Below are 252,934 nucleotides of genomic sequence, written 5' to 3' on the forward strand. Positions count from 1 at the left end.
TGTCAATAAAGACCAACACTTAAGAAACGCAAGGCACGCGGACACTTTACATGCACACTTTATAATGCATTCTTCCAGTCCTCTAAGAGAGAGAGGTTGTGTGTAGGGGGGTGGGGTGGGGGGGAGCTTAAAACTTTATTTCTCATTTTTCCCGACCTGTAGCATGCGTTTAGCCTTTAGGTTGTGTTTTTGTAAGACCAAGGCCCACTCTTTAATGGCTGAAAGCATACGTTTAACAGTACATGGTGGATCAGCTGCTCTGAGAAATGCCCTTTAAAAAAAAGTAAAGTGGAAAATAGACAAAGAAATCTATCACCTTAGCAGTCTTTCATATTTGTTTTGATTGTTCTGGAACCAGCTCTGAGCTGGTGACAAGGGTATTGAAAAGATGCACCTGAAACAGGATCTGCGGGCTGCTGCATTTGCCAACCGGCTTTAATGCTGCTTTCCAGCGGCGAAGGCGCAGCAGCATTAACAGGGAAGCCAGCGCGAGCCTCCCCGGCAGCGGCGGCGGCACGGCGGCACCGGCACCAGCGCAGTTTCCCCTCTCCCCAGCCCTGACTCTACGCGCACATGCGCACTGCGCCCGCAGCCCTGGACCATTTGTCAGGACTACTCGTGAGACGGAGAAAAAAAAAAGAGAAAATTTGGGGGTAAGAAGCGGTTGATCGGATCTAATCTCTAATTAATCTGAAGATTTGTCCGTGCCAAAGCCCATTCATTTATTTTCCTAGGTGAGGATGAAAGTTAAGAGACCTCTACAGAGAAGGAAGCGCACCCTCGTCTTGTGAAACAGATCAGGGGAGGGGAAAGGACAGAAGGGGTTTCTCCCCCAGTTCTCTGCGCCTCTGGGAAAGAGAAGAAAACTTAATCCTGGGGGAAAAAAGTGGGCAAGTGACTCGGAAACGGCTGGAGGGGGAGTCTCTGGGCATCTCACTCTGAAGTAGTGAGTGCGAGTGTGAAAGAGGAACAAAAGAGAGAGAAAAGAGAAAGGAAAAAATGGGGGGAGGAGAGACTTGTATTTTTTTCTTTGCGCGCACACGGGGAAGGGTGTGGGGGGCCGTGCGGAAGGGAGCCGGGGCGAGGCGGCCGCGTCGGGCTCTCGCCCGCGCGCAGGCGGCGGGATGCGTGTGGGCCCCCTCCCCCGCGCCCCCCGAGCTTGTCACTTTGGTCGCTTTCATGACACCGGGCGCGGGGTGGGGAGCGCGGCGGCGCCGGGCTCCGCCGGGGTGCGTGCCCGAGTGGGCGCCGCGGAGCCGCAGCCCGGGCGGCGAGCGCGGCGGCCGAGGCGGGGGGCGCCGGCGGCGGGGGTTGGGGGGGGCGCGCGGGGGTGGCCGGGGCCGCGTATCGGTGCGGCGGGAGGCGCAAGCCCCGCGCGCCGCCCCTGCGGCCCCCTCCGCCCGTGTGGCCTTTGTGCCGGGCGCGCACCGGAGAGCGAGCGAGCGAGCGCGAGAAGTACAAGTACGGGAGACCGAGGCAGTGGGAAAAGAGGCCGGGCCACTTTCTCCCCGCTCGGGCTGCGGAGAATGGACTGGTTGAATGTGCAGGCGCGTCTCCCCGGCGTGTGCTCTGTGTGTGTGCGCGGCGGAAAGGCCTCCCCGACTCCCACCGCGCACACGCACACTCACACGCACGCACACACTCACGGACCCGCGGCGGGCTCGGCGGCCGAGAGTTTGCGTTTTCTTCCTCGCCGCCTCCCACTTCCCGACCGACTGTGTGAGAATTTCATATAGATCAGCTCCAATTTCCGCCATTTTGGGAAAGTTGCACAAAAATAAACCCTCCGGTTTATTTCTGCCCGAGGCAGGAAAGTGCTTCGGGAAGCGAGGCGGCGCGGGCCCGCGGCGGCCGTCCGCGCGGGGGAGGGCGCAGGGCGCGGGCCGGGCCGGGAGCCCGCGCCGTCGCGGCGTTCGCCCCGCGCCGTGCCGCGCCGCGCCGGGCCGGGTGCGGGCGCGGGCGTGTGTCGGGAGGCAGCGGCCGCGGCCGCGCCGGGGCGGCGGGCGCGGGTTGGGGTGGTGGGAGGGGGAGGCGCGGGGCTGCTTTTCCTGCAACTTGTTTACGCCGTCCTTATATTGGGGAGGCAGAGAGGGGTCCGAGGCGGGGCCGCCGCCCGCCTCACGCCGCGTGCGTGTGCCATTCCGGAATAATGGGTTTTGCACACTAGCGTCCTGGGCCCGGCCGGCCGTCCTCGCGCCGCGGCGGCCCGGTGGGGGGAAGTAGAGGCCGGCGGGGGTGGAGATCGGGGAAGCGCAGGAGCCGAGGCATCCGCCGCGCGCCCCGCGAGCTGGTGGCGGGGGCGGGGGGGGGAGAGGGAGGAAAACTTGGGAGCCCTGGAGGCGGGGGAGGGGGGTACGGTGGCACGGGCTGGGGGAGGGCGCAACTTTCGTGCTGGTGGTAAAACTTTAATTACCTTGAAAGAAAAAGGCCCTCCTGTCTCCCCCACCCTCTCTGGGCGAAGCCCGGCCCCAGCGCGACCGTGAGAGAAAGTTTAAAAGCGGGCACTTTGCTCCCCGCCTTCCCCGCGGAGGGGTAGGGGTATCTGTTTGTCCGTCTGCGCTTGGAGAGACGTGGGGGTGACGAGCCGCCCTCAGGGGTCGCGAAGATTGCGGCTCTCACCCCACCCTTCCACGGGGAGACGAAGGTAAACGTCGCTTCAGTTTCCCTCCTACCTCCTCCCCCCGCCCCCCGCTTCCTTTTCCTCCCCCTCCCCGCCGATTTTTTGAGGGGACCCAAAAAACGGAGTCTCTTTCCTTATGCAACTTCCTCGGGCGCTGCGAGCACGGCCCTTCCCCCCCTCCCTGCATCCCTCGGCCGGCTCCTTGACCACCTCGGGTCTACTGCCACAAAAAAAATGCGTTAGAGATCATTCACAGTGCACCGAAACAAAAATAGATTTTTGATTGTTCTAAGTTTAAGTTAAGGGAAACTGAGATGAGAAATAAGAATGGGGGGGGGAGCAGCTGGAGCGAGTGCGTCGAATTTTAATTTTCCTAGAATGTTGTTTGTGATAGCTTTATTGCTGTGGGGAGCCCGAGAGTCTCCGTACTGGCTAGCTCGGTCGCGTGGATTTTTGCGCAAGTTTTTAGAAAAACACTGACTCGAGTAGAGCATTTCTCCGGAAAGTTTCAAGTGCAGCAAAATAGCGAACGTGCAAAACTGGCCAAGGGGAGACCTCTAGTGGTTAGACGCGTCTTTAAGTTCGGAAGGCCGAGAGCAAACTTTGGCCTTTACTTTTTAGCTACGTAGTCCGTTCAGACGTGGAAGTGATTAGACGACCTGAGCCAGGGGCCAGATGTTGTATGAGAGGATGCTGATCAGAAATAGAAAGTTTAGTAAATCGGAGAGCAAATGAAATCTAAGGACCCAGCCTTCCAATTGGGGTACTTCTATGGGAAAGTAGAACCTTCCGATCTTCATGACTTCTATGGGAAAAACACTTGGCTTTTATTCTGGGATTTGAGATCGGGTCACTCTCTGGATTAGACGCAGTTGTTTGATTTTTTTTTTTTTTTTAATATTTGTCATTGTCTATACATTTGATCAGCCTTTAATCAGGAGTGACAGTGGATAATTTCATTTGAGTGTTAATAAAAATACGAAGTGCAATACATATTTAAAACAAAAAATGAAAAACACTTGTGTTTGAAAAGACTCAGATAAAATCATTTTATATGAGCTAATCATTTTATTCTCTAGTAAATATAATTTAAGGCCTTATTTCGTTTCTTAAGCACATAGTCATATATAGTTATAAAATAAATGACCCCATTTAGCTCCAAGAGTGTAATTTTGTTTCACTGATTAAGACTTATTTCTGAATACTTTGTATAATTTGGGATTTAAACACTTAAATATATGGACAAAACTTGCTTACATAGTATCTATTCTTCTGCTTGGTGTGTTCTGTATGGTAACTTTAAATAAGAGAAGCAGTGAGAGAAATTAAAATTGAATCAAATGATCCTGGTAACTTTCATTTGCTTGTCATACAAGGGAAGAGACTTGAACAGGGGAATTTAGGGTAAGGCAGTGATATAAATGTAAAATCAATTTCACCTCATCCAAAACTAGTTTATTTATTTGTGTGTGTGTTGTAACATATTAAGTGGTAGTGTACAAAATTATGCAACGTCAGTAATTCAGAATTTGAACTTATTATCTATGAGTTTCAAGGCTTCTTTTTTAAAATGACAATACTTTGATTTTCTTTCTTTTCTCTTTAAATTGATGATAGACCTCCAGGAGAAGTCTTGAGGGTGAACTACAGTCTTAAAGACCATCAGATAATTATTTCTTCACTGCCACTAGGTAAGAGCTGTGTGTTGAAACAAATTGCTTGATATACTTGCAAATATTAAAAGCTGCATTTGGGGTTAAGGAAGGAGACTGTGGAACAGGGTTGGCAGAAAAACATCATTTTGAAAGGGATGCTTTGAATTCATGAAAGTCTTGACGCTGAGTGTGACTGAAGCTCCAATTAAAACATTATGAAAAATTAAGAGATTGTTCTGGATAATCTTTGGACTGGCTTTTTACTGGATTCTTAATTCACACTTCAATTGTACCTGTTCTTTACTGAAAGTAAATAGTTTTATTCTTTGGAGTTGAGAAAGTGGGAAATCTAGAATAAAGCAATTGTGAATTAATATAGCTGTTGTATAAGTACACTGTGATGTGAAAAGTTCTGGAACTTGGTAAAATTTTGTAGGTGATACTTCCAATAAGATGTTTGGACACATTTAAGTAACTTATCTTCTATGGCTCAAATCCTACGGTGGGAGGACGTGTGCCAAATATCATGTCATAGTGTGACAGTGAATTTCCAGTGTGTTAGCATAAACTTGTCAACTTTTAAGCGTATCACTACAAGCAATACAGCTGCTGCCCAATAAAGATCTCTTTGGTAATTTTGGAGGGTGCTGGTTAGTCTCCAGTAATCCAAGGCCTACTCTCAGGCAAAAGGGAACCCTGTCTGGGTAGAACGTGAAAGTACATTTGTGTGACTGTAGTGTTTTTCTGCTATTGATGATGATGATGTTTAGTCAATAAGTCATGTCTGACTCTCTTGCGACCCCGTGGACTGGAGCCCACCAGGCTCCTCTGTCCCAGGGACTGTGGGTTGCCATTGCCTTCTCCAGGGGATATTCCCAACCCAGGGATGGAACCCGAGTCCCCGGCATTGACAGGTGAATTCTTTACCACTGAGCCACGAGGGAAGGAAGCCTCTTCTACTTTTTAGAACTGTTTTTTTTTTAATCGTTCCCTTTCTTTTTCTGCTTCATTTCATTTTCCTTCTCTGTCTCAGGTATTAAAGGAGTTGCTAATTCTTGTTTGGCAAAACAAAAGAAAACAAAAATTAGCAGGACTAATAATCCTTTTTAAAAAATTTTTGAATTTTATATGGGAGTGTCGTTGATTAACAATGTTGTGAATAATTTCAGTTTCACAGTAAAGCGACTCAGCCATACATATACATCTATGCATTCTCTCCCAGAGTCCCCTCCCATCCAGGCCACCACATAATATCGAGCAGAGTCCCTGTGCTGTACAGTAGGTCCTTGCTGGTTATCCATTTTGAATACAGCAGTGTGTACATGTCCATCCCGAACTCCCTAACCATCATTTCCCACCACTCTCTGCCGCTGGTAACGGAAGTTTGTTCTCTTAAGTCTGTGAGGACTAACAGTCCTTACTGAGCCACAGTATAACCATGGTAGATGTGGTCTAGATGTCAAAACTGAATAAATACCACTATAAAAATGATTGTCAAAAAGGAATTTATTGTCATTTTCTGCTTGTGGATCACCTTGAGAAGTATAAATAGCAAAATAAATAGATGTCCATCTAGGTGATGCAGCAGAAACTGCAGACAAGAAGATCACGCAGATGGAAGTAGAGTTCAGAGAGAGTGAAGTGTGTTTCCTAGGATGGTTAGTTTCATGTTCAGATACGCTGAGTGGAAGACAGTGGTTATTTTTCTTCATTTAGGGAATCATTGTGATTGTAGGTAGAGTGCTAGAATAAGAATCAGAGGACAGTTTAGCCACTAAATATACCACTTTGTGTAAATCACTTTAACTCTTTTAGCCTAGATTTTCCCTTCTGGAAAATGGGAGTGACAATGCTTGCCTTGGTGTCTTTGTTGAAAGGATCAAATAAGGTTTTGAGAACTATGAAGAATTATTCAAATATTTGGTAGTCATATTATCATTTTACCTTAGCCAGGTTTTGTGAAAAGGGCAGAACAGAAGGTAGGTTTTTAAAAGCTGAACAGAGTGATTTAATTCTTGGCTAAAATAATTGATTTAGTTTTTGGTATACATATTATATGGACTTGCCACAATGCTTTCAGGGGATATTTCATTTCTTTAGGAAAATAGTAGTTTCTCTTTTATGGCTTTCTTGAGGGAGGAGACCACTTTTTAAAATGGTGCTGAATACAAATTGTGTTTTGTTTATCTCAAGGTAGTCATTTAATAGGTAGGAGTTGGTGAAACAAATACTTAAATATAAAATAATACCAAATTGTGGAAATTGTAGGGTGGTGAAAGTTGAGGGGTTGGTGTGAGGGAAATTTATGTACTGTAATTAATATTTTAGTTGCATGAGTCTGTTGGGAAATGAAGATGACAAAATAGGTAACTGGAGTAGTAAGAATTTAAACTATAGGGACTAGAAACTGGGCCCTGCAAATGACTGTGAATTTCGGGGGTGCTCCCTGTTGGGCTTTTTCCTCTCTATGTTTTCTAGAACTCTTGGCTGCTTTATTCTAATCCTAATCAACTATATATTATCTAGATACAAAAAGGAAAATTATAAATCATTGCTTTCAGTTTAATAATACTGAATTTGTCAAACTCGCACAAGTTTTAGCTTATCTCTCTTATCTTGTAAATTATCCAGTCAATATTCTAAGAACCTAGAAACCCAATAGTGAAAGAAAGAAGAATTATAGGTCTTGTTTAATTAGTCCCTGCGTAATTGAAGGTTGGTTCTTAAATAATTCCACTGTTTTGTTTGATAGTTTATTTCTAAGAAATACATATATCAACCAAGGCTATTTATAATAGATGCAGTTAGGACAGGAAATTTACAAAAGAAATTATTGGGTTGGCCAAAAAGTTCATTTGGATTTTTCCATAGGATGGTACAGAAAAGCCTGAATGAACTTTTTGGCCAACCCAATATTTTAGGTAGTGTGGACAAGGGTACCCTTGGTGTACCAAAGTCAGGTAACCTGAATAATTCCTCTAGTGATAGTTCTACTAGTTAACTGATTTTTATTGAACTCTTACAGTGCTGAACACTGAAAGACTAGGTCTTTGCTCTTGAGGAGTTCCCTACACCCTTACCCTGGGAGTTTGATTTATGAAGTCAAACTGAAAAGCCTTGAAGTCCTTTTTTAAAAGACAGGGTGGTTTGCAGGAAAGAATAAGGACTTTTGAGAGGCACTTGTGTAAAGTTGACTGATTCTGGATGCACCTCCAGTTTCTTCCTCAGAAGTGGACTTATAGTTAATGACTAGGGTAGTGATTGAAAGAATTACATGTGTATTAGACTGAGTTGGCCAAAAAGTTCATTTGGGTTTTTATGTACCAGCATACGGATAAATCTGAATGAACTTTTTGGCCAACCCAGTAATAAAGCTTTATTATTATTATTTACTATTCTTTCTGCAAGTCAGTGTTTTATGTCAGTCAATAGATATTTATTGGGTATCTTTGTAACTCTGTTGGAAAGTGCTTTCCATAATTAATGCATAGAATAGGATGAAATAAATGACTTTGTTGGGGCTACGAAGAAAGCAACAATCTTTGGCCTCAGTGTGTTTATAGTCTATTGAGGAGATAATCCATACACATACAATGATAATTACCAAAACAAAGTTGTGGTTCAGTGCTAGTAGTGAAAGGTAGTGGTAAATGCAGTGGGTACTATGGTTGTACTGCTGGCTGTGGCAGTAAGTGTGTCCCTGACGTAGGGACCTGGAACATGGGGTGCCCTTTGCAAAATACTGTGAAGTGTTAATATAGTCAAAGTAATTGTATATTGAGCACCTTCTGAATGTCAAGCGTTAAGCTGGATATTTTGCTTTCATTCATTCATTCACTCATTCATCTAACAGAAACTTATTGAGTGCATTCTGTATGCCCAGGTACTGTTTTAACAGCGTTATCCCTAATACTTTCAGTAACCTTGAGTGTTTGGTATTATTAATTCTCTTTTAGAGGAAACTGGTGCTCAGAGATACTTAGTAACTTGTGTAAGTTCATATCGTGCAGTTTGGAAGGGCTGGGACAAGGGAAAATGACACTGGCTTTTGTTTTGTTATGTCTTTAACTTTCTAATTTTTGAAATAGTAATTCTTACAATATTTCCAAGAAAACACATTTCCAGATTTTGAGGAATATATTTGCTTTTACACGGTGGTTCACTAAGATGAGCAATAGCATACAGGTGTAAGAAAAAAATGATGGGAAGAAAACACCATTTCTTCACTTTCATCTTTCTTCCTCCCTTTTTAAAAGTTGAGAAAAGACTTAGTTGTACTGACAAGAACACCTTGCTCTAGTTCATGGCCTTGAAATGATCATTAGCTGTTAACAAAACATTACTGAGATTAAGTTTGGTAATTACTGGGCTTATGTATAAAAAGGTTTCATCTGTTCTTTGCAGGAAGAGACCTGATAAGGCAGTAGGGTTTGTTATCAATTAATTTAAATTAATTGATAAATTAAGTTTAAATCAATTAATCATCAATCAAAAGAATGGGACCTAAGCTTACCATTTTGTGAACTCAAAACATGATAGAAGTTATTGATCATAAAAAAAATTAGAAATGAGGGATAGAGATAATAATGTTGAGAAGCTGGAGACAGGGACGAATGTAGAGTGTGAGAATCAAAGTTTAAAAAAAGATACCAGGGAATATGACTAAGAATATATTCACCAAAATGGGATAATTACTGATATTATGCTCTAACCAGAAGAGTAGGCCCATTTACAAAATAAAGTGAAGAGTCTTTGATTCATTAGGTGGTTCTGGTTTATAGTGGGAGTCATATGACATTTCTTTTATCTGAGTCATGGTCCATCAAGCAGAGCTTTAGTCTTAACTTTGAAGGGTGCTGTTGCAGGCGTTGGTTATAGGGTGATGGACTGTTTCTTCTGTGTTGAAGCTCTATCATCCAACAAACTTTTTTAAGCACCTGCTGTATGTTGGAGCCTTTCAAGATTGGGCCACGGCTTGATGTTATGTATGCTTTTATAGAATTAAACTAGTTCAGTTACTGGAACACTTTGAGTAGGATGGTTGAGGCACCAAAATCAGTTGATTACTTTTCCCCCATCTGTTAAACTGACTGAACACTGAACTGTGAATTGAAGTCCCTGGTCTGGTTGTTAAATGATCTAAATAATTTCACCCCATTGCTTTGTGGTCTTATTTGGAAGATTTGAAGCCTGGCTGTTCAATCTGTTGATAAGGAGTTTAGCTGCAAAGGGTTATCAAGATAAGCCTGTAGACATGACTTCTGTGACAGAAATAAAATCTGGACAAATCTAATTTATTATAGGCAAAAGAAATCAAGTGTAAATCTTTTAATTTTAGCTCTGTGTTCTATAAAAATATGAAGCAGAATAAGAAAAAAGAATGTACTACATTTAGCATTTAAAAATTATGAAGTGAAGTAAGAAAAAAGAACAAGATACTACTTTTAGTTTTCTTTTAAAATTTAAGCTCGTGCATATTTTGCATAAGCATGGAAATATCTCTGTGAGACAGGTTCTTGCTCTTTTTATGCCCTTGAATCCCTCTAATGGGTGTAAAATTTCTATTATTACCCTACTAGTGTAAGTGTATGGATGACATTATACCACTTTTCAGGATATTTCTGCCTCAAATTGAGTATCTCATAGTCTGTACATTGAAAATGAACTTCAAATAAAAGCATTCAAAGAGAGTGTGTTAAATATGCCACAAGACTGTTAATGTCAGTTTGTGATTTCATTTTCTATATACATTTTTTTTTTCTTGAAAGGCATTTTTCATTTTCTGTTCCTCCTTTAGAGGAAGTAAGTAGGTTAAGGCCACAGATTCTCAAACAATTCATCCTTCTTACAGTAACAAACGGAAGGGCAGGAAGTTGAGATTTTGTAAAGGTTGCCTTTGGTGACTACCCCTTTGCGTGTAATCTTCATAGCAGAAAAGGTAGGAAATCAGATAAGCCATCGATATGTTATAAATAGAGTCATTTTCATTAAAACATGACTAGTAGTAGATACAGGGGCGGGAGGTGTTTCATGAAAAAATATCAACAAGAAGGAACCGTCCTAATAACTGATTTCATATATAAAGGAAGCCTAGGTTAGCTGCCACTTAGACATCTACTATATGAACATAGATAGGGACAGAAAACCCAGATTCTCAAGAATTTGTTCTTGATGCTATTGAGATTTCAGTTTTAACATTGAAGTCATCTACAGTTCTACCTGCCTAAAAAAAATCTATGAACTTGGGCCCTCAGGGCAGAATTCACATCTCTCCACAACAGATCTCAATTCCAGTATGTGTGCGATTCAGAGTTCTTATCAGTCAGGGTTACTGGAATATCAAAGCTGGTATCTGTCATGCTTGATTTGAAAGGAAAATATTTCTTTGTAGCAAAATATTTGTTGAGAGATGCTTCAAGAGTGAGTTTAGATTTTTCTCTTATCCTTATTGAATAAGCCTGTTTAAGAGGCTTGAATTTAACTTCTTTTGATGTGTTCTTCTCTGACACTTAAATAAGGAGGGTTTCTTGGACCTGGAGAGTTATCCTCTTGCCAAAGAGGTAAATAAATAGTTAGCAGCCTTCTTGTTAGAATTTTCTTTGGAGAATATGAGATAGATGGACAAATGAAGATCTGTTTCTGATTTTCCCTCTCCCCAGTCCTTGCCCACAATTAGTCTGTTACATTTTCCCCTTCTCTTTTGTTCGATCATGTGATAAATTTTTATTGATGCCTACTGTGGATATTCACATGAGGGTAATGAAATGAATAAATCAAAGTCTCTTTCCTCCAAAACCTCCTGTAAGAAAGGATCATGATATGATGTAGCAAGTACTGTTATTGGAATACAGAGTCTCCCTTCAGCCCCTGTTCTTCTGGCATCTTACATACCCGTGTTCCAGTACTTGTACAGAGAAAGACTCACTGTAGTCATTTGAGTCCCCTTTGGAGAGGATCCATAGCTTTCATCTCTCCTTTTGCTATAGGCCTCTTACTGGGATCTCTCAACAGTGCTTTCTGTTTGCCTCTGTGTTAGCTTTCTTGAAAGCAGGTCCTGGAACCAGAGTTGATATGCGAGGATGCTTTTATGCCTCCTCAGCAAAAATGTCACAGTAAGGTTGCCAGTGGCTTAGTCTTAGGTCGTTGTTCAGAGATTATGTCCTTCATACTTTTCTCATTGTTAGAGTGTTCTTTTCTTTATAAGAGCTTGGAAAAACCAATACTTGCTGACTTTTCATCAGTTTCCTAAATTCATTTTGAAATTTTACTTGTTTGTGAAATCCCAGAGTCCTACCATAGTTCTTAACTCCCACTTTTCTCCACCTTTACCTCTAGACTCTGGAGAAATCTAATAGAACTTTGTGGTGCAAAGGTATTAGCTTTTGTACAGTTATCATTCCTCTGCCCTGAGATATTCAGACATCTGGTAAACTCATGCTTGCAGGGAATGTGGACACTGGAGAGCAACTTGTTTCTTTTCTTCAAAATAACTGTAGCTGTTGTGGACTGAGTGTCCACAAAGTACAAAGCACTTTAACATGCACAATTAAAAAATTAAATCCCTATGAAGTAGATATTCCTATTCATTTTTTAGATGAAGGAGCCAAGGCTCAAGAGAGGTTGGGTACCATGCTCAAGATTATTCAGCTAGTAAATTGTGCAGCAAGGATTCAACCCAGGATAGAATTCATTCATCTCCAGGTTAGAAAATCAACTACAGAGATGCTATGTTCTGGTTGAGCTCCCAGTCTGCATCCACGTGTTGAAATCTGTAGTATCTAACACTGGGGGGAAAGTCCTGGGGACCGAGAGTCCAGGCCCAAGAAAGTGATCCTGAGAAAGACATGGCCCCGCCTTTTAAGGTCTATCTACGGTTTTCTGATTTATTCTCTGATGCCTTCCTATGCACTTTTCACCTTTACATTAGATTGGCTTCTTTATCGACTAAAATACATTGTGTTGGGCACTGTGCTATAGTCTGAGGGTCTCTGTTTGGGGAGGTGAAAGTCTGTTTATTGGTTTGGTAAAAGATCACCACAGATCTGTAAAATGAGGCCAACAATTCTTGGCCAACTTAAAAGATAGCTGTTAGGGTCAAATAGGCTAGTGTTGGTAAGACCCTTTAAAATGACAAAGTGTAGAAGACACCCTCCAACCCCACTATGTCTGTATCTCTAGAGTGGCTTAGGCGTACTGACTTTGTCTGACTCCCCTTACGTGGCCGTGTATTTATAAATATGTGAGTTCCCCCTTTACAGCCTGTGTACCTCTCAGGTGTCATGAAAGTGCATAGGAAGGCATCAGAGAATAAATCAGAAAACCGTAGATAGACCTTAAAAGGCGGGGCCATGTCTTTCTCAGGATCACTTTCTTGGGCCTGGACTCTCGGTCCCCAGGACTTTCCCCCCAGTGTTAGATACTACAGATTTCAACACGTGGATGCAGACTGGGAGCTCAACCAGAACATAGCATCTCTGTAGTTGATTTTCTAACCTGGAGATGAATGACTTCTATCCTGTAAAATACTGCCTGTTCTCATGTTATTTCTTGAATTTATTTTCCATAGTTCAGCATTTTCTGAAAAGGGGTTCCATGGGACTTGCTAGACTGTGATGACAGAGCTATAAGGCAAAGTGACTGTGGGAAACTTGGATTCAGTGCTTCACAGGTAGCTGCATTGCTGCTGATGTGTGCCATCCATCTCCCAAAGACCCAGAGGTTACATTTCTCCATCACCTCAAAACTTGGGTCACAGGACACGCAGAAATGGTCTCCTATAAGTTCTGAGGAGCAGTCTCTGGGACAGGTTGCCCTAGCCTTTCATCTTAGTCTTGTCAGCCTGCTTTAGCCTGGTCCACAGTGTGCTGCCAGCCCAGCGTGATGGTGAAGAGACCCCTGCCCTCGGGTCCAGCTCCCTCCCTACGTGGCAAATCCTTCTCCATTACTTTAGAGGAATTGTTCCTTGAAGAAAGCTAGTCATTTCTAGAGACATGTAAATATGAGGGATTATTGTTATTAACAACACAACATCTATTTCTATGTTGTAATGTTGACATCTTCTAATGGAGCTTTGAACACAAGTGGCTTACCATAAGAGACGCCCCTGAAATAAAATGAAGGGAAAGGGGGAAAAAAATGCCAGTGACTTAATTTTTTAAGGTCACTGAGCAATTCTCATGAACTCAAATAATTGTTAAACCAGGTAACTATAACAGACAGCTAAGATTTTATTGACTGCCTAACTTTGGAGTAGGCACTTTGTTACCTGACTCATGTCATTCAATCCTCACCATGTGCAACGAAGAAAAGTTCTGTTATCACCCACATTTTATAGATGGGGAAATTGAGGCTTCAAGGGGTTAGTTGGTCTGAAGTCACAGAACAGGGCATTGTCAAGCCTTGGAAAGTGAACTGAAGAGGAGGAAAGGAAGGTCATGGCTCGTTTAGGAAAGGGCAGGGGATGGAGAGAGGAACTTGAGAGAGTGTGGCAAGTTTTGAGGATGATGCATGAAGTGTTTGATTTGCGTCTGTGAAAGGATGACAAGGAGCAGGGTGGGTGGGGAGAGGGAGGCTCAGCAATTTTATACACCATTTTTATATGGGTTTAGCAGTGGGCAGAGGCCCTTTCGATGATATTACTAAAGATGATGCTTAAGACTTATTTTTTGAGAATGTCACAATGTGCCAGAGACAGCTTTTGGTGAGTGGTTGATGATTTCTACAAAGTGAACCAAAAGCCAGCTTCAGTTGATGGTATTCATGTGGGCATTGTAGCAACAGAGCATTGAATCCCCGCCGTGGAGGTTGACTTTTCTTATTATTGTCTCACTCTTCTGCAGAGCTGTCATTTTTATTTCTTTCATGGTCATGATTTAAGGGTTAGCATTCCTGACTTACTCTTCACAAAAGACACATTGCCCTGTTAAACCAAAAACTGATGTGTTTAGTTCATTGACACCAGGCACTGAGATCTCACTTAGTCCCATTATCTCTCTGAGTGATAGAATTAAATCTGATTCTCAGATGCTGCTTCTGGGGTAATGCCTACCCCCATTTTACAACTACTCCCAGCTCTTGGCCTTGTTATCTCTGTAACTTACTTTTGAAAACTGTACCTGTTAATAGTAGCTATAAAATGGAATTCTAAAAAAACAACTCTATTTAAAAATATTAAAACTGTTTAACTGGCGTTAGTGAACATTAGCTGTTCTTGTAAATACTCTACTATTTTGAAAACAATGGTTTGAGCAGGAATGGCCAGGCTGCAGTTAGTACCCTTTCTTAGTAATCTTTAATACTGACCTTATCTGCAGATCCAGACTTTTAGTTTCTAGGCAAGGCCCACTCTCTCACTTTGTGTTGCAGCTACCGGATTGGGTTGCTTATCTTCCAAGAGACTGTTATCTTCTCTTCATCTCAGCCCCAGGCAGCCTCTTCACCTTGAATGTGCTACACAAGTGCAGGCATGGGGAGTCTCTGCCCCCAACTCTGAGCCGCCATTTTATCCTCTCCTGGCAGATGTGAGCAAAGGAATCATATAAAGAGAGGATTATGAAGGACTCTGTTTATCTCCAGTCAAAATAAGATAGAGTAGATTCTTGACATTTATGATGGATATAGCCCACAACCATCGCCAGCCCACAACCTGAAAAAAATCATTGTAGCACATAATTCTTCCCTTCAGATTGCTAAAGTATAACTGGGTAATGTAAATGATCTCTCTAGACCTTAACTACTTATCTTACTTGATGAGCAATTTTTGTACTGTCTAGAGCACTTATTGAAACAAATTCACACATCTTTTCTACTTATTTCCTTTTGGAGCATTCGGTAGTTTTGTTCACACAGTGTGTCTGAGTCATCATTGCATTTGACATTTCAGTGTTTAATTTATCTGAAACTTCTGTTTTGTGGCTGGGACCTATCACTTTCATAAACATTTCCATGTTCTCCTTGTTCTATCATCAACACTAGAATCAACTAGCAGTTCATTTTGTTTGTTTCATTTCTTCACTAGAAGCAGTTGTTATCACTTTATTTACAGTGGCTGGAGCACTCAGACAAAGCACGGTGACTCAGAGCACACCTGGACCGTGGCCGGGCCCCTCAGTTCATGGTGTGTGTGATTCAGAATCTTGTCTCTGCAAAATGGCAAATTACTAAATGTCGTCGGAGCTTCAGCTGTCGCTCATGAGTGGTAGAAATCAAGATAGTCTGCAAATGCCAGGGATCTACTGTTTGTTTGTGATAACCTGAGTTGTGGAGAAGTGAACCCTCAATCAACCCTTTCTCTTTCCATCCATCTGTGGAGCTGATACATTTGTGTATGTAGTTAAATACCTACTAGTTAAATTACACAAGAGCTTTGGGGAAGTCAGTTTTCCTTAGTGCCTTCCAGGCTATGGCTTCAATTGTTGACATCAATAAGAAGCTAAATATTTTTGTAAGGAGAAACACCTTTCATAACATAGCGTATTTTAAATAAATATGAAATAGAATTTTAAAATGCATTTGTTTATGTAATTTTTTTCTTAAAAAAAAAATACACATTTAAATATTCAACAGGTGCTAAAGGGGCCACAGAGAGTAGGTTCCCACCCTTTGACTGTCTTTCAACCAACCATTGCCCCTTCCTGGAGGCACGCAGTGTTAACCAGCTTTTGACAAATCCATGTAAAGATAGTCTATGCATATATAAGCATTACCCATATTGATATATGCCCCATTTGTCTTACACAAATTGTATCACACTGTTTTTATAACTTATGTAAAATTAGTAGTATTGATTGTATCTTGGAGCTTAATCTGTATCGGAATGTGAAGAGTTTCCTCATGGTTTTCTACAGTGGCATTTTATACTATTGTATGGATGTACCACAGTTTTCCTTTACTGATGGACAGTCGGGTTGTTTCCAGTTTTTTGCCATTACAGGCAGTGCTATAGTCCATGAATCACCTTTTACGTTTTTTATACATATGTGCAAGTATCTGTGGGATAAATTTCTAGAGGTAGAAGGGCTGAATTGGAGGATATGTTCTTGAAAATTGGTTTCCATAGAGTGGAGGTTGTTTCAATCAATAATGTCACCATAGTGTATGAGAGGGCCCGCATCTCCATACTCTTACAGGATTTTCTTTAATACAAGATAATTAACTAATTTCATTACCACCTAATGTTTCTAGATTCCTGGTGGTACATGGTAAGCCAGGGCTTCCAGGAATTTCTTTGCATGAGAGATTGGGGAAGTGTATCCATTTGATACGTGATTCTAAGGGAGAGTCAAGTTGCACTGCTTTGGTTTAGAGGCAGGGGGTGGAGCAGGAGAGAAAAAGGAAGTAATTTTTTAAAATTTATTTGTTTATTTTAATTGGAGGATAATTTCTTTACAATATTGTGGTGGGTTTTGCCATACATCGACATGAATCACCCATGGGTGCACATGTGTCCCCCCATCCTGAACCCCACTCCCACCTCCCTCCCCACCCCATCCCCCTGGGTTGTCCCAGAGCCCTGGCTTTGAGGCTTTGAGTGCCCTGCTTCATGCATCGAACTTGCACTGGTCATCTATTTTACATGTGGTAATATACATGTTTCAGTGCTGTTCAGAGGAGGTAATTCTGTGTTAAATGTCGTTTAGTCTGTCAGCCAGCCCTATTGTAGATTCTTACGCAAGGAAATCGTAATAAAAAGAGTAAAAACTAAAGTGAACTGTTTCACACAGGAGGAACTTTGAGAGTATCATACATTTGCATGGTGCCAGCAGTAATGGTCTCCACCTACAGTATTGATGAGGCACTGTAGGCACTGGAGGGAACACGCTGAGTGTCAGTACCCTTGATATTAGCCACCGTCAGGTATAGTATAAGTGAGTGGAAATCAGAAGCTGCATTGGTGCATTTCCTGGAAATCTGATCTCCAAAGCTGTCCCTTTTGATATCAGCAATGGCTGGAGTGGTAAAGAACCCGCCTGCCAATGTGGGAAATACAAGAGACATGGATTTGATCCCTGGGTTGGGAAGATCCCCTGGAGGAGGGCATGGCAACCCACTCCAGTATCCTTGCCTGGGGAATCCTATGGACAGAGGGGTCTGGCAGGCTACAGTCCACGGGATCGCAAAGAGTAGGAAATGACTGAAGCAACTTAACATGCATGCACTGGAGAAAAATGGTAGATCTTGGCTGATAAAACAGAGGACCCATTATGGTACACATTTAAGGTACTGCCTTAGGAAATCTCAGCAGACTTAACAAGAGATTTGGAGTGTGCTTTTCTGCACAATGAGAAATACTGCTTGTGACTTACATGGTGAGTGACTTAACCTACCTGGTTTTTAGGCCTGTGGAATACAGGTTACACATGAGATGATGGGATAGTGCCAGATGATAATTAAAGAAAATATAAAGGATAGCATTTCTAAGTACTAAAAAAATTTGCTTAACTCTTAGAAGCATAATTTGTTGGCGTGAAAAGACTGTGTATGTTTGTATACAAGATCACACACTTACAGAAGACAGAAAAAGAGGAAAAAGGTGTCATAAAAACAGCTTCTGTTAAAATAATATTGGATTCTGGTTGTTCTACCTGATTAGGAGATGGTGGAAAAAATGCCTAATCTATACTAGCCGTTCATAATTTATGTGATAGTGAAAGTAGCCAGTGACTTCAAAATTAGATAAAAGAAAGGAAGGTATTGAATATTTTTATGCTAGAATATTTTATACAAAATGTCCATAAACCTAAGAATGAGACAGTGGATGAAAACAATTTTTATAAATGTTAGATATGTGCTTATAGGCAGAATATACTATGTAACATTACCAGTGTTTTGTATGCTAATTATTTCCTAAAATATATAACAAACATTTATTGCAGCCTTTGTACAGTGATAGCTTTTAGATTTCTCTTATTTTTCTATTCCTCCTCCTAGTCACAGACAGGATTTTGCTGTTGTAAATTTCATACATTTATGGTTTTTAGGTAGGAAAAGACCAGAAATCTATGTGTTGGATATGTGTCTCAGTGACATTTTGTTAATAAGCATGTATTTGATGGCATTTTATTAAAAGGATACATGTTGTACTAATCTGTATACATCAAGAGCTTTAGACCTAGTAAGCTGGTTTCTGGATTTTCTTGTTCCAGAAAGTAAAATAAGGAAAAATAGCCTTAGCCAGATTCTCAGAGGGGATAAGACTTTGAGACAGGAAAAGACAGTGGTTGAAGAAAAACACCAGGGTCGGAATCAGGCTGATCTGGGTTCAATCCTGACTGTGTCACCAAATATGATTCTGGGTGTGTTACTGAACTCTGCAACTCACTTTCTCCAACATCAACTAGAGGGATAATAGAACCCATCTTTCTGTGAGAAAGAAAGAAATGAAATAATTTTTGTAAATTATCTAATGCTTTGAATCCTTTTTTGAAAGAAGGTGAGATTGAATTAATAAATTTAAAATGTTTCTTTTTGAAGGATCACTCAGGTTTTACCTCGTTTATCCACCAGGGGGAAAATTATACTATCACTCTATCAGGAAAAAGTTGCCACTCCTACATTATTTAATAGGGATGTCAGGTTTGTTGCTGTTGTTTATTTAGTGAGGTAGAAGTCATAGAGAACATCAGTATTAGTCTTGATTTATTTCTTATTTTTATTGCTTTTTAGATAGATTCTTCTCAGGCCTTTACAGCTTGCATACGTGAATGCTAAGTCTTTATAGCTCACATTATAACTCAGAGAAATACAGGGTTTTTTGTTTTTTTTCTATTGAGTGTTTAAGATGTATAGGATGTTGTATAATAACTACTCTGGACCCTTCACTCCTCTTCGCAGTTTTCCAGCATGTTGCCAGTCTTGTTTCACCACTTTACCGCTTAATTAATTTGTAGCAACTTCCTCACCTTGTAGCATTTCATTTCACAATTTTGATTTGTATCTCTAAAAATACATGGAAGGCCTCCTCTCTTTGAAGTATGTATCATCATCTCTCTAAAAAAAGCAACGGTATTTCCCTGATATCATCAAATAGTTGGTATTCATATTTCCCCTCCTACCTAATAATCTTTTTTAAAAAATAATTTAAATCAGGGTTGAAACAAGATCTATGAAATGCAGAATATGATTGATTAATATGTCTCAATCTAAATTTCAGATTTCCTCTTTCGTTTGCTTATTTATCATTCCTTAAAAAATTTTTTTTGTGTATGTGCAGAAAACAACTTTTTAATCTTGTCTAGCAATGGCTTTCAGACTTTTGGGTCTCAAGTCTCCTTTATGCTCTAAAAAATGAAAAACCCAAAGACCTATTGTTTGTATGTATTACACTTATCAATATTTACTGCATTAGAAATTAAAATATATTGGTTATTTATTACTTATAGCAATAGTAAATTGATTACCTAAATATACAAGCACACTTTTTATGAAATATAATGATAGTTTCCAAAATTTAAAAGAAAAGGTGAGAAAAGTTAACACTGTATTACATTTTTGCAAATGTCTGTAACGTCTGCTTAATAGAAGACAGCTGAATTCTCCCATCAGTTTCTGCATTCAGTCAGTTGCAATATATTGTTTTGACTGAAGCATGTGAAGAAAGTCTCCTTCACACTGGTATGGAGTTGGAAAAGGGAGGAATATTTTAAGTTTTTCATTTAATGATGGATATTCTTTAATATTATACCAAAACTTGACATGTGGTAGTTTCTTAAAGGTTAGTTGCAGTGTGTGATTTGAAATCTTATCAATGAGGTTTCTGTACTCTGTTACATTAAAATCACATTGGCCTGTCCTACATTCTGAATGGACACTTTAACCATGCATAATTTTGTAACTTTAAGCATTGGTTGTTTGGAAAATATTGCCTGAGTTATGACATATTTCATTATTAAGTATCTTTAAAGGTCATATTCATGAATATCACTATCCATCTCCTTGGAAAAGTCTATAGCTGTTGGGAAGCTGTCAGGTTCATGGTGGTTCATACAGGTTTTCCAAAATGTTCAAGTTGTATCATTAGTAACATGCTGTCAGTGTTTTCCTTCACATGACAAACTCTTTTCATTTATTTTTGACAATGTATTTTCCAGATATCCAAACTTGAATAAACCTAATTTTTAAAGTAAAAGTGGGATTCAAAAACAAAAACAGCTTGTTCAGCTTGCATCTCAAACAGTTCACAAGTACTCTCCCTGGAGACAGCCATGGTACTGTGGCATGCCTGAGCTCTGTGTGCATAGTCCTCTTTCATCAGACAGAATATTAAAAAGATGTATATTCAAATATCAAGACTTAATACAATTTATTATTTTACTTCATCAGAGATGGTCTTTAGTGAATCTGGCATTTGTTGACTGTGAATGTGTGGTGGTGAAGAATGAAATGACTCCTACTGTAGCTGGTGCTTCTGCTCCAGCGGGTTTATCCACTATTGCTTTGGCCCATCAGTGTAAATATCAGCATAGTCAAAAAGGCAAATAATGTGCTAGTATTTTTATGAAAATAATTCTGACTTCTTGGACCTCTTGGAGTTCCCAGAACAACTCGTATCTTGCTTCTTATATCTTTTTTGGTGTGATTTCACATGTTCTTTTGTCTATGGTATTTCCTGTGAATAGACTTGATCACATCAGATTTGATGTAAGTTTTTCCTGGCAAGACTTTATAGATGGTGTTGGCTTGGTAGGTATTCTTAGAAGGCATTGATGGTCATTGTCTAGAGCCATTATTTTAAAAGTTGCAAATGGTTATGTTTCAGTTTTATCATTCCTTCTTATTACCAAGAATTTTTTTTTCTAAAAGGAAGCTTCCTTTCACCAATGATTTGATTTCCCTAAGATATAGTTCTTATTGGTCTCGTGATATAGTCGGGATAAATCCTTGTTTCTTTTTCCCCATAATGAATTAGTGGTTCCCTGTATTCTCAAAAGGAGATCAATGGGGTGTTCTTGATTGGTTGGTTTTGAATATCGTTGTGAACTCATGATAATTTAAACTTATTTGATGTGTTTCAAGTCACTGCAGCTAATATCCTTACTTTGGCCAACAGAAGCCTTTTCAGATTGGTCTCTGAATCCTTTTGGTGTGAACTCTGCTGTCTTTGATAGCTTCCTTGCTTTTTAATTTGATAAGATGTTCCTGATTCATCTTGCACATCTCCTGCTGCCAGTTAGCTCCTTCTCTGGGAAGACCTGGGATAAATGGCATTTAGAGACTACAGTCTGAACACTAGGCGATTAGTTTTGACTGGTGGTTGTTTCCAGAGTTTGTCTGGGCAAAGCTAGAAAATATGCATATTTCTAAAACAAAGCGCATCATGAAATCATAATGATACTTCCATTCAGATTTAGGACCCATTGATCTTTGACCACTTGTCAGTGACACCAGTGTAATTACTTACTTGTTTTATCCCAAACCACACAGACAGCAGCCTCAGAATAACAGTATCAAGACTACTACCAGTGGGTATATGATTATGAAAAAGTTTGTTTTTGAATTTTTTTTAAAAATGAAAGTTAAAATTATTATCACAGTGTAGCTACCCAAACTGGTTATCTTAACATAGCCCTATTATGTTTGCTCTACATTTTGAGACTGTGTTCCTATTTCTAAGAACATCAGTTTGGCAGCTGTTTCAACTAAATTAAATAAATTTATTGACTCAATCATACTGTGTATTTGTTGTGTTGCTAGAACAGACTTAATTGACAAATTTAGTGTAGATGGCATTCAATAATAGACTGAATTTTCTTTTTCTTTTCGTCTTCTTTTTTTTTTAATCTAAATGGCCTGTCTTTTCTTTTTCAACATTTTATATTGGGTACTCTCCTTTATGCACATCTACTCTCTTTTCAAAGTCTTAGAGGGGGAAGAAAAAACTTAGAGGGTGAAGAATTCTATCCATATGTGATCAAGATTTTTTGTTTTAAGTGACTATGCCATGAAACAGTGAATTCCTTTTCTAACAATGGCAAAGGTTTACCATGGTACTTTTTGTTTAAACTAGAACTTATTTTCTCCTGTAATATACTTTTAGATTGCACTCGAAAAAATGTTTCTGAAGCAGTTATTTCTAAATCTCTGGATGTGGGACATTGTGACCAAGAAAATTATGTAGTTAAGGGAAACTGAAGGAATGACCACTGAAATAAAAACTGATTTGTATGTAGACTATGTGGTACTATGCCCTTTTTTCCTTTTCCAGGTTAAAAAATAAATCATGACTGAATCTGCCTCTAGCACAAGTGGTCAAGAATTTGATGTATTCAGTGTTATGGATTGGAAGGATGGAGTAGGTACATTACCAGGAAGTGACTTAAAGGTAAGCTGTCTGTATTGCATACGATTGTATATCTGTTTGTATTTATTATTAAAATGAATTTGAGCACATATGTGACATAAGGATTAAAAGAGTTAAGCAAAAGTGTGTGTAGGTGTGCTCAGTTGCTTCAGTCGTGCCTGACTCTTTGTGACCCTATGAACTGTAGCCTTCTAGGCTCTGTCCATGGGATTTTCCCAGCAAGATTACTGGAGTGCATTGACATGCCTTCCTCCAGGGGATCTTCTGACCCAGGGATTGAATCTGCATCTCTGGTGTCTCCTGCATTGCAGTCAAATTCTTCACTGAAGCACAGTGGCTGTAGTTTTATATGATACTTGTTCCTCTGCCTCTCAAGACAATACACTGCCGGTGGATTGGCAGACGCCTTTGTCATTTGGGGTCGGGGATTAAGAAATCCTTCTGCAATCTGTACTCATTTGTAGAAACTAATGTATAATTTCAAAGCAGATCGTTTCAGGATTTCTATGGCTAATAAATTTTAAGAGTGATAGACTTAGAAGGCCTAGCTTTGTATATGTTTTGTAGTGATGGGCTTTGTAATTGAAGTGAAAAGCTACACTCCCTGTGTCCTAGTTTTTTTATGTAAAAACTGGATAAAGCTAAAATACTGAATAAACAGGACTGTTCACCTCCCTTAAATTATTTATGCTGTAAACTGTGAATATGGAATTTTGTATAATCACTTGTTCGGAAGCTGGTGCTTCCTGTAAATGAGACTGCTTTTGTAAAAATGAGAACTCTCTTCAGAGAGCAGTGCTTCAGTCTGCTCCTCTTCTAGGTGCTCACCCTGCCCCCTTTCCCCAGCACCCGCTACCCCCGCCTGAGCCACTCCAGGACCACACCTGCTGCCCCATGGAACAGGGTTGTGCAAGCACCCACCTCTCATTTCTAATTTGCTTTTGCTCTGATCCTATCTCTGGGACCTTGAACCTGTCTGTGGCCCTTTAGACTTTGTGTTTGTACTTGGTCACTTAGGTGTTTGAACTTCTGATCTCCCTGACTGTCTCTTGGCTTACCTCACTAATGCTTGTCTTTCTTGCCTGTCTTGACTAGAAATTCATGCACCCTAATATTGACTTCTTGGAATCTGCTCCCTTTTAGTGGCTACTTGACAAGTACCTGAGCCAAAACTTTTCTAGTTGATCCTCAGTGGTGAGATTTGGACAGTCTGCTTGTTGTTGGAAAAATACTTAGATTTTAGTTGGTTTAGGTTTAATTCAGTGCTGTGTGCCAACATATCTATCTGAGTTTAGTTTAACAAAAATATTGCAGTGAGGCTTACTGAAATCTGGAAAGAAGATCTGGTTTTTAGTGTTAGTTTTCTGTGACCTTGAACAAGTCAGTTAATCTCTTTGGGGCCAATTTTCTCTTTGGTAAAATAAGGCATTAAATGAATACTGAGGATTTTATCTGCTCTAACATTCTCCAAATGTTCATCTGGATTAGATATGGAAATAGAGTGCTGAAATTTTTGAGAAAGAACAACTGTTTGAGATTCTGATAGTGTCAACCACAATTAGCTAAATGAGCTTTGTTTAAATTGAACTTCAGAATCTTTATCTGTAAAATGGGGATATAGGATCTATGTCATAAGCTGGTTATAAGAATTTAAAAAAAAAATACGTGTAAAAAAAATTAACAAATTCTATCTTTTCTTGCTTTATGGTGTATTATGTAAACTACCTTTTTTATTGTTTCAGAGTCTTATATGTCTTGTACATTTTTATCCTTTTTCTTCTGAATGGCTTTTTGTGTGTGTGTGTCAGGTGGATGATGAAATTTATAATTTTTTTTCAGTTAGATTTTGATAATAGAGTGACGTCTTCATCTCTGAGAAATTTAGATTGCCTGAAGGTTTTTTAAGCAATGGATTTTAGGAATTAACCTATTACTTTTATAAAGGTAATCAGGTAATTAAGCCACTTAGTGGGTATTATAAACTAGGTTATTTGATTTGACTTTTAGACTCATCTAATTACCTGGGTAATTGCCATGTACCCAGTTTACTTTATGTGCTGTTGACAGTTTGAAACCCCACTTAAAAAAATAATTTAAAAAACATTTTCTACTTTAGAACTCCTTTTATCCATAGAGAGTCAGAGACTCAGCAGTTGATTATATTGCTTAGGAGTCACTTGCTCTTCATATTAAAATTTGAGTTGCTTAGGAGATCTGATGGAGAAATTTATTTTTCACAATTAAGTTATTGGAAAGAACTTTAAATAAATCATGAAATTTACTCTCCCACGTCATACTTTGCCTATTTGACTCTAGAAGCTTCTCTTTTTTTTAATGGGCGAAGGCATGTGGCTTTCCTAATGCACGATCACTAAGACAACCAGCTGAAGTTAATTCAGGAAATACATAGAGGTCAGTTTCTTTTCATGGGAACAGGTTTTTATATGCTTCAGTTTATTGCCGTTTTGAAAGAACTTTTCTCTGTAAAAGCCTCATGATTGCTGGCCAATCAAGTTATATCACTCTTCTGTTAAAATCCTTAGCAGCTTCCTGTATCTTTCGTGATAAAGTTCAAACCCCTTAAGTTCACCACAAAAGGTTTTTGGTGGTCTGACCATTACTTTGCTCTCCAGCTGCATCTCGTTTCACATCTCCATGCCACCCTGTTTCCTTTCCAGCCCAGTCAGTTCGTTCACACCTTGGTCCCTTTTTACTGGTCCCTGTTGCTGGAGTCCCCATTCCCCACTCCCCACTGGGTTAACTAACCCTTATAGGAAGCAGAATGCAAAAGCTCCTTTTTTGGGTGCAGTGGCAGAAAGAATAGAGAACTTATTCTCTGGTGAGCACTTTGTTTCTTGTGCGTAGTTGCTCAGCTGTGTCCAACTCTTTGCGACCCCATTGGCTGTGTAGCCCGCTAGGCTTCTCTGTCCATGGGATTTTCCAGGCAAGAATACTGGAGTGGGTTGCCTTTTCCTTCTCCAGAGGATCTTCCTGACCCAGAGATTGAACCTGTGTCTCCTGTGTTTCCTGAATTGCAGGTGGATTCTTTACCTCCTGAGACATCAGGGATTGGCCCTACGCCTTTTACTTTAAGTCACTTATTTAACCCATTTGAGGCAGTTTATGTCACTGATGTTAGTTTATAGATGAGGTAAACAGAGGCCTGGGGTGGTTAATGTCACTTGCTCAAGGTCAGACAGTTAGTTATTGGTAGAACTGGGTCTTAAAACCAGGCTTTTCTGGTTTCAAAATGGATTCTCTTACACTCCTATTCTACAGTCTAACAAGAGAAATGTTTTCATATCAAAAGAGATGAAAGGAAAATGTTAACAGCAGTTTAGAGGCGGTATTATGTTAGCTGGAGGGATCCGGAGGGTTTTGGAAACAGATGTCATGTGAGCTTTTAGGTGCCTGAAAATAGGTAGGAGTCTGTGAGGACTTTTGGGGACGGGGATAGGAGAAGGGAGAGAGAGGGACATTCAGAAAGGGGGCCAGCATCAGCAAGTCCAGTGTTAGGGGAGACCAGGAAGTGTCCGCTGGTCCTCTTGTAGTCATTAACAAGACATTTTCACTTAAACAAGCTTTGGAAACTTTACTGTTGTCTAATTTGTTCCTTTAAAATGCACATCAGTGTTTGTAGATTAATATCTCAAGGCCAGCTGTAAGAGCAGGCAGGCAACTCAAGTGGTGAGGCTAGTGGAAAGATGCACGGTAGGGTTTGCTGTCCCTAAGCAGTTCTCTACCTAAACTTCTTATACGATTTCCGAAATTGATCCACAGAGAATTATTCCTCTGTGTCATAAGGATTTAGCCTTCCAGCATCCCTCAGTAAAATGTCGGTACACTCCCAATAGTGATAGCATCTTATCTCGAAAGAATAGTTGCCACTTAAACGGGGGCAAGACCCAGCAGCATTGATGCAGAAACCCAACTGGAAAATTCACTGCACTCTTTGTGCAGGGTTTTGCCTTGTCTTGATTGGCGTTCAGAACAGTTTAGTTACTAAATATCTTTGCCCTTAAAACAGACTGGTAAGTAGAACTCACATTTATTTCAACGTTGTAAGTAATAAAATCAGTAATCTCAGCAGTGTCTTTTAATGATCTATTATTAAAGACAGACACAAATAGGCTAAAGATCCTTTGTCTCTATGAGCAAAAATAAAGAAGAGAATGAATCAAATGTAGCTTAAGCCAAGACAAACAAGTAAAACCTTCTCAACTCCTTAAATATTTCAGGCCTAATTGTTTTCTGATTGACCTATATGTACCCACTAACAGAAAAAGTTAGTCTCAACTGATATGCTTGATTTGCTTTATAAAGCCTTTTTATAAAGTTTGTAATTTTTACATTCTTGATTGTAGAATGGAGTCAGTTGCTAATTTTTTTATACTGCTTTTAAGGTGTGTAGGTTAAAAGAACTAATAACCTGAAAAAAAGTGATTTTATCAAGTTTCTATGGTTCCAGCACCATTCATAAAATGTTACCAATTTCAGACTTTGAGCATATCATAGGATACTTTAAAAACACTTTGAGGTTAATGTTTTATTATAAGTTACAGGTGTACAATTTAGTGATTTGCAATTTTCAAAGGTTATAGTCTTAAAATTATTAATATTGGTTATATTTCCCCATGTTGTACAATATATCCTTATAGCTTATATTGTACCTAATAGTGTATAACTCTTAATGCCCTGCCCCCATGTTGCCTTGTCCCCTTTCCCTCTCCCCACTGGTAACCAATAGTTTGTTCTCTATATCTGTAAGTATGTTTCTTTTTGTTATATTCTCTAGTTTGTTGTTTTTTTAGATTCGGTATATGAGTGATACCATAAAATATTTGTGTTTCTCTGTCTGACTTGTATCACTTATCATAATGTCCTCCAAGTCTTATCCACGTTGCTGTATATGGCAAAATTTCATTCTTTTTGTGGCTGCATAGTATTCCATTGCGGAGAAGGCAATAGCACCCCACTCCAGTACTCTTCCTGGAAAATCCCATGGACGGAGGAGCCTGGTAGGCTGCAGTCCATGGGGTCGCTGAGAGTTGGACACGACCGAGCGACTTCACTTTCACTTTTCCCTTTCATGCACTGCAGAAGGAAACGGCAACCCACTCCAGTGTTCTTGCCTGGAGAATCCCAGGGACGGCAGAGCCTGGTGGGCTGCCATCTATGGGGTCGCACAGAGTCGGACACGACTGAAGCGACTTAGCAGCAGCAGCAGCAGTATTCCATTGTGTGTGTGTATCACATTTTCTTTATCCATTCATCTGTTGGTGGACACTTAGGTTATAAAATTAGTGTTTTGGTTTTTTTGATATATTCTTAGGAATGAAATTGTTGGCTCATATGGTAGTTCGGTTTTTAGGTCTTTGACAAACTTCCATAGTGTTCTCCACAATGAGTACACCAAGTTCCAGTCCCACCAAAGTATAGGAGGGTTTCCTTTTCTCCACATCCTCACCAACATTTGTTATTTGTATACAGCTTCATGATGGCCGTTCCAACAGTTGTGAGGTGATGATACATAAAATGACAGTGGTTTTGATTTGCATTTCCCTAATGATTAGCAATGTTGAGCATCTTTTCATGTGTCTATTGGCCATTCATATGTCTTTTTTGGGAAAATGTCTATTATGTTCTTCTGCTTATTTTTTAATTGGGCTATTTGTTTTTTGGTATTGAGTTGCATGAGCTGTTTAGATACATGGATGTTAACCCCTGTTGGTTATATCATTTGCAGATATTTTCTCCCATTCAGTTGGTTATCTTTTCCTTTTGTTGATGATTACTTTTGCTGTGTAAGGCTTTTACGTTTAAATAAGTGCCCCCTTTGGAGCTTTTATTTCCTTTGTGTTAGGAGATAGATTCCCCCCAAATATTCCTATAATTTATGTGAGATAGTGTTCTGCATATGTTTTCCTTTAGGAGTTCTGTTTTTTTTTTCCCCCAGTGTTATAAGATGCCTTTGAGAATATGTTAAAAACTTAATGAACCCTATCCACAGATAAATCATTGTCTGCCCTTAACCATAATTTTGCATTTATTTCATGTGATTTATCAACCCCTGAAGTCCATTCATGGGTCCCCGGCTTACAGGAGTTATCTGTGTTCCTAAGTGCATTGCATCTTTAACTTTGTGCTTAGACTGTAGGTCAGTTCCACACAGTGACTATTAGGAGAAGGAAAAGATAACTGGAATTAAATGTTGTTCTGTGGGAATATTACCTTTTAACTTTAAAAGTGAGCCTAAAACGCCCAGGTGTCATAGGTCTGAATTTTGATTTGAAGATTCAAATCAGCTGTGCTCTCTTTCTCAGTGTTTGAAATGCCAGGGTGTACTTTAGCAGCAGTCTGGAAATTTGAACCACGGAAGACTTGCTGTGCAATGTAAATGTTTTGTACTGTTTCCCAGATTTTGTATTAATATTTGTCAAAAAAGCTTAAATTAACATCAGCATGTACTAAAAGTAAACTTACTTACCTGGGCTAATGCCAGTTTTTTAAAAATTCCATTCAGAATTGATTTTCTACCATCATTTTTAACTTCATTAATTAATAATCATGATGGCTTGACTTTTCTACTCTTGCCCAGTAGATGGTACTATCAGCTTTATTTTCAAATATTCTGGTTTCAGAGTTGATCATTTAAAACTTTATTTTTTCCCAACAAGTGAAGTTATTTTTAGCTCTTTCCTTCCCAATTGACTTTTTACCACCTCTTAAACTGACATTTTTAGGTGAATCCACAGGTTTAGTATATGCATGCTACCTGGGAACTTGTATCTGGAATATATAATAGGGAGAAAACATTTTCACTTTCCATAACAATGTCACTTGTTCTGACTAGAAAGCTTCTAATAATTGTGGACCATGTGCAGAAAATTGTTTAAGGTGCTATTTTTACCTGGTGGAAAGAATAATTAGTTGTAAATTTGGCTGAAGATTTTTCTGACTTGTAGCCTGAATCTAGTTTGGTAAAATTAATCATTCTGTTGGCATGTTGACCAAATAGATTTTTAGATTGGAAAATACAAGGCCTCATTTTAAATACTGCATATTTGCATGTTCATATATATTTCTGGGAGTGATCTAAAAACTTTAAGCCAATGTTTTATGATCCTTTTGAATTTTGAACTTTCTAGCTGTTTGTCCCCTGGTAAAATTAGTGAATGTCCTATGTCATTCTGTTTTATGGAAAAACAGAAGGAATACAGAATAACTTTGGCTCTCATGAATGTGAGAGTCAACCTAGCTGCTTCAAAGAGGATGGGGCCCCTGCACACAGGTAGTGGTTAAAGCCTTCAACACATTATGCCCAATATGATTCAACATAGTATGCCCAGGAGATTGCAGAAGAATATTTGGCTTGAGGCTTGCCATGAGATGAGGTGAGAGGAAATTTTCAATATTTGGGGTCCAGAATACCCATGAAATCAAAATGCCCTTACTTTTTAGTGGTAAACTTGGCCTGAGGCTAGTAGGCTTGTTCAGATCTCTCAGATATTACCAGTTGTTTGGGCAGACTGGACGTGAATGACTATAATGGAGAATTCTAAAGAGCAGTGAAAGAAAGAGGAAATATGGAGCCTGGGTGGGGGGTGGGTCCCATGACTCATGCTTCAGCCTTCCTTCTTCACATTTTGGAATATGGGGATTGGATGTGCAAATCTGAATTTCTAGAATGGTAATTTTCCCTGCTCTTTGAACTAGGTGAACTTGGGTGAGACAAGTTGATTCTCGGAAAACAGTAATTCTGCTTCTACTAACTTTAATCATTAAACAGTAATATGAAATATGAGAAAAAAGCCTTAGCAAAAAAATAGTATTTGAAATTACGAGCCATATAAGTGAGCTGGCAACTCCATGGGACAGTGCAAAGGTGGTGGTTTGTGTCCTTAAGAAGTGCTTTGCCATGTTCTTCTGTTCCCTCTTCCCGAAATTCCAGATTTGTTAAATGCAAAGGTCTTCATAGTGGTGGTGAGCTTATCTGGATATAATTGGGGCTTATCTGGATATAATTGTTGTAATTAACTCTTAGTAGACTCTTATGTGCCAGCCTTTAAATGGTGGCAGTATTGAGCACTTTTATAAATTTTGCCTCTTTCTTCTGTTGCTGCTAGTTCCGTGTAAATGAGTTTGGAGCCCTGGAAGTTATTACAGATGAGAGTGAGATGGAAAATGTTAAAAAAGCAACAGCAACTACAACTTGGATGGTACCAACTGCTCAAGAAGGTAAGAACGGGTCATCTGCATTGTCTTTTCTTATTTTTTTTGGAGAGTTTTTAATGTGAGACTATCTAAGGTTTTATAATAGGCTGGAACTTTGAAAATCCTGGGTGATCGTCATGTCACATATTCTTAGGTAAATTTCTATGATGAAACTGATATGGAACCAGCTTTAATATTTTTGAAATAACTGTAAAGTGTCTTCTTTCCTCAAGCCAGATCTGTCATAGCACAAGGTTAATTGAAAATTACCAAGTAAATTCATGTTATAATAGCCTACCCAGGTGATTTAGCCAAAAGCCTGCCACTTTTTTCTCATCTGCTCCGATGGTTGTAACTAACACCTATATGCTGATGACTCCTAAATCTATTATCTCCAGCCCCGACCTCTCCCCTGAGCTCCAGGCCCGTATTTCCACCTGCCTACTGGACATCTCCACCTGGATGTCCCACAGGTACCTCAAACTCCACATGTCTAAAATGCGATTCATTTTCTATTTCTTTCTCCCCTCCCCCAACCTGCTTTTTCTTCTGTAGCCCGTAATATCAGTTGATGATAGCACCATCCATCCAGTGGACAAGCAAGAAATCTAGGAGTCATCCTGAATTTGGTCTCTCCCAGCCCCATAGCCTGTTACTGAATCCTCTTGGTTTTTGTTTCCTAAATATGTCTCAGGTCTGGCCTTTTCTGCCTATTATCACTGCCGCTGTCTTAATTTAGGCCCTTATCACCTCTCACCTGAACCACTGCAGATATCTCTTAAAGAATCCCTCTGCTTCTGATCTCCCCCAATTTATCCAGCACACTGAAGTCAGAGAAACTGATGTAGATTGCTTATCTGACACTTCACCAACTTCTTATTGTCTCTTTAGCAAAACATACAAAGATCTGGGTGACCCGCACCCACCTGCTTGCTTTTGTCTCTGCTCTCTGTTCTGTTCTTTGTACGCTGTGTTCTGGCAGGGCCAGCAACACTGAATTACATAGAATTCTCCCAGGACTATGTGGTTTCATGCTTCCTTGCCTTTGCTCACACTGTTTCTTCTAGCCAGGATGCTGTTTCTCTCTTTGTCCAGTTGGTAAATTCCTCTTTGGCCTTCAAAACCCTATTGAGGCTTTCTATCAGAAAATCTTTTCTCGAACTACCCACTGCCCACCCCCCGCCCTCCACACCACCCCGGGCTGGATGAGTCACTTCTTCCTCTGCACTGCTTCTGGAACTTGTTCATGCTTCAATTATTGCATGTATCACATTTTATTATAAATATTGATTTTCTTGCCTGTCTTCTCTTCTAGACTGTGAGCTCTCTTGGGCAAGGTCTGTACTGTCATTATCAGTGTCTAGCATAAATCAGTGCCTAATAAGTGTTTGCTGAATGAATGATTAGCCTAATGATTCAGACAAAAGGAAATGTGGACTCCTAGACAATATGGATAATTATGATTCAGGAGATCTCCTACGTTAAAAGTAAAATAGAAAGATGTTGATTCAGCCCATTAACTAAAAGAGTCACTCATCAAAAACATAATATAACGTAGATAACTCTTTTTAAATTTGTCAAAAAGATAACAGCTGTAAAGGATTCTATCGATGGACAATTTGATCTTCTGAATTTAGTGACTAATGAAATTTTCTTCATTTTACTTTGAACTCTGTAGAAAAGGCATTAGACAAGCTTTTGTTTGTCAGACGTTTTTGTTATGTAGATGATTTGAGTGATCCCTGTCATAGCCCATCCTCCTCTCCTTCCCAAAGGAATGATCAGTGTTCATTCATTCATTCAACAAACATTATCCTTTTTATTGTGTTGCTAACAAAATTATTAGAGGAAAAAGTTTAAATGTATTTTGCCACGATTTTTGTCATGGTTTTAAGTTTTTTTTTTTTCTTCTTTTCATCTTCTAGTCTTTTCTGAGAAGACTGGAATGCCTTTCAGGTTGAAGGATCCAGTGAAAGTAGAAGGGCTTCAATTCTGTGAGAACTGTTGTCAGTATGGCAATGTAGATGAGTGTCTTTCTGGAGGAAACTACTGCAGCCAGAATTGTGCTCGACATATCAAAGACAAGTAGGTTTTTGCCCACATTCCATTTATAAAATGAGTTTTAGAGTCCAAAGGCCTGGTGCTTAGGAATAGAGAAGCTTAGCGTTCTCTGATGTCTGTCATCCAAACGCCTTCCCCCGCTCCCCACCCCACACCCCAAAACTTTCCCTTTGGAGGCACTTGGACCCTAATCCCACTACTGGACCAGGTGGTTTCGGTCTGAATTCAGTTACGCTACTCATGTCCTACCTGCAATACAATCATGGCCTCTTTCTTTAGTCTTTTGTTTACATTAATTTGCTCTCCAGCCAAGAGTGTTTAGATCTCTTTGGGCTACATACACATTTTAGTGATACTGATGTTTGTGAAAATGTACTTGGGTTTATATTTTGGAAGTTCTTAGGTAATTCAGCTAAAACCCCATGAATGAAATACAGCTTCCCGTGACCGAGCATCCACTGAATGGCCATAGTGAGGAGTCTTGTAATTGTGTCTCTGTGGTTCTCAGGACAGACTGAGGATTCTGAGACAGGGCCATCAGCTGTGACTGATGGTGGTGTGATTGCCTTGGGGGACTGTGATGAGGTCAACTTATCACTAACAAGGTGTATTTCCTGCATATACTTGTGTACTTCAAATAAATGACTTGGTATTTATGTTCTAGTGGAGTTTCTCATGTATTTTAATCAGCATAGGCTGGGGAGTTGTCTGTTTTTGTTGGCCACCTCGTATTTTACCAAATTACATTTGGCCTTTTTTGATTGAACTTGGCATCCTCAGTAATTGCTAGATTGTTGCTTTAAAATTGCCACCAAAGACTAGGATAGCTCCAAATAATCAATTGGAGAAGGAAATGGCAACCCACTCCAGTGCTATTGCCTGGAAAATCCCATGGACAGAGGAGCCTGGTGGGCTACATACAGTCCATGGGGTCACAAAGAGTCAGACACGACTGAGCGACTTCACCTTCACCATATAATCAATTCTTTCATTAGTATGGATGGTAGCTGTGAAAAACCAATAATTTTAAACTTGTTAGAACCTGTTTCACCTATAGGGCTGGTGCACTTTTAAAATTTTATCATTAATTACATAATTATAATAAATAATTATGTAAATTAATATATAAGCTAATTTCTACTTTCTATCTTGACAGTGTCATTCATGATTTTGGTCTGAAGTGTCTCTTATCTATGATATTCTAATACATACACATTTCTCCTCCTGGTTAATATTTTTAAAAGGTTTTTGCATTGCTAACCAACATGTAGATATTTGATGGGTATTGTTTCCTGTCACTCTTTTGGGTTTATAAATTCAGCAGAGATCAGAAGGAAGAAAGGGACACGGGAGAAGACAACGAGGAAGAAGATTCTAAGTGTAGTAGGAAGAAAAAGCCAAAGTTAACTCTGAAAGCTGACTCCAAGGAGGAAGAAGAGCGAGATGATGAGATGGTCAGTACCCACAGGGCTGCTCCTTCTGCAGGTAGCACCTGGGTTTCAGTGCTGGTTCTGTGATCTTGTTTTACCATCAGCAGAGTGCCCACCTACCCTCTCTGTGTGTCACTGTCCTCATCCCAAGACGAGAATAATAAGTAGTATAGTACCCCTCCCTCAGGGTGAAGTAGGAAGTCCTGAAATTTATTGTTGGAGCGAGAGAGGCAATGGCAGAACCTTCAGTTCTGCAAATTAATTTTAAATTCTTCTTGACAGCAAAATGCCAATCTCACTTTAGTAAATTCCAGACAGATCTTATAAAACTATGTGAGTAGGTAGAAAATGGCAGATAAATGTCACATATATTTAGGGAAAACTAATTCAAAATATGCTAATTAAAACATAAACATCTCATCTCTAAAGTATTTATTAGTAACTCTATATGAAAAGACAACTTTGAAGTCTCAAAGCATTTTCCTTAAGATCAATATTGAGCAATGATTATTGGTTAGTCACTGTTTTAGGAGCTGGGAATGCAGGGATGGATAAGATAGCAGAAGGACAGGATCTTTTTTCTCAGGGACATGTAGTAAACCACTGGGGGAAATATCAGACTGTGATAAGCGCTATGATGAAAGTACAATAGAGCATTGAGATAATCGGACTGCTTTAAGCTGGGTTATCAGAATGCCTCCCAGGGAGGGTGGCTTGGACAGTATGATCTGAATAAGGAGGCTGATGTAAAGTTGGGAGTTAGGAGCTCTGCAGGGCAATGGAATTGTTTGGGGAAAAGACCATAAGGTAAAAACATGTGTAGCATGCTTTGTTTAAGGAAATAAGACAAGGTTGCTGAGCCTTGAAGGCTAGAGAAGAGTGGAGTAAGATGAGGCTGAAGAGTTCTGTGCAGTCCAGGGCTTTATGGTAAACCAGAGTCATGGGTTGTCACTTTACTCCAAGTGTGCTGGGAAGCCATTGGAAAGTAGAGGGCAAGGGGAATACTTTGATATGATGAATGTTTTAAAATGATCTCTTTAGGTTTGACATGTGAGAACAGAGTAGAATCAGGGAAACCAGCTGGAAGCTTATTGTATTAAACTAAATAAGAGGGCTGTTTAAGATAGAAGGCAGTGGTTTTGAGACAGATGCTAAAGGCAGAGTTGGCAGAGTATATGAGGGAGAGAGAAGAATGAGAGATAACTCCTAGCTTTTTGGCTTGAACTGCTGACTGGGTAATCATACCGTTTCTTGAGAATGGGAAGGCCAGAGTGGAGTATAGAGCTTAGAGTACTTTGGCCACCATGCGTTTGAGATGCTTATTAGATGTCCAAGTGAAAATCCCAGGTAGGCATCTGGATATATGAATATGGAGTCAGGGCTGGAGATATAAACAGGGGATATTTAGCAGACAGATGATCTTTCAAACCTAAAGAGAGTGATTGGATAAAGAAGAGAAGGGGATTAGATGGCAGGAGATGTCAGCAAAGGGAGCCAGAAAGAGGGGCAGTGAGATACCAGGGGAACCAGACCAGAGTGGTCAAAGAGCTGAAAGAAGAAAGCATTTCAAGGAGGTGGGAACAGTATCTGTGCTATAACAGAGTGTAATTCTTGGAAATGTTCTTATTTTGTAAGGACCTCAGGCCAAGAGCAACAGAGTTCTCAAGTGACCTATATTCTTACTTTCTTTCAAAGTTATGAAGTGAAACTGAAGAACAGTGCAAAAAAATGCTTTCTGACAGCTCTCTAACTTTTCATTGATGCCAATTGCATGAACTTTTAAGAATCATAAACTTTTCTGCCTTATTATAGGAAAACAAACAAGATGGGAGGATCCTGAGGGGTTCGCAGAGAGCCCGAAGGAAAAGACGAGGTGATTCGGCTGTATTAAAGCAGGGTGAGTTGATGAAAGGAAGGTTTTACTTGTAATTTTATGAAGTTGAAAATATTTCACACAGGCAGACATTTTAGTCTTAATTGTAATGCACACTATGGCAGTTAAAGGATCATTTGGGGATTGTCTTTGATTAAATTGTGTCAATAAAAATTGGAGTTTTGAAGAAGAAAAGGGTGAGGGGAAAGTGGAAATTAGCAAGTTTCAAGCAGTGTCAGGGAAAACTTGAGATCATTTGCTGTTATTTATTTTTCCATTAAGTAGGTTTCTTTTACTTCTGCACTTTGATTAAAACCTCTGGTCTTACTCATTTCATAAAATTTTAAATGTTTTTTTTTTAACGTTTTCTCTCAACCATAACTTCCTGACGTGGTACCCTTTTTTCTTTTCTTTGTTCCTCAAGGAACACTTTATTCTCTGAGGAATGTAGACCTTAGGCCCCGCCCCTCAGCACTTGGTGGGTTAACTCGCTGCCTTATTCATCCCAGACCTTGGGTTGTCTCCTCAGAAGCTTCTGTGTGCCCCGCTAGGCTGTGTTGAAGGACATGCCGCGTCTGCCCGGCCGGTCTTCCATGTTAGGTCACTGTATTTTGCAGAGTCCCATCCTGACCTGCCAGTCACATTGTCCCTGTGAATCAGGGCCTGAACCCAGTGCTTCTCTTCAGGGCTTAACCACATTCCTCCCTTGTTTGTCTCTTAAAAATGCTTTGAGATGTTTCTACCTGCATCAAGCACACAGCCTAACTTTTACATTTGGATGGCCTTCTGTATTTCATCGCTGACATTAAAGGGAGTAAATTCTCAGTTACTCTGCACTCTGCCTCAAAAATGTCTTTGTCAAAAAAAAATGTCTTTGTCCTCTCTGTCCCTTCCCCTTCATTTCTACTCTCAGGGCTCTGGCCCTTCAGTGGCCTTGTTGCTTCAGTCATTTCCCTCTCTTAGGTCTTCCATTTTCTTCCTCTTCATGAGCGTTATCATTGCCTGTTCTAAGCTCATCTCCAAATATCTTTCCCTCAATTTTAAAACCCATCAAGCCTAACATTATATATCCTTTCTTCATTTTCATTTTTCGTTCAATTAACCCCAAATAAAATTGCTGTAGACTGACTCCATATCTTTATCATTTATGTGTTCTTTTGCAACTTAAAATTTGGCCTTGGATGCATTGATTTTTTTTTTCCCCCTTTCTCCAAGTTAGCAACCAGTCCCTAAGTTACTCAGTGCACTGACCTTTCCTCAGTTCTCAGCTTCTTGATTCATTAGGAAAAAACTTTGGAGCATCCTGCTTCTAGACACTCTCACTTGCTGAGCTTCCATGATTCTGGTCTATCTTGGCTTCCTACTGCGTCTCCTGCATTTACTTTAAGTTCTTAAAGTAAATGGACTTTAAGTAAAGTACTTTAAGTTCTTAAAAGTACTTTAAGTTCTTCTGTTCCTTTCTTCTACACTCATTCCTGGATATACACATAGTTTATTTTTTAGCTCTCATTTCTTCAGAAGAGGAGTCAGGAAAAGAAATTGAGAAATATCAGTCGTGGAAGTAAGAGAAGAGCCAGGCCTGGGGGTAGTTAGGGAAGTGAGAGTTCAGAGTATACTGCTCTGATTTCCTAGATTTGGAAATTCTGTCAGTTTAGTCTCACTTGCCTTTCAGGTTTGCCTCCTAAAGGAAAGAAAGCTTGGTGCTGGGCCTCCTACCTGGAAGAGGAGAAAGCTGTGGCCGTGCCGGCAAAGCTGTTCAAGGAGGTACAGACCCTTCTAGAAGGCATTGTGAATAAGGGCAAAGGAGCTGGAATGCTGGTCTGGAATTAGTATTGCTGTTTCTACTGTCTAGGAAATGTGACTTGGGATAATTTTTCAAACATACTGTTTTTCATATGTGGAGGGGGACCTTTGAGGGTAACTATCATCATATATGCACACCTTCCCTAGGCCCACATGCATAGGCACACAACACACATGAAAATACACACAGACGCTGTTTTCTGTCAACATTTGTTAGGCTTTCATGCATTGATTTGAAGAAAGATGCTTCTATTACTACTGAAAAACTAGTAGATAAAGAAAAACTAGCATAAAATGTCATGGCTTTGGGAGAATAAAAATGAGTTACTGAGGTTTGCATAATATAACAGAACATCAAAAAACGGATTGTTATATTAACTATAGTAAAAGTATTTTATCAGAAGTGAGTTAGGATCAGTAAAAGTAGTTGTGAGTAGAAACTGCTGTCACTGGGCTAAACCAGGGATCAGCAAACTTTTTCCATAAAGGGCAATAGAAAATCTTGTAGGCTTTATGGAGTATATGGTCTCATTTGTAACAGCTTAACTCTGTTCTTGTAATGAAAGCAGCCATAGGCAATGTATAAATGAATGAACATGGCTAATATTCCAATAAAGTTCAATTCACAAAACCAGTGGTTGGCTGGATGTGTCCCATAGATCGTAGTTCACTGACCCTTGATTTAAATGATTTAATTATATGTCACATGGTATATAATAAATCTGCCATCAATACTTTGTTACATACATATTAACAAACCATTTTTAAGAAGTGGTGAATAGTCAATAACAATTTTTTTTGAAAAGTGGTGAATAGTAAATGTTGGGATGATTATGTTTACGTTAAGACTATTTAATTCAAATATAATAGCAATTGCATGTGACTTGTTCTGTATAATTATTTTCCACAACTTTGGTCCTTTGCATAATAGTCTTTTTTACACTTTAAACAGTTTAAATACAGTTAATTATTTGAATCAGCAATACATTCATAGGATCAAAAATATGAAAGTGCTATAAGAAAATTACATGTACATAAAAGCAATATATAGGCAAATCTTACCCCTACATTAAACCACTTGATGACATATGTCACATACTGTTTTGAACTTTGCTTTTTTGTCTAACTGAGTTTGGAGATTATTCCATCTCAGTTCATTTACCCACTTCATCAGTCCTTTATACTCATACATAGTATTTCATCTTATGTTTGTTCCGTAATAATGTAAACTGGTCCATACTGTTGTTGACATAAATGTCATATATGTATGTCATATATATATATATCACATGAGCATGAGTGTTACACACATACATGTGTCAGTCAGTAGAGACCGGCTTAAGTTATTATGGAACAGACATAAGATGAAATACTATATGTATATGTGGACTGTGAACGTGCTCAGTCGTGTCCAACTCTTTGCAACCCCATAGACTGTAGCCCTCCAGGCTCCTCTGTCCATGGAATTTTCCAGGCAAAAATATTGGAGTGGGTTGTCATTTCCTTCTCCACTATGTGGAATATATAATATATATACATGAATCTTTTGCTAAGTAAATGCTTTAGTGAATAGCCTCATACATTGCTCATTTTGCACATATGTGGCTATCTCTGTTGGATAATTTCCTAGGATTAAAATTGCTGAGTCAAAGAGAATGTTCTTTTTTATAGATCTCAGGAGATCGCTAGAGATTGTACAAATTTATATCCCTATTAGCAATGTATTTATACATCTCTTTCCCTAGAGCTTTGCTAGCATACTGTAACCAAACTTTTTGTTCTTTATCAGTCTGATAGGTGGAATCTATTTTACTGTAATTTTGCTTTGTATGACTCTTATGGGGGAGGTTGATCATCTTTTCAAATATGTAAAACATTTGAATTTCCTTTTCTGTCACCTCTTTGCTGTCTTTGTCCATTTTCACATGAGATGATTCGGTGATCCTTTTTTTTTTTCCTGCGTTTTTAGGAGCTGTTTATGATTTGGTTGTATAGTCTTTACTTAAGAATGATTATCACTCACTAAAACTGCTGTCATTTTACATTTTAGTATCAATCTTTTCCATATAACAAAAATGGGTTTAAAGTTGGCATGAAACTAGAAGGTGTGGACCCCGAACATCAGTCTGTGTATTGCGTCCTCACTGTGGCTGAGGTAAGCTTTGCCTCATCTTTACTTTTAAAATAAAATAGCGATTATAGGGCTTTAATAATGGGAAAAGATACCATTTGTTGAACACTTCCTTTATGCCAGGCACAGTACTTAGTGTTTTGTAAACATTACCTCATTTAATCTTTGTAAGAACCCTTGTTCATCCCTATTCTACAGATGGAGGAACTGAGGCTCAGAGAGGTTAAGTGAGGTATACAAGGTCACACAGCTTCAAAGTAGTAGAACCATGATTTGACCTTGATCCATTTGACACCATAGCCTTTGCCATACCACGTTCCTTAACATAAGAGACAGACCAACAGATTTAGTATTTCAAGGTATCTCTGAAGTTTTTCAGGAAAAAATGTCCAAGTCAATTATATGTATCTTAGTACAGTACATTACTGAGAACTCTTAAGAACTTTTTTTTCCTTTACACGCTTGACTCCTTGTTCTCTCCCTTGAGACGAGGGAGGTATCTTTTAAAATTTTCCTCAAAGAATCAGATGATCTTGTGTGTTAGTTTTACTTATAGTTTTCCTTCAGTGACTTAGTGGTCTTGTAAAAAGTTTGGCTCCTTCAGAACATAGAACCCATCTGCTGTGCTAATGGGAAGAAGATTGAGAGGCTAAACTTTAGTGAGCTTGGTGCCAAGCGTGACCTGGCAGAGGCTCCATAAACCCACGTGACCTTTTAACTTAGAACTCCCCCAAGTGCCGCCCTAATTTAAGCAGATGTGTGGCCTCAGTGTTGGGCATGGGTTGCATAGAGTGAGTTCTCACCACATTCCAGGGATCCTGTTTCATCTAAGTATGAACTGGGGAGGCTCTTCTTTCTCCCAACTCTGCTATTGGTGGAAAGGAGACTGTTGACTTCTCCCCGTGTCTGCACCAGCCTTGGTCTGGCCAGGTATCGCTGTGTGTGGAACTTTGTAAAGGACAGAGAGCTAGCACTGAGCCAGTGCACAATAGGGCACCCACGCTGGGCCCCTGCGGGAGCTGTGCACCCTGTGCTTCTACAGTGCAGGGGATGAGGAGGGGGACTTGTCTACATGGGAGAATTATTCTTCACCCAGATCCGTGTGCTTCTAATGGAACTAGGGATGAGGCCAGAACCCCCTATCTCAGCTCTTCCCAACGAAATAGCGTTTGCCTTTAGATTTTTGTTATTTTTTCACTTGTTTTTGTGGCTGTTTAACAATGGTGCTTTAACATAATCCATATCATACTTGAGATCCATGTTAATTTATTTTTGTACATGTACACAAGTATTCTGTTCTTTACCTATTACAGGTTTGTGGATACCGGATAAAGCTGCACTTTGATGGATACCCTGATTGTTACGACTTCTGGGTAAATGCTGATGCTCTGGATATCCACCCAGTTGGGTGGTGTGAGAAAACTGGCCATAAACTCCATCCTCCAAAAGGTATTGTCACTTTTTAATTTCATATTTTATATTCTGAAAATACTTAATTTCTTATATTGTAATTTAGATTTTTTAGAATTCAGACTTTGTGGTTATTCAGGTGGGCCCAAATTTAAGCTTATTGTTCATGACGAGAAATGTTTATTAATCAGGTGGGCCCAAACTTAAGCTTCTTGTTCATGATGAAAAATGTTTTTTAAAGTGAAAGAAATTTAAAAAATAGAACCCTACTTAAGAGAATAAACTATATCCATGTACTTATTTGCATGTCACATAACATTTGTTTGATACTTTGACTAGATTTTAGCTATAAATTTCTGTCTCATACATACACACACACACACACACAACACATACATGCATACCTTCTTGAAATAACTGGTTGCAGATTATTTCTAACCTGTTTACATAACTAAGTGTGTTCATTGACATTTCAGTAAATAAAAAACCTTGAGAAATTATGCATTGAACTTATCTTAATATTTAAGAGATTGGAAAGGAGACTATAACACTGAAAAGCAGTTTGGCTGAGGGTTGAACTAATAGTGATTACTCTTTTATTATTAAATTTTTATATTACAGTCTGCCAATAATTTTGCCTGTTTCATGTTTACAAAAGATCCAGGAATAACAGATTGTATCTTTTTCAGTTCATCCCTAGGGTATTTAATAATATCTTACTTCCTTTCTTTTCATGTTGCATTCAGTATTGTTTGCTTGATATGAAAGAACCGGGTTATCAGTCTGATATTTTTCGTCTGTCTCAGAATTATTGGGGCTTCCCTGGTAGCTTAGACAGTAAAGCATCTGCCTGCAATGCGGAAGACCTGGGTTTGATCCCTGGGTTGGGAAGATCCCCTGGAGAAGGAAATGGCAACCCACTCCAGTACTCTTGCCTGGAAAATTCCATGGATGGAGGAGCCTGGCAAGCTACAGTCCATGGGATCGCAAAAAATTGGACACGACTGAGCAACTTCACTGGCTACTACATCAGGATTATTGAGTTTTTTTTTCTGGGGGGAGGTGGGTTATTGAGTTTTAATGGATAAGCCATCTTTTGGTTTTAAGTGAAAAATTAATGACAGAATGGTATTTTCAGATAACTGAAGGATTGAACAAAAATACCTAGAAAAGAGAAGGATGAAAAAGAAAATCTGTAAGCCTTTATATAAATTGGTCTCATATGTAGTGAATTGTTTTTCTTTTCACACCACCTTCTGGACTTTGATGGAAGTAGAAAAGAGAACCTGAGTAGATAAAATTAAATGCCCAATTTCCTTTTTAAAGGAAATGTTGGCTTTACCAGTGTTGAACATGAAATGGTGAAAACTAAGGAAAGGACATTTCCATTATTGTAGTTGGCCAACATGCTCACTTCATGAATCTTGAATTGTCATTCTTGTGGTGACAGGCCAGAAAGATTTTATCTCTTGTAGTACCATTTTTTCCAGCTTCCCACTGTTCCTGCAAGTTAGTCTCCCAAAATAGAATGAGTGAGGGAAAAACAGAGAACTCAACTACTGCAGCTCACTGCTAATGAATTCTACCTAAATACTATAGAAATGGTCTGGTAATGAAAAGAAGTCCATCTGAGAACAATGTGTATTTGCTTCCTCATTCATACCTTTTCCTTTCATCCATTGCTATTCATTTGGAATTCAAAAAATACTACAATTTGTTGGAAATAAATACCCTGTGTATAAAAATCTCTAGATACTAATTATGAGTTAAATACTATGCATTTAAAAAGTCATTTGATGGCTTGATTTTGGCATGTTGGACTTACAGATAAAAGTAAGAATGGAAAGCTAAGTATGAAATATTTTGATATTTTACTCTTTATATGTGCGGACCTTAGGATATAAAGAAGAAGAATTTAATTGGCAGACTTATCTCAAGACATGCAAAGCTCAGGCTGCTCCCAAGTCATTATTTGAAAATCAGAATATAGTAAGTACCTCCAAGATACTTTTTCTTTCACAGGAAGTGGCTTTTGAGTATTTCCTTGGATAAATTACAAGTGATAATAAGAAACTATAATAAATGTTATTGCTTTGCTAAATAAGGTGCTCTTAAGCTTTAAAATTAACTAAAAATTATCATGAATAAATATCTGTTTTTAACCATATCATGGCTGTCTTGTTTTTAAAATTAAACAGTAAAAGGCAACATAGTATAAAACCTAGGTATACTTTACAATTAAGGTGCCTAAGCAAATTAAATTGACTGGGACATTTTATGGTTATGGTCACTTGATTTTAAGAGTGCTGTTCAGATAGGATTCCTGTAGTGAGATGAATGTAACCCTATTTGAATTTGCATACTAGAGACTATCATTTAAATCTTCCCTCCAGATTCTAGCTCTGTTTTGCAGTGTTAACAGAAGCAAAGTCTGGATGTGTTTGTATTTTCTACTTCTTAAGCTATGGGCATCTCTGAGGAGGCCTGATATGGTACAGTGTTCTATCCTGATCAAGTTCTGATCTAACTAGAAAGAATAGAGGACAAAATCTCACCTTTACAGTTGATGAGAGCTCAGTTGGAGTATATGCGTGGCCTGTATTTGCTGACAAATGAGTCTCTGGATTCTGAGCCCTGGAGTTAGAGATTTACTGGCCCTTCCAGCCTCACCACTCTAGCCCATGAGCACTGGACCAGGGCAGACTATCATCTTGCAGGACAGAGCTTGCTCCTAAGGAGCAGAGTGGAAACTATATGCCCTATAGGCCAACTTAACGGTGTGATCACTTCTTCCTTCAGATTCACCAGTTAGACGACAGTGAGAGTGTGGAGAGAGGCCATCATATTTCACTAGGGATTCCCTCCAGATATCAGAAATGAGAAGAACCTTCTCACCCACCCCACATACTCTCCACTTGGGAAATGACATTATCCAGGTGTTTTGAGGGCAACAAGTCTAATGGCTGAAACATTGTCTAATCAAATTGAACATAGGCCAGCTTGAGTTAGAGAACTGGAGAGGGTGTGTGTGTGTGCGGGCACATGCACGCATTTAGGTAATTAATAGAAATAATGAGCCAGATTATTATTTTTAAATATCTTAATTGAGAAGATAGCATAATTGCTGAGATGTACATGCTTCATAGTCAGTCGGCATTCTCCTTCAAGATGGGGGAGGACAGTCAGGTGGAAAACTCAGCAACCTGCTTGCTGTCACGGCTCCTCCTAATCCTTGTCTGGTTCTCTGATGATGAGTTCAGTCAGGTATTTGAGCCACTGACCATCATCTTAAATTCTATGCATTGCTAGCACAAAACTGAATCTTGGGCCATGTGTTTGGTATCTAATTAATTTTTGTATTTCTAGATTTCTCTACCTCAGAAGACTCAAATATTTATGGTCTGATACAGAAGTCCAGAGCTTAAATATGTAGTAACAGTATCTTTGTAGCATTAGTGCCTGATCCTTCGACTCAGACACGACTTCACTCTAACATATTCAGATACATGCCTGTCCGCATTTTTGTAATGATAGCTGTATAATTATAGTAAAAAGAGATAACATCTATTTTGCTTAAAGTAATGGGAAGAGTGTCTGTATGCTTCAGTCTGGACAGAAAGATTTTTTCTGAAGGGCAGAAATGACTTGTAGTTTGTTGTGATTGATACTACTGATAAATCCAAGTACTTCCCTGAGATTAGGATATTTTTCTTCATGAAATATTGTGAGGAATGTTTCTGTCCACAGCATTTCAAGTACTAAGTCTGACTGAATTTTTATTGTTTTCGTTTCATGTCCCAGATGGCCAATAATCTGTGGATTTCCTTATATTACAAGCTATTTTGAATGGCTCTGTGTATTAACAGCCAGCTATCTGGGTGCTGTTGTGAATAACATCTGTATTGTTGAATCAAAGTTGTAATCATTTCCAGCCTTTCATATAGGAAGATGGCCTACCTTTAGTAGAGTACCCTTTTGAAAGATTTTTCAAAAGTGGGAGTGAATTTGTACTGACTTACACACATTTTTAACTTGATTATGTGCATATTTTATATGAGATAATTTTCATTGTTAAGTCTGTAATAAAGGAAGAGAGAAACTGAAAGTAAACTATACAGTACATAAAACTTGCCTAACTAGCATAGTCATCTAAAGTACCAAGACACATGTTAAGATTAAGTAAACTTTTAAAGGTTGTGGGTGTGTTAGCTTTAAAGGTCCAGATAATTAATTGGGTGTAGCAATGGGGCATTTTTCTTATTGCTGCTTCTTGGAAAGCAACTCTGCTGCGGAACTGGTCCATGATTTTTAAATAATGTGAATACAGCTGATGGATGCCAGGCTTTCAAGCAGGGGTGCAGAGAGGGTACAGGTCCTTGTTGTTAAGTGTGTGCTTATCTCTAATTAAATCTGTATATTTCATAGACAGTGATCCCATCAGGCTTTCGAGTTGGAATGAAGCTTGAAGCTGTAGACAAAAAGAACCCTGCATTCATCTGTGTTGCTACGGTAACAGATATGGTGGACAATCGTTTCCTCGTACATTTTGACAACTGGGATGAGAGCTATGACTATTGGTGAGACATTTTTCATTGCTCTGTGCATTTTCTAATTGGTGTTTATTCAAGTACTTATTTAAAACCAGTAATAATGCAAAGCTGATAACACAAATAACAGTATTCTGTCCTGCTCTTTCTCATTTCAGATTTTTAACGTTTTACCTGTTCCATATGGCACATGTTTCTAAATAACCTCCTTTAGTTCTACTTTGTGATTTGTATTTTAGTTGACTACCTCCTATGGAAGCACAATTCGTACCACACTCCCAAGAGACACTCACATGTGAGTGCACACACAGACTCACACTTCCCCCCTCATCTGGGATGTCTTCTCTCATTTCTTAGGAAAATGTTTTAATATTTCCTTTCATATTTTCATGCCCAGTAGCTAATTTAACTATTTCTAATGACAATACAAATTATTAATTGAGGAATATTGTTTTTAACCCTGAAGGGTTTTGGCTATACTACATAAAGTGGTAGGAGCAACATAATTATAAAATGATATAATCATGAAAGGATTATAGTAAAGCCATAAGATTTTGATTGGGCAGTTGAAATAATGATTTTTCATACCTAATTCAAGTTCACTAATGAAACTATAGTTTGCTGGTGAAAGGCATTTCTGCACGGTTTAGTTCCTTCTGGACGATACTTGCATTGAGAAGTGACAGTTATCTTTATAAAATATGGCTAATGTTACAGTAGCAAATGGATATTAATTTATATAAATGTAGCTCAGTTTTAGGAAAACTTGTTTCCTGACCTTTTTAGTGTGTGTATGGTTAAATATTCAGTAGAATCGTTAATAGTTTCCATTACTTCTCAGATTGGATTCTTAAACAGTCATCAGTTTTACTTGCGTTGTTTTAAAAAAGGAGAGACATTGAAAGCCATTTGCTATTTAGACTTTTAAAAGATGAATTATAAAAATCTGAATTATATTTTACATATGGTTTTCATAGAATTTTTTAAAGTAGTTCCATGATCACATCACATAGAATCAAGTACTTTTGAATATGATAGTAAGTTTTACCCAGCTTTTTTCTACAAAGCATAATTTTCCTCATAGGGTATCTTTTTATTCAGTTTTCAATCAGATTTGTTACTGAAATACAAACCATTTCAGGTGTATACAAAATTTAGAACAGTAGAGTGACCTCCTGCAGGCATTACCTACTACTAGCAATTATAAGTATATACCAGTCTTGTTTCTGATGTTTTCCTGCTCCAAAATCCCAACTCCAGGACTGTTTTGAAGAAGAATCCAGATTCCACAGCATTTCATGTCTGAATATGTCTCTTCGAAAGATAGAACTTCTTTTTCTTTTTTCAAATATATAAAGTTATAAATATCGTCATGTCACTAACATACTAAAACATTATCCCCCAACTGTCTTGGTTTATTAGCTTTTGGTCCAAATAGGATGCACATTTTATGATTGCTTTGATGTTTCTCTTGATCTCTTTTAATTTATAGTTTCCTATTCCTTCATCGTTTTCTTCCGCCTGTAACTTTTATTTAAGAAACCAGGTGTTTGTCCTGTTGACTCTCCCACAGTCTGGATTTGCTGATTGAACCCTCATTGTATTGCTTACTGTGTTCTTCTCTTTCTCATATTTTCTGCAAACTGGTGGTTTTTGTTTCATTTAAAATTATCCGTACTTGTCTTGAATGAGTGAGTAGATGAGAAAACTATGAATTTAGAAATACTGGAATCTGTCCTGGGTGGAACATATTTCTCTCCCTCCTGTGTTTGATGTGCTGTGTTGATGGCAGTACCAACATGACAGTTGGGATCCAGTCCTTTTATTAATAAATGATACTTTGTTTATTAGAATCTGTTGAAATGAGAGCTTCTTGCTTTTAAAGTTCAGATTGCTTCAGGGAGAATTTTTTAAAAACAGCTTTTGCCTGAGTTAAACACAGTGGGTGAACGTTTCAGTTATTTTTGTGGTCCTATAAGTATTATAGGGTTTTAAAAGTGTAGGTTCCTTATTGACATAATATGTATTTCCTTTAAAAGCATTCATTCTTCTGGGGAAAAAAAAGTAATGAGAAAGTCTAGCAGAATGTATCACATTTTTCTTTGATGCCAAATGCCTAGGGAATAGGAAGCATCCTGGTTTCTTATTAGAAAGAGCAGGGGGAAAAATTGATCTCTTTCAAAAATGATTTTGCACTTTTATGAGCACAACCAAATTATTTTTAGAATGGAATGTACTTTAAGGATAGACTTATACTTCTAACTATTGAAGTTATATTTTGTTAATTGTCAGAAAAAGAATAACAGTGTGTTCTCTTCCTCGATATGCAATTAAGGCATATTGAAAATTACTTAAGTGCACTGGAATTTCTCCAACCTTATTAAATATTATGTTCTTTGATCTTTGAATTTTGGAATGGTTTTTATCTGCATAAGTTAGTACTTAGGTATATAATTGAAGTTACAAATTGGATTGCTTTCCCAATTTAAAATAGTTTGAAAATGAGATTTTTTTTTTCCTTTGAATTGGACAGTGATCTTATCTCTTTTTACCTTAGTGGGAATTTGAAATTGTGCTTGAATGCGCACGTGCATGCACGCACTCACACACACACACACACACACATTTGAGGTACTGCATGTTAAACTGCAGTAAAACATTTCTTCCTTTCAAAGAGAAATGCTATGCGGGATTTAAATTTATGTAGGGTTGTAGTAGTTTTTAATGAGAGCAAATAGTATACATATATTAGAATAAAAATTGGTTTACCTCTGGATTTTCTTTATGCTTTTGTTACTAATAGTTTGGTTCTTTTACATGTATACATTAAGAGTAATAGTAATTTTATGTGTCTCCCCAAATAATGTTGAAAAGTTTGCATCATGTTGTCAGTTTCTCAGAGCAGTGTGTGTGTCATCAACCATTATATTCGAGAAACACCCCGTGATGGTGGTGGTGAGTTACAGAGATGGCAAGGACCTAGGGACCTCTGCACTTTAGTCTTGAGAGGCTCAGCATCTGGGAACAGAGAGAAACACAACATCTCTGTCTTGGCTGCAGAGTCCATGGTGGTTAGTGCTTAATTATTAGAACCTTGCTGTCTGTGGTGGCACGTGGAAGGAAGGACTGACTGACTCACTGGAGGTTTCTCAGAAAGATCTTCCTGGGGACATGGAATTTGAACTGGATCATAAAGAATGATAGGAGTTAGTACTTAGAAGCTGGGATGAAATACTCCTGGCCAAGGAAAGCACTTACTTATGTTTAAATCCATGGGGCAAACAGGGATATGTTTGAGGTGTGGCAGCCTTGGCATTCAGTAAGTGACTTAGTCCTTCTAAGCTTTAGGTGCCCCCTTTGCAAAAAGGGTTAATAGTCCCTATCTCACAAGATGTTGTGAGGATTAAAGTAAGAATTTCAGAAACAGAAACCAGTTTGCAAAATTGTTAGAGATGGCCATTATGCGAAGAATTGACTTCTTTGGAAAAGACCCTGATGCTGGGTAAGATTGAAGGCAGGAGGAGAAGGAAACAACAGAGGATGAGATGGTTGGATGGCGTCACCGACTCAGTGGACATAAGTTTGAGTAAACTCCGGGAGTTGGTGATGGATAGGGAAGCCTGGAGTGTTGCAGTCCATGGGGTTGCAAAAAAGAGTTGGGCATGACTGAGCAACTGAACTGAACTGACTGAAAGAGAATCTGTAAGGCACTTCGGGCAGAGAAGTTTAGCCCTGAAGGTGGAAGTGGATTATTGTCTCAGAGGGAGTAAGCTCCTCAGGTGTTGAGCTTGGTTTTAGGCTGAAGGAAAGAAGCCACTGTTGAGGGACAGTGGAGACATCTGAGACTGGATAATTGAGGACCCCAGTCCTGTAGGAGAAGGGCTAGCCTTGGGGAGAAACGAGCTTTCTTCTTTCTCAGTGTGGAGAAAATGAAGACATGAAAGGAACATTGATGTTAGGGTGATGAGATGGCACCTCCTTTGCCTCTTCCTGGTAGTCACCTTGTTAGTGAAAATCAGGTTTTATGCTTGAAGCAAATTATGAATATTGAAAAGAGCCTCTGTAGGGAATGGGCTTGGAAATGAATTAAGGATGAAAAGGAGAACGAGATGACTCGGTGGGATGAGGCCTGGGGCTTAGTAAAACAGAGTGAAGGAAGCCCTGAAGAGTTAGCACAGGGTGGGAGCCAGGAAAGTAGACACCATGAAAGAAATTGGCAGTCATCATGCTCTGGATTTAGGGAGTGGGAGAGACCAAGTGTGCTGTATTTCTTCAAAGAATCTAAACCATTATTGCTTGAAATGAAGACTTTGATGTGTTCCTTAAGTGAGCATCTTGAAATGTTCTTGTTTGACTCTCTGCCGAGATCTGGGGAGCCCAGTGTGTGCGCATTAGTTTTGTTTAGCTTTTGGCTGTGACTGATGAAACCAGGGCCCTTTTCTTTCAACCTGAAATCACTTAACCTCTCAGTGTTTCCATAAAATGAGGGTCTTAATGTTTGTTCACTTTATATGACAAGTGTGGGTTCTTCATGAATTCTTATTTCTATTATTATCTACCAGTCTAGGTCTGATTTGGGTCTTAGCAGCCTTCATAAATAATTTGTACTTACCTGTGAAATTTACTTTCTTAACAATACACATAAAAACCCCAAAGAAAGAAAGGAAAGGCACAGGGAGCAACAGTTTGCCAAACATTTCACCATTAGTTGTTCTTCATTATATTTCTTGTTACATTTCTGCTTTTGAACACTAGATGGGACTAAGAGATGACTTGTGTTTCAATAGTAACAAATAATTTCACAGCCTTCCCACTTCTGAAGGAAGTATTGTTTGTTTATAGAGGGGCTGTAAGTCAACTAGACAAAAATGAAGCTATTTTTATTTTCATAATTGAGACAGCTTCTTCGTTTATTTTAAATGGTGACTTTGATCAATATTTAAATAATATTAAAACCTTATATGAGATTCTGGCTGTACAGGAACAAGTGGCCAAAATATGCTACACTGTTTTCTTTACTTGTAATGTATAGAGAAATCCAATAAACAGAATTGTGTCTAATACTTTTACTTTAATCATCATGAACCTGACATAATTAGCAGTACTTGATAGTTGTCTTAAATTGAAAAAAATTAAAGAAGTATCACATACTTGTTAGTTTTTCATTTTTAAGGAGCTGTTAAGAGTTATCCCTAGAATAATATAAAAATTTCCCTAAATTAAAGGCTGCATCATTACTAATAATCCATAGCCAAATGATTATCCAGGAAAGAATAGTATAACTGGAAAATCAAGATCCATAGTTTTGCTTATACAGTTTAAAACAATGCTTCTGAAGGGATTGGGCATTAAAGTGTACTGAGGTTTCCATATATGCCTCACCCAACTTAAATATTTCCCAGCTTAAAAAAAAAAAAAGTTTTCTTTTTTCTATCTAATGTCTCATTTCTCTGCTTCTTTTTAAAACAGAACTCCTTAAATGTGTTTTCTGAGCTAGCTATGCTCATTTCGTAACATTTTCTCCTAAACCCACTCTATTCAGGCTTTTGCCCTTTCCCATACCCAGCTCCACCACAGCAGCTCTTGTCAAGTATACCAGTGACCTTTATGTTGGTAAATCCAGTGATCAGTTCTTGCTTTTTCTCTTCTTTGACTGAGCAGCAGCATTTGACCCAATTGATTTCCTCTTTCTCTCTCCCTCCTCTCTCTTACTTTACCAGTCATTGTTTCTTGGACTTCTTCGCCTTTTCTCTTTTCTGTCCTCTGTACTCATTTTCTGGATGGTCACATCTCTGCTCATGGCTTTAAACACATCCTATTTGCCGATGACTCCTAAATATGTGTTTTTAGCCTTGATCTTGCCCTTAAATTCCGAATTTTTGTGCTCATGATCTACTTCTTTACCTGCTTGTTAAACATGTTAATATCAGATCTCTTCATTCACTGTTTGGAATGTCAGGCTGTGCTTGCAGTTTTCCTATCTCAAAAAATGGTAACATCCATCTTCTAGTGGCCATGCCCAAAGCCTTGGAATGTTCTGGACTTCCCTTCACTCCCACTCTGCGTCAACTCTATCAGCTTATCCAGTGGATTCTTCCTTTAGAACATTGACCTAAATATATAATCACTTCCTATTATCTTCACCACCAGCACTCTGGTTCATGTTACCCTCACAACTCTGGCAAAAACCTTCCAGCAGTCTTTTGTCTCCTTCCCAAATGTGGTTTATTATCTGCAAAGCAGTCAGAATAATTACTTTAAAACATAAATCAGATTATGCCACTCTTCTGCCTAAAACCTTTCACAAAATGTTCTAGTAAACATCGTTTTACTCTAAGATTCCAAGACCTTACTGTGGCCTAACGGCTCCTCTTGATGTTTCCTGTTCTCTGCTTCTCTCAGTCCATTCCTAACACAGTTCTGCTTGATATCTCCTCTTAACATGGCATCTGTACTTGCTGTCCCCTCAGCATGGAAGGCTTTCCTTTATAAATTTGAGTGGCTCAGTCCTCTCTTCCCTCTTTTTAGATGTCATCTTATTTAAGAAGTCATCTTGACTATGTGTTTTGAAGGAGTATCTTACCACTGTTATGCTCTGCTTTTTTATTCCAGTTCTTTGCATAGCATTTTGCCCCCAGAATATACATTTTGTGTATTAATTAATTTCCTCTCTTCCCTCTATGGAGAAGGCAGTGGCACCCCACTCCAGTACTCTTGCCTGGAAAATCCCATGGACGGAGGAGCCTGGTAGGCTACAGTCCCTGGGGTCGCTAAGAGTCGGACACGACTGAGCGACTTCACTTTCACTTTTCCCTTTCATGCACTGGAGAAGGCAATGGCAACCCACTCCAGTATTCTTGCCTGGAGAAGCCTAGGGTCGGCGGAGCATTGTGGGCTGCTGTCTATGGGATCACAGAGTCGGACACGACTGAAGCGACTTAGCAGCAGCAGCAGCTTCCCTCTATACTGTAGGCTCTAAGAGGCTGAAAGTTGGTATATATTGTATTTGCTACTGTATGCTCAGCGTCTATCCCAGTGTCTGGCACATGATAGACACTCAACCTTTCAATGAATGGGTGAGTGAGTGAATGAAAGAAGCGTGTTGCATGTTGGGATGAGGACTGTATGGAACAAGGTTGATTAGGAGCGAGGAATTAGATGTACATACTGGTAAAGGGGCCTTGGCAAAGCATATACTTGACTGAAGTAAAGATGACAAAGAGAAGAGATGAGGAAAAGAAACACCCCATCTTAATACCTGGTCTCTGCCATTCTGATGGGCAATAGAGAGAGCGTGTTTGCTTTTTGAGGGCGATTTGGCTTCCTGCTTTTGTATATTGTCCTTAGAAATACTGAAATAATTTTAGCTTGCCTGTGTATATGCTATTTATATACATGTTTATTTTTCCAAATGATTTTCCTAAATGGAAATTCCAAATTTTAATGACATTATCTTTACATTTGCTGTTTTTGCAGTTGTGGAATATAACACCACTTGTGTGGGAACAAAACCTATTTGCCTGGTGTCAGTTTTGTATGTTATGTATCTTATAGAACTCTCCTTGGTACGAATACGTTGGAAGAGTGAAAAATTCTTTGGTTTAGCCATTTCTTCTTAAATAAGATAGATTGTGAAAAGGTAGAACTCGGTGTAAAATGTTCACAATCACTAACTTTTTTTAACTTTTACTGGTATTTGAGAATTTTTCCTAATTACCATTTTCAAATTTATGTAACTTACAGGTGTGAAGCCTCTAGTCCACACATTCATCCAGTTGGTTGGTGTAAAGAACATCGAAGAACCCTCATTACTCCTCCAGGTTTGTGTTGATCGTGTGTCTGCTGTTTGTTATTTATGTCAATTTGAGTTTATTTTCATGTGTTAAAGAACAGATTCTGTGACTTCATCATAAGACAGTGAATTTTTGAGCGTGTCACTGTTTGACGTGCCATGGCTACTGCTGGTATGAAATGATAGAGTGGTCAGCTCACACAGAGCATCACTGTGGTGTATGTGGCTTCTTGTGGATACTCCTGTGAGTAATGAAAACTGTCATTGTCATAGGGAAAGAATGCCTCCTTGGTTTGTTAGGAGCTGTTGTGTGGATGTTGCCCACAGCATGTAAGCAACAAAGACTTAGCTTGGAGCTTCAAATACTTGTCTCATTCTATTCTGCCCGCTAGTGTCGTTTTTAGGCTTGTCCCTGGTTCCTTGATACTGCTTCTCAGCTAGCGCCTGATCATTTACTCACTCGGGACCAACCGTTCCTATGATGGGCAAGCAAGTCCCTTCTACCTTCTGCATTTCCTTCTATGTTCAGGGATGAAAGCTCCTGTCCTTTACTGATTTGCAGAGCTGTTTTGAAGGTGAAAGAATATTTGCATAAACCATGTAGTGTTAAAGTAAGATATTAAATGGTTTGGTAGCTCAAATGTGCTGCTGCCTGGAAGACCCCACGCAGCCCTCCTAGGTTCTGGGATTTACATAATATTAGGAGCCAGTGAATAGTGACTGCCACTGTCACCATCTGAATTATATTATATCTGCCACTGTCACAGATTCTTTTGGACTTCACAATTTGATATTGATCTTTTTATTTTTTTCCTTACCATCCTTTTGGTCATCATTGGCAAGCCACTCCAGTATTCTTGCCTGGAGAATTCCTTGGACAGAGGAGCCTGGTGGGCCACAGTCCATGGGGTCGCAAAGAGTCGGACAAGACTGAAGCGACTTAGCATGCATGCAGGAATCTGTTAAATTAACAGGACCAGTGAACAGCAGGTTCCTGGCTATGTCTTCACACCCTGGGAAGGGGTGTGTGAGGTATCATTACTGACTTCTGATGTGAGGCAGATTACCAAGTCTTCTGCCTCTTTTCATGGACTTTTACAATTCAGTAGCAGAGAAAGTATATAGCTTTTTGGCAAAATTAAAAAATACAAAATTGCATGTGAAAAAGTACACTACAAACACACAGCAGTGTGAATATAGTTGATGCCACTAACTGTAACACATGAAGATGGTTAAACTGGTAAATTTTGTGTGATACATATGTTATCACACCAATTAAAAAAGTTAAAAAAACAAAAGTAAAAACATGCCAAATAAAAAGACTGGTGTGCAAGGCCTGTGCTGATGTTACTCTGCTCTTTGGAGCCATGGCAAACAAGAGGCGCTTTCTCGGGACCCTTTTCTCTAAGGGCAGGTTCCTGGCTTGTGTCTCACATCTCCTCTATGAAAAGAAAGGATGTTAATCACCTGTCTCCTTAGGCAGCTGCTCTTCTGCTTTGCAGATCAGTCTCATGAGCAGCCCTGCCAGCTACTCCATATTCATGTTCTTTTTTAACCTGTAGTACACCTACTGTTCTTTTTCCAAAATTAAAGTCTCCATGTCTTTTAAAATGATTTTTATTTTTGAATTACCAAATTATCCACTTAGATGTGCTTATTTTTAAGAGTTTAGAGTGAAACTAGAGATAACCACTGTTCTCTCTCGTAATGGCTTAATAGGTGATTATTATATCTTTGCAGAGAAACCTTTTTTGCCTCTGTATACACATACATGCAGGGCTTCCCAAGTGGCGCAGTGGTAAAGAACCCACCTGCCAATGCAGGAAATGCAAGAGTCGCAGGTTCGACCCCTGGGTCGGGAAGATCCCCTGGAGGAGGAAATGGCAGTCCACTCCGGTATTATTGCCTTGGAAATCCCATGGACAAAGGAGCCTGGTGGGTTACAGTCCATGAGGTCACAAAGAGCTGGACACGACTAAGGGACTGAGCGCACACATACATGCATGCATTCACAGTCAGCTTTAATGTTATTTAAATTCTACAAGGTGTATACCTTAAAAATGTGCTGTAAAATGTTGACTGCTTGGGAATGTTTGCATATTTGCTCTTTCAAACTTTTATTTCAAAACATCTTCAAATGTACAGAGAAGTTGTAAGAACAGTAAATAGCTCATTTATATAACCTTGAATCAAGAGACCCATCCAAGTTTGTCAGTTGTATCAAAGATGTCATTTATAGCAGAACAATGGCATATTACTCAGTTGTCATATTTCTCTGGTCTCCTTCAATATGCTGTTCTTGACTTTTATAACTTCCGTATGTTTAAGAATTACAAATTGGTAATTTTGTAGAATATTACTTAATTTGAACATGATGGGTACTTTCTGGTAATTAGATCCACGGTGTGCATTTTTGGCAGAAATATCACAGAAACAGTGCTGTGTTCTCATTGGATCATCTCCTGTGCCACTTGATGTTCGTTTATCTCATTGTTGGTTGATTTTTACCAGTGATTGATCAAGATGGTAGTTACCAGGCTTATTCATGGATGTAGGGGTTTTTTTTGTCTGTAATTATTAAGTATTTTGAGAAGACACTTGAAATTGCATAAATATCCTGCATTTCAGTCCCCTGTCACTTCCTAGTTTTAGCATCTGTTGATATTTCTAGTGTGAATTAATATTCTGATATTTGCTAAATGGTAATTTTTCTTATTCAGTCTTTCGTTATGCATAATTAGTTGGCATTCTGCAAAAATAGCTTTCTTGTCTTCCTATTTATGCATTCAATTAATTTATTTATATCAACACGGATCCAAATATTACTATTATCATCAGTGGCTTATATTCCATTACTAACATTATTTATTTTCATGTTCAGATTTTCTCACATTTGGCCAGTGGGAGACCCTTTAAGCTGGTTTCTGTGTCCTTTTGACATGTTTTTTATTATTTTTTGGAGAAATTTCCTATTTTCTGGCACAGCTAGGCTTATCTTGTGCTTTTCCTGATCCAACCTTGACGTCACCCATTTTTCCAAGACTCTGTGGTTTATTTTTGTAGAGAATGATTTGTAGACACTAAGATCTGGACACTCAATGTGCTCACTGCTCCTGAGCTAATGCTGCTGTTGGCCTTTCAGGGGACATATGGTTAAGTAAATATATAAAAATTTGTTTATTTCTATGTCCATTTATAGATATTGAAAACCATGAATGTATACCATTAGCTGCAGTTCATATCTAACACCAGCGAATTCATTCTAGTTTTTCACTTTTCATATTTATAGTCAGTGAGAAATCCGGCTTCTATTTTCTCCAGTATATTTACTTACTTTTTCAGTAAGTAAGGACTACATAAAGTAGCTATAAGCTTCCTCCCCTACTGGGCCAACACTAATTCCTAGTCATGTCTACCTAAGGCGCTTTGGACTCCGGAGGAAACAGAGGAGAGGGAGACGGAGGAAGGATGTTGTTTTTATACATTCTATTAATACTGTTCCATGGTTTATTTTAACTTATTTGTTTGACCTAATAATATGATTGTCTGGAATATTTCACATATTGGTGTATATATAAACCTGCCTCATTCTTTTTAATAAATGCTTTCTGTTTTACATTTATGATATTTATGTGTCTGTGTGTGTGTATATATATATATATTTGCACATTTCTTTATTGATGGTCATGTAACTGATTTTTACATTTTCACATTTACAAATGATGCATTTTCTTTGTACACACATATGAGATTCTTCCTAGATTAACAGAAGTAAAATTTCTAGATTAAAGGGTATTTGTGTGTTTGTGTATATCTTGTGTTATAAGACTATCCTAACTTGAGAATGCAAATTATATATATTCTCATTTAAAAGTTAATAGAGAAATCATGATCTAATGAAAACTGCTTCATTATTACATGTGGTTCCAAATGTGTAATCAGTTTAAAGTTGTTTGTGTAATATGAGCATGCTTTTCTTCATTATAATGATAACAATGTCTCATAGTTTTATAGGCCTGCTTGTGGTTGTCACACTATCATTTTGGTTAAGCCTGATAAGATTTACTGTTTTCATTTTTAGGTTATCCAAATGTGAAGCATTTTTCTTGGGATAAATACTTAGAAGAAACCAATTCTTTACCTGCTCCTGCAAGAGCTTTCAAAGTGGTGAGATATTATACTTTATAATATTTGATTCATTAATGTTGGTAATAGTGTTGTCATTGAAATTTAAGAACAGAAAAAGTATTGGTAAACAAAAATGAGAGAGAAGCAGAAGATGAAAGAAGATGTTTTTGAATTTTTACAATTTTGAAAGGGAAAATGATGACTGGGGCGGGAAGAGGGGAGTTTGTTGTTGCCAACTAAAGAATACTTCCATTTTGGACTTTAAAGTCTCCTTGGAAAATAATTATGGTTGAATTGGTTTGCAGTGAGTTGATTGTACAGCAAACTTCTGTTTTTCCAGCTAGATATTCTGAAAGACCAAACAGCACAAGATATCTATTGTTTTATAATGAAAATTTTATTTCTTCATTCCTTTGGGTTTGTTTATGGCAAGCTGAGATGTTGTGTTTTTTTTTTTTAATGTTATTGCTATAAATCAGCATGCTTGACTACCGTAATACAAGGTCATCTGTTTTGATTGTAGTGTTTTTCTAACCTAGGTATTTGCTTCTTGCATATTAAGATTCAAAGTTAACATCATTTGTGTGCAAGGGAAGAATACAAAAATGAATGTATTTAAAATTTTTTAAAATCTCAAACAACTTGCTTTATAATTTGCATTTTAAAAGAAAAGATACGTTAAATACTTGATTTTTTTAAAAAAGTGACAGTATTATAAGCAACATTTTTAATAGATCCTTTTGTGTGTAAATTTATAGGATTTTTAATGATAAAATTAATTAGTAGGTATGGATCCAAATACATCAGAAAAGAACATCAAAATTTTTGAGAGAAAAATTGTTACATGAAGAAAAGCCATAAATTCAGGATTATACATGAGTAATGTTTAGAGTCATGAAATTTTATGGATTTTTATCTGACCCTCTTAACAGCCTCATACAGAGAAGAGCTGCTTTGCAGTTTTGCTTTGAACTGGATAAAATCATGTCAAACTCAGTCTGCATATCTAGTGTCACAGTGATATCAGAGAGAAAATCAGAATTTCTCTAGCTTGGCCTTTAGGTGCCTTGAATTAATTGTTCTGCATCCTTTGCGTAATTTTCACGCTTGATTTTCACAGCAACACTTTTATTACACCTGTTAGCCATCACTTTTCCTTCTGCCCATAAATTTTTCAGAGGCTTATGGATTTCTGCTGAGTTTTGAGATGTAGGTAGCCCCATTCCTGTTCTTAGTAGAGCAGTTCCACCTTGTGTGTCTTGGTTGCTAATTTTCTTCTTAGATTTCTGTTACTTTTTTGTGTCACGCTAATTTCTGTGTCTCCTCTCTACAACTTGAATGTTCTTCCCTCTCTTTTAAAAATAACTTTCATGTTTGTTGACTTTTGCCAAGACAGCTCCAAGTAATGAGAAAAAATTCTTGTCTTCCCTATGACTAATCAAAAAAACCACAGTATTCTGAATTTCAGCTTAAGATCTTTGGCTTCCTGTTTGTTCCTGTGGCTAGTTGCTCAGGCTGTTTCTGTTGCCTGCAAACTTGGCTGTGTGATTTGGGATTTTTTTTTTTTTTTGGTAAGGAGAATGAAGTCCAAAGCCATTCTAGGAACTTGAGTTTGAGAGGCTGGTTCTCTTATAATAGTTCAATTTAAAAAAAAAAAAAAATTTATCTTTGTGACATAGAGCTCACCTTCCCTTCTTCTGTATCTCACTATAAAATTTTCTATTACGGCAGAAGCCGCCACATGGATTCCAGAAAAAAATGAAGCTTGAGGTCATAGACAAAAGAAATCCCATGTTTATTAGAGTAGCAACAGTTGCAGACACAGATGATCACCGAATAAAAGTAAGTATTCTCTGTTGTGGCTTTGTTTTTCTTTTTTTTTTTTTAACAAGACATCTTGGATGAAAACTTCAGCAGACATTTAATTTGTAAAGTCCTAAAATTACATTAGTAAAACCATAGGAATATGCAAAGTAAGTGATCATGTATCTTTGTAAGTATTTTTCTACTTTTCTTACTTTAATCTACATAAGTTTTCACTTTATTTATGACTGACTTTTAATATTTTGAGTATGTATTTGGAAGCAAAAGTAGATACAGTGTATAAGGTAATCTTCTGTTCAGAAGGCAATATAATACTTCATTTTCCAATAGTATATATATGTATATATTTTTTAATTAAGTTCAGTGTTTTTTTATGGGATGTTGGTTTTTGAGACGTCCAAGGCCATTGGGTTCCTTCTCTCTGACAATTTCTCTCTGGAAACTCTCAAGATTATCTTTGTCCCTAATATTTTGATGTTTTGTGATAACATACTTTCGTATGAGGGTTTTTTTCATTATCTTGCATAAATCTCCATATTCAGACTTTGAGCCAGTCCTGTCATTTTCCAGACTTCCTGACATACTTGCTGCCTCCAAATTGAATCCTTCTGGATTCTACATGGTGAGCCTGTTCACCCTGGCCCTGCTCTCCCTCTCTCGGTGTCTGGGTTGCAACCCAGCCACTCTCTTCCAGGGGGTCAGCTCTCCCTTACCCACTTGTGCCCTCTGCACTCATCATTGCCATGTCTGTCAGCTACTTTCCTTCTCTGTTTGTCCTTCTGGGTTTATACATTGTCAAACATAACTTTCATTTCAGAAGAGAGTGGAAATAAGCACCTGAGTCTAAAATGTGATTTGTTGAGTTGCCTTTCGCCTGAACAGAAAATCCAACCAAATCAGTTTTTTTTAAAGAAAATGAAATAGTGTGCCCTCAAAAACTGTTATCTGTCTTAATCTTGAAATTGTCAATAATGAATATTAAGTTTTTATAAAAGGTCCAAATTACACTTCTAGGTAAAAAATGTATCTGATTTCCTAAGCTGTGATTTAAAATATGTTAAATTATCTGTACTATGCTTTGAAATCTAGTAGTCTTATTTTCTTTAGAATTTTCATCCGGCCTCATTGCTGAGTTGCTTTTATGTTAATTGTCTTTATAGTAGAACATTTCTATTGTAAATATTTTTGGATATTTCTTAGGCTTCCCTTATGGCTCAGCTGGTAAAGACTCGGCCTGCAATATGGGAAACCTGGGTTCAATACCTGGGTTGGGAACATCCCCTGGAGAAGGGAAAGGCTACCCACTCCAGTATTCTGGCCTGGAGAATTCCATGGACTGTGTAGTCCCTGGGATCGCAGAGTTGGACACGACTGAGCAACTTTCACTTTCACTTGTGTCTTGTACAATGCTTAAATATTTCGTGTTGTATGTTTATGTATCTTTCTCTCTTACTCTTTGTTAGATAATTTTATTTCATTTCAAAGTAGGACCCAGCAAGAGAACAACTATCACTTAGCATTACGAGAAAGTCTGATTTTTTTTTGTTCATGAAAACCTCTTAATTTGCCAGTGACTCAAGTAGTAAAGCTGAAATGAAGCTGTCCAAACTATAGTAAATTTATTTCATCTGGGATTCCATAGTAAGAGTATTAATTAGGTTTAATTTTTTTTATATATTATGTTTGCATAATTTCTGATAGCAATCTTTAGTTGAAGTATTGGTGGCTAAGATGGTTAAGAATCTGCCTGCAATGCAGAAAACCCAGGTTCAATCCCTGGGTTGGGAAGATCCCCTGGAGAAGGGAATGGCAACCCACTCCAGTATTCTTGCCTGGAGAATTCCATGGACAAAGGAGCCTGGCCAGCTGCAGTCCATGGGGTCTCAAGAGTTGGACATGACTGAGCAACTAACACAGACATATTTCTGATAGCAATTTTTAATTAACGTATACTTGACTTATTTTATTCGTTTCAAATGTACAGTGTGATTCAGTATCTTTGCAGATTATACTCTATTAAAAGTTATTACAAGATGATGGCTATAATTCCCTTTGCTGTACAGTATATCCTTGTTGCTGATCTGTTTTATACACAGTAGTTTGTATCTATTAATCCCATACTGCTAATTTGTTCTTTCTCCCCTCTCTCTCCCCTTTGATAACCACTAGTTTGCTTTCTGTATCTGTGAATCTTTCTGTTTTGCATATACATTCACTTGTATGATTTTTTAGATTCCACATATAAGGGATTAAATAGCAGTTTTTAAGTGCATTTGCTCCTTATCAGAGAATTGTATTGTTCCTCTGTTCATAATATTTAAATTAAATTTCAACTCTGAAATTTAACCTTAAACTGCTAAAATTCTCCCAGTTGCCAGCCAGCCTAGTTTGTAGATGAGATTCAGCTTATTTATAGTAACTAAAGTTTTGTCTTCTTTTTGTTACATATTGTCATATATTGTCAATATATCTGTCATCTTTGATAGATGACTTTTCATTGCCAAACTGGGATATCAGTTTTAATGAAAACTAGGAAGGGGTTTATGGTATCATTAGATATATTATCTTCAACATATTCTTAAAGGTATTTGGGAGGAAATTATTTAAAAAACCCTTTTATTTATGGTGATACCAAGATTTTTGGAGTCTATATTGCAGTACAATAGTGTCCTTTTTAGTATCATTAGAAATTCTCAGCACACAGTAGAGTTACTTAGAAATTAAGTAAATGACATGTTAGGTGCACAGAACCCTAGTTATACCTCTAAGTTCAGAACCTCCTTGGTGGGCTCAGCCATTTTTTTTTCTTATTTTCAATTATCACAAGTAATTCTAGTGTGTATCCAGGTTGGAGAACCATTTACTTATTAGGATTGAGTTTGTTTGCTATAGGAAGATAGCTAAATTTTGTAGAATTTAACAAATGTCACATGAGTTACATGAACATTGTTTCCAGTGTAGAAGAAATGAAATTTGGGAATAGAAATATCAGAAAACAGAATTTCATGTATCTAGTAAAATAGAGCACTATCACTTGATTAGCTGAGAATTAGAATGCTTAAAACTTACTTCAGTGCTATGAATTATGTATAACTTCTTATTTATTGGTAGTTTTGACAGCATAAGCTGATATTCTTAATTTTCAGTGTTATTTGAACATTACTTTTTGATCAGAGGAAGGAAAAGTGTTGTTTCAAGTTAAACAGCTTTAAGTGTTGCTTTTATATGCAATGTATGTGAACGATGAGCAAGTTTATTTTGGATCCGTGAATCTTAAGCTGGTTACTCCTCCTGACTAACTTTGTGATTTTTTTCTCCATTTTAAAATTTTATCCATGATTTCCTCCAGATTTGGAATTCTATGGGATTTAATTCTAAGATTAATTGATTTCTAAGCTTGAGAAAGCAGATTCATTGCAAAGGACATTATTTTGAACCCATATATACACGCCTTAGTAACTCTGTACTTCTCCATTACATAAATATACCATAAGTTATATAACTAGTCTCGTAGATGGTAGGCATTCTGGTTTTTTTCTGGCACAGCAATGAATTGAGTTATTTAGATTATCAAGTCAAAGATGATATATTTGAAGTGTTAATCATGTTGCCAAATACCTCTCCATAAATATCTCACCAGTCAAGACTCGTGTCAGTGGTCTATGAGAGTGTCCATTAATCTCATGTTCACTAGCTCTAGGAATCCCAAAAATGGAACATTCTGGCAGATTGAAAGGAAAAGAATTGCATCTTGTGATTTTAATTTGTAGCTTTTTAGTTATAAGTGAAATAGTCTTTTCATATGTTTACCATTTACTTTTACTTTTCTGTTAATAAGTTGTTTGTCGCTTTTCCACCTTTCTATTAGGTTTTTCATCTTTTTATACTGATATATGATTTTTTTGCTTATTGAGGAACAAAGTACATTGTCACACATTAACAAATATGTTTTTCAGGTTTCTCTTGGGTTTTTCATCTTGCTAGCAGTAGTATTTGCCATTGTGAAGATTTGAACTTTGATGTAGTCAAATTGATCCATCTTTCATTTATGGCTTTTGAGTTTGGCATTTTGCTTGCGAAGGCTACCTAACTCTCAAGATGAATACATTAATTCATGCTTTCTTCTAGAACTTCTATTGTTCATTTTTCAATATTTGAATTTTTATCCATCTGACATCTATTGTGTTTAATTTATTTGTATATTCAGTGTACTATTTATAAGTTAGAATGAAGATGGTTACCATTGGCAGAGTTTTTACTGTAGGGATTTTTGTGACCTGAATTAGACTGTTGATCTCTTTTTGTTACCCAGGTTCACTTTGATGGCTGGAATAGTTGCTATGATTACTGGATAGATGCAGATTCTCCTGACATTCACCCTGTCGGTTGGTGTTCAAAAACCGGGCATCCTCTTCAACCTCCTTTGAGTAAGATATACAAGGATTACTTAAAGAAATGTTTCCACTGTTGCATAGTGTGCTTAATGTTCTCTTTTCCTTCTCATTCTACTTCTCTCCTGTACATTTTTTTTCTATGTAATCGTTTTTCCTCTTACTGCATTTTTAGTTAACCCGATAGTCTAAAGTACATAAAAGAAAAAATTTAATATCTGAAAAAGTAGTGTGTGCCTAGACTTGCTTTTATTTAGAAGTATCATCATCTTTTAAAACTAGTACTAAATTTTGGAAGACAATTTGTCAGACTATCAAAATTTAATGTATCAATGTCAATATCCTAATAGTGACTTGATACGATAGTTTTGCAAAGTAGTACCATCAGGAGAAACTGGGCAAAGTGTACAAGGAATCTCCCTCTGTGCTATTACAAATGCATATGATCTACCATCACCTCAATAAAAATTTCAGTTAAATTCAGTTTTTTGAAAAAGGTACACCAAGAGCTTAACCTGTGTGCTGTCTCTCCCGTCCTGTCTGACTCTGTGCAACCCTATGGACCGTAGCCCGCCAGGCTGCTCTGTCCATGGGATCCTCCAGGCAAGAATACTGGAGTGGGTTGCCATGCCCTCCTCCAGGGAATCTTCCCCACCCAGGGATTGAACCTGTGTCTCCTTCGGCTCCTGCATTGCAGGCAGATTCTTTACTGCTAAGCCACCGGGGAAGCCTTGAACTTAACGTATTGGATTTCAACTGTGAAGGAAGATAAATACATTGTAGGAAGAAAAATGTGGCAAATACAATACATTATTATGGGGTTTCTTAAAAATTTAGCATGGCCTTCCCAACTAGTGGCTTCATTGCTGGATGTCACCTAGAAACTGCACAAGGCCACCAGAATGCACTGCGTGATGTTGGTCACAATATGTTTAAAATAATAAACCTTGGGAACAAATATTGCTTAAATAAATTTTGATGCACTCATAGTACAACTACTGTGCAAATCATGAAAATATTGCTATTGAGTTGAAGCTAAAGACCAAAGAAGACTGCTTCAGAATAGTATATACCCATGTTGTCCCTAATTTATGTGGCAGAAGTAAACCAAAGATTTGATACATGTACATATACAAATGTAGGTACATTTGGGAATGCTTGGAACATCTAGGAAGGTCACGTTAACATGGTTAGTCAGGACTAAGGAGGGTATGAAATATGAAGAGAGTCGCTTAAAGGGGATCTGTAGCTGTTCTTCTGTATCCTGGTGTGTTGTTTGAAGTTTTCACAGCATGCGAGTGTTCATATATTAATTATATTATTTACTTGATCAAGCTGTTTAGTATCATCTCATTATTTCAGATTTAGGTATCTCTGGAATTTGTGACATTTTGAAAGAGGGTTGGATCAAAGTTAACCGTTTCACTATTAAAGAAAGACATTGTGAACAAAGTACTAGGGAAAACCTTTACAAGTAGAGACTTTAAACATAGTTTTAATTTTGTAGGGCCTTCTTTTTCTGTGTATAAGTGTTGATTGAAAAATTGTGTTTTTTTTTTCTTATTCTGTTCCAAGGCATTTGCCTCTTACAGCCTTAACTTTTTGCTTTTTTCTTTTGGCTTTATAATAGGCCCCTTAGAACTGATGGAAGCCTCAGAACACGGTGGCTGCACAACCCCAGGATGTAAAGGGATTGGCCATTTTAAGAGAGCGAGACACCTGGGCCCTCACAGGTATTTGGTGCTTCCACTCACATGGAGATTCCTTCTGTGGTCAGATAGAGGGTGCCTGTCCCTTGTAGGTGGACAATAATGATTTCTGTGTATACTTAATAGATATGAACTAATTCTACATTCAGATCCATATGAACTGTGGTTGCTATGGTGACCATGTAAAAATGAAGAGTGTATTTGTAGTTAAATATTCCTGGGAGAGAATGCATTCATGAATTAAAATAGATTTACGGTAGCTTCTTGGCAACCTGACTAGTTTTATAGATACTTTACGTCTTAAAGTCATTTTGGGTTGACCATTAATAGTGAGAAGAGGGTGGGCCTTGTTGAAAGTATTTGTTTGGTAAAATATTCTGATTGGGTGACTCAACAATTTGAGTAGTGAGAGGTGAGATTATTGTAGATTAGCAGCAAAGATCACAAAAAGCACAAATATAAATAGACACATTTCAGTATACACTGGTCAAAATTAAGTGGTTTTCAATATTTTTCTCTTACTTCTAAGTGACTTAAAAGAGAAACCAAAATTATACATTTGAAATTTGATGTGTTACTTGGGTGATTTGGGGTATTTGTAGACATGTTCAAATATTACTGGAATAGTAAGAATTTCTGTGATTTTAACTGGGATTTTTAGAGAACAGAGGCATCACCTATTCTGGTATATATTAAAATAATAATTTGTCAGTGTAAAGTGTTCTAACTGCGTGTTAATTGGATTGCCCAGTAAGAAAAATGATTCCTTGTTTATCTAGTTTATATAGGTTGTGAATCTTGGTCCTTAAAACATCTGAAGATTGCCCTGCCTGTTTCTCTAAGAATTAATAGGAATTGTAAAATTGACATGGTTGTTTTATCTTCATATAGGTTTCTTCTTCCTTAAATTTCTGTAATCTCAAAGCCTTTTGCAACACTGCTGCCAAGTTTGTTTTATGGGGTTCAGTGTGTTCCAGAGTAAAACTCTGCATGTAGACAGGATCATGATTCCATTTGCAAATATCCATTTAAAAATCCTTTTTGTGGCTTGTATGACTCCAAGCCAAAAGCAGTATGATTAAGGGGAGATAAAAATACTGTATCCTAGGAGTGATTCAGTATTGTCCAGTGAAGGCAGCTGGATTACTTTCAGGCATTACAGTAGTATCTCTCCTACCCTCCCCATCCCTGTGTGGGTATGTTCCAAGATCCCCAGTGCATGCCTGAAACCTGGGATAGTACTGAACCCTATATATATTATGTTTTTTCCTATTCATACATACCTGTGATAAACTTTGACTTATAAATCAAGCACAGTAAGAGATTGGCAACAATAATATTAAAATAGAACAGTTATAAATAATGTACTGTAATATAAGTTATGTGAATGTTGTCTCTCTAAATTGCCTTTGAATGCCTTTTCCATTTTAACTATGTATCTATTACACACTGTGGCCCTCACTTTTGCAGTTTGAGGTACGACAGGAGAACTAGGACAGATTTCTTTTTCCTCACAATTTGACAGATAGAAGATTCATTTTTACTGTAGAGATTATTTCTCCATGAAGTTGAGAGTTGTCACCTGTTCACCTAAAGGAAGCACTTTATGGATTCTCTTTGGCATATCTGAAGTGCCAGCATCACCTCTGTTGTGCTTTGGGGCTGTTATTAAGTACAGCAAGGATGACTTAACACAAGCACTGTGATACCTTGCCAGTGGGTCTGGTAACCGAGGAGGCTACTGGGTCACTAATGGGCTGGATGCACTGGACTGAAGGGTGATTTGCTTCTCACAGGGTCAGAGTGGGACACCGTGAGATTTCATCATGCTTCTCAGAATGGTGCACAGTTTAAAATTTATTGTTTATTTCTGGAATTTTTCATTTAACATTTTCATACTTAGATTGACCTCAGATAAGTGAAACCATAGAAAGGGAAACCACGGATAAGGAATGACTATGGTATATAAATCCAAATAACTCATTAGTATGCCAGACTTCTTTATATATCTATAAATTCTTTCATTCAGTAAATATTTTTGAGCAGCAGTTTTTTTTTCCTAATAGCATGTATTGGATAACCTTCAAGTGACCCTATAATTTTGGGTTATTACTTTCTTCATTTTTTTGGTGAAGCCATCATGACACTGTAGAGGTTTCTCAAACTTGCCCAATTGACAGCTGGTGAGGAGGGAGCCAGGAATAGCACCCAGTCTAACTGCGCCCTTGACCACTCCCCTGTCACTGAGAATCAGGACATGGCTTTCCAAATAAGTGACAGATCTAGCCTTCAGAGAACTCAGGGACTAGTGGAACTATAAAAACTTGATTTAATTAAAATAGGAGATACAAAGTAGTAACTAATATTGAAACTTTGACACATGTACCCTTCTGCTTTACAACCCTAAGATGTTCATTGAACCAAAGGCAGTTTGCTCAAATTATGAAGGAAAAGAGCAAAGAAATCTTAAAAATGGGTGAATACTGACATCATGTTGTGTGGTACAATCAAAAATTTACAAAGAATTTTTCTTTTTGGTCTTCTGGGAAGAAAATCCACCTTATAGCAATGTCTATAATCTCTTTAGGAAATCTGCTGTAGGTCTGGGCAGAGAGGTTTGCCTGTCACAGCAAGGTCTGTGGCAACAGTCCTGTCCCCTGCTTGATGGCACCAGCCACTCATTAAGACCACCTTTCCACAGATGGGTTATGGACCTCAGAGGTGGTCCACTCCCATTTCACAAAGTTTCAGTGATTGTCTCTGCAGTGTTTTTCCAAAGATGCAGTGTTGTATTTGCTAAGTGAAGGGAGAAATTATGAGGAGAATCATATAAGATGTTATGGAGAAATGTGGTTAAAAAAAAAATCTTTCAGTGTAATTGAAGCCATGACATATTGTTTTGGGGAATGAAAGAGGAAGAAGTAGACATCATGGCTTGTAAGACATGCATTGATACAGAAGTGTTCATTTCCTTGTCACCTATCAGACATAGCTGGCAGATCTGTGCATAGTTTGGGGCAGGAATGCAATCCAGAGGACTAGCAGACAGTGTCAACTCCTGCCTGTGTCGTGGCTTCCCATTTTCTCAGCTCACTCCACGGCTTTTCTTGGTCTTCCTGAATATGCTGTTCTCTTCATAGCACTTAACGCTCTTTATCTGGTGGAACATTAACCCTTAGTAGCCACAGTCTGTTTACCATTTCCTTACTAGACTTGTGGAAGAGCTGCTGCATCACAAATGTTCTTTGACAGGTTCATCTCACTGGTGCCTATTTTTGTCCTTGCCAAGAATACTGTGTTTAGGAAAACGTAATGAGGAAATTCTCTTTAGATTAATCTGAGAAACTGCATAAATCAAAACATGCATTCTTTGCTTAGATAACAAAAAAAGTTACTCTTTGGGCAAGAATTACCAATTTTATGAACATGTAAGCACAAGCCTATGTTTTGACTAGGATGTGTTGTTAGCGTCTCCAAAACTTACAATAGTTGAATTTTATCTAAGAAGTGTTGGGAATAGAAATATGTTCTCAACAATGAAATTTAAGAATGTGCTGTTTATAAATGTGGAGATATAAACGATCAGTGAGCGAGTTGGATGTGGATACGGTGTTCCCATTTCTAGAGATGCTCAGCAGCCAGATGACAATTCTGTCTCTAGCAAGGCAGTATTAATATTGGCTGTGTCATGGTGTATCCCTTTCTTGATTCACTCATTTGGCTTACTGAGAGGTCATAATGAGGAGAGATTAAAGGAGAAATAAAGTTATATAAAACTGAATATTTTACATATCTAATGTCTTCAGAAGTGAAGTAAATCTTCCCTATGTAAGATTTTATCTCAGTAAAATTAAACGGGAAAAGAAAAAAAAATAGAAAGTACTTCCTACAACCTCTAAAGAATATTTATAAAGTCCATGGAGAGTTTTTAAAAATTAATAACTCTGGACATACACCTGCAAACCACAGTCATCATTTTAATTCAAGATTCAGTCCACTCTTTGAACAAACATTTGTTGAGTGCCTGCTGTGTTCAGATAATGGGCTAAGTGATGGGCTATACAGAGGAGAAGGCCTCACTTCTAAGGAGGCCAGCATGGTATAAACAGGGATTTGGAGACGCATGAATGAGTAGTGCTCAGAATCATCACCTTTTCCTGAGGGAAGCAGTGAGCCTCCATAACAAGGCATGTTACAGAGTTTTTAATGCAGTTGTTTATTTTTGCTGATGGCCTTTTACCCAGTAGGGGTTAAGTGTTCCCCTTCTTCTCCTTTTAAAATAATAATCCTAGGCAGGCTTTTTTGTGTGTGTGACTTCCTAGGTGCCAGGCTCTGTTTTAAGACTTAGATCTGTTATCTCATTTTATTCTCTCAGCAGCTTTATAAAGCTGGCACTGCTCTAATCTCTGTTTCACAGAAGTGGAAACAGAGATTTAGAATGCTTGAGAAAAGTACCCAAGATCAGAGAGTGGCAGACCGAGGATTCAGCCTAGGCTCTTAAGGCACTAAAGCCCCTACTCTTAACCACTAGACTCGCATGCAAACCACAGTAGCTGGATAGAACTTGTATTTTATAGATTCCTGTCTTGACAGAGAGTGAGAATGAGCATGTGAGCACTTAGGAAACGGAAGACATTGTCCAGTTGTTTAAATAAATGTATTTACAACTAAAAAGGTTGTAAAGGGGGCAGTGGGAGGCAGTGAACAAGGCCATTTTTCCACCTTTCCTAATACACAGGACAGTCTTTCCAAGGAAAAACTGCCTCCTTACAGGGGCCAGTGGGACAAGGATTTGTGTATATAGCAGGTATGGAATGATTTGCTACTAGAGCATAGTGCACCCTAATAAAGTCCTCATAGTAAAGAGCTGTGTAATCCTGTGTGAACCTGTTCCCGTGATGTCTGGGGAACTGTGTAACAGCAGAGTTGTGTGTACATGTATACTTACACATGCCCATGATTGTTTGTAAGTGTACTTGTTGTGCCACAAGCCTTACTTGTGTTTTGTTATTAGAAACTTAATAGACGAGAAAAATGGAAATGATTATAAGCCTAGTGAAACCCACTTTTCCCAGAGAAGTTTGATCAGCACTTCTGTGTTTATAAAGTCATTAAATCTGCATATGAATTTTATAAACTTAAAAATGAGGAAATGGGCCCAGAAAGGTTAAGTACTGCCTCAGTTCATATTTAACCTTTCTGGGCTTCCTTGGCGGCACAGTAATAAAGAATCTGCCTGCCATTGGAGGAGATGCAAGAGATGTAGGTTTGATCTCTAGGTCTGGAAGATCCCCTGGAGGAGGAAATGGCAACCCATTCCAGTATTCTTACCTGGGAAATCCTATGGACAGAGAAGCCTGGTGGGCTACAGTCCACGGAGTTGCAAAGAGTTGTCATGACTGAGCATGCACACATAGTTCATAGCTATATGACAGCATCATCTTGCTAAGAGGTGGTACTCTCTGGTTTAATTGTCATGGATTAGGGATAAAGAAATAATTCAATATTGCAAGGTACTTTTTGCTCCTGTAGGAGACAGCTGGAGTTATACACTAATGGGATGATACTAAGCAAGTTCCCTTTTTTAAAGCTTCAATCTCTGCATGTATAAAATGAGCATTAGAATAGGAATGATTTTCCAGGTTTGTGGGAGTTAGATGAGGTCATGCAAGTAAAGCAACGTACCCTGGGTAACACACTCCCATCTGTGTAATGTTTGTTGTCATTCTCTTCATTTTACAAGTGTCTTGTAAAACAAAGTCTTCCAAGTTGTGTTTGCTCATTGTGGACAGAGCTGCAGAGCACATTTAGAGCCAGGTTCTTGATTTCCATCTGGGGCATTGCCCATCCCTCTGTGCACACTTCATTTGCATTCTGTGCTTTTTTTCTTTTTCTTTTTTTTTTTAATCACCTCCCACTATGGGAACCAGCTGGCTTCTCTTTCTGTCCCAGAGTAGTTGTAAGAACTGGAGATGTTTAAACCCATTTGATTTTTCTCAGGGTTCAGAAGAAGAGAAGGCTTAGCACAATATGTATAGCCGATCAGCACAGGGTTGTGCTGGTTGATCATCCTGGCCCAGTAGTATATCTTTGCTCGGAAGGCTGTGATTGTTTCCCTGCTTCAAAATGAGAGTTTGAAATTTCCCTCTGGCCCTAGCAACTGAGATAAGGTAGATATTTAGATGCCAAGTCTCATTCTTCATTCTTGCCTCTCTGAGCTACCCATGTTTACATATGGTGGTCTAGAGAGACATTCTCTTCCTTCACTTAATCAACAAACAGAGGAAGGGGCTGCCCTTGGGGAGCTTATAAAACTTCTAAACTACAGCTATTCACTGTAGTGTGTAGGTGGGGACCCAGCCCATCTAAAAATCCAGGAATCTTCCCTGTGTTAGAGTGGGGTTAAGATCAGCACCCTCATTTTCTTTTCTTTCTTCATATCTGATGAATTTCAAAATTAACATACAGTTATTCAATAATTGTAAAGCCAGGTGTTTAACAATGAGCCAAACATTTGATGGTTGTGATATTCTAGGAAGAGCAACATATTATGTGTCAAAAGAAATTAATAAAAAAAATTATATTTGTATTTTTTTCCTGCCACTTTTTTCCTGAGTGATAGTCACTCAATTGTGTTCGACTCTTTGTGACCCACGGACTGTAGCCCATCAGGCTCCTCTGTCCATGGGATTCTCCAGGCAAGAGTAGTGGAGTGGGTAGCCATTTACTTCTCCAGGGATCTTCCCAACCCAGGGATCGAACCCAGGTCTCCTGCATGGCAGGCAAATCCTTTACCGTCTGAGCCACCAAGTAGATGATTTGCAATAGGGTACATACGCAATATGAGGAAGAAAGAACAAAGTCAAAGTTGACTGTGATCTGAGAATTGGTTAATGTATTTCCTTTATCAGAAACAAAAAATCAAGAACAAGAAGAGATGGTTGTGTTTTTCATCCTTTATGTTTTCAGGGGAAGGGAGTTCATTAAAGGTGAATTTGGTTTTAACCGTGTTTATTATAAGACATAGCAGTATAAAGTAACGTGTAAGTAAGAAAATAAAGATGTACTTTTGCTTACAAGTTATCTGTGATAAATTTTGTAGACCATTATCAGAATCACTTTGGGAGCCTTTGCACACTCTTTCTCCTCCCAGGAGGTTGTGTCAGATTCTCTTGGTAGAGGGCAGAAAGGCAGCGTTTAAAAATTTTCCCCAAATATTACCTCATCTGAAGAAAAGAATATGAAGGACACGAATATAATTTACCTAACTCCACCTCATTTCCAGATTTCAGTAGGTTTCCTAAAAACCAAGGACCAAGATAGGGAGTTAGTCAGAGCAGTTGATTCTGTATCAAGATACAGAAGCTGCCAGTTGTTCTGGAGTTGGAAGGTTGAGGCCCAGGCACAGAAGTGTGCTGACTTCATGCTGAATGAACAGTTAGTGGTCCAGATTCCCTTTGCTTGGATGACAGGAATGATCCCCAGATGGAATCTGAGAGACCAACCCAGTGGTCACCAATGGAAGGGAAGGGAGCTAGATGGGTCGTTATCCAAGTTGCCTTCTTGTCCTTTTTCATATGAGGGACAGGATTAGCTACAGAATGATGTTTTTAACTGAGCAATCAGGAATGCATATGGGCCTGGAGACAGGAAATGGGGGAACCTCCTTCCTTTAGAGGGCAGCAGCTGTTACAAAGGAAATTAAACACTTTGTGATGGCCCAGGGCCTGGAGATCACTTTAGGAAGCAGGTCTGCTCTGTCTGCTAATCATCTGTCTTTGTCCCACCTCTGTCTCCAACCCTCCTGGGTGGAGCATTTCTCTCTTGGGCTGATTATTCCCAGAGTTACACACAGGCCCTGCCCTTGGACAACACAAGAGGGAATCCTTTGTTGACCATTACTCACTTCCAGAGATTGCAGGAGACTGTATTTAAAAATTTAGGGCAAAGACATATTTTCTATCAGAATATACTTAAATTATGTTTTAAAGGTAAAATATTTTATGCTGTGTGTTTAATCTATGTAACTATATATTCAGTTAAATTTTTGCATTTTACATTTTGTAGCTTGTCATCTTAATTGGAAGAAGTAATTATGGTCTAATAGGAATCTTCTTTCTTTTTTTGATTTGTAATGTTTTAGTGCTGCCAACTGTCCCTATTCAGAAATCAATTTGAATAAAGACCGAATTTTCCCAGATCGTTTAAGTGGTGAAATGCCTCCAGCTAGTCCATCATTTCCAAGAAGTAAAAGGGCAGACACAAATGAAATCTCTTCGTCTCCTGAAACCAGGTAATTAAAATGGTAATATTAGTGTTATTCAGAGGTACTGTGGTTGAAAGACATTTTTCTCTTTAGGTGTTTTATGTTCTATGGTGATGTCTTCTAGTACATTATTGAAAATGCCCCTGACTTAATGTGAAATAATGGTGGGGGTCAATACTTGGATTTAAAAAAATTTAGGCGAATTTTTTATAAAAGTATATGCACATCAGGCAAGATTTTTCTTGTTCATGTTTTAGCTGAACTTGCTTGATATTAGAAGTTTGGAAATCCTAGTCATTTTATTTCCTGCTAATTCATATTTCTCAATGAACTGATCCGTATTTATATAAGATCATCCTCTGTAAAGAAGATGATTAGATACCCTGTGAAGAATGGAGTTTCTTTTTGGTGCTCATTATACACCATGTGCTTATATCTACGTTGTTTAATTTAATTATTAGGGTATTTGTTGTATAATATGCTCAGTCATTTGGTTTTGATTTCACTTGTGGAGTTAAGTTGGAACGTTTTAACCTCTGTGGATTATTCACTAAAGAACCAAGTTTTGTTTGATGTATCTTTAAGTAAATGTCCTCTGTCCTTGCACTGACTGAAGAGACTACAAAAAGAAAACAGAGTAATAGAAAGATGATCCTTTGCACTTATGTTTGGGGACATTTCTTTTATGGAGAGTTTTTAAAATCTAAGGCAATGTAGTTCTTTGATTGTTTTAATATTTGGTAGCTTCTATTCTCACAGATGTACCGAGTGAACATTTAAATAAGTCTGATTCTCAGTTCACAGCAATGTTGTTGAAGCAAGGGCATTTAAAATATCAGTATCCTCATAGAAAAGCAGTTTTGCCCTATGGATGAAGGAGAGTTATAACCTCTTTAATTAGAAACAACAGTGATGATTTATTCTTAATCTTTAAAACCATGACTAATGTAACCTAAACTCATTCTCCTAACTCAGAACCCTATAATGAGGGCATATCACTTGAAGAAATTTACTTTAAGACAAATGAAGTACTAATTCACATAGTAGTGATTATAGCAACAGAGTTCATTGACTCACAAGGAGGTAAGGATCCCTAAAGTTTCGATTTCAAAAGCCAAGATATTGTATAAAATTTTAAAAGAATACTCTGAAGTGCTGGCAGTTTGATCTTACAGGCTTTTCACTAACTTTCTGGGCTCTGGGCTGGATATCTGGGCTCAGTTTCCTCACAGCAGCAAGGAAGAAGTTAACAAATGAAAGGTTGTTAATAAAGTCTAATCTCATGGCTTGAGAATGGTTGCTTTAAGGTAGAATTAACAGAGTTGAAGTTAGCTGGCTTCTTTGCTGTAAGTGAACCTGTATGAAAGTATTTAATATTTTTAAAAATTTAATTTTTAAAAGATTTTTATTAGAGTATAGTTGATTTAAAATGTTGTGTTAGTTTCAGGTGTACAGCAAAGTGAATCAGCTATGTCCACTCTTTTTTAGATTCTTTTCTCATATCAGCCATTATAGAGTATTGAGTAGAGTTCCCCATGTTATACCGTAGATCCTTCTTAGTTATTTGTTTTATACATAGTTGTGTGTATAGCAAACATGAAATTTTTTGATCACTTATTCTTTTACCTGGTCTTAAGAATGGTAAGGTGTACAAAGCTCTGAGAAAGTGAGTAATAAATAATAAGTCCTCAATAAATGTTCGTTTTTATTAGTTTTGTTGCAAGAGGAATAGTTTGCTCATTTGTTTCTTTTATTCCAGAGAAGCAAAGTAAGGCCGGCACATTTTTTAAATATGTATGTATTCCTAGGTTAAACTTCGAATAGAGCACTCAAACAAGATGATTCTTATGATGTCAGATAATGTTCTCTCCTCTTTTCCCATAATCATTACACATGTGGATGGAATTTCCAAGTCAGGTTTTAACACATTTTATTTGCGTCCTTCATAATAATTTGCAAAACATTGGCCCACCAGGCTGTATTTTTTTTTAAAGGCATTTGGCACAGCAAAAGACAGCTAGCATCCCGAGACAGCTAGCATCCCGAGACAGCTAGCATCCTGAGAAGCAGACCTTGAGACAAAGATTTGATTGCAGGTGGTTTATTTAAGAGGTGAGGAAAGCGCCAGTGGGGGAGTAAGGAGGTGAGGCCAGGAAGGGAAGACAGCTGGTAAAAGCTTCACTGTTACACCAGCTACCACTGTGGACAGTGGGAACACAGTCCTGCTGAGGCCTCTCTGGGAGGCTGTGTAAAACACACATCTCAGATTTTCCCACCATAGGGATGAACGCGCTCGGCTCTTTTAAACACTTGTAAAGCAGTTATCCTTCAATTAAAAAAATAAATTAAGTGGAAAAAGCAACAACAACAAAAAAACACCAGAGTTCCCTTCAGTCACAGAGCAAGGCTGCCAGGGTGGAAGGATGAGCGGATGCCCTAGCACGTCCCCTGCCGCACAGCAGGCAGAACTGCCAGACCCCGGGTAATCCTTGGGAAGGCAGAGCAGGTGAGACAGGTGGGCACAGTGGGCGGCCAGGGGACATAGGCCAGGCACGGCTGACAGTGTCTGCACCGGCCTAGGCACCCATTTCCAGTGCCAGCCGGGTAACAGAATGAAGTATGCTGGAATTGCTTTTGATCCAGGAGCAGAAATAATAGGGCTAGATAAAGGAACAATTTGAGGAATACATATGTCCTTTTCATACCAGAAAAGGTATTTTAAGGGCCAGTTCATAGGCCACCGGCTCGGAATAGACCCGTGGACGACAGGTGTTCTTTATCTGTGCTTCCCAGGCCTGACTCCATATCTGATCCCCTGACATCTCTAATATTCAGATTAGGGGCCCAGCCACCCAGAACCTTTCAGTCTGGAGCCCCGGAGCCTACATTTTAAAAGTTCATATGGGACTATATCTCCCTGCTTAAAATCTTCAGTGACATCTCATTACTCTTGGAATTAAAGGCCTAATTCTGAACATAGCCTGCAAAACCCATGTTATCTGGCATCTGCTGAACTCTCCAGCTTTTTTCCTATCAGGTTGTTTTTAAACTTAATGCTTCAGCTGCCTTGGTCCTCAAACCTTTTCTTTCTGCCTTGAACCCCCATCTCTACCCTGTCCTAGTGAGTCTCTGCCAGTCAGTGGAGATTTCTGGGGACCAATAACCTTACATCTCTATATGTCTGCAGCTGAGTAAAAGAACGTGTTTCTCTATATATCTGAATAAAACCTTTGAAAGGTTCAAACTTTGTTTTGCATCAGAAATATCAGATGCTTGTTAAAATGCAAAGAGATACTGACTCAGAAAATGTAAGCTGCATCCCATTTCATTTTTAACGAGCACCCCCAGATGATGGAAGCAAATGATCTATAACCCAGGCCTTGAGAATCATTACTGAATATAAAGACCCTTCTTTGGAGTAATAATAGTTCATGATGTGTTACCAAACAAAGAACATCAGCATCTGTCCGATGTAGCCTTATTCTCATAAATATATTCTATACCTGCTTGTCATTGTGTTTCTTAATTAGGTGCTATCTCTGTTTAAAATCACATAATGTTTTAAGGTCCCGCGTTGTTTAAGCCTGCTTGGGGATAACCACAGAAACATAATAAAACATTTTAAAAATACCTGCAAATGCTTATATTAACTTGCAAGGCAAATGCCCAGTACTAACCTATATCCAAAGAAAAAATTCAAATCAGTCTTATATAGGCCATTAAAACAGCTTTTCAAGTTGTAGATCCAGTGTTTCTACTCTGAGAATTATGTGGAGTGGTTACAGGAGTTGCAGCTTCAATCTGATTTACATAGTTAGGATGAATCAGATTTGCCCATCTGTACCCAAAAGAAGGGCTTTATGACATAAACAGATGGGAATACCAACTAACATAAAATATGAAACTGTAAGCATATATACATCTCTTTACTTTGCAAAACTGTAAAATCAAGTAGAGTAAAATTAGAGCCAAAAGTTCTAAAAGATGGCAAAAGTTAATTAGAAATCTTCAGAAGCTTTGTTTTGCTTCCTAAGGTACTCTGGTCATGAGGACTTGGTATTGATGACTCAGAAAGTCCCTTTAATCCGTGGGCATCCCCTGCCTATTGTAAAGCCTCTTCCCCCTGCCCCTTTAGTTGATATGCTGCCAGATATGGATTAGGAACTGTGAAAGTTTTCAAATATTCCAGTTCTTGGGAATCTGCATCAAATCTATGCAGTTGTTTGTGCATGCTAGGGAAGAGCTGGGTTATTAAAACACTTACAATCAGATGCCAACTGCTGTGACACCAAGGCACCCATTCAGAGTATAAGGAAAAGATGACTGTGTTATTGTTGATGCATGGGAAGTTGTTAGAACAATATTGTAACAGGGTCTTATTTTATCTCCTTGAATAGCACTTATTTTTGACTCGGGAGATGCTTTTATATACGCTAGAAAGTGACATCTGTTTTCTTTTTCTATAACAGCAGCATGAGAGCAATGCAGTCCTGATCTTCTTATGACATGATCTTTATTTCCCAAATCTCACCTTGTTGGTTAGGGCTTTTCATTTTATACAAGAATTGATAAATTAATTGAGGAATTCATTTTACTGGGGAGTTTCCTTGGCATTTTGATAACATCCACTATGTTTACTTACTCATTATATTCCTTTCTTCACTAACATGTTCCTTATGATAATTATAATTTAGTAGCCTTGTTAATTAGGGCTTCCCAGGTGGCACTAGCGGTAAACACTTATCTGCCAATGCAGGAGAGGCAAGAAGCATGGGTTCAAGCCCTGGGTTGGGCAGATCCCTTGGAAGATGGCATGGCATCCCATTCCAGTGTTCTTTCTTGGAGAATTACGTGGACAGAGGAACCTGGCAGGCTACAGTCCATAGGATCGCAAAGAGTTGGACACAACTTGGAAGTGACTTAGCATGCACACAGCCTTATTAATCAAAATTTTTTATTTGTAGTCATTAGGTAAATAGTAAACTGTGTTGACCATTCCTGAGCTGTGTTTAGGAAAATTGCTGTTAAAACTATTGTTTGTGTATTTTCTCAAAAGTAATTTAATTTTTAAATATCTTTATTTGAATGTTAACTGTAGACATGAAAGTTTTATTTGCCATTGGTTTTATTTGCCATCTTTTTCAAATCCCTTTGAACGTGGCGACCCCCTTGTTTGGACCCAATCAGCACAATTTTCTCTTCATTTGTAGGAGGCATTTTGGAGACAATTCAGGTTCTCTAATTTTAAAGTTCCTCTAACATATTACTCTAAGATTTCCATTTGATTTTTTACCTGTTAGTGACCTCAGCCCAGAAACTTTTTTTTTTCAAAGTGCTGGGTGTATGCAGAGACATCCTTTTAGTATTCAAATTAGGAAACTACATTTTTTACAGCTCTCACAACATTCACTGTGTCCCCACTTGTTCCTGGAAGTACAGGTAATTTACAGTTCTAACAAAGCCCCAGTGAGGCTAGAGTAAGCTATTCTGGAAGGAGAAGGATGGAGTGGTTTTAAGGTATGAGCCAAGCCAAATTCATGCTGGAGTTAGAGAGCTGGCTGAAATCCCTGAATTGAAACAGAATGATTGTTTCATATTTTTTCAGTATTATTTTTAACAGACTGATGACTAATTGAAACATAACTGGCTAGGGATTGTTTTTAAATGAAAAATAAACAAGCTTGAAGAAATCCAGCTGTTTGCATTCAAATGCTATGCTGTTGCTATGTATTTACTCTTCTAATGTTTGTTTCACTAATATTTACCACAAAGTCTAATTTGAGTAAGATAGAAAGACATCTAAAGCATGACACATAATTACAGAGGAAAAAAAAAAAAAGGACGCTCAGAAAGAAAACATTTTTTCCATTTGAGTGGATTCCACTGTCTTAATTAAAAGCCTACAGAGTATTTTTCACTAAGATTTTGTGCTTAGTCGCTCAGTTGTGTCCGACTCTTTGCGACCCCCATATACAAGAGTCCACCAGGCTCCTCTGGTCCATGGGTATTCTGACAAGCGTACGGAAGTGGGTTGCCATGCCCTCCTCCAGAGGATCTTCCCGATCCAGGGATCGAACCAGGTCTCCCACTTTGCAGGTGGATTCTTTACTGAGCCACTGGGAAAGCCCTTGAGTAAGATATAAGTAGGAGCATGGTAAATGGTAACTTAATATTTAAGAATTACTTACATTTTAGGATAAAATTGTTTACTGACATCTATTTTCTTTATGTAACCTGGTTTTTCTCAGGTTTTAAAACAACCTTTGAGAAATTGTTATGAACCAGACTACAGTCAGACTTCCTAGGCTGCTACTTACTAGCTGCATAAACATGTAACCAAGAGGGGTTTGTCTCTAGAATGGGAATGTAATAACAGCATCTGCCTCACATAGATATTATGAGGATTAAATGATCTAACACAGGTAAAAGCACTTAGGAAAGTGCCTGGAATACAGTAGTCTCCCTTGGGATTTAGGAATTTTTAAGAACCAATTTATTTCAACATTTCTTTAGCCTGAATTGAAATATAATCATAGCTAAATATATATGATTATATAGCTAAATATAATATGATTATATTTCAGTTCAGGCTAAAGAAATGTTGAAATAAATTGGTTCTTAAAAATTCTCAAATCCCAAGGGAAACATTTATCATGCTCCTACTTATGTATCTGGCTGTGTGTTAAGCACTTATACATTATTTTGTTGAGTCCTCCAAAATGCTTGTGAGTTAAAGGATTTATTATCCTTGTTTTACAGAAGATGCAACTGAGGGTTAGGGAAGTTCACTAACTTGCTGAGGGTCATATAGAACTAGTAAGTAGCAGAGCTGAAAGTTGAACCAGGTCTATTCACCTTCAGAGACCATACATGTCACCACTGCTGGGCTGCTTTCTCCACGTTATAATACACACCCTGGGCCTAATCAGCTTGTACTCCTTTCCTAGTAGAAACTGTTGGTAATGAAAAATGGTGATCCAGAGGAGAAGATAAGGATTTTAAAGTAGAGCAAAATCATAATATTAAAGTACAACATAAAAATATTTTTGGTTGTCATTTAAAAAAAATCTTTAATAAGCATATCTTGTATTATGTTCCAGAGAGTGTAATAATATTATCACAGAGTTTTGACATTCTGATATAAACATGTCTTGTTTATAATTGGAAGACAGTATAGCTAGAATAACTTTTTGCTTGGAAAGTTAATATCCTTGATAAAGCATTTCATTTTTGCATAGAGAAAGAAATTCATAACAATACCTATTCAACCAGAATTAACGATGAAATTTCTAAACTTATGAGTGAGAGAAATAATGGTTGTCCAATTCAGAAAGTGATTTTTAAGTAAAATATAAAACAAGAAAGGATATTAATGAGTCAGATTCTTCATTCCTAACCTTATCAAAAAAGACAGTTGAAAATTTTAATAAGATTATGATATAAGAAGGCAGGTTTCCTTTAAGTGTATATAGTAGGGATGTGTACTGTATTCTGTAAAAACACAAGGGTAAAAAGCAAATAATAATTATTTCTAAGTATAGATTTTGGTGTGTTAAGACCTGGTTCTATACTAGTTCTGAAAATTTGGGATTAACCTTCAAGTTTCAGCGAATGTAACAACAGAACCTTCTTCCAGTGATTGTTATGAAATATCAGACATGTAAAGAACTCAGCCAATCTCTGGTGCATAGTATGTTCTTAAGTATATTAACTTTTTTCTCCTTAGTAATACTTCTCATTAATACTATTTCCACATTTCTGTATGTGCTTGATCAGGAGTCTATTCCCTTCAGAGGCTCTGTTCATCCATCTATTTCATAATACCTGTTCTAATAGACTATTCAGAGAGACCCCACACCACCAACCATCTCACTAAAGGAAACATCAGAACCCTAGGGGACTTTAAGTTTAAGGAGTTAGCAGGCTCAATATATTAATTGGAAGTAAAACATTCAGTAAACCGTTCTTGTAGTGTTCTGTTTTGGTGCAAATAAATATCCATATTTATATATTCCCAAGTTTATATGGGTTAAATTTAATGAAATATCATGAGTTTAAAGTAAGGAAAATGAGAACTGAATATGGTTCTATATTTAAGCAATGTGAATAAGGGCAGAAAGTTTCTTTTTTGCTTCTCTTTGGGAATAGATCATGGCAGATTCAGGCACAAAGAAACTTTTGGGGTCAAACATATTATTTTCCTTTTCTATTTCTGTTCCCTCCTAGAAAATGATTCTTTTCCTACATTTCATAAATCATCAGTATTGTATTTGGGCATAAGAATACAAAAGAACTTTCCTCATACTTCGGTCTTATAGCTTTATTTTAACAAAGTTTATTTTAAAGGAATATATAATATACTGAAACTACAAAAATAAGCATTAATTATCAGTGGACAATTTCAGTCATAAAAACTGAAATATACAGAAAAACCTAAGACTTAATTTTAGTCTTTGGACTCAGTTTGGGCTTTGGTTTTTGTTTTCTTTTTGGGTTTTTTTTTTTATTTGGGTTTTTTTTTAGCCATTCATTAAAGCTTTTAGGTAATTATGCTAATTAATTGGGAATTTATTTCCTTTGACTCAGAAAAATGCCAGTTTTAAGATATATCACTCTAATGTGTGATTGTTTATAACAAGCATTAAGATTAGCTATCCACAGACCACTTTTTTCAGTGGCCATAGTACTTACTGGGATAAATTTGTAAACTCAAAAACTATTATTTCCAGTTTAATATGAAACAAGTGCAGAAGATCACATAAGCTAATTTTAGCATAATGTGATTTTAACGTGTAATTATCAATTCTAACTTCAACACTATTTTTACATAGAAGACAGTTTTCTATTATCACAATGTCCTTTTTCCAGTTATCATTAATTTTCCTACTTGTTTTCACTGTACCTCTATCTCCCCGCTTTCCATGGAGTAAGAGCCTCCATAGTCATTAATTGATTTTTCTTAGAAAAGAATTTTATTGCATAATAAAAGTGACTCTTTCCATTCTCAAATAAGCAAGTATCCTTCAGCTGTTGTAAAGATTGTTTTTAGTATAAACTAAGCCAGGGAGCTCAGATTCCAATGAAATTTCACCCATCTCTGGAATTAATCTTTCTAAGAAAAGAAATAGTGAATATTTTATTTATCACATGCTTACTGTGTTGGCATCGTTATATTAAGTTACTGTTGTTACAAATAGGGAATAAATAAGTGCCTCAGTAATTAAGATTATAAAACTCTTTTATATTTTGTTGGGATATTTGGCTTCAAAGGTATTTTCCCTTTTCTTAACACTGAACAAAAGTGTGGTCTGAGTCTTCAAGAAACTAAGGATATATTTGTAAAGGTAACAGCATATGAAACAACAGAACATAAGTACAGAGGATTATAAAATATTATGAAGTATTCATTTTGAACCCTGACTATGTAATAGATTAGGTTAAAATTTTTAAATCCCTGAAATTTAGCTTTAAAGAAATATACGTAGCCTGGGCCTGGTTTCATTTAAAGCCATTTTTGTCCCTGACTTCAGGGTAAAGCTGTGAATTAGGATTGTAATGGGTCCATTCCATTTTAGAGCATTCTTGGCATGGTTCGGTTAGTGTTAGGTCATTCCTGGTCAGAAAGAGATGGAATCAGTTCAGCCTATGAATTTAACCTAAGCCAGGAAAAGCTTCCTAGAATTGAGTTTGATTCTCCTGAGCAATCTCAATGTCAAATCCCAGAGCTGAGTAGTATATGGTGACTTGATTAAATGATGTGGACTTTAAAACCCTTTTCTTCCTTAAAATTGTAGTCTTACCAAACAGTGCAAGTAATGTTCCTCATGAATATGTGTCCCAATTTGAAGTTGAACTATTCAGTAGCCACATTTTTCAGAATAGTTAACCTTAATAAAACATTCTTAGCTTTCTGAACAGTGAATGGAAATTGATAATGAAGGAAATGAACATTCATAGGTGTTATTAGTAATAATTGCTTCTTATAAAACTAAAAATTCTTTCTAACATTTTAATGATGTCATTGGTTTTTAAAATTTTAAAAAACAGTTGCTGAGGTGTAGTGTTGAACCATTTCTTTAAACACTTCTATTTTTCTCAGAGACCAGCGTGCTGAGGATGTCAAAGAAGACTTTGAAGAGAGAACAGAGAGTGAGCTGAGGACACCACATGAAGCCAGAGGTATCTATAATATTCTCATATTATTGATAGGTATTACGATTAATACTCAACAATCAAAACTGGAATGTAGAAGTTCCTTTTATATTAAAGACAAACTTCATTTGGTTGGTTCTGTTACTACAAGAAATAAAAGTTTATTGTTCAGGATAATTTTGGTATATAATTCATAATGATATGGATCCATCTGTGACCTGTGTTTATAGTCTCATTCACATATGTGTAGAATATTGTGTATAGAGTTTGAATAAGGCCTTCTATTTGCTCCATGTAGTGTATTTTTTAACATTGTTGATATCATTTGCTTCCTATGTTTCAGACTCATCTCAGAACATGTTGACATACAAATAGAAGTAATATAGTCTTAATCTAATACCACAAAATGAAAAGAAAATCACTTGAGCAAATGTTTTAAGTTGTACTGGAGAAAGTAACTTGTCTTACATCTTTGCTGAATAGATATTACAGTAGTTTAACTGAGCCATGAAGTTGTAATGACTGTTGTTCATAGTATAACTTGTATTTATAATTTACACATGGCTTTATAATTACTATTTATTTTTATAGGAAAATGTTGGCTGGATTATGATTTTAATGATTGCCTCTGGGGACTTTGCTTGTTATATGCTTTTTGGGGTTTAGATTATTTGTCAGATTATAGAATGACACCTAAGGACTGTTTGCCTGTAATGACCTATTCTGTAAGTGATGCTTTGATTTCCATATCTGATGTTCATAAAGCAGTAATTTATGGTTAATTTAAAAGCTGTATCCTCTGCTGTCCTCAGTATATTTTATAGTGTTCAATCTTGCACCATATACAAACCCCTGCAGATGGCCAGGGTTTCATCTGTGATCTCCCACCTGTTCACTGTGTAATGTTAGACATTTCACTGAATACTTTTCAGTGCTTGTTTCCTTATCTGCCCAAAAGGTTGATGGAGGTACTCACGCCCACAGTTGTTATGGGGATTGAGTACAGTAACATTTGTAACTTGCTTAGAACAGTGCCTGGTACATAATAAGTGCTATGCAAGTATTTGATTATTTAAAATGTTTCCAGTCACTTAGAAAGGAAAAGAAAAACAATTTACAAAGGTTTTGTCGTCAAGGTATTGTGCTGTTGTGCTCAGTCGTGTCTGACTCTTTGTGACCCCATGGACTGTAGCCTGCCAAGCTCCTCTGTCCATGGCATTTTCTGGGCAAGAAACCTGGAGTGAGTTGCCATTTCCTACTCCAGGGGATTGTCCTGACCTAGGGATTGAATTCATGTCTCCTACATTGGCAGGCAAATTCTGTACCACTTGGGTTCTTAATCCAAAGCATCAGCCTTTCTTTGTGAATGGTAGTTAGGAGCACGGCCTTCATTCTTGTCTCAGCTCCACCAGTACCAGCTGTGCGGCTGGCTCTGGGGAAAGCATTTAATGTCTCTATGTCTCAGCTTCTCAGTAGTGCCCACATCAGTGGATTATTATGAGAAATGAATGCATCAGTGGCTGCAGGATTAGCTGTAACAGCAGTGGTAGTAGCAGGAGTGGTAGCATTGTGAAAGAAAGTGAAAGTGAAGTCGCTCAGTCATGTCTGACTCTTTGTGACCCCATGGACTGTAGCCTACCAGGCTCTTCAGTCCATGGGCTTTTCCAGGCAAGAGTACTGGAGTGGGTTGCCATTTCCTTTTCCAGGGGATCTTCCCGACCCAGGGATCGAACCTGGGTCCTCCCGCATTGTAGGCAGATGCTTTACCATCTGAGCTAGAGTAAATGTGTGTTGTGTGCAATTATCTGATCACTGGAAGTTTAGATAGGACTAAACTAAACTTTTTAAACTAAACTAAACTTTTTCCTATGGTAAAATCTTCTGGGCTCTGAACTTTTTGAGGGAGTAGTGATTTTCAGCCTTTCAGTTTCTTCCTAACTTGGTGATGTAATTCACTTTTCACTTGATTTGCTGAGCTGATTTTGATCCTTTCCCCCACCACTGGAAATAGTCTATTTAAAGGAGAATTTTAGGTTTGTTAATGTGACTTCCCTGGTGGCTCAGAGGTTAAAGCATCTGCCTCCAATGCGGGAGACTGGGTTCGATCCCTGGGTCGGGAAGATCCCCTGGAGAAGGAAATGGCAAACCACTCCAGTATTCTTGCCTGGAGAATCCCATGGACGGAGGAGCCTGGTAGGCTACAGTCCACGGGGTCGCAAAGAGTCGGACACGACTGAGCAACTTCCCTTAGTAATGTGATATGCATGGTGTTCTTTCTTTTTCATGGCAGTTTTGTTTATTCAAACTTCGTATATTTTTATCCTATTTTTCTTGATTTGAATTATCTGAGTTTTTCTGTTTTATTATTCTTTCCAAACATTGCTAGGATTCATATATAACCCTTCAGTGTTTTCCTCACCTACAAAACCTGTAGTTTATTATGCATATTATACTGTCTTATTTTTCATTAGTGAAAGGGAGCCTTATAAAGACAAGCTGCTTTGACAATTTTTGCACATATGTGCAAAGAAAGTAAGATTCGCCTATTAATATCTCATCCAGTTTTAGCCTCCTAACATGAGTTTGATAACTTCCCTTCATTTCCAAATTTTTGAAACATTTTATATAAAACTTTCATAAAATTATTTTTTTCTGTAGCAAAATCATGTTATCATTATTAGCTTTTATTTAACTGCTTTCTTAGCTTTGGATTATAATTTTTTTGAAATTTTTTCCAGATTCATTCTGTTTGGAAAAGGTTTGAATTTCCCCTGCTGACCTTATCATATAAGAGTTTGTTGGTTGTCTTTCCCTGGACCCCATGAACTTTCAGTACAAAATGAGCTCTTATGGTATTTGAGAGCTCCTGTATCTTGGTGATGTTGGAGATATCTCAGATTCTAGTCGGTGTGTGGATGTGTTTAGTTCTTTCTGTCCTTCTGGCTCTCAGGTATAGAGCCATGACCTAGTGTGTCAGATGGGGCTCTCTGTTAGCAGACATTGAGAGTGTTGTGTGCAGGAGTTTTGTTAGTGGGTGCTCGGGAGCAATACCAATGGGAGAGTCAGAGAAGCAACAGTGGGCAGAATGAGAAGTTGAGTTGTGATACAGTTACAGCAGAAGCCTCAGTTGATCCCATAAGGAATTCTGGATGAATCTTCAGAGTTATCCCAAATTTAGGCAGGAGAATCCTACCTTTGTATCTTTGCATTGACCACTCCTTGGATATTGGCTGAGAGGGGCAGGAACCTCCCTTTGAACAAGGAACCTCCCTTTGGCTTAGGGCAGTTTCTGGAGAGGGAGAGAGCTGTGAGGCATCAGCAGTCAGAAGGTTCTGAAGGGTGATTTGGGTGGCACACTGCAGTGTCGGCTACACCTGGCTCATACTACACGTCTGCTACACTTGGTCTCTGCCTTTCCTATAAGAAAAATCAACCAAAAATGAACAACAGAGTATCCTTTCACATTATGTGGGGTTAGGCCAGCCAAATTAAATCTAATCTTTTGGTTTTGAACAAGGGATCTGACTCCTAAATTCAATCTTCTTTCATTATTTTGCCTGAGATGTCATGAGCTTTCTTTTCTTTTTTTAAATCCAGAGAACTTCCTTCCATTATCATTTTTATTATTTGGTATTGTTGTTATTCAGTTGCTAAGTCATGTCAGACTCTTTGCAGCCTCACAAACTGCAAGCATGCCAGGCTCCCCTGTCCTTCACTATCTCCCAGAGTTTGCTCATATTAACATCCATTGAGTCAGTGATGCTCTCAAACCATCTCATCCTTTGCCACCCCCTTCTCCTTTTGCCTTCAATCTTTCCCTGCATCAGGGTGTTTACCAGTGAGTCGGCTCTTTGCCGAAGTATTTGCAAAGTATTGGAGCTTCAGCTTTAGCATCAGTCCTTCCAATGAATATTCAGGGATGATTTCCTTTAGGATTGACTGGTTTGATCTCCTTGCAGTTCAAGGGACTCTCAAAAGTCTTCTCTAGTATCACAATTTGAAAGCATTAATTCAGTGGTGCTTAGCCTTCTTTCGGAGAAGGCAATGGCAACCCACTCCAGTACTGTTGCCTGGGATTTCCATGGATGGAGGAGCCTGGTAGGCTGCAGTCCATGGGGTCACACAGAGTCATACACGACTGAAGCAACTTAGTAGCAGCAGCAGTAGCCTTCTTTATGGTCCAGTTCTCATATCCGTACATGACTACCTGAGAAAGCATAGCTTTGACTATATAGACCTTGTTCGGCAAACTGATGGCTCTGCTTTTTGACTGGTAATACCTATTTTTCTTGGGTTAGATCCAAAGGATGATATTCAAAATATTTAACAGTTGGTTTGACAGGAACATTGCACAGGACAGTTAAAACAAACACCAGCTTTAGTGCTGTAGCAGTTTGGAGGCTCCATGCTGTACTTTGTTGCAGCATCTTAGGGAAGTCCCTCAAGTGCCTGACTTCTGAGGTGGAGGGGCCTGTTACCATCCAACATGGAAGCATTGTAATATTTCAACAACTTATACATTTTTTGATATTCTAAACATATGTCTCAAGTTGGAATATCTTACTCTTGCTCTGTCAAGTCTGCTATTTACTGCCTTTAACATGAATTTTAATAGTGGTTTTATTTTCCTTTAATTTCCTGCACTAGCTTTTTTTTTTTATCTTTTCATAGCCTGTTTTTGTTTTGTAGAGGTCATGTTCCCTTGTGCCTTACTAAAAATCATGAAACTCTTCTGTTGATAATTTAATGCTCCTTTCCCGATGTTTTGTGTAACTTTTTATCAAAGGCCTCATAGTGATTTTTTTTTTTAATAATCATTTTTGAGTGCAGAGAAGTTTCCCCAGGTTTTTTGTGAAGAAACTTACCTCTCAGTGCTCCCATTGGGTATGGTAGAATTCCTCTTTCACACCTGAACTTGAGGGTCAGGTAGGTACGCTGAGCTTAATAGGTGCTCTCTAGACTTCACTTTCGCTTTTCACTTTCATGCATTGGAGAAGGAAATGGCAACCCACTCCAGTGTTCTTGCCTGGAGAATCCCAGGGACGGTGGAGCCTGCTGGGCTGCCATCTATGGGGTCGCACAGAGTTGGACACGACTGAGGTGACTTTGCAGTAGCAGTGTTCATTCACAATGCCCTTCCCCAGGGTGGAGGCAGCTCTTCCCAGATCTAGCCTGGTTAGAGGGTAGCATAGAAGACAGGAGAGAAATCCTCTTGCAGTTTGTTCACTATTTAGTATAGAGGAGACTGAAAAGATCCGTCTAGTCACAGCTATGGTTTCTCTACTAGTCATGTACGGGTGTGAGAGTTGGACCATAAAGAAGGCTGAGGGCCAAAGAATTGATGCTTTCGAGTTGTGGTGCTGGAGAAGACTTTTGAGAGTCCCTTAGACAACAGAGATCAAACCAGTCAATCCTAAAGGAAATCAATTCTGAATATTCATTGGAAGGACTGATGCTGAAGATGAAGCTCCAATACTTTGTCCCCCTGATGGGATGAGCCGACTCATTGGAAAAGACCCTGATGCTGGGAAAGATTGAAGGCAGAAGAAGAGGGCAACAAAGGGTGAAATGGTTGGATGGCATTACTGACTCAATAACATGAGTTTGAGCAAACTCTGAGAGATGGTGAAGGACAGGGAAGCCTGGCATGCTGCAGCCCATGGAGTTGCAAAGAGTCGGATACGATTTAGCGACTGAACAACGTCAAGACTGAAAACAAGCCACCCTATATTCCTTATAGCCAGTAGGATTTAAGACTCAATAAGCCCATGAGAGTTATTTTATTTGGAGTCTTAGAGCAAATTGATTTTTAAAAACACTTCCCCTAAGAAAAAGCTTCCTACCTTGTTTCTTCCGTTAATTCAGTTTAATTCCATACAATATGTGTGATTATGAACCTTTTCAACTTTTTGATGATTCCCACTGTGTTACTGAATTTGACCTTTGGAGACCTTTACTGAATACAATTCATTACATTTTTCTTCTTTCTCTATTTGCTGACTTCTATTTCCTTTACCTAAAAGGTAAAATAACTCAGTTCGCCATTGTAGGAAGGCCCATTAATAAAGGATCCTATAAATTGACCTTCAAATTTAAACTCTTGTATTCCTGGGAAAGGTGTAATTTTCTTTCCCTTGTGCAAATGTTCTTTCTCATGGATGCTGATGGGCAGCGAGAGTTGAATTTTATTTTGTAATGTGCTAGATTCTTACTTGAAAAATCAGGCTTGCTTTTTGCTTCCATAGCAGTTGGTTTTTATTTTGGTTGTTAACCTTGAAATGATCCTCAAATATTTTTAATGCTTGAGTTTAGGATCTTGGAGCTAAGTTTATCCACATTCCTTGATGTTGTGATCCATTTATTCTACCTAATCACTGTTATTGTTCATCCTTTTTATATTTAGTCACCAGTGTGTAACTCCATTAAAAAAATTGGTTGAGAGATGTATCCCATTTCCTCTGGCTTTTTTCCTTTCACATTAAGAGCATTTTTTTATAGACTCATGGAATATTAACTTAGAAGGGCCATTGACTCCTTTTCATTTTTGCCTTTTTATATTCAATATAGTCCCAGTTATATGTCTTTCTTTCAAGATAGGAATAATTTCTCCCTTTTGCTGAGCCTTTACTATATGTCAGATAGTGGAATAAGCATTTTTAAAAATATCATGTAATCCTTGCAACAATCCAGTTACATTGATAGCCAAATTAAGAGCTGATTAATGGAAGAATAGGGATTTAAATCCAGGTTTGGGTGCATGCTAAGTCACTTCAGTCACGTCCAACTCTTTGCGACCCCATGGATTGTAACCCGCTAGGCTCCTCTGTCCATGGAATTCTCCAGGTAAGAATACTGGAGTGGGTTGCCGTGCCCTCCACCAGGGGATCTTCCCCACCCAGGGATCAAACCTGTATCTCATGTCTCCTGCATTGACAGGCGAGTTCTTTACCACTAGCGCCACCCGGGAAGCCAGTTTTATGACTCTTAAACTCACCCCCTTGACCATGACCCAAAAGATCCAGGGCTACTTTCTGATGCTTCCACTAGCTCACAGGGAGGCTTTGGGCTTTGCCCTGACAGTGTGTTTTTCTTGTCTTCGGGATAGCTACCTCCTAGTGCTGTTTTGAAAATAAAATGAAACAAAGCATTTGAAGATTCTGGTCTCACTTCTGTCACTGGCTTAAAGGGATGAGAATGAGTCAGGACAAGTGGCAAGTCATGCTGATTTAGCAGTATTCAGGCTTGGAAATATGAAGCAGAATGGAATCTGAGTCTGAAAGCAGTGGGGAGTGTGAAGAGTACTTTTCCTTTTCTTTGGGACTTGGGCTGCCTGTGGTTCTGCTGGAGTTCTCCAGGCCCCTGACGGGAACAGTCCTGTAGGATGCAGGTTCTCATGTTCCGTGGTAGTGAGGACATCTTTTTCTACTAGGAGATTACATGTTTAGTTTAGATGGTAGACTCTATTTTGAAGATTTATTGTCTTGATTCTACGTGAAACATTGGAGGATATATTTCTTTCAGGATCACCTTTATAAGATCTGTCTTCTCACAAGAATTAATCTTCTACTTCACTTTTTCCTACCCTAAAGTTAAATCAAGAATTTTAATACCTATATTTGCAGCCAGAATTGACAGACATTTGTATTTGCAAATTTCTACTTTGGATAACCACATTATTTATCTATTAAACTTCATTTCAAGGAAGTCTACAAAGATATGCTGTATTAATGTATCCTTCCAAATTGCATTGTAAGTGCTGAGTAAATTATTGCTCTGTGAATGATTTTTCACGTAAGTAGTTGTAAGTGATAGAGGCAGGCCTTTACTACCCATTCATGAAGTATCAACAAAAGAAAATAGTCCTCATTTGATCGTCTAGAGAGGTGAAGTAGCAGTAAAACCATACAAAGATCCACAAAGTTATTTCTCTAACACTATTCCCATCTAATATTTTCTTGCTTCTAATATTAAGGAAGCCCAGCAATTGATGTTTTAATACTGTATTTCCAAAAATGCATTAAATTGCTTTCCAAGTCATGGAAGTAACAGTTTCATTTTTTTTTTGGTATGATTTTTTAGTAATAATAAATAGCTTATTCAATATTAGTCTCTGGCTTTATATAATTATTGTCAAGATAACATTTATTGTAGAATAATTAGAAAATACAGGGAATCAAATAGCAGAAAATCAAAATTACCTGTGATTTTATCTTCTAACACACCATTTTGTAAATTTTGGGAAACATTTTGGATTTTTTAATATTTGAAATATTGTACTAGCTATTTTGTAGCCTGCAGTGTTTTAACTATGTAGTATTACAGCCATTTTCATATAAATATTTATACTAATTATAAAATAATATCAAATATTCCCTCTTTGGATTGATGCAGCATTATTTAATGAAGCAATCCTGATGGTATCTAAGCTAGTTATTCCCTGTCTCTCACTATTATAAATGCTATTGCAGTACACCTTAGTAGTGATTAGGATTAGGGGGTGTGTGTGTATGTGACATAAAATACATACAAATGGCTTATACAGCAGTTTATTTCTCTCTCACATGGAGGAAGTTCAAAGGTGGGTGCTCCAGGATTTAATGGTGATCAATAGGACCAAGAAATCAGGTTCCACCTATCTTGTTGCTCTGCTTTGCAGAATGTCTGTTCCCAAAGTCTTATCTTGGTCAGAGGTGTTCTAGAGGGCTGGTTACTCAATTAGTGTTCTTCCTCAGAAGGAAGCGGAGAAGGCATTGGCACCCCACTCCAGTACTCTTGCCTGGAAAATCCCATGGACGGAGGAGCCTGGTAGGCTACGGTCCATGGGGTCACTAAGAGTCGGACACGACTGAGCAACTTCACTTTCACTTTTCCCCTTCATGCACTGGAGAAGGAAATGGCAACCCACTCCAGTGTTCTTGCCTGGAGAATCCCAGGGATGGCGGAGCCTGGTGGGCTGCTGTCTATGGGGCCACACAGAGTCGGACACAACTGAAGCGACTTAGCAGCAGCAGCAGCAGCCAGGAGGAAGGAGGGTTAGGGTGAGAGAGTGGGGAGAAAAAGTTTGACCATATACCTTTAGTAAATTTTCATCTAGGGAAATGTCAAGAAATACAGAAAACTCCTTTAAAAGTACTACTTTTCATGCAGGTAAATATTTTCAGAGGAAGGCGATAAGAAATCTGACCCTTATAAAATGATGGTAGCAGAAATGTCTTCCAGAATTAAAAGCTTTGTTCTCTGAAGCATGTTGTACACATTCAGACCTACTCTTCCCTACTGTTCTCACTGAGCCAGCTACTTGAGCCAAAGTCTGTGCGCATTTATTTGAGTGTATATCACATGTTAAAATAAAAATCTGGAGTCATGTTCTGTGCATTTCAAGGAATTTGGCTTATAATAGATTTTCAATAGAACAGGATGAGGACCTAAAACCTTAAAACCAGTTAGGTGAGATGTGCTGGATGAAATGTGGAAAGAGGGACCATGAAGGGTTTTTTATAAAATATTTGAAGAATTGAAATGTTTCATAGGGAAACAGTTTTCTATATGAGCTCACTCAGGTAGAACCAGAGCTAGTGGATGTTAGCTCTAGTAAGACAGATTTTTTTTTTTTTCAAATTCAGCATAGTGACTATTCTAACATTTAGAGCAATTCAAATTTAGATTAGGCTAGTTTAAGAGAAAAGTTATTCAAGATCATCAGTAGAACAGTAGGAAATAGGTTTAAGAAAAACTGTACCACTCGGCTTCCGTGGTGGGTCAGTGGTAAAGAATCCGCCTTCCAAATCAGGAGACATGGGTTTGATCCCTGATCCAGGAAGATCCCACATGCTGTGGAGCACCTAAGCCTGTGTGCCACAACCACTGAGCCTATGCTCTGGAGCTCCTGAGCCACAACTACTGAAGCTCACCTGCTGTAGAGCCCATGATCTGAAACAAGAGAAGCCACTGCAGTGAAGCCCACACGCTGCACCTACAGAGTAGCCCTGCTCACGGCAACTAGAGAAAAGCCCATGCAGCAAAGAAAACCCAGTGCAGCCCCCCAAAATAAGATAAATAAAAATAAAATTTCTAGGCAGGTTCAGTGGCTCAGATGGTAAAGAATCTACCTGCAATGCAGGAGACCCTGGTTCAATGCCTGGGTCGGGAAGATCCCCTGGAGGAGGGAATGACAACTCACTCCAGTATTCTTGCCTGGAGAATCCCATGGGTGCACTGCAACTTCAGAGCAGCCCTGTATACCGCAGCTAGAACAAGCCCATGCAGCGAAGAAGACCCAGCACAGACCAAGAAAATAGATAAATAAAAAAAGATTTAAAATTGTACCACTTAAAATAGCAACAGAAAGCCTCACATACATGAGAATAAATTTAACGAAAGAGATGCAAGACCTCTACATGACAATGATAGAACATTGAAGAAGGATATTAAAGAAGATCCAGAGAAACGAAGAGAGATACTTTGTTCTTGGGTTGGAAGACTTGATAGCGTGAAGATGTTGTCTCTCACCAAATTGATGTATATTCAGTGATAATTCTAGTCTAAATCCTAGCATTTTTTTTTTTTTTAACAAGCCCATCCTAAAAGTGGCAATGCAAAGGGATAAGGATAGTCAAGGCGATCTTGAAGATCTAGATCACAGACATCAGTACACTTATAAAGTGGGGGTTATTAAAATCCGTGGATTGGTATAAAGAGACCAGTGGAACAGAATCAGAAATCTTTAGTAGCACATTTATATTTATTTTTAAGTTGGAACTGTAGTGCAACAGGGAAAGGATTTCTTTTCATTCAGTCATGGTTGGGCAATTAGAAATCCATGTGGAAGAAAACCAGGAATATTGATCTTTACCATACACAATAATGCCATTTGCAGCAACATAGATGGACCTAGAGATACTGTGTGAAGGAAATCAGACAGGGAAAGAAAAATACCATATGACATCCCTTATATGCGTAATCTAAAAAGAAATGATACAAATGAACTTACTTAAAAAATAAAAAACGGACTCACAGACTTAGAGAACAGCCTCATGTTAATCAGCAGGGAAGGAGGAAAGGAAAGGATAGTTAGGGAGTTTGGGATCAACATGTACACACTGCCATATTTAAAATGGATAACCAATGAACCTACTGTATAGCTTAGGGAACTCTGCTCAATGTCATGTGGCAGCTTGGATGGGAGGGGAGTTGGCGGGGAGAATGGATACATGTATATGTATAAAAAAATTTAATATATAAACTCATAATAACTAAAAAAAAGATTGTCAACTTTGTTATCAGACAATTACAGTTGTAACCACACGTGTACCATAACACACTCACTAAAATGGATACAACAAGAAAGTACCGCATGTCAATGAGAGTATGGAACATGTGGAACACTTTTACACTATTAGTAGATGTGTACTGTACAGCTGTTTTGGAAAACTGGCAGAATTTGCTGAGGCTTAAAGTACACAAATGCTATATCCACAAAGCCCCACTCTTCAGTATTTATGCAACAGAAAGGTATACGTATATTCAAAAAAAGATGCATACAGGCGTGTTCACAGCAGCACTGTTGGTCATAGCCAAAACTTAGAGACAACTCAAATGTTCATCAGCTCCAAATGTAATTGTGAAATAGTCATAACAATGAAAAGCCATACAGCAAAGAGCAGGGCAGCTACAACTACATACAGCAATGTGGATGAATTGCACAAACTGTTGAGAGAAGAAAGCCAGATACCGAATGGAATTTTCATCAAACTGCAGTTCAGAACCAGGGCAAAAAAAAAAAGCAGTGGTGTCAGAAGTTGGGGAAGTGGTTTCTCTGCGGCATGGGGTATGATTGCAGGGGATTCTAGGTGTGCTGCCCGCTTCTGTTTCTAGCTGAGCTGGTGGGTAGAGGGGAGAATTAAGTGTGAGGGAGGTGCCTTTCTTCTGAAGGGCTTTGGGTTAAGTAGTTTTCAGGGAAGATTTCTTTGCTAAAGGATCTTAGGAGATAATGATTAACAAACTCTGTCAAGAGTCCCAGGGACAAATAATCATTATTAAAAAGGCTGTTTTAGAAGAATAGGAGAAAACTAGGTTTGGATCAAGGCATTTGCATTTCTGCTCTTTTATTTTTATTGCAATAATTTCATATCCATTTTCAAAAAAGATAAGGTGGCTATTTAAAAAGTGAGTCTAATTAGCAAATGGAAATTGGAAGAACAAAGCAGAGACGAGATAAAAGGAGAGAATGGGTATGGTATCTACAGGGTAATCTCAGTAGATGGACTTGAGCATTCATCTTTCCTGTTACTTCCAGGACTTCCAGAGGCAAAAGAGAACCAACTATAATTTCCTAGGTTGAGAGTTATTTTCTTTGTCACTAAAGCTCAGGTGCAGATTTCATCCCTGAAGCATTAAAAAGGCAACACTGAATGATGTAATGGCACATGTCTTCAGTAATAATGATATGACAAATGTGTCAATTGAGTTTTAGGTTGTTTCTTATGATGACCTTTGGTAAAAACGAAGAGAGTGAAATTACTCAGGGAATGTAATGTTGAACCAATGATTTTACCTAGTATTCCTGCCACTTGTGGTTTGGGGGTGACATATAGCATTTGGGGATTTTTTTCTTTTTGGGGGGGCTACTTTTCAGAGAGTGAGTTCACATTGTTTCTGTCAATCAGGTGCCCGGGAAGAAAGCAGCGTACAGCAGGCACAGCGTCGGTCAGCCGTCTTTCTGTCCTTTAAGTCCCCAATTCCATGTCTGCCCCTGCGCTGGGAGCAGCAGAGCAAACTTCTCCCCACGGTGGCCGGCATTCCTGCCAGTAAAGTTTCTAAATGGAGTACGGATGAGGTAGGTTTTGCTTTGTTTGTCTGCCAGGGACCTGACGTAGGAGAACCGGCTTAAGGAGTGGGCAACATGAATGCGTATGGGGCTTAGTCTTTTTTTCTAAAAGAGAAGAAATTATTCTGAGAGAAACAATGAAAACACAGGTTGGATATTTAAAACCTGTACCAGTTAGATTCTGGCTTCTATTTCAGAACTGGAATTTTGATCTTATATTTTAACAGGTGTCAGAATTCATACAGAGCTTACCTGGATGTGAAGAGCATGGAAAGGTATTTAAAGATGAAGTAAGTGTTCAACTGAACTGCAGTATGTTTCTTAATGGGGGACACAGCACTGAAATGCAGTGAAGAGTGAAATATTCTAAACTGGCAGAGGAGGGAAGAGATGGGTTATGTTGAAATTGACAAAGTGATCCTGAGTTGTCTAACAAGCAGCGTTAATCAGTTGTATAAAAACATGTAAGATGAGGAGTAAAGGAAATGTATGTACCATTTTATGATGCCCCACAGCAGTAGCACTAAACTCATTTAAAAAAACAAACACAAAACTTACTAGCATACATTTATATAGTATATATCACAGAAAGAAACCAAAGCAAGGAATAAGCAATGTTTCATTTTTAATAAAGTAAAATTAGCTCCCATTATTTAATTATCAAGTGTCATTTTAACACTAAGATTAACTTCATTTGATGCTTGTAATTAATATTACCTTATTGCTAAAACAATCCCTTAGATATTACACATTTCTCGTGTTGTTTATACTAACTGACATGCATTACATTTATTACCATCTGCCGTTGGAAGATTATTTTATTAGTTGTTTTCATCTGCCTGTCCAAAACTTCAATGTAAGGGATGATTAATAATGATACCACCTCTAGTGAGCATTAGGACAAAAAGGAATTCGACCTCTAACTACACTAGAAGCCGGAGACTCTTTTCACTAGAGACCTTTAAAAATAAGCCGCTTGCCTGTCAGCTGCTCCAAGCAGAACAGTCCATTATCGCGTGATCTTGGCTCCCAGAAGGTACAGTGAGGACTAAGTTATCCCAGAAGTCTTTGTCCCACATCTGCTGTCTGCGGTAATAAGTTATCTTGTTTGTGCCTGTGTTTAGCCTCCACTGTTCAAAATAGCACATTTTCTGTTAAGAACATTGCAACAGAGTAAGAGTGTCAGGAATGCCAAGAATTCAGCCACCAGTCGCCAGTGTCAATATACTATTAGCTATCATTTATGCTTTATGTGATGCCTGTGAAAATGCACAAGGATCTGATTTTCATCAGCCTTTTTCTGACTTACGTTCTTATTTCAGAAATGTTCTGCCTTCTTTCTAGTGGATCTTGAATTTGCAGTTACTCAGATTTTGAGCTGCTTAAGGCCCAAGTCTTAAGTGTCTTTGTGTTACTCAGTCGATTTTCCATCCCTAAGCAGACTTATATACCTGTAGGGAGCCATTGTTTTTCTTTGAAAGAACCTTTGAAAATGATGGCAACAGTTTTAAAAATTAATTTCTAGTACATATATTTTATAAACACTACTTTTGTTTCTGTTGATATCTAGACAGTCCATATAGATTGCTCTGTTATTTAGGTAAAGTAAGATTCAAATTCACATGATAGGTTATTTCTTTGAATAACTTCTTTCCTCATATTATCTTTGGAGATACTCCTCAGGCACCAACCAGGTAGCCTCAGAGGCAGAGCCTTCTTTTGAAGAATGAGGCAGTGAATGGTCTCTGTCCACGTGTCATTCATACATTCATTCCACTCTTCATTCATCCTGTGAACTCTTGTTACTTCCTCCCATGTGTATGTTACTACATGTGATGCTCTGGTGAGAGGGTTTATTCAGAAGTAATAGGACATGATCCCTGCTCTCAAATGTCTCACCAGGTCAGCAGGCATGGGGTTCGAGTCCTAGACAAAAACCAGAAAGCAAATCTAAAGTCTTGTGATTCATCTCTGAAAAGCAAAAGAGTGCAGGTGTGGGCTCTTATCTGAAACCATCCTTGACTTCTGTTTCTCTTATACACTCCACATTTAATCAGTTGAAAAACCCTATTGGGTGTATTTTAAAAGCATGAGGATTCCAGCTCTCTCTCCACCACGACCTCTATGGTCAGAGTCACTGTCATCTGCCACTTGGATTACAACAGTAACTTCTAGCCAGCCACCTTGCTTCTACTTCTGCCCTTCTGTAATTTATTTCCAGCATAGCTGGGCTGATTTTGCTAGAGTGTTAAGTCAGATCACGTCTCTCCTCAGTTCAGATCCTTCTGGTAGTTAAATCAGAGTAAAAGCCAAGATCCTCACCAGGGCTACAGTCTGACACTCCATCGCCTCTCTCACCATCTGACCTCTTTGTCCTCTGCCCACTGCTGACACTGTTCCACACACAGACCTCCTTGCCGTTCCTCACATTATCCAGACACACTCCGGCTTTCCTGTCTGTCTGGCATGCTCTTCCTGTAGGTGTTCACATGGCTCACTCCGCTTCTCAGTGTCCCATCCTAACTGTCCTCCTTCAGACTGCCACCTCCCACCCCAGACCCCACTGCCCACGTACATCCTCAACCAGCAGTTTTCTCATAGCACTAATCACCTTTTAGAATTAGTAATTCTAATTAATTTGCTTGTTATGGTTTTTCTTATAGTCTACCTCCTACTCCTAAAATGTAAACTGTACAAGGAGTTTTTGTTTGCTTAGTTTTGTTTTTATCTGTTTTAGTCTCTGCTATATGCCCAGGCCCAAGGGTAATACTGAGAATACGTGCTCGGTCATGTCTGACGATTGGTGACCACAGGGACTGTAGCCCTCCAGGCTCCTCTGTCCATATATTGCAGTAATTACTGTTTTTAGAAAGTCATTTCTTAATTTACTTCTTTCCAACTGAGGTTATCCTTATGGCTACACATCAGAGCAGCTTGTGAGAAACCCACTTTCCTGTGAGTTGATTTTTAGATGAATAAATTTGACTTTGCTCACAGTCCCCATTTGGGGGTGTTATTATGTATAAGAAAGATCTACTTATCAGGAAATGTTTGTACACCTGAATCCCTGTATGTGCTGTTCTAGTGTTGCATGTAGAAAACAGCTGATAATTTAACCTTGAATATGTCCCATGACCCTGTGTCCAATCAATTCACAATCTTTTGTCTTTTTTCCTCCCCTTTCAGCAAATTGATGGAGAGGCATTTCTGCTTATGACCCAAACAGACATTGTGAAAATTATGAGCATTAAGTTGGGCCCGGCGCTCAAAATTTTCAATTCTATCTTGATGTTCAAAGCTGCAGAGAAGAACTCTCACAATGAACTTTGAAGGTGGTGAATTTTGAATACCATCAGCTTTCTGCTTTAAAGCTCATATTTTACTCAAAGCACAAAGACAGTTGTAACTTCTAAGTGAGAAGTCTCCAAAAATCTAAAGAGCAATGCTATCAGATTATTTATATTCCTCAAGAGACAGTATATATGAATTCTTACAAAAGTGCTTGAGCTTTTAACTAGGTACTGTCTAACAACAGTCATCTTTCGGTTCTGTTCACTGAGCTAAATTTATCTTTGTAAATCTTTTTGAGGCTGGGGGGGGTGGGGGGAAGGGGGACTTCATTAATTATTTATGGAAAATGGGGGGCAGAGAAAGAACTTTTGGCATTTTGTAAACATTGTTGAATTCTCTTTCATGTACACTGTTTCTTTTTCAATACTTTCAGGAACCTTTTTTATATAATCAAACTTCAACTTAAACCAAATTAGTCAAAACCGGGCTAAGTTTAGCCAGTGGGACTGTTATTTGTATTGTTAATTCTGTGCCATATTTTGAATTGCAACATTATGCTAAGTATAACTTTGCAAGTCATGATATTGCCTAACTGCTTGTCCTGATTCATTGAGGCTTAATAGTTGTAAAAATTACCTTCCTTTAAATCAGTGTTTTTACTTTTGCACGCAATTATGAAATGTTAAACAAATTACTTTCACCAGCATCTTGACTATAATTACCAAAAACGTGTATATAAATAATGGAATTAAAAAATAAAATATATAAACATAAATAAGGTGATGTATTTGAATGGCATCAGTCTCATACATTGTGGTGCCCTGTGTGTTTACAGGACTCCAGTGATATCGAAGGAATATACAGTTATATTTGAAGGGGGCGCTGTTTGTATGATCTTGAACTATTTATGAGATTATATTGAGCTTTTCTCTAATTGTCGTTGAAATAACTGTGGTGCTTTGCAGAGGTGAAGGGATCGTTCTGTCGATGTAAACACTAATCCCAAAAGAGCTCTGTCTTAGACCTTGCAGTGTCCTCCAAACCCAAAGGTTTTCTTCAACATTGGCTAGAGAGAGTGTCTAGATTTTACTGAAGAGGCAAGATTTGAGGGAGCAACCCCAGTTGAGGCAAACATTCTAAATGCTCATAGATCAGGGAAGTGACTTCCTAAAGCTCCATTTTGGAGAGACCCTTTTCTCCACAGAAGTGTTTGCCTCAGTATAGAAGCGTACAGATGCACTTTAATTGAAAGCCCTTAATTCCCTATAAACAGAGCTGGTAGTGTTTCTTTTGCAAGAATGCATTTCCAACGCAAAAGGTAAATTATTTTATCAGCCTATGTATGTAACTTCTATTTCCAGGATTGGATATTTATCCAAGGACTATTTTAAAAGTAGAAAGTAAGTTTGTAGCATGTTTTCTGAATTCTGGGGAAAGCTTCACCTTTCTCTGTAGTTGCTCTCATTTTTTCTCATGTAGGATTCCCTTGGTATCTGCCCTGCCCCACACCCTGTTGGAAGTCTGTAGTGGTCCTTTGCTTTTGTCGTAATTCAAGGTAAAACAGGGCCCATGACATCTGCCATGGCCTCTTCTTTTCTTTGCATGAGTCTGCTTAAAGAAGTTTTTCGTTGTTAGTTTTTATTTTCTTTATGTTTTGTTCAGAGTTTGTACATTCAAGTTGCACTTGTTATACCTGACATGAATAAAATAAAATCTTAATTGCAGATACCTTTTTTTACATATGTATGATTCTTAAAAATAGAAGGGGTGAATGAAAGCAGGAGTAATATCAAACATATGGCATTAGATAGCTGTGTAATGGAGATGTAGGATTCAGAGCTGTTTGTCAAGCTATGTCCTAGATGATGTGAAAAGTGACAAAAAGGAAGAAAAAAATTAAAATATGTTATTGTTAGGTCAAGTAGGGTTCACACACATTGAAGACTTCTTTTTTAAAGCATATGTTTGTAAAAAAAAAAAAGAGAGAGAGCCTTTAAATCTTACTGAAAACATCCACTCGTTCTGAGAAGCACGTTGTTTGTGTTCGAGACAAGATATTAAGCATCCCTCTTAGGGTGGAACAGTCTACCAAAAGAAGTGGAAAGCTTTCACCATTCCATCCCTGGGATATGCTCTAAGAATGGACTGAGTTCTAACAGAGGAAATAGGGAGCCCATGGTGACAGAGAGGTCCCTGAAATGAGAGAAGCAGGTTTGAGGTAAGACAGAAGGGAGAGATGAGAAATGTGGAACTTGACAGGACCTTCCCATCAAAACGCATTTTAAAAAACTTACAAATAGTCTTATGAGCCAAAGGGGTCCTGCCTGGAGATTAACATATTATCCCAGGCTGCCATTTTGCAACTTTTGGGTTCAGTGGATTCAACCTCCAAAGAAAAGAGGGTTAGGTTGGTCAGGAATATTGAATATTTGCCAAGTGGCATTGTCATGCTGGGCATTGGAAATAGATACACCACTGAAAGAATGAATTTTATGGGACTCTGCCCTCATGGTCAGCTCATGTCTGTCATGTTCAAAGCCAAACTTCACTGCAGTTTACCTGTGCTAGCTCCACCTCTCTCTCTCCACCCCCAGCCCAAAAGACCAAAGAGAGGCTTTCATTCAAGGCTAACTCTTAAAAAAAAAAAGGTAATACACGGAATTGAAAGAGACACGTGTACCCCAGCACTGTTTACAGTAGCTAGGACATGGAAGCCACCTAGATGTCCATCAGCTGTGGTACGTACACAATGGAATATTACTCAGCTATTAAAAAGAATCCATTTGAATCAGTTCTAACGAGGTGGATAAAACTGGAGCCTATTATACAGAGTGAAGTAAATATCAGAAAGAAAAACACCAATACAGTGTATGGAATTTAGAAAGATGGTAATGATGACCTATATGTGAGACAGCAAAAGAGACACAGATGTAAAGGACAGACTTTTGGACTCTGTGGGAGAAGGTGAGGGTGGGATGATTTGAGAGAATAACATTGAAACATGTATATTACCATATATGAAATAGATCGCCAGTCCAGGTTCGATGCATGAGACAGGGTGCTCAGGGCTGGTGCACTGGGATGACCTTGAGGGATGGGATGGGGAGGGGGGCTCAGGATGGGGAACACATGTACACTTATGGCTGATTCATGTCAATGTATGGCAAAAACCACTACAATATTGTAAAGTAATTAGCCTCCAATTAAATTAATTTACAAAAAAACAAGGTAATACAAATGAAACATATTTACAAAACAAACACTCATAGACTTAGAAAGCAAATTTATGGTTACCAAAGGAGAAAAGTGAGGGGAGAGATAAATTGGGAGTTCAGAACTGATGTGTACACAGTGCTATATTTAAAATAGTTAACCAACAAGGTCCTACTGTATAGCGCAGGGAACTCTGCTCAATATTCTATAATAACCTAAGTGGGAAAATAATTTGAAAACGAATAGATACATGTATATGTATAACTGAATCATTTGGCTGTACACTTGAAACTAACACATTATTAATCAACTATACTCCAATACAAAGTAAAAGAAGAAAAACTAAAAAAGGCCAGCCATAGAGATTGTGGACCTCCAAAGGAAAGGACTCTTTTAGAACTTGGTAAATTCATTCTGGAGAAGAGGAATAAGATTGTGAAACTTAAAAAATTGGAGTGGGGAGGGAATAATTGGGAGAAATAAACTTTATAAGGAACTAAAGGCACATTGTAGTGAAAGGGAAGAAATGGAAACTGTAGAATAGGGACTAGTTATGCAGAAATGTACCAAACTGTTCTTACCTGTCCATTCTCATATAAGCAGTGAATAATCATTGGAGAGGTCACAGCGGAGCTCAAATTTTCTCTTTTCCCACTGACTTCAGCATTTTAATGAACAGTCAGAGATAAAGACACTAGTATTTTGCAGTATTTCTAGAGATGTGTTATAAAAATTTCTTCAATAATATGAACCCTTCTTAAACTTAAATAATTGGATGCAATAACCCAGAAAAATGTCCATTGCACTGTGAGGCCATATTAGCACACTTAAATTCTTCAGTCTTTTAAACCAATTAGTTCTTTCAAAACTAAGTAACATCAAGATTGTGGTAACAGCAAAGGGCACCTTAAAACCATAATGTTAGATAAATTACAATGTGGGACTCTGGGCTGGATGAGGCAGAGGACTAGGGCTCCTGAGAGAGGCTGGAGAGCTGATCCAGGAAGGGCCTAACTTGGAAACTGGAAGCTGAGGCCCTGGGAGTGAAAAGCCAGGTTCTTATTACAGATCCAAATTAGCCCACGGGGCAGCCAAGGCATATGAGAACACTGGAGGTCAAAACGAGGGAAAACCAGAAACTTTGTGGGGAGACAAGAACCAGCCAAATCACCGTATCTCAAGGGAGGGAAGCAGAGGAAGAGGAACATGGGTCACCAGTGGTCAAAACCTGTGCCAGCGAGACCATCCAGCAGTGAAGAGACCTCAGGCACAGCCACAGTTCTCAACAGATAGGGTGGAAGGAAACCTAAACACCCTGGGGTGCAGGGCAGCAGGCGGAAAGAGGAACTGGGGAGTTGTATGCTGTGCTAAGTCGGTTCAGTCGTGTCTGACTCTTTGCCACCCTGTGGACTGTAGCCCACCAGGCTCCTCTGTCCATGGGGATTCTCAAGAATACTGGAGTGGGTTGCCATTCCCTTCTCCAGGGGATCTTCCTGACCCAGGAATTGAACCTGTGTCTCTTAGCTATGTCTCCTGCATTGGCAGGTGGGGTGGGGTTTACCACTTTCACCACCTGTACATCTTAAAATGCTCAAGTTCAAAATGTTTCCAAATAATGCTCAAACCAAAGAGACAGAACCACAGGCCACAAACGTGCAGCTCCTGGGCATTCAGTTCAGTTCAGTCGCTCAGTTGTGTCTGACTCTTTGCGACCCCATGGATGGCAGCACGCTAGGTTTCCCTGTCCATCACCAACTCCCAGAGCTTACTCAAACTCATGTCCATCGAGTCAGTGATGCGATCCAACCATCTCATTCTCTGTCATTCCCTTCTCCTCCGGCCTTCAGTCTTTCCCAGCATTAGGGTCTTTTTCAATGAGTTGGCTCTTCGTGTCAGGTAGCCTAAGTATTGGAGCTTCAGCTTCAGCATCAGCATTTCAAATGAACACCCAGGACTGATCTCCTTTAGGATGGACTGGTTGGATCTCCTTGCAGTCCAAGGGACTCTCAAGAGTCTTCTCCAGCCCCACAGTTCACAAGCATCAATCCTTTGGCACTCCTAGGCATTAAGTCTTTCAAAAGTGGACATAATGCCTTAAGTGCAAGTTATACCCTAATTTGAAGGATTTTAAGAAAATGTGAAGCATAGTGTCTTTTAAAAACTAATGCCCCCTTGAAAGTGTTAACTTGGATTGGAATTTCTTAAAACTCGAAATAAACAGCTCTTTAAGTCGTATTTTATTACAGAATTTCAATAAAGAATTTGTGTCAAAGTGTAAAGGTAGAAGGCATTAATATCCATTTGAATCTCAGTGACAACATGATTTTCTAATATTAATACCTACCTCTACTAAATCAAAGCAATAGTTAATAGTTTCAGCCATCCCAGAGATCCATTCTGCTTAAATATCTGGCATGCTCTTAAGTGACTGGATGTTGAAATCCTAATTCCTTTTCCTTTTCTTTCTTAGAAGGAAAATATGGACTGTGCACATCAAAAATCAGTGTCTCTAGGAAGTTGAGGGTTTGAGACAGTCTTCTTGGACACTCAATCCCAAACACATGGAAGGAAGCTATGAGAGCAGCCAAGGCTGTAATACAGTCATCCACCTTTGCGAGTCTCTCTTTTTCTAAATACAAAGAAAATTCACAGACATCCATGTTGAAAGGGTTCTTAACTTCTAACACAGGCGTGGCCACTTGCACCTGAATAAAAAAGATTGGAGTCACCAGCCTGTGGTACGTAAAATAGCTAAATAATACAATGGGCCTCAGTTTGGCCATGATATTACAATAAATGCACTTGTTGCAATTTAGCATATTTGTAAATATGACAAAACATAACTTCAAAACAGGCCACCATCCTGCTTCAATTTATTGTATTAAATATCAAACCAATGATCATTGACATACTGCATACCTTGTCATTCACAATGACAAAAAGGCTGGAATCCTCTCCAAAAACATCTGGCAGGAGTAAACAAGTGGCTGTCATCTTCATATCTGTCAAAGCAAACATACTTACAGTCCAAGTAAATGTTGTAAGTAAAGCCAGTATTAAAATGTGTGGATTTTTTTTGTTGCTGTTACCTTCTAAAGAACAAATAAGCTTTCTTAGATCTTAGTTCCCCTAGCATTTTGTTTTAAACAACATCCCCTTGTAGTAAACATTCAAGATCTCCTGTTCTGCCCTCCATGTCACTGCCAAGAGGAGGTAAGATTTCTACTCTCTGTCCATCTGCCAGAATGATTTCATTGTACTTAACCTGTGGTCTGTAAATTACCTTCTATATGAAATTAACAGGTTACTAGTTTCCTAAATATTACAGTATCAAGTGTACTTTTAAAATCTATTCTTAAGCTCCTTCTACTTGAGAAATTATTTTTTCTTCCTCATGTATTTTTTCACTAAATTCTACAAAATATAGCTTTCCTAATTACCCTGAATTATACAGGTAACTGAGACCAGATCACCCTATCTCCCAGGTTTACTAACGTTTCAATGTGTCTTCATCTGTATGCTGTTTCATCTTTTCTTGGAATGCAATATTGATTGGGTTGTCCACCAAAGAAAGAGAAGCCAGTATATTTTCTGAATAGGATTCCAAAATGTGCCTTGTTTTCTTATAAATATCTGTTCTTGTAAGAAGTTGGAATTCTCTGAAGAGCTGAAAAAAGAAAAAGATCACAAGAGAAGCTAACCTATGGACTACAAGGAATTAAATTACTCTGTAGAATTACATTAAGCTTTGAATGCTAGTTTATATACTAGATATTTGATTCGTTTTAGTGGAGAAGTAGACTTAAGGAGGAGAAAAGACGAGGAGAAAAGAGTGGAAGCCTGAAGTGAACAGAAGAAGATAAATAGTGGACAAGACAAACATCTAAGCCTGCAGAACTAAAACTGGATGCTGCTGCTGCTAAGTCGCTTCAGTCGTGTCCGACTCTGTGCGACCCCATAGACGGCAGCCCACCAGGCTCCCCCGTCCCTGGGATTCTCCAGGCAAGAACACTGGAGTGGGTAGCCGTTTCCTTCTCCATGGATGCAGACTCAAGCAACTGGATGCAGACTCAAGCAAATGAGGGTAACAAAGTTAACTGGGGGAAAAAGCAAACAAAAAAGAAATCCCTCCACAAAGAATACAATGACTATTTTGGCTGGCTGTGTTACCCAGCCGAGATTCCAGGATATTACACTTCTTTACTACATTGTTATTTTGGCACTCTCCAGGAAGAGGCACAAGAAGAAATCTATCTGATTTTAGGAAGCAAACCTTGAAAAAATCCCTAACCCTATTATCCTGAAGGGAAGAGAGCTTTAGAGACACTGTAACATCAGACAGAAATAAAGGATGAAAAACAATCTAAATGTATGAGATTCGACTATGAGATGAAAGCAAAACCGGTTAACCTGTATGGGAAGCCCTTGACTCAGAATCACTTTTTCTTGCTACCGCGTAAGTTCTTCTCTTGGGAGAATTCCATCACCGCTCTCTCCCAAACTTTTTTTTTTTGGACAGAGTGACATTATAAAACTCTTCATCACCCACACTAAAAGGAATTATGTAGTCATCACTTTCCCTGAAACTCTGTAAAAAACAGTTATATACTACCCACTGGGTCTCTGCTTCTTGAATGTTTTGGTGGATCATAAATTGCCCAAAGATTAGGTCTGGAAGTTATCAGAAAACTGGAATGCACATCCTCATAAAGGCATAGCAGCTCTGCTATCAGGCAATCCTCTGTGGGCACTAATCTGTATTAATACCCTAAAAAGAAACTCTCTCAGAGAGGAGGGAGATGTGAAGTGAAACACAAGGAAGGTAGAGAGTCCACTTCCTTGGGTGCAGAACCTAGGAATTTCTTTAACTTTAAAAAAAAGAAGAATTTCAGGTTGACATTAAAGTTGCAGAAAGAGTGAATAGAGGTCACAAAGGGACTTCATGCAACTTTGCCCAAGGCTAACATTTCTGACTGATTTCAAAGTAAGCTGTAGACAGGATTTCCTCTTAACCCTTAATTCTTCATTGCATATTATTATTCCTTGTACTTAAGAATTATAAGGACACTATCTTACATAGGCACAGCATAACCATCAAAATCAGGAAAATCTAATCCACAGACCCTGTTTAAACTTTCCAGTTGTTGCAATCATGCTCTTTACAAATCTCGGATCTAATCCAGGAACACGTGAGATTTAGATATGTTTCTTTGGTCTCTTTCAGTCTGAAACAGCATCTCAGTTTTCCTTAAGTTCCTTAACATATTTGAAAAGTAGAAGCTAATTACTTGGGAGAACACCCCCTCATTCCAGGTTCATATGATGTTTCTTCATGATTTACATATTTTTTAGCAAGAATGCTGCCACTTCTCCATCAGGAGGATGGTCATTGGTCCCATTATTGAAGATGGTAACTGAACGCTCGGTTAAAATGGAATCTCCCAGGTTAATTCATATATATGTAATAATTATTAATTAAAATATAGTTGTATGTATTTTATGGGGCGATCCCTTGAGCTGATGTAAATATCTTGTTCCTACTGTAATTTTCATCTGCAATATTTAGCATTCACCAATGATTCTTGCCTGAATCAACCATCTACTGACTCATTTAGCATTTAAAAAGATCAGTATTTCACTTGTATTTCACACACAGTACTCTGCTAGGTACTCTGGGAGCTACCACAATGTTTAGAACATGCTTAGCTCAGTTGGTAAAGAATCTGCCTGCAATGCAGGAGATCCTGGTTCAATTCCTGGGTCAGGGAAGATCCACCAGAGAAGGGATAGGCTACCCATTCCAGTATTCCTGGGCTTCCCTTGTGGCTCAGCTGGTAAAGAATCCACCCGCAATGCGTGAGACCTGGAAGACCTGGGTTCAATCCTTGGGTTGGGAAGATCCCCTGGAGAAGGGAAGGGCTACCCACTCCAGTATTCTGGTCTGGAAAATTCCATGGTCTGTATAGTCCATGAGGTCACCAAGAGTTAGATACGACTGAGCGACTTTCACTTTCACTTTCTAACATTTTAGACTATTGGTTTAACGATTTTTGCTTTAAAAGCATATTTTATACATGTGTCAATCTGTCATACTCTTCTAACAGTTAGAGGCTACCAGATATTGCTGTCTAGCAACTGAAAGAGAATCCAAGCGATAAATAAGATAGGGTTGCTGAAAATGAATTAACTAAAATTATCCATGTAAAGCACTGAGAACATGCCTGCTATGTAATAAACACTCAGATGTTCTCTATAGACATTATTATTAAAATAAAACATACAGGCAAATTCTTATTTCAGTTTTTTTCTGGGGGGGAGGGGAGAGAAGAAAAGCCTGTAAAATTTTTCGTTTCATTTGGTTTCTTGCACCCATAGCATTCCTTCATGAAATCCATTCTCAGATAAAACTCTGATGAATCTTTCATTATATACTACAGCCAAAATTACAGTAAAATTATAATAGGACCTTTAATGGCCATCTTAAATAAACTAAATGGAAGGATATTTGATTTACCCATAAAAACTTCATATATTTTAAGACCACTTAAAGAATCTATCTGCAATGTGGGAGAACTGGGTTCAATTCCTGTATTGGGAAGATCCCCTGGAAAAGAGAACCGCTACCCACTCCAGGATTCTTGCCTGGAGAATTCCATGGACAGAGGAGCCTGGTAGGCTACAGTCCATGGGATCGCAAAGAGTCGGACACAACTGAATGACTTTCACTTTCACTTTATGAAATAATTTGGGATGATAAAGGAAATAGATTGTGAGTAATGCTGCAGGCTAACAGCACCCTAATAAACTACCTTGATTGTCTAAATGCGTGCAAAGGGAAAATGTTTCCCACTGTCAAAGTCCCCCAAAGCAGTGATGCCTTGGGGCACCACTCGCGACTCTTCAAATCTGATGACAGCCAGTGTGTGTTATCAGAATATGATTCCAGAAATTCTTACCAAATGCTCCTCATTGTAGCCCCACCCATTCTACTGAGATTCACACTCATCATCTTGCTACACAGTCCTGTTACCACTCCAAGACGAAAGAGAGAAAAGTCCATTTGAACACACTAATCAGAGTATTATAGGTAAATAAAGATACCTGACAAGGGCACTGCAGGAAAGGAAACATTTTAAGAATGTCCTTCAGAGGTGTTCTGCCGCCAATCAACTTTCTTCTTATTTCCAAAGTCTGGCTCATCCTCTTATCAATTTCTCTCCAGTCCTTTTCTGTTTTCACATATTCTTGCTGGAACCAGTCAATATGTTCATCTACCTCAGAATCTAAACAAACAGCTTCCTCCTGCAAAATATTTTCAAAATATCATATGTTCCATGTTTCAGGTGGCAGTTTAACACTCCATGAAGACTTGAATTATGAGCTGTTGTTACATACTCAGTAATGCCCTCATATGTAGAATTATGTTTGGCCTTGACTAACAAATACTGTGAACAAATCTTTGATGCTGTGAACAAATCAAATAGTTAATTACCAACCATGGAGTTATAATCTGTTCTCTTGACATATTTAAGAGCTATTCATTTCCTACACACCCTTTTACATGGATATCTAGATTATCCAGAAGTTTAACGTGTAATAAGAATGTCATTTATTCCTGTACATTTTAATTTTAGAAGGCAAGATATTAAAAAGAGATAAAAAGGTTTTTAATGAAGGTTTTGTTATTGTTTGTATTTTTCCTTTTTAAATGCCTATTTCGAGTTGTAGTACCATGCCATATAATCCAACTTCAAAATAAAAACAGTGGGTATATTGTGATACTAAATCATGAAGTTGTCAATTATATTCCCTATACACTTGGGTAACTTGGATCAGGTGGGGTGGCTAAAAGGTACCCTACATATTCTCATTAAAAATCTAAAGCAAGAAAAAGAAAATCTAAGGCAGGCGGAACAAGATGGCAGAGGACTAGGTGGACATGTAGTGCATCTCTCTCCACGGATACATCAGGAATACAACTTCAGACACAGACGTGCATGCAGCACCAGCTGAGAGCAGACAGGAGTACCTGACCAATGGAAAAGAATATGTAGAACCACGCAAAACTTGGTAGGACAAAGGAACTAGGGGGAAAAATAGGAATGTTTCTAGGATGGACCTGCCCTTGGTGGGTGGGGGAACTGAAGCAGGGGTCCAATCCCCACATCCGGGCAATTGTCTGAGTCAGAGGAGAAACATTTAAGGCTGAGAGTGAAATAGCTGATCTGTGGCAGCCTAAACGGAATAAGAATCAGACAGTCCTTGCTGCAGCCATACATACCCTGGACAGGGAGGCAGGTTCCCTGGAGGGAGCAGCGGCTGGAGGCTGGAGTTTAGGGATTGTGGAGCAATCCCAGGGCGAGGGCTGCTGTTGACTGTGGAGAGACAGATCGAGGGGAGGGGAGGGAGGAGACTGTGGTGAGAAACGCCTGTGGAGGAAAGCGAGGCAGCCATGGAAGCAAGGTGAAACTGCTGAGCCACACGTAGGGGATGGAGCCATCACCATAGCCTCTCTCTCCCCACACACCAGCATCCGCCGCTGAACAATAGAGAGGCTGGCCCATCAAACGCCTGATGCATTGAACAACAGGGTAGGACCCCACCCAGGGTGCTCCTTTCAGTGACTAATCTGCCAAGCTACAGAGTAGGACCCCACCCAGGGTGCCTCTGTAAGTGCCTGATGCGCCGATCTACAGCATAGGACCCCACCCAGGGTGCCCCTGTAAGTGCCTGATGCACCGATCCTCAGCATAGGACCACAGCCAGGGGGACCCCTCTATGTACCTGATGCGTGGAACAGCAGAGAAGGATCCCAGGCCAGGGAGCCTCTAAGTGCCTGAACAGGCAAAACTACAGGAAAAAACAAAACACAAAAAAACTGGCCAAAGAGGCCTTCTGATCATCAGCTACAAGAGGCTCGAAAAAAGACTCTGATAGAGCCATAACTCCTGCAGTGGAGACATTCCACGTCCCTGCACACTTTGTGCCGCCAGGATCCCCCCCAAGCCAAGCACCTGCGCCACTTTCACCCTCAACCCTCACTGGGGCAGAGCTGCTACAGGAAAAAAATGTCTTGTGTCTATGCACGCAGGGTTACTTCAGTCGTGTCCAACTCTTTGCAACCCTGTGGACTGTGGCCTGCCAGGATTCTCTGTCAGGGGGGTTCTCCAGGTAAGAATACTGGAGTGTATTCGCCAATACTGGTTGCCATACCCTTCTAGAGCACTATATTGCCTGCTTCCCTAACCGCCAACTCCCCTGAGTAACTGGTGCTGCCAGAACCCCTGCGACCCAAGCAGCTTCAACCCAAGCAGCTGCACCACCTCCACACCTGGCCCTCACTGGAGCAGACCCAAGTCCTCCAGGGCAGCCTCAGGAGCAAACCCTAGTAGACGACCCACATGCAGAGGTGGAAATAAAACCACAATTGAAACCCAGGGGCAGTGTGGCTAAGGAAGAAGACCCAAAACCTTCCCACTAGCTGTACAAGCTGCAGATTAAATCCACACGATCAACTAGGCAGACTCTGTGTCTATGGAATATATAAAAGGACATTGAGAGCTTCTACAAAAGAAAATGCACTAGTTTTGACAGCTGTGGACATTGGAGGTAAGGACACACAAGAGTAGGACAAATTAGAATCTGAGCTGCCCCCACAATAGGTCCAGAAACCAGCACAGAGTTGGAAGGCATCCTAGGGAGGTGAGGTGGACTGTGATTCCCAGAGAGGGAAAGCACTCTGACAGCAGTGACTCAAGAAAAACATTTATTATTCTTATGTTTTGACTTGTTCTGTAGACTCTTTTGGATTTCTTTTACTTTTTTCTTTTTTTCCCCTTTGTCCCCTGCTCTGTTGTAGTTGTCAATTTTATTGGCACCATGAAATCTAATTAAGCTCTTGAGTTTTTTTTTTCTTTTCTCAGTCACATTTTTTATTGTTGTTATAAACCTCTGCCTCTACATTGGGCTTTTGCAGTTCTATGGAGTTTTCCTTTTTTTTCTCTTTTTTTTAATTTTAATTTTTAGTTTTTTAAGCCTATTATTATTTTTTCTACATTTATTCCTTTGTTTGCTTTTCCTACTGTTCTTTTCCCCCTTGCAACTAATCTTTAACGTATATAAAGCTTCTTCATCTACCTTTATTTAACTTTGCATTTATATTCTTTCTTTCCTTTCCTCTCAGCATATTTGTTGGTTTTGTTTTCATTGCTTTATTCCTCACTTGGCACCTTGCTTTAGTTTTGTTTTCCAGTTTGTGCTTTAGTTAGTGTTGTTCTTAACTGGTAGATATAATTTTTGATTTCCTTTGTTTTCTGGGTCAATCTACTATGTACTTTATTGGACTGTTTTGATTTTGCTTATTTTACAGTCATCAAGACAGTATAGTACTGGCACAAAAACAGAAATATAGACCAATAGAACAAGATAGAAAGACCAGAAATAAACCCATGCACCTATGGGTACCTTATTTTTGACAGAGGAGGCAAGAATATACAATGGGGCAAAAACAGCCTCTTCAATAAATGGTGCTCGGAAAACTGGACAGCTACATGTAAAAGAATGAAATTAGAACACTTCTTAACACCATACATAAAGATAAACTCAAAATGGATAAAACCCTAAATGTAATAAGACAAGAAACTATAAAACTCTTAGAGGAAAACATAGGCAGAACACTGGATGACATAAATCAAAAAGATCCTCTATGACCCACCGCCTTAAGTGATGGAAATAGAAACAAAGTAAACAAGTGGGACCTGATTAAACTTAAAAGCTTTTGCACAGCAAAGGAAACTGTAAGCAAAGTGAAAAGACAACCCTCAGAATGGGAGAAAATAATAGCAAATGAAACAACTGACAAAGAATTAATCTCCAAAACATACAAGCAGCTCATACAACTCAATACCAGAAAAACAAACAACCCAATCAAAAAGTGGGAAAAGGACATAAACAGACATTTCTCCAAAGAAGATATACAGATGGTTAACAAACACGTGAAAAGATGCTCAACATCGCTCATTATTAGAGAAATGCAAACCAAAACTACAATGAGATATCACCTCACACCAGTCAGAATGGCCATCATCAAAAAGTCTACAAACAATAAATGCTGGAGAGGGTGTGGAGAAAAGGGAACACTCTTGCACTGTTGGTGGTAATGTATATTGATACAGCTACTATGGAAGATGGTATGGAGATTCCTTAAAAAGCTAGGAATAAAACCACCATATGACCCAGCAATCCCACTCCTAGGCATATACTCTGAGGAAACCGAAATTGAAAAAGACATATGTTCATTGCAGCACTATTTACAATAGCTGGAACATGGAAGCAACCTAGATGTTCATCTACAGATGAATGGATCAAGAAGTTGTGGTACATATACAAAATGGAATATTACACGCCATAAAAATAAATGCATTTAAGTCAGTTCAAATGAGGTGGATGAAACTAGAACCTATTATACAGAGTGAAGTAAGTCAGAAAGAGAAAGATAAATATTGTATTCTAACACATACATACGGAATCAAGAAAAATGGTATTGAAGAATTTATTTACAGGGCAGCAATGGAGAAACAGATATAGAGAATAGACTTATGCACGTGGGGAGAGGGGAGGAGAGGGTGAGATGTATGGAAAGCGTAACATGGAAGCTTACATTACCATATGTAAAATAGATAGCCAATGGGAATTTGTTGAATGGCTCAGGAAACTCAAACAGGGGCTCTGTATCAACCTGGAGGGGTGGGATGGGGAGGGAGATGGGAGGGAGGTTCAAAAGGGAGTGGATGTATGTATACCTATGGCTGATTCATGTTGCAGTTTGACAGAAAACAACAAAATTCTGTAAAGCAATTATCCTTCAATTAAAAAATAAATAAATTAACAACAACAACAAAAATCTAAGACAATCAGGGAATTCTCTGGTAGTCCAGTGGTGAGGACTCTTTCACTGTTGAGGCCCAAAGTTTAATCTCTGTTTGGGGAAATATGATCCTGCAAGCTTCACAGCTCAGCCAGAGAAACAAACAAACAAACGAAAAACCCTAAGGCAATCAACAGGCTTTGAGGAGACAACAAAAAAACTCTTTCTCAAAAAATTAGTTGAGAGGACACCTGGCTGAACTGCACTTGAATCAACAAGTTGACATACTGTCTGTCATCTGACCAGAATGTGAACAGATGTTACCTGTAAAAGATGGGAAAAATTAGGACTTCTACAAGTATATTAGGAAAGTGTCAGGCAGATCCACTATCTGTGAACATAAGATGATTAGCAAGACATAGAACAAGTGAACAAATTTCTAGAAAAAAATGTAACATACCAGCAAACCGAAAAGAAATTCCTACAACCTTATATAAATTTAGTTAGAAGATAAAAGTCTTTCCACAAAGAAAATACCAAGACCTGAAGGTTTCACAGTCAAATTCTGCTAAACTTTCAAAACAGAGTGTGTACCAAATTTACATAAATTCTTTCAAGGAGTCAAAGAAAAGAATTCTATGAAGTATTCCAATCCATTCTACAAAGGCCTCTATGAAGCCTCTGTCTATGACATTGATTCCTAAACCTAAAAGAACTGTATGAGAGAAGAGAATTACAGGTCAATCTCATTCCTGGACAAACTTGCACATATTAGGAACAAGGACAAACTAACTTGGATTTACCCCAGAAATGCAACAAGGGTTTGACATTAGTAACTGGTCATGCTTCCTGCTAACTATGGTGTATAATGGAGAGGGTCGTTTAACCCTCTAATTCCTCTAAGGTAGTCGTCCGCTCTAGAAGTCACTGGCCACATGTGGCTATAGACTGCTTGAATTGGGGCTAGACCAAATTAATACACGCACTGGAAACACTGGATTTCAAAGACTTAGTATGCAAAAAAAGAATACAAAACATCTCATTAACAAATTTTCATAATGATTACATGCTGAAATGACAATATTGGGTTAAGTAAAATATAGTTTTAATATTATCATTCCACCTGCTTTGTTTCACTTTTCTTGAATGTGACTACTAGAAAATGTTACATTATATCTTTGGTGCATATTATATTTCTATTGGAGAGTGCTATGTTAGATGGTAGGGTTTTTTTCATACCAAATTCCAATCATCCCTGTTTTTACTTCTATTGTCATCAAATTGACTTTGAAAATGATGCTTCCTTGTGTAACTTGAGCAGTTTTTTTCCTTAACATACAGTCATGTGTCTTAGTCAGCAGGGAAAGGGCTGTGACTCTGCCCCATGTTTCCAAGTGCACAGCTGACTTGTAAACCTTCACAGTATTAGCAAATGTGCCACCTGCTGATGGCCGTAATTGCATTATATCCAGAATGCAATTAACTGTCAACGTTTTTCTTCAACTTTTGCTATCTTGTTCAGTTTTGCACCATGAGAGAATCAACTGTGGAAAAGGCTATAAAAACGATTAGAATATTATACAATAAATTATCATGTGTCAGGTGCAGTAAGAAGCAAACAGTAAATGCCCTAAAAGAAATTCAAAGGAACCTAGTAGATGTCCTTAGCATTTGACTATCCAAGCAGTTTTTTTCATGGCTTTCAAATCCATTTGATTTCTAAGCCAAAGAAAGCTAACACACAGAACTACTTCATGACTTTCAAAGTTATGGGGTACATATATTCCCAAATAAGTAGAAAAATAAAATGTTTTAAGATAAATGAATTAGAGTAGCCCCCCCCCCCTTATCTGCAGGGGATATGTTTAAAGAACCCCACAGGAAGCCTGAAACTGCAGATGGTATTGAACCCTACCTACAGACTGTTTTTCCCTTAACATAGACCTATGATAAAATTTAATTTATAAATTAGGCACAGTTAGTAACTAACAACAATAACTAAAAATAAAATTAAAAAATTATAACAATATACTGTAATAAAATTTATGTGAATGTGGTCTTTCTCTCTCAATTTAAAACTTATGAATTGTTTATTTCTAGAATTTTCCATTTAATATTTTCAGAACACAGTCCACCATGGGTAAGTGAAATCTCAGACAACTCAGCCAATGAAAATGAATAAGTATAGTGCTAGTAATTTAACACCTGGCAGTTAGTTAGTTAGCTAGCTAGCTTGTTTATCTATTTAACTAATGTTTGGAGGACTTTGTATGCAAGGACACCCTACAATCCTTGTTTTGCTTTCCTAGATACAGCAAAAGTTTTTTTTAAAAAAGCACAAATTAACCTCTCTATAGAAACTTCTGTGACATTCCAGTATATTTTTATATTGCAAATCAGAATTGGGCAAAATATTAGTTTTGTATTTTTCATGTTTCAGACTCTGAGAAAAGTCCTTAGAACTCCATCACTTGATGAAGCTCGCCAGGAGCAGAAGAATCACTGAGCCGTGGATCCAAAGCCTGCCATGCCAAGCTTGGAGCTGCTGGTATTATTCAGGATAGGCAAGGTGCTGCTACTCTGCCTAGCAACCCCCAGACGTTAGAGCAACAGAAGTTTATCTCTCATGGGACAGACCATCTCTTCATTCTCCTCATCCAAAAAAACTGGCTTTATCATCTAGAAAGTCAGTCACCACTGCCAAAGAAAGGGAGAAGATGGGGCACCACATACTGGATCTTCAACGCCCTTGACACTCCTTCTCACATTTCCTTGGTCAGAGTCAGTCTCATGGCCACATCTCACTTCAAGGGAGTGGAGAAGTACAGTCCTGCTGATTGGCTGGAGGAGCCGAGCTGAGTAACTTGGTGAGCAGAAATCATATCCACACTCATCTACCTCTGGGTTTCTTATTATGTGACACCACAGCTCTCCCTATCATTTTAGCCAATTTCAGGCAGTGTTGTCTGCTATCTATGGCCAAAACCATAATAACTGAATGCTAGAACACCCAAATCTCAAACCAGAAAAAAATCCCCTAAATAAATTCTATATCCAGCAAAACATCCTTCAGATATTAAGGAGAGATTTAAGACATTCTCAGATAAATAAAAAGTGAGAGAATTGGTCACCAGCAGATCTGCCCTACCAGAAATTCTAAAGGTGGTCTTTCAAGCTAAAATGAAAGAACATGGACTGTTACTCAAATCAACATGAAAAAACAGAGCACTGGTAAAGGTCACGACATCAGTTCAGTTCAGTTCAGTCGCTCAGTCGTGTCCGACTCCCTGTGACCCCATGAACTGCAGCACGCCAGGCCTCCCTGTCCATCACCAACTCCTGGAGTCCACCCAAACCCATATCCATTGAGCCGGTGATGCCATCCAACCATCTCATCCTCTGTCGTCCCTTTCTCCTCCTGCCCTCAATCTTTCCCAGCATCAGGGTCTTTTCAATGAGTCAGCTCTTCGCATCAGGTGGCAACATAGGTAAATATAAAAGACAGTGTAAATCCATTTTCTGGTTGTAACTCTCCCATCTTGTTTGAAAAACAGTTGCGTGAAGCAACAGTTATAAATTCTGTGTTGAGGGACATACAATGTATAAAATTTAACTAACAGCACAAAAGGGACAAAGGGTATTGTTATACAGGGGCAAAGTTTTTATATGCTATTACAATTAAAGGGGTATGAATCCAAACTAGATAAATCAAGGTATTAGTTGTAATCTCCAGGGCAACCACTAAGGAAATAACTAAAAATGTTTATTTACTAAGCAAAACAAAAAGGGGAATTACATTAATACACTAGAAAATATCTACGTTAACACAACGGAAGGCAGTAATTAAGGAATAAGGGATAAAGTAAGAAGAGATGACATATATTAATAGAAAACAAATAGTAGACATAATTCCTACATTATCAGTAATCATATTAGGTAATTGACAGAATGAATCTGAAAAAAAGTATCCAACTATATACTGTCTACTAGAGACATACTTTAGATTCAAAGTCATAAGTAGGTTGAAGGTAAAAAGATGGGAAAAGATATATTATGCTAGCAGTAACCAAAAGAGAGATAGAATAGCTATACTAATATGAGATAAAATAAGCACCACAAAAATTGTTCCTATAGACAAAGGAGGATATTTTATAATGGGAAGAGGGCCAATCTGTTAAGTAGATATAAAAATTATCAACTTATACACACTTAACAACAGTCCAAATGTCATGTGGCAAAAACTGACAGAAAGAAGCAAGAGACAGTAATAGCAGCTGGAGATTTTAATGTCACTCTCAAGAATGAATAGAACCATTAAACTTGTGATAAACAAGCAGTTGGAAGACTAGAGTGACTGCTATTTCTGGAGAAGACAACAGGGATTGTAGGAATTTGGAGCCGGATAAGGGCTTCTTGGGTGGCAATAGTGGTAAAGAATCTGCCTGACAATGCAGGAGACATAAGAGATGCAGGTTCAGTCCCTGGGTCGGAAGATCCCCTGGAGGAGGGAACGGCAAACCAGTCCAGTACTCTTGCCTAGAAAATTCAATGGACAGAGGAGCCTGGCAGGCTACAGTCCATAGGGTCATACAGAGTTGAACATGACTGAAGTGACTTAGCATGCACAGAAATCATGCATAAAATGAAAACCTCCGAGAAAATGTCATCAAAAGGACTTTTGAAAAAACAGATAGGATTAAGTTACTTAAAATTCTAAAAAAATAAAAGTATAGATTAAATTAGCTGATAAAGATAAAATAATCTGTGCATTTAAAGATCACATTAATAGCCTCCAAACTGAGAGAAGGTCATTGCAACTAGGAAAAAAAAACAGAGAGAAAAGCAAAAGCCTTTGTGGGAAATTCAAAGTCATTCCTGTACTGCTTCAAGAAACCAAAATAAATTTTCACCAAATATCCAATTCAGAGTTCATTTACTCCATAAAGACAGAAGAGAATTTTTTCAAAGTGGATGAAAGTATCAGGTGCAGATATGAAGAACTGGATACATGAAAGATTCAAGCCAAGTTTTTTCAGAACAACTTTAAAGAAACAATGACTATTATCAAAGTCAGCTTATATCCTATGAGTAACAAGTTTATGGTAATAAGTTGAAGGCTTTACTGGCTGAAATAAATTTCAATAATTTAAGAAAAGAAAATGTGTACTTTAGCCAAAAAAGCATTTCAAAAGTATATTTAGATCCTGATGTTTCAAATGGGGCATTTGGCAGAAACCCAAGAGGACCACCAAGGAATCCTCTGGATGAAGAGATTCCCAGGAAAGGATGTGCATCAGGCTATGTCAGTGTGAAATGCAGGATTCTTCCATACACCATCTTCATCTTGTCACAGCAGGCTCTTCATGAGAGCAAGACAGAACTTATCCTGGTGCTCCTTGCTCTGGCAGATGCTCAAAACCTTTCTTTGGTCCTACATCCACCTGCCCTCTCACTTCAGTACCCCTAGTCCAGGCTTTACTTCTCTGTAAGAAGTCAAATGCTACAGAGGAGTCCCAGGGACAAGTTCTTGAGAAAAAGACCCACTGTCTTTCTCCATATTCCAGAAAATGAGGGTGACCTGCCCCAGAAATGTCTATACACTAAGTGCTAAGTGATACTAAGTAATCAACAGTAAGTAATCAAATGAATTATGGAAATGGCATTAAGAATAGACTGATAGACCAATGGAGTAAGAGTGAATGCCCAGAACACACTCAAGTCTTTTGGGAGGAAGTTAACATACAATTAAAGTGCCACCATAAGTGGATGAAAAAAAATTATTGGTTGTAAGAGCAATAATTCTATGGAGATCTTTACTTAATGGCATATACAAAAATGGACTCCAGATGACTTAAAGATCTAATCATGAAAGTGCAAACTGTAAACTTAATAAAAGAAGAATAGGAGAATATCTTTGTGACTTAGAGTATGGGAAGGACTGCTTCCTACAAATTAAGAAAAAGATGCCAACCCATTAAAAACGGGGCAATGGAACTAAAGGGGTAATTTTCTAAAAGAAGGAATTCAAAACTCTAACAAACACATGGAGAGATGCTCAGACTCATTAGTTATCCAGGGAAATGCAAATCACAAGACTGAGATTACACTTTATACCTATTAGCCTTGGCAAAACTCACAAGGCTGGCTAATGCCAAGCACTGGCAGGAAAATAAAGATATGTAGTACTATGGGACTGAGACTAACAAAATCATTCTAGAAAGCAATTAGTCAAATTAGGCACCTCCATGCTCATCCCATCAGTTCCACTTCTGGGTGGACAAGCCAAAGAAATAACACACAGCTGCATCCGTAACCAGCCAGGTGTAATGGTGTTCTCTGTAGTACCGTTCATTGTGGGAAGGAAGGGGCTTGAAGCAAGGACTTGCAAAAATTGCTACAAACATGGGGTAGAAATACACATGGTAACATAAATGAGACTTAAAAAGTGTCAGTGAAAAAGTGAAATACAAATGAGGTATAGAACAGCATTTGTGTGAGTGCTCAGTCATGTCTGATTCTCTGCGACCCCATAGCCCATCAGGCTCCTCTGTCCATGGAATTTTTTAGGCAAGAATACTGGAATGGATTGCCATTTCCTCCTCCAGAGGATATTCCTCATCCAGGGATTGAATCCCCATGTCTTGTATCCCCTGCATTGGCAGGCAGGTTCTTTACCTCTGCACCACTTGGGAAGCCCAGAATATCATTTACATTGAGTCAAATATATATAAACCCAAAATTATAGTACACATTTTAGAACACTTCACAAACAAAAAGATACAGATGAAACACATTACAAGGGCTGCCCAAGAGCAGAAGTGGGGAAAAGGGCATAGAAGAATGAGCACAGGGGAATTCCTTGGTTGCCCAGTGGTTAGCACTCCGTGGGCTCACTCCCGAGGGCCCAGGTTCAATCACTGGTTGGGGAACTAAGATCCCACAAGCCACGTAGCATGGCAAAAAATAAACTAAAAATGAAAAATAAAAGGACTCTCATACTTAAAAACAAGGAATGAGCACAAAAAGAAATGAATAGAACAAGAGAGAGGCATGGCACAGAATAATGATGATAATGTGCCATGAGGTGAGAGTTTGAGTCACTCAACTTTATCACCTCAGCTTTTTCACAAGAAAATAATCCAGTATAAAGTTAATTCCACTACACCGCACACATACAATTCCTATAAACTTTTAATACCAATATGTCTTCATCATTTAAACAGGATAATATTGTCAGCAACTTAAGTAATTACTCAGTTAAAACACAGACAGAAATAGACTCACAAACATAGAAAACAAACTCAAGGTTATCAAAGGGGCAAAGGGGTGAAGGAGGGATAAATAAGGAGTTTAAGATTAACATATACATACTACTGTGTATAAAATGGACAACCAATAAGGACCTACCATATACACAGAGAACTATATTCAATAGCTTGTAACAACCTATAATGGAAAAGAATCTGACAAAGAATATATATATACATATATATGTATATTATGTACATGTATGTTATGTATATGTATAACTGAATCACTTTGCTAAAACCTGAAACATTGTAAATCAACTGTGAAGGTGAAAGTCGCTTAGTCATGTCCGATTCTGTGTGACCCCATGGACTGTACAGCCCATGGAATTTTCCAGGCCAGAATACTGGAGTGGGTAGCTTTTCCCTTCTCCAGGGGATCTTCCCAACCCAGGGATCAAACCCAGCTCTCCAGCATTGCAGGCAGATTCCTTACCAGCTGAGCCAGAAGAGAAGCCCAAGAATACTGGAGTGGGTAGCCTATCCCTTCTTCAGCAGATCTTCCCAACACAGGAATCGAACCGGGGTCTCCTGCATTGCAGGTGGATTCTCTACCAACTGAGCTATCAAGGAAGCCCTAAATCAACTATACTTCAGTGAAAAAAGATATTGCTCAGTTAATTCTACTGTTTTGAGAATCTATTTGTGTCTCTGTTTATAAGTACTCTAAGAAGTATAATAAAAGGCAATTAAGCAAATGAAACAGATTTATCAATTCACAGGGCTACAAGATGCTTGGACCTAAAGCTAAAACTCAGATGCCTAAGAAGCAATGTTGCTTATGTTGCATTTGATTGAATGTACTACCAGCAGTGACATGGGGTCATGAGGTTGGCAAAGGATTTTTAAACATCACATTTAAATCCAGTATTTTTGGAGGATTGATCTAGAAACATAGGCTGGGATTCTGACAAGTATAGCTCTGAATACCATGGTTATAATTCCTTTTAGTAGCAGAATATAAGGAATCCAGGCATTTTTAAGACTCACGGGTGGATGCCTGATGCTGCTGAAGCTTTGAGTTTTATAGGGGCTTCCCCAGTGGTTCATTTGGTAAAGAATCTGCCTGCCAATGCAGGAGATACAAGAGCTGTGTTGGATCCGTGGGTTGGGAGATCCCCTGGAGGAGGAACTGGAAACTCACCCCAGTATTCTTGTCTGGAGAATCCCATGGACAGAGGAGCCTGGCAAGCTACGGTTCGTGGAGTTGCAAAGAGTTGGACACGACTGAGTATGTGTGCATGTGCACCTGCATGCACGCGCGCGCGCACACACACAGAGCATAGTTTAAGCAGTGCCACGCTGACCTCAGAGATTGAGGGGGAAGGGAGAGGGTTGCAGACAAAAGATCTGTGACCTCAGACTTACACAAATTCTGCAGCTGCTTGGTCATCTTCAGAAGCCCACATGACGGGAATAAGAAATGCAATGTCCTTCACTGAGGCATCTACCATCAATATTTTGGTAAATTCCTTCCAACCACCGAAGATAAACAACAGAAACAAAACAACTGAAAAACTCTTTCCCTTCCTTACTTATTCCCAAAACTTTTCTCCAGTTTAGCAAAACCCACCTCCCTGCCTTTGAGGGGATGGTCTGCCTTCTGGCTTGTTGCCTACATCAGCATTTTCCATCTCTCCAGCACAAGGAATAACTTTTTTTCTATATTATGGAAATGCGGTGCTCAGTCAAGAAATTTTAAAAGATGGGAAAGTTGCCAAAATATATCTTAATCTAACTATCTTTAATTTTCAGAAATCATAAAGACATTTAAAAAGAGCTATAAGAAATTCAAAATGCAGACTGGAAATAATTTAGGCAACTCATCTGAAGTCTAAAATCCCATGAGATAAATGGTGTATTCAGTGAACTTGTCCCTCCACTCTTCCTAGTGTTTTTCCATTTGCTTAGTAACTACGGAGGGTACAAAACACAGAAATACATTGTTTCTGTAATATTCTAGTGTAAAATTTTTTTCATCCTTTGAAGCATTTGGCTTTACAGAACATTAGGTCATAAACAGAGACATTACAGTGTTTAAAGAACCAGCAATGTGTAGCTCCATTTGTAAGAGGGAGAAAAGTAAATCCTTACCAATTAGATCTGCTTGGCAGGAAAAATGTTGCTGCCTCTTCAGGTGCTAACAATGACCTCTTTTTTGCCCCAGCTGGCAGGAAGGTCAAAACTAGATTCTGTTGCAACTTAACTCATCTTAGGCCCTGATACATTCAATCCCTCTTCTTTTTGTAGCAAAGACCCCTGCATGGGCCTTAGTAGGATTCAATTTAAGATGCAGGCATGTCTAGGAGACCCCAAGATAGGAACCACAAAGGGCACAGTTACAAGATGAACTGAGGTGGTTCTAAGAAAGAATAGAAAGATGACTGTACAAACTGGGTCAATGATGCTGGCTCAACACAAGAGAGGAGCTGCCATTTAGCCTGTGTCCGTCAGGGTGACCTCTGACCCTGTGTGCTTACCCTTGCTGGGGACAATGACTGCTTTTTCAATTTTACCTTTCATCCCACTCCAGTGAATTTTGGTGGAACACACATCAAAGGGAAAGAAAGAAAACTGAATTTGTAAAATATTAATTCATTTATAAAGGAACTCCATTTGTAGTATGAGGAAAATCACATATTTTGAGAATACTTATGCATGATGTAATTATGTTCCTTTACAAAGTGGCTCTTTATTTTAAGAATATAAAATATATTTTTAAACAAATCTAATCCTATCTTATGATTTTAGTTTAAAATTAGAATACTGCAGTTAAAGTTTCTATAAAATCACATCTCTTAATTTAGGGACCTTTCATATGTCTTGGCTTTTCATCAAAGAGCAGATATAAAATTGTATTACCTTAACTGGACTGTCATTTTGAAAACACTTTGAAAGTTGCATAATAAGATATTTAAAAAAACATCTTGATCTAAAATTTTTCTTATGTATAATGCTAGAATGAATAGTTTACAAAATATGTTTAAAAAATACTCCCATCCCCTGGCACTTATAAGTAGTGACAATAAAATTGAGATAATCTGATAGGCTGCTCTATTAATATCAAATAATTATACCAGCTGAAAAAGAAAACAGAATATTTACACCAAGTACATTCACTAGCATAAATGTGCTTATAGTGAAAAGTTAGATCTACATATTCATGTCGCGCTGCGTGAGTGCTAGGTTGCTTCAGTCATGTCCGACTCTGCAACCCTGTAGACTGTAGCCTGCCAGGCTTCTCTGTCCATGGGATTCTCCAGGCAAGAATACTGGAGTGGGTTGCCATGCTCTCCTCCAAGAGATCTGCCCAACTCAGGGATCAAACCTGAGGCTCTTGCAGCTCCTGCGCTGTAGGTGGATTCTCTACCACTGAGCCACCAGGGAAGCCCACCCATTCATATTGGATTGAGGGAAAAACAGTATTTCGGGGGACATGAGATTTAGCTTCTTGAACTTGATAATTAGGACATCCTTCCTCAGGAGCTCAGTCTATTTTATTAGCAGGGGATATTTTTGTTTCTGAGAGCATCTGGGGGCCATGAAGTAGATAATATCTATAGAACCTCAGATAATTAGGACCCACATCAACATTATGGTACAGCAAACCCACTGCAGAGTGGGGAACCTCCAGACCCTGCCAGGGACCCTTGGCCTGAAGTTCCTCACAGCCGCCTCTGTACAAAGCAAGAACACTATGGAGTTTTGTACCCATGTGTGTGGATTATCTTCCTCCCCAATCTTGAAACCAGAGGCTACTTGATCCCTACAATATGAGTATTAAAAACTTTCTGTAGTATTAAGAACAGCAAGAGCATAGGACACATTTTAGGATGAGAGGTAAAGAAATTATTCAAAGATCCAGAACTTAAGAGTTTTTCCAGGTCTTTTGAAGATTGTGAAAGAATAAACTTGAGATGTTCAATAAACCCTCTGCTCATGTTTTTGGAAACCCTCTTCTGGAAATATTCTCATTCACAAAAGCAAAACAGATTTTTCTTGGTTTCTGACCCACATGTTAAATTTTCAAAAGGATATTTTGTTTTGCTTTAATTATTTTAAATGCTAGTATTTGTTATTCCTTAATCAGTCAACCAATAAGCTGTCAGAACAATTAAAGAGTCAATCTTACTTTTATCTGGACAATTTTAATTTCATCAAATCTTATATCAGCAAGAGACTTCCTTGTCTGGCCTCTTCGGTGTCCAAATTTACATTTATTTCTCATCACTTGCTCATCATCTTCTATGGGTCTTCGAACATATTTAAAGCGATCTTTGAGGGCTCGTTTCCATAAAAACTGTGTAAAATTATAAAACAGGGCAGTTAATCTTCAGAGAGGTTTGAATAAGCCTATATAAACAATAGAATTGTTGTCTATCATTTTTGGGCTTGAAAATATCTTCCCATCACAAATACTGGCCAGACTGAGAAGCCTTGATCTAGTTAAAGGTGTATGGGTGTTCACTGTAGCAGTCTTTCAACTTCTGTTGTAGATTTGAAATGTTTTGAAATAAAAAACTGTGACTATCAAAATCTTATAACAATCTATAATAGAAAATAATCTGAAAAATTATATATTTATATATATATATATATCTATGTATAATCGAATCATTTTGTTGTACACCTAAAACTAACACAGTATTGTAAATCAATTATATTTAAATTTTTTAAAGTTAAGAATAAAATTAGTCCTAAAAACAACCAAATGCTTCCTTGTTTGTGTGCTCTCTCTCTCACATTAATATTCTAAGAAATTTTCTACATCTTCTACTGTTACATTAGAAACACAACCTCACATACACTTGTGGGGAGAGTTTGAGTAAACACCTGCCATGCCCCAAAGTTTCCCCTTTCACTGTATGTGTACAAACCTGGAGCATAATGTGCTAAGCAGTTTTGCAGGTCTCTAAACAGTGAACCATCTTTAGTTAACATCACTGGGAAAAGATGTGGGTAAAATGCACACAAGATCTAAGTAAGCATTATTCATAACTTTCTGTTTGTCTCATTTGATAACCACAAAACTAACGGTCAAAATGTAATTAGATAGACATGTATTTGCTTATATATATGCAAAGATTCTCTGGGAGGAATCGTTAATAGTACTGGTTACTTCTGGGAAGGAAGATTGGATGACTGGAGGATAGAGGTGAAGGGAGATGTTTCTATTTATATCCTTTCATAGCTTTTGAACCCCATGAAAGTATAACTTATTGAAACAGCAAATTTAGCTTGTTCCTTTAAAACACAACTAACTCTATAAACAGTAACACTAATTTTTGGCAAATATTATATCTTAGGTATAGAAGGAATTCATGTCATGTCGGATAATTATCAATACTAGGACCCCAGGTTTATTTGTATTTTTTTTTTTTTTTGAGAAAATTTGGTTTACTTTATAGTGTGCTTTTGTATACGATAGAATATTTTTTTTTTTTTTTACAATATTGTAATAGTTTTTGCCATACATTGACATGAATCAGCCATGGGTTTATATGTGTTCCCCTTCCTGGACCCCCCACCCACCTCCCTCCCCATCCCATCCCTCTGGGTCTTCCCATTGCCCCGGCCCTGAGCCCTTGTCACATGCATCGAACATGGAATGGTGTTCTGTTTCACATATGATAATATACATGTTTCAATGCTATTCTCCCAGAACGTCCCACCCTCACCTTCTCCCTCAGAGTCCATAAAATTGTTCTATGCATCTGTGTCTCTTATTCTGTCTCGCATATAGGGTTATCGTTGCCATCTTTCAAATTCCATATATATGCATTAGTATACTATATTGTTGTTTTTCTTTCTGGCTTACTTCACTCTGTATAATGGGCTCCAGTTTCATCCATCTCAGTAGAACCGATTCAAATGTATTTTTTTTAAAAATACACGACAGAATATTTTAGAAAGGATATCATACTAGAAGCTGAATACCAGTCTTACTTCAAAGTTACTGGTTCTAGATATGTCTTTTCTGAGTCTGGGTGGTGAAAAATAATGTTTAAGGCCCTCTCCCACTCAGAAAATTCTATGATTCTATCCATATATAGTGAACTTTTTCCAAGAAACAAAGAAAGAGAGAAAGAAAGAAAAAAGCAAAGAAAGGGAGGGAAGAAAGAAAATAGAGGCCTTAAATGTTATGTTCACAGACAGTGACATTTATTATTTGTTATTCAGATTGGAACTGCTTAAATTCCACATCTTCAAGAAAGTACAGCAAAAAATTTTTCTCACAGATGTCTGTGAAAATAAAGTACAAAGGACATGTATCTTATTTAGATACAACTACCAATGTATGCATATACGTCACCTAGAGATATAAGAACTAGTAGACATTATCGCTTTAGGTATAAAAGCTATAATTCTCCACAATTGTCCCTTAAATCATACAGTTTCAGTGCCACAATGCACTCAAATTTTTTTAACCGCCTTGACTTTTTTAAGTGTACAGTTCAGTAGAGTTAAGTATGTTTATATTGTTGGGCAATGGAGATCCCCGGCTTTTAAAGCCAAGGGACTTGCAGATCCAGAGAGCAAAGCTTATACCTAAACCTCTAGAACAGTGTTTCTCAGCCCTGGTTGCACATTAGAATCATCTGGGGTACTTTTAAAGATGCAAAGGTTTCTTCTTCAGATCAACTAAATCAGCATCTCCGGGGATCCTGATGTGCAGCCAAAGTTGAGAACTGCTGCCCCGAACACCGCCAGCATCTTTTTTTGTCAGAACAGCAGAGCCGTGGGAGAATCAGGTGAGGCTGCGGGTCAAGACCTCAAAACTACACAATTTCTCCATGGGTCTAAACAAAGGCAAGAACCACTCTAGTGATGAAAGCATGGATGTAAGTGCAGTCACAGGTTCTCTTTAGGTCATCTTTTGAAGATCCTTCCTACAGACTCACGGTTAAACATGAGCTTCCAGATAGCTTTGAGAGAGAGATTCTGATCATCTTTCTGGAGGATAACATAGAGAAGGAAAGAAGACCAAGGAGGAAGATGAGGAGGGATGAACAGGTGGAGTACAGAGGATGTTTAGCACAGTGAAAATACTATATATGATACAATAATCATGGACACATCTGTCTAAACACACAAAGAATGTACAACGCCAGGAGTGAAACTTAATATAACCTATAGACTTTGGGTGATTATGATGTGTCAATGTAGGTTCATCAGTTGTAATGAATTACCTCTCTGTGGGGGATGTTGATAAAGAGGGATGATAGGGATGTGTAGGGGCAAGGGCTATTTGGGAAATCTCTGTATCTTCTTCTCAATTTTGCTGTGAACTTAAAACTGCTCTAAAAAAATAAAGGTGTTTTTTTTTTTTTAAAGAAGACATAGGAACACATAGAAATCATCAAAAGGAAAAAAAAACAGAGCAGAGAAAGACCAAAACTAAGAACAAGATGGGGACTGAGAGCAAGAGACAGAAGAGATGGTCAAGGGAATGGAATTAGAGAGAGACCAGGCAGAAAATGACAGAGAAAGAGAAACAGATAGACCTAGATAAACAGGGAGACAGAGAGACTGAGGAAAAGGGAATGAGGCCTGAAATTAGTGGACAACACAAGGCTCTTATTTTAAGGAGGGTTGAGAGTAACCAAATGGTGCCATGTGGTCACTTACAAAGCCAGAGCCGTCCTCATCCAGGAAAGGGTGGGCCTGCAGTAGGGCATTGACCACGTCGTTATACTGCTGGGTGGTGGGGTACCTGTTCAGTGTGACAGGGAGGACATTTTTCAGTTCAAGAAGCCCGTGTTCCTCCCTATGAGTCCAAATTACATTCACTTTCCTTCAAATCTGTCTATGTGATAATGTCGAGACTCAAATAAGGGCTTTCCTGATGGCTCAGCAGTAAAGAATCCGTCTGTTATGCAGGAGACACAGGAGACCTGGGTTCGATCCCTGGATCGGGCAGATCCCCTGGAGGAGGAAATGGCAACCCACTCCAGTATTCTCGCCTGGAGAATCCCACAGACAGAGGAGCCTGGTGGGCTACAGTCCATGGGGTAACCGGAGTCAGACACGACTGAACATGGCACACACATTCAAATATTGGGCAATGTTGGACTTATTACCAATCTGTCATGCAAAATCTGAACAGAATGGGTTCCAAATGATTTCAAGTCTATTATGAAAACACCCGCTCTCCCAAGGCAGCAAGTCTGCCCTGTTATTACTCACAGTGAGCCTTCCAGATATTTGGTCATGTCCGCCTGGAGGAACTCAATGATTCTTATCCTCGTGCTGTGATCAGGACACCTCTGTTCTGCTAGAATGCACTTGACATCATAAGGAAACTCTGGTAAGACGTAGGACTTAGTCCATTGTAAGGCTTTATTCCTTGCTAGAATGTGTCTCACATTCCTTCTGTGAAATAAAAAAACACAAAGAGTGGAATTCTATTTCAAACATATGCAACTTGCTAATTCTCTATACCCTGCGAGAATGGTTGGATGGCATCACTGACTCAATGGAAATGAGTTTGAGTAAACTCCAGGAGTTGGTGATGGACAAGGGAGGCCTGGTGTGCTGCAGTCCATGGGGTCGCAAAGAGTCGGACACAGTTGAATGACTGAACTGAACTGATACCCTGAGAACTGATGATAGAAACCACATTCTTGAGATCTAAATATATGGACATCATCAACTCATCTTCCATGCAGTCATCTATGTGCAAATGTTTGAAGGTTCATCAAGTATCTCTTGTTTTCTTTCCCTTTGCACACACATAAATACTTGTCATTCTGGAAAAAATATCATAACAACATAGTCTATAGAAGACAGTCTGAAGTTGGGAAGAATGTTGATCCATGTAAACGAGGCAATAGGTAATGCATAGCTTAAAACTGAACAAGATATCTAACTAAAAGAGAGTAAATTGCAATTCAGCAAAGCAAATGAGGCATGTAATAAAGTCTTACTTAGCATCTGATTCAGAAAATTCTTCTAATTATTTTTTGGGGCTGCAAATAAAATTAATTTATTAATTCTAATTAATGTATTACTTATTTCACTACAATAAATAATATTGTAGTGAAGTACAAGAGTCACTTAATGAGTCACCTTAGTTGTTCTTGGCTATTTTAATAAAGTAAACTTGGTCTCTAAATTTAAAGTAAGTATTAGATATTCTGATCCTCTCAAATGTAGTTTCTACAAAAGCCTACAGAAAATGATAGCTACAGAAAGCAGATCAGTGGTTGCCTGGGCCTTGGGGTGGGAGAGAAAACTGACAGAAAAATGGACACCAGGGAATTTTTCAGGGTGATGAAAGCGTTCCAAAACGGATTGTGACAATGACTGCACACCGGCATAAATTTGCTAAAATTGACTGAGCTGTATACTTTAAATAAGTGAATTTTATGTTATGAAAGTTAGATCTCAGTAAGTTTGTTTATAAAATTAAATATCAGAACCACTTTAAAACCTTAAAATCAGTGATAGATCCAGTGTGTAAAAACTAAAATTTTCAAGCAAGTTACCAGGGGCAAGAGGTAGCGTTCAGTCCATTTCACTAATAGGATTGATTGGGAAGGAAGTGAAATAATAGAAGCAAGTCAAGCAGAAGACAAAGACAGAAAGATTTCCTAAATTAACCTAAGTAGGTTAATCTTCTGGCACAAGCATGGACTCCTTAGTAGCCCAAACAAAATTCAGATTAGCTTTGAAAGACCAGGCTTCCTCGAGAATTTTAGGTCATATTTTGTAAGAATGCAAGAGATATAACAAAACATGAGGAATAAAAGAAATTGGAGAAAGAATTCTGCTCTCTTTTCATGGTAAGATCTTTCTCCTTTTTTCCCCTTTGGCAATAACTATATTGGTGGTGAAAACACATCCTGGCTAAAACAAGCACACTGATAATTCAACACTTGATTCAATACAGCAACAGGCAATTCCCAGAAGAAATTTGTGCCTCAGCCTAAATTATTTTCCAATATGTTCCCCTCTTATTTTATTCATTCATTCAAGCAATATTTATTAGGAAGGTACTAGGGTGCAATTACTCCTCTACAACCCCTATTTCCTTTCTTATTCTCTTATTTCTTTCTCCCATGATCTCTCCTTTATCTACTTAAGCCAAGATTCTAAAGTAATGGCAAGTTCCTTGGTTGTATTTTGTGCCTTCCCAAGAATTTTGAAAGGTGCTGTAACTGTGCAGGCATTAAATTTGGTTTCAGTACAACATTTTAACATCTATCTCCTTTCCCTATGAGTTTCAAGTCTATTTAACTGCATGACCCCTTTAGACTTTTGAGTTTGCTAGTCTTATTTAGTATCTCATCAATGAACAACTTCTACATTCCAATGCTATAAAATAGGTCTTGAGGCAATTTTTATCTTCTTGCTCTATCTATGTCTTTTTTCTTCAACATCAGAGTAAGGACTATATATATAGCATGTTCTTATTTCTGTCAAATGCCTAGAATATATAGGCTCAATCAAAGCCAGACAGTCCATCTTGCTCCTAATTAGACAAAATCAGAGGCAACAAATTTTCCTTTTATTTACATTAAAACAACTTAACAAGATATTTTGGAAGTGAACAGAATACAAAGTATGCTAACTAACACAAGTCAAAACTAATATTATACAGAATACTAGAATCAGAAATTAAAAACACACTCTAATTGAGTGCAGATAACTGCTGGCAGAATTCACCACCCATTCATAAAAATATTAAAATTCAATATTTACATTGGATTTTAAAAATCTTTACTCTGAGGTTATGATTATTCATATCATTATTGAGGTAGAGTTGAGCAGAACACCGTAAGAAGTCAGCTCCAAGTAAGAACATGGAGCAGAAAACAATCCCAAACTAAGAGGATGTTGATATTTCTGTTTCCACTTCAGAGTCAGCGCCCTTTAACAAGATAATATCAGAAAACAAAGATCTTTAATTCAATGGGTCGCAACCCTGGGTTCACAGTACAATCATCTGGAAAGCTTTTAAAAGATGTTAATGGCTAGGACTGACTCCCAGTCTAACTGAATCAGAGTCTACTGCACTAAACACTCAATGTCTATGTAGACTTTATGTTTTTAATAAGATAAAACTAACAATAAACTTAAGCTGACACATTTGATAATTATCAATATTATTATTGTAATACGTGCCAATTTAAAAAATTATGAGGGAATTTCCTGTTGGTCCAGTGGCTAAGACTCTGTGCTCCCAGTGTATGGGGGCCAGGTTCGATCCCTGGACAAGAAACTAGATTCCACATGCCTCAATCGAGAGTTCGCATGCTGCAAATAAAAGATCCACATGATGTAAGGAAGATCAAAGATCCTGCGTACCTCAACTAAGACCTGATGCAGTCAAATAAATAAATTAATGTTTTTAAAAAATTATGAGACAGAGGTTCTCAGGAAGAAGCTCACTGACTGTAAAACTTTGTTTAACTTTAATAAGAATGAAAAATCATCTAATTATTTTTACTCCCAAGGGACAGACAATATGGGTCTCACCCAGGATAAGGGAGATGGCCTTATGCAGAAAAGGGCCAATAGAGTTCCAGCTTGTTAAGGAAAAATCTCAACATACAGAAAACAGAAGTTGAGCCTTGGTAGGGAGCAGGAGAGACATACATTTGGGCAAGGACTACTTGTTTTATCGCCAGAGTATATAACTTACTCGATAATTAGGACAGCTCATAATATAGTCCAATTTTGTGTGCCATTTTATTATCAACTAGTATCCAACGTTTTTTCTCAGATCCAGCCAAGATTCAAGCCTTCTAAAGCTCCAGGACACACTATGCATGTGTCAACAGTTGTTTCTCTCACCCCAAATGCCCCAAGTTTCCTTCATTCTTCTAGGTTCACCTTAGGTCTTCTCCCCAGGTAGATTCTCACCCCCTCTCTCCCGGCTCTCTGGTGATCTTCCTTGTCTAAATCCCCCCATGGCCTGGTCCAGCACTGGCCCCATGGGTACTCAACTATGTCTTGCTTTCTTACCTGTTTTTATTTCCCTAATGCCATTGTTGAATGAAACAGTTGTTCTACAGTCCTATAACAGTTCTTTAACAGTTTTAGAACTATAGCTACTATACAGTTATAGTTATTTAGGAACAGTTCTATAACAAATATGTTACAGAAAGTTTCAGGAACATTTGAGAGAGATGTAAAGATATTAAATATAACATTCTATGACAGATAAAGAAAGACAGTCATAAGTTCCCCAAACTTGTGTTTTCACACATGAAATTGACATCTTTTGAAAAGGGGAGTTCTGTTATATTAAAAACAACCACCCATGATAAAGGAACCATTGAATAGGAAGGCATCAAGCTGATGTGCCAGCAGAGAGAAGTCCTCAAGTTTGAGATATGAAAATGTGTGGGACCCAAATGCAAGAGAGGCAGATCTGGGGATTGGAGTAGAGTCCTCTGTAAACACAAAGGAAACCTAAGAATTAGACTGTGGCTATGCAAACTTCATAATAATCAACCACCACTGAGAAAACGTCCCAAAGAAGTTTTCTCACCAGGCTTTAGCTACATCCCATGTGGGTTCTTTACAGAACCAAGGGCAGAGTTCATGTCACACTCAACTGAATTCTGGTTGACTTTTGGAGTCATAGTCATGAATCAGGTCTACTTTCCTAAAATTTGGGCCACAAATGACACCTTTCTCTAAGGGTCCCCAGCTTGGAGATAATCTGTTACCTTGAGGGACTGTGATGTTTTTCTAGTCCTGTAAAATGGTATTGCTTTCCGGTCCTTAAGGAAGAAGAGCATGAGACAAGTGAAAGTCTTTGCTGTGAAGAACAGCCATTCTCACTGCCAGGCTTGGTCTTCACATGTAAAGAACCACCTCTATCAGTAGTAGCATTCCCAGTATCGAAAGAAAAAGCAGTGACAAATACTGTGCTCTCCGGGGACTTAATGGAAAGACTGTATTCCACAAGCTTACATTCATTTTATTCTTTTCCACATAGAAACTTGCAGACTCTATACACTGAAAATGGTCTATATCAGGGTGCCCAGTTTTCTAGTCAACTCTGAAATGAAAATGCCATGTAACCACATCTAAAAGCTTCAGTGTTTTGGAAACATAGAAGAGAATGGAGTCAAGTAAGAGAAAGTTTAGACATTTGTTTAAAGAACTTGCTGTCATCTAACTGTAGGACATAAAAGGACCTTATAATACACATCTTCAAAACAGAGATCAAAGTTCACCAAACTCCAAAGTTCAACAGAAATGTTGCTTCTGTGTTATTATGCCAGTACTCTATGAATTACCTGCTTTACTTTACCTAGGCAAGACTTCCACTGCTAAGAAAACAAAGTAAACAAGAAGTTTTTGAAAAGCCCAATAAAGAGATACATGTCAGTGAGCTAGGTGAGATGCCATCTCTGAAAATATAGAACGATGTCACAGCAAGACACGCACAGACAATGAAGGAAATGCTGTTTTGTTGCTGCAGCCATGAGTAATTCAGAAAATGTTTGCACTGCAACCACCAGTAATTCAGAAAATGTTTGCTCCACATTCTCATCATTTGATGTGTGCTTTTAATTTATGTTTTATAGCTCTGGGCTATCACAGCTGCCATTTAATCTATGAAATTTCCAGGGGAATTTAGTTTCTGAAAGGCATGTATGAACATGTAATCAAGCAGAAAGTAGAGGTAGAGATGTTGCTGGCATCAGGCACAGTGCTGTAACACAGACAGATAGACAGACACCTCTCAAATCCTCCCTATCCTTGGTTGCCAGTGAGAGATTCAAGGACCCAGGAACTTTTGGGGTCTTGACTAATCAAGAAAAGAAGCATAAAGCAAAGACATCTTTTATTTTTCCCTGTTCCCCAATTCTTCTTGGTATTGACAGATGGACAAAGACCCAGAAACGTGACCTTACCCTCAATATTTACACTTATTAGCACAACAGTCACAAAAACAGATCTCACAGAGCTATCATGTCTGAGTCCCTCTTTTTCTTTTTTATTTCTCATTCATAAAAAAGAAAAAGTAATGAGACATTACCTATGCAGTTGTTGCAAAATGTTCAGTACTACAATTTTGTAGTTCATAATTATCAAAATCGGGTGGTTTGGGGCAGCTTTTTATTAATCCACTTGTTTACTACTATTTACTACTAGGTTTTTGAATCCTGACCTCACGTGAACAGTTTACATCCTCAGAGCATCTGCTAAATAGAGATGAGCCTGGAAAAACTCACTTTTCAAATCTGGCCCACAGTGCTGGTTTTATGTGACTTTTGGGGCCAACAAAAGAGACTGACTTAGTCTTATCCCAGCTGTGCGCCATCTAGGCTTTGACTTGCCAATTCCTCAACATGTGTAGCATCATGCAAACAAAAGTTTCCTATTTCTAAGGATTCAAGCAACTTGATTTATACCAAAGTACCTTTAAACCAGGTGGCTTAAGGGGCTTCCCAGGTGACACAGTGGTAAAGAATCTGCCTGCCATGCAGGAGACATGGGAGATGCAGTTTCGATCCCTGGTTTGAGAAGATGCCCTATAGTAGCAAATTGCAACCCACTCCAGTAATCTTGCCTGGAAAATTTCATGGAGAGAGGAGCCTGACAGGTTACAGTTCAAGGGGTTGCAAAGAGTCAGATGCAACTGAGCAACTACGCACACACACACGGGTGGTTTCAAGAACAAATATTAATTTCTCATGGTTACAGAGGTTAGATGTTCCAGATCAGGGTGCCAGCAAAGTTGGGTTCTTGGCAAATGTGCTCTTCCTGGTTTACAGAAGACTGTCTCCCTGCTGTGTCCTTACATGCCAGAAAGAAAGCAAGCTAGCTCTCTGGTCTCTTTCCTTTTTATAAAAAAATACCATTTTTTTGGCTGTGACCCACAGCAAGTAGGATCTTAGTTCCCTGACCAGGGATCGAACCTACGCCCCCTTGCAATGGAAGCGTGCAGTCCTAACCACTGCACCACCAGGGAAGTCCTGTTGGCCTCTTAGCCTCTTACAAGGACACTAATTCCATCCATGAGGGGTCCATCCTCAGGGCCTAATTACTTCCCCAAAGCCCCTCCCTCCAAATACCATCATATTGGGATTAGGGTTTCAACATATGAATTTTGGAGAGACACAAGCATTTAATCTATTGTACACCCAGAAATGCCTTCCTGCTACTGCAAAGGATAGTCCTAAGACAACACCAGCATCATTAGGGCGCCTGTTAGAAATGCTAGATCTCAGGTCCCACTCCTGACTTACTAAATTAGAACTTGCACTTTAATAAGATTCCTGGGTGATTTTTAATTATATTGGAGCTTGAGAAGCATTGGCATAGGGCCCTGATATATTTCACTTAAGTCCTCCAGGAAATTCTAATGTACAGTCACAGTTATAGAGCACTGTCCTGTCCATTGGCACAGCACAGGGTCTTCTTGCCTCCTTAACAGCACCCCTCTTCATTTCCAGCAAGTCCATTTTCTCTGCCTCTATCTCTCACATTCCAAAAACACGTATTCCAAATAGGATGTCCTATTCCATTTCGGGTGCCTGTACCTTTGCACATGCTGTTTGCTTTTCTGGGGATGTTCTTTTGTTCTCTTGCTCCATTTTTCTTCAGATGAAATTCAAATTATGTTTCAAATCCTCCCCCCTCCACCTTCAGTTTTTGAGAAGACTTTCCCCAGGGGCCTTCTCCACACTTACTTCCCTAAAAGTCTCATTTATCTTTCTTCTGTGCTATTTCTATACCCTGTGCATTTCTATTTCTGTGTCTCTTTCTCAATATTGCAGTTATTAACTTCTGTATCTTTCTTGTCAGAATCTGAGTTCCCCTAGGCAAGGACAAAATTGCCCCCACTTCACCCACTGTCTATATAATATCTAGTTCATGGTGTATATTCAGTAAATTTTGGACTGAACAAAAGGGAAGAAGAGACTAGAAATCAAGTTTACTTTGATCTCTCTGAAGACTTCCTATTAGTTAGTAGGAATGAGCAGGAGTCAGAGAGTTATTTATCAGTCACAACAGCCTAGTTTTCCCTGCAATTCCTGTTTGGCTGCTTCCAGATATCCTCCACTGAAGGAAATTTATGTTCTAACTTGATGAGCCAATGTTCCTCATTTCATTTCATTTGGGTCTCTGCTCAAGCAACATCTAGTCAAAGTTGAAAGACTGCCCTGAAAACCCTCCTGAAGCTAACACACACACGTGCACTTACACACACCATTTCCTCTATTCCCCCTTTTTTCTTTGCCTTATCGGCCTTCATAACACTTAAACATATTTACAATGTAAAATCATAGGTATTTCTTATCTCCTCACTAGTAGAATGAGAACTCTGTGAAGTGGGAGGCTTGGTCTGCTCTGCTGCCCACTGTATCCTCTGTGCCTCCCAGGGCCTGGCATCCAGGAAGCACTAGGTAAATGTTTACTATGGAATAAATGAATGGACCCCGACTCAGGTAAGAAGTCATTAAGTCAGCAGTTCCTAAGGTGGGTCCTGTGATCTTAATAGATGTTATACAGAGAACGAATTCTGGGCCGGACAGAGTGAAATGGGTTTTCTTACTGCGGGACGCTTTATAGCATTTACTAGGTCACTATACACTGGGAATCTCCAGTCAGGGACTAGACTTGGAAGGTAATACGCCCAAAACACCCAAAACTTAGGCATGGGTGTTCTATACACCTGTAGGGTAGGAGATGTGGGATGTAGCACTGCATTCTTGTTTCACTGACCTGGGATTCAGCATCTAAACGTGACAATGTATCACTTGGGTGGTCTTGGTGCACTTTGAACCTCCCCTTATTATGTGATGGATAAGATTCAGACACAAGGGTGCTGCTCCTTATTTTAGCTGTGCATGTGGCATTGCCTACAAACAATATGTCAAGTGTGGACCTATTGACATTTGCCCTCTTGAGCATAGGCAGGTGGGTAAGATCATTCTACAGTATTTTATAGTAGTAGCCAGACCCAGAAAAAAAGTTATCGTTAAAATAATTTTAAAACATGCGTGAAATTGTGACTAATTTATAATTACACCCAAAGGCTGAAGCAAAACATCTGCACACACATATATTTAAAGTTCAGGTCAAGTGTTTTTAAAGTGGCATTTAGGAAACCTCTACCTGTTTATCTGATTTCATGCCTTATTAGGTACCAAAAGAGAAACAAACAGTTTCAAACAGTGTAGAGGAAAACTGAAGAACGGCATTGTAAAAGAAAAAATATCTTTCTAAAGGATCGCCAACACATGCTGAGGACAGGACCTTATAAGCTTTCCATCAAGAAAGGGCATTTAAGCAATTCAGTAAAGATCATAGGATCACCTATCACCAAAGAAAGTTGCTTCGTGTCACAGCAGCATGTGTTTCCTTAGGACTTGGGATTCATCCACTGGGACACACACATCGTTTCGAGAGTCAAAGTCATGTGAATGTCCTGCCTCTAGAGCCTTGTTTTACTTGTTGTCTGCAAATGATCTGGCTCGAAAACACATGTTCATTTTAGGAGAAATTATCACAAGAATAATGACGGCCACCTTGTACGGGATTGTAACAGCTGCCAGGTACCTTCACTGTTATCGCAGCTGTAGGTGGGGGTTCCATCACACAATGTGCAGAGACCCACTGGACAACAAGTAACAGTCCGGATTCCCACCCCAGGTGTGTGAGATCCCAAAGCTGGCACTCAATCCACCATCCTTTCCCACCTCATTAAAGCACATGGCTTCGTGAAAGTCTTGTAGCCAAACATTAGCTTGCTAGCCTGTTATGTATGAGTGACCCATAAACTCCCGGGGTTTAATTCTGTTCAAAAAATGAGCATATTTAGCAGGAATTGTATCAAAAATGCCCAAAGAGAAATTGATGCTATTCAAATATTTATGATGTCTTGTAAAGGTGTATTCAGTCTTTCATTGGATCATACATCCTCATTTCAAATAAAAACTCCTATTTAGCCTCTGTTTGCCAGGTACTATGCCAAATGCTCTGCTCACAAGGAAAAAAAGGTATGGTTTTTGCCCAGGTAGCACTTCTATGGAGGGAATACAGACTTTAAAGTGATCAGTTCCATTATCTAGTCTTATAAGTAAAGAAAGGGGTATGTAGAGGACACTACACAGTAGAAAAAGGGCTCCTTGCCTGAGCTGGAATATCAGTGGCGGAGGTGGGGTTTCTTTCAGAAAGAGGGATTTTTGAGCAGAATCTTCAATTATGAGCAGGTAGAGAAGGGAAGGGAAGAACATAGCCTGACACAGGAACTGTGCAATAGGCTCTTAAATCAACACCTGTTGAATGAATAGCACCCTGGGCAAAAGGGCAGGAGATAGGTGATTTTTAAAAAATATTTGTTTATCTGGCTGTGCCAGGTCTTAGTTCTTAATTGTGGCATGCAGGATCCTTGATACTTGTTGCCACATGAGGATTTCTTTTTGTTGTTGTGGCGTATGAACTCTGTTGCAGCATGTGGAATCCAGTTCCCCAGCCAGGGATCAGATTTTAACTCACATGACTGGATGATGGAGACACTATCTGAGATAGGATGTCGGAGGGGAGAAAATCTTCTATCCCTCCCCATTCCATAGCCCTGAATAAATGGCAGAACCAGAGCAAAACTATTTAAAACAGGTACCTCTGCTTGTCCTCATCCGTCCACACAGAGCTGACTGCCCAGGAGGGGCCATCTGACCTGCACTGGAACCCCCCTAGTTCCTCTTCCCCAGATACTGAAAGAGTGAGTCTGTTACCTGGGATGATCTGAGCTCTTTTCGTGGGGAATTTCCTGGAGGCAGTGCTGTGGTGAGCCTGCCACAGGCCAGCCAGTCTGAATGGGACAGAATGTACATGAATAGTAGGATAAATCCATCCTCAAAGGAAGAAGCAAGGGCATGAGGCAGATGAGGGAAGCAAAAGAGAGATGGAGATGGCCATCACGTGGCTCCATGAGAGTGAGGGACAGCTTGACCAGTGTCTTTCCAGCACCAATGTTTCTACTCCTGTCACTGGGTTCTAGCAAATTTGTATTTCTTACACGTAAATATACACTAAAGCAAAAAACATGAGTTCAGTTTTTGGACATGTTTAACAGTGGTGCTTGTGATAGGCAGCCAGTTGGCACATAGATTAGGAGACATTTTATGATTAGAAGAAAGATATGAGACTCTGGTTTCCAAACTCTCCTATTTTCTCCATTTCTAACACAATTCTGTTTTTTTTTTTTTCCTCCTCCATGCCAGACACTATAAAGAATGAGAAATATCCTGAAGCACTGGTTGTGCTTTTGATTAGCCATGTGAAAAAACAGGCATAATAATCCGACTCGGCCAGCATTGCAGGACCATATAAGAATGGAATATCATCGGAGGGCTTAGGAAAAAGAAAGGACCCAGAGAACCTGTAGAAGGGGCATCCTCATCTCCCACAGGCAGCAAGCAGGGAGAGGAAAGAGGTCCTCAGGAAAGTGAGCTTACTACCTGGAGCCATGCTGAGTAGACTGTGGTACTCTGAGTGCTTTCCAGGGCTTCCTGTGCTTAGCACTGAGTGGGTGTTATCTATCTTTAGATAATGGTCCTCACAGGAGCCCTGTGACGGAAGTATTTGTGGTTATTATTCCCATTTTGGGGTTTGAATACTGATTCACAGTGGTGTCAAGGTTGGACACGGGGGCTAATCATCGCTCTTCCTGTTTCTACTGAACAGTCAGAGAAGGGACTGGCAACTTTTGGCAGCTTCACGAAGGGGTAGTTGAAGACCTCCCAACTGACTCCACACACCTGGAACCACATCAAAGGATGGCACTGGGAATCAACAAGCACCCATGAGCAGAAAGGAGGTGAATGAAGCCACCATTAAAACATATTTACATCTTCCGAACCACAGTTCAGACCAGGAAGACCCCAGGGACCAAGCCCTACCTAGGATATTGCCTCTGCCTCCTCATTCATCACCCCCAAGTGGGAGCCAATGGTGTGAAGGAAGATGGATTCTACCACTTGAAGAGCTGGAGCCTTTGAGCCCAGGGATGAGAGTGCGAGGTTGCAGATGGTGGAGAGAGAAAGAGAGCAGAGAGGACGCCCAGAGCCGAAGCCCATTTGCAAGAGCTCCTGATCAAAGGTGCCATGTTTCCCTGAAGTCACTCATGGGGCTGCTGAGGCTGGGTGGCCAGGGACCAAGGCCGCTGCCTTTGGTCCCCTGAACTCCCACACTGATGGCAGTATATCCAGTGCTGAGGTGAGAACAGCCCATTTGGGAAACTAGATAGAAGCCCCTTGACTTCTCTAAATCTCAGTTTAACTCATTCACAAGAAAGAGAGAATAATACCGACTTGACAGGACTGCTGTGTGGACTAAATGAGATGATAATTGAAAGTGAAACTATAAAGGATGACACTCTGGCTTGACTATTGCCTGATTGTATGGTGCCAGCTGACATCTCTCCTTTCCATGACAGTACATTTAACGAAAAGCATTTGCTCAGCAGCTGCTGAAAACAATAGGTATCAGGGTGATGCCTGAACTACACAGGGCAGGTGGCTGGGAAATGCTAGATTGACTACCATGACTCTTGGACCATATCTTACCTACAGTCCCCCTCAGGACTTTTAGTGCCACATTCCTGAGTCTCTTTCTCTAGATATATAGTTTTCCTCTGTTCCAGGGTAGCCCATATGTTGAAATACTACAGCTCATAAAACCCAGTGTAGGGATATAAGGAAATGTTTAACAAAGCAGTGCCTCCATCAGGAATGGTCAAGACCGTTAATTCAAAAAAAAAAAAAAGACTCTGAAAAAAGCTAATTCTATAAGACTATTTGCAGAACAAATTCCATCTTTGTGGTGACTGCCAATCACTCTGGACAGTTTATGACAGAAAAATCATCTTTTTCCTTAACAACATGTCCTTGAAAGATGCATAATATCATCCCAAAACTTAATTTATTCAATGCAAAGATAAAAAAAATTGACCTTCATCTCTTACCAAATATCTTCATCACTTGATTTACAAAAATCCCTTCCAGAAAAACAAATAGTTTCCACTTAGAAATACATTTAAACATGAAACCTCATAAAAATAAAGATAAATACTATCAATTGACTTTAAGATGTTTAGAAGTTGTCTATCCCACCTCTGTTTCAGTACTCTGTGGTCAATTAATCCGTTGTCAGCTGGATAGAAAGATGGCATCTGCTCCCCACCGCTGGCTGGACTGGAGGACTGTTCATCCCTGTCACCAAGAAAGAAAAGGTAGGAAGGTGTAAATCAGCCCAGAGTAAACACTATGATCTGTGTCCATTCCAAGCTCCAGGTTAGAGTCATGACTAAGAGGATTGAAAGAAGAACCCTCTGGGGCCATCTCACTCATTACCAGTCTATACATGCCGGGAGGTGGATGATGCCAGTTCACTGTGCTGTTTTCACTCATCCATCACATTTAAAAATGGTTTTATGATAATCCTTTCCTTTATGAAACAGTGGTAATAACAGAATATACCTTTGTTGATGAACATTATTATCTGGCAAAAAAAATGAACTCTATATCAGATCCTTTCTCTCTTCCCTGCCATCTGGGGGACCTTTTATTATTTGTGGAATTTCATGATCTTTGAACCACACTTCACTAACTCCCTCATCTTCTAAGTGATACAACTAAAGCCCTGAAAGGAAGGCAACTTGCTTACCACCACAAGCTACTCAGTAGCAGCACCGGTTACCTCAGTTTTCCAACTTTCCAACTTCCTGTCCAGTGATTTTTCTACCAGCTTCAACAAGAGCAGCACAGAAAGCAACTGAATATACTCCTTCCTGTTATATATTCCTGTCACTTGCCTAAGTCTGATTCGGAGGCCAAGTATCCTGTCCATATGTGGCCTGTAAATTTTTTTTCAAAGTAACATACCAGGCAACTGTTAGCCATTAAATGAAATTTGCACTCAAGTTGGAACCCATCTGTAAATTCTGAGCTAGGCTGCCACTTTATAAACTCTTCAGAGGGAGTCCTAAGTATCGTTTATTCTAGCCACTTCATTTTACAGTTGAAACTAAGAAAAGTCAAGCAAATCTCCAAGGTTAGATGAGTAGCTAATATCAGAACAGAGATCTGTAATCCAGTTTTAATACCTAGCTTCAGGGTTCTTTTTAAGACACCAAATTTCCTATCTTTATTAAGAACTTATTAAAATTATTTAACTAAATAAATAGCATATTCTTATACATTTTTTTCTATTACTATGACTCCCACATGACAATATATTTGTCAAGTGCCTACATATTTGATAATAAGCAAATATAGCTGATAAACACTTTAACTAACTATAACCTACAAACCTACTTGAAATGTGATTTTGCACCAGAATAATTGAATCTGAATGTAAAACAACACAAACCTTAGAGTCAGCTATTTACTGGGTAGAATGTAGAGTCCCCACTCAGCTCCTGGAAAACCAATGTTCTAAGTCATGGTTACATTTCAAAATGGCTTTATAAACCACATTAATAATGCTTAATATTTAACAAAAGACTATATTTTAGTCTGGGAGAAGGAAGAGATATTTTCTCAAAGATTATGATACTCTAAACATCAGTGTGGCTCACATGGAATTAAGTATGTATTATTTTTCACAACCTAGAGATGAAGCAACAAGCGTGTCAAGATTTAACGCAATCAATCCAAGTCAGTGGTAGAACCAGGAATGATGCCCAGACTTCCTGGCAGTCCAGTTAGTTCTCATTTACTAGAGAACATTATAAACTGCTTTGCAGTGGGAAAAAAGGCTGTCAGTTTTCTTCCAAGCTGTGCCTAAGGCAACATCAAGATTCCAGTCAGCTGAGGGGAACTTCCAGCTCAAGAGTCCAACTCATCCAAGAATGCTGGGAAATTACTTTGAGCTCTATATGAGGTTTACTCCTCCCTTTGCTGCAAAGGAGTAAAGGCATACAATGGGAACTGCATCAAAAGTCACATATCTTTTACACAGACGTGTCAAAACAACGTTTAGAAGAAATCCCTCGATGGTAGAGTCTCCAGACCAAATGCGGGCCATTCCTTCAACCTGACATATCCTCCTCCTTGTCCCAAATAACCAAATTCTCTAGAAATTAAATTACCTAAGTTAGATCTCTCTAACATTGCATTGCTTATAAAAAAGCAAGACAGAAACATAGAGTTTTACAGATACACTGAAAAAAAAAAATAAAGTAAAAACATGGAATGGATTTCATCAAACATCATAAACCTTATTTTAAAAATTAATGAATAATCAGACTGCAGTAGTTATTTAAACTTAGAAATCTTGCAAAAAGTTTCAAATATGGAAAGGCAAAATCAGAATGCCTGAAATGATCCTGGGGCATAGATTGTAAAGTGAAATTTTTAATTTTATAATTTTTGTTATCATTCCTTTTTAAGGCAGAAGTCAATGATTAAAAAAAAATAACATCAAAACCTCAAAACAATCCCAAATTTTTCTACAAGACTTCTGTGGGATGCTACCACAGCATTCAGTGCTCCAAGAACGCTCTTGAGAAATTACAAAATCCAGTGGAGCAAAAATCTTTAGCAAATCATATTATGAAGGCCTCTAGAAGAGAATATAAATTAGTTACTATAAGGAATCCTGGGCAAATAAGTAGATACACACATGAATAGCTTTGGGGAAAGCAAAGAAGCAGAAAGAGATGCCTTCCTCAAGTCCTAACTTTAAGACCTAAGCTGCAGGAGTTCATTTCTGTTTGTGTTATATTTTAACTGCTTGTTACAGAGGTTTCTATACAGGAACTTCAGGCTTATAGGTCTTCCCTAACAAATGGAGTCCGAGTTTAAAAACCTGGTGTATTAAAAAAAAAAGTATCTTGATTCATAAAACTTTGCAAAAACTGTTACTGTACACACAAGCTGAAAATGGTCACAGTTTTCAACAAAGTTTAAACTCCATATGCCATGCTACAGCCATCTTAGGGAAAGCACAGAATCAAAAATAAGGCCATTCATGAACACTTACTCTGCTTGCATGACCGGGGCTGTTTCTCCAGGAGACTTCAGCTCTTGACTCTTCTGCTTATATTTTTTAATTAAATCCATTAGAACAGCCTGGTGCCCAATTTTCTTTACCAGTTGCTGAACCATCCGATCATTAAGTGCTAGGAGAGCCGCCCCACTTACTTCTTCCTCTGGGAAAAAGAGAAAAAATCTCTACCTGTCTGCTGGGTAAAATACTGTAAAACACGGCACCTTGAGCAGGCAGAATTATTTCTCATGTTAAAAGGAGCATCTAAACTTGTGCTCTGCAGTTATAAAATTATCTGTGTTTTTGCAAAACCAGAACACTAACATTGCATAATTCCAAATGCATGTCCGCTCCTAAGAAAGTACTGCAACATACAGTCACAATAAAACTTTTTACATCCACATTAATGCCTCCTCTCTTCGGATTCTTTCTAACATTGTTTTTATAAGGAAAAAAAAATCTTTGGAAAAGTATTCTTAATGTACCTCCCAGGCAATAATCAATACTTGTAAATCCAACACTATACAGAGCTGCCTAAAAAATGCACATCCTGGACAAAAGCAATATTAAATGTATATATCAAATATGTATTTTAAGTAACTCAAGATTTATTTTGAGTTCTTTTTGAAATAATTAGATTTTTTCATGGATACTAGGTCAAATGCAAACTCTGCTAAAGTCAGTAAAGAAATGAAAGTTTCCCACTGTAACAACTCCACATCAATGTTCACATGCATTAGGAAAAAAGAAATCAATGACAGAGGACACTCAATAACTCGGCTGCTCAATTAACATTTTTGAAAGTATAAACAACTCACCTTGAAACCTATGTACTAGCTCTCCTAAGTTTTTCTCCACCAGCCAACTGCAGACCTGATCAACTGACCAAGTTTCCATGGCTGTATCCTGTAAATACACCTGTAGAATAAAAAGAGAAGTCTTCAGTTTTTCTTTCTGACTGTTGTTCTTGTTTAATTTTAGCAATCAGCTAAGTCCTTCCTTTGCAGACTCTTTGAGACTCTCAGTACTAAGCTTCTTTAAAATTATTGTTTTCTGAATACACATCTAAAAGTTGCTAATAAAACAAATACCCTTTTTGAAAATGAGATGAGTTTGAACCTATTTCTTAGTCTCATTTCTCAAATTTCTTCACCTTCTCCTACTTTTTTTCCACAGGCATCCCTCAGGTTTACTAACAGACAGCTAGAGACATACAATGGTACCCAATCCTGTACCATTAACACCCAGGTTTCTTCACAAAGAAAAGAAAGGTGTGAAATTCACCACTACTAGGCTTATCAGGAAGTGGTTGACATTTACAAAAGGGGTGGGCAGGGGAGGAAGGGAGGAAGGATGGAAGGATCAGATAAAAGCCTGACAGAGATACTTAGTAAGCCCAGACTGATTAACCCCTTGCAGCTCCCAGTCCAGGACAGAGAGCTTGTAACTGCTTCTGATTGCTTCCTTTTAGCAAGAGGACCAAGTAGGAGCCAAATTCTCAGGAGAGTATGAATGTTTCCTTCCTTTCAATAATATTCTTACATATTCCACTCAGTTCTAGAACTTTATTGAAGACCATTATGATTCATAAAATAACTAGTACGAACTAGCACATTGATTGAAAACCTAAAAAAAATTAGTTCGTATATTCAAAATGGGAAAATAATTCAATATGTTAATAATTCTAAGTGAAAGACATATATGAAGTTTGCAAGATATATTCTTTAACTATTTAGTTACACTGTCGCTATTCTTTTCTAACTATTTGAAAACTTAAAACAAGTGTGCTTATTGCAATAATTTCTCTAATTTCCCTTAGGCAGCTCATCCTGTTTTGTTTTGTTTTTTTTAATAATTCAATCCAAATGACTTAATGAACTGGAGAGAAACTGAAGAAACTTAAAACATTTAAATCTTTTTAACATTACTTTCGATTTCATCTTTGAAACCAAACAATATAGATTTACTTGTACAGTAAGATGCTGACTCTCCTATAAGACAGAGGGAAAAGCTACTCTTACAGAAATGGAATCCCAAGGAAAGATAAAAAGAATCATTAAATCATGTATTTAAATTGTATTGCTAGAAGTTCTCCAAATAAATATTATTGTATTTTTCATTTTTGTGTATTTGAATAAGTTACAATTTCCAGCAGTTAGAATGGGGGCAAGGGAGAACCTGATTCCCTTTCATTCTTGGCAATCTGAAAAGATAACAGACTTCAAAAATAATTTCCTAAAAAACAAGAACACTTCAAAGGAATAAGCCACATTCCCATAAGTATTCATGAACACCGAGTTACAAAATTGAAAACAAGGGTTAAATGTAGAAGAACGTCTTTCCGAATGACAGCAGTGGATTTAATTTGCTATGACAACAGTAGCCACAGAACTCCTCCCCTAGGCTAAGCAGCAATAGCAGGGTGTGAAAAGTCATTATTTGCAAGACTCTGGTGTAAATTAAAAATCACACCTTCCTGTCACACTTCTGGCTTCCTTGTGAAGAGTAGGACTTAGAAAAAAAAATAGAAAAGAAAGAAAAAAGACAACAATTCTCTAAACTTCAAGATTAAAAGGTATGCAGAGCAGAAGATACTGCCCTGCAGCCATCGATGGATAAAAGAAAATTTGAAAATAGGATGAATCCTTGAAAACCCCCTCATGTTTTTTAATTCCTAGATACTGCAAAATCTGTTTCTGGGAAAAACAGAACAGTTATCAGATTATAATCTCATACAAAATAATAAGGTTAAAATTAGTATAGTATAACTCATTTGTTTTTCTGAATGTTTCATAAAATATACTATCACTGCCTAGACAATGTAACATCTTTAAGTACCAATCTTACAACTTCCCCTCACATAAATAATGAATATATTATTTATGATCTTATGCATCATAAAGGGATAAAAGATATGTCAAAGGAGAAAAGACATATCCAGCTGCTTTATTGTATATCCAGCATTTTCAGAAACATCTGAGTATTTTGAAACGTGAGGGCAGCGCGATCATTAAATATTATAAGACACAATAGTAAAAAACTAAAAATAATTAATAATAGTATTCTGTTGGGATACTCCAGCCAAATAATTCTCATTATTTGATTATATTACATTTCAATTAAATAAATTGGTATTAAATATTAAAAAAATCTCATCTAACTAAAGCCAGGAAGAAGTAAGACTTTAGCTAAAGCAACCTAAATGTGGGCAAGTGTTATTTAATAAACTTGTTAAAACTCCAGAGGAAAATAATAATGCAAACTGTGGATGTGGTTTATAATCTTCAGGAGCAATGTAACATATAAAAATATCAGCCACAACTAAACGCTTTTTTTAGAAAATGCAAAAACATTTGTCTCTTTCCTTTCTGTTTGCATTTTTACTTTTATTTTTCCCAGAGTTAAAAAACTGAGAAAACAGAAAGATTGTTTAAAGCTTTGATGGCAGCGTCTGCCCTCTCTTAAATCAAGGCATCATCCTGCTCTGGAAAAGGACATCTTCTGCCATAGTTAGACTTGAAAGAACCAGCCATTTAACAAAAAATTGGGCCCTGATAGTGAAAAAGAATGAAAACCAAGAGACAAAAATAGGGATGTGGCTTTCATATGGAGCAATGTCCAGGCAGTGCTGTTGGGCAGGAGCCTTGCTTTGACATGAGCAATGATATCATTGAACTCCACTGGAGCATAATATCTCATCTGCTTTGGGCTGCCATCTATTCCAACCATCACCAGACTAGGAGGAATGAAAACTGGAATAGTCAACTAGAAAACCTTGCATACCTTATTCATCAAAATATTTACTGCCTAGATAGCTCAGAACTAAGTAACTAAAGATAGACCAAAGAAATTAGGTGGCTTACCAAGACGATAAGACATGTACATAACCAGAACATACAGTCAGTTATGATGGTTGCAATAAACAGAGGGCTTCCCGGTGGCTCAATGGTAAAGAATCCACCTGCTAATGCAGGAGATGCAGGTTCAATCCCCGGGTCAGGAAGATTGTCTGGAGAAGGAAATGGCAACCCACTCCAATATTCTTGCCTGGAAAATCCCATGTACTGAGGACCCTAGCAGGCTACAGTCCATGGGGTCGCATAGAGTTGGACATGATTGAGCACATTCGCATGGTATAAATAGCACTAGGGGCTGAATTTTCCCATTCCCCTGGAAAGAAATGCATCTTGATTTAGAATCTGAATGAAAGATACACTTTAGATAGTGAAAAAGCCTGAAGAAATGAGATCAATTGAATGAACTAAAAGTAACATGGCAGAAATAAGCAAGTTATGTTTTGGGACCTGAAAGTGACCACACTTCCTAGAATGGTGAACATATTGTAGGGAGTAACAATGGAGAGAGTCAGAAAGATCACTGGAGAATTAGAATACTGAATTCTGAGTTTATAGATATAAGCTTTGGGAAAGAAGTCACCGTTTTTTAGAGAGATTGTTTACATAGCTGAGCCAGATGAATTACAGGAAAAGGTGTTCTTTAAGTAAATTGCATATGAGAATGAATGCTTTAACTTTTACTAAATATTCATAAACACTTCCCTGGTGGCTCAAATAAAGAATCTGCCTGCAATGTGGGAGACCTTGGTTTGATCCTTGGGTTGGGAAGATCTCCTGGAGGAGGCAACCCACTCCAGTATTCTTGCCTAGAGAATCCCCATGGACTAATTCTTCTTCATTTTAGAAAGATAGATGTTTATGTTTATATTTATCTTTCCAAAAATTGTGGAAATAAAACTTTTAATTTTTTTTATATGTCTTGAGCAAAAGAGGAGTGAGATATACAAAGCTAGCCAATACCAAGCAAGCGAAACACATCGAAAGGAACTGTCAGTATACATTAAGCTATTGCCTATAGAATCCAGAACTGCATCACCTTAGGTCAAACAATGAACAAGGAGGGAGCACAGCTGCACCCATCAGAAGACAATTGGATTAAAGATTTACTGAGCATGGCCCTGTCCACTAGACCCAGACCCGGTTTTTCCCATATCCAGTCCCTCCCATCAGGAAGCTTGCACAAGACTCTTAACCTCATCCATCACAGGGCAAACAGAAGAAGCAAGAACTACAATCCCACAGCCTCCAGAATGAAAACCACAATCACAGTGAGCTAACCAAAATGATCACATGAATTACAGCCTTGTATGACAAAGGGGCTTGCATAACTCAATTAAGTTATGAACAATGCCATGCAGGGCCATTCAAGGTGGAGGGGGTCATGGTGGAGAGTTTTGACAAAACATGATCCACTGGAGAAGAGAATGGCAAACCACTCCAGTATTCTTGCCTTGAGAACACCAAACGTTAAGCTAAGCCAGATGAAATTGCCATTTCAAAAATATATATTTATTTATTTGGCTGCACCAGGTCTAGCTGAAGCATGTGGGATCTTTAGTTGCAGCATATGGAGTCTAATTCCCTGGCCAGGGATCAAACTCGGGACCACAGCACTGAGAGCATGGAATCTTAGCCATTGGACCACCAGGGAAGTCCCCAAAATGTCGTTTTTGTATATACAAGAATCTAAGATCAATAATTCCTTATAGTGGAACTTATAGGTTGAATCTTGATTTTGTGAAAACTACTAGTAAGTGTTGGTTGGTTCCTTTTATTCAGCAAGACTTATCAGAGTTCTCTGTGATTTATACCACCTCCGAACTTTTAGGGAGAGAAATGGGGAGCACAATAATAGTCACTTTAATTTTTTATTTTTACACTTATAAAGAAACTAATCAGCAATCTATCTGGGAGGTTTACTTAAATTAATGAACGCAAATAGCAATGAGCCAGAGTTAGAGGTCTTTGGGGATGTCTGGATGACAAACCCCCAGTCTTTTGCCTTTTGAGTCAGACTTCTGGGCATCCTTGCCTCTGGTTAGCTGACTGTCAAAGCTGATGGATCAGCAACATGAGCTACATTCTCTGGATTCTGGCCAGAGATGGTAGCTGTGGGCTGCATTGTCAACTTCTATCAAAATCTGAATTTGTAACTGAGAAGATTTGATAGATATCAACTCTTCCAGAATTAATCTATAAATTCCAATTAATACTTAAATGTGTTTGTGTTTTTTACTTACTATGGTTCTGGTACTAGATAAATAGACAAAAGAGCTAGAAATGCTTGGCAAGAGGACTTGTACTCCCAGATGTTCAAAAGTAGTTTTAAATTATAATAAGTATAAAAGCATGGTATTGGAGCAAAAGAGGACAGATCACTGAAACAGAATAGAAACCTGGAAACAGAAATATATGGAAGTATTAAAAAGATGTTTTTTTCAAATTGGTAGTGAGAGAAGTGATCATTCCACAAATTTTGTTAAGACACTACATCATATCACCTTCAAAATAAATTCCTCAGATGATATAAATAATTATTTCAAGTATATTTTCTGATCACAATGTAGTAAGATTAGATGTCAACCACAGGAAAAAAGCTATTAAAAATACAAACATATGGAGGCTAAACAACACGCTTCTGAACAACCAACAGATCATGGAAGAAATCAAAAAGGAAATCAAGATATGCGTAGAAATAAATGAAAATGAAAACATGACAACCCCAAATCTATGGAATTCAGTAAAAGCAGTGCTAAGGAGGAGGTTCATAGCAATATAAGCCTACCTCAAGAAATGAGAAACATCAAATAAACAACCTAACTTTACACCTAAAGCATCTAGAAAAAGAAGAAAAGAAGGACCCCAAAGTTAGTAGAAGGAAAGACATCATAAAAATCAGAGCAGAAATAAATGAAAAATAAATGAAGGGGACTATAGCAAAAATCAACAAAACTAAAAGCTAGTTCTTTGAGAAGATAAATAAAACAGACAAACCATTAACCAGACTCATCAAGAAAAAAAAGGAGAAGAATCAAATCAGTAAAATTAGAAATCAAAATGGAGAAATCATAACAGACAACACAGAAATACAAAAGATCATAATAGACTACTCTGAGCAATTATATGCCAATAAAATGGACAACTTGGAAGAAATGGACAAATTCTTAGAAAAGTATAACCTTTCAAAACTGAACCAGGAAGAAATAAAAAATCCTTAACAGACCTATCACAAGCATGGAAATCAAAGCTGTAACCAAAAATCTTCCAACAAACAAAAACCCAGGACCAGATGGCTTCACATGTGAATTCTACCAAAAATTTAGAGAAGAGCTAACACTTATCCTACTCAAACTCTTCCAGAAAATTGCAGAGGAAGGTAAACTCCCAAACTCATTCTATGAGGCCACCATCACGCTAATACCAAAACCAAAGATGCCGCAAAAAAAGAAAGCTACAGGCCAATATCACTGATGAACATAGAAGCAAAAACCCTCAACAAAATTCTAATGAACAGAATCCAACAATATATTAAAAAGATCATACATCATGACCAAGTGGGCTTTATCCCAGGGATGAAAGGATTCTCCAATATTTGCAAATCAATCTATGTGATACACCATATTAACAAATTGAAAGATAAAAACCATATGATTATCTCAATAGATGCAGAGAAAGCTTTTGCCAAAATTCAACACCCATTTGTGATAAAAACCCTCCAGAAAGCAGGCATAGAAGGAACATGCCTCAACATAATAAAAACCATATATGACAAACCTGTAGCATTTTCCTCAATGGCGAAAAATTGAAAGCATGTCCTCTAAAATCAGGAACAAGACAAGGGTGCCCACTCTCACTACTACTATTCAGCATAGTTTTGGAAGTCCTAGCCACAGCAATCAGAGAAGAACAAGAAATAAAAGGGATCCAGGTTGGAAAAGGAGAAGTAAAACTCTCACTGATTGCAGATGACATGATCCTCTACATAGAAAACCCTAAAGACACCACCAGAAAATTACTAGAGCTAATCAATGAATATAGTAAAATTGTAGGATATAAAATTAATATACAGAAATCCCTTTCATTCCTATACAGTAACAATGAAAACACAGAAAGATAAATTAAGGGAAAATCCCATTCACTATTGCAATGAAAAGAATAAAATATTTAAGAATAAATTTATCTAAAGAAATTAAAAACCTATGTTTAGAAAACTATAAAATACTGATGAAAGAAATCAAAGATGACATAAATAGATGGAGAAATATACCATGTTCGTGGATTGGAAGAATCAATACAGTGAAAATAAGTATACTACCCAAAGCAATCTATAGATTCAAAGCAATCCCTATCAAGCAACCAGTGGTATTTTTCACAGAACTAGAACAAATAATTTTACAATTTGTACAGAAACACAAAAACCTATAATAGCCAAAGCAATCTTGAGAAAGAAGAATGGAACTGGAGGAATCAACCTGCCTGACTTCAGACCATACTACAAAGCTATAGTCATCAATACAGTATGGTACTGGCACAAAGACAGAAATATAGATTAATGGAACAAAATAGAAAGCCCAGAGGTAAATCTACACGCTTTATCTTTGACAAAGGAGGCAAAAATATACAATGGAGAAAAGACAATCTCTTTAAAAAGTGGTGCTGGGAAAACTGGTCAACCACCTGTAAAAGAATGAAACTACAACATTTTCTAACACTATACACAAAAATAAACTCAAAATGGATTAAAAACCTAAATGTAATACCAGAAACTATAAAACTTGGAGAAAAACATAAGGAGAACACTCTGACATAAATCACAGCAAGATCCTCTATGACCCACCTCCAAGAGTAATGGAAATAAAAACAAAAATAAGCAAGTGGGACCTAATTAAACTTAAAAGGAAACTATAAGCAAGGTGAAAAGGCAGCCATCAGAATGGGAGAAAATAATAGCAAATGAAACAATTGACAAAGAATTAATCTCCAAAATATACAAGCAGCTCATGCAGCTCAACACCAGGAAAATAACCGACCCAATCAAAAAGTGGGCCAAAGAACTAAACAGAAATTTCTCCAAAGAAGACATACAGATGGCTAACAAACACCTGAAAAGATGCTCAACATCACTCATTATCAGAGAAATGCAAATCAAAACCACAATGAGGTACCATTTCATGCCCATCAGAATAGCTGCCATCAAAAAGTCTATAAACAACAAATGGTGGAGAGGGTGTGGAGAAAAGGGAACCCTCTCACACTGTTGGTGGGAATGCAAACTAGCACAGCCATTATGGAGAACAGTGTGAAGAGTTCTTAAAAATCTGGAAATAGAACTGCCACACGACCCAGCAATCCCAATGCTGGGCATACACACCAAGGAAACCAGAATTGAAAGAGACACATGTACCCCAATGTTCACTGCAGCATTGTTCACAATAGGTAGGACATGGAAGCAACCTAGATGTCCATTGGCAGATGAGTGGATTAGAAGTTTTGGTACACACACACAATGAAATATTACTCAGCTATAAAAAGAACACATTTGAGTCAGTTCTAATGAGGTGGATGAAACTGGAACCTATTATACAGAGTGAAGTAAGTCAGAAAGAGAAACACCAATACAGTATATTAATGCATATATATGGAATTTAGAAAGATAGTAACGATGACCCTATATGCAAGACAGCAAAAGAAACTCAGATGTAAAGGACAGACTTTTGGACTCTGTGGAAGAAGGAGAGGGTGGGATGATTTGAGAGAATAGCATTGAAACATGTATATTACCATATGTAACATAGATGACCAGTTCAAGTTTGATGCATGAAGCAGGGCACTCAAAGCTGTGCTCTGGGACAACCCAGAGGGATGGGGTGGGGAGAGAGTTGGGAGGGGGGTTCAGGATGAGAGGGCACATGTACACTCGTGGCTGATTCATGTCGATGTATTGCAAAAACCACCACAGTGTTGTAAAGTAATTAGCCTCCAACTAAAATAAATAAATAAATTCTTCAAAAATAAGAAAAAAGAAAAATAATTAATTTTAAGTTAATAAAAAACTAAATTAAAAATTAAATGGATTTAAAGTAAGATTGTACAATAAAAATAAAGAATGATTTATTTGACCACAAAAATGAAAAGATCTAGACATACATATATGTTATATGTAGTTTTAAGTAATATAATAATTCTTTAAAACAATACAAAGATAAATACAGCTTAAATACAGATAAATGCTACTAATATACATCAAAAATCTTCAAAATATTCTTGTACTTTGGCCCCAAAATAACATTTCTAAGAATTTACCCTAAGGATATTCACAGAATGAGCACAAAGATGTTTACAAATCAATAGCTAGAATTGTAAGGAAATCAGGCAAGCTAAATTTCAGCAATAGGAATTGACCAGTGAATTGTGGTCTTTACTATGCAGTGATTAACGACTGTGTTTTAGAGAAATAGTTGTGAAATATATATAAGTGGAAATAGGTTTAAAATAGTATGATTCAATTTGTACAAAGAAAATAAAGTCAGAACAACACACAAAGGTAACATAAAGACTGGGGGAACATACCTGAAGGTAAAAGTGATTCTCTCAGTTTGGTGGAATCAGTGCATTTTATTTTTTGATTTGCTACTCTGAAAATTGTTGCCATTAAAGAATGTTATTGTTATTTTCAGGAAAGTTAGGGTTTTAAAAATAAAAGGAAAAATGTGGTTATTTATAGATCATTGCTGGAGAGACCTCAGTCCATCTGTTTTCACATCAGAAAATTAAAAGAGAGAGCACTGGACCAGATCCAGCCTACTGAAGTAGTTTTAGTTCCTTTATTTTAAAAATGAAAGATTTTATGTATGAATCTGGAATCTTGGTTTCTCTTGAAAAATTGGGAGTTCTTGCAACACTGAGTTCGTGTATCTGAACAGTAACTATTCAGGTCAATGCTGCTCCCTTGAAAGAAAAGTAAAACAGTCTGAGATGTGTTGTAGAGTATAGGAAGCAGAGAGCAAGTTTGAAACAAGCTAGATCTTGAACAGCTAATGTCTGTTAACTCTTGAAAGAAGAAGATTTTGAGAAGAGTGATAAATATCTATGTATACTTGTATACGTTTATGGGCTTCCCCCATAGCTCAGTGGTAAAGAGATACAGGAGACAGGGATTTCACCTCTGAGTGGAAAAGATCCCCTGGAGGAGGGCATGGCAGCCCACTCCAGTATTCTTGCTGAAAAATCCCATGGACAGAAGAGCCTGGTGGGCTATTGTCCATGGGGTCACAAAGAGTTGGACACACAGAAGCAATTGAGCACAGCATACATGTATATATACATATATGTGTGTGTGCAATAATTATCTTTGAATCACTTAGTTCTTAACTAACTTTTTGTTATGTCCTAAAAGAAATAATATCTATCAGAAAAACATTTGCCACACTTAAGGCAGACGTAATAATACATATATTAGAATTTAGGTCTTAAATCAAAGTCAAGGACTCAAAGCTTTTTGAGTCAGAAAGCCCTAGTGTGTTGGGGTTTTCATTTTCCTGATGGCTCAGCAGTAAAGAATCTGCCTGCAGTGCAGGAGCCATAGGAGATGCAGGTCCAGTCCTTGGGTTGGGAAGAGCCTCTGGAGAAGGAAATGGCAACCCACTCCAGTATTCTTGCCTAGAGAATCCCATGGACAGAGGATTCTGGCAGGCTACAGTCCATGAGGTCACAAAGAATTAGACATGACTGAAGTGACTTAGCACACACACCCTCATGAAGTACAAGGCACATTTACTGATCATAGACACTGGCTTAGTTCAATTCTTGTTACATTTCTCGATGTGTGTGCAGTAGTACAGGTGAGAATTGTTTATTTTATAGCTCTGGATGGTGGCAAGAGCTGATGCTATTAAAACATTACAGTTATTAAACTGTTTCTTCAGAACCACTCATCTGTTAGAGCACATGACAGTTGATTTCTGAAGCCTCCTAGAAGGCTTAGCTGGTAGAGCCAAGCTGGGCTCTTTTGATCTGTTATACTAAGTGTTGATCTGACTTATGGGTCCCTTTTGGGAGGATCTTCTTAATGTGATGTCATGGAAACCACAGGAGGGAGATGTGGGCACAGGACTCTAGTTCTCCTACGAGATTTCTATAGGATGAGTGACCAGTGGTCATGCTTCTGCCAGGTCTGAGTTTTTCTAAAGACAGGCTCTAATGTTCAAACTTTTTGTTGATACCAAGCTACTCTTCCTAAAATATTGGCCAAAAAAGTAAACATGGTACCAAGTGGTAATCTATGGTTGACTGGCTAGTCTGAGTGTGTGTGCTTGAGTTTGTGTGTGTGTGTGTGTGTGTGTGAAAGAGAGAGAGAGAGAGAATGAAATTAAGACTAAGCAAGGGAGCAAGCCAGCCTAGAATAAGGAGGAGAAGAAAAGATTATCAGTTTATCATTTGTTGTTCAGCTGCTAAGTCGTGTCTGACTTTGTGACCCCATGGACTGCAGCACCCCAGGCTTCCCTGTCCTTTATGATCTCCCTGAGTTTGCTCAAACTCATGTCCATTGAGTCTGTGATGCCACCCAACCATCTCATCCTCTGTCATCCCCTTCTCCTCCCTTCAATCCTTCCCAGCATCAGGGTCTTTTCTAGTTATTTGGCTCTTCACATCAGGTGGCCAAAGTATTGGAGCTTCAGCTTCAGCATCAGTCCTTCCAATGAATATTCAGATTATCACAAATGATAACGAATAAATGTTGTTACCAAACCAAACTTGGTTCCACTGGCTCACTCACAGTAAAGCCAGTCTTCTGACACTGGGCACCACACAAGGAGTTCAGGGTAATACTTAGCACTCAAAAAGCCTGAACTCCCCATAGGTTTCAAGATAGCATTTTTTTAAAGGCCAAGTGAGAGAGGGGTGTCCCAGGATGTATACTCAGCTCATGCACATTCTCTGATTGGCTGATGGTGCGGTAACAGGGCTTTGTATCAGGGGGTAACATTATCAATCCTTAGGCTCCAGGAAGCCTGGGGACTACATGCTCATGGTCATCAAGTAGTTAGCATCTTTCATTTGGGTTTTCACATCTCTAAAACAACTTGGGCAATGTGCATCAGATATTAATATGAAGGTACTTCAGAGATGAGCTAGGGTAGAGGCTATAGGGGGAGGAGTTTGTACCAGGAAGGTCCCAGAGGGTCCTCCTCGGTAACAATAAGATAATTGTCCCAATACTGGAAATAAAGACCATAGGAACATAATAAAGCATTCATGTTAGGCAGAGTTAAACAAATTTTTAAAATTTGTTTTATGGTAAATTTGTAAAACTCTCTACATTTCAGTCTTAACTCTTATCCTAGTCAGGTCTACCATTCTTTGATTGCATTTGAGAACAAATGTGGCACACCAGGGTAAAGGTGAGAGTAGTTTGGAAGAAGAGGAAGAAAAATAAATTGGATTCAGAAATTAGGTCTTCTCCAAGAGATTAAAATATGAAAAAACAGTTGGTATTCCTGAAGCCAGGCTTAAAACTAATTTGTCATTTCAAATTCCTTGCCACTTAGAATACAGCTTAAAAAATGCTTGCCTGGGCACTTGTTCCTCATGAAACTGTAAGGATAGATGCCTAAGTGAATTAAGCCATCAGTCTGCTATTGGCTTAATCTTAGCTTCATTGACTGCTGATCACATTACCCTTTTAATCCAATTGCCCAAATCCCCTGTTGATTTATCCACTTCAGATTGTTCTCTTTCTGGTACAATTTTCCATCTATTGCTGCAAACATATTTGCAGTAATTCAGCACAGCATCAACTTTCTGGGGAAAGGGTATTAGTGAAGCTGTCACCTGGTAGGGCCTAACAGGTATATCATGGGTGGAGAGGGGTAAGAGGTATTGCTGAGAGGTGTCTGACTGCTGCTGATTCCCTCTCTCTCTCTCAATTGAACTCAGAATTCAGAATTTAACTCAAGAAGTGTATTTCCCAACTTATCCAATATGAGTCAACCGGGGGTACTACATGAAGATATTGATTCCCAAACTTTTCCCAAAAGATTCTGGTTCAGGTGGCTTGGGGTGAGTCCCTGAAATAAATATTTTGAATTATTTCCAGTGATTCTTCTGATTAGCCAAGTTTGAGAAACAATTGAAATATTCATCAAGATTTATTTTCAATTTATATGGCCCCATTAAGTCAAAATTTATGAACTTTGTTTACAGATGTTATAAACCTTTATGACATGTCATTAGGTTTCCCGGGTGGCTCAATGGTAAAGAATCTGCCTGCAATGCAGCAGACATGGGTTTGATCCCTGGGTTGGGAAGATCCCCTGGAGAAGGAAATGGCAACCCACTCCAGTATTCTTGCTTCGAAAACCCCATGGGCAGAGGAGCCTGGTGGGGGAAGGTCCACTGGGTTACAAAAGTGTTGGACATGACTTAGCATCTAAACAACAACAACATGTCATTAGATGTAAATTATACTGTTGAGAAGCTTTTTAGCAATTTATTAAAATAATCAGGTAAATATCACTGGCATTAGCATAGTGCTATTGTATTGAAAAGGAGTTTTCATAAAACTTAAGAATGTAAAATTAATGTGGTAATCTGATTTTTTTCAACATTTTTATTGCCTTTAAATATATGTATACAGCATAAAATTTACCATCTTAACCCTCTTTGTATGCAATTCAGTAGCAGTTAGTAAGTTCAGATTGAATGGAACCATCAATATGAACTGTTTTACCATCTGAACCTGAAACTCTCTACCTGTTAAATAATAACTCTTATCCTTCACCCTGATAACCACCGTTCTACATTCTGTCTCTATGAATATGACACTTGTACCTCATATATGTGGAATCAGAATATTCTTCCTCATGTATCTGTCTTATTTCACTTAGTATAATGCTTTCCATGTTGTATTATCCTTCCTTTTTAAGGCTAGATAATATTTCATTGAAATGGCGCAATCTATTTATCCTTTCATCTATTGATCTTCATTTTGGATTCCCTGTGCTGATCACTAACAATACATAGTAGGACCTCATACCTTTTCAAGAAAAATGCATAAATACACTAATAATCACTGTGCAAATATGCTTTGAAGGAAAAGACATACAGTTTGTAAATACAAGGTAGATACCTATTTTAACACAGAGTTACTCAACTGTAGTGTCTGAACATACCGATTGCCTCCAATCTGTTGACAGGTGGTTAGAACTGATCTCTCTTTGCCATAGCTAGAACTTCTTCCAGGTGTACAGAGGTTTCAGATAGTTTCATGCATTTATCCCTTTGCTCACTAAAAAAAATTGTTTTTATCCATATGCCATGATATGGAAAAGTTTGAAAAGCAGAGAGTCAGGCTAGCAATATGGAGCTTGGAAGAAACAGGAGGAGATGGATATAGCAGTGTTTCAATCATTACCTTTGACTACATGTTAATCTCCAGGCAGGCTATGCCCAGCTTCTACACCAGTCCAATTAAATGAGAATTTCTGGAGCAAGGATCATAGGCAGTAGCATTTTTTAAAGCTTTTCCAAGAGATTCCCATGTGCATCAGAGCTAAGAACTGATGGTGTAAAGTGAGGCAGAAGGAATAAACTTCCAGAAACAAAAAAAGACTTTGCCATGGAAACACTTCTCTCGCTCTTTTTTTTTTTTTTTTACCATGTTGCATGGCATATGGGATCTTAGTTCCCTGACCAGGGATTGAACCTGCCCCTCTTCACACACTCCCATCCCCTCACAACCCCCGCATTCCCCGGCCCACATTGGTAGCACAGAGTCTCAACCACTGGACCACCCAGGTAAGTCCCATGGAAACAGTTTTGTTGAGTCTCCTCTTGAATTGTAGCCATCCACTCAAGGCTGTATATTGTCAACCTGCTTATTTAACTTATATGCAGAGTACATCATGCAAAATGCCAGACTGGATGACGCACAAGCTGGAATCAAGATTGCCAAGAGAAACATTAATATGCAGATATGCAGATGACATCACCCTTATGGCAGAAATCGAAGAAGAGCTAAATAGCCTCTTGATGAGAGTGAAAGAGGAGAGTGAAAAAGTTGGCTTAAAACTCAATATTCAGAAAACTAAGATCATGGCCTCTGGTCCTATCGCTTCATGGCAAATAGATGGGGAAACAGTGGAAACAGTGAGAGACTATTTTTTGGGCTCCAAAATCACTGCAAATTGTGACTGCAGCCATGAAATTAAAAGACACTTGTGCCTTGGAAGAAAAGCTATGACCAACCTAGACAGCATATTAAAAAGCAGAGACATTACTTTTTCAACAAAGGTCCATCTAGTGAAAGCTATGGTTTTTCCGTAGTCAGGTATGGATGTGAGAGTTGGAATATAAAGAAAGCTGAGCGCCGAAGAATTGATGCTTTTGAACTGTGGTGTTGGAGAAGACTCTTGAGAGTCCCTTGGATTGCAAGGAGATTCAACTAGTCTATCCTAAAGGAACAGTCCTGAATATTCATTGGAAGGACTGACGCTGAAGCTCAAACTCCAATACTTTGGCTACCTGATGCAAAGGACTGACCAATTGGAAAAGACCCAAGATGAGAGGAGAAGGGGATGACAGAGGATGAGATGGTTGGATGGCATCACTGACTGGATGGACATGAGTTTGAGTAAGTTCCAAGAGTTGGTGATGGACAGGAAGGCCTGATGTGCTGCAGTCCATGAGGTCATAAAGAGTCAGACATGACTGAGTGACTGAACTGAACTGATAATATCTTATGCTTTTATGCTGTTATTATGACACTCATCACATAGAAATAATATTGTTTGATAATGGTCCATGAGGTCACAAGGAAGTGGACATATCTTAGCCACTGAACAACAACAATGGACCTAGGTTTTCCCCATTGTATGTTTTTTGATGGTAAGGACTATGTCTTATCCAGCTTTGTAGTTCTAGCACTTAGTACTATGCCTGGCACAGAGCAAGCCATCAAATAATGATGAGTAATAAACTGCATTGCTCCTTATGAGCAAATTCATAGCTAGCAAATTGAGTAGCTAATAAAAGACAAAGCTAGTAAAATGCAGAGATCCCTGTGAGTCAATGACCTGCATAGATAGTACAGGAAATACTTAAAGAAAAAGAGTCAGAAAACACCCCTATAGTGTCAATTTTAATGATTATTAAACATATTTAACTACAGACTCTGATATAGGCACATTTCATGGCTGGAGAAATTATTTTGCTCTAGTCATAATTCATAAGACAAGTATCTGCTCATACAGATATTATCAAATGTTTGATAATAAGTTGTGATCCGTTTAGGTACTAAAGTTTAAAATAAAGAATGACTCCATTATAGTATATCTTGTTCATGTAGTCAAAGCTGTGATGCAGAATAGTGTTGATTAAATTACTGAAGAGAGCAGATTTCTTTCAACCAGTTTCCCTAAAGAGTTCCTAAGAACCTAAACCCTGAAGCTTTTCCTTTCAGCTTGTTAGAAGAATGGTATGATATTGGAACTCTTTGCACTTAGAGCATTAATGTCAAACCCAAAGGACTTTTCTATGGGAAGTTTGGGCAGGCTGAGACCAGGCAGGGACAGGAGGACAGAGCACTGTCTGAGCTGTTCCAGTTCACCCAGGACCAGGGGTCTGCTATGGCTATGGTAGAGGTTTGCTCACCTCTCATATGCACAACCCCGGAACCCTTCCTGTTCAGCTGGAGGATGGCTCCTCAACAAATGTTAGTTGAATAAGTTGAATGAACAAATTTGGTCCTGGTTGCCTGCATGTTAAGTCCCATCAGTCGTGTCCAGCTGTGTGCCTCTCAGTTTCCTCTGTCCATGGGATTCTTCAGGCAAGAACTCACTGGAGTGGGTTGCTGTGCCCTCCTCCAGGGAATCTTCTTGACCCAGGGATCAAACCCTCATCTCTTAGGTCTCCCACATTGGCAGGCGGGTTCTTTAGCACTAGTGCCACCTGGGAAACCCAGTCCTGTTTAAAGAAGTCTTATTAACATCTTGTTATCAAAATATAGAAATATGGGTTGGGTGCCAAGATAGTAAGAAATTTTTAAAATGTGTGAATAATCATATCTGAAAAGCTCTGATGAGGCAAAATCGAACCTGGGGGAAGATCTTCAGTGTCTGTTGCCTCAGTTCAGCCTGTAGTCACATTCTATTTAAGAGCATTATTGATGCTTTAGAAAAGAAAACAAAGATTTTGAAGACCTTGACAATTGTGTGTATATGTGTACCTTTTTTTATGTATGACTATAAAGACAACATTATCATTATAAAGATATATAGAAAAACATTTAAACCCTATAATGTATATGTTTTAATATAGTAAAGACTATAGTACACAGTTAGTTTTAGTTTTTATTATTTTTATTTCTTCTGGTATTAAAAAGTTTCTGCACATTATTCAATTACAATAGAAGAAAAAATAGGCAGTAACCTCTTTAACATTGATCTCAGAAATAGTTTTCCCATGTGTCTATGGGCTAGGGAAACAGCAGCAAAAATAAATGGGACTATATCAAATTAGAAAGCTTTTGCACAAAGCAGCCACCAACAAAGTGAAAAGATAATCTACTACTGAGTGGGAGAAGATATTTATAAATCATATATATGATAAGGGATTGATATCCAAAATATATAGAGAACTCGTACAACTCAATATAGCATGAATAAATGAGCAGAAGACCTGAATAAACTTTTTTCCAACGATAACACACAGATGACCAACAGACACATGAAAACATGCTTAGTATCACTAATCATCAGAGAAATGCAAGTCAAAACCATAATGAGATACCACATCACATCAGTCAGGATGGCTGTTATCAAAAACACAACAAATAACAAGTGCTGGAGTGGATGTGGATAAAAAGACACTGTTGGTGGAAATGTAAATTGTCATTTGAAAAGACCCTGATGCTGGGAAAGATTGAGGGCAGGAGAAGGGGATGACAGAGGATTTGATGGTTGGATGGCATCACCGACTCAATGGACATGAGTTTGAGTAGACTCCAGGAGTTGGTGACGGACAGGGAGGCCTGGCATATTGCAGTCCATGGGGTTGCAAAGAGTCAGATACGACTGAATGACTGAACTGAACTGAACTGAACTAAACTATGAAAAACAGTATGGAGTTTCCTCAGAAAACTAAAACTAGAACTACCATACAATCCAGGAATTCCACTTCTGGGTATTTATTCAAAGAAAAGGAAAGCATTAATTCTAAGAGGTAGATGTACCCTTATGTTCATTACAGTATTATTTACAATAGCCAAGATATGGAAGTTACCTAAGTGTCCATCGATAGATAAAAGGATATAAACAAGAAGTGGTGTGTGTGTGTGTGTGTGTGTGTGTGTGTGTGTATGGACTGCAGCCCATCAGGCTCCACTGTTCATGGGATTCTCCAGGCAAGAATACTGGAGTGGGTTGCCATGCCCTTCTCCAGGGGATCTTCCTCACCCAGGGATAAAACCGAAGTCTTCTGAATCGCAGGCAGTTTCTTTACCGTCTGAGCCACCAGGAAAGTCCATATACATAAATACACATACAATAGAATATTGCTCAGTCACAAAAGAGAAGGAAATCTTGTCATTAACAGCAAAGTGGTTGGACCTGAAGGGTATTATACTAGGTGAAATAAATCAGAAAGAGAAAAACAAATACTGTGTGTCTTCCTTTATACATGGAATTAAAAAAAAAAAGACAAATGAACAAACAAAACAAAGAGCTCATAGATACAGAGAACAAACTGATGGTTGCTGGAAGAGATGGGGCAGGGGACAGACAAAATAGGTGAAGGGAATTAAGAGGTACAAACTTCCAGCTATAAAAGAAATAAATCACATGGATGTAATGTACAAGTTTCATCATGCAAAACAGTACATCATGAGAAATGCCAAGCTGGATGATTCACAAGCGGGAATCAAGATTGCTAAGAGAAGTATCAGTAACCTCAGATGTGCAGATTATACCATCTTAATGGCAGAAAGTGAAGAGGAACTAAAGAACCCTTGATGAAGGTGAAAGAGGACAGTGAAAAAGCTGGCTTGAAACTCAACATTCAAAAACTAAGATCACAGCATCTGGCCCCATCACTTCATGGCAAATAGATGGGGAAACAGTGGAAACAGTGGCAGATTATTTTCTTGGGCTCCTAAATCACTGCAGATGGTGACTGCAGCCATGAAATTAAAAGATGCTTGCTTCTCTGAAGAAAAGCTATGACAAACCTAGACAGTGTATTAAAAAGCAGAGACATCACTTTGCTGACAAAGGCTCATATAGTCAAGGCTATGGTTTTTCCAGTAGTCATGTACAGATGTGAGAGCTGGACTATAAAGCAGGCTGAGTACTGAAGAATTGATGCTTTGAACTGTGGTGTTGGAGAAGACTTTTGAGAGTCCCTTGGACAGCAAGGAGATCAAACCAGTCAATCCTAAAGGAAATCAGTCCTGAATATTCATTGGAAGTGCTGATGCTAAAGCTGAAGCTCCAATGCGAAGAGCCAACTCATTGGAAACGAGCCTGATGCTGGGAAAGACTGAAAGCCAGAGGAGAAGGGGATGACAGAGGATGAGATGATTGGATGACATCACCAACTCAATGGACATGAGTTTGAGTAAACTCAGGGAGATGGTGAAGGACAGGGAAGCTGCAGTCCATGAGGTTGCAAACAGTCGGACATGACTTAGCAACTGAACAACAACAATGTACACATAGGAATATTTAACAACTTTTTGCGGTGGCTAATAGTAACATTTTATAATGCATAAAACTATCAAATCAATTAGGGAAAATTGACACATAGCATCAATTGTTATTTTATTACCTGTGATTTTGATAATGATGTGGAGTAGCAGCAGCAACTATTTACTAAGTGGGCCAACTTTGTGTATGAAAAACTGCGATATCTTCCAAGCTATTTAACAGAAGAGCTAGCCGTGGGGAGATAGAGCATTTCCATCAATGTGGCACTGGTCTCGGGTTATTCACTGTGACACGAGCTGAACTTGTGCTGTTTCTGATAAGCAAAGACAGGCCTGGCTGATGGTTCAGAAGAACAGTCCAATGAGTTTTTCAGACCACAAGGTGTGAGGGCACAGTCCTTCATAAGACTGATCTCACTTAAGAACCAGCTATAAGTTCAGGGGTTCCCTGGGCCACCCGCACTTTCTAGACCAACTAGCTACAAATTTTTAAGTTTCCACAACCATTTTAGTTTCCATAATTCACTAGAAAGATTCACAGAACTCACTGAAAGTGTTCTATATATGATTACAGTTTTATTAAGGCAAAGGGATTCACATTAGAAGCAGCCCAAAGAAGAGACACACAGGGCACAGTCTCTGTGTATGTGCTCAGTCGCTCAGTTGTGTCCAACTCTTTGTGACCCCATGGACCATAGCCTGCCGAGTTCCCCTGTCCATGGGATTCTCCAGGCAAGCATACTGGAGTGGTGCCTGTATTGGAGTGCCATTTCCTTCTCCAGAGAATCTTCCCAGTTCAGGGTTTGAACCCGGGTCTTTTGCATCTCTTGCATTGGCAGGCAGATTCTTTACCACTGAGGTACCTAGGAAGCCCAGGCACAGTCTGGGAGAGTTCCAGATGCACTGCTAATATCATCCTCAGAACCTGGTCCCTACCCAGTATTGAAGTGTGACAATATTCAGAGCGTTCCTGACCAGGGAAGTTCACTGTATCTTTGTTGTCCAGAGTTTTATTGAGGGTTCATTATATAGGCAAGCTTGATTGAGTCCCAACAAAGACACGCCTATCACTTGGCAAATTCCAAGGGTTAGAAGTTAACTTGCAGGGACAAAGCCAGCCAAGTCCTTTATGACACTGCCAATAATTCGACTGACGTTCAGTGAGTCCAGGGGGTCCATAATCACCGGGAGAGAGAGCATAATGTGTGGACCCAGGGCCCAGCTCCCTGTTCACTCTGAAAGCTTTTGGTTTCAAAGACTAAAGTGGAAATAACAGGAGGAGAACGCTATCACAGTTCACAGAGGACCACAGCTACGGGACCCTTCATAAACTCCTGAAAACGATCTAAGCTAGGCACATCGCATGGCTGAGCTGACCCAGACACAGGACTGGGGAGATGTGAGAACCTTCTCGATATTCTACAACCTAACTTGCCCTTGAAGTTCCCTGAATCCAAGTGAGAAAACAGGCAAGTGAGGAACAGAAGAGACAGGAGGCAAAATAGACACCGTTCCTTTCCTCTGACTTCTTTCAAAGAAACAAACACTATCAAAAACACTAGCAACCAAACCCTGTCTATTCGTTTCTAAACTCGATTGGAGGTATTAGCTGAGTTCTTGGGGCAGTTTAGCTCCATATGTCTCCTAGGGATCACCCTTCCTGTTTGGAGCCAGGAGCCATTGTCAGCACACAAATTATTCTTAGTCAATTCTGGCCCAGCATGGGGATGGCCCAGGCTGGTTAGGAGTTTGGATCTGCACACTGAAAACTGGTAGGAAAAAGAAACTGTCACCAAATGGATTTGTCATCTTGTATGAAGTCCCTTGTTACTCAACAACCTTGACTCTCTGATTTGTTAATGATCACTCACACTGTAAATTTCAAACTCAAAATGGGAAGGATTTGATTTAATTTTCGGATTAACGAAAGCCTCACACTGTCCTCCCAGCCATTTAGCGATGTGAATGAAGAGCAAATGAGGTCATCAAGGATTCCAAGTTGAATGGAAAAATAAAGGTCAAACATTTGCTTGAGTTTCTATTCAACAGTGATTTCTTTGGATCAAATCACTTTAAAAAGCAAGATTGGCTGAAGGTGACATTTGGCCTTGGATGAAGGTTTTTCCTTTTTAATCAAAACCCTGAAGTAAAATTGGCTTGATTTCTATTACAATGAAAGTGACTTGCTTAAGATTATTCTAGTGCTTGAAAAGTAAAAATCAACTTATTTTTTTAAAAATTTATTCATTTTTTGGCTGTGCTGGGTCTTAGTTGTGGCACGTGGGATCTTTAGTTGCAGCATATGAACTCTAAGCTATGGTTTGTGAGACCTATTATAGTTCCCTGACCAGGGATCAAACCCAGGCCCCCTGCATTGGGAGCACAGCTTTAGCCACTGGACCACTGTGAAAGTCCCCAACTTTACTTTAAAAATTAATTTTATAGAACATTACTCTCTAACATATGCTAGTTACTTTTGCAATTGAGACCAAATTGAAGTGAAAAAGTGAAGTGAAAGTGAAAGTCTCGACCAACTCTTTGCAACCCCATGAACTATACAGTCCATGGAATTCTCCAGGCCAGAACACTGGAGTGGTTAGCCTTTCCCTTCTCCAGGAGATCTTCCCAACCCAGAAATCAAACCCAGGTCTCCCGTATTGCAGGCAGATTCTTTACCAGCTGAGCCACAAGGGAAGCCCAAGAATACTGGAGTGGGTAGCCTATCCCTTATCCAGTGGATCTTCCTGACCTGGGAATCAAACCAGGGTCTCCTGCATTGTAGGCAGATTCTTTACCAACTGAGCTATGAGGGAAGCCCTTAGACTAAATTACTTTCTTTTAGAAAGTGGTGTTTGCAAGTAAACTTTTCATACATTTCTATAACATGACTACAAGCCCTTTCATATTGTCATTCTAGGATAATTCTGTAGGTTTTTGGAACAAAGTTTTGTTGTTTAATTCCGTTTAGATATACACTGGTATGCCCCTCAAAATGCCTAAATTCTTAGGGTCTCTTTGGGAAAGAAATCTTTCATTAGGGATTATAATTACATGAATTCTGAATCACAGTTAATCATATAATGTTCCCTGATTACTAACAAATCTATATAATAAGCACTTGACATAAATGACCTTTTTTTGTTTTTAATACATACAAAATATAACAATATTTTTTGTATAGAAATATGTTAGTGTGCATGCTTAGTCACTCAATTGTGTCTGATTCTTTGCAACCCAATGAACTGTAGCCTACCAGGCTCCGCTGTCCATAGCATTTTTCCAGGCAAAAAAATACTGGGGTGGGTTGCCATTTCCTACTCCAGGGTATATATGCTTACTTATTTTAAAGATAAATATTATAATAAATATAAATAAATCTATTTTCCCTTTCCTGTTCCCATCTACCAATTTCCTCTTCCTTACAAATAATCTTGTTTATTCTATTCTATTCCTTTTTATTATTTCTATATGCAAATATAAGATAATGAAAATATATCTTATGTTTCTCTATAGTTTCAGAAGCATTTTCTTATCAGTGCAGCTGTGCAGTGCACTGTGTGGATGTAGCATTGCTTCATCAGCCAGTATTTTAGTGGTTCATCTGGGTTGTCTCCAAACTCCTGTGAATAGAAACAGTGGCGCACATTGGCGTATGCCACTTACTGTGAGTACAGCAATCTGTTGACTGTATTCCCCAGAGAATGCTTGCTGGATCAAAATTAAATGCACTTGTCATTTTGGTAGAAACTGCCAAGTGCCCTTCATAGGATTTTATCATTTTTTTCATTCCAATTAGCAATGTGGGAGAGTGTCCCTCACTCCTGTCCTTGCCATTGTGAGTTGCCAAACTATGGCGTTTCTGCCATTTTTATATAGTGAGCTGAGGTTTAGTTTTTATCTCTCTTAAGTGTAAAGTTAGTCATTTCTTCTGTTCAAGACCTATTGATGTTTTTTATGGGAAGTTCATATGTTTTTATTAGTTGTTTGACTATTTACTCCCAATGTCAAAGACTTTTAAAAAAAAAATAACTTTAATGAGTAATTTATCATTTATTAAATTAATTGTTGTATTTGAAAGTTTAATTGATATACTGCACATACTTAAAGGGCACAGTCTGATAAATCTTCTTACACACACAAACACACACATATATCCACGAGTGTATGCCACAATATGGATATAAATATATATCAATCATATATACATATCTATGAAACAATCACTATAATCAAGGTAACAAGCATTTCCATCACCCCAAAAGTTTCATATCCTACCAAATCTGCGTAACAAACTTGATCTGTTTGTTACGTATCTGTAAGGTATCTGTCCTTGAACATATAGGAGAACAGTGCTTGGAGTCCACCCCACCATTGATTCTTCTACACTTTAGATGGAAATGGGTGGTCTGAGCCCCATATCCATTCGTTATGCCTGAAATTGAAAGCTCTATGTCCTTATATATTTTCTAAATAGTTTTAAATTTAATTAAGATTTAAAAGGAAATGGAGAAATTATAGATCTTTTCCCCGTAGTTTTGAGATATAATTGACATAAAACAGTGTGTAAATTTAAGGGGTACAGCCTAATGATTTGACTTACATACATCATGAAATGATTACCATGATATGTAGTTTCATTTATCATCTTATACAGATACAGAGTTTTACAAAAAAAAAAAAAACACAGGAATTTTTCCTTGTAATGAGAATTCTTAGGATTTACTCCCTTAACAACTTTCATATGTAACTTACAGCAGTGTTAATTATATTTATCATATTGTACATTACATCCCTAATATGTATCTTGTAGCTGGAAGATTGTACTTTTGACCACCTTTTTCTAATTCCCTCTCCCTTCACCCCCACCTCTATGATCTTTTCTCCTATGAGTTTGTTTAGTTTTGAATTATAATTGAGCTCTGATACTGTATTAGTTCCTGGTACACAACATAATGATTCAATGTTTCTAGGCATTACAAATTATAGTTCTGTAATGTATAGTTCTATAAATTAATAAATTGAATTTATATTTTGACTCTATTATAAAAAAGATGGAAGCATCTATGTATCTGTGTTTTTCTCTAATGAGTTAAATAAACTACTGAGGGGAAAATTATATCTATATCTATACATACCTAGCAACAATGTATATGATGCCATGAAATGCAATTTTTATGAAAGCGATATAACTTACCTTTATGTAATCATATTGTTCCCTGGCAAAACTAAATCATATTGCAGGTAGAACTCTTATCATTCAACTCTGATATGAGGTGGTTATTTTTATAAGTACGAAAAACTGCAAACCAATTTCAAGTGTTTGCACTGAGTTTGAAAACAATAATTTGGTTTCCTGTTGAGCTTAAACATTGTGGTAAGTTTTGAATTTAATAATGGCTTCCTTAATGATGTAATTTTTCTTTTAAATTTCTATGCATTGATTGAAAATCTAGATTTTTAAGTACAAGCTCACTGTTAGGTTGAAGGCAAAACATCAGGAGTCAAGAAAATTGAAAAGAAGATTTTCTACCTGGACCATATCTTGAGATTTGCAAAACATACAGCTAAAACTATATACTTTTAGACTCTCAAACAGTAAAAAGATATTTGAACCTAGCATCACCTCTGTGTTTTGGAGCATATTTCCTTTCTGTTATTGCGTTCATCCTTGATGAGCTGTCTATCAAGCTGTTCTAGTACTCTCTCGCTGGGGGAAGGCCAGAGGATTCCTTCTGGGCCAATTAGATTCTTTTTACTTGAAATTTGAGTACTGACGAGGGTTACACAAAGTTAGAAGCAAGGCTATTCTGTTGACTCCTTGAAGAATCTGTTCTGCTACTTAATATTCCCTTTGATTCTACTTGCACCCTAAATCTTTCTAATACATTTCCTTTTTCACTTAATCGCCTGTTTCCCTGTTTCTCTAGCTTGCAACCAAGGAGCACTTACTAACGCACAGTAATATTTTTATGTTAAATTAGAAATAAAAGTAGAAAATTTTCCATATTAATATAAAACAACTTTAGAAAACTTCTGTGTTTGGAGTAAAGATTGAGAAGGAGAGAATCGATGTTCTTGTTGTCTGTCCCTGAGATGGGGTGGAGGTTGCTTTTTCCTCTCCTACATTTTCAATAATGAACATTTATTATATTTTAAAATAATTTTAATTAGAGGAAACTAATTATAATAATTTAGAAACCTATTATATTTCTGGATTACATCCAGTTATTTTAATATAACTCTGAAAATATGACAGGAACTCTAGTCTTGATTCTTATCAAATACCCCACCACAACCAACAACTACAGAAAACAGGGAAAGAAACCTTAAAAATAAATGTAAATATTATGCATTATGGTTCTTCAGCTACTCATGGTAACATAACCTTTCTGGGCAGCAGCATCTAAAGACTATTGTTGTTCAGTCGCCAAGTCATGTCCGACTCTTTGTGATCCCATGGACTGCAGCATGCTAGGCTTTCCTATCCCTCACCATCTCCCAGAGTTTGCCCAAGTTCATATCCATTGAATTGGTGATGTCATCCAACCATCTCATCCTCTGTTGCCCCCTTCTCCTCCTGCCCTCAATCTTTCCCAGCATCAGGATCTTTTCCAATGAATCGGTTTTTGGCATCAGGTGGCCAAAATGCTGGAGTTTCAGCTTCAGCATCAGTCCTTCTGAAGAATATTCAGGGTTGATTTCCTTTAAGATTGACTGGTTTGATCTCCTTGCTTTCCAAGGGATACTCAAGAATCTAAAGCCTATAAAGGAAGAAACTTTCCCCTGGAGCAGGGGACCTCACTTCTCTCTCTAGTGCTTATTTATTTATTCATCAAATATTATTTAAAGCTTATTATGTACCAAGTACTGTTCTTCTGCTAGAACAATGCATTAGACCACAAGTCTGCAAACTTTTTCTATAAAGGGCCAGATAATAAATGTTTTAAGCTTTGTGGATCAGAGAGCTATGTCTCAGCCACTCAGCTCCACTGTAGTACCACAGATCTCCCATAGAAGATATGTCAGTGTGTGTGTGTAGCTGTGTTCCAAAAAAATGTTTTTCATATAAACAGGCAAAGTCTCTGTTCTGCTAGAGCTAGCTCTCCATGGAGGGAAAGAATGCTCATAAAGAAGAAAACAAGTAAAATGAGATATTTTGAATAGCAGTAAGTGCTATAAAGGAAATCAAACAGGCAAGGTGACAGACAGGCAATGACAGGAAAATGAAGGCTACAATTCATCTAGGTTTGCAGGGAAGGCCTCTTCGAATAGCAAGAAGGAGGTAGGTGAAGAAAGATTTGGGAAGAGGAGGCTCCAAACTGAGTTTCCAGGCATGACTTGTAGAATGATGCTGAACCCACTAACAAAGTACTTCCTCTGCCCAAATCAGGAAGTTCAGGCATCCTAAGGACAGCTCTGTGAGGAGTAAAATATGGGGAAACACAGTTGGAATGGTGTGCCTTCACCTTAGGAGGTATGGTTAGCTTGGTACTAAGCTCATATCTCTTTAGTAGCTGGAGTCAGACACCATTGAGGGGGGGGGGCAAGTCTGAGGTCAACAAGACCGTCAGGATGGCACCAGCTCTTCTCCCTAATTGCCTGGGGTTTTCCAGGATTCTGCAGCAGGAAGCCAGTCTGTTAGTCTTAGTTTCATGTCACAGAAGTTAAGAATGACTGTCTCCGCCCTGATTGCTCTTTCCCCACAATTCCAGGGACCTCATCTTTGCACAGAGCCCCTGCGTATGTAACTAAGAAGGGTCAAATGCCTGCTCCTTAGATGTCCACTTGAATCCCTACTACTTTCTGTCCTTGTGAGCTGGGTTGGATATGTGGAAAGAAATTTTAAGTCACTCTTTACTTCTCTTTCTGAAAATTTAGTATCTGCATACGCTGGTCTCTTCTTCTCTTTCTTGGGAACCATCAGGTGTGGCTGAATCTTTCTAAGACAAAGGTTTCCCCTAAGTAGGAGGCCCCTCTACTTCCAAACTGTACCTCCCATGTCTCAGCAACCCCTTCTAAGAGAGGAGAGAAAACAAGACAAAGGGGAAGAGAGAGTTGGAACCGACATTTATAGTGCTAGATGCTGTGGATTTTACCTTCTTTATTTCACTTAATTTTAACTACCTCCTTACAAGATAGATAGTGTTCTAAGTTTTTCAGGTTAAGAAGCTTAGATTCAGCAAGGTTTAATAACTTGCACAAAGTCTCATAACTATTAAGTACAGAACCAAAATTTGAACCAAGTTCATACTAAATTCTGGGCTCCACAACCGTGGATAATAGGTACTGTGTGCTAGACATTATATGTTTATAATCCCACTTTATTACTTTTAAAAACCTTGAGGCTTAATGAAGCTTAGTGATTTTCCCCAAGGGGAATAGTTGGGGAAAAAGATGTCTCCTCTCTGTGTTACACACACACACACACACACATCATTAACTGTACAATAAAAACTTTTAAAATTCATCTACTGCTACCTATATGTTGTTTTTTCCTCATGAATATATATTATCTGCAACTTGATTTTGGATTCTTTGTTTATGTCCCTAGATAAAAAGAGTAGGTAACCATTAAATTCTCATCAGATAAATGACTAACCAAATTTTAATCAGCTTGCAAATACAAAATAGAAGGTAGATTTCAAATAATGGTTCTTTTTCTGCACAAGTTGTTGTTGTTGTTCAGTTGTTAAGTTGTGTCTGACTCTTTGCAACCCCATGGACTTCAGCATGCCAGGCTTCCCAGTACTTCACTATCTCCCAGAGTTTGCTCAAACTCATGTCCATTGAGTCAGTGATGCTATCTAACCATCTCATTCTCTGTTTCCCTCTTCTCTTGCCCTCAATCTTTCCCATCATCAGGATCTTTTCCAATGAGTTGGCTCTTTGAATCAAGTGGACAAAGTATTGGAGCTTCAGCTTCAGCATCAGTCCTTCCAATGGATATTCAGGACTGATTTCCTTTAGGATGGACTGATTTGATCTCCTTGCAGTCCAAGGGACTCTTCAGAGTTTTCCAGCACCACAGTTCAAAAGCATCTAATTCTTTGGCTCTCAGCCTTATTTATGGTCCAACTCTCACATCCATACATGGCTACTGGAAAAACCATAGATTTGACTCTACGGATCTTTATCGGCAAAGTGATGTCTCTGCTTTTTAATTGCTGTCTAGGTTTGTCATAATTTTTCTTTCAAGGAGCAAACATCTTTTAATTTCATGGCTGCAGTCACCATCCGCAAGGATCTTGGAACCCAAGAAAATAAAGTCTGTCACTGTTTCCACTTTTTCCTCATCTATTTGCAATGAAGTGATAGGACCCAGAAGTAAGACTGTTAAATTTGTTCCTAGTAAAATGAAAGTATAGTTTAATTGAATTGCAAATTTAGTTTTATTGAATGATTTGATCTAAAAGATAATATTGATATTTCATGCCTTGGACAAAGAATACAATTTCTATATGCTGGGCAATTTGAAGCCTCACTAACCTTAAGAAATGTGTCATTAAAAACATATGTATGACTGAGATATTTCTAGGGTAGAAATTTTCATTAGAAGGAAGCAAGTATAGTAGTTCAGTTCAGAATAGATTCAAAAGTCAGAATGTCTAGGTTTGATTCCTGGCTCCTTCATTTACTGTATAACATATGTTTAGCTGAGTACTTTTGTGTAAACATTTAATATCTCCGTGCCTCGATTTTTTTTACCTGTAAAATAGCACAGAGGCATATCAACTCTATAGGACTGTATGATTAACTGAATGGTGCCATAGGACTGTGTAGAACTAAACTATGGAACTGTGCCCTCAGCAAATATTCAGTTTTTACTTCCAAGCCAAGTTCAAGGGGAACACAGATATGAAGAGTACCAGCACCCATGCTTGGCGAGCAGCATTGTGACTGAAATGCTCTGACATTCTAATAGGGTTACATGAGTTCCTCTATAGGCTGAACTCTGTAGAAGTTCCCAAATTCACTTGAATTGTGATTATTTTTGGTACATGCCTACAAATGCCCCCAGGAAAATGTTCCACCGAACACTGGAAAATTACAACCTGAGGCATATCATCTTCTATAAAAAACCAAGATTGTGTGAAATGTGTTAGTCTAATTTGAAAAGACATTAAATGGTGTTTCTGCTGCCAAAGAACAAGAAGGAAATTTACACAACATGACTAGAAATGTCTAGAAACTTTTAAGACTCTTAGAACGGAAAAGGAGCAAGTGATGGTATTTTGATACAACATCTTTATATTTCACCACCAGATCCAATTCATAGAGTTCAAATCCCTCATTTTCTTCAGGGCACCGTGTGTGCTAAAGTGTAGTTGAGAGGAAATGCTCCCTCTCTCAAATCCTCTGTGATAACATCTCAATTCAGACTAACTCTGAACTCAAAGAGAGTAAGTGATACTCCATTTAGATCAGAGGTCACTGCATTCTGCAAGGAGGATGGGCACCATTGCACTGTGTGTTTTATAATATACTAAAGGGAATCAAGAGCACATTGGAGGTCACAATACAGTACATGGAGACTTGAGACTATAACCCTCTCAGTCTCCTTTGGAGCACAGTCATGAATGGGCCTCAGAGAATATAACAAACCTCTGGAAATGTGTGTAAAACTACATAACAGGGTGAGGCAGAAATGATACAAGTGCCAACTGAGGTGGATATCTAAGATTTATACCAGATTCTCCAAAGTCTAGAAGTGGAGTTCAGGTGTTGTCCTGCAATATTTTTTGTATTTTGTGGCAAATCACTTGAGTGGTGTCCCTTAGTTACATGAGTATTAAGACAAGGTAGGAGGATGGTAAAAGTATAATAGACAGTTTAATAACTTTCAGCTTGACACATTGAGATTTGGTTCATGCAAAGCTAGCCTCAGGGAAATGTAGATCAATCCACAAATGGAGTTGGTGGCCCATCCAACAGCTCTTTCTGCCATATCAGCCAAGGTTCTTAGTTGCAAGCAACTGAAGCCAATCTTAGCAGACTAAGCAAATTAACACACACAAAAAAGTTTATTTAAAAGACATTCAGTAGCCCACACAACCACTGAGAATCCTGGAAAACCAAGATCAAAACCAAGCTGGACCACTGGTGGTCAAGTGGTTAAGAATCCACCTGCTAATGCAGGGGACAGAGATTTAATCCCTGGTCTGGAAAAATTCCACATGCTGTGGGGCACTAGGCCCGTGTGCCACAATGACTGGGCCCCTGCATCTTAGAGCCTGTCCTCTGCAACAAGAGAAGCCACTGTAAGGAGTAGCCCTGCTCACTGCAACTAGAGAAAGCCCACACACAGCAATGAAGACCCAGTGCAGCCAAAAGTAAAATAAAATAAATAGAAGAAAAAAGTAAGCTTCTAGAAAATATATAAGAAATCATGACACCCTAAAAATTTAATGTATATGTATACCACATTTTGTATATTCAACTTTGAAACTATGTAAATATGTTATGGGTATTTATATATGTATGCTATATATGTTGCATATGTATGTTATACATGTTATACATGCAGTTATAAAACAATAAAAATTTTAAAAGCCATTACTACAAACCAAAAACAAAGCAAAATGAAACGAAGGAACACAACAGCATATCCAGCATATCAAGTTGGCAAACCACACAGAAGAGAAATTATTTAAAATGTCTCTAAAATAACTTAATTCAGCTATATATCATCAATGGATGGACTGTAAGGACAAACAGAACCAGAAAAAATATAACCAATTTTCAGTGATCATATCTTTGTGGTAGTGTTGGTATTGTTGCTATTGAGACTGCTATCTGTATAGCAAATGGATAATTATGCTGAGTCTAAAAAATAGAAATTTGGGTGTAGGGAAAAGCAGATAAAAATGTGAGACTGAAAAAACTAAGTAAAGTCCTTCTATCTGTAAATTCAAACTTGAAATTCCAATTTGAACTCATGATTTATTTTAAGCATATATGATTATATTGTGTGTGCTTAGTCACTCAGCTGTGTCCGACTCTTTGTGACTTCCCATGGACTGTAGCCCACCAGGCTCCTCTGTCTATGGGTATTCTCCAGGCAAGAATACTGTAGTGAGTTGTCATGCCCTCTTCCAGGGTATCTTCCCAACCTAGGGATCGAAAGCAGGTCTCCCGCATTACAGGCTGGTTCTTTACCATCTGAGGCACCAGGGAAGCTTTTATATATTTATATATTATATTTACATATATGTCATATTTAGATGTAATTTTGACTACTAGAAAGGCCTAGAAATATTGATCATCCCTAGAAGGCAGATTTTATCTCTAAAATCTATTTCTAAAGGAATCAGTTCTCCTTGGTGAAATGACTGAGTTCCAGCCTAGGGCAAGAGGTAATTCAATAAGCCCAAGTCACCTTGTCATATCAGAAATTGAAAGAGAGAATAAAGATTCTTGTTCTCAAAAGGACTCAGGAATCAACTTGAAACTACTCCCAGTGAACAAAGATAGGGCAATTTGAGCATCAGAATAAATAATACATTTACTGGATTGAAATACATCAAGTTTATTTAAACCATGAATTCGTAATAGAATAAAACAAAATCATGGGGTCAGTCACCTCTGGAAGATGCTCGATGAACAACTTATTACTTTGCAAGCTGGTAAATGAGAGAACAGCAATGAAGTCAGGAGTCTCTCCTGTCTTTCTGGTATGACATGTATCTCAGGATATGCACATAGTTAATGAGAAGTCCTGTGTTATAAAAGTATTTGGATCAAACAAGAAGAAACTACTAGGTTATTTAGCATTTCTAGCTCTCTACTCCTTTTTCAACCATTGATCCATCATAGCCTGAGTGAGGCGCATTGCAATTATCTATTGCTAGTGTTTCTGGATATTTCTGTTTGTATCGTGCTTCTTTCATGATTGTTAAAGAAATTGGCTCATAAATATTTATAGTATATTTAGTGTGAAGTACATCCTGTAGCATTATAAACTTTCCTTCATTTTGTTTAATATTTTGTGCCATATTTTCACCTTGCTGAATTAAGAGTCACAGATACCTTTCTGTGTTAATATTCCTCTGGTATACTTTTGTTCCCCCCTGTTATTTTGAACTACTGTAAATCATTTTGTTTCAGGGGTTTTTAGTGTTCCAATCTGAAAATTTTGATTTGTGTGCCCCTTTGCCCTTATTAACATAACGTCACATCACAGCATTTCAAAATGCATTCAAATACTGCAGTCAGTGACTCCAACAAGGGACCACCTAGTGTCAGGATCAAAGCCATACTGCAGGGAGCTGGGTCCTCTCCAGTCTGTCTCCTAAGCATCTTCATCTCTTTTATCTAATATCTAAAATCACAGTGGAGGTGTTGGGGGCCCACGTTAACAAGGGGAAATGTTAGATGTCTGAGGAGCAAACAGGAAAAACACTGCTTGTCACCCAGGGCTGCCGGTCTACCCACTGCAGCTGGCTGCCACATGCTCAGCCTGTCCATCCCCTTGGTCCCAGTAGGGACTCAGCACAGAAGAAGAAGCAAGGAAGATACTACAAACCCAGCAGTATTCCACATTGAAGAAATTAATGTTAACCCAACCAAGGGACAGAACTTCTCAGTAATAAAACAGCTTCCTCTTGAGGGCCGAGGGGTAGGAAGAGCAGGCTTTAGACAAAGGATCTGGGCTTCATTTATCAGCAGCTTAGCTAAGATACCTTCTAGAAATCTTGATGATGAATCCTGCTCTTATTCTTGGGGCATTGGGAAATTTGAAATTAATATTAGATGGCTATCAGGATAAAACTTGATTAAAACCATCTCTCAAGGGCAAAAATATCATCATGTCTGTCTCAAAGAGCATCTGATATAGGGCTCAATACCAGGTTTTTAAAATAAGACTGTACAGAGGACTTCTGAAAAGACAAACGAAAGAAAATGTATCAATGAGATAATTGTTCTGATGTGTGCTTTTCCAGACTTCCTTTCCCTTTCCTGGAAAACTTGGTAATAGAATTTGTGTGTGCGTGTGTTGCTTAAGTCGTTTTCAACTCTATGCAAACAAAAGGACTGTAGCCTGCCAGGCTTCTCTGTCAATGGGATTCTCCAGGCAAGAATACTGGAGTGGGTTGCCATTTCCATCTCCAGAAGATTTTTCTGACCCAGGGATCGAACCTGGGTCTCCTGCATTGCAGCAGATTACTTTCCATCTGAGCCACCATACTGTACTGTTACAATAAAGTGAACTTGAAAAAAGAAAATGTTATTGAGAAAATCATAACAAAGAGGGAAAGTATTTACACTATGTATTTGTATCTACTGAAAAAACATCCATGTATAAGTGAATCCTTGCAGTTCGAAACTGTGTTGTTCAAGGGTCAACTGTATTCAAGACAGTCACAGAAATAACATCATTTTTGGACACAGCTACATAATACATTTGATACCTTCCAAAGTTTTCCCCCTCCTGCTCTAAGCTGTCAACAGGTCTACCAAGTGCCCTTACCTTTGTTCCAGCACAAAAGGAGTGGGAAGAGACGGGTTAAGGAAAGGTTGAAGAAGCAGCCTTTATTTAGCCTTTACTAATAAAAACTTCCCACTGATTGCATCTTTATTGAGACAGACCTCACAGAACATGAAATGTACCCATTTAAATGTATAGCACAGTTGTTTGGGGTATATTCACAGAGGTGTGCAAGCATCACAATTTAATTTTCACATATTTACCTCACTGCAAAAAGAAATTGCACACATATTAGCTGCCATTCCCCAGTTTCTCCCTCCCTGCTGCTCCAGCTGGAGACAAGCGCTAATCTGCCTGTTATCTCTTTGCATTTGCCAATTCTGGATATTTCATATAAATAGAATCATATAGCACATGGCCTTTTGTGTCTGACTTTTTTTTTTTTTTTTCGTATAGGAGCATAGCTGATTAACAGTGTTCTAATAGCTACAGGTGCACAACAAAGCAACTCAGCCATGCATATACATGTATCTATTCTCCCCCAAAGTCTCCTTCCATCCAGGCTGCCACATAACACTGAGCAGAGTTCTCTGTGCTACAAGGTAGGACCTTGCTGGTTATTGATTTTAAATATAGCAGTGTGTACATGTTGATCCCAAACTCGCTAATTATCCCTTCCCCTTGTTCTTCCCCCGTCTGCCTTCAACCATAAGTTTGTTCTCTAAGTCTGTGAGTCTGTTTTTGTTTTGTAAATAAGTTCATTTATATAATTTCTTTTTTAGAGTCCACATATAACAAATATCATATGATATTTCTTTTTCTCAGTCTTATACTCAGTCTGACAATCTCTCTAGGTCCACCCATGTTGCTGCAAATGGCATTATTTCATTCTTTTTTAATGGTGCCTTTGCACCACAAACTAGAGAGTAGCCCCTGCTCTCCAAAACTAGAGAAAGCCAACTAGAGAAAGCACAGTCAAAAATAAATACATAACTATAGCAGTGTGTACATCGCAAAAAATTTTTAAAAAATGAACTTTTTTCTTAGGCATACCCATTATTTTTTAAATATTTATTTTTTTGGTGTGCTGGGTCTTCTTTACTGTACTGGCTTTTCTCTAGTCGTGGCACTTTCTAGTTACAGTGTGTAGGCTTCTCACTGCTGTGGCTTCTCCTGTTGAGAGCACTGGCTCTAGGGTGAGTGGACTTCAGTAGTTGTGGCATGTGGGCTCAGTAGTTGCAGCTCAGCGATTCCAGAGCACAGACTCAATAGTTGGGGCACACGGGCTTAGTTGCTCCACGGCATGTGGGATCTTCCTAGAACAGGAATCAAACCCATGTCCTCTGCATTGTAAGGCAGATTTTTGGACCCCTGGAACACCAGGGACTTTGCCAACAAAGGTCCGTCTAGTCAAGGTTATGGTTTTTCCAGTAGTCATGTATGGATGTGAGAGTTTGACTATAAAGAAAGCTGAGAGCCGAAGAATTGATGCTTTTGAACTGTGGTGTTGGAGAAGACTTTTGAGAGTCCCTTGGACTGCAAGGAGAACCTACCTGTCCATCCTAAAGGAAATCAGTCCTGAATATTCATTGGAAGGACTGATGCTGAAGCTGAAACTCCGATACTTTGGCCACCTGATGCAAAGAACTGACTCATTGGAAAAGACTCTGATGCTGGGAAAGATTGAAGGCAGGAGGAGAAGGGGACAACAGAGGGTGAGATGGTTGGATGGCGTCACCAACTCAATGGATATGAGTTTGAGTAAACTGTGGGAGTTGGTGATGGACAGGGCGTACATAGGGTCGCAAAGTATCGGACACTACTGAGTGACTGAACTGAACTGAACTGGGACACCAGGGAACCCCTTCAGTACTTTTTAAAACCACTTTATAGAGGTATGATCAATATGCAAATGGCAATACATACTTAATGCATACAATTTGATGATGAGTTTAGAGATAAGCTTACACCTATGAGACCATCACCATAATCAAGGCCTTAAACTGATCACCTCCAAAAGTTTCCTTTTCCCCTTTTGTTTATAACATTTTAATTTTCCAGTAGTCATGTATGGATGTGGGAATTGGACCATAAAGAAAGCTGAGCACCGAAGAATTCAGCTTTTGAACTGTGGTGTTGGAAAAGACTCTTGAGAGTCCTTTGGACAGCAAGATCAAACCAGTCAATCCTAAAGAAAATCAGTCCAGAATATTCATTGGAAGGACTGATGCTGAGGCTGAAGCTCCAATACTTTGGCCACCTGCTGGGAAGAGCTGACTCATTGGTAAAGACCCGGATGCTGGGAAAGATTGAAGGCGGGAGAAGAAGGGGACGACAAAGGATGAGATGGTTGGATGGCATCACCCACCAACGGACATGAGTTTGAGAAAGCTCCGGGAGTTGGTGATGGACAGGAAGCCTGGCATGCTCCAGTCCATGGGGTTGCAAAGAGTCAGACACTACTGAGCTACTAAACTGAAATGAATTTTTTTGCTATAAGAGCATTTAACATGACATATATCCTCTTAGTAAATTTTAAGTATGCAGTGCATTATTGCTTATTGCATAGTCCTACTTTTATGAAAAATTTAGAGTAGTCAATCGTGCAAAATCAGAGAGTAGGATAGAGGTTCCTAGGACTGGGAGGATGAGAAAATTTAGAGACATCAGTCAAAGGAGACAAATGCAAGATAAATCAGCTCTGGAGATCTGCTGTACACTATTACCACTCTCTGTAGAGTATTCCCCTGCCTGCTATGATTCTTCTTCTTTTTTTAAATTTTAAATTAGTTTATTTATCTACTTTTTAACTTTACAATATTGTATTAGTTTTGCCATACATTGACATGAATCCACCATGGGTGTACATGTGTTCCCCTTCCAGAACCCCCCTCCTACCTCCCTCCCCATCCCATCCCTCTGGGTCATCCCGGTGCACCAGCCCCGAGCTTCTTGAGAGCAAATCTTCTTGCTCAGAGATCCCTCTAGTTTTTACTGCCTCACATCATTCCCTTTTTAAAGCAGAAAAATCTTTGTCCCCTGACTTGTCTGTTTATATGTTTTGTCTGTATGCCCTCTTCTCCAGTTTTCATGGAAACAGCTGTTTCCCCAATATAACAAATGAAATAGGATTGGAATAAAAAACAAAACATTTTTTGGTTTCAAATTTACTTTAAACATCCAACCCAGATGTTCCAGCTGATCCAGAAGTCATTAAATGGATGAGTTCATTTTTCTATTACTCTACAAGATGTTTAATTCGGCTTTATGAAATTGAATGAAACAAAGGTATTTTACAAGCACTCAAAAATCATTATTTAGCTAGCTCACATCCTGGAAATAGGTGCTCTGCTAATAATTCTCTAAAACTCTTTTTTTTTTTCCTCCTGGCGTACAAGTCTTTTGGCCTCATCATTGCATTGGCATGATCTAAAGTATTTTAAAAAATAATGGAAAAATTGAGTTAATAAAGCAGTTGTAATTCATTTAATGTATTTTTCAATAAATTAAAATAATAATTTAACTGCTGATAGATTAAGGAAACCAGTGAGCCAATTGTTATTGATTTGCTATCCGTTAAGCCTGGGGTCTTCAACCTCCAGGCTGTGGACTGGTACCTCCTGTCGCATTAGCAGAGGCATTAGATTAGAAATAAAGTGCACAATAAAGATAATGTGCTTGAATCATCCTGAAACCATTTTCCCCTTGCAGGTCCATGTAAAAATTGTCTTCCACAAAACAGGACCCTGGTGCCAAAAAAGGTTGAGGACCACTGCCTTAACCACGGTTTCCACCACCTCTCTTCATCAACATTCCCCTCAAGTAGAATCAAACTTTCTAGCAATGATTCATATCTAATTTACTCAAAAGGTTATAGCATCATTGACTTTTTAATGTATAAAATTCAAATCACTTCTAAAATATTTTCATTAAAGTTATAACTTATATATAGCAAGATTTATGCATTTTAAGTGTACACCTTGATGATTTTTAACATAAGTATCTAAACCAGCAAGCTAATAGAACAAGATATAGATAAAGAACATATAGAACAAGATCAAGATATAGAACATTTCCAGTTACCAGGGAGACTCCCGTGTGGCTCTTCCTGCTGATATCCTTGAGGTAATCATTATTCTGACTTGTATTATCATAATTTTGCCTCTTCTTGAACATCACATAAGTGGAATCATACAATCTACGTTATTGTCAGTAGCAATGCATGTTATTGCTTGCTCATGTTCATACAATATGTATTTTTGCATTGCAGTAGCTTATTCTCTTTTATTATTGTTAGTATTCTATTGAATGAATATGTTAGTATTCTATTGAATGCAATTAATTCTTTACATGCTGCTGTTAATGGTCATGTGGGCTTTCTAGTTTTTTTCCTATTATGAATACAGCTGTTTTGAACATTCTTGCATATTTCATTTGGTCTACTGTGTCTGATACCAATACAGTAGTGCCAGCTGTCTTATTTTCATTATTTTCATGGTATATATTTTCCCATCCCCTTACCTTCATCTATCTCTCTAAATATTTGAAGTTTCTCTCTACTCCTTACTCATTAAGAGATTTATTGCCAATGGATGTTTTATATTATCAAATATTTTTTCTGTGTCAATTGATATGATTATGTGATTTTTCTTCTCTAGCCTGTTGATATAGTGGACAAATGTTGAAACAGCCTTGCATACCTGGAATAATCCCCACTTGGTAATGCCATATTATTGTTTTTATTAATTATTGGATTCAATATGCTAACATTTTATTGATAATCTTTACATTTAAATTTATGAAAAATATTGGTCTGTAGTTTTATTATACTGTCTTTGTATAGTTTTGATGGCAGGGTAATATTTGCCTCATAAAATGAGTTTGGAAATGTTCCTCATCTTCCATTTCCTGGAAGACATTATGTAAAATTGGTGCTAACTCTTCAAATGTTTGGTAGAATTCTCCATCTGGATATGGAAATTCTTTTCCCAAGAGCTTGACTTTGATTTCTTTTATTGTTATAGAACTTTTCAGGTTATCTATTTTATCTTGGTTGAGTTTGAGTAGTTTATGATCTTTAAGGATGTGGTCCATTTCCCCTAAGTTGTTTAATTTATAAAGTTGTGTTTAGTATTACCTTACTATCCTTTAGGTGGCAGAGGACTGTAGTTATATCCCTGGTTCCGGTCCTGATGTTGATGATTTATGTCTTCTCTCTTTTTATTTTGTCATCTTGCTAGAGTTTTATCAAGCCATTGATTTTTTTCTCCCAAAGGAAAGGAAAGGAAAGGAAAGGAAATTCGCTCAGTCGTGTCCGACTCTTTGCGACCCCGTGGACTGTAGCCTGCCAGGCTCCTCCGTCCATGGGATTCTCCAGGCAAGAATAGTGGAGTGGTTTGCCATTTCCTTCTCCAGGGGATCTTCCTGACCCAGGGATCGAACCCAGGTCTCCCGCATTGGAGGCAGACGCTTTAACCTCTGAGCCACCAGGGAAGTCCTTTTCTCCCAAAGAACCAGCATATTTGTTTAATTTTCTCTATTGTCCTGTTTTCAATTTAAATAACTTCTGCTCTTAACTTTATCATATCCTTCCTTTTGTCTGCTTTGGGTTTATTTTGGTCTTTTTCTTTCTTGAGGTAGGAACTTTCATTGTTTTAGACATTTCTTCCATTCTAATATAAGCAATTAATTCTGTAAACTTCCCTCTTGGTTTTGTGTTACCTGCACCCTACACGTTTTAACATTTCCATCGTGATTTCTTCTTTATCAGTGGACTATTTACAAGTGTGTTGCTTAACCATAAAATGTTTTATGGGTATCTTTCTGTTACCAAGTTTTATTTTAATTTTATTGTGGTATGAAAATAAACTCTCTATGATATCAGCACTTTTAAATCATAATTAGAAAATTTTTAAGGTCAAGAAAATACTTCAAAATAATTTTGTGCAGCCCCTCATTCTAAAATTGAGGTAACCCATTTTTATAACTAAAATAAGAGAAAATAATGGCTTTAATAATGAGATTTAAGTGATTTTCTGAAAGTCTCACTAACTGAATAAATTTGTAATCAGAACCAGAATGCAAGTCTTCTGAATCTTTAGCCATTTTCTACAATCCCATGCTTCCTCTTCTTCCTAGTTAAGTTCATTCATTGACTTCTTGGCTAGTCCTACTTTTTCTATTAAAGGGTATGTGACTAATTCAGCCTTTCTTACTATACTCTCCCCCTGATATCCTATTGTGGACTTTCAATTACCATGTGGGTTAGCTCTTATTACTATTTTAAAATTTAATCTTATCTGTCCTGTACTTTTTAGAAGGACTGGCCTGAAGTGTTTTAACTCTTCTGTTTCTCCTATCATACTGAGTTTAGTGCTGGGCAGACAATGCTTGGTATATTGGTGATGGTGGTGGCGGAGGTTCAGTCACTAAGTTGTGCTCTTGTGACCTCATGGACTGTAGCCCACCAGGTTCCTCTATCCATGGAATTCTGCAGGCAAGAATATTGGAGTGAGTTGCCATTTCCTTCTCCAGAGTATCTTCCTGACCCAAGGATCAAACTAGCATCTCTTGCATTGGTAGGCTAATCCTTTATCACTGAGCCAATATGTTGGTATATTTAACTAATTAAATCTCCATGCTAGTTTTTCATTTTTTTCAAACAAGCAACTTAATTTTAAGCTTTTTTCACAGCCAAGAATTTACTTAAATTTTTTGCTAAAAATTTGAATCAGAAAGTAACTACCTCAAAATCCTTAACTTGAATGCAGATGAGCAGAATTTGCTTGTTTTCCCCAGTACACAAAAGAATGCAGTAAGAAACTAAATATTAAAAAATATACACACATTGATACATTTAAAAATATATCAAAAAACTTATGTTGAACCTAGGACACTAAATAACAATCATCTTAAGTAAATCATACTAATATAATAAAAAGTACCTTATACTACTACTATTAGTACTAACAGCTAACATATTTACTGACTGCTTTCCATGTAAATAACTGTTTTAAAATTCCAGCAACACTATTGGAATGTTGTGAGATATCACAAGCCTTGCAATTTGGGCATCACTATATTTATTCTGTGTCTGATGGGGATTTCACTTTAAGCATAGCCTGTCTACAGTCATGTTGGAATAGAAAGCAGACTGGTTATATGAGTCAACACAATTCTATTTTCATTGAGGCTGAAGTGTGTTATGGGAGAAACAATTTATTAAGTATAAGAAGAACCAAGCCTATTGAAAAGAACAGTAGCAAATAGAAGAAAAAAAGGAATTCTGACTAGAATATGAGATTCATTACTTGCCACGAACTTCTAGAACAGCCTTTACTGAAGCCTTAGTTCTATAGGAAGCAGGTGATCTATAAATTAAGGGAAGGAAAGAAAGAAGAAAAAGAGAGAATGAGATGCAGACAGGGAGGGAGGGAGGAGAGGATGGAGAAAGAGAAAGAGAAGAAAAAGGAAGAAAAGAAAAAAGAAGAAAATGAAAGAGCTCTGTCACTGGCACACAAAAGCACCGTGTTTTTGGAAACTGTAACAGAAATTACTGCCCAGAGGAGGGGCACCTCTTCTCTGCAAATCGCTAAGGGACTTTGAGCCCCTGAGAACTGCTGTTTGGGATGACACCTAGAGGAGCAGCAGAGGTTGCTGTGAGCAGGCAGAGTTAGCACCAGGGACTTGCTGTCCCATGTGGAATAACAGCGTTGCTGAGGAACCTACTGAAGACAGAAGCAGGACTGGCACCCAGGGGAGCCCTAGGGCACAGTAGAGAACTGCAGTGCCCATAGAGCAAGGCAGTGCCCAGAAGAAGCAAACCTGAAACACTTGGGGAGAGGTGTGCAGGAAGCTGAGCTTATGAAATTTGCATGTGGGGAAAATGAGCCCGTAAAACTTGCATGATTCTTATTAATGAGACTTCAAGTGCACCCACAATGGCCCTGAAAATGTTGGCAAAGCCTGGTGGGTGGGGGTATAGTTTTTCCCTTGATGAGAACATTGACTTGCTCTAAGTCACCACAGCTAGTGAGTAGAAGAGCCAGGATTGGAATCCAGTCTGTCTCATTCTGAGGACCATGTTCTTGGACCAGTTGTTCTCTTCCAATAATTAATTCTAATATTTACTAAGCAGCTGTTAGGTACAAGACTATGCATTAAACTCTGTAAGGAAAGTTCTCAGTCTTAAGAAACAAATGATCTACCTTGTGGTTTTGAAGGTTTATTTGTGGTCCTACATGAAAACAGATGGTTAGACTAGAATGAATGACTTCTATAAGTGCCTGGAAAGCATAGGTTTCTATATTTATAGGTATCTTGGTGATCTTGAGATTCCACTTTATCATTGGTATGCATAAAAGAAATTTCTTTAACTACCATAGCGACTTGGTCAGTGTACGAAAAACATTGTCATTTTGTTCAGAATAACCTGCAATTATAAGCAACAAGTCTCATGATCATTTAAACAGCTCTTCTTCAAAGTATTAATATCATTTCAGGGCAAAATGCAAATCATTCCATGAATTATACATGTGGCACTGACTTCAAGGTCAAATTAAAATTGCTTTAAAATATATATCTTTGAAAATTTGTTAAGACTCTATCTATTATGCAAATAAGCATCAATTATTACTGGTTCTATGAATATTCTTGAACCTCCAGTTCCATGTCTGTAAAGCCTGGAGGTACAGCTGGATATCCTGATAGTCCCATGCAACTATGACTCAAACAGAGGTTAGCTCCTGATCTCATGATGGTTCCTGGGGCTTTTTTGGCCTGAAGCAATCTCTTCTTTCTGTTTCAAATTCAACATCCCTCCCAGGGATTTTAGGTAAAAGGATTAAACAAGTGAGAATTTGCCTATGTAGTTACACTTAAATCAAGATGTGATCATTTATAAATGTAAACCCTGAATAGTCTAAAAGATCACTTTTTCAGAAATTCCCTCTCCAAAATAATTCCATATGGTTCTCATCTGATATTGCAGATACTTTAATACACAGATTTATTCATTTTAATAGTTATATAATGTTTCTTTGTATGAATAAATAATTTATTTGGCATTTTACTAATAGGTTTTAAGGTATTCTCAGGGGTAGGGATACAGCCAAAATTTTATAATGACTTTAAATTAAAAATAATCTAAAAAATACTGAACCACTATACTGTACAACTGAAATTAATATAACATTGTAAATAATCATACTTCAATAAACTTATTTTGATAAATAAAAATATTCTCAGGGTTTGTTATTATAAATAATACTGTAGGACATATTTATGTACATATTCCTTGGAGTATGAAAAAATTTGTCTGAAGTTCCTAGAAGTAGAATTCCTGGGTCAAAGGATATAAGTATTTTAAGTATTGTGAAATACTGCCAACTTTCCTTCCAAAGTATTTGTACTCATGCTTGTCAATGGTCTATGAGAGTTTCTGTTTCCTCTCAACCTCACCAACACTTATACTGTCAAAGACAAATTTGTGATGCTTACAAATTTCATTGGGTAAAAATGCTTCCCCTTTGTGATTTTAATTAGGATTTTAAAGTTCGTGAATGAGCATATTATGTTTTTAAGACTTTTTAATGGTTATTTTCCCCTTAATTTTCTATTGAATTGTTTTCTACTATTTGGTTTGTAAATGTTTTTGTATATTTAGAAAATAACTTTTAGCCTGTCATGAAAGTGAAAGTCTCTCAGTCGTGTCTGACTCTTTGCGACCCCATAGTATAGTCCAGGGAATTCTCTAGATCAAAATATTGGAGGAGCCTTTCCCTTCTCCAGGGGATCTTCCCAATCCAGGGATCAAACCCTGGTCTCCCACATTACAGGCAGATTCTTTACCAGCTGAGCCACAAGGGAAGCCCAAGAAGTGGGCTAGCCTATCCTTTCTCTGGCAGATCTTCCCTATCCAGGAATTGAACCGGGGTCTCCTGTATTGCAGGTGGATTCTTTACCAACGGAGCTATCGTAGTCATAGGTATTATAAATATTCTTTGAGGTTTTTCATTTATGTTTGACTTTGTTTATGTTTCCCCTCAAACAGAATTTTAAAATTTTACATAGACAAATTTATTCAACTTTTCCTTTACTGAATTTTTGCATTTGGCCTTAAAAGGTCTTATCCTTTATCAGATAATAGATAATTCTCTTATGTGGATACATTTTAAAACTTTCATCCCTGTAATTTTGTTTTTGTTTTCTCTCATCTTCTTCAGTGAGAGAAAGGTCCAGTTATATTTATTTTCCAAATGGCTGACCATTATCTCATTTCTGTTTGTTAAATAATCCATCTTTCCTGTATTTTGAAATACTTTCTTAATCATATACTTTTATCCATGTCTATTAATAAAACTTTTATTTAATAGATTAATTTGAGGATGGCTAAAATCAATCCATTTTCTCGGATTCTATTAGTGCCAATGGTCGGATCGGAATAGTCACTTTTTAAAATAATTTCCTTATTTATCTACTCATATTTAAAATTATTTCACATCTAAGTGAAATCCTCCAAGCTAGGTTTCAACAGTATGTGAACTTAGAACTTCCAGATGTACAAGCTAGATTTAGAAAAGGCAGAGGAACCAGAGATCAAATTACAAAGATCCGTTGGATCATAGAAAAAGCAAGAGAATTCCAGAAAAGCATCTACTTCTGCTTCATTGACTACTCTAAAGCCTTTAACTGTGTGGATCATAACTATAGAAAATTCTTAAAGAGATGAGAATACCAGACCACTTTACCTGCCTCCTGAGAAGCCTGTATGTAGATCAAGAAGCAGTAGTTAGAACCAAACATGAAACGACAGACTGGTTCAAAATTGGTTAAAGGAGTGCATTAAGAGAGTACATTCTTACCCTGGTGGTTAACTTATATGCAGAGTACATCATGGGGAATGCTGGGCTGGACTGAAGAACAAGCTGGAATCAAGACTGCTGGGAGAAATATCAACAACTTCAGATATATAGATAATACCACCCTTAGGCTTTCAGCTCCACTTATGGCAGAAAGCAAAGAGGAACTAAAGAGACTCTTGGTGAAGGTGAAAGAGGAGGGTGAAAAAGTTGGCTTAAAACTCAACATTCAAAAAACTAAGATCATGGCATCCCATCCCATCACTTCATGGCAAATAGATGGGAAAACAAGGGAAACAGAGAGAGATTTTATTTTCTTGGGCTCCAAAATCACTGCAGATGATGATTGCAGCCATGAAATTAAAAGACACTTGCTCCTTGGAAGAAAAGCTATGACCAACTTAGACAGCATATTAAAAAGCAGAGACATTACTTTGCCAACAAAGGTCCGTCTAGTCAAAGCTATGGTTTCTCCACTAGTCATGTACGGATGTGAGAATTGGACCATAAAGAAGTATGAATGCCAAAGAACTGGTGTTTTCGAACTGTGGTGTTGGAGAAGACTCTTGAGAGTCTCTTGGACTGCAAGGAGATCAAACCAGTCAATCCTAAAGGAAATCAACCCTGAATATTCATTGGAAGCACTGATGCTGAAGCGCCAATACTTTGGCCATCTGATGTGAATAGCCGACTCATTGGAAAAGACCCTGATGCTGGGAAAGATTGAAAGCAGAAGAAGAAGGGGACAGAGGAGGATGAGATAGTTGGATGGCATCATTGACTCAATGGCCATGTGCTTCAGCAAAATCCAGAAGATAGTGAAGGTCAGGAAAGCCTGGAGTGCTGCCGTCAATGGGATCGAAAAGAGTCGGGCATGAATGAGTGACTGAACAACAACAAGAACTCATCTAAGTTTGTAGTTTTACGGCATCCTAGAACAACTAAGAAAAAGAGCTCTAATACTTGAAATTTTTATAAACAGTGAAGAATAACTAGAGAACCACTGTTCGTGGTGTTCTTTTTATTCTTTTCCTCTGTGCTCCACTCCAATATGGTTGTGTTCTTATTTTAGGCTTCCATCCCCTCCCCTTCATCTCTACTAATGATCTTGCTCATAATTCCTTTAAGTGGTAGCCTGAATAATGTTCCTTCAAAGATGCACGATCTTAATCCCCAGCACCTGTGACAATGTTACCTTAGGTGGTAAAAGAGACTTTGCGAATGTGATTAAATTAAGGATCTTAAAAATGGAGAGTCAAAGCTGGATTATCTGGGTGGGCTCCATGGAATCACAAGGGTCCTACTAGGAGGAAAGCAGGAAGATGTGAATTAGAGAAGACAGGAACAGGGGCTGTACTGATGTGCTCTGAAGAGGGAAGAGGGACCCACAAGACAAGACTGTAGGTGGCCTCTAGACACTGGAAAAGATGAGAAAACCGAGTTTTTCCTTGGAGCCTTTAGAATGAACTCAGGCCTTTAGAATGAATTCAAACACCTCCTTGATTTTAGCTCAATGAGACTGACTATAAATTTCTAATTTTCAGAATGGTGAAATAACAAATTCAGGGTTTTTTCAAAATAATTTTATTCATTTGTTTATTTATTTACTTATGGTTGTGCTGTGTCTTTGTTGCTGCGTGGGCTTTTCTCTAGTTGTGGTGAGAGGGGTCTGTCTACTCTCTAGTTGTGGTGCTTATTGCAGCGGCTTCCCTTGCTGCAGAGCATAGGCTCTAGGTATGTGGGCTTCAGTAGTTGAAGCACATGGACTCAGTAGTTGTAGCTTGAGGGCTCTAGAACTCACAGGCTCAGTAGTCGTGGTGCACGGGCTTAGTTGCTCCACGGCATGTAGGATCTTCCTGGACAAGGGATTGAACCTGTGGTCCCCAAGATTGCCAGGCAGATTCCTGTCCACTGTACCACCAAGGAAGTCCTCATGTTTTTTAAAGTCACTAACTTCTTGGTAATTTGTTAGAGCAGGAATCAAAAACATACAAGTATAAGGCTTTTTTTTTTTAAAAAAAAGCAAAACAAAAATTTATGTTAGCTTCTAAAGTTTCTAAGTCTAGCTAAATAGTGAATGGAATAATGAGAGAATATCTCATAACAGATATGAAATGTATCATAAAGCTGTAATAATGAAAGAAGGGTGTAATTTAAACAAAATCTGACACACATATCAAGGAAATAAGATCAATAACAGAAAATGAGAACCTATGTGAGTGTACACACATACTTTGCAATAAAGGCAATGTTCACTGATACTAAATGACCTGTCTCATTCCTCTTTGAGGACACCGTCTTATTCCTTCTCTAAACATTCAACATGGTGAACCCTCTGCTGGTTCAATTTATTCTGATTTTTGCCCATCTAACTTCAGTTCATCCTTGGGAACAACTCGGTTGTTACCTCTTCCAAGAATCATTTACTGGATATTCCTCCTCAATTCTGCTGTAGTTTAGGTTTGGTAACAACCAATCCCCAAATATTAGTGGCTTTACACAATGCAAGGATATTTCTCGGTCACACAAGTCTGCTGAAGGTCCTGGCCATCTCTGCAGAGCTGCATTCTTTCTATGGTGAGTGAGTGAGCTAGTCTGCCTTAGTCCTTTGGCCCTGCCACCTTCATCCAAGATCTTCCTCCACAACTGGAGGAGGAAGGAGGAGCTGGAGGAATCAGGCTTTTTATTGCCCCAGCCCCCAAATGGCATGTGACTTTTGCTCACATTTCGACTCCTTGAACTTTTCACCCAGCAAAGGGCTGTGATGCACACTCTTGCATGTGCCCTGAAAGAAAGGTCAACTGGTTAGTGGTGACCTGCAGGGTGAGCCTGGCACGGGTTTATCACTTACTACAGGGATTAGGCAGACAGTGAAAAAACTCAGATAGTATAACATTCTTTGCAATTTTCCTTTGTCAGGTTCAATTCAGTATAGGAGTTGGAAAATGAGGCTAGGAGTCAAGTTAGATCTGAATTTAAATCCCAGCCCCACCACCACAGGTGATGTGGGTTTGATCCCTAGGTTGGGAAAATCCCCTGGAGGAAAAAAAGGCAACACACTCCAGTAATCTTGCCTGGAAAATCCCATGGGCAAAGAAGCCTGGAAAACTATAGTGCACAGGGTTCCAAAGAGTCAGACACGACTGAGTGGCTAAGTATGTAAGCACGCCTACAGCTGAACTTGCTATGTGGCCTTGGCAAGTTACTTCATCATTCTGAGTCTCAGTTTCCTAAATTATAAAAAGAGCTTAATGATAATTATCTAATAGTGTTGTTTCAAAGACCACGTTATTTAATGGATGTAAAATTCTTAGCACTCTACTTGGCATGCAGTAAGCACTAAATGAAGAAATATGTGTGCTTTCATGCTAAGTCGCTTTAGTTGTGTCTGATGCTTTGCACCCCCATGGACTGTAGCCGACCAGGTTCCTCTGTCCATGGAATTCTCCAGTCAAAATTACTGGAGTGAGTTGTCATGCTCTCCTCCAGGGGATCTTCCTGATCCAGGGATCGAACACATGTCGCTTATGTCTCTTGCATTGGCAGATTGTGTTCTTTACCACTAGTGCCACCTGGGAAGCCCATAAATGAAGAAATAGACTTGGTTATTATCTGAGTTTTGTATTGCCATCCTTCAAAGACTCTATGTAATTCTCCCTTTCCTTCTCAAATTTAAACATCTCTCTCTCTTTTATGACTCATTTTCAGTGCAAACCATAATTATCTTTCCTAAATTAAAAATCAAACCAAATCAGCCCAAACAAATTCAAAGCCTTGGCCTCAAACTCCCTGTCCCATTAGGCTATTTTTTACATTTCCCCCTTATCACCAAATTCCTCAAATGTTCTGTTTTGTGTGGTACTGTTTTTCATAACTGCTTCTACTTTCTAGATTCCCATTTGATCCTGAGTCAATTCATCATAATTTTCCTTTTCTCTTCCTGTTTACTGAAGCCGTTCTCTTGAAGATTATAACCAGCCTCATTATGATTAAGTTATTTAACTTCACAAGTGTTTCACACTGCAGGTCTTTCCTCTAGCTTGATTTTTCATTCCCCTTGCCTTTGATAATGGCCCACAATCTCACTCCTCTTTCCCTTCTCACCATTTCCAAATTACCTTTTCTGACTTGGTTCCTCTTCCTTTTGATTCTTTTTTTCTCTTTCACATACACTTCCTCGGCAATCAGATTCTCTCTCAGAGCTTCAAAATATCGCCTCTAGATGGGCAACCTGCAAATCTAGTCTTCAACCCAGCCTCTCTTCTGAGCTCTGCTGCAGCTTGTCGGTTGCCTAATCAAACTGTCATGTGAATTTTGTTCCTGTATCTCAAATTGAGTGTGTCCTAAATTGGATTCTCAGTTCATCCCATCTTCTCCCTCCCACACTGTGTCCAGTCTGTTCTCTACGTCTGCATCTCCATTGCTGCCCTGCAAAGAGATTCATCAGTACCATCTTTCTAGATTCTATACACATGCTCAATATACAAGATTTGTCTTCCTCTTTCTGACTTACTTCACTCAGTACAATAGGCTCTAGGTTCACCAACTCATTAGGACTGACTCAAATGCGTTGTTTTTTTAAAGCTGAGTCATATTCCATCGTATATATGTACTACAATTTCTGTATCCATCCATGCGTTGATGGACATTTAGGCTGCTTCTATGTTTTCATTCCAATCCCAAAGAAAGGCAATGCCAAAGAATGCTCAAACTACCACACAATTGCACTCATCTCACATGCTAGTAAAGTAATTCTCAAAATTCTCCAAGCCAGGCTTCAGCAATACGTGAACCATGAACTTCCAGATGTTCAAGCTGGTTTTAGAAAAGGCAGAGGAACCAGAGATCAAATTGCCAAACTGCCAGAGATCATCGAAAAAGCAAGAGAGTTCCAGAAAAACATCTATTTCTGCTTTATTGACTATGCCAAAGACTTTGACTGTGTGGGTCACAATAAATTGTGGAAAATTCTGAAAGAGATGGGAATACCAGACCACCTGACGTGTCTCTTGAGAAACCTGTATGCAGGTCAGGAAGCAACAGTTAGAATTGGACATGTAACAACAGACTGGTTCCAAATAGGAAAAGGAGTACGTCAAGGCTGCATATTGTCACCCTGCTTATTTAATTTATATGCAGAGTACATCATGAGAAATGCTGGGCTGGAGGAAGCACAAGCTGGAATCAAGATTGCTGGGAGAAATATCAATAACCTCAGATATGCAGATGACACCACCATTATGGCAGAAAGTGAAGAAGAACTAAAGAGCCTCTTGATGAAAGTGAAAGAGGAGAGTGAAAAAAGTTGGCTTAAAGCTCAACATTCAGAAGACTAAGATCATGGCATCTGGTCCCATCACTTCATGGCAAATAGATGGGAAAACAGTGGAAACAGCAGCTGACTTTATATTTTTTGGGCTCCAAAATCACTGCTGATGGTGACTGCAGCCATGAAATTAAAAGACGTTTACTCCTTGGAAGGAAAGTTATGACCAACCCAGACAGCATATTAAAAAGCAGAGACATTACTTTGCCAACAAAGGTCCGTTTAGTCAAGGCTATGGTTTTTCCAGTGGTCATGTATGGATGTGAGAGTTGGACTATAAAGAAAGCTGAGCACCAAAGAATTGATGCTTTTGAACTGTGGTGCTGGAGAAGACTCTTGAGAGTCCCTTGGACTGCAAGGAGATCCAACCAGTCCATCCTAAAGGAGATCAGTTCTGGGTGTTCTTTGGAAGGACTGATGTTGAAGCTGAAACTCCAATACTTTGGCCACCTGATGTGAAGAGTTGACTCATTTGAAAAGACCCTGATGCTGGGAAAGATTGAGAGCAGGAGGAGAAGGGGACGACAGAGGATGAGATGGTTGGATGGCATCACCGACTCGATGGACATGAATTTGGGTGGACTCCGGGAGTTGGTGATGGACAGGGAGGCCTGGTGTGCTGCAGTTCATGGGGTCGCAAAGAGTCGGACATGACTGAGTGACTGAACTGAACTGAACTGAACTGATGTCCTAGCTATTGTAAAAGTGCTGCAACGAACTTTGGGGTACGTGCATCTCTTTCAGGTACCGTTTTATCAGGGTATATGGCTAGTAGTAGGATTGCTGGGTTATGTGGTAGTCCTATTACTAGTTTTTAAAGGAATCTCTTTATTGTTTGCCATAGTGGTTGTATCGATTCACATTCCCAGCAACAGTGCAAGAGGGTTCCCTTTTCTCTGTATCCTCTCCAGAATTTATTATTTGTAGATTTTTAAATGATGGCCATTCTGACTAGTGTGATGTGATAACTCACTGTAGTTTTGATTTGTATTTTTCTAATAATGAGTGATGTTGAGCATCTTTTCATGTGTTTGTTGGCCATCTGTATATCTTCATTGGAGAAATGTCTGTTTAGGCCTTCTGCCCAATTTTTTTTTTTTAATTGAGTTTCTGGTTTTTCTGGTATTGAGCCGCATGAGCTGCTTGTATATTAAGATTAGTTCAGTTCAGTTCAGTCTCTCAGTCGTGTCCGACTCTTAGACACCACAGACTGCAGCAGTCCAAGCTTTCCTGTCCATCACCAACTCCTGGAGCCTGCTGAAACTCATGTCCATCGAGTCGATGATGCCATCCAACCAATTTATTCTGTCATCCCCTTTTCCTCCTGCCTTCAATCTTTCCCAGCATCTGGGTCTTTTCCAGTGAGTCAATTCTTCACATCAGGTGGCCAAAGTATTGGAGTTTCAGCTTCAGCATCAGTCCTTCCAATGAATATTCAGGACTGATTTTCTATAGGATTGACTGGTTTGATTTTCTTGCTGTCCAAGGGACTCTTAAGAGTCTTATCTAACACCTCAGTTCAAAGACATCAGTTCTTCAGTGCTCAGCTTTCTTTATGGTCCAACTCTCACATACATACATTACTACTGGAAAAACCATGGCTTTGACTAGATGGACCTTTGTTGGCAAAGTAATGTCTCTGCTTATCTCTATGACCATCAAGCATCTATTTGATAATGTGTGTGATAAAATACCAGGATATAATTTCACATTAAAAATGTGGTCTAACATAACTGAGCACAGGAGGAATCATCACAGTACAAAATGATAGAAAAATGGAAAGTCTCTTGTTTATTGATTTTACAATATAAAGTTATTATTTCCCCTTTATTTAAATTTCAGGGCTATCAGACATGCACCACAGTGGATACGATTTAATTAGGGTTAGAGGTGCACTGCTGCCAAGATGGAAGACACAGCTTGCATTTCCCAAAAGAAGATAAAAGCTAGACAACAGCAGCCACGTCCCTGGAGCATCACCAGTTAGAGCTCATCATCTGGTATAAAGTGGGTTTTGTTTTAAATTTGGAAAATCACATCGTCATGCTGTTTCTCTCCTGTTGGGAGTAGGAATTGAGTGATAAACACCTGCCAGATTCAAGATGTTTGCCAGGTTCCTCTTTACAGAGAAATGAAAATCGAGAGAACCCAGATTGCTTCTTCTGGCAGGAGAGCTTCCACCTTGCCCCCTATGATATTTCTATCTCTGTACCTATTGAGATGCAGCTGTAACTACATTAAAGAATCATTGGTGACTTCCCTGGTGGTTGGTCCAGTGGTTAAGACTCCACACTCCCAATGCAGGGAGCATGGGTTCCATCCCGGGTTGGGAAACTAAGATCCTAAGATCCTACATGCCACACAGCATGGCCTAAAATAAATAAATGAAAGAATTATTTCTTTCTAGTCAAAGCAGTGTAAAGCATTAATTACACAGCATTATCTTTGTTCATCCTTTTTATTGTTGACTTTGAGGATGACTTTTAGTGATGCTGATGGATCAGGGACCCCATTCGAAAGGTAGTAGCAGGAAATAGGGGGACACAAGCATCTGTCATGTGAATGAATGAAAACAGACATATCTAAATGCATTACCATTGTTAACCACGATATAGCATAACTCATATCACCAAAATTTATTCCTGTTGTCTCCATTTCTTTAACTTTGCCTGCATCTTTCTGACCTAAATTTCTTGGCACTTTAACCAAATGTGGCCCTGATCCAGTTTTGGCAACCTCTTGATTCCTCTTCTGGCTCTCCCGGACTTCAGACCTCTGTCCAGCTTCCCACCTGATCCTTCTGGATTTTGAGTCCTTGGTGTCAGGAACCTGTCCCTGGCACTCTTTCTCTGCATTTCTCCCACCCTCAACATATCTGCTGTCAAATGATCCTTTATAGCATGGAGAAAAGACATGTGGATTAGTGCCAGAATCTTCTGTCATTCTGTATCTGTTCTTCATGTTGGCTCTCTACAGCGGAAATCTAATCATGTCGCTCTTCTGCTTGAAATCCTTCAAGGGCATTCAGTTGTCTTTAGGACAAAAATCTAAGCTTCTTAGAATGGAATTAAAGTGGATTTATGGCATGCAGTCCTAGGCTTTGACCATTTCCCCAAGTTAGGCTTATGCTTCTGTTGAATGGACCTACTTACAGATTGCCAAGTAATCCGTGTTCCCGTAAGCCTTTGAGGACTTACAAATGCTCTATCCACTGCCTGGAACAGGCTTCCTGTGCCTGTTTGGCAAATTTTTCTTCATCCAGTTCCTCAGAAAAGTCTTCCCTGGTGCACACTTATTTTCACACACCTATTGCATTTACATAGTTATACTTGTATCTACTTGTACACACACACATGCACACACACATGCGCAGGCTTGACCTTGCTCTGTGCCCTGGTGTTGGCTTCTATACCTGGGAAAATGGCCTTGTTTTATAGCCTTACAGAGATTACAGCTGCTCTAAATAGCTATGACAAATGGAGAACAAATAAAAGGAGAAATTCTCCTACTATCAACATTTATTAAATGCTGGATATATATTATTAAGAAAAAGTTTTAAATGCATCGCTGAGCTTACAAGGAAGAACAGACTACTCTGGTTGCAGGGTGAAGTGTCTGAGACCACGAGCTACTGGGACTGCCCTGCGTATTCCTGGTCTCCATGATGCAGAATCTCAGAGTTTAACATCCCTCAGAGGGACAGTAACTGAAGCTTTGTATTCAAAAGATGAAGGGGGTTGCAACTGAGATCTTTGAATAAATACAGGACCTTCAAAGTATTACTAAATCTCAGAAAAACTCTCAGAGTATTCTTTTAAAAAAAGATCCACTCATTGGTATAGAAGGAAGATAGGCTGAAACAAAAAAGAATTTTCTGTGACTCTAAACTCTTAATTTGTATTTCATGCAGGGTTAAGGTTCAAAATAATATTTCTGACAAAGCTAGGGAACTCTCACAGGAAAGAAGTTAGAATAAAAGTTAGAGCCAACAGAGTGGTATCCTTGGGGCACCTGGAAGAAAGAAGCAAATGCAGAACTGCTCCAGAGACAATCCTCAACCCATGCTGTAGAGAAACAATTCTTGAGCAAAAGACAGCAGATACCACAACAATGACCATTGAAATCCCAAGAATTTCAGCTCCTGGAACACTCAAGTAGAATTATAAAATAAGTTTGTTGGAAAAGGATAAAGCAAAACCTTTGGAATATAAATCACAAGAAAATAACCAGGCACCATGAAAAAGACTACATGTTTGAAAAAGAAGAAATAGAATTTCTAGAAATTAGAAGTCAATAGGTACACAAGATAGAAAATAAAATGCAAATCTTCTGCAACACAGGAGACCTGGGTTCAGTATCTGGGTCAGGACGATCCCTTGGAGAAGGCAATGACAACCCACTCCAGTATTCTTGTGTGGAGAATTCCATGGACAGAGGAGCCTGGGTGGCTATAGTCCATGGGATCACAAAGAGTCGGACACAACTGAGCGACTAACATTTTCACGTTTTGAAAAGAGGATGAGTTTAACAGAGAGTTCGATTGGCGATCATTACACAGAATATATAGTACTGTGAAAATAGAAGGGAAAAAATTAGGAGATACAAAGGTTGGGATGAGAACATCAGATTGTAGGAGTTGCAAGAGGTGATGGAGAGATAGAGAGGAGCCGTGTGTGTTGAGTTAATGATTGCTAGTTTTCCAACTGATGAAAGATAGGAATCCTTAGATTAAAGAAACACTATGAGTCATGAGCAGGTTAAATAAATGCAAATCACACCTAACACTAGAAAGTCAAAGATGAGGAAAGGATCCTGAAGCAATCACAGAGAAAGGATACGTTATCTAAAAGGAAACAAAAATTATTCTGACACAAACTTTCAAGAGCAAGAATAAAAGTTAAAAGACAAAGGTATTTTTATTGTTTTTCTTCAAGCTCCTAAGAGAAAGTCACTGTTAATATAGAATAAATTAAGTCAATAGTCATTTGGAAAGAAGCACTAAAAAATACATTTTAGACAAAATTCTAAAGGAATGGCCACTCTCAGAGGAATGGCCACTCTGATTCATTGTGAATAAAAATCTTATGAAAGAAGTAAGTTAAGGAAAAATCCAGAAAAAAACAATGAATTTTAAGTAGTGTGATAAGCAAAGAAATTACTAAACATCTAGGTTAAAAGAAGCATTTCTTATGTAGAATAATAGCAATGTTGCCGCAGTGGTTATTAATTTGGGTAATTAAAAAAAGTAAGAGAGTAAAACCTAAGAGCTCCTGTATCACAAGGAAAAATATTTTTTCTTTCTCTTCTATTTTGTATCTATATGAGATGATACTTCCTGGGTCAGGATGATCCACTGGAGAAGGGATAGGCTACCTATTCCAGTTTTCTTGGGCTTCCCTTGTGGCTCAGCTGGTGAAGAATCTGCCTGCAATGCGGGAGACCTGGGTTTGATTTCTGGGTTGGGAAGTTGCCCTGGAGAAGGAAAAGGCTACCCACTCCAGTATTCTGGCCTGGAGAATTCCTTGGACTGTATAGTCCATGGGGTCACAAAAAGTTGGACACGACTGAGCGACTTTCACTATGAGATGATAAATATTCACTAAACTTATCGTGGCAATCTTTTCTTGATATACATAAGTCAAATCATTATGCTGTACACTTTAACCTTATACAGAGCTATATGTAAATTATATCTCAATAAAACTGGAAGAAAAAAAAACACCGAGATCTAATAAAACTCCAAACATCTGCAACATTTAATAAGGAAAGTGGGTAATTACTGTCTAGAAGAAGGTTAGAATTATTTCTTTTTTTATTTTTTATTGAAGTATACTTGATTTACAATATTGTGTTATTTTCTGGTGTACAGAAAAGTGATTTGGTTTTATTTATACACACATATACATGTTTTGTTTCTAAAAAGAAACAAAAATTATTCTGGCACAAACTTTCAAGAGCAAAAATAAAAGCAAAAAGAATAATACTACATAATACCATTTTAATAAGAATATATCTATATTCTTTTTTCTGATTCTTTTCCATTATATATTATTACAGAATATTAAATATAGTTTTCTGTGCTATGGAATTATTAATATTAGTCCCTGTTTAATCAAGTATATATGTTAACAATTTCAACATAATTAAGTAAAAATTGATTGTATAATATCTAAATACTTAGAGGATAAAAAGGAGTAAAGATACCTTGGTCAATATTGTTGAAAGCAGAGAAAGATAAAAGCATTTTAAAGAGAAAGAAAATAATGAGAAGATAGAGATAACCTCCCCCCAAAATTTTATTAATCACAAGAAATGCCAAAATTCTCCAGGTAAAGGACAGAGGCTGTAAATTGGGTTTTAAATACACAAAAAAGTTCTCTTTATAAGGGAACATAAATATATTGATACATAATGATTCAATGTAAAAGGATGAAAAAAAGGAGACGAGGTAAATAATAATCACAAATAAGTTAGTATTGTTATATTAATATAAAAAATGCACTTTGAGGGGGAAAGTATTATGAAGGGTAAAGATGGTTACTACCTATTGGTGTGTTTCAAGTCACAGTAAGTAATAGTATTTCAAAGTGTAGTACATGCCTCTATAACATGTATAGGGAACATTTTACATAATTAGAAGGAGAAATTGCAAACCTACAGTTATATTGAGAAGTAAAGGCTCCTTATTCTGTAATAGCAGACCAAGTAGACATATGAAAATTCTTATTTGCAACTCTGTAACAAAAATGTAGGAACAGTTGTCCCAAGTCAAGAATACAGATAGCTAACTTGTGGTTTATTTCCACATGAGATAAGAATTCATTGATTGAAAATGGACTAGATCTCATGGATAACATGTAGATAATTCTCTAAAACTGGATGCAAGATGACAAAAGAAAGTTGAAAAATATCACATGCAGTATGATGCCAAGTGGAGTTTTGAATTGGTTATGCACACAATGGAGCTTGGAGATGAGATTTGGATTGGAATATAAAGTTGGCAGTTGTCTGCATTTCTCTCTTTAAAGTACAAGTAAAGTAAAGTTTCTGAGGAGAGTTAAGTAGAGAAGTTCCCTAGAACCAGGCTTCCCAACTTTCACAGAAAAAGTTGACAGGAGGAGACTCCATTAAATGAGATCCAGAAAAGCAGCCTCTCTTGAAACGTAAAGAGAGAAACAAATAAGGAAAGCTCTCTTATTGCTTGTCCTCATGGCTTCCTGCTTTGAAAGTGGTTCTGTAAGGCCATAGGATGCCCAAAGCCACAGTAGCTATTTAGAATCTTGCAGGAGAAAACCTTGAGGATGAAAAGTCAGCATGCTAAGGATGGTGGATTAGGAGAAAAAGAACTTGACAATTACAGAGTCGCTTGACTCATCTGGAAGCTTACCACCTCTAGAATTTTGTTATATGAGATAAGCATCTATTTTGTAAAGTCTCTGCTGGTTATATTTTCTGTGACTTGAGGCCAAAAGCATCTTATTCTATCCTACTGGCAATGTAACAATTCCATCTATTTCCTAGATAAAGGAAGTTTGTGTTGAATAAATATATTAAAGCTACTCACTGGTTTACAAAGATGACTAAGACAGGTCCCTGGTCCAGGAGAGACCTAATATAGGAAAGAGAAATTTACATTGAAAGTAGTAAGAAATAGTAGGGCCTTGAAGGCTTTTGGTCATGGATGTAGAATAATAAACACAGTATTCCAGGACCATTAGCTTAGTATCATAATAAAAATGGTTGCTCACCTAGTGTGCAGAGAGAAGAGAAAGTAGCTCAGTCGTGTCCGATACTGCGACCTCATGGGCTGTAGCCCTCAAGGCTCCTCTGTCCATGAAATTCTCTAGGCAAGAATACTGGAGTGGATTGCCATTTCCTTCTCCAGGGGATCTTCCCAAACCAGACATCGAACCTGGGTCTCCCGCATCACAGGCAGATTCTTATGGTTGAGCACCTAGTGTGCGTACAGATGACTGTATTACAGCTTTTATTTCATTCGAACCTTATAACAAACCAAGAAGGAAGTCTTGTCTGTATTTGAGGGATGAAGAAACTGAGGGCCATGAAATTTAAATAATTGGCTCAAGATGAGATAACAATAAGCTTAAAGCCTGTCATCTTCACCTCCAGAGGCCATGTTCTTATCTGGCTTCTTTCATGTGACAATGTCCCTCTTGTGGCATCTGCTGCCTTTATCCTCCTCATTTCATCATCCGCACAGGACGCCTAGAGGGAGGAGAAATGGGAGTCAGGGCAAATGATCAAAGCAGGACAGAGGCAGGAAGGAAGGATCAAGACAGATGACATCTGTAGGAGGAATAATGAGACTTAGTCACAGAGAGATGTGGGATGGAGGGAATGAGGCACCCTAGGGACCTCAGAGATCCTGCTGAGTTTCTTTCCTCCTTGAAAGAAGATCTAGTATTCATTGCTTCTGTTTTTTTCACACATTTCTTAACACATGAGAATCCAGCTTCTGCTGCAACTATTTTGGGGGAAAGTCTTCTCTATGTATTTATCATTTGCCTAAAAATTGAACATAGATACAAACATTTTTTTTCTATTTTTCTCAGTACCTCTTCACTTTCCTTAAGTGTTCTTCATAGGGCTCTCCACGAAACTGAGGTTATCCTTAGAGAAACTCATTGTCTCTTCTAAAATGCCTCTATCTTCCACCTTTTGTCTTCTTTCAGAATTATTGGGGGTTGCCTTGTATCTGTCTTCTTACTTGACTCCAATTTTTCTCTGTTGTCCTCTGAATGAGCTCCTGGAATATGTCCTTTACTCTAACAGTCTTTATCTATGTTTTGTGTCCTCCTGGATATCTTCTGAACAGTTTTAACCTTTTGATGTCTCATCGCCATACCTTCTCGCCTATAACTATCATATGGCTTTATATATGTATATATTTATTTATTACTCCTTAAACAAGATGATATGTCTTGTTTAAGGAATAATTTTTTATGTATTTTCAGTAGCCTTCACAGTGCCTCACATTTTGCATCTACAAGACTCTCCATTCAGTCATTTTTCACTCATTGAACAAGTATGTGAGTAGGAGGCACAAAAAGGAGAAAAACAGAATAAATAGCTACAAAAAGCATGAAGAAGAGAAGAGAAATGAGGTGGCAATTTGAAAATGCTGTGGAAATTCATATTCTATTTTTCAAACCTGATTGCTTACACAATAAAAGCCAAAGAGAAGTACAACATACAAACGAGAGAAGTAAGCAGAGAGGTAGGTAGGCAGGGTCTCCCTCGATGGGTGTACAGATAAAAATGACAGATGTTCAGTTTTTTAGTATAGCTGAAAAGTCACGGTGCCTTCAGCTTCAGGTAGCAGGAGCTTCCAATCATGAAGAGCCAACATGTTATACAAATATTTGCATTCTTGTTTTTATATAAGCCATTCATAGATGGTAGATGGGGACCTGTATTGGAGTTCTCCAGAGAAACAGAACTAATAGGAAGGATGAGTGGGTGGATATTAAGGCATCAGCTCATTGGATTGTGTGAGCTGACAAGTTTGGAATTGGCGGGCAGGCTGGCAGGCTGGAAATTCTGACAAGAGATAATGATCTAGTCGTGAGTCTGGAGGCAGAATTTCTTCCTTATCTGGGAACCTCAGCCTTTCCTCTTAAGGCCTTCAGCTTCAGTTATGTAAGACTCACTGTAATATGGAAGGTAATCTGTTTTTACTCAATGTCTACTGATTTAAACGTTAATCACTTCTAAAACATGCTTTTACAGGAACATGAAGACTGATGTTTGACCAAAAACTGGGTACTATAGCCTTGCCAAGATATATGAAATTCACTATCACAGGATGGATGCCAAGGACCTAGGGGAAGTGTGCCTCTGGATAGGAGAAGGGTCAGTTCCTTCAATGCAAATGGGAAATGAGGATGGGTACTGATGTGAGGGGTTAGGGAGTTCCTGTGAAATAGCTTCTGGCTCTCTATGAAGAAGATAGATCTTCTGGGATTGGAGGAAGGGATTAAAGATTTGACGATAGTAGATCAGGTTTGCAAAATTCAGTGACTAGAGTAGGAGAGTGAGTTGCAAGTGAAATAGTCAGATTGCTGAATAGAACTAAGGGCTGCTAATCAGAATCTTATGTGTAGTACAATCTTTTAAATAAATACTGATGGCGTAGCTATTTCACATAAAATGACATCTTTATAAATGTTTGCACAGTGTTGCTCTTTACTTTTTTCTAGCAAACATCACTCTTCAGTTAAGTGCCTTGCACCCTACTAAAATCTCTTATTCCATCTATCAAACCTAAGTAGTGTCACTTGTGGTCTGCTTGTTTGAAGACATTACTGTTAGCCTTGTAGCACTATGCACATAATAAATATTAAACTTTAATATTTTAAACAAGTGACAAGGTGAATCAGCTTAAGGAGAAGGATATGACTAATAAATGCTAGAAGTATTTTATAGGCTTTTAGCATAGACCCACTGCTCTGTAACTCAATACTGACACACTTTTCTTGCCATCTTTCACAGGACAAGCTTACATACTGTGTAATAGGCACTTCATATGTATTTAAATGAACTCATGAAGATGGATTCTATTTTCTACATCTTTGTCTATTTGCATAACATGTTTTAGAAAATGGCTAGGAGGCAAAGAATATCTAAAGCTTTTGATTCAGTGTTACCATCTTCCTATGTTTATTTGAATTATCTGGTTAGTGGTACTTGTTTATTTGTGAGGTAGTGTGAGGTAGAGAAAATATTTTTAAACCATGGAGTAGGAAGACCTAGGTAGGTGGTGGTGGAAAACTCAGATCCCTACAGAAACATAGTACATCTGCTGGCAGATCCTGTAATCTTTGGCTCACACTTTAGTTCAGGCTTTATCATTTGCTAGTGCTATGATTTAGAGAAGTAATTCACTCTCTACTGGCTTCATTTTCTTTATCTGTAAGATGTTAATATTATTTGTTTTGCCTACAACATGATGTTTTAGCAACGGTTAAATAAAATTTCATAACAGAACTTTCAGGTTATATCAATATACATCTATTAGTTCAAAACAGAGAGGGAGATTGGTTTTGAGGAATTGGCTCTTGCACTTATGAAGCTGGCAAGTCTGCAATCTGGAGATCAGCCTGGCAGCATGGAAACTTGGAGCTGATATTGCAATCCTGAGTCTCATATCTTCAAATTGGAAACTCACACATGGTTTCTACACTGCATTCTCAAGGCAGAATTCCTTTTTCTTCAGGAAACCTCTGTCTTTGCTCTTCAGACCTTCGACTGATTAGATGAGGCCCACCCACGTTATGGGTGATAATCTGCTTTACTTAAAGTGTATTGCTTTAATGTTGGTTACATCCAAAAAATACCTTCACAACAACATCTAGACTGAACAAATGTTTGAACAAATGACTGTGTACAAAACCCAGCCACGTTGACACTCATCATCACCAAAGAGCATTATAATTAACACTTAATTCTTGAGTTGAGCCACTTAGATTTAATTCTAGCATCATCTTTTGGGAGCTAAGTTCCCTTGAGCAAATACTGTACTCTCTCTGTAATTCATTCTCCTTTCTATTAAAGCATCTTACAGAGTTGTTATGAGATTAGATGATACATGTAAGATGTTCAGAATAGGGTAGCACAGAGTAAATGTGCAGGAAATTATGGTTATTATTATTAAATATATATCACTATTATCTGGAAATTTACCAATACAAAACTCTGAAATGTAAAATAAATTTTTGTGTTTATTAATCCTGTTGCCCCCCCCCCACTGGGGTTCTGATAAAAAATAGTAACTACTCATTCTCGATTCATTGTAACAATCACAATTTCAATATTCTGCCCTAAGGAAATGGCAACCCACTCCAGTATTCTTGCCTGGAAAATCCCATGGACAGAGGAGCCTGGCAGGCTACAGTCCATGGAGTTGTAAGAGTCAGACATGACTTATAGCTAAACCATTACCACAATATCTTCTTCAGCACAGTCTATTTTTCAGAACTTTTATTCTGATGTTTGAATAAACATCAGAATAAAATGTTTGTGTTACTAAATATCACACACACACATATGTAAATATGTTTTATAAAATATTTATGCCATAAGTTTCAAAAATAATTGACCTTTACAAGATAGTAGTTAAGCCTTGTTACTCACACTCATAGTTTATTCTATAGTTTTATAGAGAAGCAGCAAATTAGTTGGCCATCTGTCAGCTAAGAAGCCTCACTACCTTGTAGGCAGTATCTTGGTAACGGATTCTTAATTTCATGCAAAGCTATTCATTAATTTTTGTCATAATCTCAGAGGGTTATAGTTTATTTATTTCTCTGCATCTGAACACATCAGCATCATCTAAAACAATTTGTTGATACGCAATTTTATTTGCTAATACTCAAGTGAATTTACCATTTCCAACTCTTGTTTGTTTTTCAGAGTTACTTAATTAACTGTGAGCTTCCCTTCTGTCGCATAAGTGTGTATTTAATAAGTATCTCATTCCATTAAAGTAACTGTGTGTGGGCCTATCTATGGGTTCTTAATGTGTCGCTGAGCTGGTTCTGTTTAGATGAAAAATATGTTAGCTTAGGAAAAGAAAATAGAAATTAAAAAAGGAATTCAAAATTTAAAAAGATCATTTAAATGACCTTTATTATTGGAACTAATCTAATACTTGCTTGTTTTTGAGACAAAATGTTAACATGGATATACTAAATTGTGAATGAATAGGAAGTCATTTTTGTTATACTTACAGAGTTGAGATCAAGAATTCTCCACCAAGGAAGGCTTTCACAGGTTGACAGTGAGCTCTCAGGTCCACTCTCACCTAGGGCCTGGATCCTCGATTTTCACATTTAGAACCTCAATTTCATTAGGTCCTCAGTCAACTTGATCTCAGGAACAAATCTGAAAAATCAAGCTCATAAATAATTTTTTTTTTTACATAATTTACAATGTTAGTTTATCTATAACACCAGAGGCTATTTGAATCCAAAGATTAATCTAGGGTACTGCCCCTAGATTTATCCCCTCCTGGTATCAAAGTCCCTGAAAACTTGAATCAACATTTAAAGTTATGTTTAGAGAATCCACAGTTAGGGTGAAAAGACGTGTACAGTCACAGAAAAGGCTAGAGGAGCAATTTAGTTTTATATTATGTCCCATCTCTATTTCCTTGGAGTGCTGGGTTGAAAAGGATCTTGAGATGTATATTTGATGCCAGTGAAAAGAGAATGCTATGCTTGGATGACAGCACCTTACATCGGCCCAAGATTTCTGGTGTGAGCCGAGCATGCCATGCATTTGTCACTTTTGATCTAAGCTATTGAAAAAAGGCTTACCACTGTCCTGTACCCATAATATAATGCCTTGCTCTACTCATTTAGAATGTAGATGTCTTCCAGATGTGCTCTTGTTAAGTCGTTTCAGTCGTGTCTGACTCTTTGTGACTTGACGGACTGTAGGCCACCAGGCTCCTCTGTACACGGGATTCTCCAGGCAAGAAAACTAGAGTGGGCTGCCATTTCCTTCTCCAGGGGCTCTTCCCAAAACAGGGATCAAACTTGCGTCTCTTATGTCTCCTTCACTGACAGATGGATTCCTTTCCATTAGCGCCACCTGTGAAGTCTTCTAGATACATCACCCATTTCCCTTCAGTTCAGTTCAGTCGCTCAGTCGTGACCGACTCTGCGACCCCATGGACTGCAGCACACCAGGCCTTCCTGTCCATCACCAACTCCCGGAGCTTGCTCAAACTCATGTCCGTTGAGTTGGTGATGCCATCTAACCATCTCATCCTCTGTTGTCCCCTTCTCCTCCCGCCTTCAATCTTTCCCAACATCAGGGGCTTTTCAAATGAGTTGGCTCTTCGCATCAGGTGGCCAGGGTGTTGGAGCTTCAGCTTCAGCATCAGTCCATCCAATGAATATTCAGGACTGATTTCCTTTAGGATTGATGGGTTGGATCTCCTTGCTGGCCAAGAGACTCTCAAGAGTCTTCTCCAACACCACAGTTCAAAAGCATCAATTCTTTGGCGCTCAGCTTTCTTTATAGTCCAACTCACATGTCCATACATGACTGCTGGAAAAACCATAGCTTTGACTAGATGGACCTTTGTTGCCAAAGTAATGTCTCTGCTTTTTAATATGCTGTCTAGGTTGGTCATAACTTTTCTTTCAAGGAGCAAGCGTCTTTTAATTTCATGGCTGCAGTCACCATCTGCAGTGATTTTGGAGCCCAAAAAAATAAAGCTGAGCTATTTCAAATCCTAAAAGATGATGCTGTGAAAATGCTGCCTCAATATGTCAGCAAATTTGGAATGTTCAGCAGTGGCCACAGGACTGGAAAAGGTCAGTTTTCATCCCAATCCCAAAGAAAGGCAATGACAAAGAATGCTCAAACTACTGCACAATTGCACTCATCTCACACACTAGCAAAGTAATGCTCAAAATTCTCCAAGCCAGGCTTCAACAGTACGTGAACTTCCAGATGTTCTAGCTGGATTTAGAAAAGGCAGAGGAACCAGAGATCAAATTGCCAACATCCGCTGGATCTTCGAAAAAGCAAGAGAATTCCAGGAAAACATCTATTTCTGCTCTATTGACTATGCCAAAGCCTTTGACTATGTGGATCACAACATACTGTGGAAAATTTTTCAAGAGATGGGAATACCAGACTACCTGACCTGCCTCTTGAGAAATCTGTGTGAAGGTCAAGAAGCAGCAGTTAGAACTGGACATGCAACAACAGACTGGTTCCATTCCCCTTATACAAATATAAAAAATATATATGTCTGATTATCAGACTAAGCTCTCTTTTTCACAGAAAGCCATCTGACCACATTTTTCTGGCAGGTGTCAATATCCTTGAGTAAGATACGATTTTCTTTAGTCATATTATGTCCTAAGAATAGCCAGAATTATGGTGTTTCTGTGGTCTCCATAAGCAGCACTTTAAAAGTCATGTTCTTTAAAGATTAATATTTGATGTAGGCATGTTATTAATTCAATGAGGACTGACTGCCATCGGAATTGAGTTTTCTCTATCTTCAGGTTTAAGGATACTCCATGCCACCTTACGCTGATGTGTTTTTAGTGCTTCATACTAAAAAGACTTCATAGTTTGTCTCTTAAGTCTCCTAGCTTTCCTGGATAAAGATTGAATTTGTTTTCCCAAAGTTTTAGGCTATCTGGGCAAGGAGAGAAGCTCATAGCCTTGGCTTTGAGTTTGACTGAGGATGGATTGGCTTCAAGACTGACCAAGAGAAGGCAGATGACCTCTTGGGTTGCCTTAATTGAAAGGATCTTTCATATTCTGTAAGGAACACAGACTTCACACTTAAGTTTTTTTCTTTTTGGGTGGGTGAGCAGACATTAAGGGATATGGATTTGAAGAGCTGGTGAGTAAGGGCAAGTTATTCATTTTAAAAATGTAGTTTCATATATTTTTTAAGAAACTGATAACTTAAGAGAATACCATTTCTGTATTTCAGTTGGGATTAGTCTAAAGTTGTCATATAATATATACACTAGACTTCAAAAGGCTTTACACATACTGCATGACTCTGAAAATTACTTCAGAGAGTTGTGAATAGACTTTTCTTCAGGGTATTTCAGACTAATCTAAGAAAATCTTTGCCTGAACTGTTCTTTATGTGTATTTATTTTAGAAAGAATTCTACTCAGTCTCTGGTTATTAATGTTTATCTCATTTGTGATGCTCTTTAGACTCTTCAGAAAAAAGGATTAATAATTAAGTACCAAGGTAAAATGTTATTACTCTTTTTTTATTTGTGTATTTCATTTACTAATAACATTTAAATCATTATTGTAACATATCTATTAATGTCTCTACTTTCAAGTATTTATTTTTATTTTCCCAATGACTTATTTTTCAATATGACTGTGAGGATGGTCTCAAAATTTCATAACACCCTGATTTTTGATTCTTCAGAAAATTGTACACTTTTGAGTATCCTAAGTTCCCCAAACATCCCCAAGTCCTTCATCTCAGAAGTCAATTTTCTTTTCAATATCTAACAACCTCAGTCCAATCATTCATCTAGATTTTTTTGCAGGCAGTTCATCTCTTGTTATTGGATTTTCTTGGTTTCATATTTTTGAACTCTAGGGGTGTTTAATTTTCCCATGAATCCTTCTGATTATTGTGTTTTAATATTTGATGTCATTGTTCAAACACTAAATTGTGTCCGATTCTTTGCAACCCCATGGACCACTACATATCAAACTCCTCTGTCCATGGGGATTTCCAGGCAAGAACATTGGAATGGATTGCCATTTCCTTCTCCAGAGAGTCTTCCTGGACTGGAAATCAAACCCATATCTCCTGCATTGGCATATGAATTCTTTACCACTGAGCCACCAGGGAAGCACATTCTAACATTAGTTTCAGATAACATGCTTTCGTTTCAGCGAGCATGAAACCCAACCCAAACTGGTCTAAAAAATATAAGTGATATATTTACCTATATCATTAAATGTCCAGGAGTAAGGCATGCCTCAGAGCTTGTCGTCTGATGAGGAGGACTGTGTTCTTGCTGTCCTTCCCTACTACAACCTCTAAATCAATTTCATACCAAATTTTTCTGGGGCCACAGGATGCAGGTCAGTAATAGTTGAAAATACAGAGTTTCATTTTCAACTCTAGGAAGAAGAAGGTTGACTTTTATAGCTTTCTCTTAAAAGGCAAGACACTTCTTTCCTAGAAGCCTATTAAAAACCAAACAAAACAGAACAACTCTCCTCACTTCTCACTGGTGTAAACTGACTCAGGCACTTCCACCAATAACCTCCAGCAGAGAAGATGAAATAAATGTAATTGACCCATATGAATCAATGAGTCTTGCTTCCTCCCCCAGGCCATGCCTCAGATAGAAAATGAATACCGAGTAGTCAATTATTCCATAGCATGCTGCTGTGGACTAATGTTCTGGGCTTTTTCACTGGTTTCCACTTACTAAGTTATAATTTTAATACATCACAACTTTCTCTTCCAGATCACAATCATGAGGGAGCAAAAAAGGTACATTTACATTGAATATGGCCATTGACCTCTAAAATAATATTTTAGGTTTGATCTCTCTGTTGAGTTCTGATCTAAAGACGCCAATGTCTACTTTAATGGAGTCATTATCTCCATCTAGATATCTAATGGGTAACTCAAACTTAACATGACCAAAAGAGAACTCTTGATTCCTCCTCAACCCTACACTTTTCCTCCCTCAGACATCTCCATAAATAGAAGGAAATATTCTTATTTATAGAACCTAATTTATTCAGTTGATCAAGCCCAAAATCAAATTAGAATTATATCAGCTTTTTTCTTTTCCTTCCAAAGTGAAAATTGCTCAGTCATGTCTGACTCTTTGGGACCCCATGGACTATATGGTTCATGGAATTCTCTGGGCCAGAATATTGGAGTTAGTGGCCTTTCTCTTCTCCAGGGGATCTTCCCAACCCAGGGACCAAGCCCAGGTCAATGTGGATCAATCCACATTGAGGGTGGATTCTTTACCAACTAAGTCACAAGGGAAGCCCTTTCCTTCTAAACACACATACAATTTGTCAGCAAGCTCTATTGGCCATGTAGGCAAAAATATATCTTGAAACTGTCTACTTCTCTTTTCTTCACAGCTACTATCCCAGTCTAAAATCCCATTATTATTCACCTAACTTGCCTCTTAACTGTCTGGTTTTCACCTTTGCACCTATACAATTAATTGAACAAATGACGACCTAGGGAGCTTTGAAAACTATTTATAAAATCCTGTCAGGTGGCTCAGATGATAAAGAATCTGCTTCAGTGTAACAGACCCAGGTTTGATCCCTAGGTTGGGAAGATCCCCTGGAGAAGGAAATGCCAACCCACTCCAGTATTCTTGCCTGGAGAATCCCATGTACAGAGGACCTTGGTGGGCTACAGTCCATGGGGTCACAGAGTCAGACACGACCGAGCAACTCTAGATTTTAATTCTTACCTTTTATATGTGTTTTTCAATTTATAAAAATGTTTTGATTAACATAAAGCTTTAATTTTAAAATGGTTGAATATATCAGTCTTTTCCTTTAAAGTTTGTCATCTCTGTCTTTCCTTTTAATAAATTCAAACTTGAGCATCTTAGTATATTTTGCCATATTTTCTGCTGAACATTTTAATGTTTTCCCTTTCAAATTTAAGTGTTTAAACCTTCTGGGATGGATTTTTTTCTATCATGTGAGGTACTACATATCAATTTTCTTTCTTCCCATGTGATTAGATAATTGTCCTGAAAACACTATTGAATATTTCCTCATTGCTTCTCTGATCTAAATGAAAAATTTGTTTATAAATCAAATTTCCACAAATGCATAGACTAGTAGTGAGGGGCTCTCTTTTTAGTTCCTCAGCCAAATTCTCTGTCTCTATGCTAATATCACTTTTGAATCTTAATTAATAGACTTTTATATCTTTTTACTGCAGTTAAAGCAAATCGCCCCAATTTATTCTTTTGCCTCAGAAGAATCTTGGCTCTTCTCAGGACTCTTTGATCTTCAGTGCATAGACTCACCTTGCCAAGTTCTACATATACAAAAAATCATGCTGAACTTTTAATTAGAATTCTATCCAGAGGTTGCTGTGGGGAAAGACAATTATGCTGTCATTGTCTTGAAATTCTTACTTTTTAAAGATGGGACCCCACATTTTCATTTTGCATTGGGCCTTGCAAATTGCATAGCTGGTCCTGTGATGGTTTTTGGAGAATAGGTTTGAAGTTAAGCTTTGCTTTATTTGGGTAATTCTTAAAAAGTATTCATTAATCTTGAAAATAAGTATTCTTTTAAGGCGTTATTAAAAATATTACTCAAATATTCTTTAAGGGAGGAATTAGAGTATTAATTTAAGAAACCAGGTCTACAATTTAATAAGGGAGAAATGACTTAATATTTAGTTGAACTGTTCCACAAATAGTGGGATAAACAGAGAATTTACTTTTAAAAATTGAAAAACTGTGATCTTCAATGCATTTTGTAAGATTTTATTACAGAGTTAATTTAAGTCAATTGACTTTTAATGATTAGTCCACAAGTTAGAATAATTTTTAAATAGCTTTGGTTATAAAATGAAGTAGGTCAATACTTTATTTAATTTGATCACTCTAATCAATGTTTTGAAAATATGAGTAGATAGGGCCTGAAAGGGCTTAGTATCTATCAAATATGAGCCAGTTTTTCAGAACTGAAGATTTAAAAAATATCCATTTCCACATTGCCAATTGAGACCTGTAGTTTCATGTCTTTGAACATTGACATAGGTGGCTGACCACAAGGGAGATGAGTTCCACCTCATCAGGGGCCAAAGGCTTCCAATCCAAAATGTTATATTGAAATTTGTTGGGAACATAAAGAATTTGTTAAGTTCTATGTGATAAATTCCTAGGAGTCTTCTCTCATATTCTGCTCCACCTTAGTCCTCTCCAATCAAACAAGGTTTTGTCTGGTTTTAACTTTGTTTGGGTTTGCTTGGTTTAGCTCTGTGTTAATCTTGATCCAATCAAGAACTGAAGTTCATGACCAACAAATTCCTGGAGTAGTCTCTCTCAGAAAGTGAAGATAAAGTCCCAGAAGAGTTTGAGATGTCTATAAATTCTGAATATTCATTGGAAGGACTGATGCTGAAACTCCAATACTTTGGCCACCTGATGAGAAAAGCCAAATCATTAGAAAAGACTGATGCTGGAAAAGATTGAAGGCAGGAGGAGAAGAGGACAACAGAGGACTAGATGGTTGGATGGCACCACTAACTCAATAGTAGTGAGTTTGAATGAGCTCTGGGAGACAGTGAAGGACAGGGAAGCCTGCTGTGCTGCAGTCCTGGGGTTACAAAGAGTCATACACGACTGAGCAACTGAACAACAATAACATAAACTCTGGAGAGGCCCAAGAGGCCTTTTTGTCATCATAACCTCCTGGATTTGGCAAGTTCAAAGATTCATGCTACTATCTATCTATTTATACAGTAGGAAAGGTCTCGAGAGAGAAATTTCATCTGTAAACAGACCTCAAAAGAAAGATTCCGAGATCCCAATATTGATGGTACCACATCATACCTTGTAAAAGATATCGGTAGAATAAATTTCTGGTGTCTAAAAAACTAGATTAAGACTCTGGGATTTCCCTGGTGATCCAGTGGTAAAGAATCTGCCTGCCAATGCAGGGTACATGGGTTCGATCCCTGCCAGGAAGATTCCACATGCTCCAGGGTAATAAAGCCCGTGTGCTACAACTACTGAGCCCAAGAACCTAGAGCCTGTGCTCTGCAACAAGAAAAGCCACTGCAATGAGAGCCTGCACACCACAGTTAGGGAGTACTCCTACTCACCACAACTAGAGAAAGACAGCAATGAAGACTAAGAACAGACCCCTTCCCCTCCCCCCCAAAAAAGGCTCTGGACAAGGGAATGACAATGTCTGCTTCAAATAAAGGCAAAAGTTCCTTTTCAAAGAAGCAGAGTTACTCTGATGTAGAAGCAACTCAAGGTGCTGAAAATTCTTCCTAGATACTGATTCAATAGCCATTTGACCTAGCTCCAAATAAGATGTCCCAATGTACTTGGAAGGGATCCATGAAAGTGGCTCAGACAGTAAAGAATCTCCTGGTAATGCAGGAAACCTGGTTCGATCCCTGGGTCAGGAAGATCCTATGGAGAAAGGAATGGCAACCCACTCCAGTAATGCTTGCCTAAAGAATTCCAAGGACAGAGGAGCCTGTTGGGCCACAGTCCATGGGGTCACAAAGTCGTACACAACTGAGCGACTACACTTTTACTTTTAATGTACTTAGAAGAGAAATTTGTAAGGCCATGTTTCAGGCGAAAAATACCAACATTAATATGAGAACAGTCAACATTTATTGAGAAATTAAAATGAGTACACTCTCTTTATATGTTATAATTCTTAATTCTCTTAGTAACTCATGAAGCAGATATAACTGTTCCCTTTTTTAAATGATGAAGAATCATAGGATTAGAGAGTTTAAATTACTTTATAAACATTAGTAAGTGGCAAAATCAAGACTCATATTCTAATCTCTGGTGGTAAGACTTGACAACTACTTCTGCAGTCTTTTATTATAATTTTGACCTCAGTGGGAAGAGAGTCTTCTTCAAGTTCACTGAAGGAAGGTTGGAGTATTTTAAGCACTGTGGTCACAAATAGGATGATCAGGTGGAGTGTTTGATATCCTGCCTGGCATTTTGTAGACTGTCAAAAATATTATTTCTTATGATATGGGAAACTAGAATGTAAGGGATGAGAGTGTGAGATTCTAAACTCTGGGTTTATAAGCTGTGTGACTATCAGAAAGTTTCATTTCTCTTACTTGCAAAATAGGAACAATAACACTCCCTGCTTTGTAGGGCTGTCGTGATCACCTGATAAGTTGGTGCTGGTGTTAGCACTTTGCCTGTCATGCACACACACAAATGCTCAAGAAGTGGTAACTATTGTTGTCGAATATCTTCCTGTTGTTGCTTTTAATATTATAGCCACAAAGTCAGTGTCAGTGGCTTTAAGATTATTAACAGCAGAAGCTACAGTCAATAAATCTGACTGAGAGGCACAGGTGAAGTCCTGAGAAGTGGGTAAGCCAGAGCTCACATAGCCACCAAGCAGTGGAACTGAAACAAAGCAGCAACAAGTCCAAAAGTCCCCAGGAGGTATGAGCTTCCTGGCATCCTGCCAGAGGAAGGAGGAGCCTTGAGGGATTTATGGCACCAATTTTGCATTTTGGTGCTGGGTGTGAAGTCAGAAGCCATACCATTGTCATGGCCATTGAATGTGTTAACAATGTGCTTCCTCCTCCGTCGTTCTCCTCTTAAGCTCTTGTACCTTTGGGAAGTAAAAACTTCATACCAGACTCCTTTTTAATTGCATGCTTCAGTCTGCCCAGTTTTCTCCTTCTAGCTCAGAAAGCAATCACCTAATAATATCACATGAAGGAGAAAAAAAACTTTCTGCAGTTTACAAAATTGCAGGTAATTCTGTTATTCAATTAAGATAATATTATTTCTGAGCTTAAATTCCTGTCCCAAACTGAAACCCTAAATAGGTTGCCAACACGCAGAAAAATGAAGGAGTAGTGTACTCATGATTTCTCTCTTCTTATATTAGGGAATAATATTCTCCCAGAGTTTTCTGGCAGGTCTCTCCATTTGAGTCACAAAATCAGTTTCAATGTGTTTCAATTGTTTCCAAGAATGTAAAATACCATCACCATAATTACCTCTCCATCTTTATAAATATTGCAATGACTATAATAAGAATGTAATCTTAGTAAAACCTATATTGCCTTTTGAGAAGGCTTCATTTCATGTGTAATACACTTTACAATCCTTCAGGGGTAGAATTTGTATTAATAGAAATATTTCATGTATTGTATTTCACTAATAGCTAAAGGAATGATTTGTTTTACAAGGTTAATTATCTTTGTCTTCTAAAAATGTTTACTACTTAATAAAAATATTTAAATTCTTTTTGTTTAAAAATCAAGGCACAATATACTACTTTGTAACAAAGTTTCTGTACATTGTACATATACAAAGTTCTGATTATAAGCTAGAGGACAAAATTTCTTTGAATGTTAGAGCTTTTCGATTCTATTTTAGTACTATAATTTTTCTTGGCAATAAATAATGTACTTCTATTGAATTTAAAATTGCAATAAATGTGCTCTGTGCAGATAATGTAATACCTATAAATTCCCAAGCCCTACAACTGTAGATTGCATATCTCAAAGGATTAAGGATCTGAATTCTGTTTCAGAAATAATGAGCTGAAGACTGATTGCAAATGGATAAATGTTAACACAGTCAACTAAGCTTTTTCACTGTTTTGTCTAGATCTGAGCATGAAGCATTCAAAAGCCAAGGCAGTATGTTGGATTTAGCAGGGTTAGATCTTTAAAACACAAACTAAAATCATAACTAATACTGTTCTCCTAGGGGTTGAGAAGAGAGAGTCTATAGGTACGAGCCAGGACTACCTTAGATATATGATTCCACACTGAGCGGTGCTGGGGATGGACTAAAAGCTGAAGCAGACCTAGGGAGCCCTGACAAAGAACCACACATTCTGGATTCCATCTCACCTCCCCTGCCAAATCACACAGCTACATCAAGGAGGAGCTATATTGAAAAATGAAAACCAATAAAGTAAGCAAACAGAATCAACCTCCTACCATTTTTCCATTTTTCATACTTTCAGAAGCAATGTTAAATTATTTGAATTGAATATTTTCTTGTAATTGAATGTTTTTCTAGTGTGAGTATTGATTTTATTCATCCAGCTACCAAAGTAGTATTTTATTTTATGATCAAAATCTTAACATATTAGGGCTAAAAGGTTGTTTAGAAATCATTTACATTTTATTAAAGATGCATTTTGGGGCTTCCCTGAAGGCTCAGACGGTAAAGAATCTGCCTGTAATTCAGGAGACCTGGGTTTGATCCCTGGGTGGGTAAGATCCCCTGGAAAAGGGAGTGACTACCCACTTCAGTATTTCTGCCTGAAGAATTCCATAGACAAAAGAGCCTGGTGGCTACAATCCATGGGGTCGCAGAGTCAGACATGGCTGAATGACTAATACTTTCACTTTTCATAAGACAGGAGGGAATTGGGGCTTAGAGAAACTAAGTGCCTAACCGAAGGCCAGAAGCAAGGGCAAGCCCTCCACCCCATCCCACCAACCCACCCTGGACTTGGGTGCATCTGCTCTCACGTTACTGGGTGCCCGCACAGCAGTATTCTGAATTTTCCTAAAAAAGAGAGAACTATCTTCAAGGCCTCTAGTCATTCTATACTTTTAGAAAATCAACTGAGACTTAGGGCAGGGGGAACACCTGAAGTGTTAAAAATAAAATTCGTGAAGACATCTGAGGGGACTACTGCTTTCTTTTAGGCTTTTTTCTGATTCATCTCCCAGGTTCTAGTCTGGAAACATCCCATTGAGAAGGACCAAACATACATAAAAGGAAACACTTTGCTGAATGTGAATTTCCTATCTTAAGATCTGGATTCAGTCACACAGTGGTGGCCTGACCCAGTTTATGGGGCTTCCAATCCTAGCTTCGTTTTCTCCCCTGACCATGACTGAGTTTTAAAATAACAGACTACTTAGTGTTTAGCCAAGGATAGTATGAGTAGTTACAACCCAGAGTTGGAGGAGGGTATTATTTTATTTATTTTGTGGGGTCTGACTTACCACACATTTCCTTAAGGACTATCTCACTTTCCTCTCTGTATATAATCACCTAACTCAGTAAGAGGAGGATTCGGTCTGTCATTTTCAACTGAGGCATCAGTATAGTAGGTGTCAGATATAAAATGACTGAGGCAAGTTCTCACACACAACTGAGGCATCAATATAGTAGGTGTCAGGTATAAAATGACTTAGGCAAATTCTCACATACAGAACTTGTGAGGAAAATATTTGAGAACTGATTCCATATTTTTTGACCTCTTTGCCAACTTGAAGTGCAAAAGGGTTGAACGCAGGAAGAAGGAGGGGCATCTATAAGAAGTTCTTAGAGAGAGTTGTTATAGTATGAGTCTCTTTATCTGCCCCCAACCACAGGGGGAGTCACTAACCTCCAAATCCACACTTAGGGAGGAGGCTGCTCAGAGAGCTTGGTTTGGTGCCTGAATCAATCTGAGAAAGTTTAAGCAGAATGGAGGTGGCTGCATTGATTAGTTCTGCATGCACGAGATTATTAAGGCTATGGAAGGGCTTTCTGTGGCTGATCTCTGCCATGTTGAAGAGAGAAGGATGAAGAGCCAAAGAAAGCTGGTCTGGAGCAGCTTGAACTTCTGCCCTAAACCCTCTTGCACTGTTGGTAGGAATGCCAACTGATATAGCCACTATGGAGAACAGTATGGAGATTTGAAAAAAAACCCCAAAAAACTAGGAATAAAATACCATGTGACCCAGCAATCCTGCTACTGGGCATACACTCTCAGGAAACCATCATTGAAATAGACACATGTACTCCAGTGTTCATTGCACCACTATATACAATAGCTAGGACATGGGAGCAACCTAGATATCCTTTACTCAGTCACAAAAAGGAACTTGTTTGAGTCATTTCTAATGAGGTAGATGAACCTAGAGCCTATTATACAAAGTGAAGTAAATCAGAAAGAGAAAGATGAATATCATATATAAATGCATATATTTGGATTCTAGAAAGATGGTACTGATTAAACTATCTACAGGAAGCAAAGGAGATGCAGACATAGAGAACAAGCTTTTGGACACAGTGTAGGACAGAGAAGGTGGGATGATTTGAGAGAGTAGCGTTGAAACATATACATTACCATCTATAGAGTAGATAGCCAGTGGGAATTTGCTGTATGATGCAGGAAACCCAAAGTCAGTGCTCTATGACAACCTGGGGTAGGGGAGATGGGGAGGGAAGTGGGAAGGAGGTTAAAGAGGGAGGAGACATATGTATACCTTTGGCTGATTCATGTTGATGTATGGCAGAAACCATTATGATATTGTAAAGTAATTATCCTCCACTTAAAAGTAAATTTTTTGAAAAAGTCCTGCCCTAGAGGAACTCCTGTCTCTATTTGATTGGACTACCAGAGGACCAGGAACCAGGGGTGGAGAGGTCACTAGAGGAGTGGATTCTATCTCCCATCAGGAGAGGGACCTCTGATGAACTCAAGAAAGAATCAGGTAAGGAACAAGCCTGTCTGAAACCTCCATCAAGCCCAGAGTGTTTCTTCCGCTCTTCCTCCTCACTTCCCAGACCCAAGTTGCTAAACCACTGTTAGCAACACTGGCAGAAGCAGAGCAAGAGAGAGGAAGCCACTGCTAACAAACACTTCTTCCTAATGAACATCTTCTTGCCTTTGTGGCTTGTAGCTGAAAGAGAGGGTGGAGAATAAGTTTAGAACAAATAAATATGGAAGTGATGATTGATCTACTGGGCTGAATATTTCTCAGGCGTAAACTGAAACAGTGTTTTGTGACTCTAAGTGATGATAGAAAGTTTTGTTAGTTTAAGAGTGAGAAGTCAAGAAACTGCCAAATGTTTTATTCAAGTACAGGAGAAGACTACTTTCACTGAACGCGTTTGAAAATCAGTGGGAAACAAAAAATAAAGTAGTGCATTGATTCCTGAGTCATATGTATTCTAGATACACGTATGAAGTGATCTTTTCTGGTCTCTAAGTTGCAGCACCCCCCCAGCCAGAGCTAGAGTCTCATCATTTGAATCACCTATGTGTTTGAAACCAATTCAGTCCTTAGAAGACATAAAGCCATTTTACTCTGTTCACTCTGGGTTTCAGCATCAAGTTGTTCTTGTTACAATTTGAGCCCAAATTTTGAGACCTCTTGTTTTGATTCTGTGCCTTGTTTTTGAATCTCACCTTATTTTGTTGAAATTAATATATTAATTTACAGTCATACCTGATGTTTTTGCCCTTCACAGATACTGTGATTCTTTACACATTGAAAGTTTGTGGAAACCCTGCATCAAGGAAGCCTATCAGCACCACTCTTCAACCAGCATTTGTCCACTTCGTGTCTCCATGTCCCGCTTTGGTAATTCTTACAGCATTTCAAATGTTTTCATTATTTTTATACTGATTTGTGATCAGTGATCATTGGTGCTACTATTATGACTTGCTGAGGGCTTGGATGATGGTTAGCATGTTTTAACAAAAAAGTATTTTTTAATTAAGGTATGCACATTGTTTTTTTTAGCCATAACAATATTGCACACTCCATAGACAGTATAGTATAAGCCTAACTTTTATATGCACTGGGAAGCCAAAAAAATCATGTGACTCACTTTTCTGTGATATTTGCTTTATTGTGGTGGTCGAGAACCAAACCAAACTAAATATTCTGAGATATGTCTGTGTAGGATTTCAGTGTGTGTGTTTACACAGTCAACCCTTGAACAATACGATATACACCCACAAGTATAACTTTTGTTTGTTTTGGTGCCTGATGTTCTCAATAATCTTGTGATTTATCTGGATGGTTTGTTCTTTTAAAGAGTAAAGCACGAACAACCTGATGGTTTTCATGGGGTAGGAATGGGTTTTGCATCCGATAAGAATCTGGAGGCAGTGACAGAATTTTGCTTGGAGGATCACCAGCTCTCAGGGTCTGTTGGATTTTTATTGGGTTGCCATTTCCTTAGAGCACAGTAGTTGTCAAACTGTAGTTATATCAGAATTACTTTGAGGGTGTGTTAAGACAGAAGGCTGAGCTTCACCTCTTTCACCCCCTCCACCCCCACTGCCCACCACACTCCCCCAACGTTTGTGATTCAGTAGATCCATAGAGATGTCTGGGAGAATTTGCATTTCTATCAAGTTCCCAGTTGATGAAGATGCTGTTGATCTGGGGACAACACTTTGAAAATCATTGCCTTGGTGCAGTTTCTCAAACTCAGTACTGTGGACATTTTATGTCATATAATTCTTTGTTGTGTGGGGCCAGCCTGTGAATTTTTAAGATGCTTAGCAGCATCCCTATCCTTGACCACTGAGATGCCAGTACCAACTACTTCTCCAGACATTGCCAAAAGTCCCTGAAGGGTCATGCCACCATAGACTGAGAACCACTGGCTCCCTTATGTTCTTCTGTCCCCTGCCTGAAAAAGAAAAGCCCAGTTATAAGCAATCTGGGAGACGAGGGCCTTGAGGGTCTTGGCATTCAGTCAGGATGTTCTGTTTAATTCCCTTATTTTTGGTTTTGCCTTTCATCAGTACTACTGCACTCTCCATTTTCAACTGTAAGTCTCTCCAAAGAGAAATCTCTTCAAGAGGTGGAAGTGGGTCAGACTCTTGGTGAGAGAACCTGTGGTCTAACTGATGCTCACACAAACTTTCAACTTATCCTCCAGTTTTCAGTTTTACTCTCAAGTTCAGCTTTCTGAAATCTCGACCATCTCTAGAATTTGAGTCTTTCTCAGGTTCAGCAGAGCTAAGCAACTTTCTTTCCTGCAAGCTCATTGTTCCATTTTCTCTGATCTGCTAAATCAATTATGATTCAGCCATCTGCTTTCCTGAGTCCAAAGTTTTGTTGACATCTTTCATCTGCTGTTGTCTGTTCTTCTAGTCTCTTTGTTTTCATAGATTTATGCCCTCTTATGCACTGATTTTCATTTTGCAGTATTATAAAGAATCACAGTAAACGTGTGTGTTTAATTCATTCTGTTTAACCAGAATTCCCAGCTACTTTTTTTGATATTAGGTTTTGGTGAGAGGGAAGGTGGAAAGGGTATAAAAATATGTGAGTTAGGGAAGTATTATTAATGATTTTGGTTAAAGAGGAAGAAAAGAAAATTAAAGGTACAAAATACATTCTTTTCACATTTTTTGACCTAAAGCCTTATTGTTATACTTTGTTATCATATGTTCAATAAAAACAGCATCTGAAGTGGAAAATATCGGCCTTATGAGATTCTGAAGTGATGGAAACTGAAAAGCAGATACCTTTGAGCAAGACAATATTTAGTGAAATCTTTTAAAAATTTCAAATATACGCCTATGTTAGGTTATAATTCCTCATTTAAGAATATAAAGATTGCAGGTCTTAATTTTACCCATAAAATCAAAGCCATATATTCTTACAGTAGACTTGTTCTCTACTTTGAAAATAACACTGGTAGTAACCCAAGTAGCTTAAAAGTGAGTTGAAAACCCCTGAAGAATTTAGAGATTTTTAAAATTTATTGTTTTTACTACTATTCTAGTCAGGGGAACCACTTGGCTGCTTCCCCCCAGATATTAACAATCTGAAATCTGAACATGAGCTGAACAGGTTATTTAGGTATTAGTCACACTTGCTCATGTGTAACTCCTCCTATTGTTGAGAAAGCCCAACTCGTGACTTTTGTGGATCAGGTGGGATTTAGCCATAAGTAAGCAAAGAGGGTATTGAATTTAAATTCAATAATTAACAAAACGACAAGTGGAAATTCTTTACATATACGTATCTAGCTCTGGGAAAATTACTGGATCCCTCAGGAATAAATCTCTCAGGGAGGGAATCATAAAAACATCATGGCTGAAATAGACTAAGTGTCTCATGAATAAAACTTGGACCTAGCATTTAACTTCTTTTGAGCTTTCTGCAGGTAGAGCTGTTAAGTGACAAAATGCCCTCCAGCTGTTCTAGGAATTGTCAGTGCTATTTGAATACCTGCACTTTAAAAAAATTTGGTTAGCACATAGTCATGAATGGATACTTCCAGGGAATTATGACTTATTTGAATCCCAATATATGGACAGACCAGAGAGCTCTGTTAAAATTATATCATATATTGTTGGGAATCGGGAATTACCTGGAGGCCTGGTGGTTAGGGGGAGAAGGCAACGGCACCCCACTCCAGTACTCTTGCCTGGAAAATCCCATGGACGGAGGAGCCCGGTAGGCTGCAGTCCATGGGGTTGCTAGAAGTTGGACACAACTGAGTGACTTCACTTTCACTTTTCACTTTCATGCATTGGAGAAGGAAATGGCAACCCACTCCAGTGTTTCTGCCTGGAGAATCCCAGGGACAGGGGAGCCTGGTGGGCTGCTGTCTATGGGGTTGCACAGAGTTGGACACGACTGAAGCGACTTAGGAGCAGCAGCAGCAGCTGGTGGTTAGGACTCTGTGCTTTCACTACCAACAGCCCAGTTTCCTGGTAGGGAAACTAAGACCCCACAAGCCACTTGACACAGCCAGAAAACCATAATAAATAAATAAATATATAAATAATGTATATAGTATATCATGTTTTCAAGCTAACAAGCATTGAGAAATAATATGGTGTTCTTGTCTTTGATTTTTCACAGCATCTGTTGACTTACAGTAGATGTTTATAACTTAAATGTACTAGGATGGAAAGTCAATAGAAAGTGTAGGAGGAGAGAGGTCACAGTCATCCTATAGTATGTCAGAAATACATATGGAACATTTATACATTCTCTCTTTATATATACCTGTACAAATAAATACAAACAAGTATAATTATACGTGTATCAGAAAGAAGTCAAATGCAGAGATAGTTAAGAATGTCAATGAAAACTTGGAATGGAGAAGACAAATATGAGGATAATTATCATAAGAGCCACTGATACATGGTATATTCACTGGATTGGACATTTGATGATCCATTATGTGACCTCAGATACAAGTCATCTGGTTTCTCCGAAATTTAATTTTTTCATCTGTAAAATGAAGATAACATAAAATATTTGCCTTTCCTGGATCTCAAGAGGTTTGTGAGGTTCTATTGAGACAATAGATGTGAAATCACTTTATAGACTATACACATTGTATGAATGTACATTCTTGGCAAGAACAGAATCACAGAGAAAAGCAGAACTGCTAGTATTCATAAGAGGTAGTTTGGTTTCTTCATCTGCCTAAGTCATTCAGGAAATAAACATATCTGTATATTCCTTTTATTTGTTTTGATATTTCAAATTTCTCCAAACATGTAACAACTGAATCTATTAAAACTGAGCATAGTATTTCTTTTAGCATGAAATAGCGTCAAAAATAATTTTAATTATTTAAAAAAATAATAACCCATCATGTGAATAGAATTTTTCATACACATATGTTACTTTCATAAAGATGAGTTCCCAAAGCAGAATCCCTTGATAGACTTTGGGGAATTCTGTGACTTTCAACACACATGTGAAAGTGTGTGTGTGTGTGTGTGTGTGTGTGTGTGTGCATGCACACTTGTGCTGAGAGGTGATTTCCTGGGAAGAAGAGCCATATCTTTCATCACATTCTGAAAGAGATGAAAAAAAGGGGGGAAGAAAGGAGAAGAAAATACAAGAAAAAGAGAAAGAGAAGAGAAAGGCAATAGAAAATGTGAGCACATTGCTGGTAAGTGTGCTATTGGTTGTTTGTGGTCATCCAAGACTGAGAAAATATCTTTTATTTAAAAGGAATGAAAATTTAAAAATAATAATATCTTACATTTATGGAGAGCTTAATATATCCAGGTACTGTGATAAAAGCTTTCGTTCATGCTACTATTACACCTCGTAACAATCCCATGAGATATGCAAAAATCCACAGTCACTTTTTAGGAAATGCTTGAGCTCAAGTGTCTGCTATGTTAAGGTGTGTACATTGGAGCTAGATTTTGAAATTCAGAATTTTTGAGTTTTTAGAAAGATATATTGATGCCTTTACCATCCATTAAACAAAGAGTATAAAGTAGACATGAAGAGTATAAATAAAAGTTCCAAAGAGCCTCAGATTAGTTCATTCCATACTGGTTGAATTTTGGTACCAACTGAACCCTGAAAAAGCATTTGTTTTTCACAGCTTTAAGAATTTTGGAATTGCAGATGAGGGATTGTAAATATGTATTATTATCATCCTTATTTAATAAATGAGAAAATGGTTTCAGGGAGTTGGTTAATGGCCCTGGTTTGCACAGCCATCAGGTGACATAGCCTGGGATCACTGACTCCTGGTCTATAATCATTTAAGAATTCAGTGCAAGTGGACTAATGAGAAATCAGAAGAGACACGACTTGGTTTTTCCTCACAGCTGCTATCTGCCTTACTGTTCTTACTGTTTCTATGGGTTGTCATTTTCCCTAGCAACGGTGAGCAACGAGACGACAAGGGAATGGGAGAAAAGGAGACAGCGGCAGCATCCAACCTCTGCCTAGAATCTTAAAATGTTGATAGGAATGCGGTGGCCCAGATTTAGATGAAGTGGTGGCCAGGCCAATTTCCGAGAGGAAGACTCTTCCCAAGAAGAATTGGAACTTACTGAACATTCATGCAAGTATTTCTTAAAGACCTTCTATGTGCTAGATATTACTGTAGGCACTGGTGAGGCAATAAAGTACATACAGGTCTCTAATACAGTGATACATAAGTAATCAATTAATTAGAAAACACTTTAATAACATAGAATTCAAACAAAAGTCCAGATTGTAAGGCAGTGTCTCAGCTGATAGTCCCATAGATATATATACAGATCATAATCCAAAGGGAGGGGCTTTCACAGGAAATCAGGAGAATGAGAAATATCTTAAGCAACTGTGTTCATTTCTCTGGAGGATAAGGCAACCAAGGTGTTAATTCATTATGTGCAAAAATATCTTGGAAAGAGGAATAAGTAGGAAAGAAAACTACTCCTTTGGTCAAGAGGAGTGAAAAAGGCAAGGTGAGGGTCACTGTCAGGCACTCATCAGGGAGATTCAACGGAGCCATCAGCAAGGCAAGGCTGGGGGGAGTGGAGTGGGCCCGGCAAGGGTAGACGTGGAGGAGATTCACAGCAGGCTGGCCCCAAGCTGGGGGGCAAGGGACAGAGGCTGGGCCAGCCTGGTGAACCACAGCACCAGGAACCAACCAGCAGCAGCATGAGAGAAAAGGTTTGCCCTACCTGCCCGCGCCCGCCCCACACTACCCAGTGAGGATCATTTTCTGGCCAAGGACAGGTGAAGACAACACGGCTGGCGTGGAAGGCTGGGGGTCAGGTACTTTCTCATGGACCATCACAACAGGAAAAGCAGAAGGAACAGGGGTCATGATATAAGACCCTGAACCTGCGACTACATGGGTCAACTGGAAAGTGTTCATTCGAAGCACATTATGGGATGAATGATTTTGTGAACAAGCTGGAAATCTAACGACCACTCATGATATCATGTCTATATTCAAATGAATTTTGTTTTCCGAGCACCCAATGTATAAACAGAAATGATAAAAGAGTTTTTACGCTTGAGATACTTGAATGACCGTTTGTCAATCACAGAGGCTGCAGCTAAGGCCCACTAGGTGGCAGTGTGGTCGTGATTTGCTGGTAAACAGACGACGGAGTAACTAGAGTTGAAACTCAAGCTACTCGCTCTTTCTGACATTTAGAAGTTTGCAATAGAGAATGTTCCTGGAATAATAGACGGAGAGTCAAACACTGACTATCATGCCAACAGCCATTGACATATGAAATAAAGCTGTTTTACAGGTAGTTAACAATGGAGCATTTTATAAAAGTCAAAACAGCGAAGAATGTTGCCCGCTATGTTCTCCAGGGATTCTTCTGATAGACGAATGTTAGACATATCTAAAACATAGACAGGTGAGAGAATAGCATGATGGGTATCTCTTTGCCAGCTCTTACAAAAGCCAGGCTGCCTAGCTGTACATAGCAGGCTTCAAGGATTTTCTGTCCCCAGGTCATACTTCCTCTTTAAATCCCCTTTCCCTGTTTCTTTTTGAGATGCTACTGGAGACAAATCCCGGACAACTCACTTCATCTGACTATCTTACTTCATTATCTCCATTTGTATTTCTCCAGAAGTATGTACAAAGACACACTAACATTTTGCACAGTAAAATTTCCCTGTTCCTTTCTTTCTCTGGGACCATCAGTTACTAGCTAGCTGTGTGACCTTGGACAAATTACTTAATCCCTCTGTGCCTCATTTTCCGTAAAATAGGATAATAATAGTACTAACCTCATAGGGTTACTGCAGGGCTCGCATGAGTTAATAGAAAAGTGCTGAAACTAGTGAGTCACACGGTGAACACCACATAATAGTCTGCTCCCCAACTGTTATCAAACCAGACTTGGGTCTGCTTGCCTGATGTACAGTGAAGACAACCTACTGACACCAGGTTGTGTTGAAGGAAAGTACAGTGTACGTTGCATGGCTAAGCAAGGAGAATGGACAGCTCATTTTTCAGAACACCTGAACTCACTGATAGTTTTCAGGGAAGGGTTTTTAAAGGCAGGATGAGGGAGTTCTGCCTCAGGGGCTATAGATAATACACTGAGCTATATCCTTTCATTGTTTTGCGGATACTGAAACCGCCATCAGGTGGAAGAAGTTAACTGCATGCTTACCACTAGCACATAGGCCCCAGACTGGTTGGAACCAGAAGGTTGATGATATCGACTCCAGAAATATCACCTTGTTACCTCACCACCAGCCAATCAGAACAATGTCCACTAGCTGATCTCAAGCCTTGCAGGGTTCTGCTCAGTTTCACAAGGAAATTGTAAGGGAAAAAGAAAAAAAACACTACATTCTTGTTCTATTTTAATAGTGTCTTCTAAGTGCTAGCTAAGCAGCATATGCTCAATAAATACTTAAATCAATGAATGAGTAAATGAATGGCTAAAATATGATGGTGCACGTGAGATACACAAGGGAAGACTTAATAAGTAATGTCTGGCATTTAACATTCAGAACCTTTTAATGAATATGTTATTCTTGCATGATTAAAAGTTAGAACATTTTAAGTATAAGGAAGGCTTCAAATTTTTTTTTTTCATTTTAGATAGATCAAATGTTTTAAACATTAGGATAATAGCTAAGAAAGATTAGTTGACCCTCAAAATATTGATTTAGCAAACATTTTTAGTTAGAAGTTAATCTTGAGATAATTAGATTAACTCTTATTTGCAGATTCAAAACCAGGCCTTTAAAGTCACTGTTTTTTTTTTTCTTTTTAAGCCATATTTCTGCCCCAGTTTGGCAAAAGCCATTACATTAGTGTGATGAATGTAAGAGTGATTTATTTTATTGTTAAAAATATATGTGAGGAATACTCTCAGCATCGTATTTTTTTGTGTGGTTGTATCAGTTTATGGAGTACCAAAACAATTTTGGAAATGGTTTATTTATCATAAAAAAAAATGTTATTCTTAGATCTGCCTTAGACTGTTTCAAATTATGAAACACTTTCTGGACGATATCAATTTACTATGTGCTTTCCTCTTCCTTGAAACTATTTATCTTTCCCTTAAGGAAAACTAGGTTAAAAACTCCGCTTATCAAGAAAATTAGGTTCAGAGGAAGACAAATGATCTTTTGAACATATCAAGTAAATTCCTAAATTCAAAAGATTTGAACAGTATTATTGAAAATAACCAGAACTAAGATAACAAAAGTTACATTCTGGAGAAAATTTCTTGGAACAGAAAAATGTTAATTCATGCATAAAGCTTGCCCAGACGCCCTCACCTAATCTGGTCTGGGTGCAGCCTTCACATAGAAACTAGTCCTTTCCTTATGTCTCACACTAGGACACAACCGGGCCAGCTTGCCAAGCGGTTAGGACGTCTTGAGGGCTTTTTGTATTTTTTTTTTTTTACCATTTAAAATGATAATCTTGCCATTTTTAAGTTAAGTATCTTTTTATTACCATAAATATCAGTGAGCCTTAAATGAAATTCTGCTGGTGCAATTTGGCCTTGGAGAATTGTATCCACTTGCAAACAAAAGCTATACAAAGCAGGTTTTTAGTTTAGCAGAAATCTTGCGGCTGTTCATTTAGAATTTACATGTATCTTTGTATTCTCTGCATATTTCATACTGAGATTATTCTTTAAATGTCATGGTTGAAGTGCCTCAAATTCAATGTGTCCTTTACGGAACTTGTCACTGTCCTTCTCCTTTTCAGCATTGCTGACTTCAGGGAATGCACTTGAAATCAATCGAGTTGTCCATCCAGAAATCCAGAAGCTGGACGGCATCACTTTTATTTGCTCCTTTCCACATATCTCAGACACCTGAACCTCACGTTTGTCTCTTGTGTGTCTCCCCTGGGTCACTGCAGCTGCCATGTGAGCAGGGAGGGGCTTGGTCTATGAACGCAGAGAGGCTATCACAGTCCCTGATGCTCAATAAATATTTCAGGAAGGAATGAATGATCCACATTTATCTAATCTACATTAATCTATTTCCTCTTCTCCGGTTCTGCCATGTTGATTCTAGTTCCAACAATTCACCATAGTCTTATCTGGGTCATTGTGACAATCTTAATTTGGACTCTCTGACTCTATTCACATCTCATTGCATCTGCCTTAAGTCTAGCCTCATCTTTCTTCACTCCTGACCATAGATATTTTTAATATAAATAGTATTGAGCTGGTTATAGCACCTATACTACCCTTGTACTTCTTGCTTTCATGATTTTACCCAAGATGTTACTCTCTTTAGAAATGTCTGGTTAGTTTATTTTATTTTTGCAAACTTGGTATACACGTTGCGCAGTCCATGTGACAAATATCTAAGTATTATTTTATGCAGCCCCAGGTTGTATTAAATGTCTCTTTTTTTTGTCCCTTTGCACTTTGTTCATTTCCCTAACAGAATGCCTGTACTATTGTTTATTTTTCTGTTTATCTGTCTGGCTTTTCTTCTATGCTCCTTTTGGGTAGGAATTCTTTCTTTGGCATTATAATCAGTTCAATGGTACACAGAAGTTAGTCCATTAAAAATTCGTTAACATGAAATGTAGGTATTTTTCGTTTTGTGGAATGAATAAACAGGAATTTAATACTACTACTAATTTTAAATGAGTACCGTATCTAAGGGCTTCCCAGGTGGCACAGTGGTAAAGAATATGCCTCCAATGTAGGAGATGCAAGAGATGTGGGTTTGATCCCTGGGTTGGGAAGATTTCATGGAGTAAGAAATGGCCACCCACTCCAGCATTCTTGCCTGGAAAATTCCATGGACAGAGGAGCCAGAGGGCTATAGTCCAGGCCAATGGATACAGTTGTATGCCTTGTGCACTGCCCAATTCAAGGAATGGATACTAGTGCCATAGATTACAATGTGAATGTCTACTCTACCCCTTGGCTTGTAAGCTATCCAACTACAGGCAGTAGTAGCTTTGGTGGAGACAGAGGAAACAATGGAGCAACTATAATGAGCTAAGGGACCATTATATTTTAAATTTACTTTGCTATTATATAGCACATGGAACTCTCTTCAATGTTATGTGCCAGCCTGGATGGAAGGAAGTTTCAGGGGAGAAAGGATACACATATATGTATGGCTGAATTCCTTTGCTGTTCACCTGAAACTATCACAACAGTGTTAATTAGCTATACCTCAATACAAAATAAGAAGTTTAAAGTTTGAAAAAAAAAAAAAGAATTCATTCATTTACAAGTTAAAAAACCATTTACTTTGTGTTTTTAAAACTCAGATCTATGGTCACTAAACAAATAATTCAGTGATAATTTATCTGATATTGTTGCTTTTTATAGGAAAACATTTGTCTTAGCATGATATATTTTCCTCCCAGTCTGTACTCCATAAATTGTGAAATGTTTTACCTTTCTTTCCTGGATCGTAGTCTCATTTCCTTGATTGAATTTGCAACCCCTGGAGCATAAAGTTCATATAAAGGCATGCTGCTGCCGCCGCCATGTCGCTTCAGTTGTGTCCAACTCTGTGCGACCCCATAGATGGCAGCCCACCAGGCTCCCCCATCCCTGGGATTCTCCAGGCAAGAACACTAGAGTGGGTTGCCATTTCCTTCTCCAATGCATGAAAGTGCAAAGTGAAAGTGAAGTCACTCAGTCGTGTCTGACCCTTAGCTACCCCATGGACTGCAGCCCACCAGGCTCCTCCATCCATGGGATTTTCTAGGCAAGAGTACTGGAGTGGGGTGCCATTGCCTTCTCCGATATAAGCTAATTGAGTTCACTATAAAAAATAAACATTGACTTGTAAAATAGTTATTTCCATCAAACAAATCAGTCAAAATTAGAGCTTTTTTTTATAATCAGAAAATAAAGAGTTGATTCTAAAAAAGCTGCTGGTAAAAAGATACTACCTTCTTCTAGATTCTAGAATTAGGCTTAGTAATTCAATTTATCATTTAATTTCAAATTTATAACTTTAAGAAAGACATCAATTTTCTCTAGGAAATAGAAAAGCTTAACTCAGAGAATTTAGGACTAAGAAACACGAAGCTCCATATTTAGTTGCTAGCAAATTATAAATTATGATGCACAATAAACCAGATAACTATTTCAAGAAAATGAATTCAATAAAAATAGCCATTAAACTTGTGCATCAAAGAAGACTCAAAATAACTGGATAAATTGTCAACTTGACCTAAGGCTTAGTACAGATTTATTAAATTAGTTGGTGTTTACATCTGTATGGAACAGTTGTTGTTGTTCAGTCGCTAAGTTGTGTCTGACTCTTTGCAACCCTATGGACTGCAGCATGCCAGGCTTTCCTATCCTTCACTATCTCCCAGAATTTGCTCAAGCTCATGTCCATTGTGTTGATGATGTCATCCAACCATCTCATCCTCTATCGCCCCTTTCTCTTCCTGCCTTCAAACTTTCCCAGCACCAGTGTCTTTTCCAGTGAGTCAACTCTTCCCATCAGGTGGCCAAAGTAGTGGAGCTTCAGCACCAATCCTTCCAATGAACATTCAAGGTTGATTTCCTTTAGGATTGACTGGCTTGATCTCCTTGCAGTTCAAGGGACTCTGAAGAGCCTTCTCCAGCAAAATTTGAAGGCCTCAGTTCTTTGGAACTCAGCCTTCTTTATGATCCAACTCTCACATCTGTACATGAAAAACCATAGATATGAAATATTTATAGTAACCACCATATCGAGGGCTATGTAGCAAGTATTGGTCAACAGTAGATCACAGAAGCTTGATGTGGTCTACTTGTGGTATGACTAATTTTTTAAAGTATCTTTGACTGTTATGTGGAGGGTGGATTATGGGGATGTCAAGGTGGAAACAAGAAACCAGTTAGGAGACCACTGCAGTAGCCCAGACAAAATATGATGATGATTGGATTAAGATGGTAGTGGTGGAAATGGAGCAAAGTTAATGATTTGGGGGTATTTTTTTGGAGGTAGAATAGACAGACAGCCACCAGGGCTTCCCTGGTGGCTCAGATGGTAAATAGTCTGCCTACAATGCGGGAGACCCAGGTTCGATCCCTGGGTCAGGAAGATCCCCTGGAGAAGGAAATGGCACCCCACTCCAGTACTCTTGCCTGGAAAATTCCATGGATGGAGGAGCCTGGTGGGCTGGCTACAGTCCATGAGGTCGCAAAGAGTTGGACACGACTGAGCAACTTCACTTTCACTTTCACTTTATTGACAGACAGAATGTGAGAATTCAGATATGGAAGGGGAAGGAAAGGACAATGAAATATGGGTCCTAATTTTGTTTTTGTTTAGCATGACCAATGCTAGAAGGTGGTGCTACTTACTGAGAAGAAAATGACTGAGTAAAGAAGAGTTTGAGGGGAAAAGCAAGATTTACATTTGGATGAGTTAAATTTGAGAGATACATTACATATTCAAATGGAGATGTCAATCCCTGGATCTTGGTAGAGGTTTTCTGCATTAAAAATATTTTAATGTATATTTGATACATGCAAGAAAGTATTTATTATGCACTTGCAAGTTATAAAACATACATAATAAAGGAAAGCCTTGTGCTCTTACCACCCACTTGATATCTAGACTTTAGAAGTTGATCACAACTGCTCACATGCCTATGTGTTCTTCCCTGATCCCATTGATCTGCTTTGTCTCCTGAAGTAGCCAAGATTCTGAAATGTGTGTTGTAGCCTAAGTATGAACTAGTGCTACATCTTGACCCCTTCCAGCCTGATAGTTTCATGAGTGACTATTAGCAATTATATTGTTAAATAGACTTAGATCTATTAACAGTTTTAATGGAAGCTCAATATAATTTAGTTTAGAATTTTGAGTAGCTTATATTTAATTCTTTTAAAATTACACTGTGAAAAGGGGACCTTATGACAGATTATAAACAACAGGAAGATAAGTTTGAATAAAGCTTCCATATGCACTTGACTCATGTTTGAGTCACATCCAATACTGCAGAGCAGGTGTGATTCAGCCTATAAACTCTGGTGGCAGGAAATATCACCTTATTTATTATTTTAAATTCATATAAAATCTATTCTAGGCTCCCATACAGACAAGGGAGAAATTCAGTCTTAGTCACTGAGATTCAAGGAAGTGTATATGGTAATAACAAATTGAGGGAAGACTGTTTCATCCTAGTTCACCGTGGTCATCTTATCCTCAGGCTTTTCACCCATGTGCTCTGTTTCTAGGCTACACGGAGGCAAAGCCTACGCTTGGGACCTAGCTACAACGGGACCAGAGGACATCCAGACCCCTTCATGGAGCTGTCACTTTTCTGGGGCTCTGCCCTGGAGCTTTGCTCAGGTTCCTGCATACAGAGCTCCATTCTTTTCCTTTTCTATTGAAATCTTTCCACCTCCCTCTGTTAACCTCAAAGGCACTCCTTTCTCTTTCATCTATCCTTGGAGCACTTATCATAAGAAGTTTAGGCATCTACAAAAACTAGGAAAACTCTCTGATTTCAAGGGGTTTCTTCTTTCCAACCTGCCACGCATAGCTTCTGAGTGGAAAGAGCATAGCCCTGCCCACTGCTTGAAACAGGCAGTAGGAGAAGAAGGGGGAAGGGAAACACATTTAAACAAATTACTATCTCAGTGTATAATCCTGCAACACTTCTACATAAGGCATGGGCATGTCATTAAAGAAAATGTTTTTAAAAGAAAAGGAAGAAAGATAAAAATAAGAAAGACTATTGCCTTCTTAGCATTGGATTTTGGTCTCTTGTGGTTCTCTACTGAGAAAATGTAGATGCCCTATCTAGTCCATATCTTCTATTTTATGGATGAGATGAATTAAATTCCAGAGGCCACGTGGTATGGAAGAAACTGCAGAGGCTTTACAATGAGCAGAATTAAGTTAGCTTTCTAATTTTGTTGCTTATTAATTCAAGGGTCTTGGGCAAGTTACACAGACTCTCTGAGCTTTAACTTCTTCATCCACAAAATGGCGATGATTATACCCATCTTACAGAGTTGTTGGGAGATTTAAAGGATTTACATGCACACATGGTATTTTAGCCAGAAACTGGCACACAGAAGACATTCAACAATGCTAGCTTCTCCCCCTTTACTCAAAGCCATAGATGCAATGTGTGACAGACGCAGAATGGGAATCTAGCTTCCCCTATTCCCAGAGCATACTGCACATCAGGGTGGCCATTGGAGACACACAGCGACTTATTGACAACCATGCTATATTAACAGTAGACAAATCTCTTACCAGCAGACACACAGTATGCATGCTCAGTTGTAAAAAAGGACAAGTCATTTATCAATCAACACTTTTTACTTAAAAGATGTATAACCTTTTCCAAAACACCTGGCAACACCAATCACCTTTGTCTCTGGGAGGTAGGGGATTAGCCAAGGCCCAACAGCAGCGAAGGGTCAGACCCTCAGCTGCTGTTTTTCTCAAGTTGGTTTTCCTATTCTCACAGGCAAGCCACATGGTTAGCTGGCAGCTAATTAGCAGCATTTGTCATCTTCCGGGGGCAGAGAGCGGGGGATGGAAACGAGGCCAAGGCTGTGAGTTCTCTCCACTCATGGGCAGGTATATTCCAGACAGGGAAAACAATGTGCTGAGATTAATAATACTGAGCAATGGTGAGTCCAGCCCTGAACCTGACTGAGCAACTCTCTGATGTGTATGACCTTTCACCAGGACAACACCTGGGGAGGGGACGGCTCAGCCACGTCCATCACCCGCAGGGAGAGAAGCCCATTAGTGAAACTTCCTGAGAGAGGACCCTCACCTACATCTGCTCAGTGAAGAACAGTGTACTCATTACATGTTGTGCATGCATGTGTGCTGAGTCACTTCAGTCACGTCCGACTCTTTGTGACCCCATGTTATAGACTTCAGTAAACCTGATAAAACAATCATGAATTCTTTTATTCACTCAAACATTATCAAACCTGGGACTTTGTAACCAACATTATCGACATATACCTCACGTTAGTAGATATCTATGCTTTGGCTATGAAACTGAAAGCTAACATTTATTAATATAATTTATTGAGGACTTTAGATGAATTATCCCTTTAATAATTAAAAAAAAAAAAACTTTGAAATATTTTGTAGCATCCCTGCTTCACAGAGGATGAGAGTGAGATTCAGATTTCTAGGGTCACACACAGTGGTAAGAGCCAGGATTGGAATCTTGATATGTCTGTATTTAATCACTGAATCATACTGCCTTCAAGGGCTACAGCTCAGTATGTGGGACTATCTCTGGAAAATTTTCATTCTTCAAAAGAGAGGACAAATACTAATCACAATTATAGAGGATATACCGGGTGAGTTGAACTAACATTTTTAATAGCTGATTCTGTATTTGTGCATTTTCCATGTGTAAAACAGGTATCTCATAATGATTTCTGTTCAAAAATGTTCAGAGGAAAAATTCTCTGTATTCTCCTACATTCTCCTACTGTATTCTCCTTCAAAGCAGTGGTCTTACATGAGCACTAATTATGATCTGTATTATTGAACACATATTGTTTGACCAGCTCTGCATTAAAGATTGGGTACATACTGAGGTATAAATCATGATCTTACACCCTCAATTGCTGCTGTAACAAATCACCACACACTTAGTGATTTAAACAGCACAAATTTATTATGTTTCTGGAGACCAGAAGTCCAAAATGAGTCTAACTGGGCTAAAGTGTTAATAGGACTGCTTCCTTCTAGAGATTATAGAGGAAAATCAATGTCGTTCCCTTTTCCAACATTTCTTGGCTTGTAGCCCCTTTCATCTTGATAGCCAGAGCCTTAGCATCTTCAGATTTATCTCTAACTCTGACTCTCCTATCCTCTTTTACTTATAAGGACTCTGTGATTACATTGGGTTACCTGGATAAGGCAGGATAAACTCCTCCTATCAAGGCCAGCTAATTAGTAAGCTTAACTCCACCATAACCTTAATTCTTCATTGCTATATAATATAATATATTCACAGTTTCTAGGGCATTGGGACACAGATATTTTAAGGAGCCATTACTCTGCTAAGCATAAACACTAATCATTTTAGTAAAAAGAAGATTTAAGGTGAAATCAGGAAGGATTCTCCAAACCTCATCTTGTAATTCTACAAAATTCCCAGGATCTCTTAAAAAAAAGAAGAAAACACTACATACAATTAAATTTGATGTTCTGATCATATTTATTACATATTTACATCATTTTGACTTTTTTTCACAAACACCTTAGTTTCTTGCTGTTGTACCTGGCCATCTGGCATCCTTTATGATTAAGTTCAAGGTTATGTTGCTTCAAATTGTGTTCAATTGCTTCTTAAACCCCCCCCCCCCCCGAGGATGTTTAATTTCCCTGATGAAGTCAAGCCTCCAGACAAGGTGTGTCATCTTTGAGTGGAATCTGTCGGGAAGCAAAAACTGATGCCAGAAGCATTAAAATGTTCCCAATGGATTTGTACCACACAAAGGTTTGGGTGCCTCTAATGACTGAGCCTTACTGACCTTAGATACCACAAATTCCCAGTTAAGATTTGTTTGTGTACTGTTTGACAGTTTTCAAGAAAGAAAGGAAAGCTAAGTGGTAATAATTACTGTGGTCTATCACTCTCCCTTCAACACAACATATGACATCAGCATTCATCAGTTGATTAACAACTTAGACTATTCTATGGACAATGCACAATGGTCAAACATTAATGACTTTTAGAATAAAGATGTAGTAGATATGCCAAGTTCTTGCTTTCAATTCAGAGTTTAGTTTTATTTGCTTGTATTTTTTTCTCACCTAAGAACCTACTGAGATTTGTTGGATAAGAAATGGAGGAAAACCAAATGAACCAAAACAAATGAAGCTCACTCTAGTTAGTTGAAGCCCACTCTGATTTACAAATTCCAAAGACATTTAGATTATAAATATGGGTGAACAAAGATATTCTAGGGCTGTAGATTGATTCCATGACACAGACTAGGAGAGGGTGTGTTCACAGTCAGAGTTTTGTGTCATATGGAGTGACTTTCATCTTTCCGTGAGTGAGGACCTGGACTGCTCTTGGAATTGGTACACTTCACCTGGTGTTGATGGAAGCATGTGTGAGTAGAAAGTTGTTGGTATCATTGTTGCTGTTGTGTTCACTCAGTCGTGTCTGGTTCTTTGTGACCCCTTGGACTGTAGCCCACCCGTTTCCTTCATTCATCAGATTCTCCAGGCAAGAATACTGGAGCCAGTTCCCATTTTCTTCTCCAGAGGATATTCCCTACCCAGGGATCGAACCTGCGTCTCTTACATCCCCTGCATTGGCAGGATGATTGTTTACCACTGTGTCATCTAGGTTGGTATCATAGCACGTTGTTAAACTCATTGAAACGTGATCTTTTGGAAACTTTTCAGGAAATAAATGGCGAAAAGATGGCATTTCACTATGTCATGTCTACTTTCTCTAACCTTCAGACTGGCTGAAATATTAAAATATGTAATTATGTGCTTTCCACACACAAACATCTTCAGAAATGTAGCTCAATAAATAATAAATATTCATAAACTATTTCTGTTACTCTACCGATGGATTAAACTTGGTATGGAAGTGGTTCTTACAAAGCAAAGACACAGACATGCCTTTTGATCTTACATGAAACCTTGACCTGACTCGGACAAGGTTCTTAACCTCCAAGGTTTATGGATAATTGAATGATCCTGAAGGATATCAGGCTGACAGTGAATTCTCTAGAAGCATAGGAAAAAATTGCTGATACGATTGCATGTGTATTTTTCTGGAATGAGAAGTCATAGCTTTCATTTGATTCTGTGTCTAATAGATAATAATGAAGAAAATAAAATGTTAAGAACCAGAGATTTAGAACCTTTTTTTGTAACAAGATGTTGCTTACAAACTCAGAAAAAAATTGGTTTGGAATCTAATTAGCTGTTTTTGGTTATCATGAATAAACTGAGCAGCCACTTTGGAAAATTAATACGAAAACATAAAAATGTAATTGCTAAGCAACCTGTGCATTAAGCATCATTTTCAATTAATTTTAGCTAAGAATTGGGCTATTAATTTTAATATCTTACAATCACATTCATGGTTAATTAAAGTTGGTCTCTTTAAAACTCACTTTAGAAGCTCTGCAGACCATAGCGTGTTTTGATTTTTGCAAGGATTTCTTTCTTTTTAAAGATATGAAATGCCATATCATCTTGACAGAGTCCCACAACACTGCAAATGTATAGATCTTTTTCTTTAATGTTAGCTTAAAATCTGAGACTCTATTGTTAAAAAAATCAAAAAAGAAAATTATTTAACCCAATTCTTAATTATATAGTAAGTTTCACATGTAACTCAATATTTTAGTTAATTTTTAACTCTTCTTGACTTACTCTAAGAAGCTAACTAGCTTTCTTGCAAGGTAGCAATAACAAAATTATTAAAATTTTATAAAGTTATAGAAATCTTCATCTCTAGAGTGTAAAAGAAAAGTAAATATTGACCATGCTTTGGTAAGCAGTATAGCTGGTGAATCTAGAAAATTCAGACCATGTTGAGAGAGGGTCTTGATTCAAAACTACTAGGAACAAAACCTGACTCTTCTAGAGTACAATCAAATAAGAAAGTTTAGAAAGCTTTTGGGAGAAGACTTAACTTTTTGGAAATGATTATGGAATTTAATTATTTTGGGATTATTGTTATTGATTTTATATACTTTGGGGTTTTTTGTGAAATTTTATATTGAATCTGACATAAAAGGTAATTTCAATGAGTTATCAGCAGGTCTCAGAATTTTGCCAAATAACATTTTTAACTTAGAAAAGATTTCATTGCACTTAACATTCGTTCTCCTAGACAGCCCTTGAGTCAGCCCCAAATCTCCACAATGTGGAGTCTTAAGTGAATTACCTATATTATAAGTCATGACTGAGAGATGAAGAGATGCTTTCTAGTCACAGAGGACTTTGTTGGAAACTTCTGACCAGCCCCAAAATAACATGCCAATGTACAGGTGGGGAGATAATTAATAAAGGGCTCGTCTCAGCAGTATCGCCACAAAGCCAGATGTATCCTATAGCCCTAATTCTCCGGTACTGTTAGGTTCAAAGTGTGTCCATGTATTTTCCTAAGGGTCAGAGGATGAATGCTGATTCACTATGAGGAGAGTTCAGTGTTAAGGGCAAAGGACAGGTGGCTCATAGGAACTGAGCAAGCTAGAGGCTAGGAGTTCTGTGGGAAATGGCAGGAGACAAAATGCCAGCCCTAGAAGAAATCACCAATAAAGAGCCATGGCACCTCTTCACCCCAGCAAATCCCCTGAGGGGCTTGCTGGACTCCCCATGCCAGCAGGCAATACTCAGGGAGGAAACTATTTCTGGGTTTTATTTTCCTTGTCTCATTAATGATTTACTTTTCTTATTATAGAGGAACAAATGTTCATTGCAGAAAATTTGGTTATATATATATATTTACCCCTAACCCATAAGAAAAACTACTGACATTTTGTTATTTTTGCTCCCAGTGATTTGCTACATATCTATTGCTATCCATCCACATGCTGGAACACTGATGAAATCCTGAAATCTAATTGGTAATCCGACTTTATTCTTTTAATGTATTATGTGTCAATATTTCTCCAGAGACACTCACTTCTGACTTTCTCTGGTTCTGATAGATATTCCCTCCCTACTGACACTTCACCCCCAATACATACATATTTGGAAGAAAAGAAGAAAGCAAGGAGGGAGGGAGGGGATGAAGGAAGGAAGGAAGGTAGGAAGGGAGAAACGAAAAGGGGAAAGGAAAGAAAGAGAGATAGACTGTGTGAGTTTTACTTTGGCCTAGGAAATTTTCCTTCTGCCGTTTCAGGACACCTGCCCCCACAATGCCCAGCTCACCCCTTCCATTTCCTCTATCAATATTTCTGCACACTTTCTCTGAGCCCAAACACTGACTAGCACACAAGTGAAGAAAAGGGGGACTCTTTATTGACCTAAAATTGTGCTGTGAAAACATTTCTGTCAAATTAATCAATCTCCTTAAAATCCCTTAAAGTTAGGCCATGATCAAGTGGCCCAATAGTTAGTAAGCACTTAATGAATGAGTGCTGAATGAAGGTGAATTCTTTGGTGGGGAAGAGGGCAGGGAAAGGTGGAAGAAGCCTGAAGGGAACAGGAAGGCATTATGGAGGTAGTAGGGGCCTCCTTCTATGGAGAGAGGTGTTGTGAAAAGGGGCCTCGGGATGAAAAAGACAAAACTTCAAATACTCACCATCTCTTTTCATCAATCGGAAATGAGTACATGCTGCCATCCACTGAGGCATTTATTGTCTGACAGTCGTGGAAACAGCTTCTCCAACCTGGGAGGGTGTCCTCATCTTGAAAGGAGTGCTTGGAACAAAACAGGAAGAGCTGTGTTAGGTTGATCGAACTGTATTCACCTTGGTGAATAAGAACCCCTTAGTCTGAGACAAGCCTTAGGCAGAATCCTGAGTGGTTTTGAGGAGGTGGGGCTAGGCAGAGAATCCAAGTCTCCAGCAGCCCCCTCAGAGACAGCAACATTCAGAGTGCTTTCGAGTCCTTGAACCTGGCTCATGGCAGGCTCTTGGCACATGTCCCTTGAAAGAGTAGACACAGAAGCTGAGCTTTAGGCTCCCTCCCAGCAGTGATGTGAGAAGTCATCGGTTGCCCCCAAATGACAAAAAAGAAGTTGGGCTGCTTGACTTCACATATGAACACAGGGAGCTCAAGAATAAAAAGGACAGAGAACAGACCATCATAACAGGGACTAGAAAATTCTCAGTATCTGTCCTGGGTCACAGATCATGCCCTGTTCCAAGGTGAATGTTAGGACAACAAGTAAGGCAGTTCTATCAGTGCCCTGGGTAACAGAGAAGTCTAGAAAGGTCAAAAACACGCTAGGTTGTTATGACAAGCTGAATATTTTGTACCTTATCTTGTTGTAATAGGCAGCCATAGAAGTTTTTAGACAAGAAAATGACCTGATTAAAAATTAATATGATCATTTTGGGAAAGAAAAGGGGGGGGTCAACTCCAGTCAAGGAGCTATGTTAATGAATAAAGATATTAAGTCTTTATGAGTAAAAGTCCATTAAAATTATTTCAGCACACAGTTTTCCTTATCATATTTTAAAACCCAAGCGTGACTCACAACTTAAGGAGTTTTGAATGGAAACCTCTTACTTTATGACTTTTCTTACTATACATAGAACTCCCACCACTGCCACAGGTAACCACCAATTACCATGTTTATGATTACAAATTACTTCCAATGAGAAGGGCCCCAAGTACCTGTCCTTTCAACACCAATGCTAATATAAAGTCGGGGATAAGGCAATACAGCTATACTTAAAGGTCACTGAAGGAAATAAAAATCTCTTCTCAGAATTTATCATTGCAAGATGTCTGAGATCTTCATGCACACTGAGTTAGAAATTAAACATTTTGAAGAGTAGACCTTTTATTTTGCATGGAATTCATGGTTTCTGTGAGCAGCAAAGAATGGGAGATGTACCTATATAAGCATGCCTTCATTCTGAGATTCTTAGAGTTTTCATATTAATGGGCCTGAGCCAAAAGCATCAATTGTGATATAGCTTATATATTTAGGACTTCCCTGGTGGCTCAGATGGTAAAGAATCACCCTGCAATGCAGGAGACCAGGGTTCAATCTCTGAGTGTGGAAGATCCCCTGAAGAAGGAACTGGCTATCCACTCCAGTATTCTTGCCTGGAAAATTCCATGCACAGAGGAGCCTGGCAGGTTACAGTATAGTCCATAGGGTTCCTAAGAGTTGGACATGACTGAGGGACCAACACTTTACATATCTTGGGTTTGTGATTGTTGAAAAACTATACCGTTGGAGGTGGTTAAAATGTTAATTTTCCATTTTCCTCATGTTTCTCCGGCAAAAGCATAGTAAGGTTGTTGAAGTACCTACTTCTTACCTCTTGACTCTCTCTGGGGTCTCTCCGATGGACAGGAAACTTGTATTCTTGTTCTAGGCCTCACATTTATTAGATGTGAGAATCTGGGCTAGTTAAACTCTTTGAGCTCCAACATTCTAATATGTGTCTTCCCTCTCAAGGTTAAAAAAGTAATTTCAAATTCTCTATTGGGTAATTAATCAATCTGTGAAGGAAAACCTTCTGTCACACTATACACTTTGTAAAACACTGTAAAAGAGCATTGTTCATGATTATATTTGGTAAACTTTGTGAAAGCACTGTTCTCAATTTTTTGTTGGCACATGTCAACTTTTGCTTAATTAATGAGAAAGCTTACAGGAAGACAAAAGAGCTGATTTGACAAACACTTGAAGAATGGGGGTTTATCTTGTCAATAGGAAAGGAAATGCTAAATTAGGGATAAGGCTAGTTAATAGGATTTATTTCTCTAAAAGCAATAGCATATCACTTTCTGTCTTTTTTTAAAAAATCATATGATGGTTGCTATTCAAATATACTATAGCAAAAAGTTCTGTTCTCCCATAGGACCAGAAAAGTATATAAGTAGATAATGCTCTTGCTAGCAAGATAACAGAAAATCAGGCAACCATTACTTTGGCTTTTTCCACATTTTGAAGTAAATTCTTCTCTAGCACATATACAAGAAGGAAATACAATGAAGCTGTAGCTTGATTGCATTTGCAGAAGATCCCTTGGGACTTCCTTTTAGATAGAATGAAAGCTCAGGAAGATTTCAATCCAGTTTGCAGATCTCAGAAAGGATTCCAGAAATTTCAGCTGATGAATTGTAAAGTGAAATCTGGTTCTTAAATTTGTGGCTGCTTGTATATGCCAGGTTTGGAGAAAAGCTCTGAAAATATGAAGGTGAACTTCCTAGATCTATCATTTATAAGTAAGACCCATTCTGCTGCTAAGTCCACAGTTATAGAGAAGTGAAAGATCTCAATGGTTTTTATTGTCATTTTTTGAATGTTTATTATAAAAGTGATGTAAGGTCACTATGACACAATTTAAAAGATCAAAATTGTGTAAAATAAGAATTAGAAGAATCCTTTCAATCTTTAGGGCTTCCCTTGTGGCTCAGCTGGTAAAGAATCTGCCTGCAATGTGGGAGACCTGGGTTTGATCCCTGGGTTGGGAAGATCCCCTGGAGAAGGGAAAGGCTACTCATTCTGGTACTTTGGCCTGGAGAATTCCATGGACTATATAGTCCATGTGGTCACAAAGTGTCGGAGACAACAGAGTGACTTTCACTTTCACTTTCTTCTTTTCACTCTTTAATTTTATTCCCCACTAGTAGCCTCTGCTAATATTTTAGTTGCATCCGTCCATGCCTTACAGCACACACACACACACACACACACACACACACGCTTTTTAAACAAACATGAGATCACTCTTTTTAAGATGTTCTACAACTTCTTTTCTAACTTACCAGTGTCTCCTTGACATCTATCCATATTGCTGAATATAGACCTTTTCTGTTCAATGCTGCATGGTATTAAACATTATATGAATATATCATAGTTTAACCAGTGATGAGCACGGAGTGATTTCTGGTTTTCCCTGAGAGAGAGCTAATGTAGTTCTTGAGAGCCCAGATTCCAGCAACAGACTGCATGGGCTCATAAACCCAGTTCCTCCACTTACTAACTTATGTAAATTATTCAACCTTCTTAATTCTCAGTTATTTCATTTGTAAATGGGTAAAGACTAGCATTTAATCTGGGAACTTGTTGCGAAGAATTAATAAATATGAAATGCTTAAATAGTGCCTTTCTCATAGTACATACTACACGAAGGTTCACCGTGATGTTTTTGTTACTAGGGACAATTCTGCAATCCATTGCTTTCATATATATATATATATATATATATATATATATATATACACACACACACACATATATATACACACACACACACATATATATATACACACACACATATATATACACACACACATATATATACACACACACATATATATATACCTGAATTTTAATTCAAACAGATCATATACTTTTATTCATTTATTTATATTTTATTTTTGGCTGTACTGCATCTTCATTGCTTTGCGTGGGCTTTCTTTAGTTGTAGTGAGTGGGGAACTACTCTCTAGTTGCAGCATGCAAGCTTTTCATTGCATAGTTTCTCTTGTTGCAGAGCACAGGCTCTAGGATGGGGGACTCAATAGTTGTGGTCCTTGGGCTTAGTTGCTCTGTGGCAAGAGGAAGCTTCCTGGGCCAGCAATTGAACATGCATGCCCTGTATTGGCATGTAGTTCTTGATAAGTTCAGATTCTTATCCACGGTGCCACCAGAGAAGTCTAATCATATGTTTTTGAGGACACAGAATTAGACTGTGGTGAAAACAGTCAATGAACTCTTAGTCTTCATTTCTTATTTAGCAGAAGTAGTATGAAGAGAAAAGGCAACGCATTGCTGTGATCATGCATTATCAGAGCTAGAGACTGTAAATAAAGACATGTATTTTCCGAATTTCTCCAATTTATCCCTGTTTCCAATATCCTAGTTCAGTTTGTCATCTTCCCTTACCCAAGCTGTTAACATCTTCACCTGCCTGTTTCTGAGTCCCCCATCCCTTCCAGCCACCCTTTACCACTGCTTCCATAGGAATACTTGAATGTTCCTTAATTTTTCCAGGTTAAAACTTAAACTTTTTAACCTCGATAGCAAGGGCCTTTGTGAGCTGGTCTGTGCCTATCTCTCCAAACTCCCTTTTATAGATCTGGCTTACTGCCTCACTCTAGCCACAATGGCTTTACTGACACACTTCTGGATGTACCACACTGTTTTCTCCTCTGGAATTTGCGTGCACAGTTCTCCTCTGAATTCTGTTCCCCCTTCATTAACCTTTTGAAGCCTTCTTTTCTTTTAAGACCAAGATCTTGTATGCCAATGTCTTTGAACGATAGCTTCTGAATGATTTCTGATAACCTTTACTTTATATTACTGTTTTGTACCCTGGTTAGGGCACTTTCCATACTGAAATTACATGTTTATGAAAATGCCAAACATTCCAGGTCACAAACGTGGAGGAAAGAGCTCTTACTCTTTCATTTTTATTGGAGCCTAGCTGAATACAATGTCCAATACATTGTGTGAATATTTTCTGAATGAAGGAATGAGCAATCTAAAACTAAAGTTCAGCTTATTTTTTCACAAGGCTGTTTCCTTTGCTGTGGAGGTATGGTAAGACTGGGGAAATGTACATACTTTCAGGGATATGCTGACATCTCTCAATCCCCTTGGCACTTTAAAACAGTATATAATTATCATGTTTTACAATGTTGAATAAACACCAAATAGGAATTGGAAGACTTGGGTTCTGGTCATGGTTCCATCACTCTCTGGTTATATGATCCCGAGACAGGTACTTATCTTGTATTTATAAATTTAAAAATGAGGGAGCTGAAAGGAATGACAGCTAATGTATTTTAAAGGTTGTTTTCCAGCAACTTTAAAAACTGAATGCAGTGCCTAAGAGACAATTTGACCTGCTCAAGTTCGTTATAGTTCATTCGTTTATAGAAAAAGGTGTTTTCAGATCATCAGTGGCACAATGAGCAATGATCCTAAGTGTCAAAATTCATCAAATGACTATTGTAATAAAATAGATGATCAAATTTGACATTTCTTTTGAAAAATGAATTTTTCAACATTTTCTCATGTTCTAAAATAAACGTGTGACATGTGTCTATCTACAAAACAGAAAAGGACTCTAGACATAGAGAATTGACGTTCCCCTTTCAAAGGGGGAAGAGAGGGAATGGACTGGGAGTTTGGGGGTTGGTAGATGCAAGCTATTACATTTAGAATGGATAAAAAACAAGGTCCTAATGTATATTCAATATCCTGTGATAAACCATAATGGAAAAGAATATTTAAAAAAGAATGCAAAATAAAATAAAATAAATCCATGAAAGGGTATCCTCAGGGCTTCTGAATAGGACAATTTAAATTTCATTCTGTTTTACCAGCATTGTAACTTAATTAAGATCTATACATAAGTGTAAATGGTTACTGTTTACAAAGTCAGCTCTGCGATGTGCAGATTTCTGTTGGTAGTATAATTAAGACATCCAGATATTTGTAAACATGTTTGATATCAAAATGCCAAGTTATCTCATTCTAACTTAATAAAAAACATATCTAATATAATTGTCAAGAAAGATATTATCTTTCTTTACTCCAGATCATAAATTATGGTTGGAAAAACTCTAAACTGAAAGATTTGCTATGTTTAAAATTTTTATTTTATCAAATATTATCAATTTAATATGTATGTGACATGCTGTTGATTTGATTGAGCAGAAATCAGAGGTTAAACTGTTTTACAATAAATTTTCTCTGTGCCTAAGAGTGTTATGCTGAGAGGGCATCTTTCACACAGTGGTTGACAGACATGTTGAACATCTGCTATGTATCAGGCTAAGTATTTACAAATACTATTTTATCATCATTGAATTCTTAAAACAGCATTATAAGGACATACTATAATTATTGACACTATGAATGAGAGCCATGAAGCTTAGAATGGTCAGTACAAGTTGAGATTTTAACCTAGTTGTTGGATTCAAAGCCTGTGCTCTCTGGGTAACACCACACCACCATAACCAAAACATGTAGCTAAAAGAGCAACATTTGGGGTGTGTATCTGGAGAGAATTGAAATGAGGGGTGATATAAGCAGAGCACCAGGGAAGTCACAAGGTGATGGAAATTGTGTCCTAAGGCAACACTTCTCAAATTTAAACAAGTAGACTAATCACTTGAAGAAGTTGTTAATTGAAGAATATCATTCAAGAGGCTTGGGTTGGGGCTGGGATCCTACTACTCTCACAACTTCTCAGTGATGTCAGTATTGCCCAACCTCCAACCGCACTTTGAGTAGCCAGGTGCTAATGCCGCTTGACTGTTTCAGTACCATGGACAGTGGACCCGGTGTGCCACCACTGCCACCTCTGCCATTTCTCTCAAATCTCTAATATCTTCTGTGGGTAGATTCTCGTAACAAAACGCACAGACAGACTATTAAAAAAAAAGCTGCTTCTTGGATTGCTAGCAGCTATCTGGTGATCGTTCTCTTTATATAGGTATGTACAAATCTATCCAGAGGAAAGAACTGGGGCTTTAGAAAGAGAGAAGGTGCCTGCTCCTGCAATTTAAAAATGGATGCTGCTACTTACTACTCCTCAGGTAGAAAGAATCTAATCAGGACAAATAAAGAATTCATAAAATATTTAAGCAATAGTATTAGCTTCAATATTATAAAGTATCCATTTGAGATATCTAACCTGCACATTTGATGAACAGAAATTAGCAGCATCTTTCTGACACTAAATCTACTCAACTATTAGCCAATATATAACAAGAGAGAAAAATTTAAAATACAGCAAAATGCTACTCAAAAGAAGAGTGAAATTGAAATGATTTTAAGTTTTTACTTTTAAATATATTTCTGCTTTTACTTTCTTCTGGATTCTTTCCACCTAACTCCATATTTTAAGGATAAACTCAAATAGACAATTTTCTTTGTCTTTGTCCTTCTTTACCCCTTACTTTGCTGGCAACTCTGGGTGACAGCAAAGCTTCCTCAGGGGCTTTACGACTATCAATCTATTTCACAGCTGGAGCAGAGTAATTCAGATAAGAATCTGGCAAAAAATTCCATTTGTTTGCCATTGAAGATGTTTTTATTTTCTGGCTGAGGAATTTTTTGCTCAGATCTAGAGATGTTATGGGCTACAGTTACGGCAAAAGCAAATGAGTACCATCCCACATAAACTTCACCAGTCTTCCCTTACCCTTGTTACATGATCTACTTAAGAATACTTGTTCTTTTCCATTCCAATGTGTGTTTTCAAAATCAATTCATTCAAAATGTGTTGCCATCCATTGGGCTTACATTTGTAGTGTACCAAGAATGAAAATGTTGATTCGCATATTTCAACATTTTTCTCAAGCTAATTCTCAATTCCAGAGGAAGCGGCTTACTCTATTAATAGCATTAAGACAAGCTTGGTGTGTGTGTGTGTGTGTGTGTGTGTGTGTGTGTGTAACCAAAAATGTGATGAGGATCTGTGCCACAGGTTAAAAGAGTCTTACATGTATTATTTCATTTAATTTGCAAAAAATACTTTGAATACAAAATACTTTGAAATAGGTATGTTCCTACTTAAGGGTTGGGAGAAATTAGGGTTGATTTCCATCCATTAGTATTTAGTTGAATTTGAATTATAGTGAATGTTTTGCTCCCACTATGCACTCTTGTAAGATGGGCTTGTTCTAGTGGAAA

The 252,934-nt window shown here is 38.3% G+C and overlaps 2 protein-coding genes and 1 long non-coding RNA gene across 31 annotated transcripts; 2 read left to right on the forward strand and 1 right to left on the reverse strand.

Moving 5' to 3' along the window:
- The first annotated feature begins 500 nt into the window (after positions 1-500).
- L3MBTL3 (L3MBTL histone methyl-lysine binding protein 3) lies at positions 501-102,149 on the forward strand. Of its 21 annotated transcripts, none has more exons than XM_081530833.1 (24): positions 1,423-1,719; positions 2,462-2,644; positions 4,238-4,311; positions 22,478-22,594; positions 30,700-30,811; positions 31,186-31,260; positions 32,713-32,872; positions 34,170-34,302; positions 36,091-36,175; positions 37,824-37,915; positions 40,005-40,109; positions 41,399-41,534; positions 43,393-43,484; positions 45,921-46,072; positions 53,786-53,862; positions 57,916-58,001; positions 59,694-59,804; positions 64,099-64,213; positions 65,808-65,910; positions 74,030-74,179; positions 84,252-84,331; positions 96,970-97,139; positions 97,358-97,420; positions 100,317-102,149. In XM_081530833.1, the coding sequence occupies exons 4-24, from the start codon at positions 22,493-22,495 to the stop codon at positions 100,458-100,460; spliced, it is 2,343 nt and encodes a 780-aa protein (XP_081386959.1). In that variant the 5' UTR covers positions 1,423-1,719; positions 2,462-2,644; positions 4,238-4,311; positions 22,478-22,492; the 3' UTR covers positions 100,461-102,149. The 21 variants fall into 21 exon arrangements, with proteins under 21 accessions (XP_081386958.1, XP_081386963.1, XP_081386968.1 ...); XM_081530838.1 differs by having other exon boundaries at positions 34,173-34,302; XM_081530831.1 differs by lacking the exon at positions 1,423-1,719 and adding an exon at positions 1,904-1,947 and having other exon boundaries at positions 2,422-2,644.
- A 3,705-nt stretch (positions 102,150-105,854) lies between these two features.
- On the reverse strand, positions 105,855-158,292 carry SAMD3 (sterile alpha motif domain containing 3). 8 transcript variants are annotated; one of them, XM_081530853.1, is made up of 11 exons: positions 157,795-158,292; positions 147,593-147,692; positions 146,769-146,937; positions 143,897-143,995; positions 130,995-131,180; positions 130,437-130,521; positions 126,940-127,107; positions 110,736-110,936; positions 107,130-107,301; positions 106,554-106,636; positions 105,855-106,339 (listed from the first exon to the last, which is right to left on the reverse strand). In XM_081530853.1, exons 1-11 carry the CDS (start codon positions 157,939-157,941, stop codon positions 106,055-106,057), a joined length of 1,695 nt encoding a protein of 564 aa, XP_081386979.1. In that variant the 5' UTR covers positions 157,942-158,292; the 3' UTR covers positions 105,855-106,054. The 8 variants fall into 8 exon arrangements, with proteins under 8 accessions (XP_081386979.1, XP_081386985.1, XP_081386984.1 ...); XM_081530859.1 differs by lacking the exon at positions 157,795-158,292 and adding an exon at positions 148,236-148,327; XM_081530858.1 differs by lacking the exon at positions 157,795-158,292 and adding an exon at positions 148,185-148,327.
- A 59-nt stretch (positions 158,293-158,351) lies between these two features.
- LOC145521857 (uncharacterized) lies at positions 158,352-238,355 on the forward strand. 2 transcript variants are annotated; one of them, XR_014065746.1, is made up of 7 exons: positions 158,352-158,472; positions 170,844-170,994; positions 220,934-221,143; positions 223,534-223,671; positions 224,432-224,544; positions 229,577-229,762; positions 237,855-238,355. It is a non-coding gene; the product is annotated as an uncharacterized LOC145521857 (long non-coding RNA). The 2 variants fall into 2 exon arrangements; XR_014065748.1 differs by lacking the exon at positions 229,577-229,762.
- The last annotated feature ends 14,579 nt before the right edge of the window (positions 238,356-252,934 follow it).

Source organism: Giraffa tippelskirchi, chromosome 9 (genome assembly GCF_054371585.1).
Source record: "Giraffa tippelskirchi isolate mGirTip1 chromosome 9, T2T-mGirTip1v1.2.pri, whole genome shotgun sequence".
In the NCBI taxonomy this organism is placed as follows: domain Eukaryota; kingdom Metazoa; phylum Chordata; class Mammalia; order Artiodactyla; family Giraffidae; genus Giraffa; species Giraffa tippelskirchi.

Bases quoted from the DNA above. Each gene is read 5' to 3' on its own strand.
- SAMD3 (XM_081530853.1), bottom strand. From the start codon at position 157,941: ATGCTGTGCTCAATTGCTTCTGTGTGTCCAACTCTTTGTGACCCCATG. The intron at 146,938-147,592 runs GTGAGTTGTTTA...TCTTTTTCCCAG, and splicing joins GCTAGTACATAGGTTTCAAG to AGGAAGAAGTAAGTGGGGCG. The intron at 107,302-110,735 runs GTATCTTTATTT...TTCTTTTTTCAG, and splicing joins TCCTGCAGTGCCCTTGTCAG to CTCTTCAGAGAATTCCAACT.
- L3MBTL3 (XM_081530832.1), top strand. From the start codon at position 22,493: ATGACTGAATCTGCCTCTAGCACAAGTGGTCAAGAATTTGATGTATTC. The intron at 22,595-30,699 runs GTAAGCTGTCTG...TGTTGCTGCTAG, and splicing joins TACCAGGAAGTGACTTAAAG to TTCCGTGTAAATGAGTTTGG. The intron at 41,535-43,392 runs GTATTGTCACTT...TGCGGACCTTAG, and splicing joins TAAACTCCATCCTCCAAAAG to GATATAAAGAAGAAGAATTT.